The sequence below is a fragment of the Opisthocomus hoazin genome, chromosome 14, assembly GCF_030867145.1.
Source record: "Opisthocomus hoazin isolate bOpiHoa1 chromosome 14, bOpiHoa1.hap1, whole genome shotgun sequence".
Taxonomy (NCBI): domain Eukaryota; kingdom Metazoa; phylum Chordata; class Aves; order Opisthocomiformes; family Opisthocomidae; genus Opisthocomus; species Opisthocomus hoazin.
In genome coordinates, this window is record NC_134427.1 from 16840542 (window position 1) to 17118765 (window position 278224).

Genomic DNA, 278224 nt, shown 5'->3' on the forward strand with positions numbered 1-278224 from the left:
GGCCCCTTTGCTGGTGGGGAGTGGCAGGCAAGCACCTGTATCGCCGCTTTCTTCCTGGCCCCTTGCCCGGCAGCCGTAAATCCCCGGCTTAGGACCTGTTGATGCAGCATGGCCGCGCATGGGATCATATGAAACCCTTGACAACGGCTGGGGATTTGGAGGGGCTCGGTGCGTGCCCACTCCCCCGGACAGGGCTGCCCATGGTGATGGGGGCTGCAGGATGGGGCTGCCCTTGGCCCCCGCCGACTCTGCGGGACCAGGACCTCGTCGGCGGGGCTGGGGGCTGTGAGGACCACCCTTGGAGGCTGGGGTGCCGGGCAAGGCGGGGGCAGCTGCCCTCTTCCTGGGGGCATCTGGGGAGCGTTGATGGCTGCAGCGGTGGGAGCAGGGCTCCAGGGCTGGGCGGTGGGAGGAGGTGTGATGGCTGCGCCTCCCTGCTCGCTCCTCTGCTGGAGAAGCTGCAGGGCCAGGCAGTGGCCAGGGAGGACAGCAGTGTCCCCCAGCCCCCATCTCACCCCACGTCCAGACTGAGCTGTGGAGGCTACGGGGGAGGCCACGTTTCTCCCTCGTGTTTCCGCCTTCGAAGTGCCACTGAAGCCTGACATGCTGCAAGCCGTGCCCAGCGCTTGGCACAGCTCGGTGCAGGGGCTGAGCGTGGCAAAGGCGAGCCCCAGGGCTGGGACGCCTCGGCTGGAGGAGGAGCAGCAGAACCTGGTTGTGCTGCACAGAGTTAGCCTGCTCCTGAGGAAACAAGGGCTTGTCTGAAAGCTCTCTCCAGCTCACACGCTGCATCTCTCGCTGCCGGGGCTGGTGCCTGGATCTCGCCGGGCTCACAAAACGCCAGCGCGGTGCCAGCTCGTCCCTTCCAGCAGTCGTTGGGCCACCCCAAGCTGTGCCTCTGGGCTCTGGATGGAGCCAGGAGTCCTGCCCCCGTGTCCTTGTCACTGTGGGCCAGGCGTGGCCCCAGCGTCCTCCATGTGCTGCCTGCACCGCTCCATCAGCGGCTGGCGTGGAGGGGCAGGGGTTGTTTAGTCTGGAGAAGAGGAGGCTGAGGGGAGACCTCATCGCCCTCTACAGCTACCTGAAGGGAAGTTGTAATGAGGCGGGTGTTGGTCTCTTCTCCCAGGTAACCAGTGATAGGATGAGAGGAAATGGCCTCAAGTTGCGTCAGGGGAGGTTTAGTTTGGATATTAAGAAAAATTTCTTTACTGAAAGAGTGGTCAGGCATTGGAACAGGCTGCCCAGGGAGGTGGTGGAGTCACCATCCCGGGAGGGGTTCAAAAAACGTGTGGATGTGGCACTTCGGGACACAGTTTAGCAGGCATGGTGGTGTTGGGTTGGCGGTTGGACTTGATGATCTTAGAGGTCTTTTCCAACCCTAATGATTCTATGATTCTATAAGATGCGATGCTTTGGGTCACGCAGGGTAAAATCGGTTGTTCCTAGCAGGGTGGGTGTGTTGAAACCACCCATGGGGCTGACCCTGCTGCTGCCCGGCCACCCGAGGTGTCCCCATCGGCTGCCATACGCACACAGGTCGGGCTGTGGGGCAGCAGCTAAAGCTGGCGTGCTTCGCCTGTTTCTACACACCCTGGCCCCATACTGAGCTGCTGCGGGGGGAGCGGTTTTGGGCACACTGAGCGAGCCCTCAGGAGCTGCGAAGACCCACACGAAGACCCGCAGCATCAGGGAGGTTCTGGGAGGTTTTGTCCCACCAGGGCTTTGCTGGTTGTCGCTGTCTGGTCCTGCCGGGGTTGACAGCAGTTGCAGCCCTGGCTGCAGGGACCGGGCAGAGGTTTTCTGGCTGGCAAGCAAGGAGAGCTTGGCCACTTGTGCCTGGAAATCCACCCAAGAAACCAGCATGCTGTGGCCAGCTAGGTTCACAAGATCTGCTCCCCAGAGGAGAGCTACACAGCTTCCTCCCCCGTCCCTCAGAGCCCAGCCCTGCAGCCTTTTCAACAAGCCCATAATTTTCATTTTATATTTTTAAATGCCTGGATGTGGCAGTGCCTCATGGACCTGTGGGGCTCTTTGGGGTAACACCAGCAAAAGCTGAGTCTGGTTTGGTTTAGGCTGATCCGTCAGTGCCGTTCCCAAGCTGCTCACGTTGTCGTACACCAAAAAAGCATTAGTGTGTGTGTATTAATATTTATTGCAATAGTCTAGGGAGTCTGAGCCATCTCTAAGCCAATCTAGTGGGTGAAATAGCAGAAACAGAGCACAGCCCGAACAGAACTGTAATAGCTGACCAGAAATATTTGCCTTCAGGTTTCGAGGCTGGACTCTGCACATGCTCCAGCTGCCTGGTTGCTGCCGGGCGTCATGGTGGGGATGCATGCAGAGCTGGGGAGCTGGGAGCATCCCAGCCGGTGCTCACCACTGCTGTGTCCCACAGGCAGACCCTCATGGTGGGGTGGTGGGCACAGGGCCACGCGGCTCCCCGCAACACATCCCAGGGCGCGAGGCACCAGCCGTGGGTGCAAAGCAAGGGAACCATCGGTGCTTGCTCCCTTGAAGGCAGCTTTCTGCTATGCAGCTGAGCTGAGCGGGAACGTCTTCCTCACGCCATGTGCAGGGCTACGGGGCCGGGCAGCTCGGCAGGGCTCCCCAGCCCACCCTGCAGCCCTGCCCTTACTGGGCTCCCAGTGCCCAGCTCCCTCTGGGCTGTTACCCTGCCCGGAGCCAGGCAGATCCATGCCAATAAAGCTGCGTACCAGCTTCCGAACAAGCCTCGGTGTTCTCCAGCATGCCGGAGCCTCTGTGATGGCAGCAGCCGTGTGTGGGGAGGCAGGCGGGGAGGACCCTGCATTGCTCCCATGGTACAGCTGCGATTAACGCTCACGAGGTCAGATTCATCATCACTGCTTCTCTTCGCTGTTTACAAAGTGTGTGAGGGGAGGTTTTTTTCACAGGTTTTGAGGAACAAGGCAGCATTGCTGCTCCAGAACTATTCCGACATGGTAATTCAGACTCGGTTATTGCGAAGGCGCTTGGAAACAGGACTGGGCTAAGCCATGGAACACACTAAGGTCAGTTTGGCCACGTGCGGCATTATTTTTGGAATAGATCCCTTCCTCCACTTTTATTTCATATGCTACTTTGCTTTGCAATCCATCTGCATCCAGATAAGTTCTTATGTATAATATAGTGCTCAGTTAAAAATACAAATCTATCACCTACCTATATTTACAGATTTATAAAAACTGATGTTGGCTTTTACAGTAACACAAAATCTGCCTTTTCTTTGGTCTGAATACTGCTGCAGATTACACACTTGATACCAGAGTGTGGGAAACTCTGCAGAATGGCTAGTTTTATCTGTTATAACGGGACAGTTAATCAAGCATTTGAACTATGTACCCCTGCTTCCTGTTGCTATCGTCAGCTAACATCTTTTAATTCATTTAAATCTAGAAATGAAAAACACAAACTTGATTTAAATAGTGAACTAGGACTAGTCAGGGCGAAAAATATATACTTTATAATGTATTGGATCAGATTCTTTGTGTTGGAGTTGTTTCAGCCATTGACTGCATAACTGGAGTGTGTTAATCCATCTCAGGCGCTGCTAGCGTGACAAACTGCATACTCCCCTCTCTGACCGGGTCCATGAGCGAGTCCTGAGCCGAACTGGGCAGATCTCTGATGATGAGACTGGAAAACCAGTGACCAAACGTGGGCGGGTATTCCAAGAGCCAGAAGGGAGCCGTGTTCGTGCCGTGCTGTGGGCACTGCCCCAGGGCTTGAGGCGTGCAGCTGAGGAAGATGATGGCAGTTCGTGGCCGCTACTTCGGGCAACCTGTGCTGAGCTGCGTGCTCATCGGCTTTTCTTTGTGCCTCACCAAACCGCAAAGGTGGTCCTAGCCCCACCTGGTAGCTGCTTCACAGCCCCACATCGCCGAGGCCCTGTGTTTTTGTCACTCCCAACCTTAACCCTAACTGCAAATCGCACTACCCCGGCTCAGCTTTTGTTCTGGGCGTCACTTGCAGCAGGACCGTACTTCATCCTTTCTGACAACTGGAGACGAATTCGTCTGCATCCCAGCAGACCTCATGTGGTTGAAAACCTATTTTCAAATTTCAAAGTCTGTGACTGCTGCTTGGAAAAACCTTCCTAATTTTTATTGAGACCAACCTGTGGTTATTCAGGGCTGGGGTTGCTCTCAGAAGAAGCCTGAGGCCCTTGCCTGGCTGGACCGTGCTACCACGCTTGGAAAAGGGGTTTGGGTAACCAGGTTCTATCCACTCCTTCCTCCTGCCCTTCCCAAGTATTACACACCACCTTACAACTGCTTAACTGAAGAGGCAATTAAATTGGCATACAACTTCTGCATCCCAGCCTGACAGCTGAGTGCACTCCATCCCTTACACCTTATATTCCCAAAGAAAGGAAGGATACATCCTTCGACTAAGCAGACCTGAGTTCTCCCAGTCAGGGTTGTAAAACCAGATGCAAAATCTTTATTGATTATAGGAAGTCTTCCCTAATAACTGTGGGAGATGAAGCATCTTGTTCATTACTCACATTATTTTACGATACTTGGTAGAGTAAGAACATGCTAGGAAAAGTATTTTAGTTCAAATCCATAACATGGTATTTAATCCCAGGTAGAGCAACAAAGACATGGGCTACAGAGCACTGTTATTACATCACGCAAGAGACGCAAAATATTATTTCCCAAACGAGGTACTTTACATACCCATTCTTAATGTGGTCTTTATCCAAGTCCTCAGTGGCCAGTGCATTCAAAACAGTTTTTCCCTCTCCTTCACATTTGACAACTCCAAAGACTGGTGCTGTTTTGCAGAATGGGTTATCTCAGACGTGCAGTTGTATTGTACTTCAAATGATCGCCAGTCGTATGGATTTGTACTCGCTGGTGATAGAACATGCAGGCACTTTTGTTTTCAGTAGTTTAAAACAGGGTCAGATTTTGTGTTCTTGTATCGGGCAGTATCCGGTGGGGCAGTGTAATGCTGTACAGCTGCGGCTTTCTGATGTTCAGCAGGGGCTGAGGCTTCAGAGCTGCAGTGGCGCCTGTGCTGGCTGCCTTGGACAGCCAGTCCGCTGGGCAGGGCGAGGAGCTGCACGACCCCCACGCCTCGCAGCCGAGTCGTTCAGGCTGCCGTGGAACCACACATCTTTCAGGCCGCTGCACGTTTTGGACACATTTAAAATAAAATGAACAACAGGCACAGAGCTTTGACTCACTTTTGTAATTAATTTCTTTGTTGTACAGTTGACCTAATGTTCTAATGCATTTATGGAAATCTCACATATTTAAAACTACCAAAATAAAAAGACAGGTATCTAAAGGTGCACTGAACTCAGGAGGGCACCCAGCGAAGATCTTCCCAAAAGTAAAATATTCTGGCTGGAACAGCTTGCTCATAACACTGGGTCTGTAGAGAACTGCAGTTTCAGCAAAATCTCCAGTGCTGTCGGAATTATTAAAATTGGTACCAGACTACCACTTATGACAGACAGGTACTCATCCTCCAAGCTGGTTGCAGCACGTTGCTCTTAAACATTGTCTGTTATTTCTGCTTTGTTGACAGATCTGCGATAGCTCCTGGTAGCTTTCTCCGGTGCCCGAGTACCCAGCAGATGTGCAGCATTTCATTTGAACTGGTTATCGATCAGGGTTCCTTTCATCTTGGCCTTCTTGGCTTCCAGCTCAGCCTGATTAAGGAAATTAAGACAGAATGAAATAACATCTGGATGCGTTTCCCTTCAGTGCTCCAGTGAGGTTTGGTCTTCTTGTCTGACCACTGCAAGCTTTTCACACCAGGAGCAAGAGTAGCTTGAGTTCTTTGCTGCCTCCCTCCTCCCGTGAGATACAAAGTGAGGACCACCTTTAAAATCATGAAGAGCCCAAGACTACCTGCACAAGAGACAATTTCATACTTTCTATTCTCACGTGGAAGCTGCACATTTCCCCCCCCGCCATCTACTACTCCACTGTCACCACAGGTAAGATCAGCCATGATGTTCTTGCCACTAAACCTGCAAGTGACCCTTCCGGTAGCAGCTGAGCTGGCAGGTCCTCCACGAGGGCCTTAGCTTGCCCTGATGCCTCACGGTAAAGACCTGCTCTGCCAAGCAGGCCTGAGAGCACAGCATTAGGGGTGCTCTGGTTGGCAAAGCCATGGCCTGGTTTCCCCTTCCCTTGTTCCTTGTCCAACAGGTCATGGAAGGTCTCCCTGCAAATGCTCTGCAGGCTGCTCTTCAGTCAGCTCTATAGGTCATTGCATACGATTTCAAGTTCAGGAGGACTAGAAGAACATCTATATAAAACCTGTAAAGGAAAAGCCATCCTCACAAAGCTACAAGTTACCTATGACTGTACCAGAACCTCTCTACACTTGTAGCCCGATCTGCAAGATAGTTTTTGTGTACAAAGCCAACAGATCTCAGGGATTCGTGTTCAACGCCAAAGAAAACACTCACCAACTCCTGCAGTCTTTTTTTGCTCATGCCTTTGCGTTCCAGCTGCTTCTCAATCACCTTTGCATTCTGTGCATAGGAGTCTGCAATCTCCCTCTGAAACATGTACAATGTCACTTTGCAACAGCAAACGCCGAAGTACCAACACCTCGTCCGAGCAGCAAGATGACCACCGGCTTGGGTCGGTGTCTGAGACAGCTGCCCAGCTCAGACGTGACTGCCACTCAGGGCAGATGAAACTCACCGCTTCGATCTCCTCCTCCTCCTCATCAATGGTGGACACTGTGACAGAACTGAACTTGCCCATGTCTTTGGTCCGTTTGGTCATCATCACCTGGGTGAGAAGCCGAGTGTTTTGTTAAACCTTGGCAACGGCTCTGCCACCAGCGATCACTGCCCCCTCCAAAGCTTTCAAGGCTTCTCATGCAAGTCATTAAGGGCAAATCATACCTGAGCTCCGTGGGTGGCAAAGGAGAATTATCCCCACTGATTTCTGGGCTCAGAGCTGACGTTACCAGAAGCAAACTCACCGATACGTAATAATGAGCCAGATTTTGAGAATCGCTCTGCAAGGCTACCAACGTGACCTACTTACAAACGGAAACTTTCTGCTAACTGAGCCTAAACATCAGGCACACTCCAGATTTCCAAGCTTATTTTGCTTTCCTTTAGCTTTAGGCCTCCAAACTGGAGTGACCTCTGCAAAGGAAAACTTGGGGCGAACAGGGAGAAGACACCAAACCGAGTTACTGTTTATGGGTCCTTTTCTTCCTTGTTTTTCTCCCTCTGCCCCCGCCATTACAGGATTTTACTCACCGCACCTTTCTGACAAGCAGAGAGCGCCTTTTTACGTCTCCGAGGCCGATTACCTTTTTGGGAGGTTCTTGTTTCTGAGTATATATGTTTGTCTTCCCAAAGCCCTGGCCAAATTTGACCACGGCACCGTCAACGATGAAGGTCACGGGCGCGTTCTTCTGCTGGTGTTGGTAAAAGAGCAGCAGTCCGCACCTGGGAGCGGGAGCGCAGGTCGCTGTGAGGGGGTCCCAGGTTCCCCACCCCGGGGACCCTCACGCCGGCGACGAGCCGCCACTCACTTGCCACACTTCTTCCGGAACTGCCGCTCGATGCCTTCTGGTCTGTGGGGGAGAACGGAGCTGGGACCGGGCCGCAGCCGGGGAGGTGAGGCCCCGGTCCCCGGAGGGACCCTCGCGGGGAGCCCGGGGGTCCCGGGCCGCGTCCCACCTCCGCAGGAAGACGCTCTCCTCCTCCTCGGTGTTGCAGAACTTGTGGGCGTGCTTGGCGGCGTCCATCACCCGGGCGCGGTCCCGCGGCCGCAGCGGCAGCTTCTCCAGCTGGCAGTCTGAGGGGCGGCGGGGACGGGCCTCCCGCAACCGCCGGGCCCCGCGCCCCGCCGGGAACCCAGCACCCTACCGGGCCCCACACCCCGCCAGGAACCCCGCACCCCGCACCCCGCCGGGCACCCAGCACCCCGCCGGGCCCCGCACCCCGCCGGGAACCCAGCACCCCCCCCCCCAGCCCCGCGGCTCACCCAGCACCAGCACCATCTGCCCGCACAGGCAGTAGTAGACATGGAGAGGCTTCTCCCCGTCGTCGTACTCCTCGCGGTCGCGGGTGTCGGAGCAGACGACGGAGCGAGACACCACCTTCGGCATGGCGGCGCCGGGGACCGCCCCCCCCCCGCCTCCCGCCCCGCCCCGGCTGCGGCTCCGCCCGCCGAGCCCGGGCAGCGGCCGCTCCTGCTCCCTTTCTGCCGGTTTTCCGCCTCTGTTCGAGGCGCGGCCGTTGCTCCCGAGCGGAGCTGTCGGCGCGCGCCGGCGGGGCTCACCCCCTCCCCCCCCCCAGTGACGCGCGAGTGACAGCGGGAAAACGAGGCCCTGACGTCATCTCTGCTCGCGAACCGCCGAGGCCGGGCGGGGCGCGGCGGGGCCGGGAGCACTGGGAGCGGGGGCGCCGCGGCCCTTCGGCTGCGCTTCCCGGCGGCTGCGGCCGCGGGCGAGGGAGCCACGGGGGTCCTGCTAACGGGGCTCCTGCTAACGGGGGGTTCCTGCTAACGGGGGGTCCTACTAACGGAGGGTCCTGCTAATAGGTGGTCCTGCTAATGGGGGGTTCCTGTTAACGGGGGGTTCCTGCTAACGGGGGGGTCCTGCTAATGAGGGGGTCCTGCTAACGGGGGAGTTCTGCTAACGGGGGGGGGGTTCTGCTAACGGGGTGTTCCTGCTAACAGGGGCTCCTGCTAACGGGGTGTTTCTGCTAATGGGGGTTCCTTGCACACCTAAAGGCACCAGACAAAGCCTTGGCGAGCTCCAGGAGCTCGTCCGTTCCCCACTGTGTGGGCTGGGTGAGAGGAGGAAGGGCTGAGAAGGGGAGATGCTGCGTGCAGCCAGGCGAGCGATGGTTTTATTGGTGTTACTGGTTGTGTTCCGCTCTGGGAAGGGCACTGGGTTTTCCTCCCGCGTCTTTCTTCGAAGCCGCCTGCCCACATGGCTGCATGGCCAGAGGTTACGAGTGAGGATGCGCTGGAGAAGCGGGGCCTGTCTGGCCTGCCCGGGGCAACAGCACAGAGAAATACTTTACTCCCAAAGGCTGTGAAAAAAAAGGTGGAAAAGAGGTTATTTTCCCTTGGGAAAAGCTCTCTGTGGAAGCAGGAAGGGCGGCATAGCAGGTTGTGCTGGTTTTGGTGGGGTTCAGTCGCTTTTCCCCGCACGGGGCTGTGGCTGGGATCAGTGCTGGGGTCTGTGCTGGGATCAGCGCTGGGAACACGGGGGTTGGGCTGTTGCCGAGCAGCGCTCGCACAGGGCCGCAGCCCGCCCTGCTCCTCACCCCACCGCGCCGGCGAGGAGGCCGGGGGCCGCACGCAGAGCGGGGACAGGTGACCCCGGCTGACCGCGGGGACGTTCCTCGCCGTGTGACGTCACGCCCAGCACGTGAGGCCGGAGTGACGGCGCCGGCCTGCCGCAGTCCCCGCCCCGCGTGACGCAGCCCTGCCGTCCCGGCACCGGCCCGCCCGGGGCAGCGGCGCAGGAATTCCGCGGTTTGCTTTGCTCCCGCGCGGGGTTGTTGTTTTCCCTATTAAACTGTTTTTACCTCGAGGCACGCGTTTGCTCACTTCTCCCCTCCCGATTCCCCGCATCCCACCGGGGGGGGGGGGGTGAGCGTGGGGCCGGGCTTCCGGCCGGGGTTAAACCGCGACAGAGGGGACGGGGCGGGAACATTCCCGCAGGTACCGAGCCCCGCGCCGCCGCCATTTCCCCGCGCGCCCGCCCTCCCCCCATGACGTCACAGGCCACATTCCACCCCCGCACGCCGCAGCCGTTGGTACAGCCCCCGCCGCCCTAGGCCCCGCCCCTCGCCTCCGCGCCGCCGTGGTAGAGGCTGGGCCGGGGGCTCATCGGCATCCGGCCCCGCCCCCCCCTCCCCGCGGCAGTTGGTTCGTCCCGGGATCGCAGGCGCAGCAGCCGGTGCAGCCGAGGGTCTCCCCCCGCGCCCGCCTCAGTGGTAGAGGCCGCGATCGCTCCTGTTCGTCAGCGCCGCCGCCTCAGGTGGAGCTCGGTGCCGCCGCCGCCGTCTCCGGGCGCCCCGTGCTCCCTCCGGTAGTGTATGAGTGATCTATAACCCCGAACCCGCCATGTCTACTCCGGCCCGTAGGCGCCTCATGCGGGACTTCAAGAGGTACCGAGGCCACCGGCTGAGGGGAGGGGGGGGGCGGGCGGGAAGAGAACGAAAGGCCCGGCTCTACCGGGGGAGGAGGGGGGCAGCACAACATGGCGGCGGGGTAGGGCGCGCTCCGCTGATTGCGTAGCGCCGGTCGACGCTGCCTGCCTGCGGGTTACGCTGTTTGCGCAGGGGCGTGTAGCTACCTGCCTGGGTTACGCGAAGTGCGCAGGGGCGGCCGCGGGAGTGGGGAGGGGAGTAGGGGGGCGGCGGGGCCGGCGCCTCAGCCCTCGCTGTGCCCTGCAGGCTGCAGGAGGATCCCCCGGCCGGGGTGAGTGGGGCCCCCTCCGAGAACAACATCATGGTGTGGAACGCCGTCATCTTCGGGTGAGTCGGGGGCGCCGGGGGCGGGCCGGGTGGAGGGGGGGGGTCCGAGCTGGGCTGCCCGGGGTAACGCTCTGCTCTGCTTCTTCCCTCCTCTAGGCCCGAGGGGACCCCTTTTGAGGACGGTGAGTGCGGCTGCGGGCAGGCCTGGTGTTTGGCTTTCTCGGGGTAAACGGCTGCGGCTTGGCACGGCCTTGGTGGGTCGCTGCCGTGGGCTTTGCAACAGGTGGGGGCCTGGGGATGGAGAGGGGACGTGGGTGTGCATTCACCTGACCACACATCCCGCCAGGACTGATGTAAATAGATACATATTTTTTTATCTTACTCCCGGAAAGCATCATAGGTTTAGATTGCTATGTTGATTTACCGAAGTACATGAATTAGCTTGTAGGGGCTTGCTTGTAATTGCTAAATTGGGCTGTCCTAAGCCTAGTTTAATCTACCATTTTAAGGATCTCCAGGTTTTTCTGTGGAACCCTGGGTCATGTTTTTTAGGGACGCTCATATATGGAGAACTGCCAAAAAGCTGGTATAGTACCATTGTCATTTTGTTTTGAGTTCTGTTTTTTCTGATGGCTGGGAGTGTTTTGCAAGTAAGTCCCAATGTGAGTCAGACAGAGTAGGAAATGGGCTGAATGTTTGAGGAAGTTCAGAACAGATTTTTTTGTTTTCTCTTCTTGGCGTCTACTTCACTCTGCTACAGTTAGTATTGCTCAGCGTTAAAGATTAAGAGAACTTTTTAGCTTTAAAAGCCGACTAAATAGGTCCTTGTAATATGCTTGTGTCCTAGTAGTTTCCATCTGGTCTTGCTGTCTTTTGTAGTTTTACTGATGCTGTACAAATTCTTCAGCATCTCTGTGAAAACTTGTTGGACGTGAAATACTGTCTAACTGAAATCAGGGATGCTTTTTTTTTTTTTAAGATACTTTCAGTGCAGGCTATAATTAATCCTAGATCTCTATGACTCATGACAAAAGCACAGAAAAAATTCCTTAACTCTTAATGTTGTTCTTGGCTAACTTGTATGTCTCTGTTTATCCTTGGAGGCAGCACCTGTGGGCATGCCGGTAAATTGCAGATTTGTTTTTTCTATGAAGATTTTGAAGATTTTAAATATTTCAGGACCAAGAAAACTCCAAAGTTAATTTTCTAAATGTGTTCGATTAGTTAAGAAATTTGGTCTAGTAGCTGCTTCAGAAGTCTGATGTTTAGAACTTGAGTATTCCATAGCATCGCATAATGGAGCACGTAGACGGAATGTATTCAGTTACCTCATCTTGTAAACCTTAAAGAGAGGCTCCCTCAAACCTCTGTGAGGGCTGCTAGAGCTGCCTTGCTTCTTGGTGCACTGCCACTAATAGAGTGATTCACTGTTTGGAGCAGAAAGCCACCTCCTTGCAGTGTGCTAAAATGCAGGTTGTTTCCCCATTCAGGCTCTTCCTGCTCAGTGTGGGGTTAACAGGTGCCATAAGGGCTCTTTTCTGTATATTTTCATATAGTTGTGGAAGGTTAGAGACTGCTTTTGAGAGCCCTGACATATTGATTTCATCTGTGCTTTGCACTGTGGCAGCACTGTGTCTTTATCTCAAATACTTAAGACACGCTGCACTCACAGCAGCAGTTTGAAGTTCAAACAGATGCTTGAGTCTGCTCCTGCTGTCCTCCTGCTTTGGTTGATCTAATAATACGATCTCGGGGTGTGATGGATGCTCTTTTCGTAGCAAAGTGTGTGTTTTCACAGTATGCACTCAGGAAAACAGATACGTCTTGTGTTGCAGGATAGGCTTATCTCCTGTTCTCGGGGACGTATCTTACATTGTGCTAGATAACAAAATACTAGGTGGTGCCTAGAGATACGGGTGTGTTGGTGCCTCGGCTGTGCTGTTCCATTGAGTGAGTAGCACAGGTCACATAATGGTAGCACCGTTCGGATGCAGTTTAGCTTAATGTAGGTAGAATTAAGGGAATTTTTCTTTAATAGTATTGAGCTGTTAGTTTGGGCTTGCTTTGTGATTGTGCAGGCCCTTGTGAGTCAAAGGTATGCTAGAGCTCTGTAGTCCTTCTGAGGAAGCCTTTGCAGGGCAGCGTTCTTCAGCAGTCGCTTTGTATTTTAGCGTTTAGGCTCTGTCACTTCCTGGTGGTACTGTAAGACTTCAGATACCTTCGTTCTTGTGAAAGTAGCCTGTGAGTAGTTGTTGTTGAACTAGAGCTGTGATAATTTCAGCATCGTGAGAATTACTGTTCCTTATCCTCATTCTGGTGAGGCCCTTCTCCAGTCTCAGCTTCTGAGGTTTCTTAGCTTTGTCTGAACTGAAAAACTGAAGTTCAAAGGCATTTGTTTACTTGCTGTGCGGCATAATGCAGCTAACAACCCTCCTTCCCCTCCACCCCCAGACTTCAGAGGGTGTTTTCACAACTTGGTGCGCAGGCTGGCTCGGCCTAGGAGCAGCTACTAATTTAGATCAGCAGCATAACTTCTGTCTTCTGGTTCGAGAGGATTCGATTGCAGGTGTCTGCAGTAGGACCCTGGGGATATTTATCCTGCCCTTCACCATATTTCTAAGAATCTGTATGTGTATGGCATCTAAAGTGGTAGCGCCGTCACAGGGATGGAAACCCAGGCTCTCCCAGTCCTTCAGACCTGTTTCTTTGAAACCGGATGGTGATACTGTGGTTAGTGCAGGATTCCTGGCTTGGAGAGAGAGAAGTAACACAGCTATTGCAGTATCCTACCTTCCTGTCATCGTGCAGGAGGCTTGAACAGAGAAAGCAAGGCATTTGCCTTCTGCGTGGTTTGGTCCTGGCTTGCGCAATATGGATTCTGTATCCTCGTGCCGGAGAGGAGGAGATCATCTGCGCTTTACGGACAGTCGAGTGGAGGAGGCTGCTCTCGCTCCTCGCAGCGAGAAGGGCCCGGCAGGGACACGGGGGTTGCACAGGTTGTGGAGGAGCCTCCCAGTTAGCCATGTGAGGGTCCCACATCCCAAGGCAGCAGGAGCAGATCGACAAGGTAAGTACAAGAGAGGAAAGAGAATGTTCTCCTAAGGTTGGTGATGATCCTAATATCCATAATGACAGTGAATATGATAATTTATGTTTTAAAATTGGCTGTGTAGGGTAAGTTGCAAGGAATACCAGCTGAAGGCTTTAAAATTAGTGACAGAAGAGGTTGGACACTGAAGGCCTCATCCCCAGCAGTGTGTGTTGTGATACCTGTTTGACTTGTGTGGGCTTTCGGTGTGAGTGACCCCTGGACTTTGGTTCCTCGAATCTCTGGATTTGTCCTTTAAGGAAGCTCGGCAGTGAGGTGCTGGGTACTGTGGAGCTCTTTCAAACAGCCGTTTCCACTCTGGGGCTTGACTTGGGAATTTGAGTAGGTGGGTGCTCCAGCTGGAAGCTGTCGAACCACTCGCGCAGATCTGTGTTAAAGGTAGTGCTGTCCTGCTCCTGGTGCAACAGATAGCTTCCCTTTCTTGCAGCAGTTATAAATGGATTAGAAGACCAAACTGCTCTTGTTACTGCTTTTTGGCCATCTTATCTCTCCCCTCTGCTCCCACTTCAGTCAGCGCTCCAGCGTAGCATTCATTTTCTCAAGCATGCTTGTTGAACTCGACTACTTGATGGTTTGTGCACAGTTTTCAGCCTACTGCTTGCTTAGTCACTCTTCCACAGAAGAAAGCGTCCGCTTCCCTGCCTCATGAGGAGGCTGCTGAGAACCAGAACTGGGGTGGGGAGGGCTGGGAATCTCTAAGATTTAGAATCAAATGTCTAAGCATTCGGTTCTGAAGGGCCAGTAATGCTTGGGATTGCCACCGTGTAGGGAAGGAAAGGTAGTCCGGGGCCGATGTTTGCAGCTGGTAGGAGTTGTTACTAACTTTCCAGTGCTGGCTTTCAAACTGATCTCAGATCTGGCTCTGTGCCTCTGGATTAGCTGGAGTAAAGCTTGGAAGCCCCAGTGCAGACCTCTGTGAATTTGAACACTTAACTATACTACTCTTGTTCCTTTTGTTTTACAGTAAGATCGCATGCTGTTGGCTCTCTGCTCTTACATTGTTAGGCTGCTAATAAATAACAAACTTGCAAAAACTTACTTCTGAGATGTTGGGACTTCCCACTGCTGTACAGAAAGCTCTGAAGCGTCGGTACTGTGTCTTCATGTGCAAACTGGAACGTTGAAACAGTGACCTTCATTTCTTGTAACTCAGTGGTATAGTTTATCTCCTTATAAAGGAAGGAGTCCCTGGGAAATACTGCAGGTCCTTGCTGATTGGGGGGGGGGGGGTGTTGGGGGGAAGGAAAAGGGGTTGAAAAAATTTGTTCTCCGGCCATCAACTGTTGGCGCATGTTTGCCAGCCAAACGCAGGAGTGCATTAATTACATCAGTCCTGGAAAACTCCCTCACAGTAGGAAGCAAGGATGAGCTTTATATCTGAGCCCCTGAGTTGCAGTTTGGGCATTGAGTGTTGCGGGGGGAAAGACCTGTCACTGACAGGTGAGAGTGCCTTGTCTAAAAAGGTCGTATGTCTGCCCTGGCAGCTGGTTACGGCTGTTACTGTAAGGTGCATCCCTTTTACAGGGGACCTGTGTGTTTATAGGAAGGTGCTTCAGATACTTCTCTCCGGGCGTACCCAGGAACTTTGTATGCTGCCTCCCGGGTTGGTTGGTCTGAGGCGACAGCGTGGCAGAGAGGAGCTTGCGTGTTTCACCGTGGAGTGTGTAGAGTTCCATAGTTACCGATCTGAATCGCTAGCAGTGCTTAGTCCCTTGGACCCGTACTTACGCAGCTTAGTTGACAGGCTTCTTGTTCTCAGGCTGTCACAGCCTGGGGAGAAGGGCTAAAATAGCTGATGTTGGTGCAGGCTGTTGAAACGATTGGATTGGGACTGAACTACACAGTTTTTGTTTCCGCTTAATCAGTCTTTCTCCAGGGAAGACTAGTTAGTGTGAAGTAAACAATCAGATTTTTGTTTTAAAGTGTCTGATGTGGTAGCTGCTTTCTACGATAAAACCTGATTGTTTCACAGTTGTTGATTAAAAATGTGTTTTCTTGAAATTTATACAGGAAATAAATAAGAAGGTCCTTATCATGATAGCATATTCCAGTCTGTGGGGCTTAGTAAATCACGGCCTGTTGCACAGATGGTTATACACCCGCTTGTGGTGCTTTTGCAGTGCACTGGGGTTAGGCTTTGTGGAAGGGCAGATTTGTTTCCTTACACAAACCTTTACTGGTGTGGTGGTTCTAGCCGTAAGAGTCAGTCACAGGAGAAGCTCTCGTACAGGTACTGTCTAGGACCTCGGAGTTAATCATTAACTAACTCCGAAGAGAGCAGAAGAATCGTTGCAGGACCAAGCAGTCTGTATTCCACATCCAGCTTGCGTGTCTGAGCACAGCAGGATTGGCTTCTGCTTGTGGCAGCATGCTACTTACTCAGCCCGTGTGGAAGTTCGTTCTGAATAAAGGTTGCTTACCTCTCTTCCACCTCCAGGAACTTTCAAGCTTACAATAGAATTCACAGAGGAATATCCGAATAAGCCGCCTACTGTTAGATTCGTCTCGAAAATGTTTCATCCAAATGGTAAGTACTTAGACAGTGCTTTTTTGAATGTTTGTTTTGGGTTTTGTTTTGGTTGGGGGTTTTTTGTTATAGCTTGCTATAGTGCTGTAGAAAAAGGTCTGTTTATTGTAAAAGTTTCCACTATCTAATAAGCTAGCAAAGTTGCAGTGTGGTCGTATGTAGTTGGGTGAGGATGAACGTGTGAGCAGTGCTCAGGCTTGAAAGGAAAGGGGCGATAAAAGGAGCCTCTGCTCCGTCTGGTGTTACAGCACAGCGTTGGTGAGACGCTCTTCTCTCTCAGCTGCTGTGTTCAGCCGTACAGAAGAAGATTTTGTACTTAAACAGCAGTGCCTTGGACTTTTGTCGATACATACTGCACGCGTAGCGTAATGATGCTGCTGAATGTAGGTGTCTTTTATCCCTCTTCTTCCCAAAATGCCTGTAAGAATGATGTGCCTTGAAATGTAGTGCTAATTTCCAACTACAGCCAGCAATGGGAAGATCACTTAATTAATCCTCTTCCTTGGTAATTAAAGGTTGGAGGTGTACTCCTTGCCTCCAAACAAATACTAGATTTGTGAAGAAAAACCTGAAACTTTCCAACGGAGCAAGTAAGCGTGTGTGGGTATAAAGTGCGCTGAGGGAAGGTTCTTCTAAAGCTGCCGTGAGAAAGGTGACTCGATGCCGGCTGTTGTAGGTAATTTCTGGGGAGACCTTGTGTGTAATCAGCTTTTTGCTCATGTTCTTTATTTGGGTCACTTGTGGGTAGCTTACATTTTTTTGCCTTAAAGTCTGTTCATGGTTTTACATTTGTTCCATAGTGGTAGTTGCAATGTCACGGAGAAGCTTGGTGCTGAAGAATAAGCAGAGGTTGAGGTTAAAGACCTCGGGCAGCTGTTGGTGGCAAGCTTCACCTCTTCCTCCCTGCAGGCTTGTTTGCTGGGTTTAGGTGCCAGACGCCTTTGACCTCTGTGGTGTTTGTCCGAACGCAGGTTTTCAGGGTCAGGCAATACTAGGAACAAAACTGAGTAGCTGTACAACTTCCGTTTTAAGCGATTCTTCTTGAACTTTTTCTAGTCTATGCAGACGGTAGTATATGTCTGGATATTCTTCAGAACCGCTGGAGCCCAACTTACGATGTCTCCTCCATCTTAACATCCATACAGGTAAAAAACTCGGCGTGACAAGGCAGATTGGAATTAGGGTGCTTTGACAAAAGCAGCTGGGGAAGCCATTTCCCCTTCCCCCTGCCCCCGTAGCCAGTGTAGCAGTGGTACCTTGATACCTGCTCAGGTGCGAACGCTTCCCGGGTGTGAGCTGGCCAGGCAGTAACAGCAGGCGGGTGGGCACTGCAGGACCCAAGGCGCGATGGCTCTGCTTGGGTCGTGCTGCTGGGCTGTTGGTTATGCAGCCGCCTGCGCTGCGGAGAGCAAGAGCGATAGCGACGGCTTCCGGGAACTCGCAGCTGGTGTCGGTACCTGGGTCGAGATGAACTTCCGCACCATTACTAGTACGGGTAGTTCAAGGAACGCGTCAGCAAGCCATGCGTGCTTTGAAGTGCCTAAGAATCTCTTTCTCTTTGCGCAGTCCCTACTGGATGAGCCAAATCCGAACAGCCCAGCGAACAGCCAGGCAGCTCAGCTATACCAGGAGAACAAGCGGGAATACGAAAAACGGGTCTCTGCAATAGTAGAACAGAGCTGGCGTGACTGTTGACCCAGGATGATGCAAATGAACACTCTGTGATGAGGAAAATAAACAAAGTGTCCGAGTCATCTTTTTCCTCCTAGCATTTACTTTGAAAGCAGAATAGCTGTTGTGCTGTCGCCGCCCTCCCTCGCTGAAGCTTCTTCTCCTTGGACATCCGAAAGCGCCCACTTTGAAGTCACGTGTTCTGTACTTGGGTTACTTGCAAAAGAGTTACTGATGCTGAGTTCATTTTCTGTGGTCCCTCTCCAGTCTTAGGGCAGTATTGTGCATTTCTGTAGTGTACACTAAGCTTTTAATTGTAATTGTGTTATACACAGTGATGCTTATGTGTAGCTTGATAAAAGGGATGTTTATATACATACACGTTTTTTAACTGATATTAACTAAAGTGCTGATCTGTCCAGGCTGGTCACTTACCTCTACTCTTGGTTTAGACCCTACTGCATTTGTAAGTACTGAGTGAAGAGATGACCTCTCGTTTCCCTTTTGTATTGGTTCACCAACTCCTGACTCATGGAAAAAAAGCAACTCTGAAATTGAGTCCAATTCAAATGTTTTGTAAGACCATGGAATGCTGTTTAATTCTGCACTTCACATGCAAGATTTATGTACAGATCTACATAAATCACTACAGTTGTGGTACTTTGAGCTTTGGTTAGGGTGAGAAACAACCCCCAGCTTTTTTTTTTTTTTTATTTTAAAGGACAGGCCTGCAGAGACTGCCTCAGTACGTTTCTGTATCCCTGTCCCTGAGTCATTACTGGACAAAAGGAGGTAGAGCTGTGGTACACTGAGTGAAAGGCCTTCCATGTTGAGGAAGAAGTAAACCCTGAAGCGTTCCAGGGGTGGAATTGCTCTCCTTCCATGTCTTCCTCCTGCCCCTTATCTTCAGCTGAGAAAGATAAAGTACTTTGGGATCCAACTTTGCCTTGGGGAAAGTTACTCGAAGAAAGCGCGGGGTAGGCACTGGAGTCTCTGCAGTTTCTGCTCTTTGTAGATTACGGTGTGGTTTGTGTGAGCTACTGCTGCATGCTTGAGTTAGTTTCCCTTCAGTTTTATGGAAGTATTTTTTCAATTCTGAAAAAAACCCTTTGTAAGTCCTGACTTTTTTGGAAAGGCCAAGTTTGTATGTTGGGATACAGTACCTGAAGCAGCAGTGTGGGATGAAGCCGACAATTGTGTTGTCCACTGTTCCCATGTCTGTGTGTGCACATTGGTCTGTTAGGTGAGAAGTTTAACTTTGCACAAGTAACCCATGTAAGAAACTGTACATTTTTCAGAAGTTGTAAATAAAGTGTAACCTTAGTGCTTATTGTATAAATAGGCAAGAGGTGTAGAGCTGTGGTTATTTTCCCTGGGTGGGCAGGAGGTGGCGGTGGGCTCCAGCCCCAGGCAGACAGGAGCAGGAGTCAGAGGGGTCAGCGTGCTGCGGGGATCTCTGCTGCGGTGACGGGCATGAAGGACCAGCTAACGAGCAGAGAAATGGGGGGGAACAGACCCGAGTCGGAGCAAGAAAAGCACTTGCAGGAGGCTCTGCACCACGTTGAGCCTATGAGCAAATTGTTGGCAAAAAAGAGCCTGTGATGGAGTCAGTTGCAGCAGCTTACAGGGCTCAGTAATTAACTGATAGAGGAATCATACTTATTTTCCTCCCATCTTATGAGGGACAGACTGATACTTCACAGAGGCTGGTACTGCGGCTTAGCGCTACAGTTAAGGTGCAAGCTGCTGGCTCCTTCAAAGCATTAAATGGGGATTTCTACCGGCTGTGACAGCAGCTTGTCCCGCTGTCTCACGGGAGCAGCCTTTTGGGGTGACTGCAGCCAGCCGGAAGCATCCTGGCCACAGCCCTGGCACCAGCTGGAGGAATTCCTGCCACCCACTGCATGCAGAACCCTTTCTGACTCCTCCAAGACATGCTTGTGGCACAGAAGCCCTTGCAGCAGTCCCTCCATTTCCATATTTGCCTTGCCAGTCCTGAAAGAGAAAAAAGCATAGCGTGGCCTCAGGGCAGCCAGGAAGCAGCAGCACAGAACTGGAAGAAAAGCACAAAAAAAACCCAAACACCCCACCCCCACCACCCCCCCACCCCATTTGCACCCCTCTTGGGTGAGGCCTCCATCCACCAACTGACTTCTAACCCACGCGCTGGCTCTCCAGACAGCTCGTGGTTCTGCGAAGGACCCGGCACTGGAGCGGCTGGCGATGCTCGAGCTCGCAGAGCCCACCCAGCAGCCAGGCCCCATGCGCAGCAGCGACGAGGCGCACGGAGACCTGTCCCCAGGGCGACTTGTGCTGAGCCAGGACCCCTGCCCAGCCAAAAGAGGCGCGTTCTTCCCCCCGCCCACAGCAGCAGGGCGCTTGCTGCCTTTCTGGGCATCGCCCGGTGTTGGAGCCGAGCCAGGGAGAGTAGCCGCGCTCCGGCTTGCAGGAATAGCTGCCTAGGCAGCAACAGGCTTCTTCCACTCCTACACGGCCATCTGCTGCCGCCCGGCTGTCTTGGGAGCGGAATTCAGAAGCAGAGAGCGGGAACAGCGCACACAGAAACCCCAAACAACAAAACCAAAAACCCAACACGCTTTCAGAATGAACTGCCAGATTATTTTTGCACGGAGACAGCCGCAGCATGTGCTTGCTTCTGCAGGCCAAGGGAGCAGCAGCCAGGCAGGGGGGATGCTTGCACCCCTCTTCCTGAGCAAGCCTTCCCGGGCAGGGCAGCCGCTGCGCCCTGTGGGGCTGAACATGCCTCTCGCTGCCCCGCTCCAGGACATTCTGCCTCAGCTGCAGGGTCGGTCACCCTCTCCTCAGAGCTGAGAGTATTTAAAAAGAAAACACAACGGGTGGTGGGGGTAAATGCTAGAAGATGATGTAAAAAGATGGCAAGGCAAGAACAGGTGGCAGAAAAACAAAAGCAATAGCTGAGACACAAACCAACACGCGAACAGACAACAAAATATTTCATCAGGTGTGGTTCTGCATTAAAGAATCCTCAGCGGGTCCTGCTGGCGACAGAAAGCAACCCCAGCAGCCCCAGGCACGTCTCGCGCGTGGCTCTTCCAAGGCCACTTCCTCACCCCATGGGTTCCAAGCACGAAGCCAGCGTTCGCCAAGGCTTGCGAAGCCCCGTGCTCCTGCTGGAGGAAAGGCAAGGAGAGACCTGCCCGGCAGCGTCTCCCCTCCCGGAGAGACAGCCCGTGGACAGCACGCCTCAGAGCAGCACCAGGAAGGGGAGCGGGGCATCACAAGCACAGGTACAGTAACGGAGCGGGGAAATGATCAAGCACAGATCTGATTTTGCTCAGGACTAAAGAGCTTCTGTTCAAAGCAAAAAAATAAGTTACGTAACAGATCTGCCAGCATTTCTGCGTGTGGGCTCTGCGTTTACCTCCAGCTTCTGTATTTCGCACTCCACCCTGGCATCTGCACGCGTCGAGCTGCGCTCTGCAGCGAAGACGCACCAGCATTACCTTCGTCCGCCGCGCTGATGCCACAGCTGCATCCAGTAATTGTCGGCACGGGCACCTCCGTGGAACTGCGCTGTTCAGCTGGGTACGGCCACCTCTCTGCACACGCCGGCAGCAGAGACCGAGCCCTCCCTCTCTGTAGTTCTCAAGAATAAATGCAGTTTTCACACCTTTTTTTTTTTTTTAATACAAAGTGTGACAAATCCCGTTTTTTTTCCAGAAATAAAATTTTATTTTTACCGTCATTAATACCAACTTTACATACAAGTTTATTCCCCCAGACCGCATTTCCTGTTTCACTTGCTTTTTATTCTTTTGTTCTTTTTTTTTTTTTAAAAAAAGGGCATTTTTTTTCTTCCTTTGTCAAGAAGAATAAGGGAACCATAATTTTCAACGATGTCAAATTCCTTCTCGTTGGACACGCGTTTTTGCTATTACAAAACTATGAAAACGTGAAGGAACAAGTCATATCAAAGACACACACAGGACAGCACTACTGCTTCTGGGCTGTGCTACCGTACCCGAGCAGGGCCTGATCAGTTCTCCAGGTCTACGGCCGCAGCGCCCAGGATGCTCCGGTGGCACGGGAGCCCCAGGCTCAGTTGGCCTGAGGCATGATCAGCTCGTAGTGCCCAACCTGGCCTTCCTGCTTCAGCTGGTCGAGCAGATCCTCCTTGCGCCGCTTCCTGCTCACCACCAGGTACCTGTTGTGCCCCTGCCCGTGAGATTTACTTTTCAGACCGTATTTTTGGGCAATCTGATGTATCTGCTTCCGCTCGTCCATGTTCAGTTCTCTAGAGAAAGTCAAGTCAACGTGACTTTCTGAGCGTGCATAGTTTCGAATGATCTCTTCGATGTCTCTTTTAGCGATTTTGTTCACCCTTTCGACGTCAAGCCCAAGTCCTTCCCTTTTAAACTGCTCCTTCACTGAAATCGGCTCTCGAATTCCTTCACCGTCTTTCCCTAGGCCACCGCCCGTCCAGCCCATCTTTCGTAAAATTTGATTCCCAATGTTGTCTTCTTTGATCTTCTGTTTGAAAGCCTCTTCTGCTGATCGACCCCGAATCTCATTTCGGGAGATGACGTCTTCCACGGTGCCTTTCTTCAGGTTATTAACAACAGTTGGCTGAGTCTTTTTGAGGATTTTCACGGCCTCCTCTGCTGCCTCATGCTTGACAGATTTCTTCACTCCAACTGCTTCTGCGATGAATTCATCTTCAAGCAGCACCTTGCATTTCCACCGCATGCCCGTCATCCTCTCAAAGACGTACTCCACCGTCATCTTGTTGAACTGGGCGGTGTCGTTCAGCGTACACACTGGGTTACTGGAGTTCTCGTAGATCACAAGGTCCTTCAGGTCCTTCTTCCTTCCGGAGCCCCGCGATGAGCAGCCCACTTTCTGCACCTGGGTCACTCTGATGGCTGCTATATTTGACTGCATCTTCTGCAGAATCTTCAACGCCTCCTCAGCCGCTGCGTGCTTGCTGGTCTTTTTAGTGCCAAATCCCTCGGCTAGGCAGTGATCTTGCAGATACACCTGGCAACGCCACAAGCGGTTGGGCATTAATTCGTATTTATATTCAACAGACATTTTGTTATATGAGGCGGAATTGTTAAGTATTCCAATTGCGTCGCTGGCATTCTCTGTGAGGACAAAACTAGTCCAGTGTTTGTTGGTGTTAGTGGAACCTTTCACGGACTCGGTGCCGGGCTGCATGGGGACACAGTCCCTGTTGGCAACGACAAACTCCTCGTGAGGTTTGAGGGCAGGGGGGAAATCTGGGCGACTCACGCCTGCCTCGCACACCACCAAGTCTTCGTGATAGGTGTGCTTGAACTTCCGCTGAACAACTCTGACTTCCACCGGCTTCTTCAGCAGCCTGACTGCCAGCTCCGCCGCTCGATCCCTGGATCCATTTTTGCTGCCAGCGTAACCGGTGGCCAGGTAGACGTTCTGACATCGCACTTCGCAAGCAAAGCCATCTGTTAGGAGCTTCTTGCTCTTGGGGAGGTCAGCAGGGGCGATTTCTTTCAGAGGAACATAAATATATTCAGGATTTGTCTTGCATGCCTGAATCGAACGTGTCAAAAGATACGTAAAGTTAATTTTATCAGTCCCAGTGTTTGCATCTGGGTTAGCAAGATTTTTCCAGACAGCTGCTGACAGTTTCTCGATAAAACTCTGCTTCAGCATTATAGCTGACGGGGGGAAAGTCTCCGATGTCGACTGGATAGCTGAGGGAGGGACAGAGACCTGCAACATGCTGCCTGCAGTAGAGTCCATGCCGCCCACAGCCTTCTTGGCTGCTGCTGCTGCCTGGCCTGCAAAGCCAAGCCCAGCCGAGTCGGGGAGCTGGGGATCCACCTCTCGTGCACTCGCAAAAGAATCTGTACAGTTCTCAGCCAACTGCACTATGCTGTTTGGATTTGCCTCCTGGTTCACCTCCTGCATTTGGTTATCCAGAGAATTTTCCTTCTTGTCACCCTTCTCAGCACTGGTGACAAAGTGTATGGGTTCAAAACGTGGGCGCACCCGGAACTTGGGGACCACCTTTTTGGGCGGCTCGGGAATCTCTTCCAGCTCTGGACCTACGGGGTGGAAGACAGCGACAAAATTACCAATACGTGCTGCGAGAGGGAGATAATGATTTCACAGAACAGTCACCAGGAGCAGCCTGCAGGCTCTGAACACAGCATTCCCACTTTTCAGCCACAAACCAAAAGGTTTCCTCCTGAAGACGTTCACAAGTGATCAAATACGACCATTAACTGATGTGCAGGTCACCACAGCGCTATTCCCAGCTCCACAGCTACCACACAAAAATCCTGATGTATTTAGTTACATGGATTTTAGGTCTGAACCACTTGCTTGGCAAGGCACTGGCACAGGCTGTCCAGAGAGGTGGTTACTGCCTGGAAACATTCAAGGCCAGGTTGGACGGGGCTCTGAGCAACCTCATCCAGCTGAAGATGTCCCTGCTCACTGCAGGGGGGCTGGACAAGATGGCCTTTAAAGGTTGCTTCCAACCCAAGCCATTCTGTGGTCCTACGATACTCTGAGGGTGGTGAGGCAGTGGCAGAGGTTGCCCAAGAAGCTGTGGCTGCCCCCTCCCTGGCAGTGTTCAAGGCCAGGTTGGACAGGGCTTTGAACAGCCTGGTCTGGTGGAAGATGTCCCTGCTCAGGGCAGGGGGGTTGGGACCAGATGGTCTATAGGGTCCCTTCCAACCCAAATCATTCAATGACAAACAGGCTTTCATATTTAAATCAGGTGACAAAGGCCTTACACAAGCGTTACATCCTTTGGTCTTCAGTTTTGATGAATTATGGCAAGGTTTACATTTCTTGCTCAGTTTGGTATTTTGACGGTTGCACTGCAGCAGCACCTAAAGGCTCTCACCAGCAGAACAGCTCTTTATGCTGTCTGCATAGCAGGCAACAGGAACCCTTCCTCTTAGAGCTGCTGCTTGGGAGACAGACAAAATACGGGAGAAAAGTACTATTTTTTTTTGCAGCCAGCTCATGGAAGCACAGAAAGATTGTTGGGTGTCACAGTAAGGGAAGAAACTTTGGCAGAGCTGGGGATGATCTCCAAGCCTAGAGGAGACCCGTGCTGTCTGACCTTCAAACAGCCAAACTACTGACTGACGCTGCCTCACAAAGCCAGGGCTGCCTGCGCACATCCACAGCCTGCACCAGCGCACGTGAGCAATTCCCTCTGGAGAGAGGGCAAGGGGCTCTGGAGTTGCTGGAGCGGAGCCGGCGGATGGAGCCAGCCCTCTCTGCCCACTGCATTTCCTCCACTGGAAAAGCTACAGCTGGAACATCGATCCCTGAGACCATGGGACCGGGCTGACATCTGCAGGACTCTTCCAGACCCAGTAGGGGGGGAAAAAAAAAAAGTAAAATAAAAATCTAAAAAAACCCCACCACCACCCTGCAATGCTCCAGGCAGGTTGTCACTCAAAATCCATAAGCTGAACTCCACATCTCCATGCAGATGTACAATTCCTTCTCGGGTCGGAACATCACCCCTTACCACAGTGACGAAGGGCACAGAGATATTTAATTACATAGATTCAATTCCCTAACGCTATCACTAGGGAAAATCAATTACCTGGTAGTTTCAATGACAAATGACATTTTCTTAAGCAAAAAAGAGAACTCTGCATGAATTATGTATGCCCCACAACATGGCAGAGGCGGGGAAGCGGCTGCAGTCCAGCAGAGCACATCACGGTCGCTTCCCCTCAGTTTGCCGTGCCGGCTCTCCTGGCAGCGGCCCCGTGGCACATTGCTCTCCCCGCGCTCCCACTAATGCCCAGCGAACAGCGACAAGCAGGCATCTCCCTCGACACACAGGTGGATATACTCACTGTCAGACGGAGAGCGGCATCGTTTCAGCTTCCTGTTAGGGACCAACTCATACGTCCTCATCTCCCCAACATCGATGCCTTCAGCCATATTGAGAACCTTCTCCATGACCTGCAAGCCATATCTGTGTGGATTCAACAGCAAACCGCTTTAGCACTGGAACCACAGCAGCAGACAAACACACACGCACATACAAGCTCGTACTATGCAAGATAAGAACTAAAGCTGCCACAGACCCCCTGATTTTGCCGAATATTAACGCAGGTCCTGACCCCCGGCCTCGTGCCATAGCTGGCCGGGTGCTGGCAGACAGCCTGCGCACCAGCTAACCGGCTACCGGGCTCTAAGTGAACAACCACCAGTGCAGCCACCAAATTGATGGTGTTTTAAACTTAAATACATTATCTGTCAAAATGTAACATTTGGCAGGGCTGCTAGGAACACAGGGGTGTCTCCGTGGGCATTGCAGCTTCAGGAGCGACTGACTGGCACTGAAGCCTTGTCTGGGTCAGCAGCCGCGGACCGCACGTCACCGATACTGAAATCGCAGATGTCAGGTGACAAAGGCACTGGTCAGCCTTCATCGGCCACTCTAAAAAGCCATACTGACTTCCAGCCCGGCAGCTGCAACAGAAACGCTTTAAATCCCCGCGCCACGATGGAGCTGTGTCTAGCTCTGTGCCAGCCCTGGCCCTGCAGCAGCAGGCTCACGGGCCCGCACAGACAGGACATGCGCTGCACAGCCCCATCCCTCTCGCCCTTACATCCCTGACCATCTAAGTTTTCCGTTGCTCCGGGGTTCTGTCACGTTTTCAAGCCATTTTCATGGCTGAAACCAAACAAGAGAAAACCCAAACCGTTCTAACCAAGGAGAACCTACGAATGTGGCCCGAAACCAGCCTCTGACAGCCTCACAATGTGATTCAGAAAGGAGAAAAAGCAATCTCGCACCTGTCCCATGGTGTGTGCTCACCTTCGAAAGCCACAAAGCATCAGGTCACTGCCCATGGACAGGAGTCCACAACTGTCCCAACAGCGAGTGCTGCAGTAACTTCCACCAGCTTTTAAACACTACTGTTTCCAGGGCTCTCGAAACCGACCCACTCCCCACTCAAGAAACGTCCTTCCTGCTCCTGACTGACTGAGAGGGTCAGGCAGAACTTGGATCTATTTAAATCACTGGGCAAGAACTCTGAACACACACTACTGTGGTCCCTGCTTTTCCTGCGGGTACCCAGCGCAGCCCGGCCCCCGGCAGAGAGGCGTGGGAATCTCTGTTCCCCTCTCTGGCTTACAGGGAGAAGAGAACGCTACCTGTGATGGGAACATGAAGGACGATGCCCTCTTCCAGCTAGGTGCAAGAACAGAGTTAGATCTGACACGGGTGTGCCACTCTTCTTCGCAAAGGATGGAGGTGTTCAGGGCTCAGACTTCCGGCCGGGGGAAGATCAACCAGTCCCAACACGTGTCTGTCTAACCTGGCCTCAGAAACCCCAAGCTGCGGAGACTGCACGTGGCAGCAGAGGAATCCCATGCCTCCAATCCCTGCAGTCTCCTTGGTGCCACTCCAGTACATTACCTCTTACCCTGGTCCCAGTAGCTCTGGAGCACAACGCTTTCCTCCCTCCTCCCATTTGGCAGCCACCTTTAACGTATCTGAGAAGATGTGCGTCTTCCCTCATCCACCCCTAAACCAAATGAATCCCGTTACTTCTCTCCTTCCTCACAGATCATGTTTTCTAAGCCTTCTGGACATTCTCCAGGCCATCCCCCAGCAGAACACTCCCTCAGGTTTTATCAGCAAAGACTCTGGTTTGTATTTACTCTGACAAACAGGTTGTCTTTAGCTAGCAAGTGAACAATGTTAAAAAAAACAAATGCAAAAAACACCAAGCCAAAATCCAACCAACAAACTTCAGAGAAAACAACAACCCTCCCCACCAGCTTGGAAGTTATGGACGTGATACAGCAGCAACAGCTCTCCCTAAGCAGCAAAAGGCAGCTCCAGAGAAAGCGGTGGGGGTCCCTTCCCTGCCCCAGACAACCCCGAATAAAGCTGCCGGGTGCTCCTTAACAGCGCAGCGTGCTCACCGTGCCCGTGTGGTGTGTTCACGTTCGGGCACAACACAAGCTTTGGGGAAACCTCATCACCGGTGACGGCTCTGCACCGCATCATGCCTAAACCTACAGCTCACGTCTCCCCTGAGTGTTGCAGGCAGAGATGCTCCCCAGGGAAAGTATGTCCACTTGCAGGCCCAAACGGCAACATCTTTTAGGATCTGAGGTCTTGGCACCTAGCTCTTCACTTCTGCCTCCCGCACCCTATAACCGTGTTATTGCACGGGTTCCCATGAGCACCGTCGCGAAGACGGCCTTCCATTAAGACAGCACATAAATGCATTAAGATGAGCTAATGGACCAAAGGGACTACATCTTAAGAAGATATCCTCAGTTTTAACACACTACTCAAGCTCTGGAATTTGAAACCATTTTAAAACTGTGTTCATTTTTGTTGCTTGCAGAGCAGAACAGTTTAGTACTTGGACCACGAAGAAATAAGACAACGTGCAGATCTACATTTAAATGCGTTGACCTGGCTCCGCACAAGTGACACAAGATATTCCCCAGCACGGCTTCGGGGTAGTATCGTTAATAAAAGTCAAACTGTATGCCCTTCAGTCTTTACCAGCTCCCTGCCACTGCTCGGTTTGCTGCAGTTACTTGTGAAGCAGTTGCTTCTGTCCTTAAAGCCTTACGTCCAGTTAAAAATAATCCCAGCACCCAAAGTGTCAGTCGGGACGCGGGTGACGTTTCCGCAGACCTCCACAACCCGGCTAGTTATGGTTACGGTGGTTTCTGCACGGTAACAGCACTCCTGACGACGGGAAACCTTTCCCACCCACCGGGCCTACGTGCGTCCGGAAAACTGAGCTTGCAGGGGGTCATGCAGGCTGCTTCACGCTTGGAGGGACGCTTTCTCCTCGCTTCAACCACCACGCGCCCACTGAGCCCTCGGGCGTGGGGCACCCACAGCTACTTCCGAAACACAAACTCACTTTCTCAGCAGCTTGCTCCCCTCCAGCCACAAACACATCAAAAACAGAGCAACGAGAACCGCCCAGGAGCCAGAGTTCTCCAGGCACCGGCCCCCTCCGTTCACCCACCCCGGCTCTCCGGGGCTGCCTGCCACCAGGCCGCCAGGGCCGGACCCAGCCCGGCGGCACCAGGCCACGCCGGGAGCCCCAGGGAGCCGCAACGGCTCCGAACTCCTGCCCCGAAGCCTGGGGGTGCCGGGGGGGGGGGGGGGGGCAGGGGGGCCCTCCGAACCGGGGCACCCGCGCCTGACCCCGGCAGGCAGCGGGGCCGAGCGGCCGGGCCCTGCCGCGGCCTCACCGGGGCGGCCGCCTCAGGGCCTCCCTCCGCCTCGGGGCCTCCCCTAGCCCCGGGGCCTGCCCCCCGCCTCAGGGCCTCCTCCCGCCGCGGGGCCTGCACCCCGCCCCGGGGCCTGCCCCCCGCCCGGGCCGCCCCGCCGGGCCCCACCTGCAGCCCATGAAGACGTGGTTGGTCCAGAGGACGGAGAGCGCCAGGAGCTGGTCGATGGCGGCGCCGGGGTAGCCGTGGAGGTGGCGGAGGATGAAGCGGCGGCGCAGCCCCCACTGCCGCTCGGTCTCATTGTACTGCCGCCACTGCTCCAGCACCGACTCGGGCACCGCTTCCGGCTCCGGCGGCGGCATGGCGGGAGGCGGCCGGGGCGGAGGGGCCGGCCCCGCCGGTGGGAGCCGGGCGCTGGCGCGGCGGAAGCGGCCGGGGCGTGCCGGCGGATAGCAGGCCCCACGTGCAGACCAGGCCGCGGCTCGCTGCGGGCCGCCGGGGAGCGCCGGCCCGGCCCGGCTCCGGCCCCGCCCCCTCCCCGCTCCTGGCTCCGCCCCCGCCCGTACCGGTGCCGGTACCGGTGTGGCGCGAGCTCGCCCCTCACTCGCGCGGAGCGGCCCGGCCGGCGCCGCGTCACGTGGCGGCGCGTCACGAGCGCGCGAGACGCCGCGAGAAACCGCCCGCCCGCCCTCCCCGGCGCCCCCTGGCGGCGGCGGCGGGCGCAGCGCGGGGACGGGGCCCGAGGCCGAGGCCTCCCCGGGCCGCGGGGCTGCTGCTGCCCGGGGGGCGACGGGAAAACCCCGTCAGACCGGCGGCCCCCGCCCAAACGGTGCCGGCCCAGAGCCCGCCGGCGCCCCGGGCCGGGCGGGGCAGAGCTCCCCTGGGCCCGGCCACGCGAGCAGCAAACAGGACAGCAGGCGGGCAGGCTTTCGTATTTTTTATTTACAATGTACACTGAGGTTAGAAAGGCGTCGGGCGGAGCAGCGCTGGGGCCGCAGCGCTCGCCGCGCACAGGAGGAACCCAACCCAGGAGGGGGAGGGAAGATGGCGGCTGGGCCCAGCACGCGGCGAGCAGCCCGGGCAGGACGGTGCAGCGAGAGGCGCGGGGATGGCTCCAGCGCGCTGGCGGGGATTCGGGTGGATCACTATTATTATTATTATTATTATTATTATTATTATTTTTTTTTTTTTTTTTTTTCAGCCAGCTGTCTCCCTCCCGCCACTGCGAACGTTTTCCCGACTTTGCAGAAGAAGAGGGGGTTGAGCGAGGGAGGAAGCAGCCCTCGACCCACGTCCAGCAGCCGATGGAGTTTGTTTAATCAGGCGGTGAGACACAGGAGGACACCAATGGAAACACACAGTTCTTTTTACTTTATTTCTCTGTTAAATATTTCGTGGCTGCCAGTAGAGCACATTGCACTGTGTTCCTCTTTCCTTTGCCTCTGAATGCAGAGTTTCCAAAGCCGATCAACCAACAGCATATTGAAAACATCCCTTAGGCTTCACGCCCCACAGAAGCCCACAACATTTACATTTTTAAAGAGAAAATTAGAAATACGCCCGTAACAATGTCTGAAAACGTATTCGCTACATCGTTAGTCCAAACATCACAATTCTGTTGCTCTTCAAAATTCCAGGTAAACACTCAGCTCCCCCGTGTTGCCCTGTCTTGTCACACAAATTACAAGATGCTTCAATTTTAGACGACACCATGCAAGTCAGTAAAAGAGCTTCGTCCCAAGACACTAACACTGAAGATTTGTTCCCCCCCTCCCCAGACGCAAGACCCTTAAACTCTTCTAGAAGTGGCAGTCTTCTCCCTCAGACCCAGTGCAGCTGGCGAAGACAGATTAAAAAAAGCTACAGAGAGAGAAAAGGGAAAAAAAGAGAAAAAAACCCAGAAGATTAGCAAAAAAGAGAGAGACATTCAAAAAGCAGGAAAAAGAGATGCGACGTGAAAAGAGCTGATAGGAGAGGTGGAACCTCCTTGTGGTACCTCAAGCACTTCAAGGAAATCACATGACTAAAAACTCCTTAAAATCTTTACAAAGACTTTACGTAACTTTAAATACATTCTAGTAAGGCAAATGGTGAGGAAGAACAGCCAGTGACCTGCAATATGGTAAAAAAAAAGCCATATTAAAAGGTTCTTTTAGCAGATAATCTAGACATCGTTGACAGACTGATACTGACTGGTTTTGGGAGCAGGCTGATGTTTGCCAGTAGAGGAAGAAGTAAATACTCAAATTATTTGAACTTGCTTAAAAAAAAAAACCCAAACCACAAAACAGTCAAAGACTTTTATGGGAAATAAAATTGTATTTATGGTGAAACAGTACCTGAGAAAATACACTGCAATCTGGAGTTTTAACCGCCTGGACTGCTGTGAACGGCGGCCAGGCCGTAGGTGGAGCTGGGCTGCTGCTGCGAGCCGCTGGCCAGACGAACGCGCTGCACGCAGAAACCATTCGTGAGGCTTCAGCATCACCCGGACTCTACCTTGCTAGGAAAATTCTCAGCAGCGGCTTGCACTAAACCCGACATTAGCTATCATGGCTAGGCCTGAGGCATGCTCGTCTTCCGAAAACCCGGGATCTGAAGGGCTTTTGTTGGAAGGGCTTGGCAGCACGCAGCCTGATCTCTCAGCGGGGTCAGGACGCGTGGATTCAGCCCACTCCCCGAGAACTCAGCCTGCACGCAGTGCAACCGAGGGATCAGGGTGACAACAAGCAAGTCTGAAGTGGAAATGAGGATTACATGCTAGTCTTCAGGTAGCATGAGTCAGCCAAAGAAAAAATGGAAGCAAACAGACGATGTCATGAAAATGACACCAAGAGAAAAGAGGTTTTTATCTCTCAACTACATGATAATTGAACTAAGGTGGTGGTGTCATTTTAACATCACCAATAAATACATTTAAACTGCGTTGTTATTTCGCCAGCAAAAATAACTCACAGAACTTATTTCCAAATCCCTTATTTATATGGGTGGAGAGGGACCAGGAGAAAGGGGAATCCATTCGTTGTAAGGAAAAAAAAGTTGTAGGATTTAAAGTTGCAGCATCCAAAACCTTGTTAGGACTAATTTTACATTGTTTAATCAAAGCAATAACCAGCAGTACATAGCAAAGACAGAATCACCATGAGGACGTAGGAGAGAGCAAGGGTAACACCATGGAAAAGTCACAGCGGAAATGCTGTCACGCTTTATTAGACCCTCTGATTTAACAAGTAAATGAAGGTCCATTCCAGCCCATTGTATTCGGGGGTAATTACTCAGTACAGAGCCATGGGTTACTGTAAAAGAAGGGCAAAGAAAACAAAAAACAAAAGAAGTAAATGTTAACCAGAATTCACTGTCGATGAAGTCTTTATTTAAAAACAAAACTCATCCAGAAATACACAGAGAAGACGCCTGCAGGCAAACTGCAGTTGGACTTGGCCAGAGTGAACTCCTGGCCCCAGTGAGCAAAACACCCTCCTTTTTAGTGCAAATCTTGCAGTAAAACAAGGCTTTTGCTGGACAGAAAATACAAGAAGCAACCTGCCAGCATCTGTATGCTTCTAAACAGATGCCAAATAAAAATAAAATAATAAAGGTAATACTTTTTGCATTAAAACCAGAAACTGTTGGAATCGCTGAGAAGAAAGTCAAAGAAACATCACCGGCTTTCTTCACAAACATTGATCTATACAGCAAGGTGACCAGCCTTCCCTGAGACTGGATCCAGGATGTGCATCCAGGCCAGCACACCGAGAGGGAGACAAGGCAAGAAATCCTTCGTGACCCCTGCGGCATTCAGAGAACACTTAGTTGCAAACCGTGGATCCAAGTTTGAGAATCCCCCGAGCCTGGGGACCAGAGGTTGGGACCAGGCCCACGCCTGTGAGGACGTCAAGTTTCGCAAAAAGTCCTTTAAAATGATCTGTGTCATGCACGGCAGCACGGGGGGGCAATGAGGGGTTAGACACAGCAAATTAAAAAGGGGAGAGGGCAGCCAGTCTCTGGGCACAGCACGTCCCACCCCAGGGCAGCATCGGGTTGCGTTACAGCGGTCCCACGACAGGGGCTAAACGCAGACCCCCAAGCAGCCGCGCTCTCTCACCATGCAGCCCTTGCACACGAGGGAGGGAGAGCCAAAAAGCCGAGCAACCGAGAAGAGGGGACAGGAGCCCTGCGAGCGCTCGGCAGCCTGCTGCTGCCCCGAGGGGAAGAGGTGTCTGCAACGAGCAGCTCTTGCCAGTTCCACGTAGGCTATTGCCGAGTTCTTCACAAGAACCACCGTAACCCGGAACAAGCCAAGGGTGCGGGCTCTTGCTTAAAACAAAATGGTGAGCGCAGGAAGGGAGCAAGGAGCAAAGGTGAGCAAACAGGCACAATGGCATAGCTGCGTGTTAACCGAATGTGGGGGCATTCGCTTCTGGTGTGAAGGGAAGGGTTCTACAGGAAACCCGAACTGAAAATGAAAGAAAAAGGCAGATTAATGGCTTTATGGATTAATGACAAAAAACCAAAACAAGAATATAAATGTTTCCTAACACACACACACAAAAATGAAATGTTGCTAAGTGTTAATAAGGTTTAATTTGATTACAAAACATGCTTTATGCAGACACACGCATGCGTACACGCACACACGCTCAGCAGTGGGATGAACCAAATTTATTTTCTCGAACAATCCTTTCACAGTTTTGCAAGCTACAGGACTCATCAACTGTGACTTGTTTGTATCCTTCCAAAACAGTGGAGCCCTGCAATACTTTATGGATCAATATGGAGAGTATTCTCCTGATTTCTGGAAAAGTACCATATATACATATTTAATTTAGCAAGGACAAATGCCCATTGAAAAAGGCACTGGCTGCATTTGTATAGTGGGAACAAAGAACTTCGTTCGATTCAAAGCCCAGCACACAACAGTGTACAGTTGTAAGGACTTGGGAAAAGCAGTCCAAAACCAACAAAAATCAGTAACGTTCACTCTAACTGCACTCTAGTCGTGCCTTCGTTCTCAGCACCAGAATGAACACTGTTATTCTTTGGGCTTATTTTTCCACAGTCAGGGCCTGATAAGCAGAAAATTGTTCTTTTCATTGTTTTACAGCTGGCAGCAGAGAGATTCATTCAACCGGACTGCTCACGACAACTGCAAGCTCCAGTTCAAGTCAGTGCAAGACCCTTCTGAAGCTCTTCTGTTAAGTGGAACGTCCCATTGAAATGAAATTCAAATGCCTTTCACTGACAGCATAATGTTTACTTGCTTTTCCATTTCCCTTGGTGGAGCCAAGAAGGAAGGAAACCTGGAATCAGCTTTCCCTGTTTCAGGGCAGACCCTAAGTTAGTCTGGCCTGTGTCCTGGCAAGAATGTAAAACCCGGCTTTGTCTGCAGGGAAGGGTGGACTCGAGGCTTGAGTTTTTAGGATGGTTTATAGTTAAGCGCTGCTGTTCCAACAGGTCCCTTCTCTGACAGACCTGCGCACCTCAGCCTGGGGTGCTGTCACCCGTGCCTTGGATAATAAGCATTGCTGCTCTGTCAAGGAGCAAGACATTCCTGCGGGAGCTTTCTTTTTCCTCTCACCAGAGAATCAACAGCAAATTAAAATGGCTCAATTAAACACACTCAACCTAGCTGTAAGTAGACCACTGTCATTAGCAGTTTAACTAATAACCCTAATGAGGATGCTGCTCTCCTGCCAGGCAGGTGCTTTTCTTACACATCTTTGTTTAAATGAGCCTTCATTTCACAGTAGATGCAGGCACTGCAGACACTTGCTTATGGCAAGGTTCGTTAACCCTTTCAGGCAACATCATCTATTCCACAAGCCCGCCCATGACTACGTGGCCACCTCACGTCCCTGCTCACACACGAAGGCAGAGACAGTTGGGACAGCGTCACGGCAACTGGAGCAGGGCAGACTCCCAGTGTAACACCACTGACCGGGCTCTGCTCCACTGGGAACTCTCCGCGTCTTGGCAAAACTCCCCGGGAACTCGGATGCTGGCCATGTTCAGGGGCACAGTGCTCTGGCAGGCTTTCTGGACACACTGCCAATACAATCCCTCTTCTACCTTACCCTAACCGTGGGCACACTTGGCGTGGCTCCCAGGAGGGCGTATCTGTCTCTGCCCTCTACAGCTGAACATCCAGTTCATGGGTGACCCATTTGACTGTTAAAAATGTCATAAAGTCTCTCCGTCTATCTTCAGAGCCTTCACTATCTGCTCGATGCTCAGCCCATCATCTCTTGTGGTTTTGGACAATCAAGTACAATCGGTCAGCAGGTGACCATTGGTTTGGTTACTCGGCAGTAGCTTCTTTAACACCCCCTCATACACACACATGCACACGCACTCATACACAGGCACAGTTTGGTGATTCTCTGGTGCTTTGGGACAAAGGAAAGCTCTAGGTTTGGCAGATTTTTACCATCTGTTAGTATGTGAAGGGGGGGACAGAGACTTGTCTTCCATCTGCCTTCACTTGCACCCTAACTGCAAGTTAACACTACAACTGGGAGGGGCGGGAGGGAAGGAGGAGAAAGGGAAAAGGCATTTTCATGGCTAGCTGGGTTCTATCGTCAGCACCACATCTCCATAGCAATTGTTGCCATAGTATCAACGTGGCCCACGTGATTAAAGAATGTAATTTATTTCTAAGGGAGCTGGAATAAAGAAAACGGAGCCAACAAAGTGCTGGGAAGGTTTACATGGAAGAGGACCTAATCCTTGTTTTTCTGCGTTTCATGTCCTAATACTGAGTCTCTCTGCATTTTACTTTGCAGAATCTTTAAAGACAAACTTTATTGCATCCTTTTGCTACAACAGTGTATGTAGAGGGAGACTGGTAGAGCATGTATAGTAAGGGTGAAAGCAGACGAAGACAGAGATAATATTTAGAGCCTTCCGGACTTGCACAGCGTCTGCTTTTTTAGGAACTGTAACTGATCCCACTGTGAGGTCTATGTTAGTTAATGACGCTTACCAGGACAATGTGCCTCATGCACCATGCAGCCAAACAGCAGCTAACTGTAAAACAGCACACATGTAAGAGCTAATAATGATGATAATGATGTAACAACAAAAACAACGAAAAAGAAACCAAGTCATGACTAGTGCAAATTACAGAGCTTGGGTTCAAAAGAGTCACCTGTGAAAGAAAAAGGTTAGTGTACTGCCAGCCGCTAGTAAACAAGCTACAGCTTGTGAAATTCATGGATTGTTAGAGGTATTTACGATCTAAACACTGAAATGAATTTCTAAGGACAATCAGAGAAGTTACAGAGTAAAGAAAGCAGCACCCTTTCTAACACAGCTATTTTCCTGGAGGGGAGAGAGGCCTCCTAATACCTTCCCAAGCCTTGCTCAAGCACTGACCTATCTCTCTCATGGAGCTTTCTGTGCCTTTCCGCGTCCTTAACTGACAAGGACGGTATCAATGCTTTTCCAAATGAATGTGCTTGGTGCCAAGGAGCTCTTCTGAGATCAGAACTGCTTCTAGGAACAAGAGCATGACTTGGGCCACAGCGACTAATTGCTCATACTACAGGACATGTCATCTCCCTTTTCTGCATTCCTGACCCTGACTGGTCTTAGTGCTGAAGTCTGCAGTCCTCACTGTGCAGATGTCTGAGGGCTCTAAGCATGGAAGCACTCAGTTGTGTATTCCTCACACAGTCCAGGCTGGGGAGAGAAGTCTGTCCCCAGGCAGTCTCGGGCTCCTCAGTATGAAAAGATATTAAAACCCCCTGAAGGTAATTCAAAACAGCAAATCAAAATACGCAGTGGAAAAAGGAACGGACAAGCGAGAAAAGGGCAGCACTAATTGCTCAACGCAAAAGAATGTTGACATTGAAGCAGCTCCAGCTCAGGACCAAAAGACTAAATCAGGATCTCATTCTGGTTATTGGTTTTTTTCTCTCCTGTCTCATTTGATTCCAAACTTAACAGTCAAGGGCTCGTCTCCCTGACAAACTGTCCTGTCAGCTCCTTGGGCACGTGCCATATTGTTCATATTAACAGCACTTCTCCACACACCTAAGACTGCGTAGCGCAGGCAAGATTTACCCTGGATTTGCCCCAGGGATGTGCAGAGAGGGGATTATGGCAGTGGTATAGAAACCAGAGCCTTGTTTATCTGCGCACCGCTCCTTGTACACATGCTAAGGTGGCACAGCACTCCTTTTCGGGAAAGGTACCGCAGTGAGAAGGAAAGGAACTGCTCATTGCTAGGTGAAGCAGGAGGACTGTTTTCAAGCTGTACAGCTGGCTGCTCTTGAGCAACTGCAGAGCATTAGGAGCCTGGCACAGGCACTGCAGACGGCCCAGACCACAGGCCCTGACAAGGGGCTGGATCCTGTCACACCAGTCCCTGGCATGGGGAGCTCCTGCTAAAGCTGTGAAGTATCTCTCACTGTTTCTGCGGAGGGCAAAAAGCTGATTTAGGGCTGGAGAAGAGTACTAGCACTAACAAGGAGCTATTACCTGTCCCCTCATTTTGCAGCCTTAAATTTTGCAGATTCTAGAATTCAAGACTATTAGTCTCCCTGAATAATTTCCACAGTATAAGCTCTTTCCAAACCTAAACAAGTAAGACCCTGGGACAGGACATGCTCCTCTCTGGGAGTAGCAGGACATCCCTGCTACCCACCGCCTAGCCTTGGCAGCCAATATCATTCCACTTCATTACAAGCACTGACAGACCAAGGGAGGAGCAGGGAACCTCAGAGCATAAAAACAAGTTCATCCTCTCCCATGCTGTCAGCAAGCAATGAGGGAGGTCAGCACTGCTCCCTGCTCTTCAGGATGACAGCTAAAGGTAAAATGCTTCTAGCTACTGCTCAGCCTTACTAGGGATTAATTTGGTTGCAAACCTTCCCCTGATAAGGACTGGCTAGGGTGGGAGAGAGATACCAACACTCAGAAAAACAGCAAAGGAGAACCACTACCAAAAAGCAAATACCAGTGGGTTAGTAACTTACTTTTTTCTTTCCTTATCTCTTTTAAGAGTTTGTGATCCTCCAGCCTGCTGAGCCTGAGATTGGAGCAATTCAGCTGCCGTCTTCCTTTGTTTAAATGCGTTTAATTCATCATCCAGAGACTTCTTCTTATCCTCTAGCTTCTTTTTTTCATCCTGATGTAACTTCTTCAGGCGATCAAACTTTTCGTGCAGCTAGAGGGAAAGGAGAGAGGTGAGCAGGACTCAGTACTATTCTGTTCACAGCTATTCTGTTCACAGGAAAAGAGGAAGATGGGAGGACCCCATGAGATCTGAGCCTGCCAGTCTCCGTTGGTCTCTACATCATTTTTAGCCCCCTGCACCGACACTGCATGGACAAGGGCATGGAACAGTCTCCTTCCGCAACAGCTTACAAACCAGGCAGTGTTCCAGTGGCACAGACTAACAATAGAGGATCGGGAGAGTATAATCATAAAAAAAATTTAATCCATTTCCAGGGGTCTCTACCTTATTCCTCTTTAATGTCAGTAAGCTAATGGATTTTTCACAACGTTAAGGAAGCTGTAGGGGTATATTTTTTATATAATACGCTTATATCAGGGGCTGTTTCTCTCCTTGAATTTTGCCACAGTGCAACGCTCCATCAGAATCAAGACTCTGGCACTTTCACAATGCAGTAAGTTGTACACTACAAGCACTGTGATCTAGATTTGCCCTGGAGGATGAACCTCTTCATGTCCCCATGACTCCAAGGTAAACTTCAGACTTCTTGATAAGAAAGTCCTAAACCACACTCTGCAGAAAGTGCTTTGGCAGCTGCTACCTACTTGGGAGTGGATCTATCACTCAGAACCATGAAGAGACAAGTACTGCAGCCTTCACCTCTTTCTCGGCCTCCTTCAGCTCCGCTTCTTTTTCCTTGACCCTCTGGACAAACATTTGCCTCATCGCTTCTTCCTTTTTCTGCAGTTCCCCCAGAAACTCATTTCTTTTGGCTTCATAGGTTTCTTGTAAGCTAAAAAGAAAGGAAAGTTTAGTGGTTTGACTTGGGACAAACTCTTCTTCCCCTGAGCCTCTGAAATCCGTCCCTCACCATGACTATTGCTTGCCCACAGCACATTTGCTGCTCACTCACCCACGTGTGCCCAAGGTCTTCCTTATCCAACGGTTTCTGGGATCTGTAAGCTACTGGACTTTTCTGTGTGTGGAATGTTGGGCAATTCAGAAACCAGCCGGAAACAAACACTAGTTCAGAGGGACACTGCTGCATCTCTGCAGCACAGACATTTATACCCCTATACTTGCCGGTTCACGGTCAGTCCTGCACACGCTCTCTGTGTTTTCACCTACTCTCACTCAACCAGCACCTTTGCTGAAGTCTAGATTTATCTGACCTGGCAGGTTTTCTTGCTGCATTGGTTCTTTACATGCTCTGTCAAGGGGACACACACACGTGTGCAGCACATCCAACAATGCCTCTCAAGCTCTCCTGTCTCCTCCAAGAGATCCCACCTGAAGGGTTTGCTGTCTGGATCGGTGTCCTTGAAACCCATCTCTTCCAGCTTACATCGCCGGTACAGCTCATAGTGGCGTGTGTGGGTCTGTTCGCGAAGGTCCTCCATGTTCACGCGGATCAGCATCTCCCGCAGCTTCACAAAGTCACAGTGAGCTTCATTCTCCACTGTAAGAATTCATGATCGGGAGTAAGATGGGGGCAGAAACAAAGGTCTCTCCCCGCATTCCCCACCTGTCTACTCCTCCAACAGGTTTAACACCTTTTCTAAGCAGACAAAACTGTCACGATAGGCCTGACACAAGGATTTAACAAAGGATAATTCACAGTGAGATACTAAAGTTCAGCAGGCCCTTGCTCCTCTTATGAGAGCCCACTGCCCCTGGCAGAAGTGTCACTATTGATGCCATGAAAATCCCAGGGCTCAACTCACCCTGCACTGTGCCCCAGGGGTACTGACGAGCCTTCATCATTTTGTTTCCTATTTTCAGCTCCTCCGTGCTCCCGATCACTGCAAACGGCAGGTGGGCCTGGAACACATTTAACGATTCCCACATTAGTCCTTCTCAGCTCTGGCTGACCTGCCAGCACACAGAGATCAGCACAGCCACTGAGCGAGACAGTGATCACGCACATGCTAATCTCAGGGATTCTAGTCACTGGCCACTAGCCCAAGACAAGGGGAGAGGAGGGAGGGTCCTTTTTGGAAACCCTGTTAGTGCTACCACTCTATATCCTCTACCTGGCTGATCCTCCCAGCCACAGCGTCTCAGGTGAGACGAGCCAGTGGAAGACTAGCATCAGAATGACAGCTTGGACAAGGTGCTGCGCAGCTCTGACTGCGGCGCTGTCCCGGGGGCTTGCCATGGCTGAGGAGAGCATCTGCACAAGCACAGAAGCAATAAAAGAGGTCTTGGAGCCTTCGATTTTGTCCCCCCACCACTCCCTCAGCTCACGCTGGAGCACAAGGCAACCTGCTTTGCCGCATCGTGAGATGGAAGTCCCTCCTTCTCCCCCAGAGTAACAGCTCTTTCCTCCCCACTTGCTCCAGCCCTGGTCAGAAGGGCTGAACACGTCCCTGCGCCAGGTCAGCCTGCGCATCCACGCATGCCCTGAGGTCTGCTGCAGGCTGGGCTGGGGATGCTGCCGTCCCTGGGGCTGTGCAGAGCCTGCCCTGTGCCACCGCTCCGGAGTGCCTCGGCCTTCCTGCGGCTGTGTTGGGGCTCACCCACAGCACCCCCTCCCTCAAATCCCGCAGCACTCCTGAATCAAAACTGGTTCTAAGAAACCCAAAGGAGTGCAAACAGCTTTATAAAATCTTCATGATGTCAATACTATGCACAGCCACTGCTAGATGGCTGCACAGCTAGAGGTCAAAGGAGGCCAAATTCTGGGATCACACCCATGAGGAGGGATCCTGGGGACAGCAGAGCAGAGCTGCACCGCTAACTCAGCCGTGCCTCGTTACGCTCTTCAAGCCAAGACACACGCTCCACAGAGTACAGTTGTTACAAGTACCTGAAGGCTGACTAAGAACAAGAGGGATCTGCTTTTCAAAAACGCAGAAATAAAAAGTAGTCACTTCTTAGTAAAGAAGATACTTTTTGCCTTCTGCAGAGAGACCAAGAGACTTGCCCAGTGCAAGCTCAGCAGAGCTGGAACAGAAACACTCCCGACACCTCTCTAGGCTCAGAAGACCTCACCTTACACTCCTCTCATTCCCCAAACTCAGGCAGCCAAGTAAACCCCCCAGACACTGCTGTCATACTTTGCTGCATTTATCTGTCGTGCAGCAAGTGAGATCTCTCCCCACCTCCGCTTGTTCCTGGGACCTACACTGCATTCTGCCAAGCTGCAAAGAAGTCAAGTGCAAGGTTTCAGCACTTAAAAATAAAGTTGCCAGCTCCCTGCACCCATCCCTTCTGTGGCGTTTCACGCAGTGACATTTCTTAGCTAGAGATTTTAAAATGCGCTGAGTTCTGGGCAATTAAAAGGTCCCCAGGAAGCCAACTACATGGAAGATCAGTGACCCTGGACTGCTCTCAAGAGCAAGTAGTGAAGTTGTAATTCCATAGGTTATCTGAAAACTTGGACAAGTTCATGACAGGTGGTACAGGCAAAAGACTTCAGGGTTTTCTGCTTTTAGAACGTGGCTCATACAGTCAAACTGCAAGTACAGCAAAACTGCCTGCAAGCACTCACAAAGATGGGCTCTTCAGCTTTTACTCCTCGCTGCCTCTCCACCGGCTGTGAACGGGCTTTGCTGTCCTGCAGTGTCCCGTTGTGCAGCCACTGTCACGCAGCTGATGGGGGAGAGGGCAAGCAGAGACCCCAGGGCTGAGCAGGGGCCTCCTGCCACCTCGGGCTGCTCTGGGAGGAACCGGAGCCATCACATCGCGGGGACATGCTGGCTGCTGCCAGGCGCTGGGTGGGCTGTTCACCTACTGCAGGTCGGGCTCCTCACCACGGGACGTGCTGGAGCTGGTTTGTACCTCTGTCTAACTGCTGGAAACCCTGAAACGCCCCAGGTGCCAAAGCCCACAAAGGCTACAGCCTCCTCTGCAGGCCTATGGAGTGCTATTTCCAGAGGAAAAGCCACGGCAGTTCTGCGGCACCTGAGGTTTCAGGCCAGCTGCTCCCCCTCCAGGACACGGGATCAGGCGAATGTTTGCTAGAGGCAATGTGCTCCCCACTGGTGACCCTCTCCTCCACAGCCCACTGTGCTGGGGAAGAGCTGCCCACCTCCACGGGCGCAGCTACCCTCAACAGCAGAGTCGCTTCCTCCACTGGTACCAACTGGATGGCTACTGTCTTTTCCAGTGAGAAAGTGTTGGTGATTTCCTTCTTCCATCTGCAAGTTCCAGCTCCCACCACGTGGGATGGCTCATGTAGCTGCATGTGGTTTCATTTAACTAGCAGGTGCAGGGAGAATATTTTCTTCAGTAATTAGACTGTAATTAGACAAGTTCATTCAAAATGGAAAAGCCAGTAGGGAGTTGAAAGAATAGGAGAGCTTGTTTTTCTTTTTTTAATTTAAGAATAAAATCCAGATGGGAAGAGACCTAAAGAATTTTGAACAGTGTTTTCTCTGAACTTGTAAATACATGCTTGGTGGGATTCTCAAAAAGACCAAATCAGTTTCAAGGAAAATCAGGCATCTTGTTCCGAAGATTTGTTTCGTCAGGTTATTTTCTAAATACTTCACTTGATGACTTTGTTCATGGTTAAGCACTTTTGTTTCTGATCGTGATGGCACAGATTTTAGACCTTTCAGTTCATCAACTCCTGCCAGATCAGGCAATATTTTCTCTGTTTAGTAAGCCAACTTGGAATGCAAAATACTCTGCAAAAAAATTCCTAATGCACCCCGCACAAGTGGATATAATAAAGTAAAATGCGTATGAAATAGTGAGTTTTCACATTTTAAAGCCTAATTTTACTTTTCAAGCAAAAGACAACTAATGCAGGTTATAGCAAAACATTAAGCAATCAAAAGACCAGTCTCAATTTTCTCTTTAATTAAAAAAGAAAAACAAAAAGTAACTGATCCAGAGAAGTTGCTGGTCAGCAAGAAGTACTACTTAAGCATGAAGACTGCATTTATAACCTTTCAAAGGTGTTGATCTGTAACAGCCAAAGACAATGAAGCTTTCTGTAGAGAAGTACAAATACAAAGGTTAAGGCAACTGATTTAAATCAAAGGTCCCAACATGACTAAAGTTGGCAATTTAAGTCACAAACCTAAATCAACCCATCCTGGCTCTTTCACGGGTCTCAATCCCTCCACAGACTCATCCCCTGACCTGAAGCATAAGCAGATGTGTCTTACATTGCTAATAAAATCAGTATTTGGATACAAGTTTTCCAGGTCTGCAAAACTGCCTTGATCAGATTCAGATTCTGGCCTGCTTAGCCCCCATAAACCTGGTAATTACGATTTATATCAGTTTAACGGAGGATTTAAAGCGTTGATCTCTCTGTGCAGCAGCTGACACAACCCAGAACATCTACAATTCGAGACAGCAATTCCCTCCCAGGAGACATGTGAAAGGCTGAAAGGAAAGACGAGCAGAGGTTTACCTCTGCCCTCAGCAGGCCCAAGGGGAGAGGACTCCTCCCTTTGTCACCATACCTCTGGTTCCTTGAGGACGGAGTGATGTTGCATCTTTCTTTCCAGGCGTAATGGTAGTCCTGCACAGTGAGAGCACCAAGCACTGCTAAAGACGCCATCACAAAACTACTCTGACCAGGAAACCACCACTGACAGCTCTTGTGGTAGCAGACAGACTTCATGCTTCTGTCAGGCCTCTCCACAACACCCTACAACTATTAACATTAGATCAAGAGACGACACAAAAGCAGGTCAGCTAGACCTTTACTTCATCAACAGCAGCTAAGCAAGCAACTTCCACTATTTTGCTTTCCTGTAATAAAAAGGCTTCTGGAAAATGGGAGCATAGTCAGGATGCACAGCCAGAGGAGCCCAGGAACAGCGTGCTCCATCTTCAGGGAGCCACAGACAGGCACCCACAATGCTGGGAACGCCAGAGCCAGAATGAGCACCTGCAAGCACCTCAAGACATGTGCTTGGCCCGATTTGTGTGCTGTTTTTCACATGTGGCTGGTTAAGCTGCATAACTCCTTGGCACAGGATCCTGGCAGTGCACTGGTGGGGGGTGGTGATACGTGGGACAGAAATCTAGAGAAACCCTTGAGCTGAACACGGTTAGAGGCTAGGGAAGTATGTGGGGGAAGTGAAGCATTGTACACATTCCCTCTCTTCTTATATACTCAAAAAGGGACCAAAAGCAGATGTTTAGGGAAGAGAAGGGCTACTGGGCTGGATGGGCCTCTGGTCCCACCCTTGTGTTTTATTTCTCACATCAGCACGTGGATGTAGCTGAAGGGAAGCCACTGCTCTAACCAGTCTCATTGTATCCTCCCCAACCCGTTCTGGCCAACAGCACCAGAGCCAGAAGGCCAAATCAGACCAAGGACTCACCTAAGTAACTAGATCAATAGTAAAACAGCACCTTGGTGCAGAGAGGATTCCCAGAGCCGGCCAGTTGAAGGGACTCTGCTGCAAGGACAGCCACAGGCAAGAGCAGATGCCCACGGAGGCAGGGCCTCGCAGGAAACACCAACCCGGGAGAGGAAACTGTTTGGTGCGAAAAACGCAGGGCGAGGAGCAGAGAGGTGCGTGTCTGTGAACAGCCTGCACCTCACACCAGATGGATAATACCCATGTGATTAATTCGCAACCCAGGACTGTCCTTGCCCTGCACAGCCAGGCCCCATCACCTGTCCCCACTTCCTACATGTCCCTTGACAGATATGCATTAGGACAAGGAAGGGGTTAAAAGACTGTCTGTTTTCTGGCTAGAAAAGCCCACCAGAGAGGCAGCTGACTACCACAACGCTCTGCTAGCCAAGGATGACACTACAAAGGATGGGATCCCTGTGAAATCCTCTGGTTTTAAGACACAAAATAAAAGGGAAAGTGGATTTAAGAAGCATCCCAATATGAGCCACCAAACCCCTACATTGATAGCGATGTTCTGGGAGAGGAGGAAGCACCAAGTCACTTACATTCATGGTCCCATTTATCTCCGCCACTGACTCATCGTCTGTTGGGAACTGGTATATCTGAACGCCGTTACTGACCAGTTCACTTGTGATTTTAATTTTAAATTTGGTCAGCTCACTCTTGGAAATGGCATCAGATTTGGCAATGATGGGAATGATGTTCACCTAGAAAGGAAGAGTGGTAAGAAGTCCTCAGCTTTGCTCCAGAGAGTTTTTCCAAGTCTGCTATACAACTTATAAAAGCTTAAAAGTGCTCAGTAAATCGGCAGGATTTATCTGCCAGCCCAGTCATCTCCACTAGCATACGGGCTATTCAAGGTGGGGAGATGTACCCTGCAGAAGCAGCAACCTTTCTGCCACGCGCATGGCAAACCTGCCCAGTAGGAGTTAAATGTGTCTACCTTGCTGTCAAGCTTCTTCATTGTCACCAAGTCCAGGGATTTCAGTGAGTGGCCTGTCGGAGCAATGAAGTACAAGCACGCGTGGATCCGGGTGTCGTGGTAGTTGTGCAAGACCCTTTTTATCTTCAGTTCCTCTTGCAAGTAGGCTTCAAACTGAGCATCAATGAACTCAACGATGGGCTTATAGCTTTAGCAAAAGGAAAAAAAGTTACACATCTCGCAGTCAGAGAGGTAAACAGACAATGCTCCTCTGCTCGCTTTTAAGAAACAAGCTGCTTGTTAGATGTAACTTCCCAAGACCGATTCTCTCAATCTCCCTTCCCCCCCACTCGTAAGAAATGTAAAAGCCGCACTGCTAACAAGGAGATGTGGTCCTACATCAGACCTGGCAAAACACAGTACTGGAGGTTCAGCAGAGGCCAGGAGGCACACCATCCTCTCCAGGGGAAGTGGACTCATACTTTGAAATATGAGGGTGAGACACTTTTAAAAGGAAGGATAACGTAGACTCATGTGCAGCAGTGTGCAACCCTTGCTTGCACTCAGGGAGCGAATGGTTTGCTGCTCTTGCAGCCCCGAGTCCTGCAGGCGGAAGACACATCTCCATTCAGTGCTGCCTTTGCCCAGAGCTCTGTGGCTGGAAATCCCTGCCACTCCCTCGCAAGGCCATCCAAAACACAGAGCCTGTCAGACTCACAGTGTAAAGGACATCAGTGCATCTTGAACAAAACTAAAAAGAAAATCTAACAGACCCCCAGCAAAGCAAATCCCATCTGCAATGCCTCTGCGAAGATGCACCTTGGAGACAGGCTGGTGTGACTGCACACCCCTTAACTGCCACGCTCCGGCCACACTGGGATGTGAGCTGCCAGAGATACTTCCCCAGGGTACCTCACCGCACATTTACCGTGCTTCCTTTGGCAACCTGGAAGCGCCCTGCCAGAAGTGGCTGTTAAGCCAAGCACTCACTAAACCGCGCCAGTGGTTTGGTTGGCAGCTTGCGGTCAGCACGGCACAAGGAAACAAGCGCAGATGCCCTGGAGCTCTCCACTCTCCCCACTGGGTGAATCTGGGCAGAAGGCTGCCAGCAGGGCAGATATTGCTCTGACAGCATGAGAAAAGCTGCTTTGCTAGCTAGAGCAGGGCTGACACACCACAGCCTCTGTCCTCGATTCTACCTGTCCCATCCCAAAGAGATGACAAGGACAACCCATAAGCAGGAAGGAGGAAAACTTTACAGCACAGTATGGCCCAGCTAGGGCACAGAGAGAGACCCTGCATGGGAAAACCAGGTCAGGATACAGCCTCTCACCCCCTTCACTCACCTGTCCTCTTTGTTGATCTGATCCCCGAATCCAACTGTGCTCACAATAGTCAGTTTGAGGTTGACGTTGCTCTCCTGCAGGTCGTAGGTGTTGGATTTCAGCTGGACCCCGGGCTGTGAGTGAGATGCTGGATCACCTTCAAACTTGGTGTTGAAAAGTGTGTCCATGAGGGTGGACTTACCAAGGCCAGTTTCCCCTGTTGGAGAAAAAGAGAGTTGAAATGTTCTGTTGAATATTAATATGGCTTGGCCTTTCAGCTTCCAAATGTTAATAGGGGTGAAATTGCAGCAGATGAAAGCAGATCTCATGCTCCAAAGGGATCGTCTGGCAAGCAGAAAGCCATGTACAATGGGAGGTCTGTATTCTGGGCAAATTACATTTCACAGTCTAATGGCCATTAATATCGTTAGAAAATGGAGATGAAAAGAAAGAGGTGAAAAGGAAAGGGGAAAGCATTGTTCAGATCCTGCATAAACCCACAACTACACTACAGAAGACGCTGTTTTCATTAAAAAGTGTCAAGGGGAATAGCACTCGCTGCTGTTTCCCAAAAAAGATGCTCCAGATCAATGTGCCTCTAATAAGCAGCCACTGAAATAGCCTCCGTCCATGCAGAAACACAGAGAGCTGGTTCCAGGCCTCCAGCAAGCTGTGCAGCTGCACCCACAACAGATTGAGCTGGGGGATCAGCCTTCTAGACTGGGACGGGACACTGTCTGTAATATCTGGTTTCCACACCTTAGGGGCTACACAAGCTATACAATACTCCAAAATCTGCTTCCCAAAGTTCTGCAGCACGGAACTGCTATTTGGATTCCACCTATGAACAGGGAGCCATTCCCTTGTCTGGAAGGAAGAGACAAATCCCAGAGACCAGCCTTAAATTTGTCTTAGCTACATCCCAGGAAGAACAAAACAAATCCCTCTGCGCACTCATTCCACAGGGCAGTCTCCCTCACCACACTCTGACAACGGAGCCAGCGTTCCAAGCTCAAAAAGATCTGACTTTATGCTAAACCCATAAGCAGTCTGGTTTGCTGCCCTGTGAGGACTGTTGTGTTTTGGGGTAACGGCGATTTCTGACCCGCCCAGCTGGCTTTTGCTGAACATTCCAGAGCAGGACAAACCCCAGCTGCTGTGAAGGCTGCTCCTCCTGCCTGCTGCAGGGCCACAGGGAGACTGGGTCTGGCTGAAGCAGCCCCCCCTCTCTCCCCGAGCCCTCAGCTCCCAACCAAGACAACTTCATCATTTTCCTACTTTGCTCAGAAGAAAAGAGCTTCTTATTTTTGTAGACTTCGAGCTCTGCAACAGATCCAAACCTAAATGAAACGCCCAATTCAACAAGGGGAAACTCCTCCCCATCCTCTCCCATCCAAATCTCTGAGCCTCACCCCTGCAAGCAGGCAAATTCCTCTCTCCTGGCCCCAGAAGGGACTTCTCTGGCTCAAGGCTGAAGTACAGGACAGGCAGGGCAGGGCAAACATCCACTGCACTGGGAACTGAGCAGTCTCTGATTGCCAGGATCCTGTATCAATTATCTTTCCAAAAGGTAGCAAGATTCATTAACATTTGAATGTCAATGTACACCTGGAGCTGCAGGGCTGCCTGGGAGCCAGCTAAGAGGTTGTGCTCTATCACCAATTTATTCGAGCTACAGCCAGAACAGCCACACATCCAGGCGCTCTTTGCACCGATCTCGTCTGCAGTCTGAAGGGGAGAAGAGGGAATGAGCACTAGGAGCTGGTGTTGCTGCAATCCCCTGTGCTGCGTTAGTGGATCAGCTGTATCTACACCACCAACAACCAATGTGCACCGGCAGGAGGAGGGGAGGGGGACCCAGCAAAGCACAAGGTCATCTCTGTCGCTGGAGGAAGAAGGTGGACCACCCAGCAGACTCGTGGCTGATCACAGCAAGCCTTTCGTTGATTTGGATTCTGGTAGTCTGGGCTTTTTGGAGCACCGTTCACCCCAAAGGGGGAGCAGGTGGACAAGGCACAGCAGACCAGAGCATCACCACAGTCTGGACGAAGATTTTAAGAGTTAACAGCAGACAGCCTGCAACGACCTGCCAGGCCTTTCTCAGGGATTCCAGGAAAACAGCAGTACAAAAAAAGACAAAAATCTAAACACCCTGAGAAGGCTGCAGCATTTCCAGAGCCGCTGCCAAGGGACGGGTGGGACAGAGCAGGGAGCTGGCTATTTGCCTGCGAATGCCAGGATCTCTGATGGGGCGTCTCAGGACAGGGCAGCTCGTCAGCCCTGGGGTGCCGGATCACCACCTGCACACCAGCCTGCAACCCCTCTCCCGCACCCTCCGTCCCACAGCCTGGTGGGCCCCAGAGCAGGGACGGATCCAGCGGCCCGTGCCCTGAGCCTCCAGCGCTGCAGGACAGGGTGACGGGGAGCAGCAGCACCGACCGGGGCAGGGAGCTGCTCTCTGCACGGACACACAACGCGGTGTGTAAATGACGCAGGCTTCCGCGCAGACAAAGCACTCTGTAAGCCACTTCTCGCTTCTGCCTCCTTCCTTCTCTAGGGCGAAAGGTGTTCATGTGAGGCCAAGACTATTGTTTAAACGCATCCTGAACGTGCTAATCATTGCCTACTTTCAGTCAGTCTAATGTGTGGTTTCCAGCAGGAGGGACTTTTAACTGTCAGAGGAGCCAGAAGTGTGTAAGAGGTGCAGGCAAATTTTCAAGACAGAATATGCTTTTATACTCCATCTCGTGCCAGCTACACAGGGCCAGCAAAGGCAACTCTGAAATCACACACTGAGTTTTTCCTTTTGGAAGGGGATGATCTAAACTGGCAAGGCATCTTCCATAGGTGGGAGCTGCCCATCCAAACACCTACAACTTTGTGTTTAAAACACAAAACACCCAGCCACTAACATGGCATCTCACATGTGAAATCTACCCACCAGAAACGACATTCAGCCAGCAGATACACCCAGCCCCACACTGCGTAACCCCACTGACACGGCACTAAGGCCTGCCAGGGAAGAGGAGGATGGAGGAGAGAGGAATGATGTCTCAGCTACAAGAAACACGCCATTAACACTGGCAGAGTGACATGAGATGGTAAAATATGGAAGATGTTAATAAAGTGCTTCGCTGTGTTAAAGATGAACAGAGCTGGGGAGCAGTGCTACTCTGGAGGGCAAAACAACAGAGGATTTCTGAATATGCTGGGAGTTTCTGCCTGATACAGAGGCAACTTTCTGCTGGCTGGAAGATGTAAGTGGTGCCAACTGCTTCTTGCAAGGACAGGAGTCCAGATGGAACAGATGGTCTGATGAAAAGGACAAGTAGTCTGTGCTCGTTCCAGCCGACAGCGCTGGAATCTTCTCCAAAAAAGCAGAAACGATGAATGGGGATTAAGGGAGGCAGAATTGCCATGGAAAAAGCAGCGGTGTACGCAAACTGAGTGAGAGGCGTCCTTGGCAGGGAGATTATTTCCTGATGTCAGGCTTATAGGCACACATGTGATTTGATCTCCAAAACTGTTCTTCAGGATTATGCAACTCGGCAGTGGTCCGCTCTCCCGAAGCAGGGCTGACAAAGCACTGTGGGGAGGACAGGGCAGGGAGGGTGACCTTTACAGTTAACAGTTCTGCACTGGGAAGCTCTGGCAGCTACTGAAAAGCTGTAGCATCGTGCCTTTCACCATGGGATGGATTTTTGCTGTTAAGTCTGATGACGTCCAGAGATGTGAAAAAAAAAAAGGCAAGAGACACCACACCAGTCAGGCTCTGGACACCCAGCAGCCCTACATCAGTGCCTGCAAGGCACCATCTTGACACCTGACAGCCTGCCAGGCTGGAGACACCGTGCTGGGCTCCCCGCATTTTGCTCATTCTCCAGAGGCACACTGTGTCCTCAGTGCTCAACGGAAACAGCTCATCAAACTCCCCACAGACGGAGCAGGGGCACCACTTGCAAAAACACAGCTGGGACAAGAGCCACTCTCCTCCCTTCAGCTCTTCCACAGAGCTGTCCTCTGCTCGGGGACCAGACCGCCCGCCCTGTGCTGCCTGGGCACCACGTCACTCCCACTCTTGGGCTCTCCAGCCGGTGACCAGGCAGAGCCCGTGCCAAAAGGCAGCAAGCACCAGTGCTGCGAGGAGGGAGCCATCCTGCCATCGGAACTGCAAAGCGACCCGTCACGCTGCGCAGGCAAGCCACACAAGGGCTACCCAGCACCAGCTATTCTGGGTGAGATGGAGATGAGGCGAGGTGAGATGTGGAGGTGAGATGCTACCATACCTGTCTCTGGCACAGGCCAGCAGTGGAGGAACAGAAGAAGCTGCGCCCACAGAAAATGCTCCTTCCTTTGGGAAGCTGCCAGCTTCCCAAACCAAAATGGGTATCTTCGTGCTGAATGCACCTTCATGGCTTCTTCCTTCCACAGAAACTCTGGCACCCCAAGCACCCCGCAGCAGTAAGCTGAATTATACGCCACAAAAGCTGTACCTCCTTTTTTGTGCCTCGTGATTTTATTTGCTTTTCCCTAGTACGTATTAAGTGAAACAGCAAACAACTGCTCGCCGGCCTCCCTCTCCACATCACTCAGTATTTAAAAGGCCTCAGTCATATCATCATCAATAGACTCTGTGGGAGGACAGAGGAGCCCTTGAAATTTTTCATTGTTCAAAGGTGTGGAGCAGCTTTCATGAGACAGCAACACCTGTCCTTCATGAGATTTACAACCATGGCTCCAGGTGTCAAATAATTCAATCTTGAAGAAAATGTATACGCACACACAGCCCTTTCATGTGAAGAAACGGGAGCTAACCCAATGTAGCAGGTTTGCTGAGACAAGCCCTAAGGCAGCTCAGCCTGATAAGGCCATCTCTCACGAGGAGAGGAAAAAGTAGGTCCTTTCATCTGACAGGCGTACGGAGATGCCGCACGATTCACCCATTGCAAGGCAAAGGCTGGGCTGCGGGGGTAAGAGGAGCAACACAGGCTCACAACAGAGGCTGAAGCGTCTCAGAGGACTACCCGGCTCCCAGCCGTCACCCCGGGGGCCCAGTGGTGAGGGGGCAGGAGGGGCGTGAGGGGACCGACAGCTTTTCGGTTGGAGAAATCCTGCTTTCTCCTCAGCTGGTTGCACCAGTGACCACAAAACCAACCACTGGGCAGCTTCCAGGCCATACAGCTCATCACCCCACAGCAAGCTAGCTGCCTGTGGGAGAGCAGACAGCAGCTCTGCACGAGGAAACGTGCACACGTCCCTCCCTGCCCAGCTGGTGGGAGCTCCTGCACGCCAAGGGGTTTGCTCGTCTGGAGTGAGACACCTCAAGCATTCTGGTACGGCCTCTGGAAAAGAGAAGGGATTTCTGCCACAAAATAGCAGTTTCTCATTGCACCAAACAGGCTGGTTAGAACAATCCTCTGCAAAACCCAGGAGAGAGGAAGGGGGAAACGCCAGCTTAAAACCGGATACTAATCTAATGCAACTATAATATACCCTGGCCAAAACTGAGAAAGTCTAAATTTTGAAAAGGCAGCCTAACCTTCCTCTTTCTTTCCCCCATCCCACTGAGAAATACAGTCAGCACAGAAGGTCTCGGCCATTAAATACTTCTCCAGCCTTTGCACTGAACTAAGAGGCAACTAACATTTTACCACAGAAGCTTTAGAAAGAAAATGGTTGTGCTGAAGCATAAAATATCAGTGAAAACATCCACAACCCCTAACTTCTTATGAGAGGTTTGCTTATTTACTCTATCTTTGGCTCTAGCCTCAAAGGGGAGACAGCTTTCAGCATGAGGAGAGCTAAACTGCTCCACTCTGGACGTGCTGCTGACAGCCATTGCTGAAGCTTTCCTTGGCTCCTCTGCCAGGAGCTGGAGGAATCGGTGGCTCAGCTCCAGTACGGCGCAGAGCAAAACTGTCATTGGATTTTTCCTCCAGCAGAAACCACACATGGCTGAAAAATGGGAGGCAATGAAGTGCCTTTCTATCATGCTTAGTGGCCCAACGATGGGATCGGTCCATCTATTTGTTGTTTTGCTGGCGCCGCTCCTCATTTGATCCCTGTTCTTTCAATTTTTCACCACAAACTCCTGCTGTACAAGTGAGACCCAACAGAATAAACCACAGATGGACTCTGGGACTTTTTGTTCTCTTTCTCCAGGATGTTTAAGAGTTTAACTTTGTCACCATAAGTTAACAGAGGCACCTGACAACTATTAAAAGACATTTTAAAGCCTGACCTTCTCAACTCAAGATTTGCAGATCTTTTTCTAATGAAGCTTATTACATTTTTCCATAAAGTTTCTTTATTTCAAGATTGACTATGTCTGTGTTGTTACTATTCATAAAAGACTGACACTAATAACTGATGCACATTGATCTTGGCAAGCCCTTGTTATTCAGATCAACAAGCGATTAATGCACTCCATTTCTGTCCTGCAAAGAGGAAAGTAGAGGCATTCAGCTCCTCTCCATGCATCAAAGTGCGCATATAACCACAGGAGGCACCCACTGCTACACTTACAACTTGCAGAAAAAAACCACAGCAGCTCGATTAAGTGCAAAAGGAAATACTTTAAGACTTCACTCTTTCGGACAAGAGTTTCACTAGGTCATATCACATTCACGTCCTGTAGAAATCACCTAGTGACTCAGCCCGACAGTGACCTCCGCTTGTCAGCAAAGCTTATCATCTCACAGGAATGCCACTGTCAGAGAGTTTTCTTCTCAGCTCCATTTAACAGAGCTCAGGTCCCCTCTCCTCGCCCTACTCCTCTCGTCTTGGACTTAACCCTGTCCTGGATAAACACTAGGTCCATACCACGAGCTGGATCTCTCACAGGAGGGGAGAGGCAAAACTGTGCGGGAGCAGAGCTGACCACTGGCTAAGCTGAGTTCCCAGGAGGTATCCACAGCTGCAGCTCTACCCCCTGCCACGCTAGGCACTGCTGGGAGCATCTGCAGACAGGGCTTACTCCGAGCAGCCATGGCCACGCAACAACCTCTAGCTCCCACAGGCAGCGCACCAGCATCAGTAAACCAAACTAACTGTCCTATCAGACAGTTATTAATTCCTTATTATTAATTTCTTTATCCACCTTACCAAACTACTGTACCAAAGCCAAACAGATTTTACTTGCGTTACCTAAGAGCGCCTCTGAGGAGGGACCATTTGGAATCCTAACCCTGGGGAAGACCCGCGAGACAGGCAGATGCTGCAGGGACAGACACCAAGTCCTGCAACAGTGCCAGGCCCCAGCTGAGATCCACAGCACATGGCAGCTTGGGTAATTGTCTGACCAGCCAAGGCTTGGCCAGACGCTATTTTAATTCAAGTATGTGCAGAAAGGAGGAAAAAAAAAAAAGCTTTTAGTGATTTAAGAGGAGCATGACTGGTATTTTGTTATAGTAATTATAATAATAATTTGATACTGAACCAAACAAGTCCTCAGAACAAAGTTCTCTGGCATGAGTACCTATTTTCTTTCAAAAACATGAAATGCAAACCTACTAGGAAAATAAAGATCATAATAAAAGCCTGGGATTTTAGACATTTTATTTCTATGGTTCACTGCTTGGTAGAAAGCCATACTGCATAACCTCAGCAGGGATTTCCCAGGGCACCAGTAAATCTTGTTACTGAAAATAGAACAGTTGGGGAAATTCAAATCAAAGCTACCTTGTTAACGCTGTCATCTACAAGCTACATCCAGCTGCAGAGCAGCCCTTTTCAGCAAGAGAACTTCCCGAAATGGAACTACTCACCCACACACAGGATGTTGAAACAAAACCCATGATTAACTGACTTATTAACCAGCTGGTCAGGCAAACTGTCAAATCCTACGTGTCCAGAAAGCGGGACAGTACGACAGCCTTCACCCTGAAATACAATGAAATAGTTGTGTCATTTTCAAGCAAAACACACTTATCTATACAAACCCTTAAGACATCCCAGGTAGAATCAACTGCATAGTCCAAGCAGAGATCTGCACATATACTGTAAATCATGTCAGCGTGCTTCCTTCTGCTCCAAAACAAATCCAGACAGCACAAACAGAATGTTTCATTTGTCACACATTAGAAGGTAGCCCTGTCAGAGAAATATTAAGCTGTGCAAAACACACACCCAAACACAGCTGCTGAAATACAGAGGCGGCAAAACATTTGTTTCCTGTGAAATTATGTAGACACTCCAGTCTCACCTTACACTGAAAACAAAAAAAAAATCCCCTGTGCAAAAGAATGTATTAATGATGCCTCCTCCTGTAAGCCTATTAAAATTCACTTAATGTGAACTGCAACTCACATGTAATTCACATTCACAGCTGCAATTACAGAAACTAACTAGAAACAGTTAGGAAAACTACCAACATTAGTAACTGAACAACCCAAACACACTGCCTCTGCAAAGCTCAAGTGCTGTGACACAGGAACAGCAGGGAATACAGTCTTCAAGCTAACAAACACAGCAATAGCTTCCATATTGTTGCAAAGATGAAAATCTCAGACTGCAAACGGGACTCTGTCCAAATCTCTAAAATGGCCATTAGCACTAGAAAATCAGGAATCAGTGAAGGAAGCTGCAAGGAAGGTGCTCGCACGGGCAGGTGGCCAGACCATGCCAGGTAGCAGGTCTTCTCCAACTCTGAATGTTGCCACCTGAGCTTCAGCACGTATCTTTCAAAGCTAGGAACTGAAAGGGAAACAAAAGCTGAGAAAAAGTGTCCAGAACTGAGCTGCTCGTAACTACGCAGCCCCACCAGCAGGGAGCCTGCACAGGGATTTATGAGCGGAGGTATCCAAAGCTGCCTGCTGCAGGGCATGGCCTGCTCCTGCCCAGCCACCCAAACAACTTCACGAGAAGATGGGAGTCCTGGGTCCAGCTCTGGAGCCCCCAGCACAGGACAGACATGGACCTGTTGGAGCGGGGCCAGAGGAGGCCACAAAAATAACACTAGGCATGGAACACCTCTCCTGTGAGGAAAGGCTGGGAGAGTTGGGGCTGTTCAGCTTGGAGCAGAGAAGGCTGCGGGGGAACATTATCATGGCCTTTCAGTGCTTAAAGGGGGCTTATAAGAAAGATGGGGACAAACCTTTTAGCAGGGCTTGCTGTGACAGACAAAGGACAAAGAGTAATGGTTTAACCTAGAAGAGGGTAGATTTAGACGGTGTATAAGGAAGAAAGTTTTTACCATGAGGCTGGTGAAACCCTTGCACAGGTTGCCCAGAGAGGTGGTCGCTGCCCCATCCCTGGAAACATTCAAGGCCGGGTTGGACGGGGCTCTGAGCAACCTGATCCAGTTGAAGATGTCCCTGCTCATGGCAGGGGGGTTGCACTGGATGGCCTTTCAAGGCACTTTCCAACCCAAACCATGGTTTCTGTGATGCTACGAGCTGCTCCCCGCTCTCTCACGTGCCTGAGACCACTGACCCAGTCTCCCCGGCCAGGTGTCCCTGTTCTGCCCCGGGAAGTGGAAGAGTCAAGCTCCAGCTTCTGCTGTGCTTCGCACCCAGCACGGCCGGCTGCTTCTGGAGGAGGGGGAGGTCAGAAATTTTCACCTGGTGCCTGCACAAAGGCAGATGCATGCCCAGGCACGCCAGGTTCCTAACCCGCACAGCAAACAGCAATGAACTGCACGCAGAGGCTCAGCCTCAGAAGGGGCATCATGCAAAATGGAGAGTCGGTGAAAAACCCGTGTGTTTGTGTGTGCTGGAAAGTCCCCTTCCTGCAGCCTCCCCCGAAAGGTATTTCACCTTCTGGAGGAAAGGCTTTTCTTAACAACATATCAAATGTGTCAAATACAGAAATGTCCCCTCTGGCCTTTCAGGTACATCACCAGCTTGCAAGAAATACTACAGCCAAAAGGAAATAGTTTATAGGCTGTAATTTTTAACTCATTCTTTCAAAATCATGTTTTCACATATCTTGAGAGCCTGTTTATTGGGACAGGCATACAGATTTTCCCTCTTCTGTTAATGGCAGTGGTATTTTAGGCTACGAAAACATCCCCAAGGACTGCATTTACTGCAGTAACCTGTCAAGAGTACGATTACTTGCCTTGTTACTCCTTTGCTGGCGTGGGGTTTTTTCCCAAATATGAGGCTTGAAACACGCTTCAGCCATTAACCATATTTACCACCCTGTGATGTGTAAATATGTTTCCCCTTAGCCATATTTTGTGTATTAGTCTGACTCTTCCTGCCAAGATGTTCACCAAATATGGCGCTTTATTAATTCCTGAGCACCTTGCCTGCAAACCACATGCTCATCAGGAAGGCCCTCGAGTTCCCCAGCAGATTCTGATTTAACCTCTGATGCAGCTCCAAGGCCCAATAATTCACAAACAACTAAAGCAGAAGAAAGGGAGATTTTCAGGTGACGACACACCTAAACTCTCCTGTACTTATTCACCAAAACAAAACCCCAGTACTGGGGTATCTGACGGAGTGTTTGATCTGCAGCGAGAGCACCGTGGCCCAGGTGAGGAACAGACGGGTGGACAGAGTCCGCAGAGGTGCAAGACAGAACCACAGGCAGGCTCCTCCTGGGGAAGGAGAAATATCAAGTGTATTTTTAATACTCAGCCTTAAAACTGCACCATTGGAAGACTGTTTGAACACTGCTCTCCCCAGGAAGTGTGGGTGGGAGTGTGGGCTCTCATTAAGAACAAATCATCTCTTCATCCCTAAATATAAGTGTGATCCAGATGGAACAAAATAAACAGTAGAAGTTAAGCCACTCTCGGCTGAGAGGAGGCACCTACCACAGCACAGAATTCAGCCTGCAAGTCATTTCCTGCAGCCTCTTTTTCTAGTCACCTGTGGTTTTACAATGCAGTTAAACCACACTTCACATCTGCTACAGGCCAGGAAACAAGTACTGCAAAATTTGATTCCCAGTCACAGCAGCTGAGCCTTCATGCTAAGTATACAGCCACGAGGTGTACTGTGCTACTCTGGCTAAAAATCCAAAGCCTGTGTGGCCAAGGCATCGAGAAATCAGATGAGGTAGAAAAAAAATAGGAAATAACGTTCTAAGGTCAGACTGGTTTTGACACACATCAGAAAGTTGTCAGCAATTACCAAACCTGCAGAGAGAAAAGCAACATTTTCTACCTGATCCACCATGAAACAGTGCAAGTCATCAGTCTTCACACACCAAGTGGTGTCTCTGTATCCAGAACGCTGCTATATATAAACAGCATCTTCATAAACAACATACAAACACAGCAATTAGTCATCCTGCCTGTACATTAAATGTAGATTTGGATTACCTTGTTCAAAACTGAAGGAAAATATGTTAAGCTTATAAGCTTTTTGCTGAAAAAGTGTTCCAGAGCTATCTTCCATTATTTACCTTCCAAAACAATCAGATCAAATTTAAAATGTATAAAGAGCTAAAAACAATAGTAAGCAAGGTTTAACTACTGCCTGCGCGAAGGCTTTTCCCACGAGCATCAGTGAGCGCTGGATTGCTCAGAGACCATCCTTACTCTCTATTTTAAAGTTAGCATCTTCTGGGAACAAAGACGGGATCTCTGGGAAGCCAGTGGGAATGCTGGCACCACACCAAGATACCAGATGCATCCCCCCCCCCCCCATACACAGAGTGACCCCCCCCAGGATAGAATGGGCTGTTGTTGCTCGGGAGGAAGCATAGCGTGTTTGCCACAAACAAGATGAAGAGAACAAAAAGAGCAACGTGCTCTCTCGCTGCATTACCAGGCGGGGCTATTGCAGAATGAAAGCAAGGAGTAGCCAGTCGGAGGGGTTATTTTATTTTTTCCCCTGTCTTTGGAGGATTTACACACTGTTTGATGGGGTTTATCGATGCCACAGAAACCACCGCTGCCTACTCTAATTCTTACAGAGAATTATCAGAAATAAACGGAAAATATAAAGATGTCATAATAAATGACCCCAAGCCTGAAAGCACCACACATTAAATATTCGTTCACATAAAATGGGTCAGATTTAGACTCCAGGTGTTTGCATCACTCCAGGGTCCTTGGGATGAGAAAAAGATCAGAGGAAAATCTTACTGAATGTGCATCTCTGCCTTGATCTGCTTTACAGGACAAGCAGGTACAACGCTGTCAGCTCCCAACATCCTCGGAGCCCCGACTGGCCGCTACCGCTTTGTGGAGATGAAGCAGAGCATCCTGCCTGAGACACACAATGGTGCTACTCACTGCAAATGTCAGCGGTCCATATTCAGGACAATTTCTGGTGGCCTGGACTAAAGGAACAATGAAAAACGATGCCATGGCAAAGGAAAAGCCTCCACTTGGCAATATTCAGGCAGAGCACAGCAAACAAATGATGCTACAGCTCTGAACCCGAGGGACCCAATGTCCAAACGAGGCCTGCACAACAAGAAAACGCTCCCGAAGACTGCAGTACGATACTTCTTCTGCATCTAATTGAAAAGATTGTTTCTGGTTAGGGCACTGACAGCTGACGTTTAGCACTTCTGACACAATTTCCCACCTCCCCGCAGATGAGGATCACTCCAAACGCTGAGGCCCTGGAGACTCCCTTCGGAGGATTTCCAAACGGCTGCAACAAACACAACAACAGCACCATCCCTCAACGGAAACAAATCAAGCAATGCTTGCCGAGCCCGCTGCTGCTGCTCACAGCAGCCACTCCCCTGCCCCTCTGCCACCCATAAAGCCGAGACCCGGGGCTGAACTCCTATACCCGAGACAGCTCTTGCACAAGAAGTCAAACATCAAATCACAAAGCAAGACAGAACCTGAATTCAGGTTTCCACAGCACCGTTTTTCAGATCACCTTTAAGCTAGAACAATGTCAGATCCCTTATCATGACCTCGGTGTTATGGCATTCACTTCCCCAGACTGCATTTGGCTCTGATTAAACAGCAAATTATACCAACACTTGTACCAATTACTTCTCGCTTGTACAAATGTGCAGTTCTCTTATGTACTAAGAGAATTATCCATCGGACAGTATAAACATCTTCCACGAGATAAATGCAAAGCAGGAATGTGAAGTGTAGATAAAGACTCTGTGTTTCTTTTCACTGCTCGGCTGATAACAGATCGTCAGCATGCGCATAAAAGAAAAACAACAGAAAAGAGAGAGAGAAATAGTTCTGAATCAGGCACCACGGAAAGCAAGAAACGTCTCAGAAAAGCTCCTGACCATTGACCACCCTCTTCAGGCACACTGCATCATTCAGCCATTCAACATTCACAAATGGTCAAGTGCTTCTGAAATTTCAAATTCTGACAGCTTTAAGATTACAAATCTTTTATGTCCCTGCCAAAGGGCTGCAGAAACGCCACGCTGTTTGGATACATTCCCAGGAGAAGTCTCCTCCAGCAACTAAAAAGTACATATCTGTAGCAGCAGTCAATGATTTTTCTGATCTGTACTACAGGGACTGAGAGTTAGACAAGGCAAAGCAAGCTGGTCCTCTGCACCCGTCCTCCACCCACAGTGAGCAGGGCGGACACCCCCCGTGGGTCTCAGCACCTAAATCCTGCACCCTCCGTGCTGGCAGAGGACAGGAGAGGGGCCTCAGCTCAGCGGTGACGGGGCCGCCCTGCGAGGAGGGGGTTTCACTGACCATCTCCACAATAAATGCAGGTTTACATCAAGGGTCTGCTGGGACAGAGGCAGGGTGGTGGCCCCAACTCCCCCACATACTCAGCCCCAGCTCTCGCACGTGTTTAACCCCGTCAGCACACACGGAGCAGCCCTCTGCATCAGCAGGATCTTATGTCTGACTGCTCCATGAACCACGGCCACGACCGGATGCCCAAGACCTGGGCTCACACGTCTGTCTGGATGAAGACATTTTCAATCTGCGGCACACTAATTTCACGTCTGTCTCACAGCTAGCTTTCCCTTCTGCCTCCGAACAGAGGCTGTGCCGTATCATAATTCATCTCAGGCCACTAACAAATGTTTGAAACTTCTGTACAGTATCCTAAGAAAGCCTAAAGCTCCATTTTCTTTATAAGACAAGGGAGCAAGTGAGTCACTTCGCATACCTTGGCAGTCACATACAAGGCAATGGATATGTCCAGGAGGAAGTAACATCACGAACTGGCAAGGAATGGCTACATCTACCCGTTCAACAAGACTGCGTCCACGCCAAAACCTACTGCTTTGAAGACGAAACAGCAAGCGTTCGTCTCAAGTATTATTTCTGTACTAATGCATTAACACGAAAGTCGGAAGCCCACCAAATCACAGACAAAACGCTTCCGCGTCCAAACGCGTTACAGAAACCTCCTCAGCATTTCTCTAACAAACGCAGAGGTGGCTCGGCTCCCTCTGCTCCTCTTCTGGATAATTCTCTGCAGGCACGCAGCAAGCTTCGCGTGGCGCTCGGAAGGCGGGTGGGCAGCTATGCCAGCGGGCAGCCAGGGACCACGACACCGCGGGGGGACCCTCGGGGACACAGCGCAGTGGGGGGACCCTCGGGGACACAGCGCAGTGGGGACGCGGTGCCAACGTCGGGCGCGGGCTCCCAGGGCTCCATGGCGGCACACGGCACCGGGCTGGCGACCTTCCCCGCACCAGGCGCTGACGAGCACGGGGTGCGGGTTTCTTTGGGAAGGGAAGAGCATCCCCAGGCAGAGGGGGATGCCGAGGAGCGAGGGGCCCCCAGCCCAGGGCACGGCCGCAGGGTGAGGCCTCCCCAGCACCTCAGTCCAGCCAGCCCCGGGGCCGCGCTGCGGGGCCCTCTGCGGGGCCCAGGGACGGACAGAGCGGCGGGGCAGGACCTTGGGTCGGGTCCCGGGCCCAAGGCGGCCGGGTCGGGCTGCAGCCCCGCCGCCAGCGGAGGTGAACCCAAACCTCCCCTCAGAGCGGCCGCCAAGCCCCGACCCCCGGGATGCCGCCGCCGCCCCCGGCCGAGCCCCGGAGCTCGCGGGAGGCTCCGGGCCGGTGCCCCCGCCCCGCCCGGCGCGCTCTGACCCGGCCCGGCCCTCGGCCCTGGCCGGCCCGGCGCCCGCTCTCACCTGCCGCGCCACCTCGGCCGCCGCCATCGCCGCCAGCCCGCCACAGCGCCCGCCCCGGCCGGCCGGGCGGCTCCGGGCGCGCCCACCGCCACGCCGCGCGGAGGGAGGGGGCGACGCGCCGCACCCCCGGCCCCGCCCCGCCCCGCGCCCCTCTCTCCACCGCCCTCTCGCCCCGCCCCGCCGCCGCCGTCCCGCCCGGCTCGGTCCCGCCGGTTCCGGCTCCGCCGCCCCGCTCCGGGAGGCGCGGGGCCGCCGGTCATCACCCCCTCCCCCCCGCGGCCGCCCGCGATGGTACAGCCGGGGCTGCGGGCGGGGCCGCGGCCACCGTGTGGCGGGGCGCGGGCAGGGCGGGCTGAGGGGCAGCCGGCAGCGGCGAGCGGGTCTGGGCGCACGGCTGCCCCGGCCCGGCCCGGCCCGGCCCGGCCCGGCCCGGCCCGGCCCGGTCCGGTCCGGTCCGGTCCGGTTCGGTCCGGTCCGGTCCCTGCCCTGCCCGCTCTGCACCGCCGGTGCCGTCATCTCCCCTGGCAGCACCTCGCTTCCCTCCCTGTTTTCCCCCGCTGCCACCCGCCAAGCGTTTCAAACCGCTCCCCGGGACCTCTGGCTGTGCGGGGCCAAGCCCTCTGCCTCCCCCAGCCCGCAGAAGCCACCAACGGGCAGTGACAAACCCGGGCAGTGCCGGAAAGGGAGCGAAGGGACAATTAGGTTTTCACCACCGGTTGTTAGGGCTTTGTGGGGCGACCCCAGCTCCCCACGCGTCCCGGACGAACTGGTCCAAGTGGTTGGAGAAAGCCAAGGTCCCCCGAGGGCCGATGGCCAGCCCAGGGCGGGCCGGAGCAGGGCTAGGGCTTAGGGAAGGCAAAGGCAGAGGGCGGAAGGGGCTGACGTGGCTCCGAGCTGCCCGACTGGCCGCAGGTCGGCCATGCCACGGTGTCTGAGGGGTCACGGAGCAGAAAGGCCTGGGGAGAAACCGGACCGGGCACTTTTGGGGCAGAGGGATTTGTCCCATTCCCTAAGAAAATCAGGGTACAGCCTGCTGGGGGCTGTCGCTGCCAGCAACGCCGAGCACGGGGCCTTGCTGGGAAGTGAAACGCAGCGAGCGAGGAAGGCTGAAACGCCGCCAGGCCAAACTATCGTGTGGGAAGAGACCCAGACCACCGCCCTGCGCTGGGTCTCCCTCACTGCACAGAGACCTGACGGCCCTCGGGCAAGCGGCCCTGCGGGGCAGTAACTTCGGCCTTCCCGAGCACTGCGCCAAGGAGCAGCGTTGCGATGGCGGGGGGGATATTCTGAGGGGGCGGCTGAAAGGCAGGTGCTTCAGCAGGGCACCCGGGGCTTCCGGGTGCTGCCGGGGCCAGAGGAGGTGTCCCCGGGACCAGCGTTACAGATTTACGCACGCTGGCCACTGTAGCAGGGCCTGGCTGTAGGATCCCGCTCAGAATGCCAAGTCCGAGGGAAGGTTTCCAATTCCTCTGTTTTTAGTTCTTCGGTTACAGCTCTAGCTGGGTGCCTCTGGAGAGGGGCCCCTGCCCCAGTTCACGCCTCTCAGTTAGACCCGTTTACCCATCACCTGATCCCCAGGTCCATCTCTTAATTCTGGTCACTGCTCTCTTGATTTCTTACTGGTTTTCACTATCACTAGGCTGGCCACCTTCTGAAGTCACTTAATTCTCCTGGAATTGTCTCCTTGATCCTTATCTTCTTCATTCCGCTCCTATCTGCTGCATTCAGTGAGTTCTTTGTTAGCAGCATTAGTTTTGTCAAAAGTTTACGCTTGGTCTGCTCTCGAGGCTTAAGGCTTCAGCTACTTCAGCAGCTAATGCGAAGCCACTACTGCTAAATGAGACTACTCGGGGAGAAGAATACAGTTAATCCAATTTCTTCCATAACACCAGCATCGGGCTGCCCAGGACCCCCCGCCTCCGTCTGCCCGCTTCCCCCGTGCGACGCCGCGGGTGAGCGGGGCCCGGGGGCAGCCGTCCCGTGGCTGCGGCCATGCCCAGCGCCGGCGGCAGCCGTGGACGCGACGTGACCAAAGGTCGCCTGCACCACCCCGGCAGTGCGGCAGCGCCGCGGCTCCGCCGCCATGGCCAGCATGCCCTCCCGCCGAGCAGAATCGGTTCCTCCTTCGCCTAGTGCCGGGGCAGGAAGTGTGGGGTGAGAGCTGGGGAGCGCGAGCTGCCAGCCGGCTCTGCTGGAGAGCGAGCTGCTGGGTAGCGAGCTGCTGGCCAGCCTGGCGGAGGCACGCCATGGCCCGGCGGGAGCAGGGCTCGGGGGAGCAGAGGGTAGCTGGCATTGCCCGGACGTTCACCTTCCTGGAAGCCACCCAGCCCCAAGCGGGGAGCCTGGCCCGCACCTCCCATCTCTGGCCGGCCGCTGCGGGGAGCAGGGAGCGTTTCCATCCGCTGCAGAAGATGGACACCAGCAGGAGTGCCGGCTGGGGCAGCCAGAGCCCAGGGAGCTGGGGTAGGGCTGCAGGCAGGCTCTCCATCGGCCCCAGCAGCACCCGGAGGAAGGAGCTGAAGGAAATCCTCCTGCAGAGCAGGACCCCCAGCAGCACCACACGGTTTGCCACCGCTCAGAAGGCATCCAACAGCAGCAGTCTCCATGCAGGGCCGTACCAGGAGCAGAAGCCTGAGCAGAGCCCCGAGGTGCTGTCCCTTGCTCTGGATCCCCTGGAGCACGAGTGGCTGCTGACAGTGGCCCAGGGCGATGCGGACAACATCATCAGGCTGCTGGACCTGGACCCCAGCCTGCTGACCAGGAAAGACTTTGTGACGGGCTTCACTGCTCTCCACTGGCTTGCCAAGCACGGCCACCATGAGAGCTTCATCCAGGTCATCTCCCACACCCAGAAGAAGGGCTATCCCGTCAACGTAAACATCCCCACGGCCAGCGGCGGGCTCACCCCCTTGCACCTGGCCACCCTGCAGGGACACGAGCTGCTCATCAAGGTGCTGGTGGGAGCCTACGGGGCGGACACCAACCGCAGGGACCACAACGGGCGCAAGGCCTGGCAATACCTGAGGGCAGACACCTCCAGGGAGCTGAAGGAGCTGGCGGGGGCCTTGGAGGAGGACTTGGTCCAGCTGCGCTCTCACAACACCAACAACAACTGTAAGTCATCCAGAGAGGCCAGGGCAGGGCGGGACTGCGTGGACTCCGTGGCCGAGGGGAAAGCCCAGCGCTCCTGGAGGCTCTCGACCCTCCGAGACCTTGTCAGGCAGGCATTCGCCTTCTTCCAGGAGCGCTGAAGCTCCCCTGGCCCATTCGCCTGCAGACCTGCGCTGAATAGCAGCCGGAAGAGCCTGCAGGGAGCTGGGAACTTGGTGAGGGCCGGCACTCGGGATCCTGGCCAAGAGGGGATTAACTCCCTGCACAGGGGCACTGTGGCCGCCCCAGCTCTCGCACAGTCTTTGGGGCTGTGCCAGTGTGTGTGTGGGCAACCGTGGCCATCGGGAGCACTGCCCCAGGACAGCCCTTCCTAAAGACCGCCTGTCCCTGCTGATGGGGACTCCTTGCCGCAGCCTGGCCGCCCAGGGGGGGACGCTGACCCACCGCGGGGGTGGTGTCTGTCCTGTGCTGGGGTGGGTGTTCTGGCCGCCCGTCCTGAGCTGCCGGCAGGCTCTGTGTGCGGCTGTAGGTGGGTCACGCACAACTCGGTGACTCGGTTCTCCCACCGGTAAAACGAGCCTGTTGGCACTGCCACGGCTCCCAGTAACGCTGTGAGGTTGGACTGGTTGTGGCGCTGCGGGTGCCTGGATGGAGACACTGGCAGAATAGAATTAAATATTTCGCAACCATACTCAGAGATGCCAGAGGCCTGGCACCAGGCTGACGATGGAGAAGCAGCTATGGCTTCAGAAACAACTCCCCCCCAAACACTTTTTCACGTACGCTTCTCTGCCGGCAGGGAGAGCAGGTACGGACAAGCAGACCATGCCACCGAGCTGCAAAGGCCTCCCAGCTCCGTGCGAGATCCCCGGGTCTCTGCCACACGTGCCGCCTCTGGTTTGCTGTTTGTTTACGAGAGGTAGACCTGTTTCTCAGTAAAGTAAGAGCCGGAGTGCCCAGTTTGCAGAGGAGGCCGCGCCCAGAGAAGTCCTTAAGCGCAAGACAAGTGCCCCCGGCAGCCCGTCTCTGGGGACCCCACTCTGGGGCAGCCTGAGAGGCTCAGCCCCACAGGGGATAGGGCCAGAGCAGAGGAGGCAGGAGGGACGCCCAATAGGGTGGCATGCGATGGCTCCTGTGGGGACTGGAGTCTAGGAGCAGCTCTGGAAAGATGACTCGTTGCTCAAAACCATGGAAAAGGTATGAAGGCTGTGAGATTATTGCTACTGAGGTCACGCTCAAAAAATGAAACTCTTGAGAAACATCCCTACAGGAGCACAACCCCGTGCGTATGTACCGGTAACTGCATTAAACAGGCAAAGCCTTTGCTTGCCTGTCTGTGTTTTATTCACCAAACGGAGCTCTGCTCAGCTGATTTCAACTTGCTTTTCACATTCTGGAAGGCCAGGACTGCTTCAAAATATCTGCAGACAAACAACGGCTTCTTCCTGTTTTTCATCAGCATGAGACCATTTCTACCCCCTTAAACAGCAGTCCCATGTGGGAAGTGACTCTCGGGCGGCAGCCGGGGAGTTTCTGTTCCCCATCGCAGAGCGGCAGCCCTTGCGGAGACGCCTCGCTTCGGAGGGGAGTTGTGGTTTCTTTCCAGCTGCCTTTCTGGGGGTCTGCAGGGGTGACCGAGGGATTCAAGATCATCTCTGGCCTGGTGGCGCAGGTGAATTCGCACCTTGATGCAGAAAGATGTGCGGGTAACTCTCTCGGGGGAACCTGAGCCTGTGGGCTTCACAGACCCTGAGCAAATGCTGTTTATATTCAGATTGTGCTCCGAAATGCTGCTCGGGCAGCGGAATAACCCAATCTGCAGGGGCGATACATGGAAGAACAGCCTCCAGATGAGCGGACAGTGATCCAGTGACTGGGTAGTACCCAGTCCAGGTGACTGCGTGGGCACATAGATGTGTCTGGACACCTTTTTAAGGTCAGCAGCGGAGACATACAAAACACACTGGGAATGGATTTAATGCCTGATTTACTACAGTTTTGTAACGCTTTAACTATAATCGATTAAAGATTATGGCAACATGGCTCCTTCCAGAACTTCTCAGGCCACATCCATGCCACGGGACAGCAGGCTGGCTTTTAACAGCTCTGGTCACACCAGCACAAACTCCATGAAAAGCACTGGTGTCAAAACATCTGCAATCTTTAGTTTTGGTAACAGGTGGGTGCACGCCTGACGAAGTATTTTTTGACCTGTTAGTCCTCCGTCATCCTTTCACAGCGGCACACTGTCGGGGAGAGGGCACGGGATCGCTCTTACATCCTCCTCTGAGTAAGGCGCAGAGTAAACAGTGGAATTCATGAGAATTTCCTTGAGGGAGCTGTTTCCTTGGCACTTGTACCTGCAGCTTTAGTCACACGCCACCAGGAAACCTGGACTTCAACATTTCATTCAAAAGTGAAATTTAACTGGCAAATGCTACACTTAAATACAATGATTTTTAGTACTTGGCTCCCCTTGACAGCTAACCAAAACCTCCTAAAGGCAGCTTTTCACCTCATCTTTTGGCTGCGGGTTTGAAGCTGTATTCTGCTCTGAGGCAAACTAGGCAGGCGCTTCAGAAGGAACAAGACCAGAGCCCCGCTCCTCTGGGCGGTGTTACCATGCACCCATCGACGCCAGCCCCTGCCTTGCCTGCCCTGCAAGGGTTCCTCTCCACCGAGTGGAAAAAAAAGAATCTTCTTCAAATCGCCGTATCCTTTCTGCTGCTGTACACTGTGCTTGCCCCAAACACCGCTTCCAGTGACCCACCCCTCTGTCTCGTGCCGTTTATTTTCGTACCTACAGAAGGGCAGGTTTGGAAATAGAGACACGTTTAAAAAATATTCCTGAAGTATACAACCAGCTCTAACTTTGCTTCTCAGTCAGAAAAGCATATCCACCAAAATGAATGGACTACAATACGCAAATTATTTTTCTTCTTTAACGCTTCCGTTGATGTCTCAGTTATCGGGTGTTAGCCCAGTTCCGCAGAGTTCCCTGGTCGTCCCCCCCCCAAGTTCTTGCAGGGGAGGGCAGAGAGCTGCCACAGGAACAACAGAAATCATTCAAACCCAGAGGTATTTGTGTTTCCTGATGTTCTGCAGAAGACCGATTTTAACCCACTTTTAATTTGTACTAAGTTTACTTTATGCTATCCCTTAATGTCCGATTTGAAAAGCAGATTCATTCAAATGGGGAAAAATAATACGAGGGCTTATTTTCCAAAGAAGCTCCTTGGTAGAAGCTGCTTCCATCTAATAAAAATAGCACGGTAATGACAGTAATAGGCAGACTATCTAATAAATAGTAATAAATAGTTCAATCTGTTGCTCAGGAAAGCTTTCCCATGAATGCCATGGAGAAAACTGTCTCTTTCCATTCTGAATTCCATAAAATTACTTTTTTCCACCTCAGCCAGGTCCTCATAAACTCTGCGAGCAGCTTTGCCTGCCAGCAGCGGTGATGGGGGGAGGCAGGGGGTGGTTGGCTGGGCTCCAAGCCTGATCTTCGCTCCTCAGCAGTGCTGTTATTTCCAAAACACTTGCTTTGAAGAGAACAGAAGGGATTTAAAAAACATTGGGGTGAAAAGTGTTTGCAGCACGTGGGCCTCTGTTGAAACATCTCTGGCAATGCTGTTTGCTGCTTTCCTGTTGCAGTGACTTGCTGCTTCCCCCTGATAATGAAGCAGAAGCTAGATTCTTACCAGACAGGAAAAGAAGCTAGGAGATACCTCTGCAGTGTCCTGAAGTTGGTAAAAATCCCAGCCTTGCTCTCCTGTGCTCCCCGGAACCTCCAGCACACCTCAGGAGGGGGAGACTGTCACAAGCTCCAAGTGAGGCGTGCGTTCGTTATGCATTTATGCGTCTTTGGCATATGCTGCTGCCCAGCACTATTTGCTATGAATTGTAACGCGAAGGAGATGGATCTATTTACCTTCAACATGAAAAGGAGCAACACAGGTGTGGCAGCTTGCAGCTTCCTCAGGAAGCTGCCACCCCGTAGCTGAGCCACCGCGGCAGGCTGAACCCAGCAAACAGCACCGGAGCCCTGCACAGCCCTCCGTGTCAGGACGGGCTTTGCCACAGCCGAGAACAGGCTCACGCCTCCAGCTCTTCCTGCTGCCCAGAGCATCCGTCCCAAGGGAACGGAGCAGCAGCCGCGCAAGGCCCAGTGCTGCGTCACAGCCACCACCTCCGCTTCCCTGCGGTGAACGGGCCGTGGTTCACCAGCCCCAGCAGAGTGCCCAGGTGGGGAAGCTGCAGTGCTGACTACTGGGAGCGGTTCTATCCCTTCTTTCCTCTCTCCCCTTTTTTTAATAGCTGCTAACTCCTCCTTCGAGCAACATCTCCTCGCTGCCCTTCTGCTGAGAATATCTCAAATTAAGCTCCACCTGTGGCTGGCATCAAGACCAACTCGATCAAGCCAACACAGAGCTCCAAACAAATTCAGAAGGTTATTACATATTCTAACGCAGACATTATGTACTACAGTCTGTAGGAGCACTGCCTTTCACAGGAAATAAATCTATCCACTGCCCTTGCTGTATTCTTCCCTTTCCTCCTTTCCTACCTCCTAAGTCAATTTTCCTTCCACCCGATCATTCCACTGCACCTACCCCCAGGCCGGATCTTAACCCAGGCTCCAGGGGCTGCCCGGCCCCACATCCCACCCGAGAGCAGCTCCCGATGCTGGGGCCAGACCCACACGGGGTACGAAGCTGCCGTCCTCAGCCGACTGCAGGCGTGAGGCTCCCGAGGAGCTACCCGCAGCTGACACAGGCAGCTACTCAGCTGCAGAACCGGTAGTCTCACTATTCAAGTGTCACCAATTCTTCTCAGCGCTGTGTTCTTGCTCTCTGGGCAAGTATTTCTGTCGTACTTCTTGGGCATGCAGCATTTCAGCATTTTCCCTGTACCGCAGGGCCATCACTCGCGCTGTTCAACACCTGCAGTGCAGACACGCTCTTCCATTAATTTCAAAATGTTATCTGACTGACCACAGGCCTCGCGGCACATTACTACACGGTCTACCCTGGATGTGCAGAAGGGAGATACTGGTGGAGTAAAGAACCTGCAGCTGCAGCAGAGGCCAGCCACAGGGAACTTACATGCATCGAATGTGGAAGCACAGCGTAACAGAGGGCGGTAACTGGAGATTGGCTTGGTTTAGCAAAGGGTTTTGTTAGTTTGGATCCCCCTCACCTAGCACAGCCCCCCTCAGACGGGAATCCACCTCACCCCAGAGGAGTGTTTTCAGTGTGCTTTGCTTTCCAGCCCCCTAAGATGCACCCAGTGGTTACACAGACATGCCTTTTGCAAATTCTGACAATACTGCTTACTTTTCTTAGTAACATTTCATAAATGTACCAGAAACATAATCCGGAGCCTTCCCTGGGCTTAAGTAGTAAGAGGCTGACACTCCAGTTACTGTAGCCACGGCGGCCTACGGATCATAAAGTGAAGTCTGCATTTTTCAAACCTGCCTCTAAAAAACTTTTTTTTTTTTTAAAAACTATTTCATCTTGTCTAATTAAAGATTTTCTTCAAATTAACTCCTCTAAAATCAGTTCTGATTTTTACCCTTTTTTAAAAAAACTGGTATGCTTTGCTCTCAGAGGTTTACAGTCAGGGAGAATGAAGACACAGCCTACTGCATCTGAACAGAGCTGTCAAGGTTCCTCACAATAAGTGCGATTACATTCACACCAGTCTCAGTTTTTATTCTCTGTTACTATCCCACCATATACATATACCTGAAATAATTCCAACCAAGTCATTCAGGTCCATATTTATTAGCAAGCCTGTACACTGTCAATCATGATGCCTGAAAAGAAAGAACACTAATAGAACACAGTCTTCATGTTTCAGATGCAAACTACTTCAAGATCTTCCCAGTTAACATCAATAACCCAGACTAGCTTATAAAAAACCCCAAACATCTGGGATTGTAGTCCAGCACTACAGAAGGAATCACTCTGGGGTGGCTGAACGGCGCACGGGGTGTATCAGTCTGACGCAGAAAGACACGTGTCATTAGAGTTCCCAGGAGACAGTCTCACTCTTACAAGCCCAGCTTGGTCCTTCTCCAGTGCCTCCTTTTGGAGTTGTACCTAAGACAAAAGCAGTGTAAATTAGCCAAGCGCACACACACATCCGGAGATCCAGGCGGACTGAAACCACCTTTAGCTCAGTGGTGTAGGACTGAAATCTTTCTTACATGCTCTAGTGGCAAGCTGCCAACAATAATCAGATATGTACTTATTGTTTTAAATTTCCACCTGTTTACTTTCTTCATTCGCTGGCCAACCAGCACATTACTGTGACAGAATCTAAACCCCAAAGAGATAAAGATGCCTGCAGTGACGCACCAGCACTGGCGTGTGAATATCCTACCTCTTCTTTTGGAGACAAGACCCGTGATCTTGTATTGACTGTCCAATGATAATGAAAACTACCTCCTGAAAGTAGTTCACGGCCTAAAATTAGAACTATCATTTTTGTTCAAAATATGAAAGCAGAGCAGCACACGGAAAAGACCCTCTTCCAGGAAAATATATTTGTTTATGAGTATGTACTTGTACATGTTAAGAACAAATGGTTTCACCACCGTCCAGGTGAAACCGAAGACAGCATTAACAGAGTTACTCTCAGCAGGGAAATGGCAGTACTCCCACAGGATGAAGCACTGCAATTGCAGCCTGCTTTAGCATGCAGTCCGGATAAAACTGATAACCGAGGTACTGCAGTGTCACAAGACAAAGATTCATGATTTTGCCCCATGATGCAGTATTCCAAAGTATTGCAATTTAGCTAAAACAGAACCCTTTGTAAGTCGGTATCTGGAAGACAGGAATACAGTCTGGAGCATACAATACTGATTTTTCCTAGAAAGTGACAAGTTAGGAGAAGTACCGGGAACAGAACCTGGCAATTCTGTGCCGTTTCACTGCCAGAGCCAGCCACTGCTACTGTTCCGCTCCTCACTAATAAGCACAGAAAACCATCTGGGAGAAAGAATCTCGTTCCCTGAACAGTCTGGACAAGGGACTGGACGAGATAAAAACCCAGCTGCACTGCATGAGTGACCAAGTGATATTGTTTGCAGCTTTTAAACTAGAGGGCTCAGACATCCACCACCTCCTCAATGTCTCGTGTTTACCTAGTATTCTACAACACACTATTACTGTGTTTTCCTAAATACAATGCTTGAAAACAAATACTACAGGCAAGCAAAAAGGAACTGCTGCAAATTAATTCTGCAGACATGTGACAAGGGTCTGATACTATCAATCTGATCTCCCATACACCCAACTATCCCTTTGCTCCCTTGCGCACAATCCTCTGTATCTCGGAACACCCACACTCAGTAAGGTGCCGCTCGCTGAAGATGTAGGGACGCAGACGGGCAGCTAAAAGAGAGGGGAAAGGTGTTGGGAAGGGGAATGTCAGAAGCAGAGAGGCTACCAGGGTGCAAACTCTGGAATTAATTATCCACACATCACACGTGCCATCACCCAACACATGTGGAGGCCTGCGGAGCACCGGAACGAACCGCACCACTGCAGAAGGAGATGGCAGGGCAGCCCCACATCGCCTCAAGGAAGCACCACGGGCTGGCGGTACCCGGCAGGGCTGTGCACCTGCACTACCACGCTCCAAAGGCATTCACCTCCACAAAATGGCACTTTTCCTTGCATAAACCCTTCTGCGGCATCAGCTTCTGACTTCAGTCCATACCGCACTGGCAGCCCGTGCGGTTCCTCGCCAGACAGCCGCTGCTCTTATTACCTGATCTTATTGCCCGTTTTCATGCGAATCCATTGCGGGATGGGCCGGTTCTGCTTCTGCTTCTTGGCAAGGAAGCGTTTGATCTTGAACGTCTTGTGGGACGACTGGAAGAGAGAGCAGCCGTTAGTCCCGCGCGGCAGCTGCTGCACAGCCCCGCCGAGCAGGGCCCCGGCCCCGCGCGGTGAGGCGGCCGGTGGGCCGCAAGGCCTGGGCCAGCCGGGGAGAGGAAAGCCGCACCCGGGGCCCTCCCGCTCCACCGCGGCCGCTCCGCCCCGCCCCCCACGCGGCCCGCCTGGCCGCCCTCCCAAGCCAGCCGGCGGCGGCGAGAGGGCCCGGCCTGCCGCGTCCCCGCGGCGGATGGCGGCCGATGCTCTCACCATGGCGCTCAGCTGCTGGGCGTCCCGGCGATGGCGGCGGCGGCGGAAGAGGCGGAAGGGACGGGCGGAAGCGGCGAGAGGCGGGGGCGGCTCAGGCTCCGCGGCCACAGCGCCCCCTGGCGGGGCGGCGGGCCCGGCCCGGCGCAGGCGGCGCTCAGTGAGGGACGGCGGCGGCAGCACCGGTTTCTGGGCGTTTATTGTTTTTAGTACAAAATAGCTATGGCTAAAATTCGCTAGCTTAGGAGGAGCTGCTACTGGCGAAGTCTCTTTCCGGGCTGTAAAACAATACTTCAAGTCATGAGGAAAGACAAAGCAGTAGGGAGAGGGCAGGCGTTCAGAAACGTTTCAGACTCCGAGAGAAGGGAGAATGCTGGAAAAGAAGAGGATGCTCAAACCAGCCACACTGGATTAAAAATAAGCATTTCAATGTAGGTAGACTTTACATCAGAATTTGTCAAGTAGTATTCCAATATTAAGCCAGCTTATTCATACACTCCAACTCAGTCACGTTATCCAGAAAACCCCGGGAGAGGAAAGTCTCTCCCTCCCTAGCACGTTCACCTCTTCACCTACCACAGGGCTCCTGGGCACTGGCACTCAACCGCCCCAGCCTGCGTGCCTGCCTCGGGGCTAGACGGACATAGTTTAGCTATCGCTGCCTCCGGCAGGAGCACCACACACCACCTCTGGCAACTGCCGGCAACTTCGAGCTTGCTCTGCTTAACGCATCAAACACCGGCCCCAATGGCTTTACAGTAAAGCTCTGGCTTTACGTCCATGTGTCATCTCCTCCTGAGTGCATGACTCATTTATTATCACACTTAAGGCCATAGTCTTTCTACTTTGCAAAGATTCTCTTCTCTGTTGTAGTTAAGATGCTGGGAAAATAAATTCAAATAACTGAAAATACAATGAGAACACATTTCAAATTCCGAATCTACAACTGAGGTTCCTCAACCAGAAACATCCAACAGCACAATGCCCCCTTTTCTTCCTTTGTTCCTTCTTCCCTTCGAAGGCACTTCTGGATTGCGTAGTACATGCTCTTTGGCTGCACAGACAGTCAGAACACATAAGGCTTGCACGCCAGTCACTCCTCTTCCTTCGCGTTACTGGTCTCACTCTCCTGTTTCTTCTCCGCTCCCTGCTCCGTGGGCTTCGCAGCACTGTCTTCGTACTGACACAGTCTGCTTCGGCTTCGGGCTCCGGGCTGGTACAGCTGCATTGCTGGACGATCCTGAAATAAATCAAAACTATTTAGACTTCTTTCACAGCCCCATGCTATCATGGTTATTATGGCATCAGTGATATCAGAAATGGCTCAAATTCAAACTTTTCAAGGTGTTCCAAGTTAAATTATTCCACCGTGGTGGCAATCTAACTTCCACTGTCTCAAATCAAGGTCGTCTCTGTTGTAAGGCAACATCCCTGTTCAAGCCACAAAGAACACTGCACATCGTTGAAGTTATTCATAAAGGCTCCTACTTCGACGAGTTCAGCTCGCCCTCTCTCAGGGTAGAGGCCAACGTCAAAGCTTCTTCAAAACCTTGAGTTTCTTTTATACCTGATCATGCCTTAAGCGACACGGAAAACTTGCATAATGATGCTGCAAAAACAGATTTGCTGAGTATTTAAAACTAAACTCAAGACATTATTTCTTGAGCCTACAGGAGATCTTCTGCCATATCCTGCATGTAGCAGTCTTGTCCCCGATTTGGAGGAACCTGTTCAATCACACTCCCACTTCAAGATGTATTTTCGGGCATGCATAGCATCAGCAGAGATACAGGTAGATTAGTGATGCTCCACCAACACCTTAAAGACACAGCCTACAGCACAAGTCGGCAAATGGAAAGAGGGATCAGTGTCTTTACAATTTTGCCCGTGATATCCCGGGTTAATTCCTGTACAGTGACAGGAAGTATCACAAACAGTTTAGCAAAGTTTAGTGGACAAATGGGGACATTTTCTAGCAATGGCAGAGTTTGTTACCAGAACAGGGAGAAGTTTCAACAGAGAAACCATCTGGTTCTTTCCTTGAAGCGCTTTTATCCTAAAAACCACAAACTGGTCCCCACGAATCAACACACGAATTTAAAGAAATCCAGCACCTTGTTTCTGATACGATCCCTCTTAATTGTGTCCTCTTTTTTATCGTCTTTGGTTACTTTCTCAGATTTGTCCGTGCTGCTGGTAAAGTCTGTAAGATCACTTTTCTTTCCCTTTTCTCTGAGTAAGTCTCTCTCCTTTTTCATATCTTCCTCTTTTCTTCTAAAAACCTTCTCTTTCTCAAAGCGCTCTTTCTGCCTCCGACGCTCCTCCTCTTGGCGCCTCAGTTTCTCCCTCTGTGCTCTCTCATATTCTCTGTCTCTTTCAAAATCTCTATCTCGGTCCCTGTAGTCCTTTACACACTCATCTTCTGATCTGTATGAAAACAAAACTGAAAATTAAGCTCAAAAGATTCATCAAACAGAGCTGGGAGATCAACGTAATACTGGTGTAAATCTGCAATACGAAGACGACACACTGGTAGGTTCTAGGGAGCTTTTGGGAAGCCGTGATCACCTGAGTCATGCACGATAACCAGAGATGACACTGACCGCTAGCGTCTCCTAGCCTTCTACTCACACAGCTGGCTTCGGAAAACACCTGAATTTCTCTGTCTTATCTCTATTTCTCACATGGCAGAACCGAACCTTGAACAGATTGCAGAGCTGTTGAGAATGGCACTTTCTGCTTTGACCTTTTAACAAGACTTAAAGGGACTTTTAACCCGAGTACACCTCTCCTCTTGCCATGGTTATAAATTCTCTCATTGCAAGGACAGTGCTCACGGCCTGCTGTGGGTCACCTACACCTGGGCTTCTTTTGCCGAGTTCCTACAGTGAGTTGCAAAAATATTAAAATTCATCCACTAGTGAAGAGTTCTCGGGTATTTCACACAGCTTTTTGTAATCGCGGGGACATGCGCCGCCACAGAGAACACATCCTGTGCCTTGTATTAGAAAAATAATTTGAAAGGCATTTCAAAACATGGTCACGGCAGAGCAGCCTAAGCCTCAGCAGGATCAGCAAACAAGTTATATATACACAGATATTTATAGCAAGTACTAGAATACTTTTTTGCCTTCTCTTCTTTTGTCTCCCCATCAGATCGTTTGGCAGATGCACTACTCGCATTTTTTTCCTCCCTCAGAGTCTCTTTTTCCAGTTTCTTGGATTTTTCTTTTTTCTCCAAGTCTTTTTCATCTTTTTCAGGCTTCTTAAGTAGCTACAAAGAAAACAGAAGTCTCAACTAAAAAGCTCACTCTAACACATATTGTCTGGCACAACACCGAAATTTGATCAAAGGAACCACAGTCCAGTGAGAAATCAACATTAAGTAACGTTCCTGCAACTTGTAGTATCTCTAAAAGCTGGAGTGTATGAGTAAGCACAATCTGCATAGCAGACTAGGATTTTTCTCCTAAACCAGGCCATTTTAGAAAGTTTAAAAATAGTCTCCATTCCATAGTGAATTCACAATTCTGTTTACCACAGCATATACAACAGTCACATGACAAAAGCATTAAATATTACTATGAAGCATTACAGCGTTTAGACCTTTACAATGCCTAATATTGAATATTACAAAAAAGTGGTAATTTACTAACACCAAACTCATGTGATTCTTCACACAATACTCAAAGCACATTTTGAGAAACTGATATACAAATAATAGGGGAAAGGGAACGTAACAGTTTATAATAAAGAACTGTTCTAGACCTTAATCTTTGGCTCTTCTTTTGATCTGTCTCTTTCTTTTTCTGGGCATCTGTCTACCTTCTTCAGTTTTTCTGCTTCTTTTCTCTTCCTTCTCTCCTCCTCTTTCCATTTTCTTCTTTCTTCTTCTCTTTGTCTTTTTCTTTCCAATTCTCTCCTCCTCCTCTCCTCTCTTTTTTCTTCTCTCAGTCTCTGTGTGTGTAAAAGCAAAGGGAAGTACTTTATTTCCACACTAGAAAACATCCCTTTAAGCCTAACAAGATACTTTATCACTTTGTGGCAGAGTATTTCATCACCAAGCAACTCACCTCAAAACCGCCCCTATTATAAAAAGGAGGGGAGAAAAAAAAAAATAAAGCCCTGTCACCTCTGTTGTTCTGTTGTGAACGTGAGGATGTTATAGCAGCATTTATTTTTTTTTTCCTCCTCGCTCATAAGCCTCAGTTTGCACTGTCTTAAAAAAACCCCAAAGACATCACTAGCCTCAGCCTTTACCATTCTAATTAAATCTGCCCCATCTGTGATTTTCTCCATGGCTAAAAGTTAAAATGAGATTATGTGCTAGGAGAAAGATCATCTGCAAGGACCTCAGCTATAACTGCATTAAAATGAAAGCATCAAAATGGAATCCGCTTTGACAGTGCCACAAGAGATGTTTAGCTGTGACCAGAATGCACATAAAGCACCGTCATTCCTGCAAAGGCCAGCGTTCCAGCAGCTTAAAATATGTGAACTAGATGTTCACAAGAAAGTTGCGTCAAAAGCTGCTTCTTCAAAAGGAAGGGCAGAAACGTATCCATATACACACTGCAATATACACACCCGTGCTTTAAATGAGGAAATTGTACTTGCAAGCAACAAGACGATTCTGGAGATAAGTCTTACCTGTTTATTTTTCAAGAAGTTCAATAAAGGAGTAGTCTTTTTAGCTAGAGAATATACAAAACAAACATAAACAATTTGCCTTATCCAATACTGCAATACCTACAACAAAACCCCACATGAAATGAAGAAGCTTCGTGGATTATCCAGCCTCTCACATACAGCAGCAAAGCAAGCATTCCAACCCTAGCCCTGAACAGTGGCAACTATCGGGATTCTGTAAACTTCTCTAGGACACTAACACGATATCCACTGCTGGTAAAGGGATACTCAGTCTGCACTAGGCTTGTCCCAGATTCTCCTGCTTTGGAAGAGATACCTGTAACATTCTTCAAAAGAGCACTATGGTAATTTTTGTGGCATTTTACCCAACCACAATATCTCTGAATTTCTGCCTGCATGGAGCATCACTGCTCACGGCATCTTGCATTAAACATTACTGCATCCCACTGAAATGCAGCCACTCTGCAGCCTAGTCTGGCCAAAAAATATCTGACTAGCAGCTTAAAACAGGAAAGAAGGTCATCATATAAAACTGAAACCTAGAGAAGAGTTTAGAGCAGGGGATAAAAATAAAATACATTGAATAACATTAGCCTAAAGGTTTAACAAATACCAAGCAAGTACATAAAAGAAGGCAGCTTCCTCCAGGCTGAGAAATCACAGCTCTAAATTACACCCCATACATTTCTTTGCGCTCTATGAAAATGTAGCTATAGCACATAGATTTCCATACCTATTAGCTCTTTGTTTCTTGCCTCTATTTCCTCCAACAGAGTTTCAGGAGTGGAGGTTAATTTTTCATCATCTGCACTGTAACTTTCCAAAAACTTCTTGTACTCTGGATCTACAGGGGAAGGAAAGAGGGCGGGGGAAAAAAAAAATCTACTGTAGCATGAAAATAATTTGCATTGCGCATTGCTGGAAGTCTGGGTTAGATTTGCATAATTTGTGTTGTTTATATGTCACCTTTTCACAAGTTGGCAGCTCTCAGATGAGCTGCTGCACTATGCTTGTCTAGGAAAATCATATTTAATAGATTTGCAGCTGACAAAGCCGTGATAATAAGCTTCATATATAATTAAGCAAACACTCTATTGATAAACTACAGCCTCACAGTAAAAACATTATATTCAAATTACTGCTAGGACTTTCGAGTCTACACATGCAAAACAAACTAGCTAGCCATTATACCATCTTCGATTGTTCCAGTTTTGGCATCCTTTTTCTTACTCTTCTTTTTCGCAGCTTTTTGGAAAGGTGCAAACTCAACTATGGCAGCGTATTCCTGACCTGTTAAGAGACGAGGGCAAAATACATTACAATAGAGACGAAACAGATATAAAGTAAGAGTATATTGTCCATGCCTAAAGCAGGAAGATAAGCCTCACAAGAAATATGCAATATTAGAAGAGACTACTTGGACAGCATAAAAAAATTCTTGTACTTTGAAAGCCATTTAATAAAAAACCCCACACTTTAGAGACAGTAGAATTCATGAACTAAGCACTCTCACTATGTTAACGAAGCCACCAATTCACAGACTCACGACAAGAAGGAAATACTCGAATTCAGACTGCCCGTAACCATCAGTTCTGCCACCACAGCTACGCTGCACCACAGACTATCGCCATCCTACAGACTACGCATTTGTTGTGTAATTAGAAGAGACTATTTTAAGTTAATGTCACAGAGGCAAATCTCAATTTTTGGCAAAATACAACAGAATGCAACATGTTACAGGCAGGCTTTAAAGTTTTATCTTCTGACAAGAATGTTACATTTATGGCTGCATAAATCTGATACTGCTGCTGGGTATGGCAAACACAGAGTGCGGTTACACTGCAAGCCAGCTTCTTAAAAAGATCTAGGTGTTATCAGAAGCTTGTCATGCAACCCTCCTAAACAAGGAAGAAACTTGTGGACAGAACTTTGTGTCACATAAAACACCTGGCCAGTGTAAAAAAAAAAAACAAAACTACCCACAACATATTTTTTAAAATACAATATTGTAAATACAACATAAAAATGTAAATGTAATTTATGTATTTTATATACATTGTAAAATTTAAACAGAATATGTAAATAAAAAATACACACAAAACATGTACTTGAAACAAAGTTCAAGGTGAAATCCCTGGCCTACTGAAGCCAACAGGAAGACTCTTGTAAAAGCTTTTGCTAAATACGTAAATTTAAGGTCTATCAGTGAGAGACTAACAACTTCTAGTGCTGCCCGATGTCAACAGTTTTGGAATGCAAAATGTAAAAAAATGGGATGCACTGAATACCTAATGTGCATTTAGAAGAAAGATAAACGGCAACTAAATACTTGGGTGTTTAACAAACAAATAAAACAAAAGATTTGTTTCCTGCAGATCAGTGTCTCCAGAGAGCAGTCCCTTCCACCACCCAGACTGCAAGGAACAAGCTGCTCCTTCTGAATCAAGATGGCTCACTCAGCTGTAAATAGGAACAAGTAATAATCTGAATTAAAAAATGGCCAAAAAAATCCACCACCCTGTTCACAGGCTACAGAACAGGTGGGGGGAGCAGCAGAGCGTGGCACCACTCACTCCGGCTTCGTTTAGTTTGCACAGTGATGTCACCCACCCGCTTTCACTTCTCAGGCTTTACACTCAGGTATGACAGGTATTAACCTCAGCAACGCAGCAACCGGCGTCAGACCAACACCGCAACTGCCAGTGGCTGGGTTTGCCACAAAATCGGTCAAGCTGAGCCTCCACAAGGCATGAGCCATTTTCCCCGCTCCTTGAGGCCCCGCACACCCCCCCGGGGCTCCACACCCCGGCAGCGGGGGCCGGCACCCACCCCCAGGGCCCCCCAGCCCCACTCGCCCGCTCCAGCCCGGCTGGCCCGCCACTCGCCTTTGTGATCGACGAAGACGTAGCCGTCAAAGCGGTCCCTGAAGAGCACGATGTCCTCCTGGTTCTTGAAGTTGATGTAGGCTCTGGAGAACATGTGCGGGTACAGGCTGCGGGGAGATGAGGCCGAGAGCGCGGGGCTGGCGCGGTGGTGGCTCCCGGGGGATGGGGGGGGGGGCGGGGGGCAGGGGGGGGGTCAGGGTGGCCGTACCTGGAGTCGTTGGCGAAGAACTCGAAGTAGTCGTGCTCGGGCAGGGGCTGGAGGTGCTCCTCCAGCTGCTCCTTCGTCAGGCTGGGCGGCAGCCGCCGGATCACCACCTGCGGCGGGGCACAGCGCGGTAAGGCCTCGCCGGCCCCCTCACCCCCCCCCCGGGCCGGGCCCGTCACCGGGCGGCGCGCAGGCCGCACCTTGCTGAGCGTCTCCTTCTTGTCCTTGGGCCGCTCCAGGCGGTCGAGCTCGGCACCCCCCGCCCTGCCCTCGGCGCCAGCCCCCGACAGGGCCCCCAGCCCAGCAGCGGGCCCGCGCCGCTCCTTGGGCCTGGCGTTCTCCTTGTCCTCCTTCATCCCGGGCCGCGGGGCGGGGCGCGGCGGGGCGGGGCCGGGCGGCGCCCCCCCGCGCTCCCATTGGCCACCAGCCCGCTGCGGCGGCGGCGCGGGGCAGGGCGGGAAGGCGCGCGGGGCAGGGCGGTCCTCGCGGGGTGACCCGGCGCGGCGGAGAGATGTGGTACGAGATCCTGCCCGGCATGGCCATCATGGGCGTCTGCCTCGCCATCCCCGGCCTCTCCACCATCTACATGCACCGCTGGTGCAACGGCGGCAAGGTCAGCGGGCACCGGGGTCCCTCCCCCGGGATCCCCCCCCCAGGATCCCCACCCCCCCGGGATTCCCCCTCTCCCGGGATCCCCCCCCCCCCCGGGATCCCTCTCCCCCGGGATCCCCCCCCTCTCACCCGGGATTCCCCCTCTCCCCGGGATCCCTCACCCCCCCGGCCCCCCCCCCCCTTCCCTCCGAGGCCCCCGGGGAGCCCCTTCGCCGCGGGCCGTGACCGGCGGGCTCCCGCAGGAGAAGAGGATCGCACGCTACCCGTACCAGTGGACGCTGATGGAGCGGGACCGGCGGCTCTCCGGCGTCAACAAGTACTATGTCTCCAAGGCAGGTGCCCGTGGGCTGGGGTGTCCGGGTTCGGCCGGGGCCGGCCTGTGCAGAGGTGCAGGTTAAACTGGTTGATTTTAATGAAGTACCCAAGTGCTGAGAAGCATCGCTTGAAGACCCCGAGTTAGCGACGGGAGTGGTGTGGACACAGCCGTTGCGTTTTCTTTTTCAGGGCCTGGAGAACTTAGACTGAGGCAGCAGCGCTTTGAAGAACCCGTGTGTCTGCATGAAGTGATTTGACCCCACAATAAACACACAGACGCGTTCAACCCCGGTGTCCGTGTTGCTGTGGTGGGTTGACCCTGGCTGGATGCCAGGTGCCCACCAAGCTGCTCTGTCACTGCCCTCCTCAGCTGGACAGGGGAGATCAAATACAACCACAGGCTCATGCGTCGAGATAGGGACAGGGAGAGAGCACTCGCCAGTTACCATCATGGGCAGAACAGACTCGACTAGGGGAAATTGGTTTAATTTATTACTGATCAAATCAGAGCAAGCTGATGATAAATAACGCCAAATCTTAAAACACCATCCCCCACCCCTCCCTTCTTCCCAGGCTCAACTTCATTCCCAATTTTCTCTACCTCTTGCCCCTGAGCGGCACAGGGGAACGGGGAATGGGGGTTGTGGTCAGTTCATCACATGTTGTCCCTGCCACTCCTTCCTCCTCACACTCTTCCCCTGCTCCAGCATGGGGTCCCTCCCTTGGGAGACAGTCCTCCACCAACTTCTCCACTGTGGGTCCTTCCCATGGGCTGCAGTTCTGCACAAACTGCCCCAATGTGGGTCCCTTCCATGGGGTGCCATGCTTCAGGAAAAGGCTGCTCCAGCTTGGGTCCCCCACGGGGTCACAAGTCCTGCCAGGAGCCTGCTCCAGCGCGGGCTCCCCACAGGGTCACAGCCTCCTTCAGGCACCCCCTGCTCCGGTGTGGGGTTTCTCCCTGGGCTGCGGGTGGGGATCTGCTCCCCCGTGGGCCTCCATGGCTGCAGGGACAGCCTGCCTCACCATGGTCTGCTCCATGGGCTGCAGGGAACCTCTGCTCCGGCGCCTGGAGCACCTCCTCCCCTCCTTCTGCACTGACCTGGGTGTCTGCAGAGATGTTCCTCTCACGTAGTCTCACTCCTCTCTCCTGCAGCAATTGCTGTTGCACAGGTTTTTTTCCCCCCTTCTTAACTCTGTTATCCCAGAGGCGCTACCACCATCGGTGATGGCCTCGGCCTTGGCCAGCGGCGGGTCCATCTTGGAGCTGGCTGGCATTGGCTCCATCGGCATGGGGGAAGCTACTGGCATCTTCTCACAGAAGCCACCCCTGTAGCCCCCCTGCTACCAAAACCTGGCCACACAATCCCAAACCAGTTACATGTAAGCTTTGGGCAGAACTGGCTTCATCACTTCATGCACTCTGATGTACACTACTCGCGTGTCTGTGAGAGGAAGAAAAGGAATGCCAAGAGGACTACCATGACACTACCGTTACGGAGGCACCTGTAACAATGAGCGCTAGCGACATGCAGAGAGGCAGCAGGACTGACCCTATTTTTACACCCACTTCTGCTGACCTGCAGTTCCCCGCAGCGACCCTGCTGTCGGTGCAGCAGCCTGCCCAAATCGCCGGCGTCACCTCCTGCAGCTTGCCGTTCCCTCCCACCACGGGAATACTGAGCAGTTTTAACCTACAACACAGCCAAAATCCTGCTTCTTCCACATCCTGAATCCGCTATAAACAATGGCGCTTGTCTGCTTGTTGAGGTATGGAAATGGGAGAATGAAATGCAGATCTTGTGTCACTACAAGTGATGCTGATTACAGAATCACAGAATGGTCGGGGTTGGCAGGGACCTCTGTGGCTCATCTAGTCCAACCCCCCTGCCAAAGCATGGTCACCCACAGCAGGCTGCACAGGACCTCCTCCAGGCGGGTCTTGAATATCTCCAGAGAAGGAGACTCCACAGCCCCTCTGAGCAGCCTGGGCCAGGGCTCGGTCACCCTCAGAGGGAGGAAGTTCTTCCTCATGTTCAGATGGAACTTCCTCTGCTTCAGTTTGTGCCCATTGCCCCTTGTCCTGTCGCTGGGCACCACTGAGAAGAGTCTGGCCCTGTCCTCTTGACACCCACCCTTCAGATATTTATAAGCATTTATAAGGTCCCCTCTCAGCCTTCTCTTCCTCAGGCTGAACAAGCCCAGCTCCCTCAGCCTTTCCTCGAAGGACAGATGCTCCAGACCCCTCATCCTCTTCAGTGTGAGGCACGGCCTGTGGAACAACAACAAATAACCACATTGATTTCAGATTATTCTTCACTTTATTAACCTGAACAAGCAGCCAGGCCAGCAGCAAAATACCCTTTTACTGTTCCGCAGCCAGTGGGAGCTGAGGGTGCCCAGCAGCACTAGGAGTTGTCTTCTGCTGGCTGTAACCAAATCTGTTTCTCTGCTCTGCATGAGCGTCTCTGTAGTGCAATTCCCCCTATTTGCTTGTAGCCATATTGAAAAAGTAATAATATTGCAGAAAAAGAAAATACACTGACATAAACAGAATTCTTATGGATTTCTATCAGCATGAATAACAGCAAGTTGAGACGCAGAAATTTGTACCTGAATTCCCCTGCTGATTAGTTGGGTTGGGATGAAGTGTTTTTTGATCCGTTATCCTGAACCATAGCTCACAGCTTGTGTCACCAAGCAGGGACGGACGCGTCTGACACTTCTCTGTGGCACTCTGTGTCCAGGCTCCAAGATGACGGGGTTAAATCCAGCTGCCCAGCTGCTCCTGCTTTCTAGACTTGGTCAGCCTTGGGTTTGGCTCCTGAGAAGCAGGGTCCCAGTTTTGTCAAGGGCTGAAAAGAGCTTGGGAATCCAAGCAATACCTGCCCAAAGCACTTAGCACCAGCCACGTCAGCTGCGGTGCTGGCTGGAGAGACGGGAGAACTAGCGGGAGGAGAGGGTCATGAGGACGAGAAACAGGGGAGGGAAAAGACGCGGAGATCAGGAGAGGAAGGAGAGGAGGAGACAGGCTTCCAGGCTCATGCTTGCGTTGAGCAGCTCTCCTGGACTGCGCAGACAGCTGAAAAGCAAGGCAGGGCTGCTTTAGACAGGGTTTGCTGTAATCCTTCCGGATACCAAGGCACCCTCAGAAGCTCCTGTGAGACTTGTCCTGCCTGGGTAAGCGTGTCTCCGTGGGCTCAGAAGAGGCCTTTTCTGTGTGACGCCATGCCCTGGGCTGTGCCCACCTTACAGCCCATCCTGAGCAGCAGCTGGAAGAAGTCTCCTTTGCTGCAGGAGATGTGTTAAATGAGCGGGCCTCGTCTGTCACACACAGAGAGCTCTTTGGGGGTCTGTGTCCCGAGCCGTGCCTCCCCAGCAGTTCCAGCACCAGACCTTCCCCTCAGCTCCTAAGCCCTTTTACAACCTGTTCCCCCTCAGCTGCTACCCCACACCTTGGCACAGCTCCTACCCCTCCGGGTCCTTTTCTCCCATCTATCTTTCAAAGCAGACACCTACGCTGCAGTTGTTCTTCCCAATTTTGTTACCGAGGGGATGAAACCAAACGAGGAAAACTCCTGTAAGAAACACAGGACAAAGTGTGCCAACGAGCGAAGGAAAGTCTCACCGCTCGCGCTCACTCTGTGGCATTACCTGTCGATACTCATTTTCCCATCTCGTACAAACCTAAACCAGCTTCCCATCGCTTGCACCACCTCCTTTCACCTTCAAGTAGTAAGCATCTTTATCAGACCAAAAGGAGGAGGACCTACACTTTGCCTATTTATTCCTCTAGCAGCTGAATCCTTCCGACAGCCCCCTGTCATCCTGGAAGAGTGGCTGCTGGCGATCTAGCGCCCTGCGTTCTGCTAAAACATCTCTGGCCTTTTCCCTCTGCAGGGCTCTGTGTCGCGCGTGCTGGTGCTCAGAGCCCACAGCACCTCCGTGCCACGGGCTGGACCACGGCTCTGCTTGGCAGAGCACGGAGCAGGAGCCTGGTTTGGTTCCCAAATTGTTGAGACTGGCAGAAACGTGACAGAGAATCTGGCAGGATGCCATGTCTGCTTTCCTGCTCGTATTGTGTTCCCCTTCCAGGAAACTACGGCTGCCAGGGAGGAATTCCCCCAGGCTCCCCAGTCCGAAGGAGCCCTGCGGTCCCCATCCCGAATGCCGATGAGGATGCCGGGAGCCCAGCGTTCCGATCGGGTGGCACTTGCGTTGCCATGCGACAAGGAGCAAACACTCCCTGGGCTGCTGGGTACCGCTCCGGGGGTCTCCGCTCCCAGGGAGGACAGGACAGCCGCAGGGACCCTGCCAGGGACCAGGAGCAGCTCCCTGGGCACCAGCCACCCCGTCCGGAACCAGACTCCTCCGGGCTGCCACCCGCCCAGCATCAGCAATCCCTCCAGGCAGCTGTAAGCAAGGCGGAGGTGAGTTACGGAGCGGGGGCTCAGCAGAGGGAGACTGCCTGCTGCTCTTCGTGCGGTCTCAGAACACCCTTCCACCTTGGCCTGAAGTTGCTCAGACAGCTCCTGCAGCTCTGAAGACCGACTCTCCCTCAGTGTGCTTGTGCGTTTCTCTTTCTAAAGGTGAAGCCAATGGACAAGGGAGAGGAAAATGCTGCCAGTGAGGAAAAAGCTCACTTTCTCATGGAAAATAGGAGAAGCGGTACAGAGGAATACCTTCCAGAGCTGGAGAAAAAAGAGAAAGGTAGTGTGTCTGCTCTATTTCCATGTGTCAGGGTTTCCCCAGGATGATTTCTCAGCATCTCAGCATCTATTTTAGAAATAGATTAAATCTGTTATCTATTTTAGAAACCAAGTGTGTCACCAGAAATATCCAGTGGACCACAGGCAACAACTTCACAGTGGAGAGAGGACGGCAGCAGATCGAAGAAGCCGTTTCTGTGAGTGCCAGTTCCATCCACTCCGGAAGGTCACAGTCATGCCCTCCCGCTGTCAGGGAGTGTGAGAAATTAGAGAGCACCTCAGTTCCTTTTTAGCAACTCCCTCACGCCACCTCTGTGAGACAGAGGGAATCTTAGTGCCATGTGTTTGTTCAGCAGACATGGGAGGTTCACGAAAGCTGGCTTCACTGGTCGGAATTCCTCCAGGAAGAAGAACTGAAGTACAGCAAGAGGTACCATTACAGAGTCTGCTGGAGCATGCCAACACGCAGAAAACCCATCCCACGAGCAACAGCAAGCGTCTACTTCGTTATCGAGGTCTCCAAAATCAAACCTGCTGTAAGTACTCAGAAATGGCACGCACTAATCCTTCAAGGGACAAGAGTAGGGGGGAGTTTCCTGAGGCAGGGATACGCCGGGGCAGCGGAGAGACCGGCCGGGAGTGGGCAGCTCTCACAAGAGACGCGAATGAGGCCCGGGCATCGCCAGAGTGACAGCGGGAGATTTAAACGCGATGCAACAGGAATTAGCAGTCCGTCACCGAGGGGAGCGGAGCATAGAGCGGGGAGGCTGGTTTCGCTCCCAGATCATCGAGACCAGCAGAAACTCAGCAAACAGAGATTCCAGCGGGATCCCACATCTGCTTCCCTGCTCGTACCGTCTTCCCCCTGCAAGCAACAGCAATCGCTCCAGGCAGCTGTACGCAGGGCTGAGCGGGGGCTCAGCACAGGGGAACTGCCCTGCTGCTCCTCGCGTGGTCCCAGAACCCCTTGCCAGATCAGCCTCAGGTTTGTCGCTCGTAAAATAACATGTCACAGCTCAAGAGAGCAAAAGAAATAAATTGCACCGAGTAGATGTTTTACCCCCAGAATCAGTGCTTAGTCGCAGTGAACCCCGGCCTCCTCGCTGGCGGGGTGGGGTGAGAAGCAGGGCGGGCCACGGCCCTGTGCGAGCTCTGCTCGGCGACAGACAAACCCCCGTGTTCCCAGCGCTGATCCTGGCACAGACCCCAAGCACAGATCCACACCAGCTACTGTGGAGAAAAGTAACTCAACCCCAGCAAACCCAGCACAACAGCTCACAGCCACTGGTCAGAAATCTTGTATCCTAGCACAAGTGTAAAATTGCAACATCTAAGTCTTTGCCCTCACAAGAGGATATTCACAGATGCTTTAAACCAAAACTACTCTAATCCACATCAGAAATGTACAAATACATGTTATTTTTTGAAGTAGACAGTAACTCTCATCTAATTAAAACATCTGCTTTTCGAGGTCCTGTACGTGACCTCCGCCGTGTGCCTCCTCTCTTGCAGACCTTGCCCGTGGAGGTATTCTTCACTCTGGAGTCCAGCGAGCTGATTCACAGGTAAATGTTATGACTCTTCCATCACTGACACAACTCAGGAGGTTCCAGCAAGCTTTTCCATGCCAAAAATAAACAAGGAGCTTGATGTAAACAGGTTTGCAAAAATGGCAGAGAGGTGGAGGACTGTCAAAACCTTGCTACGCAAAACCAATCAACTCTGCTTTTCCTCAGCTTCACTCCACCACAGGCACGGACAGCCCCGCCGTCAGCACCTGCCTTCTCCGGAGGGAAGCTGTCCTAGGCTTACACAGGTCTCAGCGGTGGGGTTTTTTCAGCAGATGGGCTTGCCCTGAGAATAAAGGCCCACTCTCAGCTGGAAAAACTTGGACTCAGTTTTATTCTTACCATTTACCCTCTTTTTTCTTCTATCCTCCAGGCCAGAACAGTGTCAGTTTAGAGAAAAGTGGCTTAAGGACATAATTGAAAATAAAATAATCCTCATGGAAAGGCTGACTTTCTAAGGAACAGCTCCACTGCACCATCACCAAGGCTCTGTTGGAGTTTTGTAGAGAACCAAATTAAACACAATGAAGAAAGAATGTTTTCTCCTTACTAGCATTTCTACTTTGCGGTCACATGAAAAGCTTCAAATCTGTGCAAAATCAACTACGGCCTGACCTGGCAGCTGGCTTTACGTGACGGTCCCTCGCAGGTATGGGTGGGTATGGCAGGGCGGAACCGGTTCCAGAGTGTAAATGAGAAGAGGCAGCCAGGCTGGACTTGCTGTTTGTGAATGCCAGGTCTGCAGAACTCCATGGCAAACATTATAGGACTTTTATTTTCTTTATACAAACATACAAGATACCTCTGCTGCCAAAACTACAACACAGAGATTCAGGGGGACAAAAAACCCTCTAGAATACACTTTGGTTTCAAAAGGATTTGAGAAAACAAAGGCTAAGGGGGTACGTTTGGAAATACGCAATTGAATCAAAGATAACCACCACGGAGGCACTACCTGGAGTAGGCCTCCGAGTACAGAGTTTAAAAGACAGCTGTGTAATAGTGCTAAAACAGACCAAATGAAAATACCACAGGAGTTAAAATAAGGTTGTAATCTCAAACACTAGATAGACAAAAAAAAAACAGACATGAAAATTTTAAACAAATGGGAAGACAGATCCTTGTTACCACCCGTGTACATGCGGGGGTTCCACTGACGGCACCCCACCGCTCCAACACCTAGGTGTAACATAGGAGAAAAAGCAGCAAGCAGCTCAGCTCTTCACCACGGGCTTCGGCGCGCTGCAGATCAGACCCTTCTGTTGCTGTTACTGCACACCCTGACTGCGATCTGCTTGCTTCAAAGCAACTGAAGCCCCACTGCATTAAAGCACAAACTCCTTTCTGTTTACCAGTCTGGTTTGAACCACAAACCAAACTCAGCTGTTCTGAGCAAAAATAAAGCTAAGACTTATGAAAAAATACCAAAGTGGACAGTCTTAGACCTTCAACAGGAACTTCGGAGTTCCTTCATTTTCGCTGCTGTTACCAGTAGCTTGCTTCCGATGTCTACTCTCATTAACCAAAATAAACGGAAAATCAGACTTACCAGCATCAGGTAGCAAAGCCTTCCCGCTTGTCCGGTTCAAAGCAAGCACAGAGCACTGCCACCTGCAAGCTCCCCTGCCCGCTCCTGCCTCCCCTGCCTTCTAGCCTTTCACTTTACAGGGATTCCTTGTAGATGGTGAACAAATCACCCAAGAAAATCTGACAAAAGGAACTCTGTTTCCTTGACACAAGTAATCCACTCCCGAGGCTTGGCCCTGCCGGGTGAAGGCACTGCAGCACTTGCAGCTTTTTTCAAATCACGACTGAAACAGGCAAGCTGCTGCTTGGTAGAACCTACGGCACACAGTTCAAATAAAGAATTTATTTTTCCTCTCTGCCTTTAGTCTTTCTGTAGACCATCTCTCGAAAGCTTGCGAGGATCTTATTCTCTCGTTTCCTCCTCTCCTCCTGGTTGAAGGATGCGAGAGCTCTCTTCTCATCTGCGCTGTAAATCTGGTTCTCTTTACGCAGACGCACAGCTTCCATTCGGCGGTGTCTGTGGAGGAGAACATGGCGTACATCAGCACGGGCAGCGGGATGTAACCCCCTGTCACAGCTTCCATCTGTCAGCCGGCCTGAATGTTTGGAGGGGCTTATAAAGACCCCTACAGAATCCAAACTGCACACAGGGAGGAGCGTGGCAGAGCAGAAGGTGGCTTCTGGGGGCATCTGCTCTCAGGCAGTCAGCCCGAAGCCCCACCTGCCCCCAGGGTGTCAGCTGCTGGCTCACCAAAATTTCAATGAAATTCCAGGGAGAAGGAAGTGGAGCCAACCTCTCACACTTCAATTTGCCTCCTACTGCAGAGCCAGCACACCACCACTGCTGTCCAAACACACCACCTTTGAGCCACCTGACACAAGCATCTCCTCATTTGAAATACAAGATAATTGGGAGCGCATTACCTGGAAAGAATTTTTGCTCTCAAGGATAAAGTGTCGTTAAAAAATTCACCATCTATCTATAGCAATAGGGAGTTTAGCATAGATTACTGCAAGCACGCAGAGGACTCTCTCTTCCGTGCTTTCAGCTAAAGCCTGGAAGCAGTCTTGCAACCGGCCAAGAGAGGAAGCAGCTCTCAAAAATTTCACTGAACCATTACCATCACAAAAACCGTACCTGCTGCCACTCATGACATAGCCGGAGCTCTCAAATGACGCGATCTCTTCACTGGTCAAGCCGATTTCACCTCTCCGGGGTATACGTTTTCCTGCTTTTACGTACTCCGCCATGGCTGCGCCTTCACCGGGCAACAGGGCATGTCCATAGCTTTAAAAAAAAAAAACAAACCCAAACCAACGGTGATTTCAATCAGTCTCAAATAGAGAGAGCCTGAGCTGAACATCCAGCCTCGCTGTTCGCTACTTGCTACCGCTGCATTTTTCAGCACTTTCTCACTCTTTCCCACATTTTGGCCTGTTTCTTCCTTAGGGCTAACATTAACAACATCTTAAAATACCAGTTGAATCCTTTCTGGTTAAAGAGTAATGGACACACTATAAAGTCACAATACTGCAGAGCATTAGAATAAAGGCATCTTACAATTGATTTTCTAGGAACTGAGGCTAAAAAGCATAAACCAGACTTTTCTACCAGAATTCAGGCCAGAGTAAAGGCCAGCACCACTACCACTGCTGTCTGCGAGTTTCTGGCACCACGTTTCTCACTGATGCACGCCGTGTCACTGTAACGGTAACCTTCAGGCTCGATTTGCTCAGTTTGATCAAAGTACCATCAGAGCTGGCTACTCACTTCAGAGGCCTGTCATCCTGCGACGCGTGAGTTTTGGGGGCTTCTGGTCCAATCAAGCTATCAGCTTCTGTATTTTCTGCAACCATCAAAGAAGGAGGAAGATTAATTCTGTGCCTGGTGTTCTTTGTTACCAGAACAGTTGCAGAGGTCAGCAACACCTAACAAGGAACGCACGGAAAGGTCACCAAGAAGTTTCAATCCCAGTTTAAAGTCAGGTGAACCTACTTGATCTCTCAATCCAGAGATCCTCCCCTCGAAACGTTTCGTCATCGGAATCCTCACTGCTGGATTCACTGGATTCCTTCCTGCTCCTCTTCTTCTTCTTCTTCTTCTTATACTTCTTCCTGTGATAAAGTCAAAAGACAGACGTGCGATTTATCAAGATTTAAGAGGAAAGGAAGTGCTTGGAATGACCCTCGAGTCATTAGTTTCTCACTACAGGAAGAATGGCTGGCTGCACACAGGCTGCTGTCGTCTCACAGAAGACGCCTTACAGCAGAACAGAGAGAGCGCGTCCGCTGTTCTGCCCTTCACAGAGCCTTAGAAAGCGGCTCCCCCACGTCTGCAGCAAGTCCTCCATGCTGCACGGCTCTGCAGATTTAAAGAAAATCCCTCAAATGAACATTATTCGACAGCATTTATAGCTCAAATGACACGAGTGCTCGGCCTTCCTCACCACCTGCTAAGAAGGCGGTGCTGGCCTCTAGTCACATGCAGGCAGAATTATACACAACCGCCCGGAAACCTACTTTCTGTTCTTCTTTCTCTTCTTGTTGTCGTCATCTGAAAAGAAAGAAAGTATAGGTATTATCAAAAAGAGGCGATTAGCTATAACTAAGCAGTTCACTGCACTGTGAGTAACCAACTGCCTCCACCAGAACACCTCAGCAGGCAGCTTCTCAGGTGGGGTTTGTTTGAGCACCAGATAACAGTGAGAAATTGTTAGCAGAGAGCCGCCCGCACTGTGGTTCGGTACGAGAACAGACGGGACACGTCTCTGGCACGAGACGCCAAACTCAGAAATCCCATTTCCTGAGGCCAGACCGCTTGCGCCCAAGGAAAAGGCACTGCACAGCCAGCGAGGGGGTGAACGGGCCCACGCGGATCGATGCCGCGGCTCTGTCATTTCACAGCACTGCGAGCGTGCGCCAGGTGCCAGGAGCGCGGCTGTGGGCTCAGGGGAGCAGCGGGAGAGCTCTCGCACCACGCATGTGGGCCACAGCCCACTCTTCTCACCACTGCAGCTCTGCTCAGACTCCGACTCGCTGTCGCTGTCCTCAGAATGCTTTCTGCGCTTCCTTTTGGACGCCTTCCGCTTTTTCTCCTTTCTTCTCTTCTTCTTTCTCTTTTTTTCTTCTAGAATATTGAGATAAGGTTAGAGAACAGACGAAGACCATCCAGCTGCCCGTGTACTTCCCGACCTTCCCAAAGAAACACTCTCCTTCGAAGCGGAGCCCGCCGCCCTCACTCCCACCTGCCGAGGTCGGGGAAGCTGACAGACGGCAGATTCGTCTTTGGTAGCTTCCCGTTTTTGACACAAGCTGCGTAAGCAAAACAAAATACCTTCCCAGCTGGAATCTGAAGAACTGCTCTTCGATTTTGTCTCCTCATCTTCCACCGGCGTGTGCTCATCGGAACTGAACAGAAGTAAAAGTTTGCTATTTAAAACCTGTTTGGGAGGATTCACGTTCCGGGGCGCGCGCACAGCCAAAGACGGATTTGGAGCCAACGTCTGCGATGAAAGAACGGCTGACAGCAGCGCGGGAACCGCTTCCAGAACCACCACGCCAAGGTGCCCCCATCAAGAGTAAATCGCATTGTGCTTAATCGGTACGTTAATTGCTACTGGAGAGAGTCCAGCGGAGGGCTATGAGGATGAGGAGGGGACTGGAGCAGCTCTCCTACGAGGAGAGGCTGAGGGAGCTGGGCTTGTTCAGCCTGAGGAAGAGAAGGCTGAGAGGGGACCTTTTAAATGCCTATAAATATCTTAAGGGTGGGTGTCAGGAGGATGGGGCCAGACTCTTCTCAGTGGTGCCCAGCGACAGGACAAGGCGCAACGGGCACAAACTGAAGCAGAGGAAGTTCCATCTGAACAGGAGGAAGAACTTCTTCCCTCTGAGGGTGACGGAGCCCTGGAACAGGCTGCCCAGGGAGGCTGTGGAGTCTCCTTCTCTGGAGATATTCAAGACCCCCCTGGACAAGGTCCTGTGCAGCCTGCTGTGGGTGACCCTGCTTTGGCAGGGGGGTTGGACCTGATGACCCCCCGAGGTCCCTTCCAACCCCTACCGCCCTGTGATTCTGTAGGAGTTATTTGCGGGGAAAAAGCACAGTAAGAGTCTTGCCGCGTTGATTCAGCAACGAACGGGGAGGACGCGAGCCGCGGCGAGGGGGCTGTGTCACCCCACCCTGACGCGCAGCGGGGTGAGCGAGGGGCCTTACTCGGGGTCGGGGACCTTCGGCGATAGCCCCCACACTTCGGGTGCCCCCAGCTCTCCGATGCGCTCTCGCTCGTTCAGCCTCCTGCAACGGCAAAGGCGGTCGCTGAGCAGCGGAATAACAGCCCGGGACCGGCGGCTACCGGGCGTCCGCTCCCCCCCCGCCGGGCCCCGTCCCCGCCCGGCTCACCCGGCCCCGGGAACCCCGCGCCGGGCCGTGATGGGGCCGCACAGCGCGGGCCCGGCCGCCCCCCCCCGCCGGACCGCCGGTTGCCCGGAGCCGGGGGGGAGCCACGGGCGCGGCCCGACCCCGGCGCTCGCCTCTGCCGCAGAATCTCCTCCTTCTCCTTCTCGCAGTGCTCGGGCCAGGCCTTGCCGTGGTGGTGGCCGTGGTGCGCGGCGGAGCGCGGCCCGCCGGGGGTGCGCTGGCGGGAGCGGGACCAGCTGCGGCTCCGCCGGTGGCTCGGGCGCTTCAGGCCGCTGCGATCGCGGGAGCGGGACCGGGACCTGCGCCCGCGACGCTCGGGGCTGGCGGCGGGCGGGCTGCGGGACCGCGACACCGGCGCCATGGCGACCGCTGCGGAACTGCCGCGCCCGGGCGGCGCGCGGCTTCCGAGGCGGAAGCGGGGAGGGGCGGGGGGGGGGCGTGCACCGCCCCACCGGCCCGGGTGGCAACACGGCGCCGCGGCGGCTGCGTTCCTAGCGGCGGCTCCGGCTCCCTTTGTGCTGCCGGCAGCGGGCCGGCCCCGCGGCGGCCCCGCCGCAGCATGGACCCGCGGGCGGCGGCGGTGACAGGTAAGGCGGCGGCGGCGGGCGGCGGTGGGGCCGCGGGCGGGAGCTGTCCTGGCCGGCCCGGGAGCAGCACGGCCCGGCGGACAGCTCACCGCCGGGCCCGGGGCTCCCCGGTCCCCGCTCCGGCGCCGAGCCCTCGGCGGCAGCTCCCAGCCCGGCCTCGCCCGGTCCCGGGCGCGGTGGCAGCGCGTAAGGAGCAGCCGAAACAGCAGCGGTTTGGGGAGAAAAATGGCACGAATCAAGAGAAGGCGCCCGCCGTCCTCCTCCCGCCAGCGTCCCTCCCCTGCGGGGTGCCAGGCCTGGGCACCGCACTGGCCGTTTGGTACAACAAACCCGAATTTCTGCTCTGCCTTGGGAAGAGCAGGGTGACACCGCTGGGCTCCGGCGAGCTTGGCACAACCGGGGCGTTTCAGGTGGCTGCGCCGGCCCAGAAAGCCGAGGCTGCTCTGTGCTGTCTAGAAAAGATGTCTGTCAGCCTCTTGTTCCCCAAAGAAACGCTGTTTCGGTTCCCAAACCCACCATAAAAACAGCGTAAAAGAAGAATCTGGAAGTGTGTTTAAATCGCGTGTTACGGTGGGTGCGCGTAGCCCCGCGCAGAGCAGGGACGGGAAAGGCGCTGCCAGAGGCCTGCACACGCGTACGGCGTTACCGCACCCTGCGTCTGGCCGGGGCCGGCCTGCGCTTACCCTGCTCCGGGGGTCTGGGAGCAGTCTGGATGTCGGGGGCTGCTGCTTGCCTGGTTAAACTGGATAAGGCTGTCTTCTGGAGGGCTGTTGTTTGGGTCGGCAGTCGGGCCATTGGAATGCGACAGCTGGAGCTCTGCGGCGGCTGTGTTTTTGCCAGCTGAATCCGTACCGCCTGAGTTAAGGCTCGGTGACTTTGTCTCGCTGAGCTTCCAGTCTCAGGAGGACCCTGAAACCTGGAGTGATGCTGCGAGCCCGCAGCCCGTATCCCTGCTCTGCTCGGGGGCTGCCCCAGCGCGTTCACCCCGGCGGGATGTGGTCAGGTGTCCCCGGGAAGGTGTCCAGGCCACGCTGTGCTCCCAGCGCTGGTTACGCGAGGTCACGGCACCAGCCCGTAAGAGAGATGGCAGCTGCTGGGCCAGACGTGTAACGTAGGGACCCGTCCACGTGGCAAGCGAATGTTCCCTGGGGGCCTTCACGAGGGCACGAGGCCCTCCCTGGCTTCTCCCCCGGGACCCCCGCAGCCAGGGCTCAGGGCTAGCTCCAGGCAGGGGTGCGAGCCCTTGAAGCGTGGCTGCGGCAGCGTGCTGCGCGCGGGAGCCTGGGGTTACTGCGTGCGGATGTGGGGCGGCGGGCAGGCGGGGGCTTCGCAGGCACCGAGCCCCGCGGCGCCCAGCGCAGCCGGCTGGGCTGGGGAAGCTCTCACAACAGGGCCGCCCACGTCCGCACCCGGGGGTCTGTGTGGCAAAGCGGTGACTGGAACAGCTGCCTCTCAGGAGCGCTCCGCACCCCTGCAGCTTGATGCTGCAAGGTGACATGGAGTGTTTTTGTACACAGGTTACACAGTGCACCCATACGCAGAACGTAACAGCATCTCCAGCAATTACTCATGTCAACAAAAAGCACCGCCGCACTTCAAATTCAGTTCTACGAGGCTTTACATACTGGGATTGGCAGGAAAAATACTCCCTGGAAATTCCTCGAAGCACAAGTGGTGGAAATTAGTGTTTTAGAGTCCTTCAGAAGCAGTGGTGTTTTATTCAAAGTTCCACAGTGAAATAACATTTCTGTCCCCAAAAGTAGTCTTAGCTAGGATAACTGTTGAATTTCGATTTTACTGAAGGGCCTAAGGGGAAATTCGCTGTCCTGTTTATCAAATTCTAATTTATTTTAACGTAAAATACTTTTTTCATCACAGAGAACACTTCTTTGTCTCTCAGATTTGTCAAGAATTTTCCGTTCCCACGAACCGTATTTTTAAAAAAGAAGAGCGCTCGTCCAGCCACTTAACTGCAAACTTGTTACTGAATTGCGTATTTTTTTGTCTTCTCATAAAAGCCTACACATCACTTCTTTAAATTTGTACTTCATATTTTCAGAGCCTCAATCCCAGAGTCTTTTTGGATCACTTCTACGCATCAAAATAAAAGTTGCTATCATGTCTCTTATCTATTTTTTCAGTTTCAAAGAAGAGCAAGTTTAGTTCTATCTTCTAGATGTTTCTTGTCAGTATCTTAGATAAAACGCTTCTTTTAATTTGCCACTACAGAAGTTTTTATGTGAGTCAAATCACCAAACACTTTCTCGGCTTATCAAAAAATAAAAGAGGGAAAAAACCCACCCAAAACTAAGAGGTGCATGCTAAACAAAAAAAATATTCACATTGAAATTCTGCATTCAGGTGCAGGAGGACTGAGTGGCAGCTTCAGTAAATTTTTTTAAGCTGGCCAGAGTATTAGCTCTGCCCTGACCATGCCAAGGGGACAGTGGGGTTCAGATTTTGTATCTGATATAAGAAGTTGCCATGGAAAGAAGCTTCTGTAAACAGGTAAAAGTCAAGGAGATGATGCAAGTCTCACAGCTAGACCAGCCAGCATCTTTGAAATTAGCCAGTGTTTCTGTGTCCAAGGGTAAGCAGTTCAAACCTGATTTTTGAGAACTGATGATGCTTCAGGAGCAGGGCTCCTTCCAAATCAGTGCTCTTCTTTATCTGTAAAGTGTCCTCTTAGTTATTTAGAAATGAGATAGGCAAGGAGGGGAAGAAAATACCTTAAAGCCTTAGGATGAAAGCTAAGAAATGGTTTAATTTGGACCATCAGGCATTTTTGGAGGAGAAAAAAAGAACACTGGATTATATGTTATGTAGTAAAGCAATAGTGGTATTATTTTCATTGAATATAACCTCCTGTGTAAAAGTGACTGAGAACCTGCATCAGAGGAGAAAACTTAATTGAAGGGTTATATGAGGAAGAAAAGCCTACCTTTCCCCCGATTATTCTATTATTTGTTCTTCTTCACTCAGCTCTCTGGAAAAACCTATAAATAAACAGAAACCGGCTTTGTAACATTTCAGATCGAAAGGCTTGCTGCTGCTACGAGCTGTACAAATACAGGGAGCACGGCAGGTGATTTTCTTGCTAGCAGGGCTCATAAAGCTAGGCAGGAGCATTTTGTTGCTGATCTATGCAGTGAGGGACTGCAGTTGTTTGTGCTGGTGACTGTGGCCTGTTAATGTTTTTGGCTGAACTTGACACAAGGACATTTGTTCTTGGCAAAGTTATTGAATCTTCAGAAAAATCAAGGACCCCTGTGGTTCAAGTCTACAAAATCCATAGGGGGAAAAAACCAAAAATGAACAGATCAGTAGCTGAAGATAAAAAATTCCTTTGACGATTTTGGTGTTGTTTGAGGATTCGTGGACTGTGAGAGTTTCCAAGAGACCGCGTTGTGGCTGTGCCGCTTCGGCGACCACACGTCGTAACGCGCCGCGAGCCGCGTGTCGGCAGAGGACTGATGCCTGAGCCCAGCACGTGCCGCTGTGGTGCAAGGAATACAAAACTCACGACCCTGCAGCGGCTTTAGTTACGGGAGATTTCCTCGTGGCTGGGCGGATGTGCCAGCTGCGTCAGCCGTTGGCAGAGCAACGCCGGCCTGGTCTCTGCCCCCCGGGAGCCGCCGCGGGAAACAACCTGCTGCCATCAGGCCTCCGCAGCCGTACCCCACACGGTCACGCTCCGGGCAGGTGGGGGGGGGCTGCCCGCGGGCTTCGCCTGGGGCGAGGAGAGGCGGCAGCCGGGCAGGGATCCGTCAAGGCGCGAAGCGAGGCCTGGGCGCTCGGCGGCCCAAGGCCGCCGGTGGAGGAGGGCCGGGGAGCGGCGAGGTGCCGAGGCCTTGAGGCCTGCAACCGGCCTCCAGTGCGCCTCAGGGCGCCGACACCAAGGGGCGGGGGACGGGGAGGCTCCTGGGAGCTGCCACCACCTCGGCCCGCCACACGGCCACGGCGGCACCGGGGTCCCGGCGGCACCAGAGGCGGGGCACCGCAACGGCGGGGCGGCCCCAGCAGGCCCCGGCGCCAGGCAGCCGCGGGCAGCCCCGCCCCGCCCCGCCCCGCCCGCCGGCCCGGAGCGCGGCCGGAGGTTTCCGAGGCCGAAGGTTCCCGAGGCCGCTCGGGTCAGGGAGCCGAAGGTTCCCGAGGCCGCTCGGGTCAGGGAGCCGAAGGGTGACGAGCGCGCTCGGGCGGAGCGCGGCGGCCCGCAGGGGAGGGCAGCGTCGTGCAGCGCCCCCTGGCGGCCGCGCAGCGGGGGCGGCGCCCGAGGCCGAGGAGCGGCGGGGAAGGGGAAAGGGAAGGGGAAGGGCGGCGGCGGCCGGGGCGCAGGTACCGCGGGCCTCCGCTCTCCTCCTCGTCCTCCCCGCCGCCGCGGGCTGCCTCCCCCCTCCCGCCGCCCGTGGCGGCCGGCTCCGCTGCCCTCGCCTCGAGCGGGAAGCGGCGGCGGCGGGCACGGCCTGGCCGCCCGTCAGCCCCGGCTGCCGCCGGGCCGCTCCCCGGGCCCGCCGCCTGTCAGCGCCGCCGCCGCCGCCCGCCTCCCGCCCCGGCGCCGTCCCCGGCTGGAAAGGCTCGTTTTCATGGTAAACCCGAGCGGGGGTGCGGGGGGAGGCGAGCGGGGGGTGCCCGGGCCGCAGGCCGCCGGGCGGGGCGGGGGGCTCGGCCTCCTCGGCGCCTCCCGCCCCGGCAGACGAGGGGGAATAAAGTTGGGGCCGTGGGGCTGGCAGCCCGCGGGGCGAGGGTTCCCCTCTTGTTGTTGTGGAGCTGGTTGGGGGTATCGCGTCGGAAGGGCCGGTGGGGGTATTAGTTCGGCTTTATAGATTTTTTTTTTGTTTTTGTGGCCGTGCTGCCTCGGTGTCTGGGTGTCAGACACAAAGCAACCTGGCAGACAGATGACGAGGGGTAAAAGAAAGAAGTTTTCTTTCTGTGGGTGAGGAAGGGAGTTATCAAGAGCGTTTTGTTAGCCTCAGTTGGCTGGCGGTAGGTGGATGCACAGATTTTGCTGTCTGGCCCCTAAATACCCTGGGTGTTACCGGGCTTTCTCATATCAATTTACGGAATGTTTTCACAATTAAATCTCTAATAATATTTAAAGCCTTTTGAGGGACCGGAATCTTGCATCTTCTTGGTTTTCCCATCTACTTGATTTGCTGTTGAGTCAGATAAGCAGTTGTTTCTCTGTTCCTCACCTTGTAAGGCTGGAGGAGATATTCACAGTGGCACATACCTTGTGCAGAAGGTGAAGGGACAGAAGAGATGAGAAACAAATTTGCAGAGTGCTGTAGCATATAAGCTTGGGGATAGTATCTCAGAATTGTTTTTTCAAAAGAAGGGATAAACGGTAAATGGGAACGCTGTCATGCAGTTAAAAGCGTAAACCTTTGTCTTTACTCATCTGATGCCTTTTACTTTCTGTTTGTAGGAATGGAGGGGGGAAAACTGATTTCTGCAACAGACACACAGTATTCTAGTGTGCTCCTTCAGACTTTGAATGAACAACGCGGCCACGGACTTTTTTGTGATGTTACTGTCATCGTAGAGGACCGGAAGTTTCGAGCTCACAGAAACATCCTTTCGGCCTCAAGCACATATTTTCACCAGCTTTTTTCGGTGGCTGGGCAAGTGGTTGAACTGAGCTTTGTAAGGGCAGAAATTTTTGCAGAAATTCTTAACTATATTTATAGTTCCAAAATAATCAGCGTTCGATCCGATTTACTTGATGAACTGATTAAATCAGGGCAACAGCTGGGGGTTAAATTCATAGCTGATCTGGGCGTGCCTCCACCTGAAGGAAAAACCATGCCAAGCGAGGTCAAAGATGGTGCTTCAGAAACTGCTAGTCCAGGTCAGAAGGACGCAGAAACACAAGTACCTGTAATAAGGCCAGAGAGTCGAGAGGTGACAGATGGGATGCCAGTTATAACGCAGTCGTTCTCCTTACACGGCATAGAATATGAGACTACAAAAATTACCGTGAGTGATTCGGATGATGAGGATGATGATGTAATCTTTTGCTCCGAGATTGTTCCTCCAAAAGAATGTGCTAAAGATACAAATGCTGCGACCCAGAACCAGCCTTGCCCAAGTCCAGCTCGAGTTTCTGACCAAAAATCGTGTGGCAGTGGTGGCTCTCCCCATTTGACGAGCGCCACGGCAGCTCAAAAACTCACTTCGTCGGCCAGTCAGCTCAGCCCAAACCAGACACAGTCAAGTGCGGAATCTTTCGTCTCTGCAACGCTGCAGCATTTGACTCCTAATATCATTGTGCTAAATAAGCCTCTACTGAACTCATCGCTCGGCGCCAGCTCCTCGCGTCAAACGCATGTGACCCCTACAATTAATTTACTTGAGGAGAACCAGCAGCCGTCTAATAATGGCTCCTTAGCTGAAGTGGAAACAACTGCTGTTGATGATGAAGAGGTGGTTGAAGATGATGTCGATATCATTAGCTCCTCTAGTCCTGGCTCAGTAAGCAGTAGCTCTTTGGTTCAGCAACCTTCTATGCCAAAGGCAGCAACCAGTGAAGGATCAGGTGTACAGAAAAAACAGGTTGTTACGTTTTCACAAGAGCCCTTTTCTAAGCCTGGAGAATTCAAAATAAAAATTTCTGATGTCCTTCCTCCAAACAACAAAGAATTTGGTTCAGGTGTCCCATCAACGCATGTGGCAGAGGGGCAGAAAATCATAACGTTGGATACAGCAACTGAAATAGGAGGCCTGTCCACAGGCTGTAAGGTTTATGCAAATATTGGTGAGGATACGTACGACATAGTCATTCCTGTGAAGGGTGATGCCGAGGAAGGCGAAGCCAAGCTCGATGAAACGCCTAGAACGTCTGGTGGTAATTCTCCCAACAGGAAACGCATGAAGGTAAAGCACGATGACCATTACGAGCTCATCGTGGACGGAAGAGTCTATTACATTTGTATTGTGTGCAAGAGATCATACGCCTGTCTGACGAGTTTACGGAGACATTTTAACGTTCATTCCTGGGAGAAGAAGTATCCGTGTCGATACTGTGACAAAGTTTTCCCTCTTGCAGAATACCGTACGAAGCACGAAATCCACCACACCGGCGAGCGAAGGTACCAGTGCTTGACGTGTGGCAAATCTTTCATCAACTACCAAATCACGGCCTCCCACATAAGATCAGTTCATAGCCAAGACCCTTCCGGCGATACCAAGCTGTACCGGTTGAATCCTTGCAGGTCGCTGCAGATCAGACAGTATGCGTACATCACTGACCACTCGAGCAGGATACCAGTGATAAACGAGGGGGGAATTGTTTATCGCGTTGGCGCGGGGAAGGACGGCGCCGAAGGAACAACGTCAAACCCTCCAGCCAAACAGATTACCTGGGATGACATTTTCATTCCACAGGGAAATGAAGCAATTTTTAAACAAAATCCATCAGAGGGAAGTACTGAATTTGAGTTTGTAATACCGGAATCTTACTGAAATGCATTAAATGCTGGAAGAAGGATTCAGTGCAGAAATACTGCAGATGTTTTAAATGAACCGTTAAAATTGCTGTAAAATCAAATGTTAAAGTGAGAACGAGTTAACTTGTTCTCCCAAGTCATCAAGTGGTAGCACTTAGATGGATCATGAGTAGCTGCAAGTGATTTGTGGAAGCGATTCATCTGAAAGTTTACTTGAATAGAGAGTAAGACATTTCCAAGGAGCTGGCAGTGTTTTCTGGTATGTTAACTTTGATCACAACGTGGGGGTTTGTAGCTTGAAAAGGTGCAATTTCTTCTAAAGAGCTAGACATCTGTCTTCAAAAGAAATATAGGTATTCCCTGTACCCATACTTACTATGTAAATCCTTTCTTTCATGTTAGCACTTTAATGTTGAGTTGTGTTCAGATATTAACCAAGAAAACAGTAAGATTTTTTTCATCATAGTCTCTTGAATATGGAACCATAAAAAAAAAAAATCCCACAACTCTCATTGATTTTTGTGAACAATGCATTACTGCAGGGGTCCAAAATAACTGATCCGGTAGTCTGGAGTAGTGTATTTTTGAACTAGTATCTTAGTTCTGCTTTTATAAGCACTATGAATCACCTGTCTTCATGCAAATAGTCTTGCCAACGAAAGATAATCAGTTAGGACTAATTTAAACAAACTTTGTTTATACTTAGCAGTATGGTGAGCAGAGTACTCAGTGTCTGGACCATTGTATTTCACTCTTTTAGCAGTGGGGAAAAAAAAAAAACCCAACAACCCCAAACCCACAAAGCTGAATAGTGAAGAAGCTTAGAACACTTAGGGAGGAGATAATTTTGCCTTTTCAAAGCTTGAGGAATAATGTTAGGTTTTCCTGCTACTGGAAAAGATGCCAGTAGTTACTTTGGAATAAAGCACTGTTCCTTTATTTGCTCTTTAAGAAGAAGGGCTTCAGTCTGGTATTTAAAAAAAAAAAAAAAAAGCTATGATAAAAGTAATACTTGTTTTTTAGCTTTGAAATTTGCTTCTCAAAACTATGAAATAATCTAGGTGCTGTATCGGTTTAGTACTGAGACTGCTGAGGATCTTGTATGTCTATTTGGCTAGATCTCTATGTGAAACAGGGATTTGGATTCCCCCCCCCCCTCCACCTTTTATAGGGTGTGGAAGCATGAGGAGTAAACCAGCAATCAAAAAATACTCTCCATCCGCCGTAATCCGAATTATCATTTCACTGCAGTCATCGTTATCTGTTTTCAGTTTTGGGTTTATTACGTTGTCCTTCTTCCCTCCTTGCAATTGGTACATGTTTAGGCACTTAGAAGATAAATTAGATGTCCAACTTGAACAGGAAACAGTAGAGCTGAGAAAAACAAACAGCTGCTTACTGGAGTCATAGTTTAGCATTTCAGATTTAGTGACTTGTTGAATTTTTGTAAATTGTAATATGAAAACTGCTCAAGTTCTAGAGGTGACTGAGAAGGATTATCGTGCATAGTACTAGTTAGTTGTCGTAACCTTTCGTTGCTTAAATTACAGTTAAAGGTTTTTCTTTTTCAAGTAAGCATCTTGATCCTATCACCTTCCAGGTAAAGGTTTTGGACATACATTACTCTAGATGGAAAGACATTTAAATGGTAAATGGTTCAAATACAACTTGAACTGTAAAAAAGGGTACCAGAAATCTGTATGAGTAACAGTGGGAGGAAGAGGAGGATTTGTTTACCTTATGCATGTAATGCTCAGAACTTATCTTTTATAGGGCACGAACATGATATACATGATTATTTCCAGATCCTGTGGCAGACCCCTTTGAGTATTTGGGGTATGCTTTCGAATGTTACAGGTTGGGTGTCATCCGAGATGGCATTTCAGCAGTCCAACATAATCCCTCGTGAGACAGAAGTACTGATAGCCTGTCCTAGCACAGGTGGCTCTGGAGTAGCTGGCTGTGCCCTGCACCAAGACTCCCTGAACTTTTTGACGAGAAAAGTACAATGTTATTTTTGTTACCAACATGATACATCTGGCGTTAAGCATACCTTGCATAGTGTACATTGAGTAATAATTAAACATAATGGCTATCAATATTTGCTGCTGATATATTTAAAACTTTAAATTAAACTGTGCCTACTAAAGGTCTCTCTTTGGAGGAAAACTGGAAAGTTAGGGCTTTGTAACTATTTTTGCTAGAAGACTCGTGCTTGCATGTGTCTCAGGGTCTTCAGTTTTCCTTGGAAGTGATTTTTGATATCCAAAGTCCAGAGGTCATGTAAAGCATTTTTTAATTTCACTTCCAGTATTTATTGGTTTGGAAACATGTTAAATCCATTCTTTTAAAACTTTTTATGGGGCCATGAGCTTTTTATATTTAGATTTCTGGCTATTGCACATGTATTTGGTTTCTTGTTTGTTTTTGTAAACACTTAGCTTCCAGTTTAACTTAATGAAAAACCTTATGTAAATATTAAGAATTTGGCTTTGGGGTAATGGAAGAAAAAGATTGAATCTGAAAAAGCACTTATATAAAAATTAAAAATTTCAACAGAGTAGGATAGCAAACCTCACAGTCCTTTATCTGCATATAAAAACATTAACGGATCTGCTGCAAAATGTGATAAAGGTGGCTGCGTCCCCACTGTGTGGTTTCTTTGGGGATTTATACCATAGCATTCCAGTATGTGAATTAAACAAATACTGAGAGAACAATTGACTGCTTATTTATTTTGTACTGTTAAAGCATGCAGCTTATAAAAAGATGCAGAAGCTGACGACTATATACATTGAACATCGAGTTCTACAGCTATTGCCTAGGAGCTGTTCCATGTGAAACATGCAGCATTTTTGCCAGATCTGTGATGTATATAGTTGTACAGTCTTTCCTTAGCATACTTTTTAAAGTTGTGTTCTACTTTTCATTAATCAATACCTGATATTAGTTCTTAGAGCTTTCTATGGCAAAAATAAAAAATTTTAATTCTAAAGATGGGTGTAGCATGCTTCTTTTTAATGACAACTCAACTTCGACAGGATGACATGTTAGATTAGCAACAGTTTTAGCTTCCTTTTCCAGGTCTTGGGAACAGCAGGGAACCCCAGGGGTGAGGGGGAGGTGTTTTTATTTGGGGCTTCGGGTTTCTTGGTGGGGTTGGTTGGTTGGGGTTCAGGTTTTTTTTCAGTTGAGCACATTCTAAGAAAGCAAATCAGCTAAAAAATTCCACTGCATATTGCAAGCTGAATGTTGTGATACACACTTACTCTCAGACTACACGGAGCTGCTGTGGAACAGTCCGTCCAGCTACTACCCTCATTGCCCCTGGGCTAGACATCAAGAAGAACACACATAGCAACCAGTGCAATGCATTTCAGCTAACTCATGGTCAGGGCTCCTCTTCTTACCAGGTTGCTGACTAATTATGATTCGGAAACGTTAAGAGCTCTGGTGAACTACAGCTAACGTGGAGAAACTTAGTTCCTTTATGTAGACGTCTTATTACAGGTAAGGAATGCAATTTAATACGTAACATATCAGTGTTTTAGATGTCTGTAGCTCCTTGGCATAGGGCTTCCACCTACTTCTGCTAACATCAAAGAGCAGCTGACATCATCAGGACAGAATTAAGCCTAAAGCAATACAGTAAACATGAAAGTAAGTAAAGGAAGCACTGACACTGCACTGGCTGGATTATTCACCTCGGTGTTAAGCAAAAAGTCAGCAGTAGTGACTGTACAGTGATTGAAGCCTGAGCACCCTGTTCTGCGGGTAGAACTGCTGAATTACGAAGTGTCAGGGCATCTGAGGCTTTTAAAAGCAGAACGTAAAAGAGCATGTCTCTGGCTAAGCCTGGTAGAAACAACACTTTCCAATATAGCAAATACAGGTTTTTTTAAATTTTTTTTTTTTTTTTAAATGCACAATGTTATTATACTGGAATTCCTCAACTAATATTAAAAATGCCTGTAAAACAGGAAAGTTGCTAAAATGTAAAATGCAATTTATAAATGTTTACAAAAGTCACACAATTTTATTTGACTTTGGTAAAGTAATAAAAGGGTACATATGAGTCACAATCTTGACATTCTCATAAGAAATGATGAATACAGTGCTGAATGTTGCATTTACATTAAACGCTTAATTTTAGTCAAGCAGAAGGAAATGGGTAATTCAGCAGAAAATCCCACTGGTAATTTTTTAAATATGAAAATAGACTTATCCTTTTATAGTGAATTTAAAGCAGCAATGTAATTTTTGCTTAAATATTCCTTAGAAAAAAAAATAGAATTTAGATAATTTCCTAAGTTTAGTATTTGTCAACTCAAAACCAGCGACACAATAATTTCCTAATTGTTTCTCTGCCAAGTTATGTTCCCCTCATGAGTTTCTCAGTCCTGTCCTGTAGTGTCCCCTGGTCCTAGCCCTATTTAGTTGACAGGCACAAATGGTGGAGTATGTTTGTCAGAAGAGGGACAGGACTGTTAGCTTTTATTTCAAAGATGCAGCAATAAAACGTTTTCTGATATTAAATTAAGGTGCCCTTCTGATTCTAGTTTTGTGGGGAGTTTTATCTGGAGAAGTAGTGTCTATTTTGAAATTGCCCATGATCTCCTTTATCAAGATTTAATTCAAGAAAATGTAATATAAAATGGATGATGCCCTAGTATATAAATTGATTTGCAGTACGCAAATTTACAGGAGCTGCATTTCAATAATCTATAGTAAACCAAAATGTCACCAGGATGTATTCTGCCTACACTACTGCTTTAAATCCCATGAGTTGTATTCCTTTCTCCAGCCTTTTATTCTTCTTTGTTACTGGAGAAAAGCGACACTTGCTTCCGCATAAACAGCGTCATCCTTCAGCTTATTAATATAGTGAGACAGCGGAAATGATAAGGTTAACACATAGCCTAGCCTAAAGGCTTTGCAAATGCATAGGAGTAAAACCAGCATTAGAACGTGTGGGTGTACTCTGAAAAGTGAGATCAGAGACTTCAGTGTTTGTTTTCTGTGTTGACAGCACTTCTCTTTTTTTTTTTTTTTTTAAGATTAAAAGTAGAGACATGCCACAGTTTAAAATCCAACTGCTTCCCCCCTGCTCCCAGCATGTATTCCACTTTTAGATTCTGAAAGCCAGATTTAGCTTTTAGCTACCCTTTTGTCTGCATCAGTTGAAAGTAAAGGTAGGCAACTGAGGACTACGGCCAACAATCTGATGCCAAGGAAATGAAACCTTTAGGAAATAAGGAATAAAATGCCAATACCTTATTTTTATCCCTGAAGCAAGCAGCTGAGAACGCTCAGGTGGAGCGGCTTGGATCTGAATGCTGTCATCTGAAATCACTTCCTGGAGTAGAACCACACTTTACAGGACAGTGTCACGTAACAAAGATGACCTCTTTTTTGTTATGCAGGGTGCATGCAAAATCTGTTGGAATCTAGATCAATCAGCACAGTCAGCAGCTGAAGATTAAATGAAAGTCACAACAATGATTGCAAATTCCTATCAGCTTCATCCTATATTACAGGGTGTTGACTTTTATCCGTGAGAGACTTGCATCTTGGAGAACTAGTAGTGGATATTCCTTATGTGCAGCCCATAATGCAGCTACTAAAACAGTGCTTGTTCAGGGTGCCGATTCAGTCCATTAAAAAAGTTAAAAGTACAAGCTTAAATAAAAATTCCCAACAAAACCGAAGGGAAAAAAAAACCCAACAATAATAATGATGTTTTCACTGCACTGTTTCAGTGACTTGTAGACAGTTTCTGATGCTCTTTATGGGAATACGAGGAAGATTTAGGCAGTGCAACCACCCAAACTGTTTTACTTCAGCATTACCTACACAGAATTCAGAAAAAGACAACTCCATTTCATCTTCTATCTTAAGAAGCATCCAGAAATAAAACCAGCTTGCCTGATAAAGCTTTTCCCCTCAAAAAACAATACTCCAATTGTTTGCTAGATATACATGAAAATATCCTCTGACATTATCTCTTCATTAGCATTAAAGTTTGAAACACCGTCATGGTTCCCCCCAAGATTTTTCCAGTATGTGGGCTGTAACCAACAAGTGACCCGAGCTAGGTTCTGCGGCCCCAAAACTCCCAGCGACTGGAGCCCCAAGGCCAGGCAAAAGCAGCGTCAAGTCGAGCTGGCTGCAAGCACCCTCACCCTGAAACAGGTCGGTACTCACCGGCAGCTATTGATCTTGGCTACCCTTACTTCAGCTTGGCACAAGATGGAGTAAGGCAGACCAGAATCTACCATCTGTGTTGTGTTGCTTTGTTAAAAACCAAGGACTACATGAACCTCATGGTAAAACAAGGAGGCTGGAATTTAGGCCACCCACTACTCACCGACGCTGCAAAACACCAGCAGTGTGTCCCCTTCCTCATACTCCATTGTTAAACCTCTGAAATAAGTCTCGCAAGAAAGAACAGTCCAATCTAATATTTGTATTTGCAATTAACTTCTGTATCTATCCTCCCGCCCCATCCCACAGTAAAATACAAATACAAAATGTTCACAATTATTTCAATGGCAAATATTTTTTTTCTTCTTTCCCACATTTTTTATGGTGTATAAGGTGGTGGCTTCTCAAAAGGTGGAAAATACGGTGGCGAGTAACGAGGCGGCGCATTAGAGGACCACATATAGCTGGGAGATGGCGACAAGGACTGGGGGTCGTCGGAGAGGCCAGAAGGAGTGGAGGCTGGAAACACACTGGAATGCTGCAGGGAGACAGCAAGAAGGCAGTAATGTAAACACTTCTTGATGTAAAGGGCCCTGGCAAAGTGATACTTCGTTACCAAGCAGTGCAAAATTCATATTTCAAGGCTCACTTCTGCAAAACGTGTCCACATAAAGAAGCATTCAAATAACTTGGTGCATTCGAGGTAAGCGCGGCCTGTAACAGTTCTGCAGAATAAGACTCCTTAGACCTAAAACTGAAAAAGGCATTTATAAATAAATAAAAATAATAAAAAAAAATTTTCTTCTCATCACTTCTCTGTGCCTGTTGCATGCACAGAGGCCGGACAACTGAAAACTGATGAGTCTCTTCCAAATCTTCGGTTTCACACATCGGCCAGTAGCAGCAATGAATAGGCTGCGGATAATTTCTTTTTACACTACTTTTCCCCTTCATCACAAATAAAAAAAAAACCCAGAAATTAATGATAACAAAATAATTTATTCCTTCAGTAAGTAAAAAGCTTGAAAAGGTGGAGAAACAAAATTTGTGCATGCCTGAAGACTGATTTCTGATCCAAACCACCTTAGGTCTGACGCCTCATGGTGTACGGCGCTGGTGCCGTCAGCGCCGCAGGCTGCGTTCTGCCCAGAGACGCGCCAGAAAACAGGCAGTGAAACACAGCCACGCACCTTCGCTCCTCTGGCTGCTCGCACACCCAGGTTTCGCCCTGGGCAGTCGCGCTGCGCCCTGTGCTGCTGCTGGCCACCTGAAGAAGCCACCAGCAGAGCTGGACGGCGCTCGGCCATGCCGCCGGCACGCCGAGGCAGAGCCGGGCTGCTCAGGCACCACGCACCCCTTCAGCGCCCTTCGGCTGCAGGCTGCAAATCCCTGATGTGCTGGGCTCAAGGCCCTGGCAGAGACAGAAGCGCCAGGCGGGTGTGCACGGTGCCGTATGGTGCTGCAAATGAGCGCAAGATCAGGGACCCACGCTGGGGCGGCGAGCCCGAGCCGCACACAGCGCTGCCCGCGTACAAGGTTGGAGGTGACCACCACCTTCCCTAACTCCAACCTGGACGGTTTGTTAAGCGGATATCTAGACCACAAAAGCCCAGCCTGCTCATCGAGGACCTCGCAGAGCGCCACACAAACCACTCCTTGTCTCAAACAACACAACAGCTGGTCCATCACACCCCAGTTCACCTAAAGCCCAGTGGGTGGGAGCCCCCAGACTGCAAAGACATTGGGATGGGCACTGCTGTGGTGACTCGTTAGCGAACGCAGCCCTGGGTTCTCTCCGTTACAAAGTGGCCTCAGCCACAGCCACGGGTCCTGCGGGATAGCTGCCATGGTTGCAAGCAAGCCTGGCTCGCACCGACTGCGGGCAGCAGTGTGGCTTTGTTAACGAAGCCGACATCTGGGAAGATGGCACTAATTGCTCTTTCGACCAGGGGTGAAAGGCAGAGAAGGCCACCGCTCGCCTGCGTTCTCTTGTCAGAGCCAAACTTGGCTTGGGGCTGCAGGACTGAGACTCTCTCACCCAACTGCCGCCAGCCAAGCACACGGTGAGGAGCGGGATACAGGCGCTGCTTCCACCCCTTTCCTCCTGCCCGGTTCCCACCGTGGCCCGCTGCCTCCCTCGCCATGACCAGCTGGCTGAGCGTCATCAGCCGTGGCACAAGTGGTTGGCTGCTGCAACATGCATCGGCTTGTGCTCTTCCACAAACCAGAGCTGGGTCTGCCATTTTAGAGCTGCGCGTGGAAGCCAGGCAATTGCAGGGGCACAGGCTTCCTTAGGAACTCCGGAGCGTTGTTTTTCTTTCCTGTGAAAGATGTGTGGGATGAGTGGGGGGCACAGACTTTCACAATTCTTGCACTGGAGGGAGCGCAGCCTTCGACTGGGATCGGAGAGGTGAGGCTGGGCTTGCTCCGTGCACTGCAGGATGGTGGGGGAGAAGGTGTCCGGGCGGTGCAGACACTGCTCGGGTCAGAGCAGGGCTCAACGCAAGACAGAGTCTCGCAGCCAGAGGCCTCAGCTAATGCTTTCATGCAGGCTCTCGTGTTCCCTGGAAGACAAGCAAGGCTCAGATTTGGAACCGCATTTGAAGAGAGACTTGGCTATTTTAAATTTAGATTACCTCCGTTTCTGCCCAGCTTTTGCGCCGGCTCCTAAGCCAACACCTGCGCTCACAGCAGTGAGACACAGAGAGGCTTCCACCCATCCGGCTGAGCTGTAAGCGTTAGCAGAGCCCCAGCAGTACTTCTGGCTGAAAAGCAGGGCAAATCCACCCATGCTGAGCTCTCTTCCGGTGCCGTGGCTGCAGTACAGACAAACCCCGAGTTCAACTGCGCTTAGCACCCACCAAGAGGCCAAGAAGAGGACTTTGCAGCAGAGCTTGGTTTGGTACTGGAAAGAGTCCAGCGGAGGGCTACGAGGATGAGGAGGGGACTGGAGCAGCTCTCCTACGAGGAGAGGCTGAGGGAGCTGGGCTTGTTCAGCCTGAAGAAGAGAAGGCTGCGAGGGGACCTTTTAAATGCCTATAAATATCTTAAGGGTGGGTGTCAGGAGGATGGGGCCAGACTCTTCTCAGTGGTGCCCAGAGACAGGACAAGGGGCAATGGGCACAAACTGAAGCACAGGAAGTTCCAGCTGAACATGAGGAAGAACTTCTTCCCTCTGAGGGTGACGGAGCCCTGGAACAGGCTGCCCAGGGAAGTTGTGGAGTCTCCTTCTCTGGAGATATTCAAGACCCGCCTGGACAAGGTCCTGTGCAGCCTGCTCTGGGTGACCCTGCTTCGGCAGGGGGGTTGGACTAGATGACCCACAGAGGTCTCTTCCAACCCCGAACATTCTGTGATTCTGTATGCGTGGAAGTTGGCATTTTTGTATCTGTAAAAAGTTATACCACACTAGTGGCTGTCCCAGGTTGCGTTAATCTCAAAAGCGAGTCAACAAACCGTACAAATAAGCCCTAGAAATTCTGAGGTAAGGGTTCAGATATTTCTAGGAAGCCCTGACAACAGTGTCGTCTAGCGGCACTAGCAGTAAACCCAGAAAGGTTTAGATTCACGTTACCTCTAATGCAAGGGTGTGTCGAGGGAGATGGTGGCTATCACAGAGCACACCTCTTAGTTGACGTCCAAGACCTTAAGTTCTAGTTAATAAAAAAAGTCTCCAGCCCTGATGGTTGCAAAGAAAACATATGATGTCTGAAGTTGACATCACCACTGTGGTAAGATCTACCTGACAGAAAAGCTGAGGAGGAAACGTCCTCATCTACTTCACCAAGTGAAAGCTGATGACAGCAAGGTTGACACGGAATCACCATTTCCAACAGCACAGCTCCATAACTCCGAAGAGGAAGGGACGTGTTACAGCAGAGGTGGTGTTTGCAGGGACCGTTCTCAGACCAGCTGAAACATGTGGAAAAAGCCCACAACAGAATAGCTTTTTGGTCAGTACGTGTCTTCAGGAGCTCAAATAGCTTGTTTCCAAAAGCTCCTCTGTTTCCCTCTGACGTGGCAGTTGACCTAATGAAAACTAGCACCTGAACCCCTCGCTTTGCCTCTGCCCTCAACGCATTGCAGGTACCAGAGGCAATGCCTGTTTCTAATGTGGCCTCCACCAGCGAACAATGGAGGAGGCAGGCAGCGAGTTCTGTTGCCTTCTCTTCAAGGACAGCTTTCAGGAAAACACCGCCTTACTAAGAGAGAGCACTGCCAAGGACCAACGCCTAGGAGGAAAGATTTGGTATTCTCTGCAGGACCAGGAAAATTAAAGTGTGTGAATGACGGGAAGACAGGGCTCCAGAGCCCCGCAGACCGGCTGGATTTAACCTTGCTGCTACACGAGAAAACACCCTGTAATGTTCCCTACCTGGAAGTCGTATGCGGAGTAGGGAGGCAGGTGAGGAGTGCTGTGGTAGTAGCTGTTGTACGACGTCACTTGTGGCCTGGAGTAGTAGGACACCGAAGGGTGCGCATTTTCGACCGTACAGTTCAGCGTAGGGAGGGAAGGAGTCTGTTAACAGAAAAAAGCAGAGAATCTCAGGCTGCTAACCAAGCTCCAGGAAGCTGACAGCTGAACGAAAGCAGGAATGATATAAAGGAGCACTGTGTGTCTTCAGAGCTCAACTCTGTCACATCAGCAACTGGCAATCCGGTTCCCAAGTCATTTCACCTATTGTTTCCTCTCAGATTCCACTCAACAAGCTAGCAATAGCCCAGTGCACGTCAGTACTTCAACAAAACAACTGTTCAGATTGCATCCTCACTAGCAGGAAAAAGAATCCGTTAATTTTGATTACTCTGTTATTCAGGACATTTTGAGATCAGCATATGTGGAATTATTAGTAAAATTAAGGTTTACATCTGAAAATTAAGGTTTACATGGAAAACATAGCACTGTTCACCCACTGAGGAAAAGTACAAAATCAAAAAGAGTTCTGAGGATGGGACACAGCTGCAGCAGGCATGCGAGGAATCCACTAATACAGCAACTCCCTGCAACATACCATAGAGGATGGAGCGGAGTGGAGACTCCGTGGCCATGCTCCCTGATGATAAAGTGGGAAGAGATGGTCCTCTAGAACTGATAAGCAGCTCATCTGGCCCCCTGAGCCAACAGGTTTTTGAAACCTTGCCAAAGTGCTATCCTTTCGTGAACTTTGCTCATTTTAGTGTCATTTTAATAACAAAACACACCTCCATCCCGAAGGCTATCCGCCTCCGACGTGCGACCACTCCTCTTTGAGTCTGCGCCCTCAATTTTTTGTAAACTATACCTTTAAACGTGAAGCGAGAGAATTTTACACCAATCATGATAAAAGATGTGTATGACTACAGTCACTCTAACTCCACCTTAATTGTAGAAAGGACATAAAAATAGCCAGGGAAATGGGGGATTTTCGGAGAAGATATCACTGTGAACAAGTCAAGGGAAACTCCATCTCAGTCCGTCTCTGACTACCGCGACTGGCTGAAGGACTGAGCCTTGCTTCTCCCCCCTTGGGACACCTTGGGTGAGACCTAGACTAAGCGCTTTTCTTGGGAATCTTATAAATCTCTCTAGAGAGTTACTCCCTAATGTTTATAGCCAGGCTGTATTACTTATAACCTTTTCACGCGTTTTATACTTAATAACATCATATCTGCACGTGCTTTCTTGCAGACAGTCACTATCACCGGCAATTCAAAAAAACCTATATATCTGTTGCACAAATAAAACTGCACTGTTAAGTAGCCAGTTGTCACAGTTTCTCACTGAACGCAACCAAACGCGGCCGTGCGAGTTCATGAGCACGACTGGACTGAAGGTGCAGACTGCTATGAGTGTATCCAGAATCGTGGTCGTTTAATATACATATTAAACGCGACTGGACTGGTAGTGGCAAATTGGATATCACCCAGAATCCAAACCTAGCCGCACCTAACCTCCCACTCCGGTGAGGAGAGTTAGAAAGCAAGGGGGTTTACTTTCTGCCAAATTCCTGCACCCCTTATAATGCAACAGCGTATTTCAAACCCTCTCATACTGCTGTTTGTGGACATGTCTACACATCTTTCTTTGCAGAGGTTTACAGGCTGTCTGGTGTGGATCAAATCTCAAAAGGCCACGATGCACAGCTGGGAACGTGACTCCTGTTTTGTTTGGGAAGATCCCGGTGAGTCTGAAGAGAGCGCAGGAAAGTTCAGAGTTGTTCTGAAATAAGGCACCCTTAGCGCAGGGTCCAAGATTTGCTTGTGAGAAAATTGTATTGCCAGGACAACAAATGCTCCTTTCTGGATGTCTCATTTTGTATTATTCCAAATCAGTCACAAGAGACTGGGAAACCCCCCAGATTTATCTGCTGAATATTCATTTCTCCCCATTGATTTGTCCTCTACAGAACAAAACCGTATGGAAGGTAACAGGCAGCCTGGTTAAGTGAGGGTATTTCAAAGCTCACGTTGTCAGAACAGCATTTTTTTCATTATCTGAAGTTTGCAGTCTTTCACCTGGTTTTAGTCCCCAGTTCACCCTTCCAGGTTCTGCACTGTGATGAAACAGATGGAGAGTTTCAGCCTAACACAGCTGCTTAAACAGTCTGTAAAGCTCAGCACCCTACTACTGCTATAAAATCAACAGTTTATGAGCAACCACCACATCTTTCCTTGTAGAAGGTCAGTGCTATGAAAAGGAAGATCAGTTTTTAAGAAAGAGCTGATTTTTATTCATCTTGGTATTGCCAACACCTCTGAGAAGGTTCCTCTTGAAAATACAATCTCCCATTCTGTTCATCTTTTCTAATTGTGTTCAGGTGGTGACATCTCATCAGAGAGGTGAATCGCTCCCACTTTCTCCTTACAGTTATCTTCTGTTATCACCCTTCTTTCTAGCCTGATTGCAGCGAAATACCAATAGCTGTTTTCATGACTGTTTTTAAAAGGCAATCTGCCTGATTTGTTTCTTTCTTTGAACACACAGAGAAATTGGTACTGTCTTACCATGTCTTTAAAGCCTCCAAGTATCGCTGCTGTGATGATCCCTAGGAACAGCCCCACTATGTTCAGAATTGTTGCCGACCAAAGCAGGTGGTAAAGGTGGATGATGTCCTGGCAGCTGCTGACGTCAATGTATTCATAGTAGCCTCCAGAAATCTCTACTCTGCTAGATTAGAAAAGAAAAACAACATTAATGATAAAAAACCACACCACACATCATAAAACCTAAGCACTTCTGCTGGGCAGTAAAATGCATTCTGCAATTTAATGACAGCCTGGACCTAACTACCAAGGGGAGCAGGGATAAAGCCTGCCAGATCCCGTGCTTGCAGCATCTGAGACCTCCCTGCGTGACAACGCAGAAGACGGCTTGATCTGTTGTGAAATCAGCCAGGCCCGCAAATACCCAAACGACCTTGAGTCTGAATCTGCCCCTTCTTTCTACCATCTGAAACCTCCACAGAGATCCTGGAGGCTTCCCAAGGGCAAACCGGCTTTGGAATTACCCAGGGCAATCAGTCGGTGCCCTGAGAAGCAGCAGCTGCCCGGCATGGCAGCGCCGGCTGCTCCTCGCAGCCACAGCAGCAGCTGGGTGGGACGGGGACAGGGCAGGAGAGCCGGCCTCCGAGCACCACAGGGCTTGGCCACAACGCACGCCCAACCCGTCCGCTCCGCTCCATTGCCTGCCCTTCGCAGCTCCATGGTGGCAGGGGCTGGCAGGAGCCCTGGGACCCTGGCAGAAAGAGGTCTTTCTGCTCGCATTTTTAAGCTTTTCCACCTGCAGAAGAGAGACGGTGAAAACTCATTTGAATCCACTTAGGTCATGATTTTGGAAAGGGAAGAGCAGCTCCTGCAATGTGTGGGCTGGAGTCTCGCAGGCACGGTTCTTCAGTAATGTCTTCTCCCTGACTGCTGCCCGGTGGAACAGGCTGGCCTCCGGCGTAGATTACCCGCTGTAGTGGGCTACAGCAAATTCCACTTTAGGAAACACATTTATCGGGGACAAACAATACTAAGGGCTTATGAATGTCTTATCTTCCACACCTCACGTATGGAGTTAGGCTCAGACTGCACAAGGACTTTGAGGAAATGGGGAAGAACAGGCTCGTATTGAAGGCCAAGAAACAGGAGATCCAGGCTCAGCTCCCCAGCAGACTCCGCTACGCCTGCAGTAACCTGCCCTCTTTCACAAGATCCACCCTCCTTCCTTCATTACTCAATTTTGGTTTCTTCTTTTCCTTTTTTCCATATCTTGTTGTAGCGGGCCACTGCAGAAGACACTGCAATGAGCAGACAGGGATTTCAAGCAGAATCATGGCAGAGCATAACCACAGGTTGTAAAAACCTGTACGTTAGCCCGCATGACCCCAGTGTAACCTGAGCACATACCATGGCTGCTTTTAACAATACAACCTGTGTGTACTCTTTGCAAGAGCTCGTTCCTATGGAGATGCATGAGAGTATAACGCTCTCGGCGAGCCTTGGCGTACCACCGAGAACATTCAGCATTGTGCAGAGAAGTACAGCATGTACTTATCAATGGGAAGGGTCTCGTCCGATGCCGCACAGCTGGGGTTCCCAGTGTCAAGAGGGATGCAAGATTGCTGCCACTTTTTCTATCATTTCCATCCTTTACGTAACGCGTGAGCTAACCAGCCGTGAGTGTCCGTGCCTTTCTTACTGTGATCCTGAAAGAACCAGCGCCTCCTCAGTGCGGAACACTTGTGTGGCACTAAGCAAGACTGAGATGTTAACAACTGACATTTTACATCAGAGAGGCAAAAACAGGTCAGAGGCAGGACCCTGAACGAGCCTGACTGGGGTGGCAAGAAAAAAAAATACAGAATAGTTACAGGTTTTTCTATTCCAATCACTTCTCTGTACACTGCTTTCTTTAGCTAGTAAAAAGTGATCGTGTTCTGTAAACTGTTGAAGGAAAGTGTGAGCTTCACCGTTCTGCAGTGGCTTCCACAGAAACAAAGTCCCACAGAGACCAGGGATTACCCCTCCCAGCACATGGAACCTCCCTCTCCCAACAGCAGCTTTTGATCTTCCACCACCACAGTCAATGATTTAAGTGGGGGCCAGCCCAGCAAAGCGCTGTGAGAAATGCTAAGCCTAAAACAGCCCTAGGCAAGAGCTGGCAGGGAAAAAAACCAACTTCTTAAATGCTTGCTGACACACATTACCCACTCCAAATGATATATGCAGCGCATGCTGTAAATTAAGTGGGTTTAGGCACTGTAGCCAGATCTACCGATGGTATGATCACTATGCAGTCGTTCTCGATCGGTATCCACCCTTCTGACTCGTCTTTGCACAGTGCTGGTACACCTTCCAACCTCTTGCAGCCGTGAAAGATCTTCACTACGCAGAGAGGACACTGATTTATGAACAGGCAGGTGGCACCAGCCTGCGAACTCTCCTCCCTGTTAGCAGGGTGGGAATGAAACGGTGACAGGGTGAGGAAGAAGTGTCCCAGTTTTTACATCTTCAATCTTCTAAAACAGAATAAAACCCAGGGAACAAGCTGTGCCAACAGAGACAGAAGGTGTTAGGATGAGGGACACTCAGTAGGGGAAAAACTGACGAAGGCACCAAGCATGGAAGTAATGGAAACTCCTGCCCTCTTCATCTTCCCAGTTGGGCTGGCCCGGAGCATGCTCACCCGTAGCTGGGATGGCTTTAGTGTACTTCATACAGCCCTTTACTTGGTTATCTTTTGCCTGGGAGTTCCTGTAGTTAGCAGCCACAGCTTAAGATCCATTCCCACAACAGCTGTCATTAACCGACACTTTGCTCCTTGCCTTATCCTGGCCCTTCAGACACCTGCAAACCAGCACGGCCACTGCTCCTCCTTCCCACGGCCAGGAATGGTATTTGTAGCTTACTCACTTTCCACAGTTGTACAGGTCACAGCAGAAGCAGGTGTTGGTTTTTATTTTCGGCGTGCAGGGAGCACGGCGCTGTGGGTGACAGATTGCCTGTACAAATCCAGAAAAAAAAAATACATAAAGCACATAAGGACATAATCACCAAACACGGTTCCTGCTGCTATTTGGCCTGCTCTACATGTAGATTTAGCACTGATCTCCAGATCAGCCCCAGGCAGATTTTTCTGCCCTTATCTTGCAGCACAGCTCCGACAAAGTACACAGTTATGCTGGAATACAGACACAGTAGACCAGCGTTTCCTTCCACCGTGGGAGAGTCATAGATAAGCACATGCCGCATAGGAAGGGGGTTGTGCAGCTCTTACAACCAGCCAAGACCTTGCTGGCCTAACGCTCTTCACCAGACAGCAACTTAGAGCAAAGAACTGTCAACAGGATGGTACAAACTGAGAGCAAGATTCCCATAGTGGCGAGTAATTGGCTAAAGTGGTTAATTGTCTGCCTGTGGACAGTAACACCCAAGCTCACATGGACAGTCTTTGGGCTGAAACGAGAACGGACCCCACTGATACCACTGGGTAGTACTTACTTTGCACTTCAAGCAGGCATTTTAATTTGGAATATAGTGGTTATTCAAAACTACTTGGGAACTTGAGGGAATCTCAGAGAGACCCTCAGTGCACAGCAAAGGCGGCCAAAGATGTCCACGCACACAATCAGTATGTGGCAGGAACATTCATCCCCAGTGGGCTTCTCTTTGGAGAAGACAACAGAGAGCAGCGGTGCAGAGGCTGGTATAGGTGGCTTGTATCCACAGAAATTACTGCTGTCTGAACTCTTCACCCACCACCCTGCTCCTGTAACAAATGTGCAGCTGAAGCCCTACAGAAACTGGTGTATCTTGCTATTCCCCATCCCCTCCTCTCCACCTTCTCCTTCAATAATGTGTCAGTACCAAGCATGGAGGAATCTGCTCCCTGAGCGCCCCCGGCACCCCACTCCCTGCCCAGGCCCACCCTCCCACCCTCTCCTCGCTTCGCAGACCTCGGGGACGCTGGCACAGCAGCCTGGCACCAGGTCCCTCCACCCGCGCCACGAAGCTGGCCCCTTCACGGAGACAGCACAGCCGAACCCGCTCTCACCTCCGGCGGGGTCGTGCTCTTGGAGTAGTACTGACATCGCCCTGCGTACAGCGGCCTCAGGTCCTGCCGACAAAAGAGCACCTGGCTTAGCATGGCAGCGAGATCAAAACCAGCCAGATGGTCTGGGGAGAGGGGCCAGGCTGTAGAGACCCCGCTCTCATGTCAGCGCCGCAATACAGTGGCTGCTTTGCAAGACCCCCAGCCCCCCGGTGACGCTCAGCCCTGGCCCTTGGAGGCAGGTCGTTGCTGCAGCTAGCACGGGAGCAGCAGGCTTTGAAGCCGGGCTCATTTGGGTGGGGGCAGCCATTCCTCATCCCCCCAGACACATCCCAGGGCTGCCTCGTATGTTTCCGATGATGCTGAATCATAACAATTTCTCATTAAATTGTCGGAAATTTGTCCTTCTGGGCTCCCGAGTGACTCGTGGGCAGGCTCCGGAGGATGACCAACACCATGCACTAGCGTCTGGCCTGGGGGCAGCCGGGTCCCCAGGGCACACCCTCAGGGAAAGCGGCGCTGGGCGCGTACCCGTGCCAGCGAGCCCTTCCAGCAGCAGCCAGACTTGCTCTCTGGGTGTCTGGGACAAAGCTCGGGGTCGCAGGGCTGCGACATGGGGAACGCTATGTGCTAGAGTGGCGGGGGCACGTCTCCAGCGAGACGGCGGCATTCTTGGACGGTTAGGGGGTGAAGGGAGGCCAACAGCCTGGCTGTTCAACAAGAGGCAGAAACCAGAGCCCTCGGCATCCCAGCTGCTCGTCTCTGGCCGCCTCAGGCATGTAGACGTCCCCCAGGGCCAGCCGGGAGGAGGTGCCAGCTCATGCCATCACCCGACTCATGAGGTCGGCACCGAAAAAATCCCAGCGCAAGTCTGCGGGGCTCAGACCCACACGGCCAGGACTGGGAGTCAAAGGAGCTTCACCTTTTTATCAAAGCTAATGCTTCACATGCCCCTGCGAGGTGGGGTCAGAGAAAGCCAAGATCTGCTGGTTGCGTCCAGACAGACGGAGACCCATCACGCAGCTGAGCGCAGCTGCCCTTTGCTCTGTCAGCAAATCCTGCTGTCCAGCCGTCTGTCGACCATTGCGACGCTCAGGGGCAGGAAAGAGGAGCCAGCTTTACAAGGAGAATAACGAGCCAGCTGACAAGGGGAGCTTCTACTTTGTGGGTACCTCTGACCTTCTGAAACTCCATTCTGATCACAAACAAGCCCCAAATCTGTCTTTTTGATCCCATTTTGCCAAAAATTGTCATCAAACTGCAGAGCTGCCGGACAAAAACCTATTTGCAGTTATAAATTTTAATTTAAAAGCTGAAATGGAATTCTGTTTTTTCATTTTTATAGTAATAACTAAAGTTTTGAATGCCCCACTGTACTAGCAATTGGTCACGACAGCAGTAGCTCGTATTTTTCAAAGTCATCAAATGGAAACTGAGAACCTACTCCAAGTGCTTCCTGTTTATACTGCAGAGCTTTAATGAGCTTCGTATCAAATTGCTTCATTCTACTACAACATCCAGCAGTTCAATCAGCATTAAGAACTAACTCTGCTAACATTTAAAACACAATAGATGTAACTGCTCATATATCATCCCTTGGCAGTAGATGTAATTCACATTACATCTTACAGTTTGGAGACTCAGTAAACACATAAAGCACACACAAAAAAACTGAAAGCCAAGTTTTAAGATCTTAATTCTTGCTGCTAATTTCAAAATATTTTTGAAAAGCTGATACATTTTTCTAAAGTTTGCGATTTAAAACAGCGTTCAGCACATGACACATATTTACGGGGTTTGATGCGGCCCGATACAGGATCACCATCACTTGTTTTCCTAGAGTAAAAGCGTTGCAGGACCTGCGTTTTCTTGGAAGCACTTACTATGTGTCTGGCAGCAAAGACACCGTCTACTATGGCACAGCAGAATGCAGCGATGACGCCAAAGCTGATGAAGACGATCGATGCAACCAGCTGAGGAAGGAAAACACAGCAAAGTATCATCTGCCTCTCCACGACCAAGCGTTTCGAGCCCTCTCCACACGGATACGTAAAACCACAGTCAATGAGGCCTCCAGCAATCAATGACCCAAAGGTTTGCCCAGGCTGCACAGACTGGTCTCATTGAAGGCAAGCAGATGCGCGTCTCGAAGGAGAGCGTCCGCTCCGGCAAGGCGGCTGGAGTGGTGGCGTTGTGCCGGATCGGTTCTCTGGGACTCGATATTGTAATGCGAGTTTTTCTATGACTCCAAAGTGCTAAACTTAGGCTGAGGGTACACCTCCTTTTCTGGCTGCTGCTGTCCTTAACTCTTCCCGGGAGAGGAAGGAGGGGATTTCTTCTCTTCCCATCCCGGAGCGCTGCGGGGAGCTGAACACTTCCCAGGCTGTAAGGACACGGGAGGCTGCCGTGGGCAAACCTCGCCGGTGGGACTATGTGTTCAGAAAACAACGCTTTCATGTGCAAAGCCATGAGACCAGCAGGTGGGTGACCAGCCTACGCCATCGGTGTTGTACACTGTGGGACACTGGACTTGTCTGGACTTCATGGTGCCGAACGCAGAATTTGCGGTGAGTCAGCAGGGAGTAGCGGGGTTCGACCTGAGCAACGTGCTTGTCTCGCAAGACTTGAGCAACATGCTTATCTTGCAACACAAACGTGACGGCTTGTGGTCTAACGCTAAAGCCAACTGAGTGATGCCAAGGTCTTGCAGCCCGATGTGGCTTCAGCAAAGCCAGAAAGACCCCCCCGTACATCTGCACCCAATTCCTCGCCCCGTGCTGAACTGTCGGGCCCCACTGGCCTTACAGCCCTTGCTAAGGGCTTGTCGGCACACGATAATTGACTTAGTCCCACCTCGCCAAGAGTATAAATCTGGCATTTAGAATCCTCCACTTTGACAACAAGAACTCCAACTACCGGATGGGTCAACGAGCCTGGACCTCTCTCATCCCAAGCCTCTTTGGTAAGTTTTGTGCCTCTGACTACATCGGATGTCACGCGGGAAAGTATCGTTAACAAAACCGCTGAACTATTAACTCGACCTCAATTTTTGCAAGTAAGTGTATTTAAGAATGGCAGTTCCGAACTTGTTATATCTGTCACCGTAATAAATAATCTATCTTATCAACTTTGCAAAGCTGTCTTGGTGGAAGTCCTTGAGAGGTCTCTGACAGGCAAACACTGCCTCTGATGTGTGGCTACACACACAGTCCTTTAGACATAAACCGTTGACCAAGTCTGGGAGTAAGACTGGACCTAGCCGCACCCAGGCTCCTCTGAGAAGGAGTTTAGAAAGGAAGGGGTTCCCTGCCGAACCTCGTGACCCAACGGGAGGGCCCCCCCACCCCAGCCACACATCAGATTTGTGCTCCTGACATGGCACAGAGCCTCGCAGCAGCCTGGCTGGGCTCCTCGGTGCTGGGCTGCGGCGAGCACAGCCCATGGGGTCTTCTGCTGGCTTGGGGGACCTGCAAGGAGCTGCTCCCTCCGCCTTCAGCTCAGGGAGGGAAGCCGGACAGGTCTGATCCTCTTCCACTGGCCCCATCCTGCCCGTTCTTAAAATTAGGGTGAACGGATTGAGAAGGTAAACAGCAATACTTCAACCCCAACCCAGGTATGAGAAACAAAGTCTCTACTCCCGCAACACCACTTCAAACACAGCTCTGCCAAAGCTCCAGTGCTCAGCTGGGGGAACCATGCACAACTGCCGACACAACACCTCCTCGCTCCGGAGCAGCAGCTCAGCCGCTACCAGCAGGCTCCAGCCCAGCCCATCACACACAGCGCTCCCAACACCGATCCCAGTCCCCCTTGTCAAAGCACATCGGGGATATCGACAAGGCTGTGGAGGGAGGGCGAGGGCGGCATTCAGACAGAAAGGTTCACAAAGACATAGCTTGGGGAACAGCAGTATTTCCTTTTAAAGGACTGCAGGCTTTAATGGGTTTTTCCCCGGTGGTTTTCCACTCCAGTGATCACAGCCTTCAAGTGTCGGTCGCTGGCAGCTGTTAAAACTGCTTCTCCACAAGTACAAAGGTGGCTCTGGTCATCGAGAGCTTTGAGTAATAGTAAAAATCACTAACAGCACAAATACAAAAATAACGGTTAGCTTGGCCAGCACTGACGGATATCTCGGGTCTCCTGGCACGGGGATGTTTGTTTTAAAGCTCCAGGCTAAGTTTGCTCAAAAACCTTGGTTCCTGCCACTGCACAAGGATCCAGTTCTCCGAAAGACAAGCCAAACCCCTTGACAAACACAAGCCAGAAGTATCCTGTAAGTTTAAAGTATCTCAGGATTTTTAGGTTAATCACACTGTTTTTCCCTAAGCCTCCCTCAGTGAAAACAGACCTTCCCCCAGCAACACTCACGTACAGACCAGGTCAGCTTGAGCAATGAGTACAGATGTACGAGGGCTCACGTGGGTCAGTAGAAATGGTCCCTGTACAATTGCTTACTTCAGTTATCTTCAAAATGAGATAAAATAAAACGGTTTTCTAGATGAGGCAAGTATTCCAGACGTACACTGTCCCACTGCAAATAAAAACCGCAGCAGCAGATGGAGCAGGCTGTGAAGCTAACCCAACGACCGCACAAACAAGCCACTGTCACTAGTAACAAGCTGTTACTGGAATATTAGATGCTGTGCCATGAAGTACTTGCAGATGGCAGCAGGTGACAAATTTTCTAGGATCAGGTCCTCTGCTGGGACCCTGTTTCTGTCAGCTGCAACCACCAGCATTTCCCCCCCAGTCAGACCCACACCACCTCCACATCTGGATCACAGCTGGCACCCACCCATTACAGCGGTCACACTGTTTCACTACCACAACCAGTGAAACCACACACGGGGAGAAAGCACAGCTTCTTACGGTCTCGGTGGAAGAAATGGGGTTTATGGCCCAGGTTATTCTGTAGCAAGTCCCCTCTGTGCTGCGCTTTGTTTCACACGTACATGAAAGAGGATATTCTCCCTAAATAACATGCCCCTTGGAGACAGGAAGTGAGCCAGATGCTAAATATATACAATTAGGGTATTTGTCAGTTGCCCGTTCCAGCCGACAGGAGCTGCTAATATGGTTATTTAAAATAATACAAGGTTAATGATGATACTTTCATAACAGCCCTACTAGGATACAAGGATCTGGTGTTAGAAATGGGTTTGCTCACTTTATTTACACAGTTTCCCCTCTCTCGGCTGGAGAAAGAAAAGCCTGAAAATCAAACACTGAGAATTTACAATAAAGAAAATCAAACAGCAAATAAAAACATATAGATTCATTTTAAAAATCCCATGGTTTTCAACTAATCTCAAGATTTTTGATTTGGGGCTGACAGTGCTGTTACTGTAGCGAGCAGAAGTTCCTCTCAAGAGCCGTGTGATATTAGCGATTGGTCTTCACCCGTCTAACTCCTGCCAACGTCAGCCACACCGAGCAGCATTCGGACAAGAACAGACCAACTGGGTTCGAACAGCGCAGGAACGGTGAAGCAGGAGTGCTCTGGGCTGAGGTCGCCTTTGGGCCACGATCCAGTGACACATGGGCTGTGAAGCTGTTGGTTATTACTTTTCCGTGGCAGGGGTGACTGTCACAAAGCCATGTAAAATGCTGACACCTCACTTGAAAAACTGCTGAGCAGGCAGCTCGGGTGTAAGTCAGAGGTGCCCGTGGCGCTGGCAGGCAGCGCAGGCAGGCAGAGCAGGCAGGCAGAGCCGCTGGGCAGCTGGCCCTCCCCATGGGGACGAAAGCTCTCCCTCACTCTGACAAGTGGGATGTGCAGACACGCGGCATGAAAGCCAAGACGCTCGGGTGGGAGAAACAAGAGACGTCTATTCCCATCGGCAGGCTGAAGTGGAGGGCTACTCCAGGTCAGCTCTCCCCACCAGCCACGCTGGTTTGCTCGACTCCTCGCGCTCCCCAGCCAGCTTACGGGCAGAAACACGTGCAAGAACACGGCAGCAGAAGGTGCTTCCAGCTCTTCCTGCCACCACTGAGGAGCAACTGCATAACAAGCAACACCAAGACTGTCTTTTAGCAATCTAGGATGCTGGGGAAGTTCACAGAAAATTAAAAAAAAAGCATCCTGCACTGCCAAGTGATAGCTACTGCATGTCCTCTCTGTGGTCAGAGCAGAGACACGCCAGATGCCAGCCGAGGCAGCAGTGACGCAATCCCTGCAAAGTTGGGTCATGTGTGCTTTCCAGGACACAAAATGACAGAGAGATGAAAAGAATGAACACAGGCTACCCAGGGCTCTTCAGGATAAACAAACAAGCCAGGTCAGAGCGACGCTGTCACTCACAGGCGCGCCTGTGAAGAACGCAGGACTGGCGCAGCATGGTCGTTGCTCAACCAGACCCTGACGTGCTGCTAACGGATGACAAGCAAGAGGCCTGGAAAACCTGCTAGGACAGAAAGAACAGGACACATTGCTCTTGCAGAGCCAGGGTAAAAACAACAAAAAAAACCCCACTGGGAAACCCACCTTCCCTGCACCCTGTCTGACTGCAGGAAAGGCTGCAGGGACAGCACCATTTCCCTTCGCCCCTGAGCAGCCTCCTACGAGGGCAACACGGGGCAACTGCTGGGGAGGCGGATGGCAGCCGCCGTCCCGGGAGAGGCAAGCGGAGGCCGGAGGCAGCCACGTCCACAGGGTGCTCTGGGAGCCGGACTGTGCCTCCCCACACGCTGCCTGTAGCCAGCCACATGCGGCAAGCAGAGAAAACGGGCTAGGAAAGACTGAGCTCGACATCCTGCCAACACCACATCAACTTCTTTGATCTCTCTCTACCCATGCCTTTTGCTAAAGTCTCCCAAAAGACTTCCCCCCACCCTAAGCCCTGTTACCGACACCTCCAAGCACTACAGCCCCTACCTTCAGGCACAGGCAGGAAGGTGAGGGGTTTGTGGAACAGCGTCTGCAGGACATGTTTAGGGGCCATCAGAGACCCAGCCAAGTCCACACGAGTCTCCTGTGCTGGCCAAAAGGGGTAATCAGGACCAGCTCTGTCCTCACTGCACGGAGTGACCCCCTCCCACCCCAGCACACAGTCAGTTGTGATCTTATCGTACCAGCAGTGCTGGTCTCATCTGGTTTGTGCTGTCTGCACGTTCACTGCCCACCTGCTCTCTTCTGGACGTTGCTCCCATGGAGCAGGACACCAGAGACCTGCCTAGGCAGCAACTGCCCAGCCCCAGCACACAACAGCCTCTGTGCCGCGCGAGGAGGGAACCAGAGCGTGGTGTGGTCCGCACAACTGGTCTAGCCAGCATCTTCCGCGCTTCTTAGGTTCCCAGCTGCTGCTTTACAGCACACAAAGTGTCTCGGTTTTCCTTCCTACCTGAAGAGGTGTTTGGAAACCAGGACCAGCAAAATTCATGTTAATCAGCAACACTGGAGAAGTTGGTTGCTTTTCAATGACACCAGTCTTCATGCTTTCTGTCTTGTCGATACCTTAAGTGATTTACTCTCTAGACCCATCTGAGCAGAGAGGTCTGAGCACTCCCATCCTCAGGAAGAACTTTCTGCTGGGCCCTGTAAAGGCTTCCATCTCCAGTCTCTGGGTTACCAGTTACACCACCTGCCTGATCTTCTTCTCTGTCCTTTGCTTAGAATAGAAAGTGGCCAAAAGCAATTCCTGCAGAGCCCCAAGCCTCTAGGAATTTATTTTAAAATATTTAAAATAAATGTATTATGTTTATGTTATTTACCATATTATGTATCACACACTGTGACAGCTCAACAGAAAAAGCGCTGGGCATGAGTCTGCGAAGCACTGAGCATCCTGAAAACTCCAAACGCTCCATTTCAAGCCCTTGGGAAAAACCCCACTGAGTTGAATGAGACTGTATATAGTCACTTTGTGCTTCCTTGAGCTTTTTTTTTTTTTTTTAATTTAAAAATATCAGGGTTAGCAGCCGTGTTCTCACGGGCTGTCAGAAATCATCTCTAGTTCTCAAAAGGTATGCAACACTACTATGGAAGAGTTAGGAAAATCAGTAACACTCTTTACACATAAAACTTGAGTTACTGTCATTTTTTAAAAAAAGTTTTTATAATGAACTTACCATTTGCCTTTTGTTTTCTATCAAGTTTGATCCAATTATTCCAAGAAACGACCCAAAACCAAGCTGAAAAACAACATATTGTTAGCATTTAGATCAGGACGATATCCAACTTATTTTACATATAGACAGAACATAATTAAATCCAGAAGCAGCAAAAGAACATACTGTGGATGCGTGAGCACTCTTCCTTCAGCAAGGAATCAGTGGAGCCTCTCACTAGCAGGAACTATCAAGTGTATCCCTTACATGACACTGAAAGCGTGTGTAGAAATCAAAAGGATGAGTTCTGAATTCCATCCCCTCTCCAGTGATGCTGAGAAATGGCTGGTGGATGAGGATATGCACTGCTGTCTCGAAACAACCCTGCGAACACTCAGGAGCCTCCAGATGCAAACCTAGCAGGACCACACCACTAGCATCTGCAGGACCAGGCTTTCTCAGCCTCACCACGGGTGTGAGCAATCACCTAAGTTTTCAACTTGGAGAATTTCTTGATGCAAAGTATGAAATAAGGGAGAATTATATTTGGGAAGATTTAGCTGTTTCCTGCTGCCTTCTACTCCTCCCTCATCTCCAGGGGTGAGAATGCACCAACCAGGGTCTTCTATCAGAAGAGCTCATGCCAGCCCAGCCAACAGAATGAGCTACACCAGCAAAAACATCTTTTCTTGCTGCCATGGCTGACAACACTGCTCTTCTTTCAGCTCAGTGAAGTCAGCCAGGAGTGTGATCTCCCACCTCCATTCTCCACGGCCTTAGGCTATTCAGCTACACTAAACAGAAGTTTCTAGGACAGAGCACACCTCAGCCAGGCCAGAAACAGGGACCTCAGCCAGGAACCATGGACTATGGGGGGAGATGCAGAAGTACTTCTGTGTCACACCGAGAAAGGTCTTTGATCGGTGTAGAGCATATCCAACTCCACTTCTACGGGTTGGCAAAAGGAGAAATGCCGGAAAAAGTCCTGCAGTTGGACTGGTCATATTAAGCAGGTACAAATCCAGCCAATAGACTAGGGGGGGAGTGAAGATCTGGGTGAGAATCCCAAATAACTGGCCAACTCCTCAGGAAGCCGAATAAGGCACAAGACAAGCTGCAGTGATTCAAGAATGAACCTGGAATTGGTATTTCAATATCCAGGAATAGAAAACAAAGGTTTAATAAATCCGATACCAACAAGCAGAGGCACGTGCAGAGATTAGCAGGCACAAACGTGATGAAAAGTTGGGCTGAAACCTTGCCCTGCTCTGCTGAAGCCCGGTAATGTTTGGTGCAGTGCCGTGGGCAGCAAGGGCTGCTGGCTCAGATGGCAGGGATTAAAGCAGAGCAGCGACCCGGCTGCTGCTTCCCCGCTGCCTGCCTCACACTCCGACCTCTCAGAGACCGCTGTCCCCACACCGGGGACCAGCTGCCACGGTGGGAAGCACAGCAACGAAGCTGAAGGCTGCTCAACACTGGGGCCAGGTAACAGGAGTTTTACAGCTCAATTCCAAGCCCCGAACCTGGGAGATCCACGCGTTAACAGTGACGTGGATCCACGCACTATTTTCAGTCTTGTGATATTTAGCAGCAAGGAAGTTGTATGGCAACACACACCTAAGGGAAATGCTCAAGAAAAATGTTTTGTGCCCTTTGAGCTTGATCCAACATGTTTAAGAGGAATGTCCATGTGGTGCTTCAGAGCAGCCTCAAACCAAACGGCGAAATACTTAACATAATTTAAGATAATTCCAAAAAGAGGAAATTAAAGCAAGTCTGTACATCCAAGAGGTGAACACCAAATAAATCAGTGCATTCTCATTAATAACTGGGAATTCTGATTGCATTAATGGGAAAAAATACGTGTTCTTCTAAGGATGGGACAAAGAGATCTTAGTAATCTGCATCAATTGCATCACTTATTTGTTGGTGGATTCGATCCCCTGGGATGTCTGTCTGAAAGGAAGACAGGACACAAAATGAACATACTTTTTCCAGAGTAAAGCCCCAGGCCAACACGCCTGACGAGGAACCATTACAGAAAAGCTTTGCCAGTCAAAGTCTAAGGAAAGTTAGTCATTTACGCAGATGCTGGAAGCTGGTGTAACCTGAAGACAATGCATGGATCTCACAGAGCCTCACGTCCATAAGGGTGCTTGCCCTGCGCACCTGATCTGGGCTGCCCAGGCCCAGGTCAGTCATCCAGCCACCAGTAAAGACATTTCCCACAGAGGCACAGCCAGGGTGTTCACAGATGTAGTTGTGAAGGTGTCGGTGGTCATGGAGGAGGGTGAAGGCAGCATGGCTACAGGACACGTCATTGCACCTTCTGCTTCAGCTCCTCCAGTTGTGTCAATGAAGAACTACACTGTTTTGGGGAAAAAAAACCCCAAAACCCAACAAAAATAATCCTACTAATGCATGGAACGTCTCCCATGCCTGGTTCTGTCCTTCCTCAGCAGCAGAGGACTAGGAACATAGTCCTCCACATCAGACAGCCACTTCTCTGCATGTTTCCTCCTTGCACAGGCGGTGTTTGCCCAAGACACACAGGTTAAAGGAGGAAAGAATGGTGCATTATGCATGGCAGCGATGAGACATCTGCTGTCCCATGAGATGACCCAATCCACGGATCTGGTCAACGCACAGAGAAGTCACCTAGCACACGAAGAGACTTAAGGCTCTACCTTTTCCTTACCAGTGCAGGGTACTCGGGGCATGGCTACTGATGGTGCACCAGTAAAGGTGCACAGAATCCTAGTGGAGAGGCACTCAGGCCTAACATCAGTGTGAAGTTCTGGATGACAAGACCTGCAAGGAGCTGCTTCTCTGGGGCTGTGGAAGCCACCTGCTTGGGGACAACTCAACGAGTACTCATGTACCACAGCAAGCCGTTTTTCCACAGCAATGGGAGAAATCACAGCTTTTTATAAAACATCAGCTATTTTAAGCACCTGCTGAAGTATCCAGCAGCACACTGAAATGTTTTCCTATGCAGGGAGGCAGGCGAGGTCATCACATATTTCCACACAGCAGATTAATGAACTGAGAGGTGGAATTTGGTGATAAACACAAACTGTCAGGGTGCCTCCAAATAAAGTAACTCACTGCCCTTCCCAAGTCCAGGAATTCATTAATTCCTTGAGTGGACCAAGTGTTACAAAAGTGTAAGCGATGCTGACATTCCCGGAGCACAAATAGCACAGGAGATGTCAAGGGGACGTGAACAACAGGTTCTACCCATCTGCATCCGTCTGCAGGACCTGCTCTGCAGCACAAGGTTCGACTCGGGCTGACAGAGCGCAGGCTAAGCACGGAGAGTTTGAAGCAGCCTTGTCACCTTTCTCAACACCTTCCTTCTATACTTCTCTTTAAAAAAAAGATGAGGCCAAAATGCAGGAGTTGCTGGGACAAGCGAGAAAACCAATCCTAAACCAGAGGCCCAACAGTCTGTAACAACGTTCCATATTAATGGCTGTATGGGCAGCTTTCTTCAGTCATAGAAGAGCTTGTCCACAAAGAAGTATAAACGTCCCTGCGACCAGCAATGCATGGCAAATAAATCCAACGGCAACAAGAAGTCTCCACCTAACAAACTGGACTGGCTTTCAGCCTCTAAACCTAAATGCACAGCGCCGCACAGCTCTTACACCAGGAGCCCCGAGCTGGGGGCTGCAGTTACGCTTTGCCTGCTGAGACACCACTTTGGCTGCAGCTCAGTCCTTTTTGTGCTTCTTCTCGAGCATGTCTCAGACACGCACAGGAACAGGCCTCAACTTGCTTTCCAGCTGGTGTCAGACCTCTGCTCTTGCCGGGAAGGGCATGATGTACTTGTCCCTTATGCTTCTGCAGGAGGTTATACATCTACTGGTAAAAAGGCTGGGCACCAGCGGTCTTCTCTAAATTAAGCCATTTGAAGCTACAAGATTGTCCTTTCCCGTTTCCATCTGTTGATAACAAGAAAGCAGAAATGGATGCGCTAGCTGCTTTGATGTGCATGCTGCCCTGGCAAGCTGCCACAGCTATTGCTAACGCGCTTCTCCTCACTCAGGGACTCTGGATCGTTCAATGCTTCTGCAAAGGAACTTTACGACCACAAGTTCATGTGAACAGTATTTCAAGACCTGCTCTCTCACTTGTTCTTGGCACCTGTGGTCCTTCTTTGCCTTACTTGTGCCTGGGGTTAAGGTGATGTATGCAGACAAAGAAGTTATAAGGTTGCTTTGACTGACATAAGACCTCTTTATCTGTCGCCCTGTTAGCTCACAAGCAGGTTCTTACCTAAGCTCAGGGGAAGGTGCCACTTGACTGGATGGGATCTTTGCATGGGAATGAGCAGCAGGTGCAAAATAATAATAAAACAAATAAATCAAATGGCAATGAAGTAGCCGAGCACAATATTCAAGATCACCCTTTATAACATTTGCAGCATTACAAGGGACTTTGTAGGCAATAAGTTTTCTAGACCTACCTAGGAGTTCTATACTTACAATAACCCCTGGGTAATAACCTCCAACAGTCACATTTTGGGTTCTTGTTGTAGCAGCTAGGCCCACCGTTAGAATTAATACTGACACAATGAGGAGAGTCACAGTTACGTAGAGGGAATTTCTTTTTCTTCTATTGAACGACCCTAAAAACACACATACACAACAGAATTTGCTGATTCCATCTGGGGACACTCATGGTACTGCAAAGTTCTCCTCCCACCGCCAACCACATCGTGGTGAATTTTATTTCTTCTAACGTGAGAATATTTTTAGCTCTGGCTGTCACTTCTCACCTTCACTAACACGCTGTATCAAGCGTTAGTAGGGCATCTGAATTCACATTTACTCATCACTGCTCTGACGCAGATGCAGAGAAGCCTTAAAAACTGTAACTTTGCAAAGCTCAGTTGGATACACCGGAGCCTCCCAGCCCTTCTGGCCTGGGGCAACTAAGCTAGTGAGAAATATTACCATTAGGCATTTACATATTTTATGATCTGTCTACTTACAGCAAGCTAAATAATCACACTGTATGCCAGTTATTTTGAGGGGGGGAAATCTTGGTGGTAATCATATCATAAGGCATCCACAATTTTCCATGTAAATGAGACATCACCAGTAACAGCCACTTCTCCTCCTCCTGCAGTATCATCCTCTGCTTTCAGCAAGGACCAGGTATTTTTAGATGCTTGAATAATGAGTTTGTGGATTAGTAAAACTCATCTACAGCTGCCTGATTATGTTTTTTTTTTCCTTTTATATATTTATAGATCACCCAAATTAGCTTAAATATAAAATAGTGATTCCATCAGCCAAGAGGAAAGCTGCCTGCGACGTTACGCTCAGCAACACCTTTAGGCGTGTTTGTTCAGTGTGCGCTCTGACATCTTTACATCACTTTGTGGAACAATCCTTTTGATTATATTTCATACATTATGCAGACATAACCCGGCGCCCATGAGAGTGGCTGGCAGGATAACGGGCTGAACAGCCCCCTGCCCGCGCTCCCCATGGGCTTCTGGGGCCACCCTGAATCCCATCCGCGCAGCTCGGGGCTCTCCAAGGCATCCTGGGAGCAGGCAAAGGCATCTCCCACCCCAGAGGCTCCCAAGGGATGTACACGCTGCCAGAGCTTCTCAGGGCTTTTCAGAGCAGGGCAGGGATGTGGCCTGAGAGCAAGGAGCTGCTTCCACCATTGCTGAGCGTATTCCCTAAAGCAAACCACATTGGGAACCCCCTTCTGAGGTGTTCAGAGGCTCTGTACGTGGTGAGATAAATCCCCTGTAGAAAGGCTGGGAGGAAAGGCTCAGCCAAACCAAGCACCACCTCCTTGTCCAAGTTCTCCAGAGAGGAGCATGCCAGGCCTTGCTGGCCGGCTTTCTGTCTTGAAGACGTACAGCCCAGGTGCCCACGGGCCCTTCTTTAGGGTCTGCACGTATTTGCAGCACAGCCAGAGCATTTTCACCCTAACAGCTATACCAGTGCAGCCATACGGACACACGCGGGTACAAATGGCCTCTGGTCTTCCGCAGGGACAGTTGTCCCCAGGGAAAAGCGCAGCAGCTCCCCGCTGCTCCCTCCCACTCACCCCAAGCTGACCCACCAGCCATGCTGCTGGCAGGAGCGGACCCTCTCCATGCCGGTCCATGCTCCGGGCTGGCACAGCTGCCACGGGGCTGGATCGTTTCACCCACACGAACCAGATGAGCTTGCAATCGCAGACAAGTCCTAAGCTTGGGGCTTAAAGGCCCAACACAAGTTGATGAATGGCAAGAGAGGTTTATAAAGAAAAGCAATATCCTTTTTGACTGAGCAGTGTCTCTAGAAGGAAAGCTCTCCACCCACAAACCTTCTGCTCATGTCCCAGAGCACAGCTGGGACTGCACCACTGGGACATCGCTGGGTCTAAGAGCAAGGAGCCTGACAACTAGCTAGTCCTTAGCTGGAATGAATAGCTAGACAGTTACTAATTCCAAACAAAATAAAATTTAATAACTGCTAGAGAACCCGAAGATCCAGGCTGGATCTTTTATCAGCGATCCTTAGTTTTTCATGCCATTTTTCACAGGATGGGGATAAAGGTTCCCACCTGTTTGCTGCAGGTGGCATTTGGGGCTGATATTTTTATTCTCCTAAATCTGCCCAGTAAGTTCATAATATAAAATCTAGACTTATAAAGCATTCAAAATTCATCAAGATATTAGGCTATTCTGTGTGTACTGTCTCCCAAATACTATTGCTCCTGCCATGCTCCAGTTTCAATGTAATCATTTAAATGCAAATGTCACATAAACATCTTAAAATTCCAAAGTACTGGGACCAAAGGTTTAGTTAGCCGGACAAAACTTCAGAAACTGGAGAAAAAATTGCTACTTTTTACACAGGTCAGCTCTGAAAGGAAAGAATGAACCTGTCTTGCTTATGCCCACTGTAGATCACCAAGCTCCCGACTGCTGCTACAATTTGGCTGGCAGATGAGCAGCAGATAAGTAAAACCAGCCGTATGTTCCTCACACAGCTTAAACTCTACGGTTCGGCTGTGCGGCCGTGCAGGTGTTTGTGTGCCGCGCAAAACCACCCTGCAGAGCACGACATTTCTGCACACCGACCAGTATCCCTCCACCGCCATCAGAGATGCTGCAAAAAGTTACCAGGAAAAACAACGGCAGCTGGCACACACCAACATGCCATACAGAAGTGGAACCGAAGCTTTCCAATATACCTTCTAAGAATAAAAACCAACGCAAAACACCAAAAAAACCCCACAAAACCCAAACGCTTTTATTCCGGGTCCTAACAAAACCAACCACAATCCTTTAACTCGATGCTGGAGAGACACGTGAAACTGAAGGGACAATGTGATTACCTCCACTTCAGCTCTGTACTGGGATGCTAATTCCATTTTCTTCTTTCTCTGAAAGCAGGTTTTGTTACAGATATATCGAGAAAGTGGGTTTGCACTTGTGTAAGGATGCCTGCGGCTGCTTCAGCACACAGGGACCCGTACCCCGTGTCTCCACTGACCGCTGCTGGAGGGCTGCCCTAGCCAAATCATCTCGCTCAACATTAATTTTTGCTGAAAGTATTCCCCATTAGATCGCTTTCCTCTTCGCTACTGATCCTGGAAGAGCATTACACACACGAGCGGAGCTACGACCATCTCTGCTTTTAAGAGACAGTAATGGCCTTTTCTCTGCGATTTATCCCAATGACGTACCTCAAAACTTGCAGTCCTTACCTTAACAGGAGTATACATGGTGGTTTGAAACACGGTGCTTAACTCTATGCGGAAGATGCAAAGAAATTAATGCTATCTGTAGTCTGCCTACTTCTGCTCAAATGGCACTCAGAATACAGACAGGCTTGGGAAAGATCATTTTTATGTTAAGCCTCAGAAACATCCTCTTTTATAGCTTCTATGTAAGAGCCCGCCCTAAAAACAAAGTTGTCGCAGTTTTTTCCAGCCCAGTTTCAAAGTTTGCCACAACACCTATGTTAGTACTGCCCCCGATTTACTTTTTTTCCTGATTATCAGAAGGAAACGAGCTGGCACAGAAACAGCACCGACCTCTCCACCTTGGTCTTCGGGGGGGGGGGGGGGGAGGGGGCCAGCAGCGCAGCCCGCGGGAGGCAGCGGTGACCGCTGCCCGAGGAGAGCCGGGGGCAAACGGCACCGAGCCGTGTGTGCGTCCCCCAGCCCCCTCCTCTGTTCCCGCTCTCCGCTGAGCAGCTGCCCGGGTCCGTGCCCGGGTCCGCGCCCGCCGGCAGGGGCTGCAGCTCCCGGGGGCTCCGCTCCTGCGCGGGAGGCTGAGGAGATGGCGGCGGGACGAGGGATGCTCCGACCCCGCCAGCCGGGCGCGGGAGAGCTGCCGGCGGCCCCGCTCCACAGGATGCGGCGCGGGGGGCTCCGCCGCGGCCCTGGGGGGACGGGACGGGACGGGCCAGGCCGACCCCCGCGCCAACCCCGCGCCCGAACAGGCACCCACCGCCCAAAATGGCCGCGCGCCCCCGGCCCCGCCGCGCATCCCCCCCGCCGCGCATCCCCCCCGCCGCGGCACTCACCCACGGAGTCGGGCAGGGCCACGCCGCCCGGACGATGCTGAGTCAGGGCCTGCCGCATGCTGCCGCCCCCCGCTCCGCGCCGCAGCCCGCCGAGCCCCGACGGCGGACCGAGCCCCGGCCCCCGGCTCCGCTGCGCCTGCGCGATGGGGCGGTGGCGAGACCCGGGGGCGGGGCGGGGCCGGGCCTGCGGGCGGGGCTCGGCGCGTGCCGCTTCTCCCCCCGCCCCCCCTGTGTCCCTGAGCCCCGGGGCCGTGCTGGTGGCAGCCACCGCGCCGCCGCCACTGGCACAGACAGAGGATCACAGAGGCATTGGGGTTGGACAGGACCTCTGAGATCACGTCCAGCCATCACCCCAACACCATGACACCTGCTAAACCATGTCCCCAAGGGCCACATCCACACGTTTTGTGAACCCCTCCAGCGATGGGGACGCCACCACCTCCCTGGGCAGCCTGTTCCGGTGCCTGACTGCTCTTTCAGTAAAGAATTGTTCCTAATAACCAACCTAAACCTCCCCTGATGCAACCTGAGGCCATTGCCTCTCATCCTATCACTATTTACTTGGGAGAAGAGACCAACACCCACCTCACTACAACCTCCCTTCAGGTAGCTGTAGAGAGCAATAAGGTCTCCCCTCAGCCTCCTCTTCTCCAGACTAAACAGCCCCAGCTCCCTCAGCTGCTCCTCACAAGACTTGTTCTCCAGACCCCTCAACAGCTTCGTTGCCCTTCTCTGGACATGCTCCAGCCCCTCAATGTCCTTCTTGTAGTGAGGGGCCCAACACTGAACACAGTACTCCAGGTGTGGCCTCACCAGTGCCCAGCACAGGGGCACGATCACCTCCCTGCTCCTGCTGGCCACACCATTCCTGATCCAAGCCAGGATGCCGTTGGCCTTCTTGGCCACCTGGGCACACTGCTGGCTCATGTTCAGCAGCTGTCGACCAGCACCCCCAGGTCCTTTTCCACCAGGCAGCTCTCCAGCCACTCCTCCCCAAGCCTGTAGCGTTGCATGGGGTTGGTGTGACCCAAGTGCAGGACCTGGCACTTGGCCTTGTTGAACCTCATACAGACGGCCTCGGCCCTGTCCTGGGTTTGGCCAGGACAGGGTTAATTTTCACCGGACTCCAGGAAGGGGCACAGCCGGGGGGCGGGGACTGACCCCACCTGGCCAAACAGAGCCCGGTATTCCATGCCATGTGACGTCACGCTGGGTTCCGGTGGGGGAGGGCGGTGCGGCGGGGACTCTCTCACGGCTCGGGAGCGTGCGGCGCCGGTGCGGTCCGAGAGAGCGGGTCTGTTTCTGTCGTGTTTTCCCCTTATCTGTATCGTTGTTGTTCCTGTTTCCCTCTGTTTGCTGTTCTGTTAAACTGCCCTTATCCCGACCCACCGGTTTCTGCCTGTTTCTTTTCATTCTCCTCCGCACGCCGGCGGGGGGAGGGGCGGCCGCGTGGCGCTTTTGTTGCCGGCAGCAGCCGAAACCAAAACAGGCCCATCGATCCAGTCTGTCCAGATCCCTCTGCAGAGCCTTCCTACCCTTCAGCAGATCGACACTACCTCCAAGCTTGGTGTCTTCTGCAAACTTACTGAGGGAGCACTCAATCCCCTCATCCAGATCATTGATAAAGATGTTAAACAAGACTGGACCCAAAACAGCCCTGAGGAACACCACTTGTGACTGCCATTGTACTTCTCGGTGCTCTCAGATCTCCGCTCCTGTCGATGCCCGTTGCTGCCCGCGCCCCGTCCCCGGGGGCAGCGCTGCCAGGAGACCCCGTAAGCTCCCTGCGTCTCCATCCCAGGAGCCGGGGCAGGCCCTCAGCCTCTTGTTTTCCATACTGTATCTGCAAAAAGGGGATAAAAGCATCTTCCCAGTAGGCTTCATAATTGCCTATAAATCACTTTAATGCCCTGGGCTGAGAGGTGCTAAGTGGAAATCATGTAATTATTTCAAGCCAAAGCATATTTCATCAAGTTAAAAGAAACTAATCCTCTCTTTGCTTCAAAAAGCCCACACTCTTATTGGAGAAGAGCCTAATCACCAGCTTCTCCCAGGAGAAAAGAGAAAGTGTACCCTGACAGCGGTGCGAGAGGCAAGTTACAAATGCCCACATCAATTAATGGCAGAGAACACATCATGTCCAGAGAAAACAGCGGTTGTTTACCTCGGATGAACTAGAGGAGCCCCGTGCTCACTGCCTGTGCCCTGCCAGGCAGCAGGGCCAGCACCAGCCCCCTCTCGCTCAGCCCCCCAGCTCCATGACAGCAATGGAGGGGACAGGTCTCAGCTCCCTCTGCTCCGTGCCAGCGCAGGGCTGTGCGGCAGCGCAACCGCTGTGACGGGGTGCATGTGCCCCTGGGGAGCTGCTGCCGCCCCACAGCTGCCCACGCCACGTTAAATCCCTGTGCCCCAGCCCAGCTCCCCAGCTCCAGGCAGGCTCCGGTACCGAGCCAGCCCTGCCTGCATACCCGGCAGCAGGTGCGCGGCAGCCCCGGCCAACTCGGCGCAGACCGGGGCGGCTGCCAGGCCTCTTTCTTTCCCGCTGTGCCCATTTATTAGCACAGCCGGTGAGCGGCTTTCAGCCATGCTCGGGAGAGGAAAGGGAGAAACGATGCTTTGGCTGCTTGGACCGTGTGGTGCAGCCCCGCGGGAGCCCGAGAGGGATGTCCCCATGCCTCCGGGCAAAGCCCCAGCCTGGGGCAAGGCAGCCTTTCCCCATGGCTGCATATCCCAAGAAGGGAAAGGGTCTCTGGCCTTGTTGGAAACGTGCCGAGGGAATGAGCTGGTGGATGGTCCCGAGCTCCTGCTGGGACAGACACTGTACAACAAGCCATGCTGCTCCTTGAGCGCTGCGTGGGCACAGCCGTCACACCGCTGGAGCCGTTCCAGGCACTGCTGCGTGTGCAGCAGCGGGCAGGGCTGTGGCAAGGCTGGCCCGACACCAGTGCCCTGTCCCCCAGCTGCCCCCAGCGCTCCCACCGCGCCAGCCCCTCACACCGGTGGAATTCCAGCATGCAGCTCCCGTGCCCCTCATGCACCATCTCGTGCCCGTAATTCGCTGGTGGTGGAAAATCTGATACTCCCCAGCCTGGGTTCGCAGGGTGCCACTGCAAGGTGTCCCTCTGGGGTTTGTCTTGGTGGCTGTGGCTGGCTCTTAGAGCCAGGTCAGGGCAGCCGATGCTGCACACTCCTAGCTGCTGTCTCAATTCAAACGGATAAATATAGACCTACCCCTCACACTACCCCCTCGCTGCAAAAGAGATTTTGCAAGCATTAGACATGGCCCTGCCGTGACTGACAAGAGCATATTGACGGACACATGTGGCCATTGAAAGCCCTAGTGATTTGCTAATATTTATTAACAGTTATGCGGTCTCCCCGGGGCGGAGAGACCAGCTTCCCCATGTAGGGCGCTGGCTGGCCTTGGTGGGGACTCGGGCGCGGGGCAGAACGCTGTGAGGGTGCTGCAAAGGGCACCAGGTGCCAGGGGGCTCGGGACAGGATCCTGTTGCCTTGAGCTCACCCCTGTTAGGAAAGCAAGTTATTTTTTGATCCACTCCCAAACGCTGAAGTCCTGCAGGGTAGGGAGGGAAAACAGTGTGGTTCCCCGCAGACAGGCAAAGGTCTTTGCGCAGCCGTGCTCCCTCAGCCTTTTTGGGGGGTGCTGGGGGCTGGGGAGCTGTGCTGGGGAGGGGGCTGTGCCCACAGGTCCCTGAGGACTGGGGTGACATGGCACCCACGATGGAGCTGGTGCTACTGGGCTCCTGCGGTGCTAACACTCACGTTTCTCTGCACTTCCCACCCAGGGATGGACGGGAATACCAGCGCCGGGGGCACAGAGGGCCAGCACAGGAGCCCCCACCAGAAGGCGGTGAGTCTTTTGGGGGCTGTTGGCCACCCTCTGAGAACTGAGGCAGGGGCTGCTGCCAGGGACCTGCTTCATGGCTGACAAACAGAGCTACTTTGCTTTAGGAAATGCTGCTTCATCCCTTAGGCAAAGTGTAAGGACTTTGCTCTGAGAGGGGAAGGGGCAGTGGGGGGTCTGGCTGGGGATCCTGGGCAGCGAGGGGGGCGAGGAGGGATGGGGACACCTGGGCATGGGCCACCCTCTGCACACCTGGCTTTCAGCAGGAGGAACCTGCTGTGGAGAGCTGGCCTGGCTGGGGCGAGGATGACGGAAAGACCCCAGCCTCCCTGGGGGCACCCATGGCCGTCAGCACCTCGTGGTCCCCCCAGGGATGAACCCCAGCTTTGCTTCGCTGCCCGGAGTCACCCCAGTGGGCAGCAGCCCGGGGCTGTCCAGTGTCCCGACAGGTCCCGCCGTGGCTGTGCCCCCTCCGTGCCCCCAGCATACTGCTACCCAGCTCCTGCCGCTCCTCCCACCCCTTGTCCAGGCGCAAGGGGCTGCTCCGAGACCACCTCTGGTCCTGGGCTGCTGACATACAGCACCTGCAAGGGGCTGCAACCCAGACCTAACCCAGCTCCCTAGCTCAGAGACCTCCACCAGGGACCTGACAGTGGACTCATCCTGTCCTGTCTGGCTGCCCCACAGAGAGCTCCCTGCCCGGGGGGAGCACCCGGGCCCCCCTCACCTTCCCACGCTGCCACTGAGCCCCCGTGGCCTCTCCCAGTCCACCGGCAGGACTGGAACCTTCACCGAGCGCTGGGTGGAACCAGGAGAGCTGCAAACTTTACCCTCCTTGCAAAAGCCTTCTGCAGGGCAGAGCCATAGGGTTCCCGGGGTGAGAGCCCATGGGGGGCTGCCCCCGCGTCCCCCCGCAGCTCTCGGCATCGGTAGAGAGCTCTGCGCTGCCCATGTGCTGCCCTCGCTGCCTCCCAGCTGCAGCTGGTGTGAAATCCAGAGGGCTTTTCCCAAAGCAGCGCTAAGCATCGGTGCAGAGTCCCTCTGAGCGGTCCCTGCTACTCTGGCAGTCCGAGAAAATGTTTCCAGAACAGCTGCTGGTAGCTCTTTTATTTAACGGGGAGGAGAGTGGGAGGAAGGAGAACTCCCCTCCTCCTCCACTTCTTCCATCACTCGCTCCTCCGCAGGTGTCCCGGCAGCCAGCAGCTCCTGCACCTCTTCTCCCATGTCCCTGCCGATTACTCATGCTGGGGCTGCTGCTTCCCCACTCCAAAATCCTCTGGCTTCTCCAGCCCTGCATGGCTCCTGCAGGCAGCCGCTGGCTTGGGAAGGGCTCCAGCCGGTGGTGCGGGACCTGGGCCAAGCGTTGCCTTCATTGTACGGGCGGCTGCGGGCATTTTGCCGGCAGCAACACTCTGACGCAGACGTGCTCCCAGATGAGCCCCACTGGGGCTTTAACTGGGTCCAGATGGGGCAATCTGAGGGATGTTGACGGTTTACAGCCCCCCTGAGTCTGGCCCAGGCTCTCTGAGGCATGACTTCGGGCTTTGGAGTCGGTACTTCCCCCTCATTCTCACTGTTCTGCAGTGTTCGTGTGTCTGAGCAGAGTTTAATCCCCCCCCCCGATGTGAAGGTGTTTCCAAGCCAGACTTTCTGCCAAGCTGCTGGCCGCTTCCCAGCTCTCCAGGGGTGACCCGTGGGGTGTAGATAGCTTGCTTGTCCGCCCTAGCTCCGACAGCTGTCCGTGGCCAGCAGGTTTCCACGGCCCTCGGCGCAGACACAGGGTGATCGTGCCAACGCAGCTGCTGCGGGGCCATGCTCGCAGCAGGCATGGCCACCTCGGGGAGACACAGCCGAGGCGGGCGAGCGTGGCCCCGACCTGGCTGGGAGCTGCTGAGCCCTGCTGCAGCGTTTGCATTAAAGCAGGGGAGGCGATGAACCCATCCAGATCTCAGCATCATGCCTTCTCCCCGGCCGTTCATGGCCCAGCCCTGCCCCGAGCTCAGGGCGAGGTCTGCACCCTCTCCCACCTCGCTGCCGGCTTTTGGAGCCTGCTGGGATCAAGGAGCCGTGTCTCATCTCAAGCAACTCTTGGCCAGGCACGGGCACAGAGAGATCTGTGTTGCCGAGCTCCAGACAAAAAAGTTTTCACCACTGAGGCAAAATGCAAACTCTCGCTGCCTGGGGAGACGCTTTTCCCTGGAATTTAGTGTAAAATTAAAAAAAGAACAACACAGGGATTTCTCCAAAGACTAAGCACTTGCTCGCACGCCAGGAAAAACAAACTGGATGACCTCTTAAATAATGCTGCCTGCTGTCATCTGTGGCAGCACGGAAAACGTGCGTTTGAGCTCAGAGACGTTGCAGAAGCGTGGGAACAACCCTGGCCCTCCCAGCTCACGGGATTTCTTGGTCGTGTACACGCAGGTGGAATAAGATGAGTTTCTGGAACTGCCAGGACAAGGAGACAGTACCCGGTGTGACGGCAGTGACGTACATGTCATGGAAAAATGGATGCTGGGATCTAAGTGATCTCAAGTCAGGACAGCCAAAACTGCCTCTCTCTAACTCAAGAGCGATGATGGGAAAATGGAAATTTGAAACATTTCCAGCTATTAAGTGCTTTTGCATTTATTTTTGGCCAATGAGATATTCAGCTTTAGTGTGGGGGTTGTGTTCTGTGACTCTTCCAGGAAAATAAGCATGAGGAGAAGGTCCAGGATCCTGACAGAAGAGAGGACGAGACCAAGGCAGAGATGGGGAGGAAAACCTGGGCAGACCTGGCTGGGGAGATGAAGATGTTCCTGTGGAACCCGGAGGACAGAACATGCCTGGGGAGAACGGCCAAGAGCTGGGGTAGGTCCTTGCTCAAGCCCCGCTTTCGGGGATCACTGCGTTTTCTGCTTCACAGTGGAGGCACTTGCCTGTGAACGTTCTTGATAGCTCAGACTGATCGCCCCCATCCCACGCTTCAGGGGAGGTGTTTCTAACCAGTGCAATAAAGAACTAGTGAGGACGACAAGCAGAAAACCTTGGGAAAGTTACCCTTGGTCTGGATGTTAATGTTTACTGAGAATGTGGAAGCAAAGATTTTGGGCTGCCCAGACCATGTACTGGGAAGAAATTCAGAGCCTGAGCATGCACAGGAGCTGCAGGTTGGTTTGCCACAGCCACACACCCCTGCTGCCACCAGTGACCTGGCTCCTGCCCGTGTGAGTCAGGAGCCCACGGGGAGGTGGGTTTGGGGTCATCAGTGTTGGTGAGAGAACAGTGCCTGCATCGTGGGGCAGGCGTTTTGGGGAGGGTGCACGCTGCCGGGCCGAGCAGCCCTCCTGGCCTGCCTGCTCATCGCCGTCACCCTGCAGCTTCCCAGGGCGCACCATGGTGGACATGGTTTAGCAGGCATGGTGGTGTTGGGATGACGGTTGGACTTGATGATCTTAGAGGTCTTTCCCACCCTTAATGATTCTCTGATTCTGTGACTTGATGGTGCCTGCAGCAGAGGCCGAGTGTGCTGCCGGCATCAGTGGGCTGCGGTGTGCCAGTGGGGGGTCTGAGGGCCCTGTCTCTTTTATCCATATCCATGTGGCCCTGAAAAGTTATCGCTGAGCCTGAGGGTGCCCCGGGTGGTTCAGAGCAGCCCATGGCTGTGGGGCGAGCCCAAGACCAAGGTGCCACAGCACACATGGCACCAACCACCTTTGCAGCTCTGTTCTCCTGATGGTGTGTAGCCCCCGCGACGGAGTGAAAATCCCCAGCCTTAGCATCACATGCGCATCCGCACCGGTGTGAGGCTGCGAGTTATTGGGGGCTGCTGCTCGGCGTGCGCAGCCCTGGGCAGCTGGCACCGGCCATGCACCCTCAAGCCCCGCAGCCTGCCCGTGCCCCCACCAATCGCTCCGGCTCTCCTGCAAAGCCAGCAGGGACAGAGCGGAAAAGCAAAGGAAACTGCCCACGAGCATCAGAGGAGCCTGAAAACCCACAAGCGTGAGGTCCGGGGCAGGCCCTGAAACCCACGTTTGCTCCCGCGTGCCCTTCGCCGGGCACAGGGGCAGCCCGGTGTTGCTGCTCCTTGGCTGGACGGGAAGGCGCAGGCTGGAGTGTGGGAGCGATACGGGGGTGACAGTCCTTCGGACGTGGGTTTGGGTTTATGGAGGCTCTGCCAGGTGCCGAGAAAAGCCCCGTGAGGGGACTTGCTCAAGCTGCTGGGGACGTGGCCCCCCCCGGCTGGCTACTGCTGGAAGTTATCTATTTACAGCCTCGAGGAGGGTGCGGTGTCTGCCGTGGAGCATCACGCTGTGCTCTGCGGTCCCGCTGCCCAGCGCACACCCACACCCTCAGCTGCACACGCGTGCGTGTGCATGTGCCCGTCAGGGGGGTAGGAGAGAGGCTTGGAAACTACTGCGAAAATCAAACTTGCTTTTAAAATGAGAGCATTTGGAGGTGAATGGAGCTGAACTTTGCCCCTCTCATCTCACGGGTGAGGAGGAGGAGGGAGTTTGCCCAACCGGGGCTGCTCCCTGCGCTGACTCTGAGGGTGTTCCCTGTGGACGGGGGGCTCAGGGGACTTGCGCTGCCAAAATGCAGGGAGCCAGCTGGCCACAGGGTCAGCACAGGAGGCCCCAGCCCCTGGGAAAGGCTGCACCCCCGGGCTCTGCCGGCGACTACGTTTCCTCCTGCACTGCAGGAAATGTAAGAACGGGAACAGCAGCAGCACCATGTCCCAGCAAACGCTGGCGTGGCATCCCAGTGGCAGCTCCAGCCCTGCCAGGCTGGTGCAGAGGCACTGTCCCAGCATCGTTGTGGCAGGGCTGGACGTTGTCCCCCCTGTGCCACCAGCTGCGGTGATGGCCCCATCCGCCCTGGCTCAGCCCACAGCAGGACACCGCCCCGCAGTGGTTCCCAGCACCACAGCCCCGAGCACACAGCTGCGTTCCCAGGGCTCCCTCCGAGCTGCCGGCACATTTCTCCTGGGAAATGTTTGGGTTAGGGCTTTGCTTTACTTTCTGAGCCGCCGGGTGTTACTCATAGGCCATGGCCTCTTGAGACATCCTCAGCCATCAGCCTGGTCCGGAGGAAAAACAAACCGGCTCCCTGGATGTCCGGGCCATGAGGCAGCCAGCGGTGCCGCTGGCCCCGAGCGATGCCGCTCGCTTCATTCCCGGTGCCACGTCCCTGCCACGCAGGTGACAGGAGTTGGGGCAGGAACATCGCCCCGCAGCCCTCGCCAGGAATTTGGACGTGCTGGAGGCACTGGGTACCCTCACGTGTTACCATGCCAGGAGGGGTGGGAAGGGCAAGAGCCAAGGTCGGGTCAGTCTGTCGGAGAGAGACGAGGCAGGTGGACATACAGACGTGGCCCTGACCCAGCTCTGGGAAGGGCCACGCCGCAGACAGGGTACAGAGCCAAGCGGCAGCTGCCCTGGCCCTGGGGCTGGGCAGGGAGAGAGTCTGGCAGAGAGTCCTGCACCCCAAAATGCCAGGGTCTGCATGCTCCCACCTCCACGCTGGCCTCAGAGCTGCAGAGGCTGCCATGCTGAGCGTGGCTGTGCATCCCTGCGGGACGCGGCCGGTGGGACGGGCTCCGGTCGCATTAACGGCGGCGTGTCCTCTCTCTCTTGCAGGCTTGATCTTGCTCTTTTACTTCGTTTTCTACACGTGCCTGGCAGGAATGTTTGCCTTTTGCATGTACGTGATGCTGCTCACGCTGAGCCCCTACACACCCACGTACCGGGACCGTGTGTTTCCCCCAGGTACGTACCCGGCCACTCAGCCTCAGGCACCGCTGCTGGCACTCGCACAGCAAAGTTCTACCGAAACGGCGTGGTGGGGACCTCGGGCAAAGCCCTGCTGGAGCCGTACGCCACTACGGTCAGCCAGCCCTCCGTGACACAGGGTGCTATCACTGACCTCGGGGCACTGACCCTGCTGCAGGGGATCAGGCATCTTAAATAGCCCCACGTGAAGTGTTCATTCGAATTATGCTAATTGTTATTCTAATTATGCTAATTATTATGCTAATTATTCTTACAGTAAGTGAGCAAGTTTAGGCATTGCATAGGTGATGCCCATTCCTTTCAGTTGCTGCCCCTTTATACCTCTTATCTTCAAAATAAAATGCAAATCAGGAGTAGCTTTCATGAATTACTATCCCAGCAAGACAACGCTCAAAAACTCCTTTCCCTATAACAGAACCAGCATTTTCCCTGAGTTTTCGTATCAGTGGGGAACACGAGGCCCCCTCGCCCTGCTCCCTGCCCGGAGCTGGCTGGGAGCATGGGAGACCCCTCAGCCTCCGTGCACAGCCCCAAGCCCAGCTCTTCCCTGCCGCGCTGCTGAGACCCTCCAGGTCTCCCATGTTTCCCGGGATATTCCGATGTGCGTGGTGTTGTCTGGGTGTGAAATGGAGGTGAGGAATCAGTGGGTTGAGGAGAGAGTTTACGCTAGTGCTGCCGCTCTCATGCCAGTGCCCAGCCCCAAGCCCAGCTGCAGTGCAACCAGCCCCAGCAACACGTGCCCCAAGCCTGTGCCCAGCCCACCAGCTGCTCCAACCAGCTCCGTTTCCTTCTCCAGGAGTGATGATCAGACCGTACTTGAATGGGTTCACCATTGCCTTCAACGTCTCTCAGCCCAGCACGTGGCAGCCCTACGTGGACAGCATGCACCACTTCCTCGCAGGTAAGCTCCTGGGCATCCCAGGAGTGACGCTGGCAAGTTGCTGTCGTCCATGCACACAGGCATACAGCGCGCGGGTCTTCTCCTGGGGTGCAGATCAGTTCTCGGCATCTCACGACCCCCTCTAGAAAGGGAGGGTCATAAGGTGGTCACAGGACCTGCTGGGGGAGGGAGCCTTGCCTTTCCAGGCGGGACTTTCTAACTCCTTCAACATGCGGATCTACTCTGAGAGCGTGGGTCTGCGCAGGTCTTGAGAAACGTTAACAAGTCTCTTTGTCCCCACCAGCTTATGACGACAAAGTTCAAGAGGAGAGGAATATTGAGTGCGTCTCAGGACAGTACTTCATCCAAGGGGGCAATGAAAGCGAGGAGAAGAAGGCCTGCCAGTTCAAGCGCTCACTGCTGCAGAACTGCTCCGGCATTGAGGACCCAACGTTTGGCTACTCCAAAGGCCAGCCCTGCATCCTGCTGAAGATGAACAGGGTACAGAGAAAGCTGGTCACCTGAATTCCTTCCTTCAGTGCATCTCAGTGTGACAAAGACCACGCAGGGACCGAAACTCCTCCACTTCTCAGGCCCAGGGAACAAGGGAACTAGAATCCCAAAATTTGCTGGTTCATACCAGCTAGAAAACATGAAAAAGAAACACTACAAAACTTGCTCGGTTTGCTTTGCTGAGGCCTGAGTGCTTGGAAGCTCTTGTGCCAGGCCCCTGCGTGGGAGGAACTGAGCTTTAGGGCTACACCTCAGACCCCCGTCTCTTTTTAGTGGGAATTTTCGTAGAATTGAGTTTATTTGAAATCTTCCAATGGCATGGTGGCTCAGCGCACGCTGCTGGGCAAATGAACGTAGGGGGGATGTGAGCTGTGTGGGGAAGTGGCTGTATTGGTCCAGGGAGTCTGGGCTCTGGGGATGCTCTGCTCTGCCTCCGCTGTCACGCACAGGCAAGCTGCACTGCGCAGGGTGGCAGACCCTGCTCCTAGGGGCACGTAACTCCTGGCACGTACATGAGCTTAAGCCCTGGAGAAGGCAGGCAGCACGCGCTTGGCACTGCGTTTCGTACAAGCGTGGATGTCTCTCGTTTTTGCAGATCATAGGCTATCGCCCTGGTGCTGGGGTCCCCGTGAGCGTGGACTGCAAAGTGCAGGTACTGCTTTCCTTGGTGCTCGACAGCGTGGTGCGCAGGTGACCGAATGTCTCCCTCTGATAGACCCCACCAATGTCTGTCCCCGGAGGGCAGGCCCACAGGGCTGAGTGCCTGGGTGGCAGCTAGAGCCTGGAGCTGGCAGGGGAGAGGTAGGAGCGGCTCACGTCCATCTCCACCCGCTCCAAAGGACCCTTGGTCCTGGGCAGCACCCTGCAAGCCAGCAGCGACAGGGTGAAGGAAGGGCTCCCATTGCCCGGGCAGCAGCCGGATCACACCCTTCAAGAGCAACGCAGCAGCAGGCAAGCGCGGGGAGGGGTCCACGGGCAGCAAATTCTGTAACCCTCGCCTGTGCCTTCCTAGCACCGTTCTGCTCCGGCTCACAGCAGCAGCAGCTGGCTCTCACAGCAAACACGCTGCGTGCAGGCAGGCAGGCACGGCTGAGCCCTGACGTGGATTTGCAAGAGCTGTCTGTATCCTTCACCCTGCTCTGAAAGGACCTGTATTTTGTGTCCCAATAGCTATGCATGTACCTTTATTTATTTTCCCAATCACAGAAAGGCAACGAGAGCGATCTCCGATCGGTGGACTTCTACCCTGGAAATGGGACGTTTGATCTCATGTATTATCCCTACTACGGCAAGATCACTCACGTAAGTAAGGACCCTGGCATCTTTGTTACGCCTGCTTGGGAAGGAGAGGGTGGGAGCTGCTGCACAGAGTACAGATGTGCTTTCTGGTTATTTTGGGCAGAGGCAGGCAGGAGGGAGGCCACGGGCACTGGGATTACAGCGCTCTATTTCTGCCTCTGACAAACTGTGGGAAGTCCTTGGGGACTCCGGTTCCCCCCTGCCAGCAATGGGAATGATTACATTTGTCAGCTGGAGACTAAGACTGGCTTTGTTAACTCCCAGAGCAGGTCTCAACACCAGCATTTTCCCAGGGCGGTTGGGAAGCCAGGGGTTAGGTGACACAAAAGGAAAAGGATGGGGCTTCTATCAAAGCTATGACAGAACCACTTCAGGCTGGGTGGCTCGCAACAGAGTGGTCCAACATCAGTGGCTATTTCTGAGCACGTGGCCAGCACCGCTCTGGTCTGTGCTGGGCTGTACAGCGTTAGGAGTTAACACACCTTCACAACAAAAGCTGAAATGGAAGGTGAGGCTCTAGGCTCCTACTGTCGTACTGCTGCTGGCTGAGGATGAGTAACAGCCGCAGACGCCAGCTCTGTGTGTCCTTCAAGCACAGAGAACCGAGGAACACCACGGATTTCTTATTACAAGCCACAGGTCAGTTTTCAGAACAGCAGAAAGTATTTGAGAGTCCCATTATCCAATGTTACTTGTCCTGGCTAATCAACCCAAGAGGCATGACGCTGTGCAAAACTCCCGTCCCTCTGAGGTACAGGCACAGAAAGGCGCAGCTTCAGCATCCCAAGGGACCACGGCAGACATCAGGGAAACGCACTCAAACGCCCGGGAGCCGTGAACCGACTACTAAAGATTTTTACATGAAAGCACCGCCTGCTTTTCTGCTCCCTCAAAAAATCCACTTCAATCTCCTTTCGTTTCAGGTCAACTATACGTCCCCGCTGGTGGCCATGCACTTTACAGATGTGAAGAAGAATTATTTGGTCCCTATTCAGTGCAGTCTGAACGGGAAAGGTATTATCAACAATGTTAACAGCGACCGCTTCCTGGGCCGAATCATCTTCGCACTCAGCATTGGGAAATAGACACTGCAAACACTGGGCACCTAGGTTAAGGCAATCAGAGGCTTTTTCCTTTTTAAAGCATAAAGCCAGCATCTTTTCTGCTAGGAAAAACAGGCACGTGGAGATTCTTGTTAATTTATTTTTGTTCATAGCTAGGAAGCAAATGAGATGCAGTGGAGCATGGAATCACATTTTTCATCATCTGATATAAACCATTATTAGTAAAAATTAAAAGTTATCTCCTGGGCAGAGAACCTGAAAAAGCATTTCAGTTTTGATTAAAAAACCCTCTGGTATCTGAACACTATTTTCATAAGGTCTTTTACGAGTGACTCCTGTGGAATGTGTTTTTCCTGGCTTAAATTTTAAACTTTACCAGAGTTTTATGTGCATTTCTCAGGCAAAAGCTAACACAAGGGTAGTTTATTAGCACTATTCTTGTTAAAATAATAAACAGCAAAAGTTCTGGATTATGCCTGCAATGACACAGTTAAAAAGTGAAAATGGCAGATCTCAAAATGCCTCCTGGGATCTTCAGCACCAGGAGCATCTCGACTGCAGCATTTTACACAGCTTGTTCAGCACACCCAAGGTGTTGGAGCAAAGGCCACATAGAAAAATCACTTGCCCTTGAACCTTTCTGACCGTTCCTTTCTGAAGTGGGAAGATTAATGCATTTCTCCCTCCTCCTCCCTCCAATACTTCTCTCTGCCCCACGAGTCCTCATCAAGTCTATTAGGCAAGGACAGGTGAAAGGAGCTCTTCTCCCCATCATGGTTCGCAGGTTGGCAGCTCCTCCTTCCCCTGCTCCGGCACAGAAGTGCCAGTGAAATGCGTTAGACCCCCCCCAAAGATTTCAGCTCTGTTCCAGAGAGGTCACGGCCATAATTCTGCAGAAAACTGCAGGGAGATGCTTAGTCCTTCTATTGTTAAGGGGTCAATGCTGGTATTAGCGCAGTCATCAATTTATCATCCTTAAATACCAACGAAGCATGCTCGCCCTCGTCAGAGCGGGGTGCTGCTACCCTCAGCAACCCCTGCTGCGCGGCAGCCAGACCCTCCCGAGCACACAGCCTTCGTGTGTGACAGAGACGAACCTCGCTCGGCACGTTACGAGCTATGAGCACACAGCAGGACAGGACACCTCAGGATAATGCACTAGGTGGAAAGCACACTTACTAAAATTACTGGCTGAACAAAAGCATTATGGTATGTTTGTCCTACATCCTGGTCCAGGTACTTCATCTGCCATCGTTTCCTGATCTATAATAAATCTCTAAAAAGTCACTTTTTGTATTAAGAATAAAGTGACTACAGCAAAATTAACTCTGTGGTACCATTCTTACAACACTGGTGTAAGAGGTGCAGCTTGTGAATTTAGCTCCCTGTGCTGGGCACCTGGGGACCGAATTTCAAAGCAGCATGTAACATAATCCTTGAATTCTGAGCACTTGATTAACCTTCTAGGGCCAAAGAGTTCAGAAGTCCAGTAAAATAAGACTCACTATACGGTAAGTATCACAAAAAAACATTGGGCAAAAGCTATTTATTAAGAACTGTTAAAAACCTGAACCAGAGGTAGTTTCGGAACTGATTTTGCTCGGATGCAGTTATTCATACGACACTGACCGAGCCAGGGCAACACGATCGTTCTGCCTGCACCGCTTATCTGAAAGGGGATGTTCTGATCAACACAAACCAGCTTCTGCCACGGAAGATGCTGCCATGGCAGGGGCTCTTCCTTGAACATCAGAAATCAGTTAAACCCACAAATGTTTCCTCACCTGCCAATTGCTTTAGCTGTTTTAAAAAATTTATATTTCTGTAGGATCCTGAAAGGAAACCAAACCCTCCATGCTTCAGGCTGTGAAATTAACAGCTCTCCAGCTAGCAACAGGACAAAACTTCATTTATATCTATTCTCTAGCCGCCTTTTGGAAGGATTCATCTAGCAGCTGGTCCTTTAGCAGACACTGGACCCATGTTTTGATCCAGTCAACACAGAAAGATCAACTAATTGGGACGTAAATGCGTGAACAGCTTGGAAGCAAAAGTTTCTGTTTCCCCACCCACATCCAGATTCAGGCACGTTGGCAATCCCATTGGAAAAGCTCTCAGAAATGGCATGCGTGTCTACTTCCACTAAAACAAAGCTTTATAAACACTGTAGTTAACTTTATTTTCCACACACATACTCTGCTTTCGGCATATTTGTACAGTCATTTAAAGATCTGGAGAATTGTATACATCACTCTTCATGCTACAACCACTTTAAAGTGCTGGCTCAATTTCTGACTTCTGTTGAAGCCCAAAATAATAATTTCTATGTATATATAAAATATATACATGTGCATCTAGGAAATTGCCACATTTTACTAACATAACCTAGCGTAGATGGAACCCATCTGCTGGCAGCGGAGAAGCAACGCACTCTGACGAGCAGATGTTACTCAGAAATTGCCAGTCGCAAAATAATTCACCGTTCAGGCAAGGAAATCAAGTACTGCGAGAGCAAAGGTACAACAGAAAAGACAAAGAGAACCAAAACCAAAGCACACAGTCCAGCTCAGCAGCGTTAAATTACACCCCTAAAAAAAGACAACTTGGTTCAAGGGCCCATTTGTGGTACAAAAATCAGTTTTGTCAGATTCAGGTAAAGCTTATCTTTGGTTACAGTGAGGACAAGAATAATTGAACATACAGGTATTTCTCAAACATCAGAACTAACTCTTTAGAGATCTCCCTTCCCTGAATATATAGCTATTGTGAGTTACTTCAACATCAGTGTTGACTATCATCTTCTCCGTGCACGTGAATTCCCTAAGGTGCTTTCCCTACGACATGGATACAGGCTCAATGCACAAAGAGATCAAACATTGAAGTAGCTTTAGTAAACCCTTGCTGCAGAGGTCGGAAGCATGGTGTGCCATCAGTAGCTCTCTGCAGACCTGGCAGCTCTTGAGCTGTCCCACCGTCGGTAACCAGGGCTCACTAGCTGCAAAAGGCTGTTACCAAGATGGACCAAAGAGGCTGAAAGAGCAAGAGGCTGCTTTCATCCTGTCAACATGAACCTGGTGGGAATGAAGCAGAACACAACCACACATGACCAGCTTCTATTCTGGTACAGTTTAGATGGGGAACATAGAATTGCAGAAGGCATGCCATGAATAACAAAGCAAGCATCTTCAAACGAGTCAGATGCTCTTACTCCTTTGGAAGTCACTTTCTTCTCTCTCTCTCTCTATATATATATATTAGTTTCTGCTTTATGATCGGCATTCCTCATACTGGAAATTTTGTGCTCTTACACTATTCAACATTTTTGTTTGAGAGAGCAATAATTAGGAAGTTAAAAGCAGATTAACTCCATCCAAACAGACTGGTTTTATATCTTCACTTGCATTCCTAGATCACAGCTTTTCAGTGATCCCGTTAACCCGTGAAAGCTGTCCAAAGGAGCTGCAGGCATCTCTGAATGATCTGTGTTCTTAGTCAGTCTTTGAGAGCTCTCAAAATACTCTCGAGCCTCCCAGGGACCAGGGCTGAAACACCGTGTAGTTTCTTTCATGTGCACAGAATCAAAGCTGAGAGAAACTGCAACCAGTGAAATTCCAGCCTCTTGCCCTCATTTTACGACTGAGCTCAGAACGAAAGGGAAAACACAGTCAAACAAAATAGCGCAGGACACATTTCCTTCAGCAGACTGTTGGCTTTTCCGAGCAGTGAAAGTTCTCCAGGACCGAGCCTCACCTTAGTGAATAACGACACTAAAGACACCATGCTAGTGCAAAGCTATTTAACACACATTAGCAGTCAACTTCTCCATACTGGTTAAACATGTTAATTTACGAGAAGAATCAGACGTTCTTCTCATATTAGTTAGTTTATTAGTGAGATCAGGTACTACCTTTACATTCAGAAAGAACAGGAAATTCAGACTGATTCACAAGAACAAGCTGCTAATGAAAAAAGACAACGGCCGTATGCCAAGTTCCCAACAGAAGTCTGTTAAGAGCTTGGTATTCATTTTCTCATAGCATGTACAGTCCCTTTCGACACAGCATTCACACCTTTAATTACAGTTTTAGCTTTAGCATTATCCCAGCTAAGCAGTATGCAACTAGAAATTTTCTTGTATAAAAAGATTAAACAACAGACGTAAAGTTTCGTGGATGTCTTCTTTGCTCAAAATAATCACATTTCTCACGCGGACACACATCAACCCTACCCAATCCTATGGTCCTCAGAACACTTACTTCTCCGAAATCATACAGCAGCTTCTGCAACTCATCATCAGACTCACGGCACGTTATTCTGCCGTGCTTTTTAAATTTTTTTTAAATAAAGGAACTGTGAATTCATTTGTTTTTATTCTTTTTAAAGGGGCAGATCAGGGAGTCTGGGAAAAGGAGAAGAACAGGGAAGGTGCAACAGATATGGAATGAAGATTATACAGACTGATAGCCAGTACGACTTTTTCTTCTTCCAATGATATAAGATATAAAGACAAGAATGATAAGGAAGCCAAGTGCCATGCCCACCGCGATGGGAATAAGAAAGTTCAGGTCAGAATCAGCAAAGCATTCTTCGGCTGCGGAAAGAAGAAAAACAAAAAAAAAAGCAAGGGAGAATAAATTAGTAAGGGACACCAAGCATCAGAAACCAAAGAAAGCAAGGAGCAAACAGACGTTTTTGAGAATTTACACTGTACCACATACAATGCTACAGCTAAAGTAAAATCAGTATTGAGTAAAGAACTGACAGAAAGATCGATCTCTTTAGGCAAGTATACTATACACATAATGTGTATCGGTAATATATTTCTTCCAATTTTATGTTTAATTTCATCTTCCTCTAGCGAGCAGTCCACTCAAATAGATTAGAAATGTGAGGACTGAACAGCAGTCTGAGCGTGCATTAGCTGATCACACCTCAGAGTTAAAAACAACAGAGCAACAAAAAAAGACAGACTGCTGTCCTACTGCCTTGCCCAGGCAGCTTCCCAAACCCTGACGGCACTGGCACTGCTCTAGGTGCTTGGCATCAACCAGCGACAGACAGCAAACCAGGTAACACAGCAGAAACTGACTGACAGCTACAGGGGACAGTCAAGATACATATGCTGAAAGCACCGAATGGAAGACACCAAAACACTCTCTCTTTAGCTGAGTAACTTTATTTATTTTCAATTCAAATACAAGAGACGGGTTCTCAGTTTCAGCTGAGAACTACAGGGACCTTACTGAAATCAACATAGGAGAAAAAAAAAGGAGAGACAGCTGTAATGCAACACGCAGTTTTTAATGTACAGGTAAAATACACGAAGAACTCCTTGCTGACACAAACACTCAGCAAGGATTAGCCAACAACCCTGGGAACTGAGTCCAAATTCGGCGATGCACCCCAGACGTGGAGGCAGGGCTCGGCCTTCTTCCCAGGTCTGTTCGGGGAGCAGAGCTCCCCCCGCGCGGTGCCAAGCTGAGATGGTTGGTAAGGTACGATACAGCGCCCGTGGGCTGCTTCAACACCCTAAGGGTGCTCAACTCACACGCTTTCAATAAAGCAGAGCTCCTCCTAAAACCCCCTGGAGTTTGTATTAGGGCAGAGTAAATGTCATGCAGATGATCAGTGCCTTATCAAACGTTAGCTGTTGTTTTAAGTGAATATTTAAATCATTTGAGCCTCTAACTGCATCAGCCTCAGTTACGGGAAATCTACCATCCTGATTTCAGCTCACTGCAGCCCAGTACACACTTGCCACTACCCCTTCACAGGCAGCTACACAAAGCCTTTGGCTACGAGGAAGGCAAACAACACGTGAAGGTTCAGCACCTGAAAATACTAAACTCAGTCTGAAGGCACCTCCTGCCAACAGAGCAACACTGGGAAGGGAAAACAAGCGGAAACGTTCTGACTACTGCGAAAGTATTGGAGCATCTTAAAAGAGAATGACATCTGATGCTTAGTCATCTTTGTTCACTGAAGATCAGCGTACACAATTTAACTACCACGTGCTGGACAATGGGTCATTAACACTGAACAGCAGTGAACCTGCTAAGGACGAATGGTGTCCATCAGGCAGCGCGAGAAATTCCCTCTCTCTCTTCTTCAAAGGAAGGAGATTGCCGCAATACACAGCGCACTACGGCACTGTTACAAGGAATTTCCAGGATAAAGCAGGTTTAGTGTTTCACACCAGGAACATTCCCTCCTTCCCCACTCTCGATTTCCACTGCTGTTGGCACACTCTATCCATGTATTGCTACTGTACAATGGTTAGAAGCTTCAGAGAAGTGTCTTCAGATGCAGAACCTGGTAACCATTCACCACCAGGAGACTCCACATTCTGGCCAGGAGGAATAGCTTTTTCAACATACTTGGTTGAATGTGTCTCCACTTAAAATAATCAGAAATTTTGGCCCCAAACATTAGCCCCGGTGTAAAAGCTATCTTCCCTTTTAATCCCAATCATGAGACGCAACTGATAGCCCCAAATTTTGTGGTTTATTAGTACCTGCTGTGCAATAGAGAACATTGTGGTATACTTAAAAATCTGAAAAAAAAAGTCTTTACTTACAGGACAGCAGTAACTCCTGTTCCAAGTTCCGTCACAGACTCTTGCAGACTGATTTGTACTGATAATTTCACAGAAATTTTATGTCAGCAGTGGCCTTGTAGTTTAAATTCACTTTGACCAATTTATATCCTTAGCAACCTCACTGTTAAGCTCTTTAACAAGAGCTTATTAAAATATTTGTGTTTTTCTTCACATTAAAAAAGCTTCAGCTGACTAAGCTCACACTTCAGAAAGGTGCTAACGTTATTTTGACTTTGTGTAGCAGATGAGAGGGTAGCTTTAACATAATGATTACATAAGCAGCGCAGGCTACAATCAAGATGAAAGGCTATAGGATTAGTCTGCACTTCTTCCTCTTGTCACATCACCACAGAGCTCACCAGACAGCCGATGGTAAAGGGAAGACTAGCACCCTTCTTGATGCAGAAAAGGGTATACAGTCATACTGTTAGCAGAGGAACCGGCTGCGCAGACAGGACTGACACAGCTTCCACCACAGAGGATGAAGCTACTCCCAGAAGGCTCCCTAATGCCTGCCCACTTCTGCTGAAGGCACCGACTGAGCTCATTTTCCAGGACAACTGCAAGAAGAAACTGAATCATTCACAGCTGTACACCAGTTTAACATGGCTGGCAAAATAGTCAAAAAAACACCTGGTCTGACGGAGCTACAATTGACAAAAATGTTTACAAGCAAATTTCTAATGATGTACCAGGTGTACAAACTGTGCCCAAGCACACTGCAGAACGGGCTGCAACACAAAGCGCTAAACACAGGCAGAGGCCTCTTCAAGGAGCACCCTCACCTGCTACATAACAGAATCTCAGATATAGACTGACCAATGTTGACCTTACTCATGTAGTTTATTTTCTTTAAAAAAAAGACAGTACAAGATGTCTGTTTTCAAATCAGTTAAAATGTGAACAAGTTTCCTTAAGAAATAGAACAATCTTTATTATTTAGAGCACATGTTGAACAGGTTCACAGTTCCCTACAAAGCAATACATACAGAAAAACTAGTGGTTTTGTAACAGGCAGTCAGCTGAAACTTAGTTTTTTAAACCAATATACTTACGAATGAAGATTAAGTTGCAGGTTTTTGTGAAGACACTTCTAGTACTGTTGAATTTTGGGAGCAGTTTGCACTAATGTATACTGTCACTTGGAAACCGTGCACTGTTCAAAAACGTGCATGGTCAGCTGAATACAATGGGGTAACTACTCCTTAGCAGAAATGCACGTGTAACTGGTGCCACTGACCATCAGTCACAAAAATGCAAAAAATCTATACGAACTTCTGCATTTAAGCATATATTAATAGGAAAATCATTAGATCCACATTTTTTTAAAAATGGAAAGTCTTGAAGTCTGTTTCAGGATTAAACTTGTAGTAGTTCCCCACTTTCATTAAAAAATTTCAGTAACCGATGCAAAATTCAAGCTGTAGACTACAAGCTATAGTAAGTATTATCCACCCATACTTGCTTCCTTGGATAGTGTCAAAAGTAAACTGTTTTTATGAAAAAAAAATTACTGAGAGAAGTGTATTTTATGATTTGTATACAAACATGCCACAGACATCTCTACAACCCTAGAAAACACTAATAAAACACTAAACCAGCTTTGATGCAGGCTTAACTCATTCTGAAGGGGGAGACAATGTTATGTTCATTAAATAACTGGTTTAGGCAGCTCATGTTATGACATACGCAAAAAAGCCACACTTACCTAAAAGTCTAAAAGACTTTTGATTTTTTCCCATGCAGTAAAACCTGTGTATTACAGCACTAGGAGGCCAGAGACAAGTTGTGTAGCAAGGGTTAGTCTCTACAGAGCTGCAGTTTAAGAGCAGTCCAGTGGCGCTGCATTTTTTTAAGCTAGTTATCCTTTCCATACAGCAAGGTAAAACAGGTGTTGTGGGTCCATCTCAGACTTGTTTGGCTTCTGCTTTCTTAACATTAATAAATGCTACACAGCAAACAATCAAACACAAAGTACATTAAACATTCAGAATGCCAATGGCGGGCAGTTATAATGTGAATTTGGATTGGCAGAGAACCCTTCAAGATGAAGATTTAAAAAGACAGCTCAAGCTGCAACAACAGATACTGGCTCACTAAATGAAAGCACTGTTAAACAATGGGCATTCAAAGCAACAAGACAGACCAGTTCTGTGCAGAGTATGATATAAAGTTAAGTGCACTTTAAAGTTCTGGAATATTTAGAAAGGTTATTCCCTTTAAACTGATGCCAGCAAAAAAGCTTGCATTAATTTAGCAGAACTCTGCCTCAGTTGAATATTTTCGATGATTGCCAAGGTATAATAAGTGATGAAGAATTCAGTGCCTAACAGTAAATTACTTTTTTTTTGAAAGCATTTGGAAATGGCACTGAAGTCTTCCTACATATCCACCATTTGGCAAGCACAGGTTACCCATTTTGTTTGTACAGCCAGGGTATAGGAACGATTCCTGAAACTACACCAAGGCAAGAGTAAACTACTCAAATTCTGTCAAAGCTAAGTAAGTTACTGCTGCCACTTCAAAAGCTCACTTAATCACCAGCCTAAAGTTCAATTCTATGACAAAGTTGTCACTGGGCATCATACATTTCTTGTTAAATATTATACAAGTCAACATAGTGACTAATGCTGCCAGCTTAACTCACAATTACAACTAAGGAACGCAGAGGAGAGAAGCAAGTACAAATTCTATGCTATTCTGGGAGTTGCGCAACGCACATCAGTTTGGAACATGTTCTTGTTTCAGGGTACAATTTGTAAAAAGCAGAAGTAAATCTTAAACACTTTAGGGTTTTTGCAAGATAAAATCTTTAGCCTAGTAATTCATCCAGTATTTGACATCTTCAAAACAGCTACGAAACCCACGTCGTCTTCTTAGTGCAGGAAAACTAAAAACGTAGTTCTGCTTCATCCGAGAAACATTCTCGCTTCGTTTCTCAACTCCAATTAGCTGTGACTAGTAATTACTGCTAAGTTATGGGTCTTTTTTGGACTTCAGAACTTGCACTTGCTTTGTTTACAGTGGAATCAGAACAGGAATCACATTTAGATTCACAGAGTTTGATATCCAGCATAGCTTTTTCTTCTGCCAATTATGTAAGCAACCACTATAATGGCAATCAAGACAGCAAGTGCAGCACCAACTACAACTGGGACTAGAATGCTCTCATCATCCAGCGAACACTCTTGGGCTGTAGGTGAGAAAAGGTTGTAACAAGGAATAAATAAAGACAGAATACTTGCTAAGTGTGGTATAACAATCTGTTTTCCTTAATATGAAGGTGTTCAAGAATCAAGTATTCTTACATCTTTAAACTAAGAGAGAAAGAACTGCAGAGGTCTCATAGGTACATCTAGCAGATAGTAAGCATTATAATCACTTGGAACATTTGATAAACTGTAGTAAGCTAATGGAAGTGCTCCCAGTGTATGAGTTTTCACGTGCACAAGATCTGTACTAGACAAGGGAGTAGCCATTCTTCCACATAAAAGCCACAATGAGGCTTAAGGCAAGTCTAGTGCTTTTACTCCTTAAGAATAAAGTGACCTAGACTCGGTATCAAGAACCCATCCAGAATGGAGACGTGTTACAGAGATGAAATAACTGTAATCAGGAGAAGGAAGCTAGCTGCAACTTGAACTACAGAGTGAAATGGGACCCTAACTCTTTAGAAGGTATTATCATAAATACCGTTTACCCTGCGTACATCCAGGGAGTTAACTTACCTCTGCCTAAAAAAAGGAGTTCAAAAATCTGCACCCAATCTATTTGTCTACAGACTAGTCTAGTAACACTAGATTCTGTGATTCTGTGAACACTCTGCTGCAAGTCTCATCATAGAGTACAAAGACCAGGTTATACTAAAGATAAGAAATGTGTCATTTAAGCCGTTCCAGTTTCCCCCACGCAAGACCAGGATAATGCAGCACACGAACACTTCAGAAACTTTCTTTAGTTCTGGATATTGAAAATTGCTTCTGAAAGAATCTCTGTCAGTTCATTTTTCCCCCCGTATTCCTTAGACTGACAGATAAAAAGAAACGAAACACCTAACGGTATTACCAAAGTCCACTTCTGCTGAAGTTTTGCCCCATTTTCCTATATATTTGAGCTACAAAAACCTGCATGTCAAGATGATGTCACATAAGCATTGCCTTGCAGAACAGGTTTGAAATTAAGTCCCTCTCTTCAGTGTCTCTAGCTCCTTCAAGTTTTATGAAGGACCAACATACCTAGCAGACATTTTTAAAATGAGAACAAAGCTTTCCTGAAACTTGAATGTCAGTCTCAAAAATTCTCTTCATTCCATGTATTACAAAAGAAAAAAAAAAAAAAAAAGAACAATGGAACAAGAGCTTCAAAAAGAAAGTGCTTGTGCCCAATGCTGGTGCTTTTTAGCAAGTAAGAACTTTGCAAGCATTGCAAGAATTAACAAAAAAAAGAACTCTTACCTGTAGAGAACTTGTTTTCCTCCACAAGGAATGGCTGAACCCATAGATTAAAAGTATGCATTTGAAGATCTTCATTAATCTCAAGAGTCTGCTCTTTTCGGCACATGTAAGAACTACCAAGGAAAGCATCCCACTGGCTGAAATTGTTGTTATCTGCACTTGAAATGACTAAACAAAGAGGGGGGGAAAGAAATTTGCATGCCCACTTTAAATACAAAAGAGTTGCCAATACAATCATAAGACTAAGGAGCTGAATCTAGAGCAGCCAACTATTCACCACTGACTACTCTGTAAAACAAGCTAGTCTGAAGCGTGATTGGTCTGCTTAACCAGAAGAAGTCAGGCACTGAAGTTATTACAGTACTTAGCAGTAACCTAACCTCTACATAGATATGACATTAGGCTTTCCTTGTACCTCCCACACATCCCAACATTACAGAGTTGCAAGCATCTTTAACACCCTTTAACTGCAGTAGCCATGACAAGCAGCTTCAAAAAAACCCAACCCCAAAACATACTTTTGAATTGAAAAAAGTATGCTTTAGTTTTTGAAGGACTGGTCTCTTTCCCAGTGAGAGTTAAGCAGGAGTGGTTGTAAGACACAGTAGCATCTTCAATCAAAGAAGGCAACAGCTGGTTTAGGAAAAACAAAAAGCTTCAGAGTTGATACAACCGTATTTCATACCTCAAAAAAAAAAAAGTTACTGAAAACTGTTATAAAGAGTCCCTCTTGACTTACATCTGTTTATCACAAAGTAAGAGACCCCGTTAGCAGAAGTTGCAGGAAGAGAGAATGATCCCACACTGCTGTTTAAAGTAACTCTTATAGCCATTTCTGCTTATTACTTTTGTTCCTACCAACTTGAGGACTTAAGGTAGGAAGTAATAGTAAGCAGGAACAGCACTGAAAAAAACCCTCAGAAGTATCTGATAAACACAGACACTGAATAAAAGCTTACACTTGCTTCAACACAGATACTACTTCTTACCAGAACCATTCAGACGGTTGAGCAGCGTAACATTCACCTCTTTCAGATAAAATTTTTGTGCACCTTCACTTGTATTTTTCTGTTTGAGAAGCAAGAACCAACTGTCAGCGTGCAATTCTACATTTCTAACTTTAAGAATACATGCTTTACAAAGGCTAACACGTTTGCCACAGTCTTACATCTTCTACAACTTCAACCCCACTCCCCATTTGCCTTGAGGCAGTCAGCTAGCCAGTTGCACTTCCTATATGGGAATAGCCTACCACCAGCAAGTGACAGAGGGATTTTACTATGAGTGATCATCACGCAATGGTGTTAAAGGGGAAACTTAGTTTAAAATTAATTACTTACAACAACAAATGTGAAACCAATCAGTGTGCTATTTGCATCATTCAATTTCAAAGTAGCTGTTGTGTTACCACATGTGCCGTCTGCACTAGTTGTCTTTGGATTGACGTTGATCAGAAGAGGCTGAAACACAGACACACCAGGATGAAGACATTCCGAGGCCATTGGGAACACATTGTTTCAGCCAGCAGCAGACCTAGGCTAGAAGAGCTTGTCATGAAGATGACAGCAGGAAGACGGAGCCTGGCTACAATCAAACCAAAGCTACTTCAGTTAAGCTTACATGCTGGTAACACTGAAGCAAACAAATTGCCCAGTGAAGCCTCCTTTTCCTGAGCTAACACAAGAGCCTAGCTTTGGCTCCCTCTGTGGGGAAGGACAGCATCTGCAGGGACCAACTGCCCTAACAGCTAAGAAAGTTCCAGGCTGTTAATGACATTAGAGGTACTCCCCGTGATAAGTTACACTGAATCCATGTAAGGTTTTGAAGCTAGACATTATCCCACAAAACTATTCTGATGTCAGAGAGGTGCTATGTAAAATACCTAGAAGCCATTCCGGACAGCCACCAGTGTACAAAACAAACACCCTGTGCTCACATTTCATACCAAATAACTACAGCAACTTTTCTACTCTTCTAAAACAAAATAGAAGCACCTTGTCTCGGGAAACATTCAGCTGCAGCCCCACAGTAGCCAGAAGACAAGTTTTATTTCCGCTTTTAAGAGAATAGTTTCCCGTGTCTGGATTCTCCACAGGTTTGGGAGCAGTGGTTGGAGCAGGTGATAAAGTGGTGGTAGACGCAGTAGTTACATTGGCACTAGTAGGCAGAACAGTAGGTGCAGTAGTAGGTGTATCAGCAGGACATCTGGACTCTGAAAAGAAATTTTAACCACCATTTCAGTGTTGAAATTTTATCAGTTTTATGACTCAGAGGTCAATTCAATACAGACGCCAATTTCTCCGCTGAAATCTCAGCTCATTGGGAGTCTGCTAATCGCCACGTCAGAAGTCTCGAACTCAGCACTATGGCACAGTACTCCAAACAATTCCCACCTACCGTTTATTCTCAGAAATCCTGTAATGCCCACAGTTTTAAATCCACGTAACATATGCAGTACGACTTACCTCTGCCACACAGAAGTGAAACACACGGAAAAAGGTAGCCAAGTGGTTATAAAAATGAGGTATGTACTTGCTGCAGACAAAGCAAGCAACCCTATTAATCTGTATGTACTGGGATGATGCGCTCATCTCTCGAGCAGTTGAGCTACGAGAAGAGACAACTGGCTCTGGACTATTTAAATGAAAAAGCAGAGGCTACCACCGAAAACGAAAGGCAGTCAGTTAAAAAGCCTAAAGCTCACAGGATCTAATCAGCAACAGTATTTCTGAAGTGCTTACTTTTAATACCCCAGTTACTGGAATACACACTTGACTAGACTACCACCTTGGCATGGGAACCATCTACATTACTACATACTACTAAATCTGTTCTACTAACCTATTTTTCCAGGAAGACAGACAGACACACTAACGGATATTTACATGAGTATTCTTCAACACATTCTAGAACTGGTGGATTTTTTATTTGCTCCCTGCACTAAAGTGCAATACAAAAAAGCGCATTCACAAATTGAAATGCTCACCTTTTTTACCGACTGTGCCATTCTGAACAAAAGCCTGCACAGTAGCATTCCAGAAAATCTGTGTTACGTTTTCTGCTTCAATAAAGTCAGTACTATGACATACAAAGACGTTATTCAGCTGAACTGGAGGCATAGTATCCTTTACAACAACAGTAATCGGTCCTACAAATAAGCACAAATATTTTAATGCCTTATGAACTACAAGAACATTTATAGGTAGTATTATATTTTATATAATTCCATGAGACAGAAGAAGAGATAATTAATTAAATATAACAATCCTAACCTCTCTTGAATGTTTTACCCATGTATCCCGACCTAAAGTGCTAAGTAATGCAGAGAAGTAACCAAGATTCCAGAACTAGACAAGCCATTAGAAAGGTGAACCCTTTTACTTAAGTTTTTATTTATGGAAGAAATATCCTATTATTACTAGGTATTAGTACACAGAAAGCTTAATGCTGTAGTGCTTTTCTAGGTGGAAGGTCACGTAGTGCACACGAAAATGAACCTTCCATATGCCTGTTGTCTGCTAGCAGCATCTCACTGATGAAGGCTGTTCAAACTGTTAACCTTCCCCTCCTGCTCTGTTTAAAGGAACTGAACATTCAGTGAAGCTAATGAAGCTAACCGGTCCGTACTCTCATCCAGCAGGCAGGTATGACGAACAACAGACAGGCAGTATATAGCATAAAAGTCATTAGACACATTATTAGTCCTAACTTTGGAAAAGCCAACCAAGGTCAGGTACACAAGATCTGACACTTGTAGCCCAGGGTGCTTTGTAAGTAGGATTCCGCACTGAACATCACCTTTTCTTTTAGCATCGGGAAACACAGCAGTATCATTGGTGTCATAGGTAAACGTGATGAAGTCCCCCTGGTAAGTTTCGTTGGTTTTTGTGAAGTTCACGCTCCAAGAGTGACCTTCTCCAAACTGCAATGCCAGGAGGGCAGCTTGTGTGTCATTGCCACAGACGCTTCCGTTGTGTGTCACACTGGATGGCAAATTCAAGGTTGCGTTTTTCTACAACAAAAGGGTAAGTTTAAACGTTTTCACAGACAGCAGTTCTTCCTCATGACAACGCTATAAACCTGCTGGAGTTAGATGGCACCTTACACAAGATTAGCGAGATTATTTCAGGTTATTCCACAAAGTTATGAAAAAGGCTCCCTGACATCTGGCTTAGACAGGAGTCATATCAGATTCAAGTACAAAAGCACCAATCTAACTTGGCCGTAAATCTCAACCATGCTGAACTGCAATTTACATTTACTATTTGGGCTAAGGACATTACTACAGTGGTACACAAAATCACCAGCTTTGACCAGTATGCCATTTAAATAAGTGCAATAGAGCAGTTATTTCAGTTATTGGCATCATTAATTGAGAACTTATGTTTTGGTTTAGAAGGAATATTTAGGAATACTCTTAACAACCTACTTAGGGAAAAAAAAGGTGAAAAACCAAACACCCTAGGTAAAGGTGTACTTAAACTTTTACCCAGAACAAAATACAGTTCTCATCAAAAGTTACTGCCAAATACTTACATAATCACTACTGTTTGTTTCGTATTTTATCAAGAAACTCATCATCCATTTTGCATACAGGCACGTAGCATTAGAGGCATCCTTTACATCTACTTCCACTGCATAGGACTGGAAAAAGCCTATAAGATACAATTATTAGCTGTAAACACACTGCTTTTACTTCACTTTCTGGAACCACTTAAGAGGACAGCTCATGACAAAGCAGTAAATTATTTCAGGACTGGATTCAATTTGCCAGACACTGAAAGAGCAGCTAGATTTCCAAAAAGTATTCAAGCTAGGAAGCACACCATGAAGTTATCAAAGCCAGATAAGAACCGGGGAGAATGTTTTCTAGCCCGTTTACCCGACAAAGGCTAATAATCTAAGGGAGGGTTAGCTTTCAGGTGACGAGCGGAGCAAGCCGAAGCACATCAACATGGCACTTCGGCCGCGCGCCGCCTCTGGACCGAGGTCCTTGTGCCACTTCGCCCGCTCCACCCACGGGACAGCTCACACCGACCCCCATGAGATGTGATTGCAGTGCCTCCATCGCCGTTCACAGAATCATAGAATGGTAAGGGTTGGAAGGGACCTTAAAGATCATCTGGTTCCAACCTCCCTGCCATAAGCAGGAACATCTTCCACTAGACCAGGTTGCTCAGAGCTCCATCCAACTTGGCCTCGGACACTGCCAGGGAGGGAGCAGCCACAGCTTCTCTGGGCAACCTGTGCCAGTGTTTCACCACCCTCATGGTAAAGAACTTCTTCCTAATATCTAATCTAAATCTGCCCTCTTTTAGTTTAGAGCCATTCCCCCTTGTGCTATCACTACACACCCTTGTGAAAAGCCCCTCTCCACCCTTCCTGTAGCCCCTTCAGGTACTGGAAGGCTGCTCTAAGGTCACCCCCGAGCCTTCTCTTCTCCAGGCTGAACAGCCCCAACTCCCTCAGCCTGTCCTTGTAGGCGAGGCGCTCCAGCCCTCGTATCATCTTCGCGGCCCTCCTCTGGACACGCTCCAACACATCCACGTCCTTCTTGTGTTGGGGGCTCCAGAGCTGGACGCAGGACTCCACGTGGAGTCTCAACAGAGCGGAGCAGAAGGGCAGAATCCCCTCCCTCGCGCTGCTGGCCGCGCTGCTCTGGGTGCAGCCCAGGACACGGTTGCCTCTCTGGGCCGTGAGCGCTCACAGCTCCACAGCTTCTGGCCCGAGGAGCACGGACGTGAAGCTCCCGGCGCGTTTCTCGCCAACTTTTCACAGCTGTCGGACCCGGGACGCAGCGGCACCCCCCACCCCCCCGCGATCTGCACTGTCGCGACAGCCGCTGGGGAGCGGGCCGCTGACAGACCCCGCGCGCAGGCGGCCGGCGGGGGGAGGCAGCCCGGAGCCGCCCCCGCTCCGCGGAAGCTGCCGCAGCCCTGAGGCAGCCCCGGGGCCTGCGAGGGCCTCGGCAGCCCGCGGCAACCCCCCCCTCCCCCCCTCCGCCATATCCCCCCGCCCCGCGCGCCCGACCGCTGCCCGACGCCGCGTCACGTGCGCGGCGGGGCGGGGGAGCGGCACGCGCCAGCTGGGACGCTTGCCCGCCCTCCCCCCCCCCCCTTCCCCTCCACCGGCCGCACACAGACCCAGCGCCCACCGCCCGCCCGGGCCCGCGCCCGGGCCCGCCCGCCGCCCCGCTCACCGGAGGAGCCGAGCAGCAGCAGCAGGCCGAGGAGGCAGCGCGGGCCGCGCGGCTCCATGCCGGCGGCGGCAGGGGGGCGGCGAGCGGGCGAGGCGAGCGGGCGCGACAAGAACCTCGCCACCGGTCATGTGAGGGGAGGGGCGGCGCCGCCCGCGCGCCGCCAATCGCCGCGCCGGCTCTCGATTCGATGGCTAGCGGACGGGACGCCGGCGGTGCGGTGGCGCGGGCGGGCGGGTCGGTGAGGGAGGAGGGGAGAAGGCGGGAGCGGGCAAGAAAGCCGGTGGGTTTGGGACTGGAAGGAGGTGTAGAGTGTGGTGGGTGCCTGGGGAGTGTTGGGGGGGGGGGGGGGGAGAGGCTGGCTTGGCAAAGACAGGGGAGATGGGGAAGAAGGGATGGAGGCTGGGAGCCAGCAAGGAAGATGGCAGGCCGGTGCTCAGCTGAGGGGAGCTGTGGGGTCGCGGGGAAGGGCCCTCCTGGAGTCCCGTGCTCCTGCTTCGGGTGCTGTGGGACAACTGCAGACAGCGTTTGTAATAACTGGGCACTAGGAGACATGCCCGGTCGTGGGGGAAGGAAATGAAAGCTCCTGCAGAAGACAATAAAACACGTAGACTGATGCAGTGAGACCATGGGAGTGCAGACGGTGTTGGCAGGAATCACAGAGTCACTAAGGCTGGAAAAGACCTCTCAGATCATCCAGTCCAGCCATCACCCCAACACCATGATGCCTGCTAAACCATGTCCCGAAGGGCCACATCCACACGTTTCTTGAACAACTCCAGGGATGGTGACTCCACCACCTCCCTGGGCAGCCTGTTCCAGTGCCTGACCACTCGTTCAGTGAAGAATTTTTTCCTAATATCCAACCTAAACCTCCCCTGACCCAGCTGGAGGCCATTGCCTCTCATCCTATCACTATTTACTTGGGAGAAGAGATCAACACCCGCCTCACTACAACCTCCCTTCAGGTAGTTGTAGAGAGCAATAAGATCCCCCCTCAGCCTCCTCTTCCCCACACTAAACAGCCCCAGCTCCCCCAGCCACTCCTCACAAGACTTGTTCTCCAGACCCTTCACCAGCTTTGCTGCTCTGCTCTGAACACGCGTCTTGAGGAAGTAAAATTAATGTGATTTGTGGTTAAATGTCAGTTAGATGCTCCCACTTGTATACTTGCAATACTGTACCTTTCCAAAGAGTATCACAAAACCAAACCTGGCAAGTTGGGACCACGACGGAGACCCACGCATCATACCGATGGGGTTCCACGCACAAACAGTTGTGGGGTCAGGCACGCTCACTGCTGCTTTGCACTTCTTTTTGCGCTTAATAACCGCACCTAGAACCTGCTCGTCATGCATATTAGGTACCTGCTCATGCATGACTAAGCATCATTGCAGGTGAAGATCAAAATTCGTGTTGTTTTCAAAATACTTAGAATAATTTTTTGTTTAGCCTTTGGGCTTAATTTACCGAAAACTTATCCAAAGAAATAAACTTTGTATGTAACAACTGAGCCAGCACTTGCTGTGGGCTGTCCAGTAACAGCAGCACAGACAAAACCACAAATTCTGAAAGCCACAAGTCTTGTGTCTTTCTCAGCCCCGCCGCCAAGAACGGGCCGTTTCAGAGGCTGGAGAGACCTGCTGCTGGGGCTTCTACATCTCCTCAGGCTCCACCGGTTTAGTGCAAAGTCCTGTTTTGAAAACGCGATCTCTCGGGGAGTTAGGAGCAATTACATTAAGAGGATTTGACTATTAGGAGAGAGACTTTGAAATAGGCTTTAATAAATTGGAGGAGGAGAAAATGATTGGTACGTTCTGGGCAGTTTGTGTGGTGGAATGTCCCGTTTTGGATCAGCTGGCACATTTACTCCGGGACATGTAGCTTTATGTATTAGTCTTGCTATGTTCAAACACCCCTGTGTTCTGAGTGAGGAATCCTGCATATTTTGATCTCTGCTTGCACGTAGGAAATAGACTGTGAAATGGCTAGATGTTCTGCAGGCTTAAAAGGAAGACTGATTACCTTGTTTCCTGTATGCCAGTTTAGTGAAGCTTGAAATGAAATCAAATGGCTATTGTAACAAGCAAATCGGTTTCTGCTTAATAACAGAATAAAAGTAGCAACTGTTGTGGGATTAAAAGAACAGTATAGTTTATATAAGTTAGCATCATGAAAAGCTATTGTTTTGCACCAGAAATATCATCATTAATATCAGAACACAGATTATTCTCTCTCTCCCTTTGCACCTGGTTGCGTTGCCCTCCCCAGGTCTCCACCCTTGCCTTGTCGCTGCCTTCCGCAGGCACTCTGTGGTATCACATCATTTGACTGTGGTCCTAGCAGGTGCACTTTTCATTCAGAGGCTTGGGGAGACCAAAGGATCAAATTCCACCCACAGTGAATTGCTACCAGTACCTCGCAATCACCAATGGGCTGAAGTTTGCCCAGCAAAGTGCACACGCTCCAGCCATCTGAGTGTGTTAAAGGGTTGTTAGAAACCGTCTGCTCCTGCATTAGCATGGTGGTAGTCTCCTCTTGCCCAGCCAACTGACGAGCTTGGTTTCGGCACAATTCTCCCTAAGCAGAGAATTTTTGGGTGGTTCCCGAAGCCTATCTCCTGTTTGTAGCTCTGGAGGGAGCAAAATGAGACTGCGTTCCTCTCTTGTTTAACAAATGCTCCAGCTTTCCTTAGAAAAAAAATTCAGTGGTTGGAGTCAGATGTTGCCCAGTTCCTCCTAAGTTCCATGGAAAGCTGTTGTATTGAGTACTTGTAGGATCCAACCTCTAACAAATATCCAGTGCATCTTACGAGTAATTTCTTTGTTGATTGTGGCAGTCTTAAAGAACGGTAAAATTTATGTGATAGTTGGACTTTAGTAACGTAAGATCAAACTCCTGTGATCAGCTTTTTCCTTTAATGATGGATGCATGAATGATTGTGACCATGATACAGAGAAAATGCCTCACCCTTTCGCTTACTAGAGAGAAATGATTTTGCATTTGGCATGATTTTGGGAGCTACTGATGGATGGATGGGAAGCTGAACCTGGTTTTCAAAGACGTCTCTTATGTTCATTGTTGGATGTGCAAATGAGGACTGTAATGTTTCTGCATGACATTACATTTTTACTGTGTGTTATACTTAGTCCGATGTCAGTAGTTTTAAGAAGTATTGACATATTCTGAGAACAAATATGCAAAACCTTATGATTTCTTTTTAAAGCTTTGGTGCGTCAAAGACTCTAAATTCATGCCTAATTTCAAATGTATAGGGTGTTCTGTGACTTCCATTCACATCGTATTCTTGATGTCCAGCGTATGCTTAATCCTTTGCGAATCCGTTAGCAGTTTCAGCTGGTTAGATATTGTCTCTGTAGTGAGACTTTTCTTAATGCTGGGACTTGCAAAAATTGATGGATGTGTGTGGTCAGAAGCAAAATGTCCAGTGTTTAATGAAGCACTGAGTAACCAAATGTTTCTGATGTTTCTGAGTACAGCTTGTGACAAAAAGAAAAAAAACATAATACCTAGGACACACAGTAATCAGTAATTTATTCTAATGTATTTTTATTAATTCTTTTAGATGTCTCTTTAAACAACAGGGCATTTTCTGTGTTTTTTCCAGGGACAAGATTATGGCAGAACCAATTATTCCTTTCCAGGAGACAGAGGAAGGATTTGGTACCATTCACGTGGGAGGGATGGAAAGAGGAGGAGATTAACGCTGACCGGAGAGGTCACAGATTCACTTTGCAGAGGGGATGAATCCCACCTTCATGGGACTGTGCCAACAACGGTGAGAGTTACAGCTATTCACCAAAGTTTTCCTTCTCACGCAGCCCCAGTTTGTAGCCTGGGGAATAAGGATTTGCTGTGATCTGGACACGAGAATGAAGACCATGCTTTGTCCAGCACAGTGGGACATCTGCATTGCTTCAGCTGTGTACGCTAGCCTGCTCAGTGGTGGGAAAGGGGTGACTCATGACAGCGCTGAGACAATCTCTTATTATCTAAAACGTGTGAAAGCTGTGGTTTGCTATTGCTCCGAGCAGATGGCAGTGTTTCTGAGCTGTCGGGTTTCTGGAGGAGGTGGTGGTAGGAAACCAAACCATTAAATGCTGCTGCAGGAAACTGCTGAGTCAAGACTGGGGCAATCACGTGAAATGCCGAAAAAAGAAACCTTGGTGAAGAGATCAGAGAGCAGGTTGGAGCACACAGCTGCAAAACTTCCTGCAAAGGCATTCTGAAATCTTGTGTTGTGACACAGCTGGAAAACCACATTCCTAGCCTAGCAGGAGCAGCAGAGGCACAGGCTTATTTCGCCACAAGCCTGTTATACAAACATAAGTCTCATATGGGCAGCTTGGCTTCATCGTGGGCTGGCTGCCTGGGGAGGCGAATGCAAGGCAGGAGCTGGGCTTTGGCGTGGTGCTGGTACCACAGGTGCTCCTTCGCTGTGCCACTGCGGGCACCCTCGATGCAATGAGATGTGGGGCAAGGTGGTGCTGTTGCTGTCAGGACACCCTTGATGCCGTGGGATGCAGGACAAGGTGGTGCCATTGCTGCTGGGGCACCCTCCATGCTGCGGGATGTGGGGCGAGGTGGTGCCATTGCTGTTAGGACACCCTTGGTGCCATAGGATGTGGAGCGAGGTGGTGCTGTTGCTACTGGGGGACCCTGTTTTGCTCAGAAGCATCTGCAGCTGGTGCTGGGTGTGACGTGTACTGGAGTGCTCAGCAGCCAGGTTAACATGTGGCAGCAGATGAGATTTTGCGTTGTGTGAGTCACACTAAACTACCTCCAGATGTAGCTCTGTTTAATGTAAAAAATCCTGTTTGACTGACAGCATATTCTTTGGGCTCATAACAGCAAAGTAGAAAAATGTCAATACTCTCAATTTTGTGTTTTTATCGACATATGTTGCTAACTTGCTGGAGACACATCTGTCAGCTTCAGAGCAGGAGTTATTTTGTGAAGATGACTGGGTCTGCGCACAAGGCACCTGCCACTTCCAACTCTTGCGAAAGATGTGTTGACTGTAACTTTTTCTGAGAAGCTTCAGCAGGAAATTTAAAACTTCAGCAGGAAGTTATATATAAAATACCAGGTTGGAAGACTGTTTATTATACAGTCATCTTCGTATCTGGATATTTTAACTGCAGGACTGTAGTGCTACTGGATCCCTTGTGACCTAGAATAACATTACATCCCTTTCACAGAGAGCACATCAGGGCAGATGGTATGTGTAGTAATGATATATGTAATTAGTCTACAGTTTCCAGCTCTGACAGAGGTAGGAAACCAGGTCAGGCAAACCCTGAGCTAATGCATATTCGCTGCATTGTCCCGAGCAACAAAGCTCTTCCGGGGAATCATCTCTCCCCAGTTTGAGGTTGCGTGGCTGCTTCGTGCTTTTGGAGCTAGGACTTGAAGTAGCAGCCACTGGCACAGGAATAAGAAGGAAGAAACCGAAGGGACACGCAGATGGTGTCAGTTCTGCAAGCGGCAGAATCGCAGTCCTTTGGTTGCAGAACCAGTTCTCCCGAGGAGCGAGCCTGACCTACTTCGGGGCCGCAGCCTACGAGCGAGCTTTGCCTGCGCGGTGACAGTTCTAGCTCACCTCTGCAGAGGCTGTATTTTGTCATCTTTGTTCCCATCTTCCCTGCAAACTGTACCTCCTCCCCAGCACGCAGCTGGCAGAACGTGATCTGCCGTGTCTTGCCCAGCCTTCAGTGAAAATTCGTAGAGCAGCCTTGTTCTGAGCCTCAGACTAGCACCAGCTGAAAGATTTTCCTGCTGTAGTTAAGGGACTGCTTTTGAAAAAGGTATCTATTTTTGACCGTGGCAACAAATTGCTCTCAGATATACTTCAAGCTTCAGAGACTACAGAAGGGTAAATCAGAACATGCATTGTGATAATTTCATATGAGGTTTGGTCTGGGAGGGCGAAAAAGCTACATATTAAGTGAACATCTTGCTAATAATCCAGCACTGATATTTCAAGCTGTATTAAAACTACTTACTGCTCCAGATGGTAAAAAACAAATCCATTCCACATCGTCTTAGGTGCAGTTTACTTGCACACTAGCCCCTCTCTATTTGCAAAGTCATAGTGACTAAGCTTGGCAAAGCAGCACTGCAACCCTTGAGCCCTGCGATGGCCTGGGTGTTATGGAGTCTGGTGCCTGACCTGCGGCATGCCTGAATCACATAAAGCACCTACATGTTGGATCTACTGGAAAAGCAGTTACTGCAACCTCCTTGTTACTGAAAAGATCATTAGATATCATTAGACTTACACTTTTTTGCTAAGACAATTTCATAGCAAAAGCAAGTTAAGATTACTTAAGCATTTTAACACAGAAGGACCTCATGACAGCCCTGTTTTCCTCCAGGTCTAAAATACAGGTGTTTCACGCTGACAAAAAACTGATTGTTGTAAGGAGCAAGCGAGAGAACTATCATCGTTATAGAAGAAATTGGATTAACTGTATTCTTCTCCCCGAGTAGTCTCATTTAGCAGTAGTGGCTTCGCATTAGCTGCTGAAGTAGCTGAAGCCTTAAGCCGCGAGAGCAGACCAAGCGTAAACTTTTGACAAAACTAATGCTGCTAACAAAGAACTCACTGAATGCAGCAGATAGGAGCGGAATGAAGAAGATAAGGACCAAGGAGACAACTCCAGGAGAATAAAGTGACTTCAGAAGGTGGCCAGCCCAGTGATAGTGAAAACCAGTAAGAAATCAAGAGAGCAGTGACCAGAATTAAGTGATGGACCTGGGGATCGGGTGATGGGTGAACAGGTCTGAGAGGTGTGAACTGGGGCAGGGATCCCTCTCCTGAGACACCTGGCTCGAGCTGTAACTTAAGCACTAATTGGAAGCCTTCCCTCGGCCCTGGCATTCTCAGCAGGCTCCTAGGGCTGGACACTGTTAGGGTGGCCAGCGTGGGTAAATCCGTAAAAACCAATAAAAACATAGTATTTGCTGGATGTGAACTACTTTTCCTAAGCTTAATGGGTTTATTTATGGTGCTGCAAATGTCTTACTGATTTTAGAAAATTAACTTTCAAACTTACTTTTCTTCTCGTTTCTATCCTAATGCTTCTTTCCCATAAGCAGCAGCAAGGCAAGTTCTGAGTCACTTTAAGATGACCTTGTATCAGGCAGCAGTTGCTTAACCGGAAGAAAAACCTGCTCCATTGTAGGTTGGTCAACATCCATTGCTCCTCTTCCCAGTCAAGTCCACATTCTCCAAGGTACCCTCTGCACAAAGGCCAGTGTCTCTCAACCCCTCAAGTAAGTTTGAAGGTGTTCCATTTTCTGAATACCACAGTCTGTCTACTGTGGTATTTAATGGTGGGGAGGAAAAAAAAAAAAAAGGTAAATCCAAAGCTACCATCTTAAATTTGATTTGGCATCAGTTTCTCTCAAAATCAGAGGAAAGTACAGTAATGTATATTGCACTTCATACTGTAACAAAAGTATTTACTGCTCTCTGGTATTTTTCTCAAGAGTAGACAGATCTATCAATCGCCAAACATCCATCTGCTTCTGTAGGATATATGTATTTTTTTTAACAACAAAATTGTGTAGGATTGTGGAGAACGCAGGAAGCAGGAAATATTCTCTTTAAAGAGAAATTGTTAGTGGAAAAACCATCCCATGCAACTGGATGCCTCCAAGGTGTAACAGAGCAAGCAAGCCCCTGCGCAGTACTATGGGAGACATCCCCCACGCCTATTTGGACCCCCATGCACGACATGCCAGCCTTCAGCAGAGATCCGTCTGGAAGATCAGCGATTGCTGTGCCGCAGCTATCTGTTTCCCAACCAGCCCTCCAGTGCTCCCAGTAAAATCAGGACACTCCACATCCCCTTCCCACCAAGTCCTCTGAGTGCCTGCACCAGCAAAAGCCAGCCTCGAGATATTCCTGATAAATTCTGCTCCAATTTAGTCCAGCAATTCCAAATGGCTGAAGAAAAATTAAGGAATGGCCCCGTTGGCCATCATCAATAACAGAAGCAAGCTCCCTGTTCAGCCCTCTCCTTTGTACTTCAGCAATTGTACCAGAGCCATTAAAAAAATTACTGACTGTACTGGGAGAGAAGGAATCATGGTACAGCAGGAGAGCAGCCTCCTCTACTAGCAGCAAGCCACCCCCTTTGGTGTTTTTGTACCATTTCTGGCACTTCTACACATTCAATCCCCATCTGGAGTTTGCAAGGATGCTTATTTCCTTTCCCCTTCAATAACTTTGTAGAAGACTTCATAAAAAAAAAATATTCAGGAATGGAAGCCACTTAGAAAACTCAAGCGACTTTAATGACTGAATGAAGAAGGAACTAATTATTATTATATTTAAGTAGCAAACAAGTATTCTGCTGTCCAAGCACAAGCTAAAGAATTTAAAGAAGCCACAGACATTAGTAAGCCCAACATACAGAACTTTGAGTAAGAAGGCATTTTACACACACGAGTTTATCAACACAAAACTGTTTAATATTTATTAAATGACACAAAATACCTAGATAACAGACTCACTCTCTGAAAGGACATGTATTTACATTATTTACCAACTTAAGAAAGACTCTCTGTACCCATATCAGACTTATGAAACATAAAAAAGGTTTTGCTGCTTTTTGCATCGAAGGATGCAACGGTGATACATGCCCTGTTTGGAAGTCTGCATAAACTGTAACTTTTTGATGCAGTGAAAAAGCACAATTTCATATTCTGGTAGCCGAGGGAAGAGGCTTCTGAAAAGTAACAGGGTTAGTTTTTTTCCCCCACTCCAGACATACTCTGAAGAACTGTTATACAAAAAGTATATTACATTTTTGAATGCTGCTGTACTCTCACAATTTTAGTGTAATGTTTCAAAGAAAATATTCTTCCTACTATATGAAATCACTAAAAAAAGTGGTATTTGAACATTTCTTTAGATGCATTTTTTTTTTTTTTTAAAAGAAAGCGTTAGGGCAAATGATATGTCTAGGAAAAAATGAAAGGCTGACAAAAAAAAAAAAAAAGAGCGCAGAGACCAAAATATGAAGAACAGCTAAAGCAACTTAACATTTTGCTAGGGTTTGTTTTTTTTTTATTAACTATTTACTTTGGCACCTTTGTGTAAACTATAGAACAAAACAACGTTTACAACACATTTGCAATTACAGCATTTAAACAAAATGGTCACTTTTTAAACCAGCCAAGACAAAAAAATAGTCCATTTATGGGTATAAAGATTAAAAAACCTAAAATATATATTTCTAAGAATAAACTGCAATTTCTTATGAACAAGGTGCTATAAACTGCATGCAAGAGTTAAGATTAAAAATGTGTGGCCAAACAGACAAGCTGTGTTCTAGCCAGATGAGTCGTGGTCCAAGCCCACTGTAATTTTTTTCTTACAGAGATATATATGGCTCAATAGGCAGGCACATGATCCCAGCAAGAAGTTGCAGAGTTGTACGGCTGGACGATAAATCTTGGCTGCAGCTTTGTCATCAACCAGGAATGAGCGAGACCTTAGCAGAAGGATGAACGAGTTCTTGGGGGAAAACCCATGAAGATAAAGAAGGAGAAGCCTTCTCCCCTCCCCTCCCCTTCCTCACCCCCGCTCTTGGCCTAGCCCGGGCTCTCAAAGGCCATTCTTTGGGTTGCTTTAACTAGCTTGCCGCTTCGGGTCTGCCTCAGATCATGGAAGTCTGATGAGATTTGAGGACATTTTTTATACAGCTTTTTCTGCATTTAACTTACTGAAATGGATGGAATAAAAATCAAATAAACCCTCAGATCTTTCCGGTTAGTTTGACTGAATGCAACACACTCACCTAATGAGGGAGGATTTTACCAGAACAGGCATTTTAAACATGTAGCGGTGTTAGATTTATATGCTACAACAGACTGAATGGAACCAGTTCAATACTGACATTCACCATCTCCTGTCTCCCAAAGAGTTATGTTTTATGCTCCTTCTCCAAAACACCTTTTTAAAAGGAATCTTTTATTGGCTAAAGATACAAAACACATACAAGAAAAAGGAACATTGAATGCAAAATACAGAAGGTTTTTCTGGGGGGGCATTCTTTCCTCCCCAGTGGATCTCTATTTGAAATAATACTTAAAGATTTGCAGGAGCAGTCTTCAAGTTTCTTACCAGATAACTCTACTGTTAGTATTTTTCTTACAGAGGCAAGGGTGGTCCTGGATGTCTACCAGTGGTTATGCTGCAGTAGTGTCAAAGGATAAGGTAGATTTTCTGCAGATCACAAAGAGCTGTATGATACTTAGTAGAGGGTGACAGCAAATAATTTAGTAGGAGAAAAAAAAACCCCATCTGCTTCAATCTGTCAGCTGAGGACTGCATATAAAAGAGCTTGAGAGAAAACACGGCTGGAGAAAATATGGAATTAAACAGTAGATCAAAAAAAGCAACAAGGATGGGATGTGTCAGATACAAAACACAAACACACACACACACTCTCTCCTCTCTCGCACATGCACACCCCTGAATGTGGGATCACAGTGATAAAAGTTACAGATCGTAGAGAGCTAAGTTACGCTGCCGTTAAATGAAAGTTACGTCTTGCTTTCAAGAAGTATCTGGTATTCCCCAGGACTATCAGTGCCTGAAAGAGGATGAGGTTTTCATTGTGCTCTGCCACACAGCTGATCGTAGGTCTAAAGCCTGGCTGGGTAAGGAAGAACTGTTATATGGAGGAATTACCTTTTCTTTTGTTTTTTTCCCATATATTCCTAGCACATGCTGCTATAGCAATAAAAAAAATGCATTTGTTGAAACAAAGCTCTACATTCAAGTGACTTATTCTCCCATGTCTTATAAAGATGCAAAGAATGCTCTCTGGTCATCTAAGAAAATATATTTTAGATGCCTTGTAGCAATACTTAACTTTCTATATGAGAGGTAGGCTTCTGGGTTCTAGGAGGCCTGCCACATCTAGGGCTGAGTTCTTAAAGCTTTAAGTTAAAGCAATCCAAAGCAGGGCAGTCTTAGCAGAGCTGCCCTGTCTAAACCTTGAGGTTAGTTCAAGTTTAGAATGTTGCAAAGCAAAACAAGTATTAAAATCCATTTGTAACTTTCGCTCTTACAGCTTTACCACAAGAACAGTGTGGCGTTTCATAGATGTCTGTAAATAGATTCTCTTTTCTAGAGTATTGCTGCCAAGAGGTGAAGGCCTCCTACCCATGACTAGTAAAAACTGTCACTTTTTCCATTATGGCTGTTTTATGCTTAAAATTCCCAAAGGTGAACACTAAGTCTTATAGGCAAGCCATATAAATCTAATCTGAATTTGTTTTGTTGTAGCAGTATTTTAAGAATGGCATTTGTATATACAGTATATATGCCCACACTGCAAACTTTATACATCGTTTTGTATTGGTACTATTTTGTCTTAATCGCGACCAAGAATATTTTCCATTAGATCAGCAATAAGCATAGCTTGGCTTATTTTCCCTCCCTCAAAGGAAAAATCCAAGTGTGGGCATCAACCAAACCAATGGTATGTTACTAACTGAAATGCATTCTGTACAGTAAATTAAAAGTTTGCATGCAGTTTAAGCATTTTAAAGGCTATTTTCTTATATTAATTAACCTTCTGTTTCCATTTAAAGGTGTGAAAGACATCTGTCGTATATCAAGGGACTCCTCTTCAGACCCAGAGACAAATGGAATCACAAAGACCAGGTACTTTCTTTCAGCTTTCTGCACATCTTACTAAATAACATGCAAAGAGTTCAACAGCATTCTTCTTAAAATGTAAATAGTACTCTTTAAATGGGCATGTTAACCACTGAAAGAAGTCCACTCTACTATACTTTTCCATTACACTGCTTTCATTCAATCATCGGTAGTATAAAAAGTCAATTAACGGGATCAACAGGCTAGTTTATCCACTGGCAACTGTGTATGACACCAAATGTGCAGTAAAACAAAGGCCAACATATGTTTATGCAATATAGTTGTACTGATTCGGGTTTTCTTTATCTCTTTCCATGTAGTCCCTGTCAATTAAGGATTCTATTCTCTTCTTAAGGTCAGCAGGCTGTAAAAGAAAGCAGATGTCAGCATTATTACCTTGCAGTCAATGTTTCTTGGGTCTTTCTTTCTACTTAAGCCAAATACCTACACTGTTTAAGATGACTGAGGAAACAGAAATTATAGTTTAAAAAAAAAAATCCCTTAAAACATGAAAGCTTCTAAAATGTCCAATGTATAACTGATTGGAGAGTTACACAATTAGTTTGTCACCTGCAGCTAAGCATATACTTCTTACAGAAGGGAAAGATAGCTGCTGCTGTTTCAACTGAACTCTACTTTAAAGAACTGCAACTCATGCATTATGTACAAAAGTGTTTCTGATTGACTTTTACCTGGTAAAAGATGGTACAAGTTTCATTTTATCTTGATGCGATTGAGTTTTGCAACAGTTTGGGTGCCCTACGATTTTGTTGGGTGAAGGACTTTATAAAAATGCTTCATGATAAAGAGTGAGGAAAAGCATTTCAATCATGTTACAACCCCGGAAAGCCCAACTGCAGTTTATGCTGAGATGGCAGTACCTTTTATTTTCCATTTCCAAAACACTTTTTGTTTGAACTCAAACAGATGCATCACCATCTATTTGAAAATCCATTTCCATTTGTACACAATAAGTACACTATTCATGTTATATTGCAACTGTGGGCTTCTTTAGCTTTGAGGCATTCACCAATATCTAATTTTCATTCCATATATATACACGTGTGTGTATGTATATATAAACCCCAATATAATCTGTCTGTCTGGAAAAACCATTGTACATTTATTGGTTACTAAGTTATTAAAAAGTATCAACCAAATTTACAATTAAAACCAATTCTGCATTACATATCTGAATAATTTTCCCCTTGCCCCTACAAACGCATTACCAGAACACTTCAATGCAAGAAGAACAGTGTACAAGCAGAGCTAGCTTCACAGGTACTGCTAACAGACTCTGGTTCTGAACGCCTTTGGTAATAGGTTTTCTTAGTTTACGAAAAGCCTGAGGTAATAGTCAGATAAATGAATGCAATGCCCACTTTAAAAAAATCCTGAAAGTGAGTATCTGTCCTTCCTAATAGCAAAAAATGTACTGTTTAACTGAGAACAGGCCAGGGAATATAAAAAGAAGCAATAAAGTTTTAGAAGCAGAAAAATCAGTACTACACCTTTACTGGGAATTTAAGCTGGTTGTAGACCTCTGACACAAGCAGGTTATGACTCAGTGTCTTGCGCATCTTCATGATTCGTACAATTGCAGCGTCAATCTGGTATTGCCGGTCCTGGAATACTCTCTCTGTAGTGCTTGCCTGTTCCTCTACCTGAAGAAACATTTAGAAAAGTTTTAAAGAGAACACTAGCACTGTCAAAACAATTCATCTTTGTGCCTCTAAGACAATTCTCAGTGTTAACAGTAAAATGTCTGTTGTCAGATATTTGACATAAATGGTTTACAAATACGAAGATCGATTGTCTATTAAAAACCACTTGTACAAGGAAATAAAATCTTTGCACAGATTATACATTGGATGGCTGTCAGGGAAAATTCACTGTGAGCTTCTTTTTATGTTCACAAACAATTTAGTAAAGCTCCAGGGAATGATCAAGAGTGAAAAGCACATTCACAAATTCGAACTTCTCTTAAACAACCTTATTTAGAGACATCTAGCATCACTGGTGTCTAAGTTAGGATGGAAGCACACATTTATAGCAGCATTGTTGGGAATGTGCTATCATCCAAATTAAGCGTGTAACTTTTACAAAGATATCAGCAAGTACATTAAAACCAAGAGGAAAAGTGCTTGTAAATGGGCAGGCAACAAGATACTTAACCCAAGGATCTAAACCTCAGAGGATTAAAAAGAATATACCGTTTCTTTCATCTGAATTTGGTTGATCTTTATCCTGAAGAGCTTATGTCTGAAATCATCATTGCACGTGAATTTATCACCATCTTCCACATCTTTGCCTTTGGGGCTTTTAGTCAGTACTCTAGCTTTGCCGCAAGCCAGAGACTGAAGTGTCCTTCTCAGCTCTCCATCCTCTAAAGCAGAAACAAGTTATTCAGGTTTTTTTTTTAGTAAGAACACTTGGACTTAGTCAACTGTTTTCAATACCAACCTATCCCAGTGGCTTGCTTTATCTCCTCTAAACTGAACTCCTCGCCTTCATTAAACATGAGCAGCACCAGTGTCTGGAACAGGGAGACCTGAAGTTCTTTTTTGCCCTGTCACAAAGAAATTAACAGACATCACGAGGCTGTTCTTTTTTTTGGGGGGTGGTGGTGATGGGGGAGGGAGGAACAAATCTCTCTTGTATATCAATTATTTCACTTAAAGGATGTGATTGTTATATTATTCATCTGGCAATATAAAAGAATAAAAGTTACTGGTCACCTTGTGTTTACTATGAAATGCAGAATAAACTAGAGGTCAGAAGGTTAGACTATTATACCCAGTAACAAAACTACCCAAGATATGCATCAACTTACTCAAGACAAATCTCAAAGTGTTTAAGAGTGCTTAAAATTACAATCTGAAAGACCTTTAAGTCCAAGTGTAACACAAACATTAGTTTAAGAAACACAGTACTAGGAACTATAGGATCCTTCAAATAACCAGGTTTGATAATACTTGTTTTACCATTAACATTTTTGTGAAAAATAGAACTGGCAATCATTCCTATTCTGAGAGAAATTTTCTTGAAATATATTTGTGCCCATGAAGAAATCCTGAAGGGGAATAACTGGAAGCCCTTTAAAAACAGTTGTGTTCTTGTACAATCCAAAACTTTATTTCAGTAGTGAAAAACTTACTATAAAGATGCTTAATGCCTGTCGGATGAAGTAAAGTCATCTATGGAATGTGACCCCTTTTTTTTTTCTCCGCTATGGCTCCCTCTCCACGATAAAAATTAGTGCCATTTTTAATATGGATAAAACCCACTGGATATTTCCCCCAAGCACTAACCAACAGCTCCCCCCCTCCCCGATACAAAAATCGGATGCATCTTCTTAGACCTTAATACATCTATTTCAGAAACCACCAACTGTGAACATGACAGCAAGAGGTCAAAAGTTAAAAGCAATTGCAAAAGCAGTGCAAAGTTTTCCATCAGAGCACAAAAAAGCTTCCTGATACATCCCTAAGGTACAACCTAGACTTGGACTCAGCAAAACAACAGGAACAAGAGAAACAATACACTCACCTCTTTAAATTCTGCTTTTAGTACACAGTGTCCTAGTGTTGACTGCCACTGAAGTTTCCTACCACTGTGTTTTCCTAAATAAAAGGTCTTGAAAATCTCCTGCAGTTTTACCATCTAAAAACAGAAAAAACCCAAACCACTAAAACACAATTTCTACTTTAAAAGCATCCTTCCCTGCTCCACCATCAAATAAGCCTTAAATAATGGCTTAGAAATATGAACGGAATTGAAAGAAAACAAACTATTTAAAAAACAACACTTCTGCACTTTTTTCTAGAGATTATATGCATATTTAAAACCAAGCTGCAGTCGATATCAAGGTGCATTACTGACAGGCTGATACTTGGTAGACTACGTCTATATTCATTACCTCTGGGGGCAAATGGACCTCCATAGGCACGTAGGTTGGCCAATAACCCATAGTCAGAATATTCACCGTTAGTTCAATGTTGCCGGGTACATTCTGATTTTGCATATACTGCAGAAAGAAACAAAGTAAAAGGAAATAAAGCAATGTCTATTAAACATACTTCAGGTAGAACTGAAAAGTTAGAACAGACATTAGCATAGCACAGAGGACAAGTGACCTTATGATGTCTTTGCTGTATCAACTGCAAGTTACATACAAGAAAATTAGGGTATGAAAAAACGCTTTTCTGAAGTTCTAAAGGCACTTCCATACAGGAAGAAAACAGCAAAAGAAGTGTTTCAGCAGGCTGATGTGAAGATGTACCTAATTATATGTGAATGGAGCAAAGAACGTTAAAATTTGCTGGTAATCAAAACATTACAGAACCATCAGAATCAAAGGGCAAAAACTTACAAGCCATTCCATCAGAATATAGTGGTGTTGAAAACAATTTATAACTAGTGTTAAAATGTTGTATAAGTTTACAATTCTTCTTTTATTACTGTGGGTGGTTTTTTTGTTGGGGTTTTTTTGTGCGTGGGTGTGTGTTTTTTTTAAAGAAGCTTCTAGTTTCAGTTTTTTTGCTTTGCTGCTCAGGAAAACCATTAAGAAATTCAGTAAAATTTTCAAAAGCACAGAATTAAGAAATAGATTCCAAATGGTTTTCAGTAGAGACTGTTTTCCCAGTTGGGTTTTTGTCCACCCCTTTGAAAAGCAATCACCTACAAAGTCCTTTTCTCTGTAGTGAAAGAACATTACAGACAACTGGAATACTTCAAAAGTAGTTTAACTGAATTACAACACCAATGCTCACAACTGAAGACATCCTCCACCCTCTCGTTAGGCTTCTTATTCGAGAATAACTTATTCAAAACGCAACTAAATGAAGGGGTCACGGCAGGCTTTCCCACAGTACCTGTTTAAATTGAATCATTATGTCTTTCGAAAGCTCCATATCTTTAAACATTCCTTCAAGTTTGCTGGTGAAAGCAGCTCCACATTCTACAACAGAGAAAATGTAAATCTTAAAAATTAATCTTGTTTATTTTCAACACCATAAAGCAGTTGTTCTCAATATCAGGTTGTACTCTGAAGCGAGATGACCTATTTCAGCATATGTTCTCACACAAAGACCAGGATTCTAATTAATGTACAGAATAAGGTTATAAACAAGAAGGCGGAAAATGTTTTAATGTGGCAGCTATTTTGCAATGCAACTGTTCTTCCACGTGGATATTGCTGTTCATCCTAGGACTCCACTGGCAATGTCACTCATGACAATTCTAATCCCTATCAGCTGCCTGCCAAACTCTCTCGATGGTAGAACAAGTGCTATAAATCTTACTCTCACTGCCAAAAGACTCCATCCTATGAAACAATGAAGGCCAGACTAGAAGACTGAAGTTGGCAGCTTCATGTTTCAGACCTTACACAGAGGAAGTCATCCTCAAGTTCTCTGAGCTCATGTCTAATTTATTCAGCAGGGAACCTCAGCTTTATCCCACAGGCCAAGATATGCTGTGCACTTTAAGTTTTTTTTTTTTGGCTATTGCTGCTATGATTACAAAACCAAAAGCGAATGAGTCTCCTCAAAACCCACCAGTCATTCAAAACTTGCACACGAGGTTTTTGCCCTTCTGTTAAGAAGATATACAAACAGCACTTCTGGGATGGCCTGTTAAAATGACTAGTTATTTTTTATCGTTAAAACAAAAGCAAACTGACAGACAGATATTTACCATGTTTGAGTTTGGAAAGCATGGATTTTTCAGCATCTACTGATGCACTCTTCCCAACTAATAGTCTCTTTGCTAGATCTTTTTTATAAAAGGCCTCAAAGACATCTTTTCCTGTAAGAGATGAGATTTTTCAGCGATAACAAATCATTGTTTTAAATGAACTTTACCTACAAGAATCCCAATTCAAAGCTCAGTAAAGCTCACAAGGGCCTTCACATTAACATTTCTGCAGGTTTTGCGTCAGGTCTGGTTATTTGCATTTTAACACACAAACTAGTTGAACACTTGAAAACGCAGACAGTCTGCAAAAATTATTTCAAAGTACCTTTATGTTACTGATTAAACAACTGTATCCCCACAAAAAAACAATACTTACCATATATGAATCTAAATATGATCATAATTTTATCCAGCATTTTTTCAAGTTCTTCATCAGTAGCTTCTTTGTTGCCTGCACGAAGCTTTGAATCTACATATTTAGCTAAAAGAGTATGGAGGAATAAAAAATTTAGCATATGTTTAATATCACTATGAAACGGTAATTTAATTTTAAATTTTTTTTTAAAGCTAGCATTGTGAAATCTTTTGGAAATGTAAAGGATCCTGAAATTACCTTCACAACAGTTTCATCACAGCTAGCTTGATATATCTTCCCAGAGGCTATAAAGCTATAAAAACATTATAGCCTCATTTCTTTTTTTCAGATAAGCAATTATTACATCGTTTAGCATACATAATGTTAAAGAAGATTTTTGTGTATGTAAAAAATCCTAGTCCATATTATGATCTCAAAGTAAAAAGTCACTATTGCTAAAGCTTGATATGGCTATAACAGAAGCAAAAAGATCAGCAGAAAAATAGGTAAACCAGTTATTTCAGTGTGTTGACTATACTGCCACACTTCTCTAGCAGATTACTGTTTGTTTTAATTTCAAATGGTTTGGTAAGCACATTACAGTTAGTGATTTAATTTAAAAAGAAAGGAGGGCAGAAAGCACTACTCCACAAGCCTAACAGCACAACAGACTGCAAAGCAGGTATTATGCACTGTGTGGGGAAATGATTAAGGTATTCAGAAGTGCAGAGAGCCAGACCTGCAACGCACAAATCTGTAAACACTGTTCTTTGCAAACTACAGAGACTCTGTCCCCATAACAGCAGAGGTACAGCACATCGTCATCTCTCTTCACTTTTATATATTAAAACATAGTTATCTATGCAGAGCCCCTATAGCTCTGCGCACATGTGTTGGTGGCACAGTCAGGTAAGCTTCTGGAAAAGTGAAATTCTTCACAGTATTCTCACAGCTGGACACCAGTCCATTGCTGGAATACCTAACTTCTAATGTTCCTCACTTTTCTATAGCCTAGCCGGTGAACTGATGCATACAGCTTGTTCTTAATGTTTAATGCTATCCTATCAAATAATTCACTTACACAGTAAGGCACAGTAGATCCCCAGTTTGACAATGCATTGTGCATAATCTCATTTAACAAACAATTCCATGGCATCCCATCTATAAGCTGCATCAGCAGCTCCCTCATGTCACCCACTCAAATTCTAACATGGGAAGAAACTGAAGAAAAATACCTATGAGTTCAGCTGGCTTATTTGGTCTTTTGTTAATGAATGTTTCAAAGGCTTCTTTCATGGCATTTACAAACTTCTCGTTCTTGAGAAAGCAAACGTCAATAATATGGTCAACTTTGTCTTTAAAATCAAGTAGTTCTTGGACCATGGTTTTGTCTTTTTCTGGATTAATTACTATAGTGCTACCAAATGCCTGCAAAATAAAACATATCTTTCAATTAATCTGAATAACGAATTTAAATGACAAGACTACTAGAAGCCTAAGTTATCTTTGTAAAGTCTTGTTTCTGGTATTTATATTAGTTCCACTAACACAACAGAAGTAACAGCATTATGAAGTATTTACTATAGAATCATTCCTAGAACTTGTATGTTGATTCAAAACCAATCTATGAATAAGTGAACAGATAAACATAACGTTTTTCTGAAGAAATAAACTTAAGCATGAGAAAATAAATGCGCCCTTTTTAAACATCTATATTCTCAGGTTTTACACAGGTAAAGCTCCTACTAAACTCAATTTTAATTAACAGTACTCCTATGCCATTACAAAGCCTTCCTTCACAAGAACTGCACTTTTTGTGACATTTTCACTGAGTAATATAATGAAACATCTTAAGTAATATTCAAGTGCCTTTTGAACTTCAAGTGGTTGGTAACTTAAGCTACCACTCATGCTGACAAGAAATCTTAGCAGGGAGAAGACAGAAACATGCTGCCATTGCCAAAATGTCTATTGGAGAAATGTTAGCTGTCCTCCACAGCTAACTATAAGCAAGATACTGAACTCCAAATAAATTCTGAGTTTTTAATTCGACTGATAGTTCAATATTTTCTTCAATAGGGCTAGAACAGTTACTGTACTTTTCCTAGTACAGTTTCAAAAGCTGCCTATTAAATATATGTTTATAAGCAAGTAGTCTTTAACTCTTAGAAAAGTGCAATAGTTTGTAAAGATGACTGAAATATCTGTATAAACCCCATTGATACAACAGTGGTATCTGTTCCAGAGTTCTAGGAACAGTACCTTTATGTACTCAATCCAGTGTTGCAAGAGAACCTGTACTCCACCTCTCACACGACTGAACAACTGATACAGAAGAGACAGGTCTTGAATTCTGTTTTCATCAAGAAGGTGATTTAAACCTGCAAATGAGAGAATTTCAACAGAAATTAAAACCAGAGCAATCCAAAGAAAGCACAGCATATTATTACAGTAAGGGACCTCTTCAAAGCTAGTATTTTTTATCAAGCAATTAGTGGCGGTTTTTTGGTCTTGTTTTTTTTTGTTGTGGTGGTGGTTTGTTTTTTTCAAGCTACCTAATTTAACAGCGAAACACAGAATGGCTACCTGAACTGGCTCAAACCTTAAAAACCTTGTTATTGCACTGGGTATCTTAGGCTACATGTACTTTACATGACATACTTATCACAACACCTTTGCTTACTTCTGCTTTACTATTCCCTAAAGATTTGAAAAGTTTATGCTCTACTGATCTGTAGGAAAGGTTCCTTGGCAAGACAGACCTCCAAGTCTCAATTCCAGCTGTCAAACAAATTTTACAGATGTTTGAAGGCAAGCAGCTTCAAGAAGTATCTTCACCTTTCACTTTTTAACTTTTTTTGGCAGAAAAGCCCTGATGCTCCACAGCAAGGTTCCAAGAAAGTGGATGGATAAATACAGTAAACTTGATACTCCTCTCAGTAAAGAGTCTGCTACAGATATGCAGGAAGATGCTCACATACCTGTTTCATCCAGAATGTGGCTAGTAAGGACTTGATAATTTTCTTCTATTATTCAACCCTTGCTGCACCCTTACCTATTTCCAGACTATCCCTCAGCAACAGAGGGTCACTTGACTCCAGAAAGACTACTGCAGAACTGAGGCAACATACTTCATTGCTCAAACTGTACTACATTTTTAAAACAAGCTGCTTTTTATGAGCAGCAATTAATCAGTATTTCCCCTTTCAAAGGCAACTCCTTTACCAAGTCTTCAAAGTGCTGTTTAACACACTGAACTCCAGGGTCCCCTGTTCTAGTTTTCCTTTTGCTTTGCCATGTATCTGAAGAGAGCATTGCGTCTCCTTACCTCTGACAAGGAGAATGGTACTTGCCCTCTTGCAAAGCAGTCAGTGCTATTTCACGAACTGAGTAGCAAAGGACGTTAAAGAATGATGTAGCTCATGTCCTCCCCCAGCACCTGAATCTGTCACTTTCTTTTTCAGCATAGGAATTGAAAGCCCCAAAGCAGTAATTAGAAACATTTCTATAAAGAAGAAAGATTACCTTTCTGAAGAATGGCTGTTAAATGTTCACCTAGAAGCTGCTTTTCTACAGTAGCAATTAGTGGCTTCCTATAGAAAAAACGTTTAGAATTACTTTTCCTTTTTCCATTATTGACAGTTTTAAATCCTTTTTCTGAGATTGCATTAACTACACTTGTCACTGGGAGAACTCTAACTGTCTGTGGCCAAGGACCTAAAATGATTACACACATATTTATCCTTTTTCCTCCCTGGTAAGCAATCTTTTTTTCTATTTGCTGACGGAGAATTGAATTCACACAGTAAGCCTGTTGTACATGACCTCTAGGCAGCTGGACAATGACTCCACCAGTGAAGACACTGGGAAAAAGTTTGTCAAAGAATGTATCTTCTCCTGCTTTGTGGGAGGAGATTTGTGTCTTGGGAGATAAACCAAGCAGAAGAAAAAAACCACACCTCATGAGTCAAGAGGTATTAAATCAGAATACATAGTTGGCCACTAATAATGGTGTGGAAGAAGGAAGCCACTAAACAAGCTAAATGTTTTCAACAGCTGAAGGAGGAAGGAAATAAAAATGTATGGCGGTAGCAATAAAACACCTTCCTCAGAGAGATCCTCTGTACCTGCTCTTTAAGAAGTTGCTACCACTTGCTTGAAGAGTTTTGTTATATTAGTGACCTACATTTTCCTCTCAGACACGACAGCTGTGGCTTTATGTTAGGAGAACATTTCTCCTGTCCTACCAGTCATGACCTCTACTTGATTGTATATGAGGAAATCCTGCCTCTGAGTAGAAAAGATTGAAGAATTACATTATTCAATAATTTCCCAGACTCCATAAAGAATATACAAATATTTAAATGTAAATATTCAGAGCCTTTAGCTTGAGAATTCTCTGTCCCAGGTCCTACCTTTTTCAGGTAGAACAACAGCTGATTAATTGCATTTCAGCAAGAGAGACATTTGGACTGCGAGTGGCAGCCTACTTTTCTCCAACCAAATGCCCAACAACATTTATGTCAAAATAACTAGTGGCTTAGAAGAAAAGGGTATTAGCTGTGTGAGCCAAGACAGTGCTTCATTGTAAACAAGGAATTGTGGGAAGTGAGAAACATTTGATGGTCAGTCAATAACTGAAACAAATTGTAGCTATTAGATGGCCCTCCACAGAAGAAGAGCCAAACAGCTAACAATACCAAGTAAAGAGAGATTGCACTTACTGTGTGCTCTGATCTAAATAAGTGATTATCCTGTCTGCTTCTTCTTCCAGGCGCTTGTTGACATGGTGAAGATATTCTGGAACCTAAAAATGCCAGAGTAGTTTTGTATGTTTTAAAAAAATCAAGAGGAAGGAAAAAAAAGACAATACTAGTTTGACAGCAGCAGCTCCAGTTTTCAGCAGAGACTGTTAGCACTGCGACTGAAGGCCACGGCATGTGAATTTGCTTTTTCAGAGTACTGTAAAACATAAAGGTCACAATATTGCCCTGTGTGCTGGCTGAGGCAGCAGAATAGTTCCTCTCCCTGACCAATACTTCATCATTAGGCATAACAAATATTGCTAAATTCAAAATACCTCTCGTTCCTGCATAAGCCTCTGTCCCTCTGCTGCATACAGGCGGTTAGTCTCTTCCAAGAATCTATGTTCAAAAGAGTCTTGATAAATCTAGGGAAACAACACAACAGCAATCCAGGGTAAAACTTACCGAGCACTAAGTAAGAATCTGAACCGTTTACGGGTTTAAAGGTGAAACAAGTTTACTCACCTGCAAGTCAGAAAGCATGCTTAGAAGGCTTCGCAGTAAGCTCCTATCGATAGCCTCACCATTTCTTTCCCTCTCAATAAGCAGAAGAATGCCATCAATAGTTTTGTTCTGAACCTTCTGATCACTGATTATATGAGTTCTGAACAATTCTAGCCCCATATCCCTAAAAAGAAAATAAAGACTGTTCAAATAATTATGTAAGAATCGACCCCAAATATTCTCTATTGATCAAATTTGATCAAGATCGAATAGAGAGGACAAATACTAGCGTTCTTGAAGTTCCCAATTCCTCTGCCCCCAAATCACTCAAGATGAACAAACACATAAACACTAAAATAAACCATGACAAAGCATCAACAGTAAGCTACAGATTTTAAAGACCAAAGCACAAATTTTCTTCCTAAATAACCACCTCACTTTTGCAGCGTCGTTATTTTTCACTTGGATGGCAGGAGAATGGAGGAAACTGAATAAACAGCAGCCTTCACGAGAAAAGGATAAATCCTGGGTCCAAATTCCATGGTTAAGCTGTTGGGTAATATCCTTTTTTTGTCTATCACTTTCTAATCTCTGATTCTTAGGCAGAGCTTAGAAGAACTCAGTGATGTGAAAGACAAGGATCTCTGCTTTGGGCATCCCAGTTAAAACCTTCCACGAATTTGAAACTGTGGGTCTTCACAATTTTAGGAAAAGCCAGGACCTTCATCTACCACTCCTTAAATCCCTGGCAAAGTAATTCAGGTAGTGTCAGAGGCAGTGCAGGGCATTTGCTAATTATTAAAATATTGGGGAGGGGGGTATGTGTGTGTGATGTCCAAAAGAGTAACTTGTTATTTTGGGTAACTTTGGGTACAGAACTTTGAATACTATGCATGTTAAAGCCAGTAACTGGGCAACCTAAACCCTTGCACTTCAGTCATTGAACAGACCCTCTCTTTTCACTGTGCAAACTGGAGGTTGACACCTACTTAGCTGAAATTTGCTATCACAGCTATTCTAGAAGAATCCTGTAATTCATGGCAAATAAATTAAAAGTGAAATCTCCCTTTGCAACAAGCATGTATACATTCACCATCTAATTTACAGGTCACTATAAAGTTTGTATTAAAAAAAAAAAAACAAACTCTGAAAGTCAGCAAGATATATGCGATAATTTAAATATACCCCCCAATAATTTTATTCTTTGTGCCCTTACCAAATAGATGGCAGCATTGAATTCTGAAGTACGTAAGTTCGATCCAAGAACAAAAAGATACTTCTAATCATAATCTGTTATAAGGAGGAATAAAAAAGTCAGAGTCATCTACTCCTGAAACTGAAGAGCAACACAACATGTTCAACAACAACAAAATGTCCTACTAACAGGTCTCTTGCAGGGCTTTCTTAGACAGTGCTTATTTGTTTAAAACATTCTGCCAATCTCGGTGAGATGATCAATATGACATTTAACATCTTTCTGTATAGAAGAATAGCTCCTTTTATAATAAGTATAAAAGGAGAAAGGTTTGCATAGAAACAACTCTTAATAGTTGGGTGTGTATGCGGGGGTGTGCGTGTGCCCAAGACCAGACCGATGTGTCAAGAAGCACACTACAGACAAGTATTTTCAAAGCTCAATTTCTAATGAGCTAGATACAGTTGTATTTCACAACGAAGCTTTATACAAATTAATATAACATTTCAGAAGTACAGTATGTTTGTAAATGAACAAAGTTAAGCAAAACACAGGCTGACTAGGCAACTGGTTTTCTTGAAAAAGATAAAAAACTTACCATTTGTCTGCAGTGATCTTGCCAACATTTGTCTATTTTCTTCAGGAAAAGGACACTATCCAATGAATCCATGATGAAATCATTAAGAAAATTATGATTAATAGGTAGTGATAGCAATGAAATGAACCATTATTATTTTTTTTAAAGACACTTAAGAGAGCACAACAAACTCACCTACTCCCAAAAAGAACCAGTTAACTCCTTGCAACAGGTTTATTTTTGTTTTTAGTGAGGATCCTTATGTTAATAATGAGAAATCAAAATGAGCTGAACAATTTAAAAAAAAAAGGATCTAAATAATTTTGAATGTTTTGTCTTCTCCCCCATCCCTGGGGAGCAGAAAAAATATCCCCACATCTCTAAAATCAACAACCCACAATACATGAAAGAGCCCACCACCACACAGCTGCTGTAATTTCAGCTCACGTTAACAGACAGCCTCAAGAGATAAATTTTGTCCTTGAAATTTAACAAGTATTCAGTTCACAGCATAGTTCTGGTACTAATTAATATCCACTTAATAGGATCTCGATCTGATGCAACTCAAAACTTCTGAAAATAAAACATTTTGATCCTCAGAAGCACTAACATCGTATGCTGACAGACCACTAGCATTTTTCAAAAAGAAAACAAGAACTACTTGTTGGAAGACTTTTCCATTTACCTGTGCTTGGCAAGTTCAGCACATAAAAACCCCTGAAGCGATACAGCCAATACAGCCTTTTTAAGCTTTGCTGTAAGGCTAATATGAGCTTTTGTAAGAAGTCAGTCTTTCACAAATACCAATGAAACTTTCACACAAACTTTTCAAATCGTTACAGACATAAAGGAACTATAGTGATCTCTGAGGTCCCACAAAAAAATGAAAACAGACCCATTCATGCAAAACCTAGGAGTTCAGATTACCATGGCCTAGTGTCATGAACTAGTCTAAGAAATCCATCACCACATACTGACAGGTAAAAACGCTTTAGCTTCTCAACAGCTAAAAAAAGGATATTCTCTGAACTGGTGAATTTGTGCTTTAATGTGGTCTTCACAGATCTGCCTCAATTGTTTGTACAAGTTTGCAGATATCTTGTAGGAGCAGAGATTTTCAACAGCCTGAAGTGAAGAGAAACAGATACTAAGAAATCTGTTTATATTCTTATATGTGGTTTTACAAGGAAAGGGGAGAAAAACCTCAAAACAACCATGCAATTCTTCTGCTTCTCACTAAAAAAATCTACCAGTTTTTAATTGTAACATAGTTAACTACTGCACCCAAAACACCACAGAGACACGGCACACTATACGGCACTGTAACGGTAATAAGAGACAAATGAAAGCCATGCCCTGAACAGCTTACAGTTTATTAATTTCAGCTGAAGTACCGATATCTCGCAAGGACCTGCAGGACTTGCATCTCTAAGAACAAGGATGTTAGCTTAATATGTTCCAGCAGCTTGCTGGGTTTCGTAATTCAAAGCAAACTCTTAAGGTCTTAATTTTACTAACTGCTGTGCTCTGCAAGTCACACTAAAATCAGCAGAAAAGCATTGCCAGTGTTCTTTCATTTTGCAGTCCATTCCTTGATTAAGCTTCCCTCATTCCCAAGAGTACATACATATACATGATTTATATATATGTCTCCATCCATCGACCCCTTGCCTGAGTAAGTTTAGTTGCAATCTCGAACAACTTTCAGTAGTGTGACTACGTTCCAGACGTTTACAGTGACAAATCTCAGATTTCTAGATCATAATCAAGTATTAGAAGACTTGTTGCTGTACTTCACAGCCGGAAGCAAAAAGAAGTTTCATGGGGACATGTCTTGGAGACTGATCACTCAAACAAGCATTCTAAAGTCCATCAGCATAACTCAAGACTCTTCCAAAATTTATAGCAATTCCCCAGATTCAGAAAGCAACTGAGCAACTTCAACTATTTGTGGATTGGTGAAAGACACACACAATATGTTATTATTCTGTAAAACATCTGTAGAAACTAGACAGGATTAGTTGATTTTCAACTAATGACTCTTGATTTATTTCTTTTTAATGGAAATACTTCAGTTGCTAGTACAACCAACTCATAGGACAAAAAAAGACTGGAAGATCAAGTTTGTTCCCCAGCAACCGCAGGCAATCATGCAGAGACAGCGTACTTCAGGAGTCTACAGAGCAGATCTGCTCCATTACACTGAAGCCCTCCAGGATATTTCCCAAGAGTCTAAATAGAAGCCACGGGCAAACAGTAAGCCGCCACCACTAAAAGCACAGCAACAATCAAAACAGCTAAACAAGGAGTTCCTCAGTTTATCCTAGGATATCAACAGTAATTATTCTCAGTATCAACAGTAAAAAACTCTCTAGAGCAAGTGCACTACAGCTAATACTGGCTCTAAGACACGGCAGAATCAAAAAAAAAAAAAATCACCACCACCACAAAAACCAAAGCCCCACAACAAAACCAACCCACACACCAGTAACAAGAAAACCAAATCTGCGTAAGCTTACTGTCAGAAATAAACAGCTGTAGCAAGAGAGTGAGTGTGCCAACTAAGACTAAGCCAGGTCTGAATGATGATTATTAGGAAAGCCAGAATTATTGCTGAATTGCACATATGGAATATGTATGGAAATAGCAACCAAATCAACTCTCAGCCTTAGCGCTTAAGAAACTCCAAACAAATACAATGATGTGAGAGAAAAACATTCTCCAGTTCACTGTTCAGAGTAGGTTATGGACACTGCTCATCTCTATTCTGCTGTTGTACCCACAGGGTCCGGCTCTAAATGAAACAGCAGCAAAACAGGAAATAATCACTGCTTTGATTTCGGAAGAAAAAGGGGATGGAAAACACGAAGCCTGAAGACCCTGATTAGACCTTCAGCAAGTGCAATAAATAGCCCGCTTCTTTTCTCCCACTTCCTTTGGAAAAGCCAACTGAGAGCTGGGAAGATGAACATTTTAGATAGAACTTGCTAGTCATCCGCAAAACCACGGTTAGTCTTGCTTCTGCCTACCAGCCTAGGACACCACCGGCCCTTCCACTGTATTTCTGGTCAGTTCATCCATCTCAACTACCAACATTTTCATAACTGCGGTCTATCAAAACAAGTGCTATTTAACCATGCTGCTCCAAATCCTTGAAAGAATTAGCCTCTGCACTGTAGATGGACAAACGCATACCATTAACTTTTAGTGAAACAAGTTAACATATATTAATATACACCTACTTGTATGTAGTCTTCATATAAAGCTGTGCTTTGGCATTTGTGTATCAGAAATTCCTAAATGTTAAACACACGTCTGCTAGTACTGAGTCTTTGAACATCAGGTGGTGCAAAACTTCTGCATCTTCATTGATAACATCCACAGAAATGTTTTAATTTGTGAATTCTGTTCAATTGGCTTTTTTTTTTTAAACTTTCTAAGCACACAAATACAAAACTTTTTACTAAGATTTGCCATGTGGAGCATAAGACCACTACTGCAATATCATGCTTTGCAAATTTAATTATTGCTGTTACACAGCAATAACTGTAACGTACCAAAAATTCTCAACAACTTTATGGGCTCTAGTTCACAAAATTGTCTTGTTTAGTCGAAAAAAAGCTTTTTGATTGGGGAATCTGTGCCCTGAATATGGTCAAAACATCTGAAGGTGAACCGTCATATTCCCTTTCTGCAACATGTATTGTGGTTTATGGGTTGTGTCGGGGTGGGTTTTTTTGTTTTTGTTTTTTAATTACAGCATCCACACTTGGGTTTGTGTGCTGGGGAAAAGTAGAAAAAAGAACCAAACACAGCTCTGATGAGAGAAAACCAGAACTTTCCAGAAGTACTTAGGTCTGATTGATTTAAAAATAATAATTAACTACAGATCTGATACCAAAGATCTAGATCTCTATCTTCTAGTACTAATCTAAAGAAAAGAAGAAAGAACTGTTCTTCTAACAAAGAAGTTTCCAATTCTGTAGCACTGCAGCTACTCAAAGACGTGTATCATTTCTCGTGCTGTGGAGGAACAAAGCAAGTACGAAGACAGTGTCCCATAAAGAAATACAGCCTCAAAATGCTTGCTCAGTGGGATTTTCCAACACAGACAAGAGTTAAACCACACTCAAGAAGTTTAATTCCATTAAAAACAAAAGTCTCCTATTTTGAGGTGTGCAGCAGAACTTTTGCGGACTCTTTTGCAATTTCCCTCTATGCTTGGATAATGGCGTTTGCCAAGGCATATTTGGCATCAGATCCATTTACCAAGCAGCTGTTCAGAAATGACACTAGTTTAGTTAGCATTTAAAAACACTAGGGATTCCTATTACTATTTTTAAAGCAAAACATTTATTTTTAGATTTATTAAAAAAACTTTCATTCTTGATTGCACTTGATTTCATTAAAAAGTATGTCAGTTATCACAATGTTAAAATTGAGATTAAAAAGAAAAAAGCGTATTTTTTATTTTATGAGCACAAGCAACATTAAATTAAGCCTGTGGTAAAAGTGAGCAGAAATTATGTGATAACTGTGAAACAGTAGCAAGGCTTTCAATAGAATTTTGCACTGTTAAACAATTTTGGATAGCCTTCAAGTATTTAATTAACAGTTATTTGCTCTGTTCTTCAGCCTACAGTAATTTATAATACCAGCCAATACAGTAGGTTGTAATTTGCTATTAGTTTCACGAAGTTTTGCAAAAGTAACAATACTATTGTTACTTTAACAATACTATATATTATCCTGACACACTGATAAAAAAGCTATTTTTAGATTAATTGAACGTTATAAAACATTGTAATTAACTTAAAAACTCACTGGACTGAGCAACTTGGCCCATGAGGTTCTTGGTTCCACGAGGAATGGCAATTTATCCTTCCCTAAATCTGTCCCCAAACCTTGTGAAAATAGAATTTTTCTCCCCAACTTTTCACAGAAATCAGCCATATCCAAACGCAACTTTTATTGAAAAGGGGAGAGCAGGGGAAGAAGAGACACTAACAACAGATGGAGAGCAGGCTATATACACACAGAGGAACGAATCAAACAACTAACCACGTCATAAAGGCTTTAAAAGTAGAGTAAAAAGTGTAAGTGCTTCTTAACACCTAGCTAAAGCAGTCCTACTGCTAGGCCGCTAAAACCGCAAGTACCGCAACGTTAGCAGGGAAAAGGTGAGGAGGGGGAGAAGTCTCCCTAACACGTTCAGCTGAAAAAGCAGAAGTGGAGCTTATAAAAAAAGTTAGGAAATGTAATTCAAGTCTGATCACTTCCTAAAAGAGTCACGGCAAAACAATCAGAGCTGTTGCTGGGAACAAATTTTGATTCTCAGTTGTCAGAATACACAGAATGCTGAATGATAAAAAAATAACAAACCAAAATAATACAATTAATGAAGAAAAATTATATTCTACACATACTTTTAAGAAGTCAAATACAAAGTTTCAGTTTTTAAATGATTTATGATCCTCAATCATGAACAGATACTGTCTTCAGAAAAAGAATTATGTTTTAATATAAATCGTCTTTTTCTTACCTAAACACCAACGTTTTAGGATTTCACTTTTCTCCTTTAGCAGCTACACACCAAAACCCCACAACAGTAAAGGGAATACAGCTCCTTGCCTTATTTACTTCTTGTCAACTGTTGCAATGGAAACCATACTTTGGACTACATTACAGAATCACAGAGCGGTAGGGGTTGGAAGGGACCTCTGTGGGTCATCTGGTCCAACCCCTCTGCTGAAGCAGGGTCACCTATAGTAGGGTGTAGAGGACCTTGTCCAGGCGGGTCTTGAATATCTCCAGAGAAGGAGACTCCACAACCTCCCTGGGCAGCCTGTTCCAGGGCTCTGTCACCCTCAGAGGGAAGAAGTTCTTCCTCATGTTCAGACGGAACTTCCTCTGCTTCAGTTTGTGCCCGTTGCCCCTTGTCCTGTCGCTGGGCACCACTGAGAAGAGTCTGGCCCCGTCCTCCTGACACCCACCCTGCAGGTATTTGTAAGTATATATTAGGTCCCCTCGCAGCCTTCTCTTCTTCAGGCTGAACAAGCCCAGCTCCCTCAGCCTCTCCTCGTAGGAGAGATGTTCCAGTCCCCTCATCATCCTTGTAGCCCTCTGCTGGACTCTCTCCAGTAGCTCCTCATCTTTCTTGAACTGGGGAGCCCAGAACTGGACACAGTCCTCCAAACGAGGCCTCACTAGGGCAGTGTAGAGGGGAAGGAGAACCTCTCTTGACCTACTGGCCACACTCCTCCTAATGCACCCCAGAATGCCATTGGCCTTCTTGGCAGCCAGGGCATACTGCTGGCTCATGGTCAACCTGTCGTCCACCAGGACACCCAGGTTCCTCTCTGCAGAGCTGCTATTGTGGCAGGTAAAAAAATTTCCAAGTTTATGTTAGGTCTTGTGAAATTTTTACTGATGATTTTAAAATTTGAGAAACTATTCAACGAAGAGTTCTTCAATGACAAAAGCAGCCAGCAAGCAAAATGTCATATTCCTACCACTGCATCAAAAAAATCCAACCACAAAAGAAAAAGCCCTACTCCATCGCTTTCACTTCCAGCACTTACCTGATAGAGCTCCTCTAAATTGTACTTAATTGAAGTACTGTTCTGGATAGCTTCCACAGCTTCTTTCAGTTTTTGCCAGGTTTCATCTGTGTAGTTTTCAGGTAATTTGGGTTTATCTTTAAAAGAAATTACATAGAGTTTGAGAAAGTATTTTGAAAAAAACATAATATTTTACCTTTTACAGAAACAAAAAATGTAGCTTTGAGAGGGAACAGGTATGGGCTGATGCTCTAGATTTTAATTTATACTTACGTGAAAAGTAAGCATTTGCCTAAAAGCAGTACCCTATTTACATTGGAAATAGTAATGCATTGTAAAAATTCAGCATTGCTCTTCACATACGCACCATAGCACCTGTAGCCCAAACAGTACGTGCGATTTATAAAAATCACAATACTGTGTCTGAGCAGCTCAAGAAGGGATAAAAGGCTAAAAACCAGCAAGAATGATCCATATCTTCATTACATTCTTCTTCGCTACCAGGACAGCACAGCTAAAAGAAGGTAAACATAAAAGCCAAAAATGATGGATTAAAAGCTACAGAGTTGTGTATAGCTTATTTTTTTAATTTACTGCTCATTAATTCTACTCTGTATTAACAGTTGGAACGAAACACTCAAGAAACATGCATGGAAATACTGTAACTATAATACAGGCTTTATGGTTGCAAGGAGAACCTTCCTATTTTACAGTAACCCATTTATGTGTCTCTTGGGCTTGGCCAGTGGTTATTTGTTAAAAGTTAAGCCCTCTTTTAACATTCAAATAGCTCAAGCTTTGCTGATTTGACTCTCTCCATTATTTTTTTTCAGCCTCTTTTCTAGAGATGCCCCTGCTATGCCGCATCTTCAACAAGACTAAAGCATTTACAACAGGCTAAGACAGATTCCCCGAGTCACATCCTCAGAATACCAGGACAATTTTCAAAAACCATGTATTCTCCTCACTAGCCAAAATGACCGTTTTTGTTCTAATAAGCACATGCTCAAATGGAGAAGGAAGGAGAAGAAAATTTAGGGAGGAAGCCACGTGCACAAACATGCTACCAACAGGTGAAACTGGCCTGGAGTTCATACGCTACTAAAATCGACTTTTACATACCAAAAGGTAAAACACAAATTGTAAAGCTTTATGATTTTCTCTAGAAATAATGAACAGAGAGAAGTAAACTTTTTGTCCTCCTAAGAATTTCCCTACAATATTGGCAATATCCCAACATTAGATGTATCGTAAGAACCTAGAGAGACAGCTAACTACAAGGGAGACTTGCCTATTTTCACTAGCAACTAACGAGTCTGCTACTCAGCCGTAAATACCAAGATTCTGGATTTTAGGAAGTTATTTAAGTTGTGAAGGATGTTCTTGCTGTCAGATAAGATAAAGACAATAATTTAAGACTATTACTCAGTTTAGCATCTGAGAGTAAATAAAAAGCAAAGCTGGCAGATTGAGACATCCTTTTCAGGCAAGTGATTCAAATACCAATTCATAAACAACGATGATCACAGCACCACGCAAGCCATGACATTTAGCAAATATTTTAAACGTGAAAAGTTGAATTCCCTTAATGATAACAGTGTACAAGCAACAGAAGACCGCATTTGTTTCTCACTATCATGCATCCTAACTATTTTTAAATAATCAAATTAAACGATGATGACGTGATGGGCAGAGAACATTCTTGAGAATTAGGAGGATCTTACAGCAAAATGTTACACTGTGATAATGAATTGCTCTAAAACATTCCAGTGGCTAAAATAATCCTAATCCTTACTTTTAGCGAAATCTCTACAGAACATTTAGATCAATTGTGTATTTAGAAATTAATTTTAATGTCAGTACTACGGACTATTTTGGAAGATCGCAAGAGACAGGAAATAAGAAAAGCCCATGATTTCCCCATCTTAACACGGGAAAAAAAAAAGATTTTAGCTAAGCTTTCTGCCTATACCTATTTGTATTTTTGTTTGCTAGAAATTGAAACATCACCACAGCAGAAAAGTTTCATTTCTCTGCTTCAGTTGGTCTCTAGTAGCAATACTTGACAATCTCAGACACATCTTTTGAGAGAATTTATAAAATAACGTAAGATTGTAAGATCAAAGTATGTTAAGAAAAAGAAAAGTCATTAAAGAATTAAATAATAAAAATTACAGCAAGGATATTGCAGGGAAAACATGCAGAAAAAAATCTGAACTATCTACTTTAAAGGTAAGTGGGGAAGCCAGCAAGGAAATCCACCATAATAGCCTGATAATCACCTTAGTTTCAATATTTAAAACTAAGCACAGGCAGATTAACCTACAAACAGACAACATGGATAGAGGCAAGACGTATAGATTCAGGCCCAACTTAAAAAAACCCCGCATACTGTGCAAAGACTTATCATAAACTAGACTAAAATATATACTAAGCCCTGAATCAGGATTACTAGCAAAGAGATATCAAACATTAAAAGTTTGAAGAAAGGCGATTTACACACTCACGTAGTAAAACCTTTCGTCTAACATATAAGTTAAGGCCTTCTCAAACAGACAAAGTGAAAGGAGCCTGAAAAACAATCCCAAGCAGCGAGCTGTACCTCAGGATGTGTACATGACTGGGCAAGTATGCACCACAAAACATTACCCCCCCTTTACAAAAGTACAGAAACGCTCACCACAGAAAAAAAGCATTTCCTGTAAAACTTGGAGCTATTTGAAAGCCAACCGGTTTTCATGTTGAAAACAAAACACAAAGTTGAGCGTCAGCTCCCCGTAGGTTGTGACAAATGATGGCCTGTTACCTTTAAAGTTCTTGATCACTAATTTCTTAGCGGAGCCAGGTTTACTGTTGGCGAAACTGGAAACAGTAGAGGAGGCAGCTTTGGTCAGGCCATTTGCATGGTGCCCCACAGCCACTGACGAAATTAAAAGGCTTTTATTTTTGAGCTGTTGTTGATGCTGCTGTTGAGAAGAGGCAGCAGGAGAGGAGGAGGAGGAAGAAGACTCTTCAGCCATCTTCACATCGAGTCCAATGAAATCCAAGGAGTCCTCAAAGCGCAGCTTCTTCTGGAGATGATGGTTGGAGGAGGCAACCCCTGAGGAGGAGCACGAGGAGGTGGTGATGACCGAGGAAGATGACGAGGAGGTGTTTTTGGAAGGAGAAGAGGCGCAGGAAGAAAGGGAATCAAATTCTTCTCTTTCAGAATTGCTGTTGCTGCTGTTATTTAACTTTCTCTTCTTGCAGGAGGAGCTGCTGCTGGTATTACCATCAGTGGCAGGTCTGACCTCCTGGGCTGTAGCTGGGGGGTTGGGGGAAGAGAAACCTGTGGGAAACATGAACACACAGAAGTGAACAGGCTGAGGGGCATCAAATCCTTGTGGTGGGACAAAGAGAGAGAGAGAGGGAGGGAGTTTCCGAGTCAGTCTGTGTTTGGTGTCTCTCGGGGGGGTCTTTCAACTCCTCTCTCTCATCAGTGGAGTCCTTCCGTGCTCGCTCTCCTTTGCGTTCTTCTTTCTCCGAGGAACCGCTTTATCTCCTCTCTTCCCCTTTCCTTTATTACTTTGGTTCTTCTCGTAGTTTGCCTCTGCTCTCCTGCTTTTACTCCTTCCTCAGCAGAGCGTCTCCGTTCCTGCCTCTCGCCACCCACCAGTTCCTCTCAATTCTTCTCTCCGACACCGGTGTTCCCCCGTGGCTGCCCGCTCCCCTCCTGCTTCGGCCGCCCCGTCTCCGCCGAGCAGCAGCGGGGAGGGCTGAGCGCGGCTCCCCCTCGCCTCGGCTCCAGCCCCTCGCCCCGCACGCCTCCCGCGCCCTCGCCGCCGCCCGGCCCGCTCTTCCCCCGCGGCCCGCTCTCCTCGGGCTCCCGCCGCCCCCCTCTCTGCCTCCCGGTCGCGCTTCCTGAGGGGGGGGGGACGGCCCGGCCCAGGGCTTGTTATTGTCAATACACGGCAGAGAGGGAGCCTAAAGATGGCGGCACATCCGGCCGCCGTGCATGCTGGGGCGCGGCAGCCCGGAAGCGCGGCCGGGCGGCCCGGCTCGGCGGCGGGCCCCACCTCCGGCCCAGCGGCCCTGCTCCCGCCGGCGCCCCCCCGCTCCTTTCCGCTGCCCTCTGACCTACCGGAAGTGATCATGGTTGCCGGCCGCTCCTCACGGGCGCGTTCGTTACCCCCTGGCGCGCCGGCGCAGGGCGGGTCGTGCGGGAAGGGGGCGTGACCGCCGCCCTCCGTCTGGCGGGAGCGCGCAGGGGGCGGGGCTAGGCGGGCGCTGGGCGTGTCCCTCGCCGCGCCCCGCCTCCAGCAGGGGGGCGGCTCCCCGGTCCCTCAGGGCGGGCGCGCGCGCGGGCGGGCACGGCTGCGGCCTGCGGCCTCGGGCTGGGTGGGTGCCGGTGCCCCGGGGCTGGGCCCCGCAGCGAGGCCCAGTCCTGCTTCTCGCCTGCGGCGCGGGCTTGCGGCTGAGGTAAAGGTGGTGCCAAGGGGGTGTCGTTGGGACCCGGGCTGGGGGCTCCACGCGGAGCCCGCGCCTGAGGGCAGGCTTCGGCCTGCTGGCTGAGGCTGGGAGTGGGCTTGGTTACATTTATTCATAAACAATCGTTCGGCGCCAACTTTTCACATGATCTTAATATATGTGGACTTGCATTGGGCTAAGCCCTGGGGCTATTTTTGTTTTTTGGGGATTTTTTTAACATTTGGAAGCAAAACTAGCAACCGTGGCCCTCTCACGGCTCTTGATGATAGTGTCTGTTACTGAAGGAAACATGAACTCTGAGGGCGTTGTTAGGATTCAGTCGCACCTGAGAAACAGCTGTGGAAAAAGTAACGGAACGAGCGATGAGGTTTTGCTGCAGAAGAGATTCTCCGAGGGCTTCAGCGCAGAGCTTGCAGCCACGTGCCCGAGGAAGGCTGTGGGCAGTTCGGAGTTTGATAGAAAAAGAAGCCCTAACTTGGCAAAAACTCTGGTTCATGGAGGTGTGAATGTGATTTTACTGAGGTTTTTGCGGAGTGTGTTTTCTGTCTGAGTAACTGGCAGACAGCTCCTGAGGCCTGAAACCTAGGTGTGTAGAATTTTCCAGTTTAAAAAAAGAACAAAGAAAGCTTCAGTCTGTTTCTGACTGGCTTTAGAACAGGTCATGTAGTTCCCAAGCAGTAACAAGTTACATTCCAAGTCAGATGTAACAGAAATAAACAGGTTTGCTATGTAAATGAAACTTAGATGATTATGCTGTCAAGTTTTCCTCTGTTCCAGTAACTGTCATGTTCACTTAAGGCAAATTAGGCAAGAGGTGTAGAGATGTAAGAGATCTTAAATTTCTACAGATTCTTGGCTTGTGAAAACGATTGGATTTATAAAAGCGAGACATGAGGAAGTGTCCTGTTTCCTGGAGAGGCAGGAGGGTTATCTTGTCCCTGCAGTCATTTGGGTGGAGAAGAGTCAGTGACAGTGTCCCATCGGCCAGGGTACGCAGCTCCTGAGCAGTCACGGCCTGGGATACGTAGGAGAGCGGGTGAAGGCAAGGTAAAGTGCTGGGGACCCAGGAGGAAGCCAGGTGTGATGGCTTTTGCCCTTTTCCCACTGAAGCATAGTGGGGGAGAGATTCTAAATCCTTTCTATTTAGCATATGATCCTGAGGGGTGGTTTTTGTGGGGGCTGGAAGGGTTGTAACGCTGGATGAGCCTCTTGCTCTGTCAGTCATATGCAGGTACCATGCTTTAAAAATTCCGTTACTTAAAAGTGACACTGCAACGAGAGCAAATGTCTCCAGCTGTTTGCTGGTGAGCCTGAACAATAATAATGAGAGCTTTATTACGAAATTCCAGGCTACGTGTTCAAAGCCTTCTTCAAAAATCCTTTGTACATGCAAATTTAGATTAGGCAAGCAGTTAGCTGGCCTTGAAGTCTTTGCAGCTACACCAACAGAAAGCATTTGGAAGAGGAGACGGAGATGTTGAGACCAGACGCATGGTTAGCACAGCCCTGAAGGGAGCCAGCGGTCCAGGTGCTTTAAGGTAGCAGAAGACTGGAGATAAAAGCTTCCTGTTGACGAAAGCCTTTTTTGAAAATTAGGAATAAATCTTGCTGTTGTGGGTAGGCTGGCATGAAACCAGTGGCTCCAATGACTTCAGTGAAATGTGCTATATTTATCGTGGGTCATTGAGGGTAAAAGTTTCTGACATTCAGGGTGGGAGTATGATGAATTTTTCACTACAGGTTTTAAGAATGTGAGCATACCTGCAAGGAGCATTTACTTGGCAAAGTATTATTTCCTAGAAGTTATTCTGAGTAGCACAAAAAAATGTATGGAATGGTTTGTTGGTGTGATAAACTCCTGTTCTCACTTTCTAATCTGGGCATGAGCAATGTCGCTGTGTTTAATTCAGATTGAATCCTTGACTATAGCTTAGTATTTTTAGTGATGCTACAAAGCAGGTGGAGGTGGCTTTCATGAGTTAAATGCTTGAATATTTATATAATGCCATGGTTCATTCCTACCCTTTTTAAGTTCTCGATGTGTTCCTGACTCTGTATTTCACTGTTTGAATAAATTATAGTATGTCTAAAGGCTTGATTTTACTTTGTATGATGAGGATGATGAGGGGACTGGAGCATCTCTCCTACGAGGAGAGGCTGAGGGAGCTGGGCTTGTTCAGCCTGAAGAAGAGAAGGCTGAGAGGGGACCTCATAAATGCCTCTATCTGCAGGGTGGGTGTCAGGAGGACGGGGCCAGACTCTTCTCAGTGGTGCCCAGCGACAGGACAAGGGGCAACGGGCACAAACTGAAGCAGAGGAAGTTCCAGCTGAACATGAGGAAGAACTTCTTCCCTCTGAGGGTGATGGAGCCCTGGCCCAGGCTGCCCAGGGAGGTTGTGGAGTCTCCTTCTCTGGAGATATTCCAGACCCGCCTGGACACGGTGCTGTGCAGCCTGCTCTGGGTGACCCTGCTTCGGCAGGGGGGTTGGACTGGGTGACCCCCCAGAGGTCCCTGCCAACCCCCACCATTCTGGGATTCTGAGAGCCGCGGAGAAGTTGGCCCGGGCCGCGGCGGACCTCCGCCATGGCCTGGCCCCGCCTCCCGCCGCCGCCCCGGCCCGTGCGCATGCGCCGCGGCACCGCCCCGCCCCCTGGGAACTGTAGTCTCCGCCCGCCGCGGTGGCGCCGCGCGCGTTCCGTTGTCATGGAGCGGCGCGACAGGCCGTAAAGCGCGCGGCGCTTCCGGCTGGTGTGGAGGGGAGGGCCGGCAGCCTCGTGTGAGGGAGCGCGGAGGCCGTGGGTGCCCGCGCCGCCGCCCGCCGGCCCCACGCCCCCGCCCGCCTCGCCCGCCCGGCGCCCGCCGCCCCCAGGATGTTCAAGAAGTGAGTGGGGCCGCCGGGAGGGTGGGGGAGCGGGACGGTAGAGGCCCAGTCGGGCCCTGCTCGGTGGCTGGGGCAGCGCGGGGGCCTGCGCTGTCCGGGCACGTGCTCGTTAAAGGGAAAATACTCCAAAATAACCAGAGTCGTTAAGCGGTGTGAGCTTTGGGGCAGCGCAAAGCGCGGTTCGTGCGTCTGTGGGGGAGCTGGAGGCTCCTGTGCATACATCTGAGTGGGGCCGTAGGGGTTGGTGGTGCCAGAGAAGCCTGCGAGTTGGGTGAGGTAACGCTGCCTGCCGGGGTGCGTCTGTGAGGCCAAAAAGGTGTTTTATGGGCGTACGTAAAGTTGGGGAACGAAGGCAGCGTGCTAGTGGGAGCCTCCCTGCCATCCCCCAGCCCAGTGTTCCCTGGGGGCAAGTTTAAGCCTCATGAAATCCTAGATTTGAAAGCTGGATGGAAGCGGTGCTGCTATTACAGAGAAGTTGTAAACGCTTCTGAAGAACGCTGCTGAGGTGCGGCATCTTTGGGGCAGTAGATTGTGCATTTCTGAAATACTTTCACTCACAGATTTGATGAAAAGGAGAATGTATCAAACTGCATCCAGCTGAAGACTTCTGTTATTAAAGGTATTAAGAATCAGCTGATAGACCAGTTTCCTGTTATTGAACCATGGCTAAACCAAATAATGCCAAAGAAAGACCCAGTCAAAATAGTGAGATGGTAAGTTTCTTTTCTCTTGACCTTTGCTTCCAAGGTGATAGGATTGTTTCCTTTATATGTTCATTTTGTATAGTAGATGAACTTGGTGTTTTTACAAATAATACTCAGTGTTATGGCCAAAGCAGAAAGTTTGCATGTGCTCATCGTGCTCTTGTAGGCGTGCTAGTAGGATGTGGGAGGAAAACAAAAATGCTGCCTGCTAGTGAACATGCAGCATATTTGGAGGCTCTCTGGGGATCTGCCTGTTTTTGAAGGGAAGTGTTCAGATTTGTAGATGTGGAAGCTCAAACTTTTTTGGATAGCTTCCAGTAGCATTTTTGTACTATTTTGGGACTTCCATATGTTATCTGGATTATTTTCTTTTTTTAAAAAGATGGCAGTCTCTTTTTGTTGATTCATTCTCCTTGTCCAGTCTTTATACTGCATTTAAAAAACCCAAAGAAATGCAGTTTGTGAAGAGCTGGATGTTTGTCTGTAGTTTTATTTTTCTTTAAGGGGGAGGGAAGTGTGCAGGAGGCCAGTGTTTGAAAACAAGGTGTAAAAAAGATAGTATTTATAGTTTTAAGTTTTCTTGCTAATTGATTGCTCTAATTTTCAAATGCTGAGATAGACCAGGCTCTGTGAAGTGTTTCACTTAAACTATAAACAGGTAAAGTAACTAGTGGAATAATATATTTTTTAATCTTGCAGTCATGAACATATAGAAATCCTCACTGTGAATGGGGAGTTGCTGTTCTTCAGGCAAAGAGAAGGGATTTTTTACCCGACACTAAGGTTGCTTCACAAATGTAAGTTTCCTGAGGACAGTAGTGGTGGGGAGAGAGTGGTGAGTGCGTGATTCTGCAGGACTTTTGTAGAATGGAATTAAAAAGAACTTACTACTTACATGCATGTATATATCCCAGAATAGATCTTGAAGATGTAGTATACGTTCTCAACTATAACTTACTGCTTTGCTATTTCAGGGGCCTGTATATGGATTGCTTCCCCGCATACTTATTGTAATGCTGTATGTTAAGCAATCTGAGCTTTGATTTCTAAGAATTAAACTGTGCAAAATTCTGCAAAAATTCTTGACAGAGGTTTCACTAGGATAGAGATCTAAGTTTGCTGTTATTAGCCCCTATCTTTGTTCTTTCGTCTTCCTTTAAACCCTTTTTGCTTCCTTCCAAACCCTTGTAGGTTCTTACTAGAAGAATATTCTTTAATCATGAGTTTAATGACTTGTGCTTGTCTCCTGTAAGAATTTGTGCTGCATGCTTTTTACAATTTTATCTCTTGCACTTGCTGTTCTCACTGTTCTACTTGATTGTGTTATTCTGATTTGGGTGAGTGTAAGTGTCTGTAAAAACGTTCTTCAATCAAATCTCAATGTCTGGAATACTTCAAGGTGCATGTGCTTGAAGAATGGCTTGGAAAGCTGACAGCCTTCATGAATTTTGTCCATCTTTGCCTTACATGAAACAGTTTAATGTTAACAGGAAAAAAGGCATGCACCTTGAAGTATTCCAAACATTGAGACATCCATGTCATTTGGGGGTTGTAAGACCTCTTGATATGTTGGCACGTGCGTGATTGTTTTCACTAGAGGAACTTGTTAAAATTGGTACTTGGTGTATGAGTATGCAGGAGGCATAGGCCTAGTGTTGGATTACACTTCGGTTCTCGGGTAAAAGATGTGGTCTGGGATGACAGTGCTTGTGTCCTTTTGGGACAGTACAGCCCAGCAGGAGCTCTGGTAATTGTTTCTCAAACTTCCTACCCTCACAGCACACTGTATATCATAATTGTCCCATCTAAACTGACTTGATAATGAGTTATTGATGTTTTCATCTTACTGTATTAATTATAATGCTGTATCTTTCCCCTCCTAGACCCATTTATTCTACCACATCAGCAGGTTGATAAAGGCGCCATTAAATTTGTACTAAGTGGAGCTAATATAATGTGCCCCGGCCTGACGTCTCCTGGAGCAAAACTTTACCCTGCTGCCGTTGATACTGTTGTTGTATCCTTCTTTAACTATGAATTACTGCTTGCTGTGAGATGAGTTAAATTTCTGTTCTTGTGTTCTCAGCTGATCATAATCCAAATTACTTTAGATTTTAATGGTATTTCGTGGAATAACTAGTAATCTGAAAAGAGCTGCAGAGGTTCAGATGTTATTTGGCAAGGTTAAAATTGTTCTTAATTTGTTCTTTTTACTTACTGTGATGTTCCAAACCAAGTAACTATTCCTGCTGTGCTGTTGGGTGGGATGCTGTTCTATTAATCTACTTGATAAGTGGAGCTCCTTTGTGATTTTATGCAGAACTGCAAAAATAGATGAGGTACAGCGTAATTTGTCCCCTGCCTCCTGAATCAGTCTTGTATCTCCTTCAGTTATGGAAGAATTTGCTCCTGTTCTTAGGGAATTTGGAAGGATGTTTAGGTTTGGCTTTGCTGTAGTCAGGACTTGCTAATTAGCTCATGTAAAGGGGGTAAATTATGCTAATTCACTCCTGCTTATTGTATTACTGAGAAAGGAATCCTGAGCAAATACAGCATTAATAATACCAAGCTGTGCTGCTTTTGTTAGTTAGAATGCTATGGGAGAAGATCAGCAGTTAGCATCACATGTTGCTAAGCTTTGAAAAGGACAGGTCTGATTTCAGTACTTGTTTTTTTTTAGATTTGTCTCAGTTCTTCTGTACCTTGGAATCTAAAATGGCCCCACATACAGTTGCAGTTTTCTTACAGAAAGGGTAAGACTATGGTCTTTCAGTGTTAGGCACAAAGGAAGAAATGGAGTGTAGTGCTGGGAGATCGTTTTCTGTAATTGCTGTTTAAAGTTCATAAATACATGCTTTGTTCTACACACTGTGATTCAGTTGTTAAATGGAGCGCATTATTTTGCTCATCTTTTAAGAGCTAGAGCTCTAGAATTACTAAAAGGGTGAAAGTTCAACATGGAATTTTGAAACTTTTTGGAAAGTGGTTTCCTCATATTACTTTTACTTTTCTGAAATAGTTTTTGTTTAAAAAAAAAAAAAATCTGTTTTCCTTAGTGGTAATTTGTAGGCAATAATGGCAGAGGGAAAACAACATGCATTATGTGTGGGAGTAATGAAGATGTCAGCTGAGGACATGTAAGTGTTCTAAACAGTGAAATATAACCTGTCCCACGTCATTATTCCTGTGTTAGTTCGGAATATAAGCACCACCGTCAAGGTTACTGCATCACTGTTGCAGCATATGTCATTGAAGTACAGAATATTTTAAGACTTTGTTTTGTTGATTAATATTCAGGGAAAGAAGAGGAGGCAGGGAATATCTTCCCTACTTATTTGTTTACCAAATGGAATGAAAATAGTTCATTCATGTGAATATGGATTTTAAGGTGCACAGTATTAGTACTACCTCTGTTAGTATGTCTTGCTTTCTGATAATACTTTCTCAAAGATCTTGCTGAACAAAGAAGTACCTGTATAGAGTACTTATTACCTGTGCTGGGCAAGACATATAATCTGGATTTGAAGGGGTTGAAAATGTTGAAGGGATTTTTGTCTGCAGGGACAGCAGAGACTGAAGTCCTGCTAATATTTGGTTGACCAGCTGGGCTTTCCTCTGTGGCCTCCTCTTTTTCTTTACCTCGTACTCACATGCAGCATTCCTGCCTGATGTGCTTGCTGGCTTAGCTAAGCTTCTTGTGAAATGTGGAGGTCTGTTCAGGGGATAAACATTGACTAAAAACTATTTGAAAAGGAGAAGAGAAAATGGACGTGGATGTTAGCTGTTTTTAGCATTCGGATAGTGCCAAATTATAAGGAGCTAAACCACTTTTCATTTTGAGTTCTGTGACGCCTTGCAGCAGGATGTAAGATGCACCCAGCAGAACAAGTCACTCTTTCTTGCGGGGATAATTCTCAGCAGGACCATCTGCTGTACTGGGTCGCTCTGCAGTACTAAGTGGTACTGGTGGCACAAGGGGGAGAGGTGGGAATGTGTTGCAGAGGACAGGGATAGAGTGGGACTGCAGCGACCTGGATTTGGACATGCTGCAGCTGTTGGGGCACTATGTTCCTCAGGATTCTTCATAGCGCCTTCAAAAGACTGAAAGAGTAGGTGGAAAGAATAGCTGCTATTGTCCCAGTCCTACATCTGCAGTGATCTGCTGTGATCGCTGCAAACCAAGGTTATCTGTATTCCCAACCCTAACTTCGGACTCAGCAGCCTTGCAGCTGAATACCTTGTTCCTGGGAGAAGCAACATGAACTGGAGAGGAAAATGAAATTATACTGATCTATGCAGCCTGTTAGCACGCTTTTTTGTGTGCTTTGTTTAAAACAGAAAATTGTGAAACAATATGGTTTGAGTCGTTCGGTGTGATTATGATACAAGATGTGTTAATGGCGTTACAGAGCAGTATTTTACTTCCTGATTACTTTTCAACAAGTTGTGTAAGTAATGGAACACTTAGTGTAAATGCAGTAAATTATATTCTCCAGCGGAATGAAATTTGTTCTCAGTCCTAGAATGATGAGATTTGTCTTGTTTGTTATGAAACTAGATTTTTCCATGGAATAATACACTGGAAAAAAGATGAACACAAATCCAATGCAGATGCACAAAATAACCATTTTTAAAGATGACATGACTCAAAAGATACAGAAGGATAGTAAGTCTGTAACATGCTGCAAGTCCTTGGCACATAAATTTTGCATTTGTAATTCTTTAGTGAGTGGGTAGATGTCTCACTACTAGCAGCGAAGCAGCTCACCTGCATTCAGTTGTCACCCTTGGACCCAGAACGTGTCAAATGCTACATTCCAGCCATGTCGCCTGCACTAGGAGGGGGAGAGTCACTTATAACTGCTGTGCTACTTTGATAGAGCAGTGCTAAACTTAAGAAAAGCAGCAGAAGTGTTGTCTGAAGAACTGCCTCCCACAATGAAGTCGTTCACAATATTGTGGAAGGTTGTTGACAAAATGTGGAAGGCAAATAACATAATCTTATCAGGCAGCAAGGTGGGTACATGTAACAACAAATACTGTTTCTTGTCCACCTGCTGTTGAAGATTATGACTTTGTCGATGATAGCTTCTCCCCTTTCAGTTGACAGATGTTGCATTTTCTACTTTAAATATTGTATTTTGTACTGCTCTAATATTTAACCGAGCTAATACTCCTGTACCTTTTGCCTCCTTCTACAGTGAGAAGGTCAACAAAGGGATTGGTATCGAAAATATCCACTATTTAAATGATGGCCTTTGGCATATGAAGACATACAAGTGAAACAAAAGGAACTGTGTTACTCCAAAGGAATGCACTTAGATTAAATGTGGACTGCTTTGTAATTCCTTGTTTTTAATGTGACTGAATGTACAAATTATTTTGTTCTGTGGCTATGCTAAATAAATCAAGTGAATGCGAAAGTACTGTTAGGCTACAATAGTTTTCTAGATTTCTTTTTATTACAGTTCTTTTGTTTTGTCTTAAACCCAAGTCTTCAGTAACTGAAGATGTCTGGAAAGATCCTGCATGGACCGAGAGTAGACTATTTCAAACAAAAAGGAGGAAAAAGCCAAGAAATGTTTACATTTTTATGCTCTTCTAGAAGAGTAATATAAAGTGTATGTGAAAGATAATTAATACGGTTTATAAAACTGCTGACACATTTCAGATTTTTTTCTTCTGATTAACATCTTGTTAGTCTACCCCTTTCTTGAATGTGGAGAAACCAGTTTTTTTGACATTTATTTTTTAACTTAATTTATTAACAGCATTAACTTCAGTATTTTACTTAAGGATTTTCTCTTTTTAATATGCATTTATCTGTACAGGATTTATGAACTTACCTGGTATGTGGACTAGAAATTCCTTTATGCTAGTTCATACCCGAAGGATATATGTATGTTCAAATTTCTACCTGCCAACACTGTTTGATATCACTCTCCTTACAATGGAGTTTATAGTAATGGTGGGCACACTCCAAATGGAGTGTGTGCTAACTTGGTGCCTGATGCTCTACTCCCTGTTTGCCTTCGTATTTTAGGAGCAGAAACAAAGTCACTGTTTAACAAGGCATGATAGCAAAACATGGTTATCAGTATAGCCAGGAGCAGCTTCTTCAGGTGGAACTTCCAAAGAGGTCTCAGCTGGCGCACGCTGCCATGTGTATGTACATCTACGGAACGGGTTAAAGAGCACTCTGTCTGGAGAATCCAGCTCTGTCAGTGACCACATACCCAAAGCTATGCCAATGGAAAACAGCCTGTGCCATGGAATCATTTAATAAACTAAGGAAGCTTAAAGGTCTACCACTCATAACTCTGTGTCTCTGGAAGTATTTATTAATATTTCAGGTCTCGGTTCTAACACTTGTATTTTATAATGGCAGAATGTAGTTTTGTATGCAAGTGCCTTGTCTTGGTGCTGCTCCCACTTGGGGACCTTTACAGAAGACAGTAGTGGCAGAGGGGTTGATCCGATTCTAAAGTCAAATTAAGACATGGGGGATGGAATGTATTACCCAATATGTGCTACTTTTAAATATCTCCTGTAAAATTGTTTACAAGATTGTACTTTTGAGAATGACAGAGTAAATCTATTAATGTAGGAAGACAAAAACTAATTATTACAGCAGTGTAAAAGTTTGGTCAAACCTCAGACCTTCCCTTCAGCATGCTAATGGATATTTTCATGCATCTTAAAGGCTCTGCTATAAATGTACTCACTTCTTGTTAGTGCTACGGGGAATCAGTTTGTGCTTCAGTGGTTCTCTTTTGCATAAAACTAGCTAGTCTTGAGCCCTGTGACTTGCTTCCCCCTTCCATCTTGTCTCCTCCTATTGTGAACCTCTCAAATCTGTGATAAATGAGATTTATTCTGGTTTGAATCATTAACTCCCATTCTTTTTCCTTGACTTGCCCTGTGGCTGCTGTTGTTGCAGTGGGATCAGAACTGCCTCAAATATCAGAAACACCACTGACATCAAAATTCTACTTTGTCTAGCTTTGTCAGAGTTATTCCCAACTGTGGATCTAACCTTTTAAAAGTGATTTCTGTAAGACACAAGTTAAATCATGCTTAATTTGTATACAAATTTAGCAAAATGTTGTCAAAAATACTAACTTAGGTTTTATCTCAGTTTTGGCAGCAAAAAACACGTACATGTTTGTCTTGCTGTGTCAGCTGAGCTCTGACAGAGCAGGAGAAAGTGCAAAACAGGAGACAAGGTACCCCTTCTGAAACAGCTGAGCTCTGGTAGCTGGCTTGGGGGTTTGAGCAGCGGGCTTACCATTCTTGTCAAAAGCAAAGGACCTGATGTTTAAAACAAAGAGGATGTGGATATTCTCACCAGCTCTGAAGCAGCAGTTTCACTTCCCCACCTGCCCCCTGGCAGCTTGGGATAGGATGAGCTGTTACAAACTGTCTGTTAAAGAAAGGTGAGAGAATGTGTTATCTTCTCTGGTCTTTGGTGGGTGTTGCAGTGCAAGCAAAGCCTGTGCTGGTCCTCGATGTAGCAGACAGACGTAGTTACCTTCCTTAAGTCTTAGAACATCCAGGTTGGTGAATTCGAAATGGAGTAAACCAAAGTGCTGTTTATTCCTGTTCCTGCTTGCTGTGACTGGAAGGCAGCATGACCTGGTAACTTGTATAAAACTGAGTTCAAGAGCACTCAATTGTAAAACAACCACCCAACCCCAAAAAACCAACCATAAAACCAAAACCCACCCCACAACACCCCCCCAACAAGTAGTAGAGAGTACCACAGATTGCCTTGTTGTGCATGTAACCTGTTTTGCATAACGCTCAAAGAAGGGTTGGGAGTGCAAGCATCTCTTGGTGTTAGAAATACCTGTAAATATAACTGCAGGACATTTGGATTGACAGTTAACGAAATTCTTCCTTGTAAACACTATTAGCACTGAGCAATTACAGGCTACCTGACCATGGTAATACCTACTCAAATATAGTTATCTCCTCCTTTTGTCTGCTTAAAAGCAGCAGTCCAAAGGTCACTCGATATTACTCTGCTGCAACTTCCTAACAGCTCTCTTTTGTCTGCTTGCTTCCTGCTCATTCCTCGCTCGGTGAGCAGGCTCTACATAAAGCGATAGGTGCTGCAGAGCTCAAGCTATTGCATAGTTTAGTGCAAGGGACATAACTTGAAGTTAGTGTTTGAGACTGAATCTGTAGTCGGATTTATTGGTACATCTTAGAAAGATATAAAGACATTCTAGAAATGCCTGGAGGAATTGAAAGAATCAAAGTCTTGCAAAAATATATTTGTAACAGTAGACTAAAGTTCATTTGAGTTTTCATTAATAAATATTTACATGTACAAACTCCCCATATAAACTTAATTTTCTTTTATCATAAACTGTAACAACTTCGTCATTTCATTCCAGCACTGTCAAAAGCCAGAAGCATTTCTGTATAAAAGATTTAGAAAAGAGTTCTCCTTCCATTTTTAAAATTAAGAGCTTTACCAAACCTCAATGTGCAAAAAAAAACCACCTGTACACCAGTACCGCCAGATACAAAACCCGACTCCTGTCAGTAGAAATGCATGTCATGAGAAGAGCTGACCCCACGGTTGCAGGCTTTCTCTGAGGAGACCTCAGTCGTTGTCCGAGCCTGGAGGCGGAAGGAAGACCAGGGCGTCGTCGTACGTGTGGCCGTAGGGTCTCAGCCGGTAGACGCCGTACATCATCACGTGCATGTGGTTTGGGGCCAGTCCGCTGAACGTGATGGCCATGTCGGAGCAGCAGCCGTCCACCACCTGCTGAGGGTGAGTAGACATCGCTTCCTTAATGAGAGCACCGACCGATTTAGTGTTAAAGACGTCTTTTCCTTCCGAATCCTCCGCGTTTTCAGCAAACACGCCGGTGTACTTCAGGCAGATTGCTAGCTGTTTATCCTCAGCGAGTTTCCAAATCATACCTCCCTGCTCCGGACACTTGTCAGGGTCTTCAAGAACACGGGAGAGTCGTCTTAGCGATTCAATGCTTAAGACGATTCCTCCCTCGCCATCTACATACTCAAGGTCACCAGATTTCACAGTGTGGCCTATATAAAAAGGCTGTGCGGGGTCTTTTTTCAGTAAGAAATACTTGAGATTTTCAACAATAGCAAACGTTGTTGGATATGCAAGGAAGAACCAGTTGAATTCATCTTTATAGCGTTCATACGTTATCTTGTAAGCTTTTCTCATCATTGACCACATATCATTTGTGTTGAGGGCTACAGAATGAAAGGCTTTGATGTTCTCGGAGCTGTAGAATTCCGCCTTGTCGCAGTGCTTGCTCCACGTCTCTTTCACGGCAGCCCAGTGCCCCAGATCTTTCGGTTTCACAAGGATGATACAATAAACGCGGATACTTCTACTAAGCTCCATGCGTTCGGCTTCCGAGAGGTTTAAGACGTCTTCTTTGTTGGGCGCCTGGAGGTGGTGGTGCTCGTGGTGATGTCCCTTAGTGCCCAGCCCCACCTTGATGTGTCCCAGGAGCGTGACCACCATGCAGAAGGCTCCCCCCAGCACCAGGCCCTTCACGAAGGAGCTGCTTTCGGACATCATTCTTCCTGCAGAGGAGACGTGCCGGAAGAACCTACAGGAATAAGTTTACTGCCGCAGAGTCCGGCTAGTTTTAACACATCCCTCGATTTCAGAGCCCAGCTGCGGTTCCCGTACCTACAAACCGAGGCAGCGCTGCCGGGAGACCCGTTCCCAGTCAGGGCTCCTGGTACCGCCACTCGTAAGACGGACCCCCGCGGGAGGGGTCTCCCACCCCGGACGGCTCCACCGCCGGGACGGCCGGCCTCGCCGCCGCCCTGCAGCCTCCCCGCCCGCCCCGAGCACCGAGACCCGCGGCGCTTCCCCGCGGGAGCCCTCCCGGAGGCCGGGCCCCGGCGCTCCCGCTCCCCGCCGCGACCCCCGCTAAGGCGGCGCGGCCCGCCGCAGTCCGCCGAGACACCCGGCGCGCCGGGGGAGCCTTACAGCGGCCGGGGTCGTGAGGCGGAGCGCGGCAGGGCCCGCTCCCGACTCCCTCTTCCCCCGCGCGGCCCCGGTGACGGCGCCCGCCCGCCGCTTACCGGTCCCAGGACCCCCGCGCCCCGCCCCTTCCTCTGCCACCGCCGGAAGCGCTGTGCGCGCGAGCGGCTCTTCTAGGCACCGCCTGCTCGCTGGCGCGGAGGCGCCTCCTGCCGGCGCGGAGGCGCCACCTCACGGGCTGATCTCTGCGGCCTCGCCCCGGGAGCGGCGCCGCCATCTTGGGCGGAGGCGCCGGGCGCTCCTTCTCCCCGCGGGGCCTCGGCGAAGGGAAGGCAGAGCCGGCCTCAGAGCGCGTCCTGGCGCTGGCCTGATGCTGCTGCTGCCCCTTGGGTTTGCCGCCTGAATCCCAAACCGATCCAATAAACTCAGCGGGAAGCACAGCGCGTTGTGTGTGTGCTGCTTTCCCCTGGCACAGAGCGCGACACGCAAGACTAGTTAGTATGTGAAGAGCGAAGCCACAGCCTTTTCCTACTAACATAACTTTCCTTTAGTGATAATGATTCCTGAGCTCCCAGTGCAAAGTGACCCTGATGTGCTGCTTCCAGCACGGCGTCTCTCAAGAATTGACGTAGAATCTCGTAGAATTGACACCTGAGCTGAGGGAGCATCACTGAACAACAGTTTGGTCCCTTTTTCCATCAGCCTCTTGGAAAAAAAAAAAAAGGTTTTACATGTCTAATCTCTCTTATTAGCTGATCGCAGTGTAACCTTAGGCCAACGTAGTGGTTAAGATAAAGTCCTATATCAGTTTTTTCTGTGTTGTAAGGCATGCCCTGTTTGGCTGAACATAGTGGTATTTATTTAAGTCAATTTACAACTGAGCTGCTCTGGATTCTCTGGCATCTGGCTGGGTTCCCCAGGTGCCTCAGTTATTCAGGTAAGTTCTTTTTTTTAGGCTTGTGGCTGTACTGTAGACATCAAAGCTTAACGATGTCATCTTTGGCAATAAGATCTGTAAGAACATTGATTGCTTGACTCTTCTGGGGAACCATTGCTTGTGGTTCAGGTAAAAATATTATACAATAGTGGTTTTGGTTGGATCAGTGTGTGTCCAGAACAGCTCCGTTCAGCGGAACTAAACACTAATTACACACTACGATAAGAAAATACTGTCAGTTTGTATGTGTGGGTAGTTCTGTTACTGCGCTAAGGGAACATCACTCATCCTATCTTTTGCCTCCTGGCTGCTTTTAAGGTATAAATAGGTGGACATTCAGGTTGTTATCCAGAGACTGTAGGTCAATTTGAAGTTTGTGTTATGTATCTCCTGTTTGCAGAATCAGTTGTGGCTTTCAGGGCTTCAGCAGTTGCTTGATCATGTACTTTAGAGAGATTTGAATGAGTTGCGACTCACTGCTTCAGCTGATGCTTCAACAAATTGTTTTCCTGCTTGACTTCGGTGAGGTTGTTTCCAAGGCTCTGACAGAATGACTAATGTAGCTACAGATCCTGACTGTCACTTTAATATGTTTTCAATGTTGCTTTTATCCAGCACCAGATCAGTGAAGAGAAAGTTTAAGGAGCATGTGAAGCATGTTGTGAACCTGAAGAGACTCTTCTGGCTTCTGTGTTGCTTGAAATTGTTGCTCAGTGATAAAAGGACTAAAATGGCATAGTAATGCATAAAATCTCACAATAGCTGTTGTTAAGTATTCTGGAGACATATTAGAGCTCATTTAGATGCCCACATACTCCTGTAAACTATCCATCTCAGATTACTACACGTAACTGTTTTTAAGAACTGCAGGAGATGAGTGTTTGAAGTCATTCAGTGGTGGCTGGGAACAAGTCAAATGTTATAACCCGGGAAGGGCCAGCCCTAAGATGGACGTTAAGTGAGGGAAGCCGAGGGAGCTGCTCAGTCACGCGGTAGGAATGAACCGGAAGAACTGGCTCCTCTAAGATCACCACAAATGGCTGTGCATTAGTGCTGCATTAAAACATGCGGTCGTGTGAATATCAGCCAGATTTCAGCTTTGGCTTGCTGTCCGTTGAGATGTTCTTTAGCTGCAGCTTCACCCCTTGCTTGCTGCTGATCCTTCGTAGTATCCATACCACACTCCCAAACGGTAGCTGCTTTAGAAACCTACAGTCCTGTGCCAGGATCTAAACCGCTGACAGAGCTGAAGAGCTCCATGGCTCATTGCTTGTCTCAACAGACAGCTGATCCCCTGCTGTGTTCTGTTTGTCTTTCCTCGCTGGCTCCAGCTGCATGTGCCTTCTGATGTTCTTTCTTGCCTCCAACGAAAGACATCAAACATTGTGTTCTCACTGTGTGGTCCAAAATGTCCGTGAGAGATTGGCTATTATCAAAACATATTTGATAGGAACTTTGTTCCAATTAATGCGAAATGTTTCAGCTGACACATGAGTTGTCATCTTTTACAATGACTGCATGTTAATGATGACAAATGACTGTCCACTCTCTTGGAAACAGACTCATCTGTCTCTCTGTTATGGAAGCATGCAGCAGAGAGGCCGGGCTAGGGCAGTGCAGTAACATTCAGAATGGGTAACCGAAGCTAGAGGTGAGCTGTTGCAGATGTTTTTGGGCAGTTAAAACAGAAGTTGAGCTATAAGCCATATAGAAAGAGCCCCTAGTCGGAACATACTGTTCAAATGATGAGAAACTTAGAGATGTGGTTGAACTGGGACAGCTGACTTTGTTGTAACATCAGCCATATATTTATAATGCTGAAGCTACTGGAAAACACACAAGATCTACCTGTCCATCTGACTCCACCAGAAGATGCGGTCAAGTGTGGTTATGGTCTGAAGGTTGCAAGCTCTCAACTGGAGTAGCTGAACTCCCGTTGAAGCCAACAGAGTGCAGGAATAGGGCTTTTCAGAAGAGGCCAACTATTATTGTTCCATTACATGCCTAATACTTCCACTGTTTCATTCAGCCCGTAAAGTGCATAATTGAACAAACACCTCTGCTGCACTCTTCGGTCCTACTGTTGGAAAAGGTTTGGGACTCCCTGTTCTGAAGTCATAAAATAGTGAGGTGGAGATTCTGGTTCGCCGGTAGGTAAAGCCAGATTTCATTCACTTCACAGGGATCTGCTCAGCATTTCTTCTGGAGGAGGATGAATTCTGGAGCCAAACTTTAGCCCTCCCTTCTGACAATTTTGCCATACATCCTCTTCTTCACTTCAGTTTCACTCTCAGAGTCTGGAATCTGGAAAGGTATGGACTCTTCATAGGTCATGTGCATCTTGAGTAAGTGTGCACAGCCACATACGGCACTAAGATCTTGTCACAGGGGTAGACACTGAACGAAGGAAGAAAGTTTTAAAGCCAACAACAGATGCAGTGTTACATTTTTAATACTAATTTCAAAACCCATGTTTAAGTCTTTACCTCTGAAAAAGCATTCTCTCCAGTTGTTGGACAGAATGCTGGAATTACAGGGTGAAATTGTATAGCCCGTATTTTAAAGGAGATAATGCATAATACAATCTTTCGGGCTTGAAATCTGTTAACTTGATTAGCTATGTTAAACAATAGTTTGAAATCACTTTTGTCTCTTCTTTCATCCATGAGCACTGTCAAGGAAGGGCTTGACAGTGAAATAGCCATTATTTAAATGGTGCCCTCAAGCACAGGAAGATATATGAGTAGCAAAAGATGTGTGACTCCTAAAGAACTTACCAACTTTGGACAGCTTTGTAATTTCTTCGGTTTTTAATGTGTCTAGCTGAATGCAAAACCCATCTTATTTGCTGGGTATGCTAAATCAATCAAGTGAATGCTAATGTCCTGCTAGCTCCAGTAATTCAGCTGGAATTGAACTAGCGGAGACAATGCCCAGAGCTGAGCTGACATCATTGTGAATGGCTCCGATGCACAAATACAAGAGAAAGGGAATAGGAACTAGACATGTTAATGTCAACTCTCTTAGAAGCATAGGAAAAAAAGAATTATTATTGATCAAATAGAAACAGACAGGAAAAAAAAGGCAGAGATAGAGAAATCTTATTTTTCAACCTCCTAAAGGAAAAAAAAAAGTGGAGATGAAAATAGAATTCTATCAGAAAGAATGGGGTCTTAATAGTCCTTTAAAATAAAATGCATTAAACAGTGATGAAGTGATTTTGCTGCATCTTTAAGGAGCTTGCTTTTGTCAGCCTAAGGCTATTTGAAAAAAGGTGTCTGCAGAAAATTACGGTCTCAGATTATGGTTTTCAGGCTGAGATTGCCTGGATGAGAAGCACCCTTGTGAGCAGCAGTGACAGAGATGGCCCCGTGGCACACCAACAAGCCAGAAGGGAAGCCTTGCTCCCGGGGTGCTGCCTGAATGTGGGTTACAGACAGTTCCTGAAGCCTGGGCACAGGACTAGGCTTGTGTTTTGGTTTGCAGGAGCTCTGGTGTGGTGTCTTGAGAAAATCTGCTTTAGACATTGCCTCAGCTTGGTTACCTGCAACCTGGAGATACACAAAAGCTGCTGGCATGGTATTTATTGTAAGAGAGGTTATGGTGATCAAATAGTTATTATTACTAGATGGAAAGATCTGTGATGTTCTGTTGATGTTAGCCCAGTAAGGGAAGAGGAGGAAGAGGAGGGATGGAAATAGCAGAGCATTTGACAGGCCTGAACGTCAGTAGCTTCCGTGAGATGCTTTCTGTGCCAAATGTTGACATCCCTTCAATTCTCCAAGGAAAGTGAGGTTTTGAACTGTCAGATTCTCCAAGCAGACCTTTGCTTTCCTGTACTCATGCTGAAACAGGAGACTCCCGAGCTGTACGTGCAGAAGCAAAACAAAAATATCTGCTAGATTTGCATTTGCAACAAACTGGAATTATTAATGATGTCAGAGTAGCAATTCGGAGCCCTGTACTGCAACTGTAAATCTGTGATGTGGCAGAGAGGAGATGTACCACGAGCGTTATATGCTGGTTCTGGGGTGGGGAGAGAACTGTTTCATCTTTACCTCCTACCTGAGGACTCATGAAAGAGAGAGCTTGTTCTGTGTAGGAGGGGATGCTGTCGCTCCAGCACTGTCATCGGATGTAGAACCTTTATGCTTTCTGGTGAAGCAGGCACGGAAGCAGTGCTAACAGCATGCTCACGTGAGCAGGGAGTAGCGTAGACTGCAGGTAAAAGAGGAGAGCACAGGGTCTGAAATTTCTGCATCTGAGATCAGTCGATGTGTCAGGTTTTGGCCTCTTTCAAAAAGGCGTTGACGTTGTATTGTCTCACAGGGGCTTGGCTTGGCCAGTCCTAGCATGCTGTATGATTTCTTTTGGTTTGGTTTGTAAGTAGTGGACTGTGCTTTGACTCCTGACTTGCACCAGCTTTTGCTGCTGCAGCAGCTGGGCTGCAGCCTTTAGCAGAGGCACTGCTGGCGACAACTAAACCACAGCGCTCCTGCGCTCTGCCTTTTATTTGCCTTTATCACAGAATCACAGAACGGTAAGGGCTGGAAGGGACCTCTGGAGATCATCTGGTCCAGCCCCCCTCCCAAAGCAGGGTCACCTAGAGCAGGCTGCACAGGGCCTTGCCCAGGCGGGTTTTGCGTATCTCCGGAGAAGAGTGGATCCCTTTAACATATACAAAAATGCGATGGTGCCGCTGCTCCTTAGCACTATGGTAGTATCTACAGTGTGCCAGAGCTTAATGGGATGGGAGGGGGCACCAGGAAACAAGTGCCTGGGGGATCTGGCACCCTACAATGCTCAGCGTTGCTCCTGGCTCCCGGCGGCATGGGCATCGAGGACAGACGTGGTGCAAAGCGGGTGTTGACTGTGTTCACACCGGCTGCACCTCCCAGCAGTCCTTTGAGGGCAGGGAGCCACCCGCTGTCACGGCTGCTGGGGCAGCAGGTACAGATGAGGTGTCACCCGTCCCAGTTCCCAAGGGAGAGAGGTCACAGGTGGTAAATACAGGGGGTCTGTTGAGGGGCAAGGGAGGGGATGCTGTGTGCTGCAGTCTTCTCTGTTCTCCATTTTTATAGAGCTTTCATGTACTTTATACTTTCAATGTGGGATGTTTTTTTAGTATCTGCAATATCTAACATGCTCATAGTTTCAAATGTTGATATGGTGATATGTGAATAATGGTGCCCTAGTTCTCACTCATATCTAAACATCTGCCTTAAGGTAAGAATAAAGCAGTAGTTGATTGCTGCACCTTCTTTCATCTGGGCTTCATTTTTCTATCTCATTATTCTGAGGATTTTTTCTTGAGAAAAGAATTGTACATGTTTGGGTCAGTTCTATCAGTACAAGAGGCTGTGAAGCTGCTGTGAAGGAATAGAAAAATCTCTTTAGGAGTTTGAATTGTCAGTGATGTACAGTATCTAGTCACACTCTAAAAGATTGAATTAAAAGTGATAATTATGTGCTGTTTTTGCTGCTTAAGTGGTTTAATGCCATTATGACTGTGCTACTTAATGGAAAAGCTTAGAATCAGACTAGCATGGGAATACTAAAAATTTTAATGGATTTCTACTCAAGTCATTCTTCCTATTAGGAAACAAACCCACCAAAATATATAACTAGGTCTTTGGATTCAATTATTAATCCTCTCTCCTCATTTGAAGAGCAAAATTATCACTTAACAGCAGTTCTCTGAAATAGAATTTTAATGATACTAGTCATCTCGTAGTTGAACATGAATTTTCCTAATCAGAACTAAGTTAGAAAATTCTCAGTGCTGAATCAGTTTCAATTATTATTCCTAAGCAGTTAAAAAATATACTGTCTTGAACATCTGTCAAAGAAGCTGTCAGAAATGTCAGTGGGTTCTGATGTGTTGCCTGGCTTCTTTGCATGAGGAAAAGGCTTTGGAACATGGTAACTGGAATGGGATTGTAGAAATAACGTATAGGAAGAGAACTACGCTTTACACTTGGAAGGATTCTTATGGGTTGATCCTGACATTTGATAGTTCTAAAACAAATCTGATGGTCTTCATCATAATGTGATCCTGTGTCCCCAAGGCAATTTGCAGTCGTTTAGGTGAAGTGCTTCTTTTGACCATGAAGTGAGAAAGGGAAGCAGGTAGAAAAATGAACAGTTATGGGCCATCCTTTTATAGGCTGGTGCTAAAACAAATGGATTGAGGTGGTGTAACTCGTGGGTGGAGATATTCATGGCTTATAGAGAGGTGCTATTGGTTACAACTGCTGTTGCAAATTCAAAATCAGAAATAATCCCTTGTAGAAGCTCTGCAAAACTCCTCTAAGAGGAAAACACATAAAGGTGGGAAGACCCAGTTCAAAAAACCCTTCTGTTTTCATGATTAGCCACAAATTTCCAGCTGTTCATGCATCTGATTGTTCCCTGGAATTTTTTACATAAACTCAGGGGAGGATTTTCCTCTGTGGTGTTAACTACCGAAGCTGCTTTGTTCCCAGTGTCTCATGGCAACTATATGTGCTTCTGATTCCTGACCTAGAAAACTGAAGCTGGGAATTATTCTACAGAATGCAGGTTATTTGGGACAACAGTAATTTGCCAGGAGCAACTTCCCGACGCATCTGAAAATCACGTCCCCTCTTTAGGCCAGCAAGAGGTCAGTCCTTTCTCACTGCTGGTGTTTTGGTGTTTTGTACAACAGGAGTCAAGCTGATACTGACCAAGAGTCTTATTTGGCCTGTTGGTAGTAGTAAATTTCTGGGTGTTCATGGTAGGATACCCTGTGTTACAGCTTGCCTATCTGTTAACGTTATTACACATTTTTCCTTTTCCATGTATTTGTTTTTTGTTTTGCCTCTTTCCATGCTTTAAGGACAAATAAAAAAGTGTAATAGATTCATATTGTATGTTCCCAAGGTCTTTCTGATGAAAGTATTAGGACTCCTTTACAGTTGTACTCAGTTTTGCTGACTTACAGCAGGACAACAGAGCAGAGTCTTACAACTATGAACAAACACTGCGAGGCTGAATTTCTTTCCCTTTCAAGTTGACAAATCAACACAAGTTGGCAGAAATGCTTATATGCAAACAAGTGTCTTGAAAGACTGACCTGAGGTTCACAGATACCATTGGGATCAATGGAAATATTGCTGCTTCATTTTCTGCTATGGTGCCAAATTGTCTGTCAGCAGGAGCTAGGCTAATTGTGGGAGTTTTCTTCTCTGGGGATTTTTCTGATTGGAAGTCCATCAGGAATACCACCATGATCAACATTAATATAGGTCCTAATATCACTCCCCTCCCTCAATTTGAAGTGAAAGGGAAGTTGGAGTGCAGGATCAAGCCCTTAATTTGTTACTTACATTTGATTTGAAGTGTAGTGTCCAAGGTCAAGCTAAAGGGTAACGGAATAACTCAGGCCTGTGAACAACTCATCATGTTAGACAGAAAGCAATTTGGTCCAAGGCGCAGCATGTTGGAAGATTGCCATTTCCTTTCTCTTTCAATAGTGTTCTGGATTCTCACTCCTGTAAACAGTCTCTTCATCCCTTTCCGTGGGTAACTGGGCTTCCTTCCTGAAACCTTCCCAAATTCAAACTGCATTTGGCCATAATTTTGTATTTGTGTTGGATACAAAAGTTTTCAAAAGGGCTCCACAGACACTAATCAGGATAAAAATGCAAATCCAAAATCTGTCTTATTCTAATGTTTCCTTTGGAAACCATTTAATTTCTTACAGGCACACTTTCGCAGATGATATGGCCCTTATAGTAATAAATCACAGGCACATAAGACACTTCACTGCAGCTGCAACATGGCTAGTTAGGATCCTATTCAAGAAAAAGGCTTAGGCAGTGTATTTTCTTTCCTATGCTCTGCTGTACCATTTCTCCTCCTTATAGATCAAGTGAAAAGACTCTCAGAATGCTCTTATAATTGTCTCCTTAGAGTTATAATCTGCAAATGCTTTTTTTCTAAAAGATAAAAATACCCAAATCTTAATGGAGCCTTTTTAAATGGCACATCATTAACTCTCCAACCTCCTTCATGGTTTTGTAAATCTCTTTAATAAGGGTGAGAAGAAGCTTAGAGAGGTCTCGTTGATTAAAGGTTTGACCTGGAATTACTTAGAATTTGTATTATGGAGTCAGCAGGTTTACTGTCATAGTCTTAACAGAGAGTCTTGTGAAGTACTTTGCAGGTAGAGCTGTAAGGAGAGTAAGTGTTATATAAAACTTGCTACAAACACAGCAGAACCAGTTAAGCATCAGGGTGCTGTTGAAAAGCCGTATCCATAGAGCACTGGGAACAAGCTACCTTGGTAGTTTAAAGCCCGAATTTGCAGGTCTTGTGAGTGAGATTATACAGCAGAATTTCAAGAAAGGGAGGCCGGATTTGGTGATCCATGAGGTCCCTTCAGCCCTATGACCAGGGTTCCTGCAAGATTATAATCACTGAAAAATAAAGGTTCTAAGAAATGGCTAAAATCAGCAAGAAATGTAGCCAGGACAGTGAGTTTCATGGAACTTGATGAGCTCAGTGCTTCATCACCTTGCATGACTTGGCTCAAAGGAAGTGACCAAGGACACAAAAGCCTGTGAGGCCTTTTGACCCCACTGATTTTGAGTCTTATGTGTACAAGTTTCTTAGAAGGTGATGTTCCCCTCAAGATCACCTAACTCTCTGCAAACAGATTTGCTGTATTTGTCAACGGTGGCCCTGTAATTCTGATTAATGAAAGTGCTTCTCTGTAGAATGGGTGACCTCACTTCTCCCTGCTGTAACTTTCTGTAGGATCTCCAAAGCTGAGGCAAAATTTCTGTATGGGACAGTGAGTCTACACTGGATTTAATGCACGATATTTAATGGCTGACTTCAGGAGTTTTTAGGAGCAGAACCATCCAAAATCTACAGTACTCTTGGTATGCTGGAGTCTCAGAAAGGTCAGATTTTCTTTCGAAGCATCCTTTTTTTTTAGTTTTTGCTTTCATGGTTGGACTTCTTGGCATGAATATGCTGACAACATTCCTGTAGCTGCCAACTAAGGACAGGAATTTGCAGCTTACAGAAATCAGCATTGCAGTACAGGTAGCCTTTGCTTTGGAGAGTCTGTCTGCTGAGCCCATATGTCACATGTGAGCATGCCTTGTATGTAGCCAATTTTGCAAGACCTGTAGCAGAGCCATAATCTCAACAATGCCATTATGAAGTCAACAGGGGAGGCGACTCTTAATTTCCCTTCCTTGTCTGTTCTTCCTGTTTTTTGCACACTGTAGAAATGCAAACAGTGTGTGTAGAGCAACAAGTGTGTGCACATTTGAGCTACCCATTCGCTGCACGGTGACAGGCGATGTCAGCTGAGCTTCCCACAAAAGCAGCACCGTCTCACTAGCAGTGGTGATATTTTTCGACCTCTGAGAAGAGGTGTCAGGAATTCCCCTCCCCGCTGCACCCAGCCGCTGCTGCTCTGCTTTTGCCAAGGTGCCAGGACATGTTTTTGGAGACGTGCCTTTTGCTGGAGGTAGGTGTGTGAAGCAGCCCAAGGGAGTGCTGGTGCTCCTGTTGTCTCTCCCACCTACCCTAGGTGCAGGACCTGCTGTCCAGAGCAGCTCTTCCCCCAGACACGCAGGGCAGCTCCACACTGGCAATTTGCTGGGCAGAGAGGGAAGTGCTGCTGGTGGGGAAGTGGCAAAGATAATAAGAGGGGAATGTGTTTTTCCTCTCCCAACTGCTAGAACAGAAAGGCTGTTCAAAAAGGGCCCAGATCTGGAGAAGGGAAGCAGGGAGGACCCCCAGAAGGAGTGGGCAGAGCAGAGGTGGTGAAAAATAGGACATGAAAGTGGCACTGCAGAAAGCTCCTTTAGCCTTAAAGAAATGTGAAAGGTCTTTGCAGCTGCTGAAGGGAAGACTTTCAGTGGCTGTGGGTAGGATTTTTGTCACTTTTCAGGCAATGTTGGAAAAAAAGGACTCCTGTTGATGTGATAAAATGTTCTTTCCACCCTGCAATGATTGCATTAAAGACGTTGCAAGTGAATTATTAGGCTCTTGTGAATGACACGTGCGCATCCTACCCCGGAACTTGGTGGCTGGATGTAGACAGATTTCTTTGCAAGATGTTCAGTGCTTTCCGTCCCTCCTGAGGTTGATGACAGAGGACCCTTCAGCTCTTATCAGAAGCCCTTAGCATTTTCTTAGAATAAGCCCCATTTCTACAGACTCTGGGGAATCTGAGTGCTGATCTGTTTAGTCTGATTAGGTGGCAGGAAGGCTGAAATATTGTTGAGGGAAGCATTGCTGCAGAGTTGCTTGAACAAGAAAAATATCTAAGGTGATCCCAGAAGTAGCTGATATGGAAAGTACTGCTCAGGTGAATACACTCAGAACATCTGATGGGGCAGGGTAAATGACGTGGAAGAGCACTAGCAGTGCTGCATTCAGAGAGCAGTGCCAGCTGCACTGTAGGCTTCCCAAATGCCTCAGAGTTTTTGCATATTTGGAGTTTTGTTACTGTTCCTTTTGAAGAAAGATGGTAGATATAAATTCCTTAAAGAGCAGTAGCATAGTACCTGCCTCCGTATGTGGCCGAATAGGATGGTTCAGCAGCAAGTTGAACAAAGTAAAGCATTTCACTGATTTTGCTGTAGTTCTGGGATGTCTTTCCTTTATGACTCCCCAGCAGTCTGCATACATCCTCCTGGAGAGAGAGGAGTGATAATTCCTGCCTGTGACAGCCTAGCCTTTTTTGGAAATGCTACTGCAGTATTTAAGTCTACTGAAGTGCTGGATGACAAGGAGCCAGGACGAAACCTTAGTCTCTGTGCAGTGCTGATGTAACTGGTGGGATGGTCTGATGGTAACGAGATGGAAGAGCTCCAGGTCACTGTTGCCCTTTGTCTCAGTGGGGAATGCTGTCTTTCATCCTGGGTTTAGTCCAGCTCCAATTAGTATGACACAAAAGCACCCACAAACTTTTCTATTATATATTTCTATAAAGAAAGAGCAGATCCTGAGTGTTTTTATTGCTGAAGTATGCAGTGCTACTTGTGCATTGCCTTCACAGACATCAGCAAGAGCAAAAGATGATCACATCCTGTTAGAAAAAATTCGGTGTCTGGAGAAATGTGTGTTCTTATGCTCCACCCCCTAAGATACTTCTTGTGTGGACCAGCCCAAGGCCTCTTGAGCCATCCTGTAGTCTCCAGCTGCCGGTAAGATCAGGCCTCTGTGAGAAGGAATACGTGGATCCATGGATGTGGCATTGCTGCCGGGCATTGCGTGTGTGGCGACAGACTGGGGTTATGCATGCACTGCTGTTCCCATGCTGCCCACAGGGGAGTTCACTTAATACTAAGCTCACTCTCATTTTTGTTGTGGAGTTTCAAAAGAATACCAGCGTATCTAAAGACCCAGTGCCGAGGCAAATCCAGCGTTTTCCAGGTGAGACCATTATTCACCCCTTCCCTCTTTCAGACAGGTAATCTTTTGGTCCTCTGCATCACCACCTCTGTTGGAAACACCCCTCTCTTTCACCTTGTATTCTCCTGGGGGGAATAAAAGTTCCTATCTTTGGATACTGCATTGAAAACCAAAGTGGGCTCTGTGTGCACCCCTTCATGCACACAAAGCTGGAATAGAAAAAATAAAAATATTGCCTTCTATTCCTTGGAGCTCTGACATCTGTCTCCTGTTCTCTGATTTTCATACTATGCTATTTCCTCATCTCTTTTACTGGATGCATAGGAGCCTTTATTGCTTCCAGTATTTAGATAAAATGAAAACTGTTGCTTAAATGAATATCTCCTGAAATTGTTTCCTTGGTGGGAATCATTAATATGCCATATGGATTCAACTCGTGTATCTGAGCTAATATTGGTGGCTAAGAATTGGTAAAACTATTTCTTTTGAGCCCTTAACCCATTATTGGATAGGAGAGGATTATTTTTTTTCTTTTAGTAGTTGAGGTTTCAAATGTGTGTATGCTGCAGTCATTCAAGATGTCATATTTGGGCACTCCTTCTCCCAGAGTGATATATGTCTTACTCTCTCACCAAGGATCTCGGGATGTTTTGTAAAGAAATGTCAAAATGTCTCTTGCAGAGCTGAGAATAGAGCTGCCCTCTGGCTTCCTAGGACACCAAGCAAGCCTCTTCACTTCTCTGTGCTGGTAGTCCAGAAACCTGTATTGCTCAGGAACAGGGCTCTCTCCAGCACTCAGAGGTCAGTAGGAAATTCAGCAGGGACTGGCTGGAGTAGCCAGTGTTGGGAGAGTTGGAAAAGGCTGAAATGATAATGTGGAATAAGGACAAGAGGTTGCAGTTGCTGGAGACTTGAAGGCAAGTGGCTGTAAGCGGTTGACAGTGCTCCCTCAGCCTACTGCAAATGCAGAATTAAACGTACTGGCATTAATCACCTTCGTCAAGCCTTTCTGATGTTTACCTGCTACATGCAAGGAAATAGTCACTCTGGCTCAGCTGACAAATGGTAGTTCATTAGGATATGGTAATTTGATTGCTTGTGATTGTTTTTGCTTTTAGTATCTGAGAAAGAGTAGTATTCTAAATTGTAAGGGAAATAATCCGTCCTGATTTATGTCACCAAAAAAAAATCCCAGAGGAAGATTAATTCCAAGAAACAAAAGTGTCTATTAACATAAACGACTGTTAGCTATAGCGAACATTAAACGTATCTGTTCTCTCCATGTGGCGCCACAGTTTTTAGCGTAGCGGCTGGAGTGCCACATTAGGCTGAATGAGGAATAGTGGAAGCTTTATAGCTCAGCTAGCCATTGAAAAGGTACCGGTTCGGAAAGCTTGACAGATGAGGCAGGCTTGAGAAAAACAGGTGAATCAAAGCTGTAGTTAGAAAGCCAACTCAGCTTCAGTACACCCATTTCTCCTGTGGTTTAGTAACGGTACTTCTGGTGATTTACTTGCCTCACCTTGTCTCAGGAGAGGAGATCTATAATAATGACAGAGAGCTCCCTTTTGAACTTATGTGAACTCACTCAACAAGGGGATTAAAACTGAATTTCAGCTTAGTAGCTCTCATGTTGTCTGGCATCAGGAAGCATATTGCTAGCAGGATAGATATCTCGCCTGGTGTGTGCCTGTGTGTCCTTGAGTATTAATGTGCTACGTAGATGCCTTCCATTTTTAGGGCAGGGTTGCTCAGACTGCAGCTTGAAGGCCTGTTGTGGCTGAGACTATCTCTCTGTGAGCTGTTCTCGGACCAAAGGGGTTGTGCTGGTAGCAGCCCTCTCCTGCTCTCTGCCTTCGCTGTGTAGCTCTGCCATCTCGGCCGTGGGAGGACGGTGCTGTGCATTTGCAGTCACTGCTCTGCGTGCTGGCTGGCAGCCACAGCATTTGCACCTCTCTGCACTACTTCAGCTCTGCGGTGAGCCCAGCATATTTTCCTTAGCTGAAGAAGCTACTCTTCTGCACTTGCAGAGCAAAGCACATTTGCTTAGGAGGTGTCAGGGCTATGTGTATGTATAGTCAGCCCAGCTTGGTGGCAGGAGATGTCGCTGTGGTCTCTGGCCCTTCTCAGGCTGAAACTGGGGAACTGACCCAGCTAACTGAAGACGGGGTAGTTGTGTCCGTGCTGCGAGGTGGAGCAGTCATGCAGGAGGGCTTTGCATGCTGAGCTCTGCTCCCTCCATTTACAGTGCTCTGGCACATTGTGCTCATGCTGGGCTGATGAGTACTCAGAGTCAGGTATGAGGGATTATTGCCTAGTTGCAGTACTATCAGTGCTGTTAAAATAAATGGGAAAAGCAACAATAATACATGAGATAAGTAGATGCGATAATGCAACACTAACCTAGACAATGCCAAAAGAATTGGTGACTTCCACAATTAACCAACCTCCATCTTTAAGGGGGAGGGAGTCAAAATGTTTTGCAGATCTGTTCTGAAAGGGATGTTGTAGAGGCAAGGATACGAAGGTGTCTGTACTGGGAAGTTAAGGCCTGGTAGGAAAATATGGAGCCTACTGCAGTTGTTGAACAGGCAGGTGTTGAAGGAAACCAGGAGCTGGGGACAGTTTCTGATCAGATGAAATAGACCCTTCCTTCAGGATTAACTTTGTGGAGGTGAGCGAGGCAGTGACTTCTTCCTCCTCTGGCTGCTGCAAAATCTTCAGCTGGGTGGTTACCTCAGTTGTCAATCCAGGACCGAATAAGAGGCCTGATTTTTTTTTTTTTTTTTTCAGCTGAAGTGTCCTTTGTCTGTGTATAAAATACATATGAGGATAGCCCTTGAAATGTAGTTTTGGAAGATGACTCTAACAGCCTGTTCAGAAAGGAATGGACTTTTACTTTATCTGCCAAAGATCCTAGCTCCAGCCCTTGCTTGTCTGTTACTGTTTGAACACGGAATAAGAGTAACAGCTCAGATCATTTGGTAGTTGAACTTCATCCTGGTAGGAAAAAAACTAGATGAGGTTGCAGAACAGCTGCAGAAGAGGTAGCAGTGTCGCTATCGGAAAGCATCTAAAAGCAGACTAAATGTGTTCACCACAGCTGGGAGAACGTAAGGAACAGAAAATCCTTGGCTTGGAGGTGGTCACTATAGTACAGAAACATAGAGAATTATGGTAGAAACAAGTCTGGCCAAACAGTGTATTCGGGAGGCTATTGCAGGTATCGTCCTTGGTACCATTCATCCAAAGGCTGGCAGTTCTCTGCATTGGCTGTAGCTGGTTCCGAGAGCTGTTTGCTTCTGATTCTCTCCACTGGAGAGACGTGTGGAACTGTTGCTACTGCGTTTGATTTTAGATAGACTTAGCAACTGAAGAAAACGAAGCTTTTCCTTAAATAGAGATGGAAAGGCTGATGTGCTGGGAGATTGCTCGCTAAAGCTGAGTTTCTTTACATCTGGCAGAGTGGTCAGTAGACTGGTGTCTTGATTGCATTTGTTTTTAAGCAAATATATCTCTGAAGGGGGGACAAGTGAAATAGCAGCCAGCCAGCTTCACATCAGTAAAAAGAGCGCTGCTCTTTCCCAAGCTTGCAGTCAACACCATCCCTTGTCCTGAGCCAGCCCCAAGGGCTGGATTAGTACACAAGCCTTTACAACATGTGCGCAAAGCAGAACCCCAGAGGAGCTGACTGTTTTGGGAGAGAAAGAACTATTTGAAACCTTTGATGGGTTAGTCTACTGCCTGTCATATTTTAACTCCAGTTGCCCTTCAAGCACACAGCTAAACTCTTGCCAGTAAGAAATCTTGTAAGCCATTTCATTCTGACTGCTTGATATCTGTTATTGAAAGACTGGGGATAAAATCCCATACGTTAAATTACACTGGAAAACTGGCAGCATGGTACAGAATAAACTGCAGTGTGGTATGCATATGACTCTTGGCACAGTATTAGTCTGTGAGGAGGATTGCCACAAAGTAAATTAAAAAAATGCACGAAATTTCCCTATTCAAAGCATTTAGTCTACCTCTGTCAGCTCTGCAGCGCTTTCTAGAAGACCCCAAACCAGATCTGTACATGACACAGCTGAACAAAAGCACCTGGGGGGAGACCTCTTGTTGAAGAAAACACTGGCTGTGTTAAGCCTTTGCTTTAGTGCTTGACTGCAGAATAGATAAAAGGTTTGGGAGTAAAGGGAGAAATGATGTTTTCCCATTTGTCTGCTTTTTCCCATATGATCACTAGCGGCAGAAGTGCATGCCAGATCCACCCTTTAGCGTGGTGAGGCACAAATAGGTAGGTACTATCTGCTAGTTAGTGCTTCTGTCCCTGCTGAAGGAGAGGATGACTGTACTGCTGTACTGCTGGAAGAACTCCTGCTCTGAAGGACTGATGCTACTCCTTCCACTTCCTAATCATGCAATTAGAAAGAGCTAGTACTGATCCACAGTCCCTGAGCCTGTCCTCTTCTATGTCTTGAAATGGTGGCTTGGAGGTGGAAAGGACCAGGGCTGGTTTTCTTGCTGTAAGACATTTCTCTTAACTCTAGAGGCTGAGTTGCAAGTTGCATGGATAGAAGGGCTGAGAGCGACAGAGGATGACTGCGTTGGCAGGGCTGTACAGCAGTTTGGTGGCAGCTCCTACAGCAATTAACCCAGGGGTCTGCTGGCTCCCACTGGTCTAGTTTGCTCTGGGTGGGTTGGGGGTGGTGGTGGAAATTATTTCCACTCACAAGACACAGTGGAACAGAAGTCAGATTTTTGAAGTGCAGCTAATGGACTGAACGTTTCATGTAGAGCCCACACAGGTTACTCGGAGAAGCTGAAATAGCATCATGAACCTTAACCCTTAATATCTTCCTGGTGTCCCTGGAAATAAAAATCTGTCTTTTTGAGCTCTAGTGAGTGCCAGGCTGCATATTGTGTGCTCTTGCAGCACCCTGGTACCAGAAGAAATGCTCTTTGGCAATGGGATGGGGTGTTAGGCAGTGAAAACGATGGGCAGGAAAACTCTCTTGGCCCTTGCTTCCTTTTTTCTTGCCGGAACAAACAAGTGACCCTGAGGCTTGGGAACATTGTGCAGAAGATAAGAGGTGTGTATGGGTCAAGCCTAATTATTCTAGATGGAGTAGGGGCTACCATGTTTGACTCAATTTCTTTCTTCCTTTCCTTCTTTCTTTCTGTCTCCTATAGATGGGTTATTTTGTTTCAACTCCAGTTATATTCACATCTGCTTCTGAACAGAGATGTTTGTTTTTATAGCCAGGAGCTGAGGCTTTTTGTAGAAGATGAGTTATAAAGTGCTTGATTAGGAAGGTGGAGAGCAGCTTGAAATGAAACCTGCACCTTCCCAGGGAGAGTGACATTGTGCTTCTCAGCTGTAGAGACTGTGTTGATTAATTCATGCTGTCTTGAAATGCTGTTGTGCTAGTTACTTTAGCTCTAGCAAATGGTGTTTTTATAATGAAGTGGAAAGGGTTTGAAATAATGAGACAGAAAAATAACCACTGTGGTGGAGCAACAGAAAACTCTGTCTTAAAAAATGTACAAAGCACCTTTTCCTGTGTGATTGGTCAGCACAGTTGTAGGGTAGCACATCACAGTGACTGCTCTGCTTTCTTCGATCTGAGCTGATGGTAAGAAGGCAATGTCTGAAATGAAAATGAGAACACAGGGTATTTAAACTACTCCAGACTCCTTGATCAACGTGATGAGTAAACTTAGACAATGAGTTGTATATCAGGAAAACATACAGATTATGCTCTGCTTGAAGAGGGGTGAGAAGAGAGCCCTCACTTATGGCCCCAAAAACCCTCACCAAAACCAAGCCCAAAAAACCTATTAGGCTATTTCTTGGCTATTTTGAAAGCAAGCTATATAGCGTGCTTCTAGCTCTAATAGGCTGTTTTCTGAGAGGAAACCAAATCTCTTGACGTTAGTGGAATAGTACCATGGGTATCTCTATCTTGTGGCATATTCATTGTAGGAAGAAACTGGGGGTGGGGGGAGAGGAGAAATAGAGAGGAGGCTCTTGTCCTTGACAATATTCTGGTTGTCTATACTATAAAGTAAGTTTGTGATTGAAATGAATGCAAGAGAGGATCAAAACTATTGTATCGCACCCTGTGAGTAAATGGGGCGAAGGAAGGATGTTTAGGTACAAAGATTTCATTGCCTTTGAAACAGCATTTCTTACAGCAGCAGAAATTGTCAATTGCTAGACAGAATTCTTATTTGATTTGACAAATCAATTGATTTGACATTCTTATTTGAGACAAAAACCCTCTCAATCACTTCAATGGTTCTCAACGTTCATGTATCATCCTCTGTTTCATACCCACCAACTACTTCTACAAGCTCCGAATAACTTCAACTGGCAAAACACCAAAAAGTAGTTAATAATGTTTGCTCCTTACAAATGGGATGGTCTCAAGCCCAGTTAATTTTGAATTGTAATCCTCAGAGCTGTTGCCTGCTTACAATTCCAGTTGAAGTCAAGTGTAATTGGAGGAGATTCTTGTAAGAGAGGACAGAACTGGATTAGGTTGGGTATGGTGCTGCACTGATGCAGGTACAGCCTTCAGCAATGGAGTTACTGAGTTGAGAGCAGCGGTAGGAGACTTTGCCTGCACCTGCATTTTACAGAAAGCCCGAAATGACTTGCCAGGAATAGAAACCAGGTCTACGCGGTGGTAATGATCTTTCTGCTCTCTGCGTGTATTTTTGAGATGAATACATGCTAAAACTAATCTAGTAGCCATAAAAATCAGTAAAAATTACCCTGCTTGAAATAAATATGTGAGACCCACTTGTGATTATTTAGAAGGAACAAGTCATCATGTGCTGCGTTAAAGATGAGGCCTGTGCAGAAGAGATTTTTAGGAGATTCTCTGTGTTCTCTCTCAGTGCAGCACTGATGGCTACTCTGGAGCACAACTATTTAAAATAATAGTTTGATGACTTCATTAAACTGTACATTTCTCCAATACAAAGTACAGACCATAAAGAAGTTTTTTTTAGTATACTGAAGTCAACCATCTGTCCCTTGCTGGTGTGTATCCTTGACAAATGGTGCTGTAACTAGTCTGAGTCCCATCCTTGTTCAAAGAGGCAAAGTATTTCTCTAATAATAATAATAAAGAAAGGATTATTTCTTGAAACTTTTCTGTGTAACCTGAATTAGAGAACTGTGGATTGGGTCCCAATGTAATATGGATGCAATTGCAAAAATCAATGCATAAAACAGAGCCCAGAAGAGAATTATATTTAACAGGAGACAGAAAATCAAAACATTCCAAACAAATTAGAAATTAAGACTGCAGCAGCTCAAGCCGAGTTTGCCTTATGGGGAAAGTTATTAATGTAACTAAGGTGATTTTTTTTTTTGCCAGAACTCCCCATCAGTAGTATATGCCCATGTCACGTCTCTGTTCTGTGACTTAATATAGCAGTACAGGTAGCAGATCAACAACGGTAAAATGACAAGAAGATAATTAAAGCTTTACTTTACAACATGTTGGAACTTTAAAGATATTGGAAGGTGCTGATACAAATTCTGAGCACCTGAGCTGTAGCAATATCACAGAACAGAAGCAATATAGCTTTTAGTCTAGAGAAATATCCTGTATTTCCCAGATCTAATAAAGTATATTGGATCCTTAATTTGTTTTAGAAAAAGATCCAAATGCTTTGCATTTGTTTAACCTAATCCAGTCTTAACCATTGCTAAAACGAAAGGGCTCTGTCTTGCATGTCACACAGAGAAAGATTTGCCAAGTATGTAGCCTTTGGAAGAGAATGGTCACTTGTGTTTATAATAGTAACCCAAAACAACGAGAAGACCACCCTCTTTCGTATAGGTTGATGTAGTTTAAAAACCACCTAAAGTATTTGTAACTAACTGAATTGACTCACTAAAATATTTGCAGGAAGAAAAGGTTCAGAGGAGACCTTATTGCTTGTCTGCAACTGCTGACTGGAGTACATGGAGGAGACAGAACCAAACTCCTCTCATAGATGCACAGGGATGGGATGAGAGGCAGTGGGTGCAAGTTGGAGCATAGGAAATTCTGATTAATTATAAGGAAAATCTTTTTTACCACAGTGGTGCCTTGGAGAGGTTGTGACATCTTTGTCATTGGAGGTATTCAAGCCTCTGCTGGTTGGTTCACTGAGCAACCTGCTCTAACTGACCCTGCTCTGAGCAGGACCTCAGGAGGACCCTTCCAACTCAAATTATTCTGTCACAATATGATCTTTGAAACTGGAACTGGGCCTTGAACTCTTGAACTAATGTTTATTATCTCTAGTAATACTAGTATAGATATGATCTCTTGACCATCTGTAGCAGCTGAAATGGCCTGAAGGCATTTGACTTGATAGTATGCATAGCAAAATCATTTGTACCTGGGTCAGTACGTGTCAGGCTGTATTTCATGGAGTCTGAAAGTAAAGAAACAACCTTGGGATTGTTTCTGTGTTTCCCAATGTCAAAGTAGTCGAAAATAATGGGAGTTGGAGTGCTGGCTTGTGGTGCTGAAAAAGAGAATTGGAAAGTGAAACTTGTTCTAATTAAAAAAAAAAAGAAACTAATTCAGGATATGGCACCATGATATGAAGTTATTTATGTGTCAATTCTATGGTAAGAGTAAGAACAACTTCTGTGTTACAGATGTACAGTGGAAAATATTTCAGCCTGACTTTACATTGGATTCCAACACAGATGCAGGTGTTTCCCCAGTGCTTGCCTTCAGGTAACCTGTGTTGTAATGGCAAGTGTTTTATGGACTGCTCTGTTCCTATGCCCAGTTCTGCTGCTCACCTTCCTGATCCTATACCATTTCTGGGTGCTAGCATCAATTACTGAGGAGCGTGTGCTTTTATATCTTTACTGACTGAGATTTTTTCTGTCTGAAGCAGGTGAAGGAGCATGTACAAGATAGCTGATTATTTACATGTGTCCAGAAGTCCATTAAATGTCTGCTCTGGGTACCTGAGGTCCATGGGTCCATTCGGATGGATAGTTTCGAATGTGTTTAGTGCCCTTAGGCACCACTGTCCCTTTTCTCCCTTGAGTTATGGCAGCATTCTTTAAGCCTTCTCTTTGTTTCATTCATCTTGCAAAAGAAAATGTTTCATGAGCTAGTGAGCCCCACTTGTGATTTTCCAACTGTTTGTCTGGCTGCAAACTGTCATTTCCAAGAGAATATATTAATGGTGCTGTTATCTCTTGATCACGTCAATGTTAACGCACGTATGTGCTGTTTCTGCCTCGTTCCCACATAATTACAAGCCTGTGTTTGGCAAATGAGCATATATTTGCTTTCTTGATTAAGAAGGTTCTGAGAAATTTTTGCATGCTTGGTAGGACATAACTTATGAAAAGAACTAGTTTAGAAGTGAAGCCCAGCAGTAGAGATTCTTAGCATTTCCCTAATACATTCCTCTGCTGGGCAGAAAGCAGTTTGTGAATGCTAATGAAATCAGCTTTGCATTACCCCAGTGAAGTAGCTATGCATTATTCCTGTGAGAAGATGGAGGCACAGCATGATTAAGTGGCTTGTCTGGATTCATATAGCTGCTGGGATTCCAGCATTTGCTCAGGTGTTGGCTTTCAGCACTAGACCCAAGGGCCAAACGGTATTTTTTTTTTCTTCCAGAAAATGCTTTTTTGTGTCCTAAAAGCTAAACTCTTTTTTAAACTAAAATGTCTCTACTCTTTATGGTCAGGAAGTTAATATTCAAAATATGAGCTGCATGTAATCAATGCCTTATTCCTGCAGTCAGCCTGAAATAATAAATATTAGAGAGAAATAGACTGCAGGCATTACTCCCATGATGAGTTAGTTCAAAAGTTTGTCATGAAGACTCAGATGATGCCAATGAACTGTTTCTTCTCCAGTCAAATGAGACAAGAAGGGAGCAGGGTGGACGTATTTATGTTCTAGAAGAGACTATACATGTTACTACTTCTTGCATCAGAGGAAACAGGTGTGAGGTTGTATACGAACCCTGATTTCTTTCCACTGTGATCCCTGTCTGGGCCACAAAGGGAGGAGATGTCCCTTAGAGCTGACCAGTGGTGCCCCATCATTCAAATTCACCTGCTGGAGGCCATCATTTAATGATATTTTTTTCTGATGAGCCTTCTCATGTCCTTTCATAGCTGTGGCATTGCCAGGATTGCATGTTTCAGACTAACTTCTGCTGTAGCATTTAAAAGGAGCCACCTCACTATACTCTGTCTTATTGTGTACTGCTGATTATTTTTTACGGAAATTGTTTTAGTAGCTACTGTAGTTTTACTTCTATAGTATTATAATAATATTTGTCTGTATGGTCTTCAGAATTTTTGAGCTTCTCTGGAGGAACCAGGAAAGTTGGAAAGAGTTGGCTATGGAGGGCCCAAGCCCTTTCTTGAGGTACTCATGCACTCCAATATTTAAACTGAAATAAAGTCAGTAAACCTGGTCAGGCAGCTTTGTTGACATGTAGGAATGGGAAAATATACAGGGATCTGTTGGTTAGGTCCGCAGTTCAGGAAAGCTGCTGAGATCATCCACTGGGTGAAATGAAGCCGCTCTCTTGGAATTAGTAGCGCTGCAGCTGCTTTACCAGAGCTGAATCCCAGCCAGCTTCAGAGCTGATACTCCTTTATATGCAGCCCTGCAGAGAATGGCGTAAATTAGAGCCTGTGCAAGGAGAACAATAAACAAGTTTAATTTAGTGGTTGGTAAGTACTCCTGATTCCTATGATCCTTTCAGGATCTAATTCTCTAAGCACCTGTGCCAGTGAAATTGCTATTAATCCTCAGTTCGCTGGCAGTGTTGCTGTACCTAGTAACTTGGGGCTCTAGCAGCAGAGAGGTACTTGTGATCTCAGATATTTTTGAGTGGACGGAAGCAATCAGTTGAATGAGAGGCTGGTTTGTAATGCAGAATGGTCTGTTGTGTGCTAAGCCCGGTGTGAGAAATGAAAGCACACCTAAAAGAACCAGCATGCCAGCAAGCAGCAACAGGAGTGTGTCCAGTGCTGGATGGCTGCTGTGGGACAAGGAGAGGCAGCAGACGGTCTCTTTTATCTGGTGCTTTTGTCCCCTGTGCTGACAGCAATGTCCCTGCAACCAGGATCCGAAATTGAGATCATTCCTGATGCTTTGGGAAGGATTCCTGTTTACCCAGACAAGGGGAAGGTCAGCAACTTTTGTCAGAGTTAATAAAGTAGCTTCCAGATGATGGAGTGGAGCTGACTGGGATGTTGGGATAGTGCTCTGCAGTTTCTTGTCTCAGGATGGGAGAGCAGGTGGTGGTCAGAGCCTGGGGCCCGGTGGCTGGCACGCCGCCTTCATCTGTCCTGGATCTTGGCTTTGCAGGTGGCTGCACGCTGCTCTGCTGCCCTTCCACCTCACTAAGCCTGGTAGCGTTTGCGTGAAACTGCCCGGAGCAGTCTATGAATTACTGTTCATCTAAAAACGGCATTAACAGGCAAGCATGTGCCTGTGTGTGCTGGGAACTGGAGAGTAAACAGTCCAACACCAGCTTTGGAGTTAGGCTTTGGGGACCTACAAGCCTCTACAGAATGTGCTTTTTGTGACGGATAAGCAGTGAGATGCATTTATATGGCAACCATTATGGTACATGGTAGAGACTCGGCACAGTACTATATTTTTGCCTTGAAAGGCAGCTAGCTCTAAGTTGCACAGAGATGACTGGGAATCTGATGAATAATCTTCTGTGGATGTGAGTTTGTCTGTGGCGTAAGCCTCCCCTCCTGTTGCCTGGTCTGCTGACCTTCAGATTTTAGGTCAGTTCCTGAAGCCTCAGCCAATAAGCACATATACACACACAAGCATTTGGCAGAAGTTGAGTCATGTCAGTTTTCTCACTATTGTGAAAAAATACCTTAGTGGTATTAGTGCAAATTGCCTTTTTTTTTTTTTGCGGCAGGAGGGAGGCAAGGAGTACTTTGCTGTCTTAACAGCCTCACCCCTGGCAGAATCAGTTAAAATGGAAAGTTATTGCAGCGTGAAGATCAGAGCAAAGACTCTGACGGAGTGCAGCTGGTTCAAATCAGCCTTGATTAATCCATCATCTATGATTGAAAATTGGTGGTGTAAAGTTGTCAAGGTCACCATACAGAACAAGGCTGATGGTGGTTATTCCTTCAGGGGTTAGGCTTTCACCCACAGATACACCAAGCCCTAAATGAGTAATACTTAAAAAAATGAAGGGAGGCAGTGGTGTCTAGCAAAGGCTTACTCTCCTCTTTCTGAATTTACTTAGGTTTAGATCCTCAAGAAGCTACTACTTTTAGGACCTGCAAGTCCAGAGTTAAAACCTTGTAACTGTATTAGCCCCGGAGGAGTCCATGTCTTCAGGTGTATTTGGGTTTTGTTACTGAAGTGCCACAGGTGCCTTAAATTCTGCTGCCTGGCTCAGAGATAAATCACACCTGCGCTGGGTGGCCTAGTCTTTAGCTGGGGCTGCAGTCTCCTTGGGCTTTTCAAAAGGAGCTCTCTCTGTGCAGTGTCTTCACCGTGGCTGCTCGTGTAATAGGTGTTTGTTAGGGCCTGTGTGGGAGAATAGGCTCTCTGTTGCCCTGTAGAAGGGGAAGGTGGTGTTATGGGAGGACTAATATAATTTTCTTCCTTTATTTAGGAAGATTTAATATGTCTTCTGGGTGAGTGCTCCGACTGCTGGACCAAGTGCCCTTTGGAGAGGGAAGCAGCTGGCCGCTGAGAGAAGAAAAAGTGAGTACAATGTTTTTGCTTTGGAATTTGGGGGTGCTGGGAGAGGGAGGAGCTGGGAATCCTAAGTTATATAAAATAGCAATAAACTGATGGGAGAGCGAAAGGACTGCAATCCAGGTTGTTTTCCTCTGCTAGTATAAATTGGGTACTGTGCTCTTCTCTGGTCAGTGATTGTGTAACTATTCATCATGGAGTAGATCAGCCTTAGTCCAAGTGCAAGCATTGCTTTCTCTCCTTTACCCCATGTAGCCTGTTGGCAGAGGGTCTTCCTTGGAACAGCATCCTTGAGTTTTCTCAGGCGAGGAGGGATCTGAACCTGGGATTTTCCATGTACTTGATCTAGGGGTTAGATGGCTTTCTTTATAGCAAAGCTTAAAGACAGCACATTCCTAGTGAGTTTGTAATTGCTATTTGCTGGCAAGGTCAATAGCTTTTGTGTGTCAGGGGAAAATGCACTGTGGGTAGCTATGATAGCTGGGGGGGCAGGTATTTGGTTAGCACAAAGGAGGAAAAAAAGAGGGGCGTATGTGCTGGTTTAGAGGGACTTCATTTTTGTTCAAAAAGTTCAGGAGGCTTTTCAAGGTGTGCGGGGAGATGCATCTCTGCAGCTGGAAGAGAAATGGGCTTTCTGTGCTCTTTGCACTTCCCACGGACAGCCTTAAGAGATTCCTGTTGTGTTCTTGGGGATTCCCATTAATTACCACTGGAGTCGGGCCCATAACCATGGAGAGCCCTCAACATCCCAGACAACTAATAAACCACAGAGGGAAGAACGTGTGAGGTAGTGGCGGTGTTGTTTTACTTCTGGGCTCCATGCTGAGTAGCGCCACTGGTCCTGGTGTGCCTGACAACAATTGGATTATGTTTCAGCTGAAGCCTTATAAAGCCCTCCGTGTTTAGCGAATGGGCCTCTGTGGTTCCCCTTCTGCAGTGCACCACAGTGTTTGTGTGATGCATTGGGACCCCGGGATTGTAATTCCGATGCCACACACTCTCTCACAAGGCCCAATGGCAGTAAAACATGGGGAGCTACAAAACTCTGCTGAGACATTTTGTGACTGCAGCTTTCATTTCTTTCAAATTGATACAATTCAGTGCTGTGTTGAAAGAACACAGGATTGTAATTAGTTGAGTCCTATTTTTCTGATAACTGCTTAAACCTTAATATCCTGAAAAGCATGGTATTTTTCTGTCAGAAAGGAAGGTTTATGGTCTGTATTTCTATAGAACCTCATCGTTAAGGAGAAATGGCCCATTACGTAGAGTAAATTTCCTGAATGTTTTTCAAGTACTTATTTGTTTTAATAGAGTCATTAGTACCACAATTACTTATAAAGAAAAACGCAAACTAATCAGAAAAATGCTTTGCAGGTCTCGGGATGTTCGTGTGCATAATGCTGCTGTGTACTTTGTAAGCAAGGAGATTCTTCTGTATTTATTTTGAAAGCTGGTATCGTGTTTATAAACTGAAAACCTCCTTAAAGTGAGGCTTTAGGATGGTCAGGTCCTACTGAATTTGTAATTGCTATTTGTTGGCAGGGTCAACAACTTTCAGATCTCAATAGAATACCCAATGGTTGCGAAACTGTTATACAAATACATCTGCAAATACATCACCCTCTACCCTCTGCTCATAAATAGCTGAGGGAAGAAAACATCTATTGCTGAACAAGAAGATTCCTAAATGATAGACATCAATAATTTAACCAATTATAACTTATTTATTCCTTTATTACTCGTTGTGCTATGGCTAAAATGAATGTTTTTGTGTTTTGCTCTTTTCTAGCAGTATTGCCGTAAGGACAGGCTGCTTTTTTTATTCCTGCAGATTCAGTGCATCTACAGGCAACAATTTATTGCAGCAGAATGAAATAGCCTAGGCAAAGAATGGCAGGCTGAGAATTAGTCTGCTTATGAAAACCATGGGCAGACAATCTCTAGAGTGTTCAGGACGCAGCGGGGAAAATGTGCTTCTGGTTAGATAAGTAATTACTCACTCTGGCCATCAGGGGTTTTATTGTGTGTTATTTTTCTTTTCAATTTATAAAATAGCTGACCTAAGGTTTGTACCTAATTCTGAGGAGAATCTGTGTAGTTTGCATAATTCGCATTGAAAGTGGCTGCTGAGCTCAAAATGTGTCACTGTAGCAATTGCCATCAAGGAAGGGCAACAGCAGCTTGAGGAAGTTTCTGTACTCATTAGTTCATTGCACCTTAGTGGGGAGTAACATCTAATTTAGTTTGTGTCAGAAGTTAGATACTTTAACAAAAAAGAAAGCTGAAGACAGGGTGTTATTTGGGATGTTCAGGTTTCCATAACCTATTGTAGTAATATTGCGCAGAGGGTGTACAAAAGCACAGGCCCTGCTGTTGATACATGAACTAATGGTGTTGTGAAGTAGCTTAGGTTGGGAGGGACCTCTGGGGGTCGTCTGCTCAGAGATGCCCTGCTCAAAGCAGGGCCAGCTTGCATCAGCCTGCTCAGAGTTGTTTGGTTTTTTTTTGTAGTTGAGTTTTAAATATCCTCAAGGATAAAGCTTCCCCACCCACCTGGCCCTGTTCTGGTGTTTGACCACCTGCATGGTGGGAAAAAATAATAAAAAAAAAAAAGAGCAAATATCAGAGTTTCAAGCACTGGCCTCAATTTGGTGTCGTCTGCAAACTTGCTGAGAATATTGTCTAGGTGATTTAAAAAAGACTTTAAATAGTGTTGAATCTAATATCTGTCTCTGAGGGATGTTACTAGTGGCACCAGCTGGACTTTGTGCCTTTGATCACAAGATTGGGGTTTTTCACTTAAGCCAGTTATGCTGTGCTTATGGGATTAAGGTAGTACTTGCACATTTCACCATACTGTGCATGGCATTCCTGGCTCTACTTCCTCTCCTGTTGGCCAACATCCCCCATTCCCTCCTCACTGAAAAAAGAAAAGCAAATGGAGTCTTGTGACTAGTGTGCTGCTGCTGAGCCACACAATCATAACTGACATTGACATATCTCAGAGATCTCTATCTGCTGTAGAGAGCAGCCTATGGAGTTCAGTAGTGCCGGCCTGATGGGCCCTTTTTGGTGTTTTTTTTGTTTTGTTTTTTTTTTTCTTTTTCCCCCCTCTTTTGAAGAGCCCCCATGAGAACATGCCATTCTGTGCATTGCATGGCTTGTACTTCAGGAGGAGTGGATCCTCAGCACTTCCCACTTTTGTAGGTGTGGGGGTAAAGTGTTGCTAGGCTGCTGCTTTTTTGTGTGTACAGCACCAGTGAGTACAGATCGGGGCGAGTGTTGGGCAAGTATGAGGCAGGCAGCATGTCCGGAATATCAGTGGTGATATCCACCATAGGTCTTGATATTTTGACTCATTGCCTTGGCTGTCTCCTGCCTGAGTTCACCTACTAATGAGGCAGTGCTGGTTATAGGGCAGGGTTTGGGAACAGTTTGTGTTAACAATGATGTACTTTAATTACAAACAAGCGGAAGTTACTTAACTCCTGTTAATGTGAAGCATAGCTCTGAGTACTAGGTGCCCTACTCCTGTGATGGGTAAACATGTTAGGTGTTGGAGAGCAGCGAGGGCAGATAACCTGGGAGCCAAGGGTGATGCTGAGCCAGGCGGAGCAGTGACCTCCCTGAGCTTGCAAACACCTCCCAAACCAAGGGTGAGAGGCCCCAGTCAAGACCTCTCCTGTGTCCTTCCCCCGCTGTGGCTCTTTCTAGCAGCTGGGTATCCCAGGGTACCACTGTGCCAGGTCAGAGCAGGCCTCGATCAGCCAAACCCTGCCAGGGAGAGGTTGTAGAGCATCTTGGTGCACTTGGACCCTTCCATTACAGCAGGAGGTATAAATCTCTTTAATTTGTACATCTAAACCTTGTAGGTGTTCTACTGGAGAAGATTAACAGTAAGGCTTGTTATTTTATAGTATGGAGTGTTTTCTTACAGTTGATAAAGGGAATTAGGACCTCAAATTTAATGCATTTTATCTAGCAACGTAATTGGCTGTGAGACTGGCTCTGCAAAACAGATCATAGGTTGTTAATGAAGATTCTTCTGATGTGTATGACTTGAGGTATATTGTCAGCAGACAGAAATGAAAGGAAAATTTGTGTATTTCAGCTACAGACTTGACAGAAGGTGAATTAGAGAGCAGTAAAGTCGGCCTGAGTGTGGTATCTAGGCTATATTATATTGTGGGAACCTCATTTCCAGATTAATAGAATGTAAAAGAAAGGGGATAGTGTTTACAAGTCGAGACTCAAATCCATAGTCTTGTCTCCCTGACTGAGAGCAGGACCATCTGTTTCTTGCTAGTGTTTGCAAGTGTCAGGTTTTACTGCATTCCATCTTACTTGCTGCTCAGAGAAAATCACTTGCTAATTAACAAGGAAAACCTCCCAGGATGTAATAGAGACACCTTTCTTTAAACCTTTTTGGCTTTACTGATCTCTGTCTAGTCTTCTGATGGCCAGCTCTTACCAAATGATGGCACATTTCATAAATAGCTGTCATGTCCCCTGTGATCTTACCTGCTCTGCTCAGGAGAATGGCAACTTGTTTGGAAAACAGATGGCCTTAAGTCGTGGTTCTGCTACTCTGCTGGCCAAATGGCAAGGCATCTCTTCTGCTTTTATTGCTTTCCCACCATTTTTCTTGCAGTGATGTTTTCATAGTGGTTAAAAATACTTTGAGTTTGTTGCATTGCAGGTGGTTGCGTGGTCATACTTTCAGTTACAACTGGCTCCTCTTTGTTCTGTGCAGTTACTATTCACAAACATAACGTGCTGCTTATTTGCTCTTCCAGATGCTTCAGTAGAAATGTTACATAAAGTGGAGTTTAATGTTAATCCCTGTTGAAGCACACTTATAAATGCTTTTTTTGTTTGAAAGACTGCTGCCCAACGTTGCTCTCTGCTTATGATTTCCAGTTAACTTTCAAACCATCTGACAGTGCTTCTGTCCAAACCAATTTGATTCAAACATTTTAGTGATTTTTGTGAGGCACTGTAGTGGATGTTTGATGAAAGTCGAGATATTGCATCTCCTGTATTCCCTTCAGCTACTGTTTTTTGTAATTGGATCAAACAAAGCAATCAATCTTCCTTGTCCCAATTTGTTTTATTGGCTAGAGTGCTGCGGCAAGCTACAGCACCCGGGGTGGGATTTTAATCCTGGATTGAAGTGGGAATGTTTTGGTGACAGTTACCAGGGTTGCTATCATTTCTGCCTAGACAGGCAGGCATTACCATGCAGGTGATGAAAACAGAGAAGACATCTAGATGGCAGAAATGCCACGCTCTGCACTTTGTCAGGAGGAAAAGCACCGTGTTGGTTTTGTTCCAAAATAGCCATGCAGATGCTAAGCTCGTGGTACTGTGGTGGCCACAGTAATGCGTGTATTGCAGCACTTTTCCTAGGCAAAGGGGGCCAACGGGGCTCTTCAGAGTTGCTGGCTCTGTACTGCAACAACTAGCTCTGTTGCTGCCCATGTAGCTTTCTCTCTTCCCAGCCAACCTGTCAGCTGTTTTTCAGAGAAACCTGTAGCTCTGAAAGTGCCCCTTAGACCTGCTACAGATCCTTTGCTGCTGCATGCTTCAGCATTAGCACAAGGGAAATGGAGAAAATGGGTTTATAGTTCGCTAAATGCTCAAAGCTAGGAAGAGCCTTCTTGTGTGGAAATGCCACAAGAGGAAAGCTTTCCGAGGTTATCTGCAGCTCTCGGACTGTGAAAGGGTGAAGGAGTGGGAGAAGAGCGAGGTTGAGCCTGGAGGCGTTCTACTGTGCAGCTGGAGTGTGCAGGGTGCTGCGAGTGTCCAGTTGGTGCCATGTGCTGTCTGCTTTCCTGGCAGTACTGCTGCGCTGACCGAACTTCCCTGAATGGCTCTTGCCTTGGGGAATTTGTCTAAAAGCACTTGCTGTCGCAGCTGTTCAATGCGCTGCTTTGCAGGGATGGCCAGGCTGGGGCTCTGTGCACGAGTCTGAAATGTTTCCTGCTGGGGCTCAAAGCAAACTGCGCTTAGTGGTGTGATGCCCTGACTTTGTGGGGGATTGCAGCACTGCTGAGGTGGCGTGCTAAAAGACTGTGTGTGTATATATTTTTGTTTTTTTTCCTGCCCTTAGTGTCTCTTGAAAGACAAGGATTCCTGCTTGTGCTTTGTGTGTGGTACACGACAACCTGTTTGCAGCTGGCAGTTTGCTGCAAGAGGACTACATCACATGCAGAATTTGTGACTGCAGTTGAGGGGTGTATTGATTTTGTGTGCTGCTCTTCATCTTTGGGGATCAGCATCATTACAGCTGTGCCGAGAGCGCCTGATTTCTTCCCTATGTCCCCTAACTGGCTAGAGCAACCAAATATGCACAGTTTTCTGGAAAACTGGGAAATAGTGTGGAAAAAATAGCATGCGCTCAGAAGCGTGTCACCCAAATAAATGAAATGGGTAATGCTGTCCTGAGCAAATAGGATTTATAGCAATTTCAATATGTGGGTGTGGGGAAAAAATACAGACAAGTGTAATAAAAGAAATATTGGTTGTTTTTTCAAGCAATTGCTGTGTAAAATATTGTCCTTGGGACAGAAAAGTTACCTTGATGCTGAAATAATGCACTTGGCTTCTGCCTGTCAGTGTTATATCAAAGCCTCAGTAAATTTTTCATTCCCCTAGGCATTACTTTACAGCTATTGTCCTCCATACCAAACTCCATTCATAACGTGTATTTATAGCTGGACTGATCTTTGAGATTCTTCATAACATATAAAAATGAGGAAGCTGCCACAAAATGGCTTTTGGTTTTCTCTGAGACTTGCAAAATAGATGTTAAAAGAAAATGATTTAAACTAGCGATTTTATTAATAATGTATGATTGCCATTTGTAGCTTTCACAGCTATTCTCCAGAAGTACCCCAGGCTTCCAAGGATGAAGTGCGAAGCTTTGAATCTGCAGCTTTGTTTTTAGTTTATTTTAAGCTTTGAGGCAACAAATCTGCTGGACCAAATTTATGCCAAATAAATGTGTGCCAGACTTATGCCAGTAGAGTTTCTGGTTCAGTCTGTCTCTCTTTCGATATATATATTCAGTGTTTGTTTCACTTCAGTGGTAGACAGTCAAGACAAAGAAACAAAGGACTAGCTATATTCAGATACTTAGCTGAGCAGATCAATATCCATGTGGATTTACAAATATCTGAGGAGGTTTTGTGCTTCCTTACCACTGGCTTTTGGGGTGAGTGACCTCCTTAGGCCTGCCTGAAAGCTCTAGTAAATTCCTAGGTACCATTTGAGAAAATCACTCATGGGCCAAATGTATTTTTCTAAGTCACCCTGAAGCTGGGACGGAGCAGGAATTACCACCTAGATTTCCATGCTCCGGATGGTGCCTTCCTCCGTTTGGCAGCAATGCTGTGCAGCTCTGCTTTGCTGATCTCGGGTCAGAATTTGCATATTGATCCGGGTCTCATTTAGCCTTTTATTTACTTCCAAACAATTGACATGTACCAGACTGTATTTCAGTGGTTGGTCTGTTAAAGTGGTAAAACTGATGGTGTTTAATGAAGACTGATTAAATAGGCCAGACAATGCAGACAGCAATTAAGATACATCATTCAGAATGAAGATCACAAATCTCTGAAAGAAGTAGGAATCTACCAAATCTTGTCCGTAAGAGGAGTCATCAGCACTTGCGCCGCTAAGTTCCCAGAGCAGCAGGAGGAGACTGACTCTTAGCACAATAAGTCTCCATTTGAGATGCAGGATACTTGGCAAATGGTAAAGATGTGTCATAGTTTTGAGAATTTTAACATTTCAGTGTTTTCTGTGTGCCTGTGCTGGTCCATGTGCACACATGAATAATTTCATGCAGGTAGAGCTCTTGAGCCTGAGATGAAATGGACTTTCATCAGTGGTAGAGAAAGGGTTTCCTTAGTGCAGGAGAACTGCAAGGAGTAACCTTGCCTCCTGCCTTTGGAAGCATGTGGGGTTGGGGTGAAAGCGTTGTTGTCCTGTGCAACTCTCCTTTGCACACCAACACGATGAACAGCTGGGGGAGAGGTTCATTGTTGCAGGCTGCCGGAGAAAAGTTTTATGCATTGTTTGGTTTTGTGTTGGTTTAGGTAGCTTGTTTTTTCTTCCTCTCCATTGAAGAGCAAGATAAAATATAAGTGTCAGAAAGACTTTGACAGTTGAGTATAACCTATTGATTAAGTTGACATTTATGTTGGCAGCAGTGGAAGAAATTCAGCTCAAATTAGAGGGTAATGTTTGCTGCAAATCCTGCTTTGTGAGCCTATTTAGTGAGAGAAAACATCTTTTTATCTCTCAAAACAAAGATGATTTTCACTGCTACGTTATGGCATCAAGAAATTACGTTATAAATTGCTGGTTTTGTCATTAAAACTGTTGGGCATTTTTTAAAACTGAAGCCTCTGTAAACAGAACAGACATTAAAGCAGATGGGATATGCTTCGAAGTCCTGACTAGATCACTGTTTTCTCACCTCCTGTTTTTATTATTCTTTGCTTCTGATAATAGCTTCTTTAGGAGAGGTTTTAAAAATGGATTGTCCGTGATGTTCTTCAGTGTCAGATATAAATAAAGGAAAACTGCTGCATGTTACTTTGTTGAAAGCTTCTTGTAGAGCTGTGTAATCAGGGCAGTTAGAACTTCGCCTGTAGTTTGTCTTGTGGGTTTGCTGTGCATACCAATTAAATCAGTCAAGAATTGAACATAATTGCCTGGCCTCCTTGTATGTCTGGAAACTTGCTCGGAGTGTAGTGGTTTCTAAGGCTGACTCCCCTGGATCCTACATTATTTATGACAGCAGTTTTTCTTATCCCTTCACATCTATTTTGAGGGTGTTTTGCTTTTTCGCATTTTTCTGCATTTCTCACTTGTTCAGTGTATGGATAACAGTCTGTGGTGAATGATGTGCATTTGAAAAACCCAGAGCTACTGCTTTTCTATTAATGGAAGAAAGCGAGGAGAGAGAGGCAGAAGCAGCTGGCCAGAGGAGGGGGGCAAGAAAGGACCTGGAGTAGCTACAATGCTTAGGACTTGCTGGAAAAGGCAGTGTTCCAGTAGACTGAGACTGCTGGTATAGGTCCGTGCACTTGGATGGGCAGGAATAAGAGTGCTCTCATAATCCTCCAGATCTTGGCATAATGCTGTATGCAGACCATATAACTTCCTTTGTGCATGCGGGCTTGGTTCTCCTTTGGAAACATTTCCTCTGAGATTAAAAAAAAAAAGGCATTTATTTTGCATGCTCTATTGGGAGCACAGTCTGCATTGTGCTCCACAGAATGGTAACATAATGTCCAAACAAGTCATCTTATGAATCTTTTGTCTCTTTTGTACTCTCAGGGTTTCCCATCTTGATGCTTGGGAATTGGCCACAGAGCTTCAGATTGGAAACCCCTTCAGCAGGCTGTACCGCTCCCATCTTCTCTGTGCTCTGACCGTCCCCATGTGCACCAGAGCACTGTGACAGAGAGCATGCCAGCATCCGTAGGGAATAGGTGAGGGCCAGTGATGGATGGACAGTCTGAGTAGTGTAGTAAATTCAATTTTGAAAGGGATGCTTGAGGCCCTTAATTATAAAATGTAATGACAGAAAAAAATTAGGGAAGCCACCATTGTGGTGTTGAGGGAACATTCACTTCTGAACTGAAAGCCTGAATCACAAACAAACAAAAGAAGGAATGATTGTGTGTTCTAAGGAGCTCCCTATGTTTCTATCCTCTACTTAAGCAAGGGGGCTGTAGGAATGATGAAGAAAATGGGGAGGGTCTCTGCATGTAAAATACTTCCTTATGTTATGAATTGATTAATAATGATAAAGGACAAAGTCTTTCAAGAGTGATTCCAATCTTGTGATACGGTAGCTGAACACTGAAGTTGGCATTTACCCAAATTTATTGCTATGACTATAAAAGCAGTGAACTTCCGTGTTTTTTAAAATAGATAATTGATTTAGTTGATTTGACAGATTATGAACACAGATATATTTTTGTTAGGGGAGAGTGGAAGTGAGTGTCTTGTTTGGTTGTCTTATGAGATCTGCAAGTGGATTTCTAATCAGTTAATTCTCTTCTTGTCTTCAGTTTTGGTCCTTGATTGTGGCAATTTGTTCAATATATTATCCGAGGAAAAAAAATGTTAAAGGTCTCAATGATGAAATGGGGAAGACTGGTCGATGGGTTTTATCATAGAAATTAATTGATCTGTATTGTGGAATACAGGAATTTTAGACAGCGTAGTACAGTCTCTTTACTGCCAAGTGTTGTTATATTGCTATATTGAATATTAGGTACTCAAAAATTGGCTGCACTATTGCATAGGTTTTGGATAATATAGCTACAGCTCATAGCACTCTTATGACCTGATTATGGCTCAAAATCTAAGCAGGATCATAAAATGACGAATAATCTTGCAATTATGTAATACTTTTGCAGTTCTTTAGTCTTCAGTAATGATCAGGAGGACTAGGTGATACATTGAGAAAAATAAGAAATATTAGTGGATAGGGCCTGAGGAGGAGTTAGGAGTTTCCATGTTTCTGTCTGACTTCTAATTTATGTACAGTAGCATTCAGGTGTCATTCAGTCTGGGTTTTTGATGTGATCAGTCCTCTGTACTGAAGAAAGGTGGGGTTTTTTTGTGTGTGTATTGTCCGAGAAATCTCTTTAGTGCCATTACTAAATTAAAGACCATGCTCAAATATAAGGGATGGAGACCTCATCTTTCAAATGGATGCTAAAAAGAATGCCTGCATCATTACATATTCCAGGAACATTTGATAAATTTAGGGATGCAAGTCTGTTCGCTCATAACAAATTTCAAAACTATGCTTAGGAAAATAATCCTTGTAAAAATATTATCACTGTAGGATGTTTAATTGGACTTGCTGTATCTGTACAGTAACACTTTATTACTTTTGATCTACTATAAGAGGTGTTCTCAAAAGGATTTTGTTTATATAAAATACTAGTGTGAGGATAAACCAGGGAGAAGGTCAGTGAACTCTCTCAGCAGATGGGGAGAGAGGAAAACCTCTGGTGTACAGAGGGCAGCCAGCGAGGGGGAAATATAATGTGGAAGGGCAAAATGGTCTCTGAGGTGGTGAGGAAGGGTTGGTGACTTGATCCAGGAAAGATGTTGCAGTCCTGCCTGGCAGATTGCCTGTGTACCAGAATTAACCTCTTGCACTTGTAGTTGGTGCAAGCTCTAAAAATTGATGCGGCCTCAAAGATGTCTTTTGACTACATGTAGAAGTCATGGTGATAACAGTAATGGGGAGTATTATTGCCATATGTGCCTGCTGTAGTCTTTTAAATACATGTAAGAAATAACAGATGAGTTTCCATTATCACGCCGTTGGTTTACTTAAACTCAATGTTTAATTGAGACGGAGAAGCTATTAATGATCCATGTGAACATATTAAAAGAATAGTGTTTTTATGGGACAGTTAAAAAACAATTGGTCTTTTTTCATAGTAGGCCGAGTTATGACTCCAGTGTCAGCAAAGTTTTGGAGATTGCTGCTGCTTTTTGTGAGGTGAGCTCCAGCAGTTGTGCCTGTTGAGTGCAGCCAGCCAGACCCGGGGGGCTGTGCTGGGCAGCTCCACCAGCCAGCCTGGGGAGAGCGGGAAGGGCTTGGGCATCTTTAGAGCTCCGGTAATTGCAGTGCTTGTCTCTTCTGGAATTTCAGAAAAACAACAATGAATACATTTTGCATTTAGGCTTAAAACAATAAAAGTGTATACTATAGCATGTGGGAAAAGCTGGTTTGTTTTTTTTTTTTCTTCTCATCACTATTGAGCTCTGTATTTAATAAACGCTATTAGAATAACAGTGGGATGTGAAATACCTGTTGAGGTTTCATAGAAGCATATTCATCTGCTGGCAGATCATAGTGGTGTGTTAGTATGGTGGCTGGGATGGATTTTGCCCTGTCTATTACAAGTTTGGCTACACCATCGTGGGTGCTGTTGCCTTCTGGGATGATACCCATAGATCCCACCCTCCTGTTTTTTTTTTTTTTTGTGTTGCTAAAATAGTGGTTTTGTTTTTGTTTTTTTTCTTAATTAACCAACATGCTATTCCCAAAATCTATTTTAACATTCAGTCACTCTTCCCCCCCTCCTGCTTTCAGTTGCATTCCTCTATTTGGGTGACAGGGCGGTTTTCTCTGGACTCCAGGTACCACCTCTTGAAATGAAGCGATGGGGCTAGCCTGATTAGCTGGGTATCGCTGCTCCCATCCAGCTGAGGGTGAGGCACCAGCCCTGTGAGCAAATAGCTCGTTTGGCATATGCGGAGATACTTGGTAATAGAAGTCTCACAAATGGAATGGAAGCAATTGTTATCAGGACTTTTATCACAGAATGTTCGGGGTTGGAAGGGACCTCTGTGGGTCATCTAGTCCAACCCTACTGCTGAAGCAGGGTCACCTACAGCAGGCTGCACAGGACCTGGTCCAGGCGGGTCTTCAATATCTCCAGAGAAGGAGACTCCACAACCTCCCTGGGCGGCCTGTTCCAGGGTTTCGTCACCCTCAGAGGGAAGAAGTTCTTCCTCATGCTCAAATGGAACTTCCTGTGCTTCAGTTTGTGCCCGTTGCCCCTTGTCCTGTCACTGGGCACCGCTGAAGAGTTTTGCCAGTAATGTTGCACCTCATTGGTATGATTGGTGAAAGGACATCTGTGTTTCCTGCTCCTTTGACTGCTTTTTGAAATGATATGGGAGGTGGCTGTGGGGGTGCCCAGCGCCGGGCAGGTGAAAAACCCAGGGACAGGAGGAAGTCTTGTTAAGTGTTAGGAAATTAATAAGCAATAAACAGAGCTGGAAAACTCTTGAGAGGGAAAATTAAGCTATGATATAAGACTTGAAAGACAAATGTATGGACAACTTTGGTCAAGCTATAAATGTCCCCACACAAAATCAATTAATCCTCTGTCCCCTCAAATCCTGCCCTAACAGTCAAGTAAGAGTGGTGATGCCTGTGAGGTATTCTGAGGCAGCCTGAGAATTTTTCTTTCTTTAAATAGCAAGGCCTTCAACATAATGTAATAAGATACTATAAATAGTAGTCCTTCACCTAGCATGATTTGCTGGCTTTTGGAGATGATTAAAATAATTATGGAAACATCAGGAAAATTCAGTTTGAGATCTCCTGTGATCTTGTGTTAATTTCTGATTGAAAACACTCAATTTTTGGCAACTCTATTTGAACAGCCAATTAAACTTGAGATGTAGTAAAATACAAGTAGTCTGGGGCCTTTTGTCTTATATAAAAGACCTGAAAATGCTTTGCAATAAAAGCTGAAATGTCTCTTGCTAGTTGGAAAACTGCTTTTTTGGGGGGAGGATGATGGGTGGTGTCAAAATTCTTCGGCAAGGTAAAACACTGCATCCTATCCTTTTTTCTTGTTTCTATTAATGGGAACAAGTGTTTTCATGAGTGGCTTGATATGTTGGAAAAAATGGGAAGGGATGTAATAACAGGCTTCAGATCACTAGCTGTGAGCAGATTCGAGCTCTGTAATGGCCTCTTGAAACTTACTTTATGTATACTTTTGCTGAAGAGCAATACAGCATTCTATAATTATGTCTATAAAAGCGTAAAACCTGCCACCCACCTGAATAAATTATAGTGATATATGAACACCTAGATACATGTTTTGTTTCTTGGAATGATGATAGAGGTAGTCCAGGGATTTGCAGTTAAGAGTTCTCCTCCTCTCATCCTTTGATTGCACTCCCTATCTAATGGCCTTAGCTGACAGTTTTTGTTTTCAAGGAGAAATTCTGAAAAATAGCTTTGTCTGTGACAAGATATGACTTGGTATTAATACTGAAAAGAAACTTGCCTTTCAGCTAGTGTTCTAGTAAGTTGCATAACTTCTTGAATAAACTGTTTCCAGAACAAATCTTTAAAGAACCAATATGCCAATAAATATTAAATAAATAAAAACAGATGGTTGTTTTTTAGCTGAAGTGCTCCATCACTGGCAGCTTAAAAGCACTCATCTGCTTTTCTTGCAAAGCAGAAGTCTTACATGAAACCTTCTCAGTGCTACCATAATTGGATTTTACAGGCAGCTATTTCCATCATCCTTCATTTACACGTGTAATCCAAAGGTGTGCTTGGCTCCCCCAGTCTGAGGGTGAAAGGGCTGTGAGAGACTAAGGAAGTGCAGGTTCTTGAGGACTTTGCAGAAATTACTTCTCTATTTAAGGATTTCTTTCAGTGGGAGAGGATTCATGCGTGGAGACTGGGGAGTAAGGGGATCAAGGCTGGCAGTTGGGGTGAGAAACCATAATGCATTCCAAAGAAATTCTTAAGAGAAGCCACTTCTAAATTTGGGTTCTCTTCATTCTCTTATCTTTCTGGTATGTGATATTCTGAGCAAGACATGAGGAAAATTAGTTAATTATTCTATGAGGCAACAACTTGGAAGCAGACTAAAATTTGAGCTCTATTCTGCATTCCTGTTTTGAATTAATCCTAAAATATGGCACAAACAGCCTGGTCTGTCCCTTACTGATCTCAGAGGACCTGATGTGGCCAATCCGCAGGACAAGACACAGGAACAATCTCAAAGAAAGGTTTAGGTTTGAACCCCTGAACAGCAGCAGCTGTGTAGTCAAGGTCATGGAAATGTTACTCACGTACTTATGACAGAATGGGAGAATACACAGTTTTGCCTTTTGGTGATTTTACAACCTTCTGCAGGTGACTTCTTAGGTCTGCTTCCTTGGTGAGCCCAGGACTCTGCAGTCATTTACCCGGAAGCCTTCCTGACAATCCTGGCTAATCCATTGCCTACTGTGCGAAAACTGCTGCCACGTAATCCAGCCCAGATGTTACAATGACCAGTACACAGGATAAAACCTGTGCAGAGCACAGTGGATGCTGACTGAATTGCAGTGCTGGGATGTGTGGATGTCCAGGATACAATAATCTTGAGTGACAAATGGCCAGACCCTTGGTTGTAAGAGCCAAAACCATGAATGGAAAATTGCTTAACTTGTGAGACGGAGTTTTCAGGTGAAGTATTTGTGAACCCAGATCTATCAGCAGGTAATAAATGTAGGATAACTGCATAAATGATGGAGAACCTTGACAGAGGTTGCAAGTTTAAGCACTTCTGAGAAAGAGAAGAGCTGACTCTAAACTGAAACATCTGGATATTTTTGGTGCTGGTTGACCTGACTGACTTCTTCTGTTAAGAAGAGTGCAAATTGCCAAGAGAGCAATAGTTGTCCTGCATCTAATCGGTGATCATAAGGGCAATGTGCAAATAGCATCGTTATGGAGTAGCCTGGGATTACATGCGTGAAAAGAGGCTGGTAAAAGAGGATTTCCTGGCTGTTTTAGTCAGGAATATCCAGTCCACCAACTGAGAGGAAATTATGGTAATAAACCCCCCTCTGACTATCAGGCAAGAGGGAAAACAATAAAGATGAGGGTCTGAGAGCTGCATATTTAGTAGAGCCTTCCCTAATGAGGCGAATATTGGCTGAGAATAGATGAGTGCCCTCCAATTCAGCAGAAGTTAAGGGTTTAAGCTGTTCATGGTAAGAGGCCATTTGTTACAACAGGTTACTTAACTCTCTTCAACCATCCATCCATGCATTTTCTTTCTCTCCTGGCCTTCATGCTTATCGTACAATCTCTTTTGTGTTGAGGTTTCACATAAGAATTACAGCTTTGTCCTTTTCAGGTAGGTAATATAGATTCTCATACATGGGGTGATTTTTTTTTTTTCACTTTCCCTGTTAGTAACTGTTGTTTTGTGAGTGTATCCCTCTGTATATGGCAGGGATACATTAACTGTTCCTCCCTGCTGCGTGTGTGGAGATTGCTCTTCAGGGGAACATTGAAGAGAGCGTAGAGTGAACTCAGGTCATTTTGAAGAAAGTGGGTCTCTGAAGGTTTAAGATTATCCTTGATGTGGCTGATCCCCTCAATGTGAGTGAGTGTTGATTAATAAAATAAATCTTATCATGTATAGATGGAGGAATGTCTTGAGTGCATGTAGACCATGAATGAGCAGCAGTACGGTGTCAGCTGCTGGAGTTTAGCAGCAGTGAACTTCTGAGGTGTGTGTTCCTTCCAGTGGTGTGCTGGAGGGACACAGTGGGGGCTGTAGGCATGGAAGCTTGTGGTCTGACAAGTTGAGTGAAGGTACTGCATGGGATGAATGCCCAGAGCCTGGGAGTAGCTGTTGCCCTAGGCTTTCTAGAGCTTGATTTTTCCTGGGCATTTTAAAAAATTGAGAGGTTATTCTGTAGCAATTAGAACAAGACATGCAGCTGGGAAGGAAGGACCTGTGCAGATCCAGGTGTCCGGTCTCACCTGAGGAAAATTCAAGGCCAAGCTAGTGTTAATCATCTGATTTAGATATGCACTCTGGCTGTAATGTTATTGTTTCTTATTTAGCATGAAATGTTGTTAAACTTATAGCTGTCATCCAGTTTTGCTTGTTGAGAGTATGTGGCTCAGGTACTATATGTTATCAAATTAAATTTTTTCCTTTCAATCAAAATTACTGGTCTAATTAATAGCATAATTAAAAGCCTCACTACCCATTGGGAGGAATAGAAACTGGAAGGTGTTTCCTCTTCTTGTCAGAGCAAACTTCTGTTGAAAAACCAAGCCACGGACCTGGTTTTGAGTTCTGTATTTATTTCGCGTCTCCTGTTAGCAGTGTTGTTCTTCCACATGTGCTCGTCCTTTCATCGTTAATACCAAAGAGTACTTCTGGCAGGTCTGGTGTCATGGCATAACCCTCAATCTACACAACGAGCTTTGTGCCAGGCAGTTATGAATGGGACGTGCCTATTGAGTGTGAGTATGGGGCAAGGCTTTCCAAAGGGTGCTGGTGTCGCTGCTGGATCCTACTCCAGAGACAATCTTTTTCCCAAGACACGACTGTAGATGTCAGTGTTTAACTAGCGCAGTGTTAGACTGCCCTGCTGCATTAATTTAAGTCAACATTTGATTCGGGCTTTTCACTGCGGTGGGAAAAATATGCTTTCTAAACCAGGACTTGGTATCTGAAAAGAGCGGTCTCCTTCAATGAAATAGTGCTTGATTTGAAAGCCTTTTCTTCCTCATTCATAAATAAATTCCCTTGGTGACCTTGGATCTTCCTGGCAAAAAAAAAAAAAATCTGAATTGCAGACTTGTAAATATGTGCAGTTGATTTGAAGCTCTGTGGTTTTTTCTTTTTGATGTGACAGGATGCCATACGGTATTGCCAAATGGTATTAATGAGAAACATAAAATAGTTCTGCATGCTTTTCAGTATTTCCTCAGTTCTTAAATAAGCATTTTTACGAAAGACTTGCATAGTTCAATTAATATATGTTTCTTAATGGGACAACTGAAGCAAAGTGAAGGCTCCCATTGACAGCAGAAAACTGTAACCATAGGACATGGTAATTTTTTGCACAATCTGTGTGGGTTTATAGCATCTTTAATATTATAATCTCATTAAGTCCTGATTTTTTTTTTTGAAGTCTGATTTGAAGGGGCCTGAGCATTTTAATAAGATTCCTTTTGCTAAACCCAGAATATCTTTTGAAGATGAAAGTGGGGTAAAGTTTTCAGATTTTGGAGCATCTGCTGAATTGTGAAGCTGAATTTTGTGTTATGTGAAGGCTACTGGTTAAAACAAACGTAATGAGTATATATTGTTTCCAAATTAGGTATGCTGTATGTATTACAATATGTTAACTTATACTCCTGTGTCTGATTTTCAGGATAACAGGCGTTGCATATTATAATGGGCTTCCAGGCAACTGCATCTGCCACTACCCTGTGAAATCTTTCAGCTAATAGAACAATGTGTAAATAGAACTTGAATTCAACGTGCTCTGACTGTCCAGTGCCAGAAGTAAAGCCTGGAGAGTGCTTGTTGCTACATAGTAATTTTAGAGTGCTTCTTCAGCATTCTAGTTAAAATTTTGGCAGGTAAATAATATCAGTTCCAGCTGTAATCAAAAGAGTTGAGGAATTCCAGTAGAAAATTAAAAGGAAGATTTCTTGTGAAAGAAAAATTTGGGGTTGTTCAGTGTGGAGAACAGAAGGCTCCAGGAAGACCTGGCAGCCTTCCAGTACCTGAAGGAGCGTATAAGAAAGCTGAAGAGGGACTTTTCCCAAGGGCATGTAGTGATAGGACAAGGGGGAATGGCTTTAAACTAAGAGGGGAGATTCAGAAATTCTTCACCATGAGGACGGTGAGGCACTGGCAGAGGTTGCCCAGAGAAGCTGTGGCTGTCCCCTCCCTGGCAGTGTTCAAGGTCAGGTTGGGTGGGGCTTTGAGCATCCTGGTCTGGTGGAAGGTGCCCCTGCCCATGGCAGGGGGGTTGGAACCAGATGATCCCTAAGGTCCTTCCATTCTATGAAATGAGATTGCTGTCTTCTGGATAAGAGACTCTAGAAATGTTATAGGTGGGACAGGTAGGGCAGTCCTGCAGTCCTTTAACCTGTTGTGGTATTTCTACACTCTGTGTGTGTGTAATAAAAAATTAATTTGGTTGCATTTTTTGTGTCAAGGTTCCTACTTGAGGAAAATTTGGCCAGACTGCGCTCTCAAACACCACAAAATTTCAGCTGGGACAGGACTCTGCCACCTGTGTCCTGTCCAATGTCCCCAGTTATTGCAGGATGGGGAATGCCGGCTGAGTCTTGTCTCGCTGGAGAATCTCACTTTGCTCTCCATAGACCCGTGCTTTATGTGTGGAGGTGGTGGCTGCTGGCTTTGCGTTCAGGGGGACAGGAGTGATAGGAGTGAAGAAAATGTGGATAGAGGGCCTGCAGGAGACTGAGGGGTAGGAAGTGGAGAGAACTAGAATGTATCAGTGAGAGCTGCTTCCAGTGGAGAGCATCAATGCTTCTTAACAACCAGAATTGATCTCTTCTGGAATATTGTGTACAGTTCTGATGACCCGTGTCCAAGGAAAATAAACTGGTGCAAAGAATGCTTGCTAGTGTGATAAGGAAAACAGAGAGCTTACTTTATGAGAGGAGACTAGAAGAGGTTGGTTTGCTTGCTTAGCATAGTATAACGAAGGCCAAGAGGGGATGTGTTTGCCTATAAATATATCAAGGAGATAAATATCAGGCAGGGAGAAGGCTCCAGCTGGAGGCTAGCTAAAGCTTACTGCCTAGTGAAGGATGTTGCTAGCATGAGGATGAGGGGGTATAAAACACCTATTCTTTTGCTGGCTGTGAAAGTGAAGGCCCTGGCACCGCTGACTGGTGGGAGATCAACCACAGTGTTGAAAGTGGAGATCAGTCAGCCAAGGACTGACAAATGAAGGATCCTATGATCGTCAGAGCAAATTTCAGGGGAAGGGAGCAGAGCAGCACTTTGGCCTGACTGGTTATGGTGCACAAGGACCTTCCGGTCCTTGGAAGGACAAATGGAAATCTTTTGACTTGATACTGCACTAGTGTTTCTGTTAATATTTGTGGGCTTCAATACAGCTTGCCACAGGTAGGGGTGTTTGCCCATGTAGATGTCAGACTAAAGCTTGTCCAGAACCTTTTAATAGGGAGATTTTTCATTGTTTGCTTCATGGCAGCCTGCCACTTCTAATTAAATTTAAACTTGGAGGGGTTTTTGGAGTGCAGGAAAGCTTTGAGGTAAAGCTGGAAATAACAGTAGACCAGTTAAGGCACTGATTTGGGATACTAAAGGTTCAACTCCTGGTCAGCCTGAACTGGACTTGAAAACTTTAATTTGGCATCTTGTGTTTTTGGGTGGGTGTGTTTAGTCCCACTGGAGTCCCATTTTGTCCTCTTTTCTAATTAGTTACAAAAATTCTTTTAGCAAGTGTATGTGTTAACCTGCATTGGAAACAGGTGTGTCCTACCCAGGGTCTTTTGGGAAAATGTGTTGGAGGGAAGAACTGAGAACAGTCTGTGCTTTGGGAGCTGTGCCACTGGGTTTTCCTAGAGCCCAGGTGGTTATTAAAAGCTCTCAGCCTACTGCATCTGTCTCCAGTAATGTGAGGGGCAGACTGTTTCCATATCACACAAAGTTGTCTATGTTTACTTGAAGGAGAAGGCAGCTGTTGGTGGCTTTGCTGGATTGGCTGGTCTCTCTGATCCTTTAAAATCAGTTCAAATGTCACTGTACTAGTTGGACATGAAAAGCTGTATTGCATAATTTAGCAAAAACTTCACAGCATGCTGTGGGAAATAGGAACTTTTGCTGGTCACTTAGTTAACTTCAAAGATTAATTTCCATTCTTTCTACGCTTTCTAATTCAAATGCATGCTAGGAAACGCCACTTATGTCAGTAAAAGCCTCAGGCTTTATTAATGTAAAACTCACAATTAAATCTGCTAACAGAAAAGATTTGTCATCATTTATATACCTTTATGGAAATACTTAGCCATGAAAGAATAAACTTGTAGAGCCCAATCTTGCTGTCTAAATGTGGGCAGCTCAGGGATTTCTAGAGCAGATGCATGTCTTTCAAAATGGACCACAGAAGACTCATGGGCTTTTAACACTGTGCAGAGGCTGTTCTCTTTCCATGCCGCTAATTGCCAGTAATTTAACTGCAGTGGCTTTACCCTGTGAGAGGGCTGTCTGTGTCCAGACACTATGCTCTGCCTGCACCAATATTCTGTCACTGGGAGCCTTTTTAAATTTAAAGCTGCCTTAGAGCTTTGTACAGAGCAGCTCCCAGGGAAAATGCTTCACAGCAAAGAGAACAATAAAGAGAAAAGGCTCCCCTCTGGGAAGATTTTCTGGATTATATCCAAGCTTTGGACCACTGTAGATCCTGTTCCCTATAAGAAGCATGTGTCTAACTTTCCATGTTGGATTGAGATTTAATTTTAGCCATAGCTTGAGGGTCTCTTGTATTTCAGCACCTTGTGGAATGATCTTTTTGCTTTGTAAAGACATTGCTGAGATAACTGTGTTGCTGGAGGATATATCTTGATCCTGAAACACTAACTGCATTTTGTTTGCGTTGAAGAATTTGTTTTGCATTTGTGAATCATCTGTGAGAGAAGGCTGTGATTCAGCACCTCCTACAACCAAACCTGGTCAAGTCTCCATTTGCACAGTCTCCATGGCTGTTGCTCAGCTGAAACAGGATCTCCTCTGCTGGGATCTGACATTCACTGTAACCCAGGAGAAATTTGTTAGGAGAATCAGAACCTGTGCCTCCCCGGAGAACTTGGAGGCTTAGGAACCCTGTTAGCTCTGTAGTTTTCTTGCCTCTTGCAAGAAAAGTAATCCAAAGTTCAGGCAGGCTGCATATCTTGTAAGCATTTGCAGCAGGGGGAGCAAATGCTCACTTTACATTAGTATTTTAGCCTGGATTAGCTGTGTGTTTTTGAAACTTATCTCCCAGCTGTCCTTGCTTAGAGTACATTTGTTTGTATCGCAGGGCAGTCTTGGAGTGTATAACCTGCATTTCTTCTGGGTGAAGCTGAACTACAGAATACCACCTAGGACTGCATCTGATAAGCTGCAATGACCAATGGGCATGTTGGTCTGTGGCACCAACTGGATTTGAGCTAAAGGGGAATCATTCAAATGTGCATAATACAGATATTGGATCTTTAGCACAAGCTGTTTTAATCTGTAGATGTTCTCCTGCTGGGCTGTGCTATGTGTCAGAGCAGACGTATAACCTGAGCCGTGCAGAGCTGATGGCAAAGAACCTCTTAGAGCCAGGAATTCATTCAGTGCGAAGAAGATAATCCTGTGGAATATATGAAGATTTTCAGTGGACAGCCATGCTTTAGAGCTCTGTGACTCAACAGTTAAGACTTGGCTATAACTTGGTATTCCGACAAAAGTTATTCTACTTCACTGCCTGTAACTCAAAGTAGGACTTTAATATTTCTTTAATTTGCCTGACGTCACAAAAACACACGCTCCAACAAACCTAACCTGATTTTGGAGCAGTCCCAATACAAACAGTACAAACAGTTGTCTTGGGAAGCTAGATGTTTAAACTGGCGAGATGCTCAGTGAAAGGCAGACACTGACATCTGTAATGAAAAGGAAATGCAATCATGCTGAAGAACTCGGAGAAGGGTGCTTGCTTCCCTTCTGCTGACACACAGGTCTTCAGGTAGGATTGCACTCCTCTTGAAGTTAGTGTCAAAGTTCCTCTGGATCCCACTGAACAAGATGCATGTATCTGTCAGCCTTTGTCTGACATGAGGCTGTGTTATGGGGAAAACAAAACCTTTGCACTGGTCTGCATATGTTGCATACAGACTTGAATATTTTTTTCCCCTAATGTGCTGTTCACCTTCCCAGGTTTAGATATTTTGTTGGCTTTGCTTTCTTGTACCAAAGCAGAATGTTCCTTGGGACGACAGAGATTGGTGACATACTGATTTGAGGCTTTGCTGCACTGTTAAATAAAATAGTATCTCGTGTGTATGGTGAGGGGAGATCTTGTGACTCATGGAATGTATATGTGGCAATGTCTGAATTAGAATTCCTATCAGTTTGTGTGGCTTAGTTGTTCTGGGCAGAGTATTTCCTTTAACTTGTCTTAAACCATGTCGAATCCCTAGGGTCTGGGGAGAAGAGGTGAGTTTGTGTAATTGCAGAGTATCAAAATCCTCAGGTAGGGTTAATTCAGAATATGAGAATTCAATTACTTGTTCTGGCAATTACTGAGACATCATAGGCTTTAATGCTGCACACCATACAGTTTAAGAGTCAGATTCTAAGTTTGCAGCGTGCTACAGCCTGAGTCATCCTAACTTGCGTCCAGCAGGCTTGCAAGAACAGTCCTATTTTCATTAGCTGGAAGGGTTTGCATTAGCCTCTACCTGTAGCACTGAGATCTGAACCACAGAGCCTGCATAATGTGACACTTCTAGTAGAATGAAATCCTGTTCAGACCAAGGCAATTCATTGCATACCTTAGCCTATTCCCACACACTTGTGTATGCATTGGGTCAGCAGCAGGAGCTGTTGCAGAGCAGCAGGGGGTATGTGGTTCCATTGTTTTAAATATGTCAACTCCGAGGCTTTTCCTGTGGAAGGTTTGGTTGTGTTGGATTTTTCTGAGGTTTCTTAAGAGAGGTTTTTCAGTGTTTGAAGTGTGTGTTCAGAACACCTAGAAATAACATGGCTAATCCTCAGGAGTTGTAAAGGATGGCAGTAGGATCCTCAGCAAAATGCAACGCTCTAGCTTTCTGGGTACCAGCCGAGTGGAAATTGTAAGATCTAGTTGCAATCCTTTCAGGAATGCGAACACCCATGTGACCTTGGGCAATTTCTGCTCCTTGCTTTTGTTTCTATTCCTATCTTCTCTGCTCTCACTGTCAGTCCATGGTGGTTTTCTGGTGAGAATTGTCTGTTTTGTGGCGTCTAGCAGAAGGAGAATTTGCTCGTGGTTAGCACCTCTGGATGCTCCTGCAATGTAAGTGAAAATAAAAGCTTTCACAGAATAGCATAATTATCTTTCTAATATTCAGTTAGTTCTTTTATAGAACATTCAAGACGAGCCTCTGAGAACCTGTTGGAAGCAGCGGGCACATTACAATCACTAGGAAAGTGAAAAAGGTTTAAAGGGTTAACCAGTGTACAAGCCATAGAGGGGCACGAGACATTTTTGTAAGAACTAAATCAAGGAAAATTGTAGTGATCTTTTCAGCTTATTTATTGTGCAGGGCTGATGGGAATCCCTTTTTAAGCGCTACGTGCTGTCTTGTGGGTATTCACCCACTTAAAACCAGGGCTGAATTTGGTCCTCTGTATTACATGGTAAAGGTGACGACTGGTATGCGAGTGAGTGGCCCAATGTTAATTTCTAGCAGGGAGTTTTTAGTTTGACTGAGAGCTTTTCAGGACTTCATAGCTTTGCTGCTGTATTCCCTGGTGGCAATGGGCTTGCCTTGTAGGGGCATTGGGAAGCTTAGTGACTGTCAGGTTCTCCTCCACGAAAGGTCTTTGGGCAAAAGGCAGTCTGAGTACAATATGTAGCTTCAAAATGGCTTCAACCTTTTGCAGTTTGGATGGCAGCACGTTGAATGAGCATCTCTGTGACTGACAGTTGTGGAGTGCCTGCAAGCAGTTCTTGTTACACGCATTTTGAGATTTCCAGTTATCTGCTGAAGTATAACCAGTCCCAAAGGCAGGCAGAAGACCCTCTGAACTCATCGTCCTCTCTTCTTTTAGCATTTAGGTTCTGTCTGTCGCAACAAATACGCTCAAATGTCTCAGTACATACTGTGCCTGTGCTTAGCTGCTTCTGCGATGAAAGACTTCATCCTGAGTAGGTGGCATGCAGGCTGGCTTCTGAAACCATCCTCTGCCAGGTACTTCTGCCCTCCGAGTGGCTCAATAGATGTTTGTTTTCAGTTTGTTTATCTGCAGTAAAGAAGTTGTGCCTTTGTTTGCACTATCCTCAGCCTGCAGATCTTTCTAGTGGGAGTTGATTTTCTTCTGGAATTATTCTCTCTGAATCCTAAGTACCATTTGCCCTTTCCAAGTGATAGGGACAGGCCTGAAATACAGCCTTAACCTGACTTATGTTGCTGGGTCAACTCTCTGGTAAGCAGGACAGTATGATGCAAAGCGGTGTTGACTTGACTTCACCTAACATTTTTGTCTCGGCTAAGCCTGGACAGTACTCCTGAAATATTCACATACAATCTCCCCAGCTTTCTGAAGGACTGGAACAATAACATTCAAAGTTAAGCTAGTGGGTAATTTTAGAGATATGATGCTGATTTCCATAAAAAGAACTGCTAATTACAGAAATATCGTGTTGATTTGACCCTATAGACAAACTTAACAATTTCATGCAGCTTGCTGCTATCTCTTGCTCCTGACTTTTTTCTACATTGGACATATATTTGATGTAATATTAGACTTGCTTGCAATAATCCTTAGGGGTGTGTAGTCTTTCTTTCCATGAGATCAATAACACTTTCCTACTAAAGTGCTTTTTTTGAAGGATAGCGATTCCAAATATGGTACGGCCAGTACAAAACCCTGTAACTGTTAATTTAAACAGATTGAGGTTTGCACCTTCTGTTATATAGTCATATTTGGAATGACAGAAAATAAGAAGTTCTGTACAGGAAAGCTTTTTGCTCAGATATCACGAATGTCGTCTCACCAGTCACTGATTTCCAAAGAGTAATACAAGATACCTGTTTTCCTCTATATTTGTAGCTGGCAATAGGTGTGTTGTGTGTCAGTAATTATTAATATTCTAATGACTGCCGTGGTGATTGAGAACAAGTGCTGATATAATCAGAGCACAGGATGATGCACATACAGAAAAGTCAATCTTAGGCATGACTGAGCTGTTAAATCGTTTGAATGCATTCGCATGCTTCTGAGTTTGTTTCTGGTCATTGGCCAGTAATACTATAGTAGCAAAGATAATACTGGAAAAACATGGCATGCAGTGCCAGAGTTATCAACTCATCAGGTTACTGTCAGTAATTCTCTCTGGAAGATCCCTACTTTAATTTTTTTTTTCTTAAAATCTCTGATCATGTAAGCTAGCAATGTATGTGCATGAAAAAGAAAATTGCTGCAAAAGGTTCTTTCTTGAAGACTTTTGTTTGGAAAACTTTCTGTTAATCAAACTTGAAAAGCAGGTTTGCAGTATTACTTCATGTGTAGTACTTGAATGAAAAAAATATAGATTCCTACGTTTTTAGTATCAAACTAAACGGAGGTACCTAGTTCCTGGTCAATATACACATTTTTTCCAGAAGTTGGAGTGCTTGGAGTCCCTCCAGTGGCTCTTTTGGGGGTGGGGGGATGTGTGTCTAACACAGTGAGGTGGCTGGCAGAAGAGCATGAGGAATATGGTTTCTTGGAGGCTTGGCCTCGAGAGAGGCAGCCTGCAGCAGCACAATCTCTAGCAAAAGCACTGGGAATAACTGGTCTTCTGGAGACTGAATGGAAGCATAGATTTGTTTCACACTGTCTTGTGTTGAGAAAGCTCTGTTCTGTGCCAAAGTGAAAATCCTGAACTACTTTCCCTCTAATGGGCTGTCCCTTTAGCTTTCAGCTCTTTGAGAATTTTTTTGATAGTTCAAATGTTTTGAAACGTTTGCTATTGCTGATAAGTGGGGTTTGAATCTAAGAGTTTACGATGAAGCTGCAGGAAAGAGAAATCGTTAATTCACATAACTTTTTCTGATGCATCCCTAGTCCTTGGAAACAATCCCCAGGCCTCTGCAGAGCTCATGTGGCATAAGCAGTCTGGTTGTCTTTGCTTCCTGTCACTCTTATAATACTGAGAGTTAGAAACTTGGGCTCAGTAATTTTTTTTGTAATTCAACTTTCCCTCTAAAAGAGAGTGTAAGTCTATTAACAACACTGAAAAAGAATATTGTGTCACTCTTACTGCTTCACTGGTTGCATTTTTTTTTGGTAGAAGTACTTACTGTAAAATCTTTTCCTTTCAATAGTGCTCTGCTCTTAATTTCAGCCTTTCTTCTCTGTGGTTTTTAAAACAGGTCATCAGAGGGATCATACTCTTACATCTTTGCATATACTGGGGACCTGTAGCGTATTCTCCTGTGTCCAGTTCTTGTGTTTCTCCATTGCTGCAAGGAAGACACTTCTAAGGTTAACTGAAAAGGCAGCTGGTGGAATGAAATTTTGCACGGTGGAAAGGGAAGCATGTTATCAAAAGGCACTGCAGGAATGGAGGTGGATGTAGTGGGGAGTGCCTAATAGTGCGAGCACAGCTTGACAGGTAGAATGGTCCAGCAGGAAATGGATTATGTAGGGCCTAACTCTGTGAATTGCAGGATTTTCTTTGTAATAGTAAGTGGAAATGGGGAATGTTCAGCAGGGGTTAGGACTGAGCCCTGACTGTTAAAATTAACTCTTTAAACAAGTTAAATAATTGGAAGACTTGCAAGATTGCATCTTTGTTTTTTCTTCCACTCATTTGAATTGTTGATGTGTTATTCAGTTTCCTGCAAAGTAACTTCAGCGAGTTTTCAGAGATTTCAATAAATGCTAGTTCTGCTTTCCAGACATGCACTTATTAAATGCTTTTGTCTCCAAAACATTTGCAATACCTTGTTGTCTATGCATTGCTCATGTTACTACCTTTTTTTAACAGAGTTCAGCTTCTACCTGCTGCAGGGATTTAAAAAAAAAAAAAGGCAAGCAAAAAGGTATTTTCAGAGTTGTATAGAACGTTCCTAGATAAAGTGCAGGGAAAATAAGCACAGAAAACCTTCCTTCCCTGCCTGTGCACAGAGGAAGAGCTCATGCTGACTTGCTTGATTGTTTTCCTTGTCTTTTTAGCTGTAGCATGTGACAGTGAAACAACAGCTTTGTGTTGTTTTTAATACACTCCTCCCTGGTATCACTGGTCTTGTGGGTGAACTGATTTTGGGACTGCACCCTACAGGCCACGGCCTGTGCAGAGAGGAGCAGGGTATGAAGATGGGCTGCACCCTGCTGTTGTCAGCTCGCAGCCAGACACCCCCCAGCAGATGCTTTGTATTCACTTATGGAAGCAAAAGCAGCTGGAAAGGTTTTTTTTTTTCACTTGTTTGGAGATTTTTCCAGCATAAGATTATTTCTTGGTGACATAGAGGCAGCATAGCTGAATGCATGCAGGCTCTGCTGGGAAGCTCTCCTGCTTGCTGGCCCTGGGTGTGTAGATGGGGGCATGGGGAGCACTGACTGTCGCTGTATGGCTGCTGAGTCACAGAACTGTAGGGGTTGGAAGGGACCTCTGAGGACCATCTAGTCCAATCCCCCTGCTGAAGCAGGGTCACCTAAAGCAGGTTGCACAGGACCTTGTCAAGGTGGGTCTTTCCACAACCTCCCTGGGCAGCCTGTTCCAGGGCTCCGTCACCCTCAGAGTAAAGAAGTTCTTCCTCATGTTCAGCTGGAACTTCCTGTGCTTCAGTTTGTGCCCATTGCCCCTTGTCCTGTTGCTGGGCACCACTGAGAAGAGTCTGGCCCCGTCCTCCTGACACCTACCCTTCAGATATTTATAAGGTCCCCTCTTAGCCTTCACCAGGCTAAACAACAAGCCCAGCTCCCTCAGCCTCTCTTCGTAGGAGAGATGCTCCAGTCCCCTCATCATCCTCGTATCCCTCTGCTGGACTCTCTCCGGTAGCCTCCTCATCTTTTTTGAACTGGGGAGCCCAGAACTGGACAGAGTACTCCAGATGAGGCCTCACTAGGGCAGTGTAGAGGGGAAGGAGAACCTCCCTCGACCTACTGTCCACACTCTTCTTAATGCATGCCAGGATGCCATTGGCCGCCTTGGCAGCCAGGGCACACTGCTGGCTCATGGTCAACCTGTCGTCCACCAGGACACCCAGGTCCCTCTCCGCAGAGCTGCTGTCCAGCAGGTCCACCCCAAGCCTGTACTGGTGCATGGGGTTGTTCCTCCCCAGGTGCAGGACCCTGCACTTGCCCTTGTTGAACTTCATCAGGTTCTTCTCTGCCCTTCTCCAGCCTATCCAAGTCCAGGCTACTGGAATTGCTCCTTGCAGGCGAAGCAGCTTGGGCAGACAGTAAATCCTTTAGACTGTTGTGATTTTGGCCTGATGTTCTTTTTCTTTGCTAAAATGAGTGTAGCCGCTTTTTTGTTTGTTTTTCTACATGAGAAATTGGTTTGCACGTACTTTTCTTGAGTATGGAGATCGTTGGCTTCTGTTGTTTGATCTAATAACTTTACTTGCTGAAGAGGCACCTGCCATAGTGCCCGTGGTACTTTTTCACTTAGCAAGTGAAGTAATAGTGGGGCTTCGTGTGCTTTTGAGGGCTGTGTGTTGTCAAGGACTGCCATGGTGTTCAGCCCAGGGAGAGTAGTCTGTGGGGAAGAAGCGCCCCTGCTTGCTGACTTCATCCTCTTATATATAAGAATTCACTCCTATAAAGCAAGCAAATTGCAGAGGACCAAGTTAAACTTGTCTTGCTCTTAGTAACATTTTTGTCTTGCTCCTGGTGACCACCAGGAACGGGGAGATGCACATGCTGGTAACTACATAGCACCTCTTGGATGTCTGATGGCATGGACCAGTGAGCAGCATGTGTGGCTACGTGGGGTGGGCCCTGGAATTGGGATAAGTCTTTGACTTCAGCCTAGAAGGAGGCCAAGGTAGTTTTGTCCTCACAAAGCTGATCACTTGTACAGTTACCATATGGTGATTACCTCCAACCTTTTGCCTTGACATTGCCAGCTGAGGACAGCTTTGTTAGTATTTAATGTACCCCTGTCCCTTGCAGGTGCAAAAAAAAGAAAAGGCCAAATTAGTGGAGATTGTGCACTTAAATGTCAAAGGAAGTTACTAGTCTCAGCTGCTTGTATTTATTTGATGGTAAGCTCTTGCTTTCCCACTGTGGCGGTGTCACAGAGGTAGAAGGGCGTTGGCTGTGCGTTGCTTGCTCTGAGTGTGGCGGGCAGTTCTGCCGGTCCCTCCATCCTGCTACAATTCATGTGTCACCGCAGCTACTCTGCTGCCAGACCTGTGTGCAACTCCCTCTGTTTAATCTGCATTCAGAGCCTTCTCCAAGGCAGTTATTTTGCCACTGAACAAAAAATAAAGATGGTGTTTACTGGACTTACAGTTTGCCCGAAGTCCCCTTTTCAGAACAATGTTATTAGTATGTATTTAAATGGTAGAAGCAGGGTTTGTGTGCCTGGTGCCCTGACTGACCTGAATTTTGGGAAGCAAAATCAGAGACAAAATATTGTAATCTCTTCAACTGTGACCATTTCAGGAGAGTTTCTTTTCACAGGCACTGTTGAAGACCAGATAGACAGTGCACAGCAACCTTTTGGTTTGGAAGTTACAGCTATTACTGGGCTTTGAGAAATGTGGGCACCCAGAAGCTACGGGGGAGCCAGGGGTCCGTGAGCTGTGCTGTAAGGGCTTTATTCTGTGCCTCTTGTTAAGCACCTGCAAGTCCAGTGCAAGCTTCACTTTCCAGCACCCAAGGATCGTGTGTACTTATCTTAGAGCAGAATGCAGCTTGCAATGAACTTTTTCATTTGTCCTGCACCTCCCTGTACCTTTGGGACAAACTCATTTCTGCTGCAAACATGCTGAGAAGTCTGTCTGGGGATGACTCGGTGTGTGCGTAATAAAAAGGCTAAAAGGAGTAAATGCTGTGAACTGTGGCTTCAGCCCTCTCTCTGAGTTCTGGCCTTCAGGATGAAAGGCTGCCTGATGAAACACCACCTCCTGACCTGTTCCAGCATCTATCCTAGTGCATGGTTCCTGGGCCCCGTTGACTTGCTACTGAATTTCTTCACGGTGTCTGATGTATTTATCTCCTTAGTGCTCTGTGAGGGGCAGTGCTGCTGATGTCCCCAGGAGCGGGTCGGTGCTGCACAGGGGAGCTCGGTCTGCTCTGGCTGACACCAGCAGTCCCTGGTGAAATAAGGGTTTAAATCTGGGCTCCCAGTAGATTAGTGCCCGAACTGCGCATCTTCCTTGCTGTGCTTCCAAATCCAGCTTTCACAGCACCGCAGATGTTTAATTACTCCTTAGTTGTTGAGGACCTCAGTAATTGTCTGGAAAATTCCTGAAAGTAAAAAGTATCTTTAAGCTATTTAAAAAAAAGTGCTTTGTTTGGTTAGTCACTTCTCCAAGCCTCAGGGCCTTCGCTACCTCTTCCTTAACAGCCTCTTGGGGGTGATGGCAAGTTAGGAGTGCGTTTTGGGGACTGTTTTAGCTTACACTGTCCCTCAGGCCCTTGTGATGTACAGGAGGGTGCAAGCATCCTGCTGTTGGGTGGTGGAATGGGTGATGTTGAAAATGTATAGTTTTTAACACGAGACAGTGCTGTTTTGAGGGGAAACATGGTATTGTAAGCATGTTTCTGAACTCTTCTTCAGTGGGTGGTAACGGAGAGTCATTTGATTTAGGCTCAAAGACTCAGAGTAGTAAAACAGGTAAATGTCTCTTAGTGTAGACATATGTTCCTGAAACATACATATGTCCTGAGATGTTTTTTGTCTATAATAAATACTAAATAGTGTACTAGCTGAACAACTTTTTAATATGCTGTTTTCCTGACAGAGTAAGCTCTTCGTCTCTTATATTTCTTGACTGTAAAGGTGGGGAAACTCTTATATATATACACACACACACTTGGTTTTTCTTTCTGAAAGTGTTTGTTGAGACAGCTGTGGTGTTAAAAATGGTAGGAAGCTTTTGATTGCTGTTACAGTGCTGCTTTTAATCTTTTTCTGGAGGTTAGTGTAGAAAAGCAACATATTCCTTACAATGTAGCCACGTTTCACTTAACGTGGTGGCATTTTGACCTCTGATTTGCTGTGGATTGCTGATTTGTTGTATTGAGGTTCCTCCCGAGGCTCCAAATGAGGGTGGCTGATGAGACGTCATTGGGGAAGGAGAGTGACTGAAGCCCTACAGTAGTGTTAATTACTGCCTGGAGCAACTCAAGAGATGACAGAGAGGAGCTGGCCATGTTCCTGAAATGTTACTGTTGTAGCTCAGTTTCTGTGCAACTAACATAAGGAGAACATAGTCCTCTTTACACAAGATTTCATTGTTTACACCTAATTAGGAGAATCATGCTAAAATGACAGTTTATTTTCATATTTACTTTTCATTTTCCTGTTCTTGAATTGCTTTAGATTTCTGACATGTCTTTTAAGGCTTTTAAAATGTAAGCACTCGTGTCAAAGGAAAAGAATGTGTTATTGTTGTATGTTGTTGTTTTCCTATTAGGGCCATGTGAAATATTTCTGGCAATACATTACAAATATATTGGGGTGGTCCTCTGTGCTCAGTAGTGGTGATTTGTGCTGTTTGTTTTCAGAGGAATTTCATCCTTAATTTCTCTTTTCTTCAGTAGTAGTTGAATATCAACTGTGCTCAGATATCCTGAAGATCCAATGGAACAGAGATCCCCAAATAGCGATGTCATTATTTATGCTGTTAAAAATAAGAGTCCTTGTTTGGTGTCCGCTAGCTGTACCAAATCGTGAGAAGTCGTCATGTTCACTGAGGTGCTGACAGGATGAAGGCTCAATTTTTATTTTGGAAGAAAAATTTCTGGTAAAAAAACCACATTGAGGCCATATATTTGGAATAGTTTGTTGGGAATAAATGCCATAGTCTCCATTTAGGGCTGATCCATTTAACACATACGGCATGTTCCATGCTAATCAAAGGCTGTAGATATTTTTGCTGCTCTTCAGCTCACTGCTGAAGTCTTTCTCCTGGTGATGCACTGAAGCAAACCTGTGACCTGCTTGAGGGCCCCCTCTTAGTGCTTTTGGAAGACTGTAAGAGGGTATGATATTATTCTCTGATTGCATCTGCATCCTTGCTGTAGGTAGTGTTTCATTCTGACTGCTTGTGACTGTTGGCCAAGGGGAGATAGAATTTGCTTAGGTAGTGCTCTGTCCTGCCTCAAACAGTTCTCGGCTCCTGATGAACTGAGATGTTCTCATACTTCTTCAGTGAATGTGCTGGGCAGCAATAGGAAGGTCTCAGTCCTCCCCACGGTTATTGATATTTTTTTTTATGCAAATGCACAAGTATTGATAACATCTGTTTTGCATCCATAATCACAACAGTTATTTCCAGGTACAGGTTATGAGTTTGCTTTTGCAAAATTGTCATATATACAATATAAAATTGAAAATTCCTGATGGAGGCATTTTTGTTTAAATGTGAACGGGGACTTTAAAACTTGTAGACTTTCATGGGAATGCCTGCTGTAAGTAACTGGTTGTCCTTTGCAGCGTTTCTATACTGTTCATTCAGGGTGCCTGCCTGGTGTCCTCCACGAAGGTGCCTTGTTATTATAGGGCAAGTTATTTTAAAGTTGTGTTGCCAACTCCTGCAGCTTAATCATGAAGACTTTTAGTCTTACTGCCTATGGGCGAGAAACACAAAAGTATTGTATTTTTTTAACTTGGTGCAGAAAATATTTAAAACTGATTTGAAAAAAGTTGAAAACTTAAGAGGTGAAAAAAGATGCCTCTATAAAGGCTGAAATTAAAATGAGATTTTCTTTGGAGGATACATACTGTTGTTTTAGAGATTTTGTTTTGGTGGCACTGAACAAGAGCAGGGCTCTTGACATCGGGAAGCTCAGTATTTCCTGCCTGTTCCCAGCTTGGGAATGTGCTGGCTTTCTGCTGTGAAGAGGTGGGGATACATAATGTTTATGTAGGCTGCTGTTCCTTTTATTTACATTTGCCAAGGAAACTGAGGTACCAGAATGTTAACATGTATAATATTGTAGTCAAAATAATATATTTTGTTGTTTAAAGTTGGAAGAGGAGCATGTTTTATACTAAGCAATCCTGGAGACCCAAGTGGGAGTTCCCAGTGTTTAGCAGAGATGGGAGCAGGTTTTAGAATGAACTTGGAAATGTATAGCTATATCAGGATTTATGTTTTAATGGTGGAGTAGTTCAACAGGGAATTTCTTGTTGTAAAGACCTTTTTTAATTAGAAGAGCTCCCTTATTCTCAGTATAGTTCCTGCCCAGGTTTTAACATGCTGGGCCATATCTTCGTATTGAAAGATATGCAACACTCACTTCCGTTCTGATCTGCTCAAGGAGGAGTGAGAACATAGAGATGTGTATCATTGGGTGCTGTTTCTATTGATGTATCTACCTTAATAATGCAGGATTTTCAGAATTTTAGTGGCTTTAATATAGTCTCTGTTGGTGTCGCTCTTACGGCTCAAAATGACCTTTAAAAATGGTTTTGTTATAAAGAGAATAATAGAAGCTAAAGATGTGGATGTTATCTACCTTGACTTCAGCAAGGCTTTCGACACAGTCTCCCATGATATCCTCCTAGGGAAGCTGAGGAAGTGTGGGCTGGATGAGTGGTCGGTGAAGTGGATAGAGAACTGGCTGAATGGCAGAACTCAGAGGGTTGGCATCAGCGGCGCTGAGTCTAGTTGGAGGCTGGTGACAAGTGGTGTCCCCCAGGGGTCAGTACTGGGCCCAGTCTTGTTTAACTTCTTCATCAACGACCTGGATGAAGAGTTAGAATGTACCCTCAGCAAGTTTGCTGATGACACCAAACTGGGAGGTGTGGTAGATACACCAGAAGGCTGTGCTGCCATTCAGCATGACCTGGACAGGCTGGAAAGCTGGGCAGAGAGGAACCTGATGAGGTTCAACAAGGGCAAGTGCAGGGTCCTGCACCTGGGGAGGAACAACCTCATGCACCAGTACAGGCTTGGGGTGGACCTGCTGGAGAGCAGCTCTGCGGAGAGGGACCTGGGTGTCCTGGTGGACAACAGGTTAACCATGAGCCAGCAGTGTGCCCTGGCTGCCAAGAAAGCCAATGGGATCCTGGGGTGCATCAAGAAGAGTGTGGCCAGTAGGACGAGGGAGGTTCTCCTTCCCCTCTACACTGCCCTGGTGAGGCCTCATCTGGAGTACTGTGTCCAGTTCTGGGCTCCCCAGTTCAAGAAAGATGAAGAGCTACTGGAGAGAGTCCAGCGGAGGGCTACAAGGATGGTGAGGGGACTGGAGCATCTCCCCTACGAGGAGAGGTTGAGGGAACTGGGCTTGTTCAGCCTGAAGAAGAGAAGGCTGCGAGGGGACCTTATAAATGCCTACAAATATCTGAAGGGTGGGTGTCAGGAGGATGGGGCCAAGCTCTTTTCAGTGGTGCCCAGTGACAGGACAAGGGGCAATGGGCACAAACTGAGGCACAGGAAGTTCCGTCTGAACATGAGGAAGAACTTCTTCCCTCTGAGGGTGACGGAGCACTGGAACAGGCTGCCCAGGGAGGTTGTGGAGTCTCCTTCTCTGGAGATATTCAAGACCCGCCTGGACAAGATCCTGTGCAGCCTACTGTAGGTGACCCTGCTTCAGCAGGGGGGTGGGACTAGATGACCCACAGAGGTCCCTTCCAACCCCTACTATTCTGTGATTCTGTGATTCTGTAATTGCTTGTGAATGTTGTTGGATCACTATATTTGCACTGGAATTAATGCAAGTATGTAAGGCAGGGTGTTTTGATCCTGTGCTGTTGATTCGTATGTGCAAAGGCATGCGTACACTTGTGTATGTTTCCTATGCATTAATCTGTGATCTACCTCTGAAGCTACTATGGATTTGAAGAATATATACTTTTTTCCAGTTGCACAGATGTTTGAATGCTTGTTTCAATTGCCTTTTTTTTTTCTGAGGTCTCCTTGGTGACTTTGGAGGCCTTGCGTTAAAGGGGATGAAATGCTAACCAAACTCTTCATGCAAAGCAGTTATTTAGAAGAGTCTGTTTCTTTTATCAAATTGTGTAAATGAGGAGGAGGCCAAAGGAAAAGACTGTGGCCAGAGCAGAAGAAAAACATCAGCTTACTGTAGAAGAGGGTAAGTAACTAAAATATTTATTTCTACTAGGTTGGAGAACAACATATGTTAGGCAGGCTTGACTTTTTCCAAGCATAAACTGCACTGTGACATGCTCTGCTACACACAACAACAAACACTCCCTAAAGCAGAACATCAGATGGAGCATCCAGTGAGCACAGGGTAGTGGATGCAGGATGGTGTTTGTTTAAAGAGAAGCTGGCATTTGTCAGAAGCTGTGGCAAATATGCCATTAGTTTTTATTTTCTACACAACCTGTGAGATATCAGACATGTTCTAATGAGATTCTGAAATATCAAGCTTATAAATATTGATAGGGAAAGCTTGTTTCTTATCCATGGAGAAAGATTGCATTTTGCAATTATACAGCTTCACTCATGTGAACTGTATTGCAATTTGTTCTTCTGTCTCCTTCACAGGAGAAACTGTTCAGAGCTACAGTTCAATCCCTGTTCTCAATCAACCCTCTTTTGCCACCTGTATTTTGTAGTTGATAAGATGTTTAAAATTGCCTGGTATTCGGAGGGTACCCAACAGGGAGACTTCAAAGGTTACGTGTAAAACTTACAAGATGGCAGTTGTTGTTTTCTATTAGAAGAATGTGAAAGATAGTCACAATTTGTAATTTTAAAGAAAATTGTGTATTTTTAACCAAAGCTTCTAAAAAAAAAAACATTAATTTTTTTACAATAATTCTTTATGGAGGGGTTTTATGAATAAACTCTGCAATAGCCTTATGGGATAAGTAACGGAAAATTCCAGATATTACATGTTACTGTGCAAAACTGGGCTGTAACCCGGTAGTGTGCTATGGTTCTTGTGTCAATTGCAGTGAAAACATTCAAGACTTTGCATCAGTCTTCAGTTCATCACAGTAAAACTCACCAGAAACTTTCAGGCCTTATTTAACTTCGGACTTAAAAGCAAAACACAACAAAAAAACCGAATCACAGAATGTTATGGGTTGGAAGGGACCTCTGGGGGTCATCTAGTCCAATCCCCCTGCTGAAGCAGGGTCACCCAGAGCAGGCTGCACAGGACCTTGTCCAGGTGGGCCTTGAGTATCTCCAGAGGAGGAGACTCCACAACCTCCCTGAGCAGCCTGTTCCAGGGCTCCATCGCCCTCAGAGGGAAGAAGTTGTTCTTCATGTTCAGGTGGATCTTCCTATGCTTCAGTTTGTGCCCATTGCTTCTTGTCCTGTCGCTGGGCACCACTGGAAAGAGTCTGGCCCCATCCTCCTGACACCCACCCTTAAGATATTTATAAGCATTTATGAGGTTTTATCTCAGCCTTCTCTTCTTCAGGCTGAACAAGCCCAGTTCCCTCAGCCTCTCCTCATAGGAGAGATACTCCAGTCCCCTCCTCATCCTAGTAGCCCTCTGCTGGACTCTTTCCAGTAGCTCCTCATCTTTCTTGAAGTGGGGAGCCCAGAACTGGACAGAGTACTCCAGATGGGGCCTCACCGAAACCAACACGAACCTCACATTTCCTGGTTAATAGCCCTGCTGGTGATATTTCATCAGATGGGCTTAATTTTGAAGTCTGTCAATATCAGAATTAGACCACCTTTTATTACCGAGGTGTAAGTATCTCTCCGTAAGTCTGACTGGTCATTGATTTGCAGGCAATACGCGACTGCAGAGATTGCTTTTCATTCTTTCAGCCTTCACTGAGATATTTTCACTCCTGCATCTAAACTAACGTCTGCTGTGAACGATGCCTGATGGGTACATAGCCTCTTGTAAGCTGCGTAAGCCGTGTACATAATCTTATGCTGCTTGTTTAGTATCCTCAAAGCTGAAGACAAAGCTTTTGAATCTGATGTGAAATAAAAGATATATCGAGCAAATGCTTCCTGAGAAGAGTGACCTCAGCTGCTTACATATAAACCTAGACAGGGAGACTGAGCTTTGCATTCCCTGGTTTGAAACGTACACTGTAAAACTGTATAACAGCAAAATGGGTTGTAAGACACCTCGCACAGAGAGGGATGTTTGTAGGGGCACGGAGGGCTGTTCGAGCTGGCTGCTGCTTGCCTGTCTGCAGT

General features: G+C 47.4%; 17 protein-coding genes and 1 non-coding gene across 32 annotated transcripts; 7 read left to right on the plus strand and 11 right to left on the minus strand.

Moving 5' to 3' along the window:
- Positions 1-4571: 4571 nt before the first annotated feature.
- STEEP1 (STING1 ER exit protein 1) lies at positions 4572-8162 on the minus strand. The gene is made up of 7 exons (XM_075435666.1): positions 7998-8162; positions 7691-7808; positions 7543-7584; positions 7318-7456; positions 6693-6782; positions 6452-6544; positions 4572-5683 (listed from the first exon to the last, which is right to left on the minus strand). Exons 1-7 carry the CDS (start codon positions 8119-8121, stop codon positions 5621-5623), a joined length of 669 nt encoding a protein of 222 aa, XP_075291781.1. The 5' UTR covers positions 8122-8162; the 3' UTR covers positions 4572-5620.
- Positions 8163-9864: 1702 nt separating this feature from the next.
- UBE2A (ubiquitin conjugating enzyme E2 A) lies at positions 9865-19093 on the plus strand. Its single transcript, XM_075435575.1, has 6 exons — positions 9865-10138; positions 10427-10507; positions 10604-10629; positions 15994-16083; positions 17140-17228; positions 17650-19093. The coding sequence occupies exons 1-6, from the start codon at positions 10095-10097 to the stop codon at positions 17776-17778; spliced, it is 459 nt and encodes a 152-aa protein (XP_075291690.1). The 5' UTR covers positions 9865-10094; the 3' UTR covers positions 17779-19093.
- Positions 19094-21456: 2363 nt separating this feature from the next.
- NKRF (NFKB repressing factor) lies at positions 21457-29399 on the minus strand. The gene is made up of 3 exons (XM_075435677.1): positions 29149-29399; positions 25611-25732; positions 21457-23825 (listed from the first exon to the last, which is right to left on the minus strand). The coding sequence occupies exons 1-3, from the start codon at positions 29340-29342 to the stop codon at positions 21835-21837; spliced, it is 2307 nt and encodes a 768-aa protein (XP_075291792.1). The 5' UTR covers positions 29343-29399; the 3' UTR covers positions 21457-21834.
- A 929-nt stretch (positions 29400-30328) lies between these two features.
- Positions 30329-61819, minus strand: SEPTIN6 (septin 6). Of its 4 annotated transcripts, XM_075435909.1 has the most exons (11): positions 61740-61819; positions 54507-54621; positions 46762-46957; positions 45437-45623; positions 45039-45200; positions 39883-39979; positions 39449-39617; positions 38819-38951; positions 37959-38149; positions 35963-36006; positions 32910-33436 (listed from the first exon to the last, which is right to left on the minus strand). In XM_075435909.1, the coding sequence occupies exons 1-10, from the start codon at positions 61764-61766 to the stop codon at positions 36003-36005; spliced, it is 1281 nt and encodes a 426-aa protein (XP_075292024.1). In that variant the 5' UTR covers positions 61767-61819; the 3' UTR covers positions 32910-33436; positions 35963-36002. The 4 variants fall into 4 exon arrangements, with proteins under 4 accessions (XP_075292023.1, XP_075292021.1, XP_075292024.1 ...); XM_075435908.1 differs by lacking the exons at positions 32910-33436; positions 35963-36006 and adding an exon at positions 30329-30840; XM_075435906.1 differs by lacking the exons at positions 32910-33436; positions 35963-36006 and adding an exon at positions 30847-32276.
- A 2042-nt stretch (positions 61820-63861) lies between these two features.
- SOWAHD (sosondowah ankyrin repeat domain family member D) lies at positions 63862-66893 on the plus strand. 2 transcript variants are annotated; one of them, XM_075435741.1, is made up of 2 exons: positions 63862-64853; positions 65650-66893. In XM_075435741.1, exons 1-2 carry the CDS (start codon positions 63986-63988, stop codon positions 65787-65789), a joined length of 1008 nt encoding a protein of 335 aa, XP_075291856.1. In that variant the 5' UTR covers positions 63862-63985; the 3' UTR covers positions 65790-66893. The 2 variants fall into 2 exon arrangements, with proteins under 2 accessions (XP_075291856.1, XP_075291858.1); XM_075435743.1 differs by having other exon boundaries at positions 63862-65729.
- Positions 66894-70623: 3730 nt separating this feature from the next.
- Positions 70624-73100, minus strand: RPL39 (ribosomal protein L39). The gene is made up of 3 exons (XM_075435414.1): positions 73016-73100; positions 72639-72742; positions 70624-70960 (listed from the first exon to the last, which is right to left on the minus strand). Exons 1-3 carry the CDS (start codon positions 73016-73018, stop codon positions 70912-70914), a joined length of 156 nt encoding a protein of 51 aa, XP_075291529.1. The 5' UTR covers positions 73019-73100; the 3' UTR covers positions 70624-70911.
- On the minus strand, positions 71424-71555 carry LOC142363167 (small nucleolar RNA SNORA69). Its single transcript, XR_012765551.1, has one exon. It is a non-coding gene; the product is annotated as a small nucleolar RNA SNORA69 (small nucleolar RNA).
- Positions 73101-73188: 88 nt separating the features above from the next.
- UPF3B (UPF3B regulator of nonsense mediated mRNA decay) lies at positions 73189-81133 on the minus strand. Its single transcript, XM_075435413.1, has 10 exons — positions 80953-81133; positions 80756-80862; positions 80548-80654; positions 78854-78952; positions 78396-78506; positions 77663-77706; positions 76781-76969; positions 76135-76286; positions 75127-75439; positions 73189-74252 (listed from the first exon to the last, which is right to left on the minus strand). Exons 1-10 carry the CDS (start codon positions 81106-81108, stop codon positions 74106-74108), a joined length of 1425 nt encoding a protein of 474 aa, XP_075291528.1. The 5' UTR covers positions 81109-81133; the 3' UTR covers positions 73189-74105.
- A 74-nt stretch (positions 81134-81207) lies between these two features.
- Positions 81208-81965, plus strand: NDUFA1 (NADH:ubiquinone oxidoreductase subunit A1). Its single transcript, XM_075435563.1, has 3 exons — positions 81208-81365; positions 81607-81696; positions 81869-81965. The coding sequence occupies exons 1-3, from the start codon at positions 81264-81266 to the stop codon at positions 81887-81889; spliced, it is 213 nt and encodes a 70-aa protein (XP_075291678.1). The 5' UTR covers positions 81208-81263; the 3' UTR covers positions 81890-81965.
- Positions 81966-85899: 3934 nt separating this feature from the next.
- Positions 85900-88475, plus strand: AKAP14 (A-kinase anchoring protein 14). The gene is made up of 6 exons (XM_009934726.2): positions 85900-86106; positions 86266-86386; positions 86491-86582; positions 86742-86921; positions 87898-87950; positions 88327-88475. Exons 1-6 carry the CDS (start codon positions 85900-85902, stop codon positions 88409-88411), a joined length of 738 nt encoding a protein of 245 aa, XP_009933028.2. The 3' UTR covers positions 88412-88475.
- Positions 88476-89808: 1333 nt separating this feature from the next.
- On the minus strand, positions 89809-94280 carry NKAP (NFKB activating protein). Its single transcript, XM_075435398.1, has 9 exons — positions 94008-94280; positions 93691-93771; positions 92815-92888; positions 92488-92607; positions 92001-92034; positions 91477-91595; positions 91252-91327; positions 90619-90768; positions 89809-89997 (listed from the first exon to the last, which is right to left on the minus strand). The coding sequence occupies exons 1-9, from the start codon at positions 94253-94255 to the stop codon at positions 89823-89825; spliced, it is 1077 nt and encodes a 358-aa protein (XP_075291513.1). The 5' UTR covers positions 94256-94280; the 3' UTR covers positions 89809-89822.
- A 96-nt stretch (positions 94281-94376) lies between these two features.
- ZBTB33 (zinc finger and BTB domain containing 33) lies at positions 94377-104920 on the plus strand. 3 transcript variants are annotated; one of them, XM_075435395.1, is made up of 2 exons: positions 94377-94481; positions 99907-104920. In XM_075435395.1, exons 1-2 carry the CDS (start codon positions 94454-94456, stop codon positions 101940-101942), a joined length of 2064 nt encoding a protein of 687 aa, XP_075291510.1. In that variant the 5' UTR covers positions 94377-94453; the 3' UTR covers positions 101943-104920. The 3 variants fall into 3 exon arrangements, with proteins under 3 accessions (XP_075291510.1, XP_075291512.1, XP_075291511.1); XM_075435397.1 differs by lacking the exon at positions 94377-94481 and adding an exon at positions 98164-98183; XM_075435396.1 differs by lacking the exon at positions 94377-94481 and adding an exon at positions 98982-99067.
- Positions 104921-105932: 1012 nt separating this feature from the next.
- On the minus strand, positions 105933-135869 carry TMEM255A (transmembrane protein 255A). Of its 2 annotated transcripts, none has more exons than XM_075435400.1 (9): positions 135743-135869; positions 131681-131823; positions 127212-127274; positions 121028-121117; positions 119148-119210; positions 118007-118095; positions 115115-115274; positions 112506-112649; positions 105933-108668 (listed from the first exon to the last, which is right to left on the minus strand). In XM_075435400.1, the coding sequence occupies exons 1-9, from the start codon at positions 135798-135800 to the stop codon at positions 108510-108512; spliced, it is 969 nt and encodes a 322-aa protein (XP_075291515.1). In that variant the 5' UTR covers positions 135801-135869; the 3' UTR covers positions 105933-108509. The 2 variants fall into 2 exon arrangements, with proteins under 2 accessions (XP_075291515.1, XP_075291514.1); XM_075435399.1 differs by having other exon boundaries at positions 115115-115277.
- Positions 135870-137012: 1143 nt separating this feature from the next.
- Positions 137013-150463, plus strand: ATP1B4 (ATPase Na+/K+ transporting family member beta 4). 5 transcript variants are annotated; one of them, XM_075435801.1, is made up of 9 exons: positions 137013-137036; positions 139549-139613; positions 142298-142460; positions 145229-145357; positions 146178-146282; positions 146566-146762; positions 147370-147426; positions 147981-148076; positions 148997-150463. In XM_075435801.1, exons 2-9 carry the CDS (start codon positions 139551-139553, stop codon positions 149156-149158), a joined length of 972 nt encoding a protein of 323 aa, XP_075291916.1. In that variant the 5' UTR covers positions 137013-137036; positions 139549-139550; the 3' UTR covers positions 149159-150463. The 5 variants fall into 5 exon arrangements, with proteins under 5 accessions (XP_075291916.1, XP_075291918.1, XP_075291917.1 ...); XM_075435803.1 differs by lacking the exon at positions 137013-137036 and adding an exon at positions 139127-139147; XM_075435802.1 differs by lacking the exon at positions 137013-137036 and adding an exon at positions 139201-139222.
- Positions 150464-151291: 828 nt separating this feature from the next.
- On the minus strand, positions 151292-166516 carry LAMP2 (lysosomal associated membrane protein 2). Its single transcript, XM_075435517.1, is given in 10 exon segments — positions 151292-153728; positions 160190-160357; positions 161179-161257; positions 161530-161649; positions 162184-162401; positions 163176-163337; positions 163988-164201; positions 164726-164844; positions 166389-166459; positions 166461-166516. Coding segments are annotated over 10 exon segments (1350 nt in total). The 3' UTR covers positions 151292-153585.
- Positions 166517-174865: 8349 nt separating this feature from the next.
- On the minus strand, positions 174866-201950 carry CUL4B (cullin 4B). The gene is made up of 21 exons (XM_075435516.1): positions 201843-201950; positions 200529-201050; positions 197744-197859; positions 192184-192287; positions 191184-191253; positions 190607-190680; positions 189412-189574; positions 189222-189311; positions 188866-188948; positions 187667-187734; positions 186404-186522; positions 185377-185569; positions 184163-184267; positions 183787-183897; positions 182964-183049; positions 182009-182116; positions 181639-181752; positions 180553-180658; positions 180303-180475; positions 179601-179753; positions 174866-178453 (listed from the first exon to the last, which is right to left on the minus strand). Exons 1-21 carry the CDS (start codon positions 201853-201855, stop codon positions 178358-178360), a joined length of 2667 nt encoding a protein of 888 aa, XP_075291631.1. The 5' UTR covers positions 201856-201950; the 3' UTR covers positions 174866-178357.
- Positions 201951-204979: 3029 nt separating this feature from the next.
- Positions 204980-211198, plus strand: MCTS1 (MCTS1 re-initiation and release factor). Of its 2 annotated transcripts, none has more exons than XM_075435421.1 (6): positions 204980-205071; positions 205632-205784; positions 206475-206572; positions 207659-207825; positions 208456-208528; positions 210977-211063. In XM_075435421.1, exons 1-6 carry the CDS (start codon positions 205061-205063, stop codon positions 211021-211023), a joined length of 549 nt encoding a protein of 182 aa, XP_075291536.1. In that variant the 5' UTR covers positions 204980-205060; the 3' UTR covers positions 211024-211063. The 2 variants fall into 2 exon arrangements, with proteins under 2 accessions (XP_075291536.1, XP_075291537.1); XM_075435422.1 differs by lacking the exon at positions 208456-208528 and adding an exon at positions 208845-208912 and having other exon boundaries at positions 204982-205071; positions 207659-207792; positions 210977-211198.
- Positions 211199-213946: 2748 nt separating this feature from the next.
- Positions 213947-215889, minus strand: C1GALT1C1 (C1GALT1 specific chaperone 1). Of its 3 annotated transcripts, none has more exons than XM_075435419.1 (2): positions 215862-215889; positions 213947-215377 (listed from the first exon to the last, which is right to left on the minus strand). In XM_075435419.1, the coding sequence occupies exon 2, from the start codon at positions 215344-215346 to the stop codon at positions 214390-214392; it is 957 nt and encodes a 318-aa protein (XP_075291534.1). In that variant the 5' UTR covers positions 215347-215377; positions 215862-215889; the 3' UTR covers positions 213947-214389. The 3 variants fall into 3 exon arrangements, with proteins under 3 accessions (XP_075291534.1, XP_075291532.1, XP_075291535.1); XM_075435417.1 differs by lacking the exon at positions 215862-215889 and adding an exon at positions 215767-215847; XM_075435420.1 differs by lacking the exon at positions 215862-215889 and adding an exon at positions 215461-215543.
- Between the last annotated feature and the right edge of the window lie 62335 nt (positions 215890-278224).

Excerpts from the sequence above, each read along its gene's own strand:
- STEEP1 (XM_075435666.1), bottom strand. The coding sequence starts at position 8,121 with ATGCCGAAGGTGGTGTCTCGCTCCGTCGTCTGCTCCGACACCCGCGAC. Across the intron at positions 6,545-6,692 it reads AGGAGGAGGAGATCGAAGCG|AGGGAGATTGCAGACTCCTA; the intron begins GTGAGTTTCATC and ends TACATGTTTCAG. Across the intron at positions 5,684-6,451 it reads AAAAAAGACTGCAGGAGTTG|GCTGAGCTGGAAGCCAAGAA; the intron begins GTGAGTGTTTTC and ends TTCCTTAATCAG.
- UBE2A (XM_075435575.1), top strand. The coding sequence starts at position 10,095 with ATGTCTACTCCGGCCCGTAGGCGCCTCATGCGGGACTTCAAGAG. Across the intron at positions 10,630-15,993 it reads GGGGACCCCTTTTGAGGACG|GAACTTTCAAGCTTACAATA; the intron begins GTGAGTGCGGCT and ends TTCCACCTCCAG. Across the intron at positions 17,229-17,649 it reads CCATCTTAACATCCATACAG|TCCCTACTGGATGAGCCAAA; the intron begins GTAAAAAACTCG and ends CTCTTTGCGCAG.
- NKRF (XM_075435677.1), bottom strand. The coding sequence starts at position 29,342 with ATGCCGCCGCCGGAGCCGGAAGCGGTGCCCGAGTCGGTGCTGGAGCAG. Across the intron at positions 25,733-29,148 it reads CACGTCTTCATGGGCTGCAG|ATATGGCTTGCAGGTCATGG; the intron begins GTGGGGCCCGGC and ends GAATCCACACAG. Across the intron at positions 23,826-25,610 it reads ATGCCGCTCTCCGTCTGACA|GTCCAGAGCTGGAAGAGATT; the intron begins GTGAGTATATCC and ends TCCACCCCGTAG.
- SEPTIN6 (XM_075435906.1), bottom strand. The coding sequence starts at position 61,766 with ATGGCGGCGGCCGAGGTGGCGCGGCAG. Across the intron at positions 39,618-39,882 it reads CCCCTGGGGCACAGTGCAGG|TGGAGAATGAAGCTCACTGT; the intron begins GTGAGTTGAGCC and ends GAATTCTTACAG. Across the intron at positions 38,952-39,448 it reads CCAGACAGCAAACCCTTCAG|CTTACAAGAAACCTATGAAG; the intron begins GTGGGATCTCTT and ends CTTTCTTTTTAG.
- SOWAHD (XM_075435741.1), top strand. The coding sequence starts at position 63,986 with ATGGCCCGGCGGGAGCAGGGCTCGGGGGAGCAGAGGGTAGCTGGCATT. Across the intron at positions 64,854-65,649 it reads TCACAACACCAACAACAACT|GGAGAGCAGGTACGGACAAG; the intron begins GTAAGTCATCCA and ends CTCTGCCGGCAG.
- RPL39 (XM_075435414.1), bottom strand. Across the intron at positions 70,961-72,638 it reads AAAACGGGCAATAAGATCAG|GTACAACTCCAAAAGGAGGC; the intron begins GTAATAAGAGCA and ends CTTTTGTCTTAG.
- UPF3B (XM_075435413.1), bottom strand. The coding sequence starts at position 81,108 with ATGAAGGAGGACAAGGAGAACGCCAGGCCCAAGGAGCGGCGCGGGCCC. Across the intron at positions 75,440-76,134 it reads AAAGAAGAGAAGGCAAAAAA|ATCAGAAGATGAGTGTGTAA; the intron begins GTATTCTAGTAC and ends GTTTTCATACAG. Across the intron at positions 74,253-75,126 it reads GGGATCGTATCAGAAACAAG|GATCGTCCAGCAATGCAGCT; the intron begins GTGCTGGATTTC and ends GATTTATTTCAG.
- NDUFA1 (XM_075435563.1), top strand. The coding sequence starts at position 81,264 with ATGTGGTACGAGATCCTGCCCGGCATGGCCATCATGGGCGTCTGCCTC. Across the intron at positions 81,366-81,606 it reads GCTGGTGCAACGGCGGCAAG|GAGAAGAGGATCGCACGCTA; the intron begins GTCAGCGGGCAC and ends GGGCTCCCGCAG. Across the intron at positions 81,697-81,868 it reads ACAAGTACTATGTCTCCAAG|GGCCTGGAGAACTTAGACTG; the intron begins GCAGGTGCCCGT and ends TTTCTTTTTCAG.
- AKAP14 (XM_009934726.2), top strand. The coding sequence starts at position 85,900 with ATGCGACAAGGAGCAAACACTCCCTGGGCTGCTGGGTACCGCTCCGGG. Across the intron at positions 86,107-86,265 it reads CAGCTGTAAGCAAGGCGGAG|GTGAAGCCAATGGACAAGGG; the intron begins GTGAGTTACGGA and ends CTCTTTCTAAAG. Across the intron at positions 86,387-86,490 it reads GCTGGAGAAAAAAGAGAAAG|AAACCAAGTGTGTCACCAGA; the intron begins GTAGTGTGTCTG and ends TATCTATTTTAG.
- NKAP (XM_075435398.1), bottom strand. The coding sequence starts at position 94,255 with ATGGCGCCGGTGTCGCGGTCCCGCAGCCCGCCCGCCGCCAGCCCCGAG. Across the intron at positions 92,035-92,487 it reads GTCTGAGCAGAGCTGCAGTG|ATGACGACAACAAGAAGAGA; the intron begins GTGAGAAGAGTG and ends CTTTCTTTTCAG. Across the intron at positions 91,596-92,000 it reads AAGAGAAAGAAGAACAGAAA|GAAGAAGTATAAGAAGAAGA; the intron begins GTAGGTTTCCGG and ends ACTTTATCACAG.
- ZBTB33 (XM_075435395.1), top strand. The coding sequence starts at position 94,454 with ATGGACCCGCGGGCGGCGGCGGTGACAG. Across the intron at positions 94,482-99,906 it reads GCGGGCGGCGGCGGTGACAG|GAATGGAGGGGGGAAAACTG; the intron begins GTAAGGCGGCGG and ends TTCTGTTTGTAG.
- TMEM255A (XM_075435399.1), bottom strand. The coding sequence starts at position 135,800 with ATGCGGCAGGCCCTGACTCAGCATCGTCCGGGCGGCGTGGCCCTGCCC. Across the intron at positions 119,211-121,027 it reads TCTTTGCTGCCAGACACATA|GACCTGAGGCCGCTGTACGC; the intron begins GTAAGTGCTTCC and ends TTTTGTCGGCAG. Across the intron at positions 108,669-112,505 it reads ACTCCGCATACGACTTCCAG|CATTCCAGTGTGTTTCCAGC; the intron begins GTAGGGAACATT and ends GTCTCCCTGCAG.
- ATP1B4 (XM_075435801.1), top strand. The coding sequence starts at position 139,551 with ATGGACGGGAATACCAGCGCCGGGGGCACAGAGGGCCAGCACAGGAGC. Across the intron at positions 146,763-147,369 it reads TCCTGCTGAAGATGAACAGG|ATCATAGGCTATCGCCCTGG; the intron begins GTACAGAGAAAG and ends TCGTTTTTGCAG. Across the intron at positions 148,077-148,996 it reads ACTACGGCAAGATCACTCAC|GTCAACTATACGTCCCCGCT; the intron begins GTAAGTAAGGAC and ends CTTTCGTTTCAG.
- CUL4B (XM_075435516.1), bottom strand. Across the intron at positions 192,288-197,743 it reads ATTTAGAGGAGCTCTATCAG|GCTGTTGAAAATCTCTGCTC; the intron begins GTAAGTGCTGGA and ends TCTTCACTTCAG. Across the intron at positions 181,753-182,008 it reads AGGTCCATTTGCCCCCAGAG|ATGGTAAAACTGCAGGAGAT; the intron begins GTAATGAATATA and ends TTCTGTTTTTAG.
- MCTS1 (XM_075435421.1), top strand. Across the intron at positions 205,785-206,474 it reads CCAGTCAAAATAGTGAGATG|TCATGAACATATAGAAATCC; the intron begins GTAAGTTTCTTT and ends TTAATCTTGCAG. Across the intron at positions 206,573-207,658 it reads ACTAAGGTTGCTTCACAAAT|ACCCATTTATTCTACCACAT; the intron begins GTAAGTTTCCTG and ends TTCCCCTCCTAG.
- C1GALT1C1 (XM_075435419.1), bottom strand. The coding sequence starts at position 215,346 with ATGATGTCCGAAAGCAGCTCCTTCGTGAAGGGCCTGGTGCTGGGGGGA.